The 288,358-nt window shown below is 43.2% G+C and overlaps 1 protein-coding gene across 2 annotated transcripts; it reads left to right on the forward strand.

Annotated features, from left to right (window-relative positions):
* The first annotated feature begins 14,559 nt into the window (after positions 1-14,559).
* On the forward strand, positions 14,560-188,802 carry SLC66A2 (solute carrier family 66 member 2). 2 transcript variants are annotated; one of them, XM_077270030.1, is made up of 6 exons: positions 14,560-14,707; positions 22,831-23,166; positions 40,765-40,898; positions 75,141-75,194; positions 121,673-121,889; positions 186,836-188,802. In XM_077270030.1, exons 2-6 carry the CDS (start codon positions 22,964-22,966, stop codon positions 187,041-187,043), a joined length of 816 nt encoding a protein of 271 aa, XP_077126145.1. In that variant the 5' UTR covers positions 14,560-14,707; positions 22,831-22,963; the 3' UTR covers positions 187,044-188,802. The 2 variants fall into 2 exon arrangements, with proteins under 2 accessions (XP_077126145.1, XP_077126146.1); XM_077270031.1 differs by lacking the exon at positions 75,141-75,194.
* Positions 188,803-288,358: the final 99,556 nt, after the last annotated feature.

The following is a 288,358-nucleotide window of genomic DNA, read 5'->3' on the forward strand; positions in this document are numbered from 1 at the left end:
CAACACGGTAAATTAGTACAAAAAAGTGAATGAATATAGTATATAACAATAAGATACATATAAGTGTTTATGTGTGGATACCCATGTATATATACATACATATAAGAAAACAAGAAAATAAAGAATTAAAGATACCAACACAATAAATAGGTACACAAGAAGGAAATGATAGTGACGCTATCAAAGCAGAATTTCCCAGTCAGGAACAGTCAAAGGTCACTCCAGTATAGAAAGTCCATATACGCCTCCAAAGAACACATAAGGAAAGACATATAAGGATGTAATCTGTTGAATAAACAAAAGAGATATAAAAATCAAGAAATAAAACAGAGATTAAAAACACTAGACTAAAACCGTTTTAAATAGAAACCAAAGGGAACTACAAAAAACTATAAAAATGGGACAAAGCTGAGGACCTCATTGAGACCCTTAGGGCGAATGCAATCAATGCGCACTATCCATTGGGCTTCCAGCTGGGCAAGACGTTTCTTCAAATCACCGCCTCGTCCATCCATGATGACACGATCAATGCCACGCACTCGAAGCAGCTGACTATTGCATTCATGTTTTTCTTTAAAGTGCCTTGGTATGGGCTTCAAAAATTCATCTGCCAGTGGATTGGATGCTGCCTTAATGTCGCGGATGTGTTCCAGGATTCTGATACGTAGCTGGCGTGATGTTAAGCCTACGTATATAAGCCCACACGGACATGTGGCGTAATACACCACATAATCCGTAGAACACGTAATGTGCTGGGTAATGCGGAATTCCTTGGATCCATCACTAGATAAGCAAGTGAAGCAACGCTCCAAGTTCCTACATGCCGTACAATCCCGGCAGGGAAAAAAGCCCCACCTGGGGCCCCTAGAGCCAAAAGTATACTTGGGTTCACAACCCCTGTAGTGACTGTGGGTTAGCAAGTCCCTGAGGTTTTTATTTCTCCGGTATGTGATGGAGGATGTGTCAGTCAGGCATTTGGAAAGTACTGTGTCATACTTGATAATTGGCCAATATTTATCCAAGACTCCTTTCATTAGTGTGGAATTGTTAGAGTACGTGGCTATAAATCTCACCTGATTAGATGTTTTTGATTCCTTTTTTGTCTTTAGGAGATTGACTCGATCAATCCCAGAGGCTCTTCTTTTACATCTACGGATTGTTCTTGATGAGTAGCCACGGTCCAAGAAACGGTTAGAAATATCCTCAGCATGTTTTTGGTACGTTATTTCCTCGGAGCAAATGCGTTTGGCTCTAAGGAACTGTCCATAAGGGATACTATTCTTGAGATGTCTGGGGTGTGCTGATGTAGAGTGCAGTAAGCTGTTAACCGATGTCTCTTTCCGATGCAGATCACTTTGTAGCAGACCATCACTGCCCCTATGGATACGCACATCAAGGAAGTCCACACTGTCCCGACTGTAATGGCAGGTAAGTTTTATATTAGTGTCATTGGCATTTAGTTCCTCCACAAATTTCTTCAAATCATTTTCAGTACCCTGCCAGATTGCAAAAACATCGTCTATATATCTAGACCACATAAGTATATTAGATGAAAGAGGTGTAGCATCAGTAATAAAGACCTTCCTCTCCCACAGCCCCAGGAACAGACATGCATAGGACGGCGCAAAGGCCGCCCCCATGGCTGTACCCTGGAGCTGTAGGTAGAGTACTTCCTTAAAAATAAAAAAATTATGGGTTAATGCAAACTCCAGCAGGGATAACAAAAATTTACTGAGATGGTCATCAATGTCAGTGTTGTTCAAAAAGAAACTAACCGCCTCCATACCATCTGCATGTCTGATAGACGTGTAGAGAGACTCAACGTCTAATGTTACTAGCCACATATCGGGTTCCAAATTAATGTTAGAGATCTTGGATAAGATGTCCCCTGTGTCTCGCAGGTACGATGGTAGTGTTTCCACAATAGGTTTGAGATAGAAATCCAACATCTTACCGATATTTTCAGAAAGACCCCCATTTCCGGAGACAATAGGGCGGCCAGTTGGACACATCAAGTTTTTGTGGACTTTGGGTAATAAATACAGACATGGAGTCCGAGGTGTATTAGGAACCAAGCCATCCCTCAAGTCCTTAGTGATTGTTCCGTCTATAAACGCTTCCTCTACTAGGTCAGATAATTCCGCCTGAAAAATAGAGGTGGGATTAAAACTTAGCCTCCTATACGTATATTTTTGGTTTATTATATATTTTGATGGCTGAGCATTTATTTGTAGTGCCCTCTCTATAGGTTTATCTGTCTAATTGTGTGTGTTTCAGCACCTGTTTCACAGGGCCATGGATCTCAGAGCACGGGATCAATCCTGGCTGGCACATATTGATGCAATATTTAAGAGTGAAGCGACACCTAGTGGTTCGAGTGAAAATGGGACTATTATGGAAATTAAAACCAATTTAAAATCTATGCTTAAAAAACGAATGCGCACGTGGTGGAATAAGGCTACCTTGGAGAGTTATCTATCCAAAAACATGATTCCTAGAGGTCTTCGGGTCAAAATTTTACCCTCATTCCCTGTGGAGGATTCATTGTTTCGCTCCAGGTGGGAGGAAGCATGTAACGTGTGTTCACGCTCCCTTATTGGCCTTCTGATAGGAATGGACAAAAATAATTTGGATAACATGGAGAAAGAGATTGAGACTCTCCAACTGAAACTTACCGAGTTGGTGAGTCCTACGGATATTGATACCTTCAAAAAGGATCTGGATGGTCAATTCATTATCTGGGAAAAGGAAATTAAGGAGGTCAAGACTAGTAAGTTTATGCGGGATGTGCAGGACTTTAAGACTAATACAGTGTACAAATGGCATAAACCCCGGTCCTCTATCAGATCCTCTTCAATCTCGTCCCAATCTTCGGTTGAAGGGAGTACAGAGGTTTTGGATACACAGCGCTTTTCGGCCACCGGTAGAAACAAACGTAAGGGCATCAATTATACTCGCAAATATAATTTCTCCAAGCGCCCCCATACTAACATGGCGGGGTCATCCAAATTACAGGTGATTAATCTTTCTTCTGTGTCTCTTACAGAGGCACAATCGGAAGTATTGAGCCTTGGCCTATCGTTTTCTCCCACCTCACCATTTAATTTTTTTACAGCTGTGAAAGACCTCCATTTATTTGCCAGAAAACTTGTTTTGCATAAATTACACCAAAGAAAAAATGCAGACAATGCACAATGGACCGTTGAGGAACAAGAAACTATTGCAATTTTAAATGAACTATGTGAGGAATCCTCTCCGGGTATACCCAAGGGTAAGTTTACACTCCCTAAGCCTAAACGTTTTCCCCCCCTCAATTTGTTTCCCGAAATTGAAACATTTGTCCGAGTGGTCACGGAGGATTTCAAGAAAATTCCAGTGGGTTCACAGCACGACAACCTGACCCGCAAACAGCGACAAGCACTGAGTGAGCTACGCTCTATGAGTCAATTACTTATCAAACCCGCTGATAAAGGCGGTAATGTCGTGCTGTGGCCCACTGAGATGTATGAAAAAGAGGCTTTCCGGCAGCTTCGGGATGGGGATACGTATAGGAGGCTAAGTTTTAATCCCACCTCTATTTTTCAGGCGGAATTATCTGACCTAGTAGAGGAAGCGTTTATAGACGGAACAATCACTAAGGACTTGAGGGATGGCTTGGTTCCTAATACACCTCGGACTCCATGTCTGTATTTATTACCCAAAGTCCACAAAAACTTGATGTGTCCAACTGGCCGCCCTATTGTCTCCGGAAATGGGGGTCTTTCTGAAAATATCGGTAAGATGTTGGATTTCTATCTCAAACCTATTGTGGAAACACTACCATCGTACCTGCGAGACACAGGGGACATCTTATCCAAGATCTCTAACATTAATTTGGAACCCGATATGTGGCTAGTAACATTAGACGTTGAGTCTCTCTACACGTCTATCAGACATGCAGATGGTATGGAGGCGGTTAGTTTCTTTTTGAACAACACTGACATTGATGACCATCTCAGTAAATTTTTGTTATCCCTGCTGGAGTTTGCATTAACCCATAATTTTTTTATTTTTAAGGAAGTACTCTACCTTCAGCTCCAGGGTACAGCCATGGGGGCGGCCTTTGCGCCGTCCTATGCATGTCTGTTCCTGGGGCTGTGGGAGAGGAAGGTCTTTATTACTGATGCTACACCTCTTTCGTCTAATATACTTATGTGGTCTAGATATATAGACGATGTTTTTGCAATCTGGCAGGGTACTGAAAATGATTTGAAGAAATTTGTGGAGGAACTAAATGCCAATGACACTAATATAAAACTTACCTGCCATTACAGTCGGGACAGTGTGGACTTCCTTGATGTGCGTATCCATAGGGGCAGTGATGGTCTGCTACAAAGTGATCTGCATCGGAAAGAGACATCGGTTAACAGCTTACTGCACTCTACATCAGCACACCCCAGACATCTCAAGAATAGTATCCCTTATGGACAGTTCCTTAGAGCCAAACACATTTGCTCCGAGGAAATAACGTACCAAAAACATGCTGAGGATATTTCTAACCGTTTCTTGGACCGTGGCTACTCATCAAGAACAATCCGTAGATGTAAAAGAGCCTCTGGGATTGATCGAGTCAATCTCCTAAAGACAAAAAAGGAATCAAAAACATCTAATCAGGTGAGATTTATAGCCACGTACTCTAACAATTCCACACTAATGAAAGGAGTCTTGGATAAATATTGGCCAATTATCAAGTATGACACAGTACTTTCCAAATGCCTGACTGACACATCCTCCATCACATACCGGAGAAATAAAAACCTCAGGGACTTGCTAACCCACAGTCACTACAGGGGTTGTGAACCCAAGTATACTTTTGGCTCTAGGGGCCCCAGGTGGGGCTTTTTTCCCTGCCGGGATTGTACGGCATGTAGGAACTTGGAGCGTTGCTTCACTTGCTTATCTAGTGATGGATCCAAGGAATTCCGCATTACCCAGCACATTACGTGTTCTACGGATTATGTGGTGTATTACGCCACATGTCCGTGTGGGCTTATATACGTAGGCCTAACATCACGCCAGCTACGTATCAGAATCCTGGAACACATCCGCGACATTAAGGCAGCATCCAATCCACTGGCAGATGAATTTTTGAAGCCCATACCAAGGCACTTTAAAGAAAAACATGAATGCAATAGTCAGCTGCTTCGAGTGCGTGGCATTGATCGTGTCATCATGGATGGACGAGGCGGTGATTTGAAGAAACGTCTTGCCCAGCTGGAAGCCCAATGGATAGTGCGCATTGATTGCATTCGCCCTAAGGGTCTCAATGAGGTCCTCAGCTTTGTCCCATTTTTATAGTTTTTTGTAGTTCCCTTTGGTTTCTATTTAAAACGGTTTTAGTCTAGTGTTTTTAATCTCTGTTTTATTTCTTGATTTTTATATCTCTTTTGTTTATTCAACAGATTACATCCTTATATGTCTTTCCTTATGTGTTCTTTGGAGGCGTATATGGACTTTCTATACTGGAGTGACCTTTGACTGTTCCTGACTGGGAAATTCTGCTTTGATAGCGTCACTATCATTTCCTTCTTGTGTACCTATTTATTGTGTTGGTATCTTTAATTCTTTATTTTCTTGTTTTCTTATATGTATGTATATATACATGGGTATCCACACATAAACACTTATATGTATCTTATTGTTATATACTATATTCATTCACTTTTTTGTACTAATTTACCGTGTTGGCATATATGTTTTTTATATGTGCATATATATGCATTCATGTGTACTTACACATGGGCACTCATATGCACTTTATTATTATATATTTTCTTGCCCCTATGGACATTTTATATCTGTTTTTTTATATATACACGGGTACCCACACATAGACACTTACATGTATCTTATTATTATATATTATATTTATTCATTTTCCTTTGTATTAATTTATCGTGTTGGTATACATAATTTATATGTGCATATATATATATTCACATGTACCTACACATGGGCACTCATATGCACTTTACTATTTTAGATTTTCTGGCCCCTAGGGGCATTTTACATCTGTATTTTTTATTTATTACATGCACTGTCACTTTCTATGCTCTAGTTATTAAAATATGTACATATTTATGATTTGGGTTCTGTATATGGATTTATGTATTATTTATTATTATTAGTACTTAATGTTGCATATGTCTCACTATCTTTGATAGGATAAATGCTCCATCTTACTATGGTGTATTTCATTTCTGTTTTTAGTTTTTTGTCCTACACTGGATATTTATTCATTTCACTCAGCCAACCCTTTTGATCTTGTCATTGTGTTTTTACTTTTGTAGTATATGTATATATATATGTGTCCACATATGTGTACTTACATGTATTTTATTATCATATATACATGTTCTGCCCCTTAGGGCATTGTATTATTTATTTTGTATCATTGATTATGTATTCTCAATATTTTTATTACTTATATTGTTAATTTTGATGCACTGGTGTTCAAAGTATATATATATATTTATATATTTATTATTTTTTAGTGTACTTTCTTGCACGGATAGATGTGTTTTGTATCCATCACCTATATTATTTATATTGTATGTGTCTCACTATTACTGTTGGGACACATGCTCCATGCATTATGGGGTATTTCACCTGAGTATTCATTTGTATGCCTCATACCGTATATTTAATTAGCACATTGATTAAATTACTTTCTTTTTCTTACTTTTTCTTACTTCTTCTTACTATTTCTTCTTCCAGTCAGGTTTGTGCATTCTTTAACACAGGTTTCCCGTGCTATGGTCTTCTTATAGGGCCGCCTCCCATTTCTGTCTCCTGCTCTCTGCGGTGTGCGCTGCTTCCGGCCGGCGCTTGCTGGTTGCCATGGAGACGCGTCCTCTTGGCGTCGCTTCTTTGGCTCCTCCCGCTGGCGCGTCAGCGGGGGGCGCCTGGGAGTGACGTCGGACGCCGATTCGGCCGCTTCCGGCTGGCGCTGGGCGGGATTAGCGCCGACATTACCGCACCGAGCATTTATTTCATATGTATATAAAGAGTTTCAGTTCCACCTTAACACTAGCGCCCCCCGAGGAAGCAATATTTGCGAAACGCGCGTCGGGGCTCCTCTCTTCCGCATACCGCTGCAGGGTGACTCTACGTGTGCATATATCTCTTCATCTGTAAGTACATCATAGCTTGATTCACGCATGTGCTTGGGATTTTCCTTATTATACTTATACACTGATACTAAGATTTACTTTCACAATATGCATGAGGCACTTTTATTGTCCTGTGTGACTCATGTGCACACCTATTGTCCCCCTGTACCTGCTCCCTATGTGTGAACTATCACGCTATTGTTGCCAGGATAGTTGTACACAAATGTGATAATTGGGTCTCACATATAGGGCTGCCCTGCTATACTTTACCTACATTAGGCACCTTTATTGTTTCAAGTTTTCTTGACCACATGCCTTGTTTCTTTATACCTGCTTCTTATATGTGAACTATTACCTTACTAAATGACAGGTTATTGGCTGTGAGTCACGGTTTACACGTTTCAAGCAGGATACATGTGTATGCGGCACTAGTGTCGCTTCTCCACCATTTACTACAAACTTTGTCTTTATTAATATACTTTATTTGTATGTATTGTTTTTATGGTTCTCTAATAAAATTGTAATTTTTAGCTTTTGGAGTCCATCTTCTTTTTGGTTTATTATATATTTTGATGGCTGAGCATTTATTTGTAGTGCCCTCTCTATAGGTTTATATGTCATCTGGGGTCATTGTTGCGAGGCATCACTGGGAGTAGCAATTCAGCAACGTGTGCACATAACACTGCAGGAGCTATTGTTTCCTGTAAGGCTATCACTGAGGGTTCAATGAGTTCATTGCTCTCACTTTACGGCACTGCTGCATGAGAATTTTCCCACGCAGCTGTGCCACAAGTGACAGTATTATTATTATTTATTTATATAGCACCATTAATTCCATGGTGCTGTACATGAGAAAGGGGTTACATACAGGGTTATAAATATCGTTTACAGTAAACAAGTTTACAGTGACAGACTGGCACAGAGGGGAGGAGACCCTGTCCTTGCGGACTTACATTCTATGGGACAGTATGAACTATACTGTACTCACAGCGGCGGAGGGATACAGTGCGGAAGGATACCTTCCATCATTGTATCCCGGGGCCCCTGGAGAGTGGTCGCATCTGCCGATGAGAGAGCTCTGCACAGGAGATCGTCGTGGGACACTAGTTATTACATGGATTACATTGGATCAGAGTATACTTTTGGTTTATTATTTTAATAGTTTTTACAGGTGATCGCTGTGATCTTTACGAGTGATGGCTTCGGGGACTAGGTGATTGGTGAATATGTTGTATGTACTGTCTGTACTGTACATGTATGTATGTTTTTTTTTTTTTTACACATGAACACAGTAGCCGGATGATGGGACTATACTATCCCATCATCCGGCTACCTGTCACTGTAGCAGGCATAGCCAGATGGGACTACACTGTGTTCCAAATTATTATGCAAATTGGATTTAAGTGTCTTAAAGATTTAATTGTTTTGTTTTTCAAATAAACTCGTGGATGGTATTGTGTCTCAGGGCTCAATGAATCACTGAAATCAATCTTAAACACATGTGATAATTAGTTTTCCAGGTGCTTCTAATTAAAGGAAAACTACTCAAAAATGATGTTCCACATTATTATGCAGGTCACAGGTTTCAAGCAATATGGGAAATAAAAAGGATCTCTCTGCTACTGAAAAGCATCAAATAGTGCAATGCCTTGGACAAGGTATGAAAAAATTAGATATTTCACGAAAACTTAAGAGTGATCATCATACTCTGATGAGATTTGTGACTGAAACAGAGCACAGACAGAGTTCTTGGAAATAAAGGCATAATGAGGAAGTTTTCTGGCAGACAAATTCATTGGATTAAGAGAGCAGCTGCCAAAATACCATTACAAAGCAGCAAACAGTTATTTGAAGCTGCTGGTGCGTCTGGAGTCCCTCGAACCTCAAGGTGTAGGATCCTTCAAAGGCTTGCTGTGGTGCATAAACCTACTATTCGGCCACTCCTAAACAGTGTTCACAAGCAGAAATGGTTGCAGTGGGCCCAGACATACATGAAGACTAATTTCCAAACAGTCTTGTTTACTGATGAGTGTCGAGCAACTCTGGACGGTCCAGATGGATGGAGTAGTGGATGGTTGGTGGATGGCCACCATGTCCCAACAAGGCTGCGACATCAGCAAGGAGGTGGAGGAGTCATGTTTTGGGCTGGAATCATGGGGAACCAGCTGGTAGGGCCCTTTAAAGTTCCTGAAGATGTGAAAATTATCTCTGCAAAGTAAATAGAGTTTCTGACTGACAACTTTCTTCCTTGATCTTAAAAGCAGAAACGTGCCTTCAGGAACAAAATCATCTTCATGCATGACAATGAATACCTCTGAGTAATTGGCTGCTATGGGCATAAAAGGAGATAAACTCATGGCGTGGCCACCATCTTCCCCTGACCTCAACCCTATAGAGAAACTTTGGCGTATCATCAAACAAAAGATCTAAGAGGGTGGGAGGCAGTTCACATCAAAACAGCAGCTCTGGGAGGCTATTCTGACTTCATGCAAAGAAATACAAGCAGAAACTCCCCATAAACTCACAAGTTCAATAGATGCAAGAATTGTGAAGGTGATATCAAAGAAGGGCTCCTATGTTAACATGTAACTTGGCCTGTTGGGATGTTTTGGAGTTAAATAGCTTTTTTGTTCAGTGAATGTGACCTCCTATTGCTGCAAATTCCACAAATGAGCATTTTCAGTTCTTTAAAACATATCAAATATTTAGAAATACTACTGTGCTTAATAATTTGGAACAGTGCATTTTGAGTTTTTATTCATTTTGGAGATTATACTGTTATCATTGGGAGGTTTCTTCAATAAAATTCGATGTATACTCTAACGGGTGATGACTTTTATTAGACTGACTGTCATTTGCACTGACCATTTAGGAAAATCTGAGAAAAATGTAATTTGCATAATAATTTGGAACATAGTGTAGTAGTTCCATCAGACAATGCCTGCCTACATACAGCCCCGCACACACCCACACAGCCCCCCGCACGGCCCCGCAGACTCCCGCACATAGACACACACAGCCCCGCAGACCCCAACACACAGACACAGCCCCGCAGACACACAGAAACAACTGCACCTTACTGTAGTGCTGCATCCCCGATCACTTGTGCTACACGGAGCAGAGCTTCAGTCGCGCTCTGTGTAGCAGAAATGCTCTTGCTAAGGGTATGTGCACACGCTGCGGATTTGGCAGCGGTGTACTGTACCATGTAAACCTATGGAAAACCAAATCCGCAGTGCACATGCTGCGGGAAATTCCGCGCAGAAACGCTGCGGTCAATTCTTTGTGCTGATTCCGCAGCGTTTTACACCTATTCCATAATAGGAATCCACAGGTGTAAAATCTGCAATGGAATCCGCAAAGTGTGCACATACCCTTGGGCTATGTGCACACGTTGCGGATTAGCCTTAGGAATTTCTGGTGCGGATTCTGTCTCTCCTGGCAGAAAACGCAGCTGCTAATTTGTCGTGTTTTTTGTGGGGATCTGCAGCATTTTTTGTGCGGTATTTTTTGCAGATTTGCTGCGTTTTTTACCCCTGCAGATTTCTATAATGGAATGGGTACAAAAACGCTGCAGATTCTCAAAAAAGAAGTGACATGCTACTTCTTTTAAACCGCAGCGGATTTTCCGCAAAGTGTGCACAGATTGTTTTTCTCATTGATTTACATTGTACTGTAAATCAATTGCGGATCTGCAGTGTTTCTGCACCGCAAAAAATGCTGCAAATCCGCAAAGAATCCGCAACATGTGCACATAGCCTTAGAGCGCTGACAGCTGGGCGGCGCTCATGCTATCCAGCAATCACAACCACAGGGGCCTCCTGCAGACCCCGGGTTGTCATGCCAACCCATCGGTGATTAGCGGTCATGTGACAGGGCCGCCAATGGCGGGATGAGCCCGCAGCAAACAGGGGAAGGCATGCTTAGACGTAACGATAAGGTTGGAAAGGGGTTGATTAAAGGGTTTAAGCTAAAATAGCCTGTGAAATGTTTAGGAAATGCCTCATTTCAGGGGCTCAAAAGAAATTGGACAAATTATCTTTACCATAAATAAAATGTTCATTCTTAATTTTTTTGTAGAGAATTCTTTGCAGGAAAAAGATTTCAGAATCTCCCTCACATGTGGTATTTTTGACTTGTTGTTCTCTGGAAGGATTCTTTTTGATGTCATGATTAAATAAATTAGCCTTATTAGAATGATGGATCAATGTAACTTGTGGTTAACACCTGTGTTTCACAATGATTTTCCACCACCTCGTATGTTGTAATTGGCTTAGAGCTATTTCAATAGCTCACTCAGAATATCCTGCCATATCCTATGACTTAAGGTACCGTTACACTAAACGACTTACCAACGATCACGACCAGCGATACGACCTGGCCGTGATCGTTGGTAAGTCGTTGTGTGGTCGCTGGGGAGCTGTCACACAGACAGCTCTCTCCAGCGACCAACGATCAGGGGAACGACTTCGGCATCGTTGAAACTGTCTTCAACGATGCCGAAGTCCCCCTGCAGCACCCGGGTAACCAGGGTAAACACCGGGTTACTAAGTGCAGGGCTGCGCTTAGTAACCCGATATTTACCCTGGTTACCATTGTAAAAGTTAAAAAAACAAACACTACATACTCACATTCCGATGTCTGTCACGTCCCTCGCTGTCAGCTTCCCGCACTGACTGTGTCAGCGCCGGACGTAAAGCAGAGCACAACGGTGACGTCACCGCTGTGCTCTGCTTTACGGCCGGCGCTGACAGTCAGTGCAGGGAAGCTGACGGCGGGGGACGTGACAGACATCGGAATGTGAGTATGTAGTGTTTTTTTTTTTTTTAACTTTTACACCCTTTTTTTCCCTGGTTACAATGGTAACCAGGGTAAATATCGGGTTACTAAGCGCGGCCCTGCGCTTAGTAACCCGATATTTACCCTGGTTATAAGTGAACACATCGCTGGATCGGCGTCACACACGCCGATCCAGCGATGACAGCGGGTGATCAGCGACCAAAAAAAGGTCCTGATCATTCCCATCGACCAACGATCTCCCAGCAGGGGCCTGATCGTTGATCGCTGTCACACATAACGAGATCGTTAAGAGGGATCGTTGCTACGTCACCAAAAGCGTGACGTTGCAACGATATCGTTAACGAAATCGTTATGTGTGAAGGTACCTTAAGGCTACTTTCACACTAGCGTCGTACGACGCACGTCGCAATGCGACGTACCGACGCATGCAGTGATAAAAAAACACAACGGGGGCAGCGGATTCAGTTTTTCAACGCATCCGCTGCCCTTTCTACAGTCTGGGGAGGAGGGGGTGGACACGACTTTTTTGTGCCGACGGTCCGCCACAACGTGTGGCACGACGGATGCAACGTGTGGCAATCCGTCGCTAATGCAAGTGTATGGAGAAAAAACGCATCCTTCAGGCAATTTTGCAGGATGCTTTTTTTTCTCCAAAACGAGGCATTGCGACGTGCGTCGTACGACGCTAGTGTGAAAGCACCCTAAGGCTACTTTCATACATTAGGTTTTTTGTTTCAGGCACAATCCGGCAATTTAAAAAAAAAAAAAAGATTTTTTTTTATTTTTTACGCCAGATCCGTTTTTTTCCGATAGAGTTGTATTAGTGCCGGATTGTGCCTGAAGGGCATGCGTTTCATCCGTTTTGTGCTGGATCCGTCCCTTCAGGCTTTTTCGCCGGACACAAAAAACTTTCACTGCAACGTTTTTCCTGTGCGCACAAAAGCCTGAAGGGACGGACCCAGCAATAAACGCATGGAACGGGTGTGTGAATGAGCGGTTCCGGCTACCGAATCCGTTTTTTACACATTGAGCATGCCCAGAAGCTTCATTTTCGATTCTGGCATGGGAATTCTCTCCCCCCCCCCTCTTCTAAAACTGCGTTATAAATGAGTGCAGCATGGAGTCAGCGACCAGGGCTCCCGTTAGAAAAAAATTGCAAAGGGGAATTAATGGAGAGATAAGTTCATCTTGGAAGGTCTTATTGTTTAAGTAGGACAGACTGTCAGGTCCTGGGGTCTTCCCACTTGGTAGCCTGAACCACCTTCCTGGAGTGTTCTTTACTAGGATGGATGTTGTCAAGGGGGTTTCACCATGGGAAGGATTCTGCGATCGTCCATCACATGTGTTCTGTGGACGCCCGGGCCTTTTTGAGTTACCAAGCTCACCAGTATACACTTTTATTTTTGACAGAATATACCAATTTGTTGATTTGGTCATTCCTAACATTTCTGCTCTCTATGATGGATTTCTTTTTTTTCAGCGTAATGATGGTCTGTTTCTCTTCCATTGAAAGCTCCTAAAACAGCATGTTGTGAGTTCACAGCAACAGCTTCTAAATGCAAATGCAACAACTGGAATCAGCTCCAGACCTTTTACCTGCAAAATTACTTTTGGTCCCTTTAAAAAGAGACAGCTACACATTAAAGAGCTGTAAATCCTAAAGCCTTACTCCAATTAGGACGTGAAAACCCTCAAAAACCGCGAGTCTGCACATTAAGGCCGTATTGATTAAATAACTGTATATAAAATATGTTTTGGCAAACAAACAGCTAAAATGCCAAAACATTTGTGTCACTGTCCAAATAATTCTGGACCTCACTGTAAATACGCGGCACACAGAAGATTTGTCCTACCATGAGTCTACAGAGATGACATTCATCATTATCATTCCAAGAAAACCTCTTTAATAGTCAACCTGGGGCATAAAAGTGACAGCTCTATCCTCAGGATGCCAGAGAGGGGCGACCAGCCGCGATCTACAGCACCAGGGTCTCCGAACCTCCATGGCATCCGCGCCCTCACCTAGTACCTCGCCGTCCGCCCACCAGAGGGGACAGCGGTCCGCTACTTCAGAGATGTGGACCCTGCCCCTGGGACCCGCTCCCATGCATCACTTGTGGGCTATCCTATGGAAATGCCACCACTGTCTATAGATGGAGTGTTATTAACCTCTGGAAACACAAAATGAGGCGGAAAACCACGAGAAAAAAGCTGTGTGTGGGCTCATCAACGTGACGTCACATTCCTCCTAGCCAGGAGACCTACAGACAAAAAAACCTGGAAGAGACGGCGCGTCACACTGTATGGCCCTGCCACACTGCACGTTACTGAGGACCAGTGAGACGCTGTCTTCTGCTGTTTACAGACGGCTTCGCGTGGCCACCACCCGGCTCTCACACAGAACGCTGGCAGCCCGCCGGCTCTCACGCAGGACGCTGCCACTTGCTCTCCGTTCCTCACTATTTTCCTCCTCCTCATATTACACCTCGCTGAACTCTGGTCTCCCCTCCATGGAAGATCAAACGCTAAGCCCCGCCCCTTCCGGGAAGTCACGTGCCGTCTAGCCTGTGTCTTGTCACTTTGTGTCTCATTTCTTCCGTCTGATGCTGGCGCTTAGTTTACGTCATAAAAAGACCACGCCCCTCAGCCAGGAGTTCCAATCGATAAGCTGTGTGGGAGGGAGGAGACAAATCAGTGTGGCCGAGAACGCGACTGGGGAGCAGCAGCGCCGCCCGCAATGTGACAGCTCAGACCAGGTAAGCTGCGACCAGAGGAGCCGGTGTCTGCGGAGCCGGACATCTGGTCCCCAGCCCCGGGGAAGGAGGAGGCTGTGTGCGGTAACGTGCAGTGCAGGACGGGGGTTCCGGGGTCCTGTGACTGCTGGCGTTCTGCATGGTGACCGCAGTCCTGTCATACATGTACTATATCTAGCGATAGTCTGCAGCATTGTGCATGGTGACCGCAGTCCTGTCATACATGTACTATATCTAGCGATAGTCTGCAGCATTGTGTATGGTGACCGCAGTCCTGTCATACATGTATTATATATTGCGATAGTCTGCAGCATTGTGCATGGTGACCGCAGTCCTGTCATACATGTATTATATATTGCGATAGTCTGCAGCATTGTGTATGGTGACCGCAGTCCTGTCATATATGTATTATATATAGCGATAGTCTGCAGCATTGTGCATGGTGACCGCAATCCTGTCATACATGTACTATATATTGCGATGGTCTGCAGCATTGTGCATGGTGACCGCAGTCCTGTCATACATGTATTATATATTGCGATAGTCTGCAGCATTGTGTATGGTGACCGCAATCCTGTCATACATGTATTATATATTGCGATAGTCTGCAGCATTGTGCATGGTGACCGCAGTCCTGTCATACATGTACTATATATTGCGATAGTCTGCAGCATTGTGTATGGTGACCGCAGTCCTGTCATACATGTATTATATATTGCGATAGTCTGCAGCATTGTGCATGGTGACCGCAGTCCTGTCATACATGTACTATATCTAGCGATAGTCTGCAGCATTGTGTATGGTGACCGCAGTCCTGTCATACATGTATTATATATTGCGATAGTCTGCAGCATTGTGCATGGTGACCGCAATTCTGTCATACATGTACTATATATTGCGATAGTCTGCAGCATTGTGCATGGTGACCGCAGTCCTGTCATACATGTATTATATATTGCGATAGTCTGCAGCATTGTGCATGGTGACCGCAGTCCTGTCATACATGTACTATATATTGCGATAGTCTGCAGCATTGTGTATGGTGACCGCAGTCCTGTCATACATGTATTATATATTGCGATAGTCTGCAGCATTGTGCATGGTGACCGCAGTCCTGTCATACATGTACTATATCTAGCGATAGTCTGCAGCATTGTGTATGGTGACCGCAGTCCTGTCATACATGTATTATATATTGCGATAGTCTGCAGCATTGTGCATGGTGACCGCAATTCTGTCATACATGTACTATATATTGCGATAGTCTGCAGCATTGTGTATGGTGACCGCAGTCCTGTCATACATGTACTATATATAGCAATAGTCTGCAGCATTGTGTATGGTGACCGCAGTCCTGTCATACATGTATTATATATTGCGATAGTCTGCAGCATTGTGCATGGTGACCGCAGTCCTGTCATACATGTATTATATATTGCGATAGTCTGCAGCATTGTGCATGGTGACCGCAATTCTGTCATACATGTATTATATATTGCGATAGTCTGCAGCATTGTGTATGGTGACCGCAGTCCTGTCATACATGTATTATATATTGCGATAGTCTGCAGCATTGTGCATGGTGACCGCAATTCTGTCATACATGTACTATATATTGCGATAGTCTGCAGCATTGTGTATGGTGACCGCAGTCCTGTCATACATGTACTATATATAGCAATAGTCTGCAGCATTGTGTATGGTGACCGCAGTCCTGTCATACATGTATTATATATTGCGATAGTCTGCAGCATTGTGCATGGTGACCGCAATTCTGTCATACATGTACTATATATTGCGATAGTCTGCAGCATTGTGTATGGTGACCGCAGTCCTGTCATACATGTACTATATATAGCAATAGTCTGCAGCATTGTGTATGGTGACCGCAGTCCTGTCATACATGTATTATATATTGCGATAGTCTGCAGCATTGTGCATGGTGACCGCAATTCTGTCATACATGTACTATATATTGCGATAGTCTGCAGCATTGTGTATGGTGACCGCAGTCCTGTCATACATGTATTATATATTGCGATAGTCTGCAGCATTGTGCATGGTGACCGCAATTCTGTCATACATGTACTATATATTGCGATAGTCTGCAGCATTGTGTATGGTGACCGCAGTCCTGTCATACATGTACTATATATAGCGATAGTCTGCAGCATTGTGTATGGTGACCGCAGTCCTGTCATACATGTATTATATATTGCGATAGTCTGCAGCATTGTGTATGGTGACCGCAGTCCTGTCATACATGTATTATATATTGCGATAGTCTGCAGCATTGTGTATGGTGACCGCAGTCCTGTCATACATGTATTATATATTGCGATAGTCTGCAGCATTGTGTATGGTGACCGCTGTCCTGTCATACATGTATTATATATTGCGATAGTCTGCAGCATTGTGTATGGTGACCGCAGTCCTGTCATACATGTATTATATATTGCGATAGTCTGCAGCATTGTGTATGGTGACCGCTGTCCTGTCATACATGTATTATATATTGCGATAGTCTGCAGCATTGTGTATGGTGACCGCTGTCCTGTCATACATGTATTATATATTGCGATAGTCTGCAGCATTGTGTATGGTGACCGCAGTCCTGTCATACATGTATTATATATTGCGATAGTCTGCAGCATTGTGCATGGTGACCGCAGTCCTGTCATACATGTACTATATATAGCGATAGTCTGCAGCATTGTGCATGGTGACCGCAGTCCTGTCATACATGTACTATATATAGCGATAGTCTGCAGCATTGTGTATGGTGACCGCAGTCCTGTCATATATGTACTATATATTGCGATAGTCTGCAGCATTGTGCATGGTGACCGCAGTCCTGTCATACATGTACTATATATTGCGATAGTCTGCAGCATTGTGTATGGTGACCGCAGTCCTGTCATACATGTACTATATATTGCGATAGTCTGCAGCATTGTGTATGGTGACCGCAATCCTGTCATATATGTACTATATATTGCGATAGTCTGCAGCATTGTGTATGGTGACCGCAGTCCTGTCATATATGTACTATATATTGCGATAGTCTGCAGCATTGTGTATGGTGACCGCAGTCCTGTCATATATGTACTATATATTGCGATAGTCTGCAGCATTGTGCATGGTGACCGCAGTCCTGTCATACATGTACTATATATTGTGATAGTCTGCAGCATTGTGTATGGTGACCGCAGTCCTGTCATATATGTGTATATATATATAGCGATAGTCTGCAGCATTGTGCATGGTGACCGCAGTCCTGTCATATATGTACTATATATTGCGATAGTCTGCAGCATTGTGTATGGTGACCGCAATCCTGTCATACATGTATTATATATAGCGATAGTCTGCAGCATTGTGCATGGTGACCGCAATCCTGTCATACATGTACTATATATTGCGATGGTCTGCAGAATTGTGTATGGTCACTGCAGTCCTGTCATATATGTACTATATATTGCGATAGTCTGCAGCATTGTGCATGGTAACCGCAGTCCTGTCATACATGTACTATATATAGCGATAGTCTGCAGCATTGTGCATGGTGACCGCAGTCCTGTCATACATGTACTATATATTGCGATAGTCTGCAGCATTGTGTATGGTGACCGCAGTCCTGTCATACATGTATTATATATAGCGATAGTCTGCAGCATTGTGCATGGTGACCGCAATCCTGTCATACATGTACTATATATTGCGATGGTCTGCAGAATTGTGTATGGTCACTGCAGTCCTGTCATATATGTACTATATATTGCGATAGTCTGCAGCATTGTGCATGGTGACCGCAGTCCTGTCATACATGTATTATATATAGCGATAGTCTGCAGCATTGTGCATGGTGACCGCAATCCTGTCATACATGTATTATATATATGGCCTATGAGACCCGGCCTATAGCTGGATCTCACAGGCCATTGTACCCTGGGGTCATCACATGACCTCAGGGTACTATGGTAAACATCGTGACCTGCGATTCCCAGAGTTTTTGCTATTCATAGCAATACTAATGTGCTTCTTTGTATAGTACAAGCGATCAGATGATCGCAGCTTCAAGTCCCGTAAGGGGACTAAAAACAAATTCAGTGAAATGTTAAATAATGTTTTTAAAAATCTGAAAAAATTCAACCGTTCTGATCACACCCCCCCCCCCCCCTTCCCTTTCCCCATTTAAAATTAAAGTATGGTAGCTAAAAAAAAAGTTAAAGTAAAAAATTACATATATTTGCTAGCACTAGTTTCATAAAAGGCCGATTTTATGAAAATCTAAAGCAAAAAGTTAGCTCAGGGGGCAAAAAAAAAAAAGCCCTCACACAGCCCCAGATCCTTAGAATTGCAAATGTTACTGGTCTCGAAAAAATGGTGACACAAGGAAAGAATGTTATAATTTTTTTTACCACTTAAATAAGCTTTGCATGTTTGGTGTCTGTGCAATTGTACTGACCTGGAGAATCAGTTTTACAGTATAGTAAACTTGGTAAATAGCAAAACGCAAATTGTAGAATTGCACTTTATTCGCAATCTCAATGCACTTGGAATTTTATTTCATTTTTAGTGCATCACATGATAAAATAAATACTGTCATTCAAAAGTACAGCTTGTCCTGCAATAAAAAAAAATCATGTTGTGTGGCTGAAAAAAAAAAAAATGTTACCTCTAGGAATATAGGGAGAAGAAAAAAGGAAAACTTCCCATCATGAAGGTGTTAATTTATTCACAGGGTTAAGTGTTCACATGCGATAATGTTAGGAAGGGTCCAATTGTTCAATGTGATTTTTGGTTATGTTTGTGTTGGTTGTGTTAAACAATTTAGTGTATTTTTATTTATTTTTAGAGCACCATTGATTCCATGGTGCTGTACATGAGGGGGTTACATACATAATACAATTATCAATTACAGTCAACAAACTAACAATGACAGACGGGGACAGAGGGAGACGACCCTGCCCTTATGGGCTTACATTCTACAGGATGGTGGGGAAGGAGACAGTAAACAGTAAGAGACAGGTTATATGACTGTGAGGTTCTAGTCATGCTATGATTAAGAACATTTGTTTGTCCAAAACACATAAGATCAATCTCCTTATGGTTTGTGCTGAATTTTAACTGGTGGACAATAAAGCCATACACCTTTTAACTTCAGAAGAGAGCTAGATCTTCCTTTCTTGTATTAAGCATTTGATACAGTGCCACAAAAAAGGTTGTAACATAAAATGAGATCAATAGGAAAAGCAATGGGGGAAGGTATATAATTGGTTAACAACCTGCTCAGGGATAGGAAATAGAAGGTGATTATTAATGGAACGCACTCTTCTCAGGTGACAGATGAGTTGGGTTACCACGGGTCAGTATTGGGCCCTCCTTTTAACATATTGATGGTCTTTTACAGGGTAGACTTTTAATATTTGTAGATGATACTAAACTAATGTAATGAACAAAGAGGAAGATACATTTTGTAATATTAAACTATGTAAGCTGTAAGAAATGACAAATACAGTTTAATGTAGATAAATATAAGCTCATGCAAAGGAAAGAAAAAGTAACCTGTCCCTCATCTAATGGAATTTTGTATTCCGTCTCCCTTCTGGTGGATTTTTGCTATATTAAATTGACAACTTTTAATTAATTTTTTTTTATATGAATAAATGACAAGTTTTTATTGAAGCTGGATTTCCCTCCTCTTTTCAAAAATTAAACTATGGGTTGCATTGAAAGAGGCATAGATGCTCCTGACAAGACCGTAGTTTTGCCTCTATACAAGTCAATAGTGCAGCAACACTTATAGACTGTAGACAAAATTGTACACAGTATTCTAAGAAAAACCTAGCTGAGCTAGAGCGGCAGATAAGTGACCAAGGTTATTAAGGGAATGAGTGAGCTGCAGTACCAAGACAGGCTATCAAACTGAGAATCTTTTTACACCTAAGCCTGCAAGGGTGATAAGGGGGCATCCTCTACATCTAGATGAAAGACTCTTTAATCAACCGTTTTTTTTTTTGTACTGTATGAGTAGTGAAATGAAAGAACTCTCTACCATAACATGCTGTAATGCAGGGGTGGGGAATCGTTTTTGTATTTTTTTTTTTTCTGCCTAATATTTATACCAACCATACTTCACCCATAAAGTACATCCTGACTGTGGCACCAGTTTCAGGACATAATCTTTCATTGCATGCCCTTCAGTGTTCAGTAGTGAACACTGCGTGTGTGTGCTAACAGAGCAAGAAGAACCTGGTTGTAATCAAAATACAGCTCCCTGCCCAAGAATGTGGTCCCTGAGAATCTGCTCCGGGGCCTGATAAAAGGTCATCGAGGGCAGTAAATGGCCCTGAGGTTCCCCACCCCTGCTGTAATGGTTGATTCACTAAAAAAGTTCAAGGGGAGCCTGGATCTCTTTCTTGATAAATATAAAATCACAGGTTATGGGTACTAGATTCTTTGGTGGGACATTGATCCAGGGAACTAATCTGAATGCCATATGTGGAGTCGGGAAGGAAGTTTTACCCTAATATGGCTCATTGTAATTTTGCCTTCCTCTGGACCAGCATGCTTTGGTGTATGTTGAACTCCATAGACTTAGATTTATAGTATGCCTTCAACCATAAAACTGTGGTTCCACGGTCTTCTAGTTGAATAGTGTGCTCGTTGTCTGCAGTTTTTTTTCCAGGTTCCGGAGATTGCTCTGCAAGAGTCTTCAAATTTCCTTAGATTTTTATAGCTTCCAAAGTAATGGGCCAACTGGGCGAATCGGTCTGTCTATGGCACTATATCTATGGATTTTTTTTTTTTTCTTTATTCACTTTAAGATTGGCCCTCATTTATTTTTTGGGTCGAATTTGCTCACAACCATTCAGTTTGACTCTTAAAGGACATTTCCCTTTGTTACATTCTATGGTTCGAAGTCTCGTCTTCCACTAACAACCTCACATGAGCCCCCTGGAGCGTGGGCCCCGATACTGCTGGAACGTGCTGGAGGTAAGTATAGGTGTTCTTATTTTAACTGGGCCAAACTTGAGGAATGAGAAAAGGTTGCCCAAGTAGAGGCAACCCCTATAAATGTATCTTATTAGAATTTCATGTGTAACACCAACACAAAGTAGCAAATTTGTGAAGTGTAAATGAAATGATATATGGTTTTCTAATTGTTTTAAAAATATAAATCTGAAAATTGTGATGTGAATTTTTATGCAGCCTCCCGTTGTCTGATACCCCTAAATACAATCCTGAAGGCAAATTGCCTCCAGAAGTCACATAATTAGTAAATTGATTCCACATATGTGTAGTTTATTCTCAGTATAACTTCAGCTGTTCTGTGAAGGTTTGCGAACATTAGGGATCAAACCGCTTCATGAAAATCAAGGAACACACCAGACAGGTCAGGGATAGTTATGAAGAAGGGTAAAGCAGGGTTAGATTATAAAAATATAGCCCAAGGTTTGAACATGTCGCTGAGCTCTGTTAAATCCGTCATACTAAATTGGAAGGAGAATGGCACAACTGCAACCTAACAAGACATTACTGTCCACCTAAGCTGACCTCCCAATTTTATAGCATAAAGTACACTTGTAACAGCACAGGTAAAAGGCAATGGCCTGATTTTGGCCACACACTTTTAAGATTAGGCAGGCAGGCTTCCCCCATTACAGGAAGCTATGTAGAAAACAGCTTGATGGCACAGCAGCATAAGAAAAGTGTCCACTGCCGTGGGTCTGCGATAGATTTATTGATGGCCTAGAGTGGTATCTTGTATTTTTTTGTTGTTGTAAAAACAAATAAACAAACATATCTGCCTATTTTGATTATGTTGCAGCTAAGTTAGTAGTGTTAACAACTGTATGGGTCATTTTAAGCAGGTCATTGGCCTCAGTGAGTTAATCTTTTGCTATACGTCTGTTAGAGCAGATGGTGTGATTCCCTTCCTCCCATGTTTTCCCATGCTGTCTTATATCAAATTAAAGTATACTTGACCTAGTTATTGATTAACTCGTCAGTTGACGTGAATATATCACCATTTATCACCTATTCATACTATGCTATGTGAATGTTATACTCAATGTAGAATACAAATAAATACAGTATGATTTTTTTTTTTTTTTTTGCAGGAATCGGCATGGGATGTGGCAGTCGATCACCGGCTTTGGTGCAGTTAGACCATCATCAGTAATCTTGGCTTATACCCTCTGCTGGTCAGAGAGAACCTGAATTCAGTTGGAGTGAAGAACACCCTGAGGCACAATGGAGGAAAAAGGGACAGAATGGCTTGTATTCGCTGTACATAGGCTAGTTTCCTGGGGAGCATCAGCTGCCATGATTTTTGGAGGAGTTGTGCCATACATACCCCAGTACAGAGACATTAGAAGAACCCAGAACGCTGATGGGTTCTCGGTCTACGTTTGTCTCATGCTGTTAGTAGCAAATATCTTAAGGATATTGTTTTGGTAAGTAACCTATTTATCAAGATAAAAGGTTTCCGGCTTTCTTTTATGATTCTTTACTTTACTTTTAGGAAGAACAATTAAAGATGACTCCTAACCCTTCATAGCTGTTGGCTGATTGGTTGTTCAGCCGGCTTCTACTACTTCTGATTTACCCCTGTCCTCCATACACATGCACACTTGCCATGACTGCGGAAACTGGAGCTTAAAGGGAACCTGTCACCCCTCTCAGGCGTTTGTAACTAAAAGAGCCACCTTGTGCAGCACAGCACAAATGCTGCATTCTGACAAGGTGGCTCTTTTGGTTATGCTCCCTGCACACACTGAAATAAACGTTTATAAAATGTGCCCCCTCATACCGTGAAACCGTCCCGGGGGCATGTCTTTCCTTCCTAAGCCAGACGCCTCCCAGCTGTCACTCCAGGTCTGTGCGCGCCGAGCGCCGCCTCCTCTTGCTTCATTATCGTCCCTGGCGCCTGCGTTGAAAGTACGAAGGGCAGCACAACTGCACATGCCCGAAAAAAAACTTAATGCGCAGGTGCTGGGCACGATAATGAAGGTAGTGGAGGCGGCGCCCGGTGCGTACAGGCCCGGAGTGATGGCTGGGAGGTGTCTGGCTTAGGAAGGAAAGACCTGGCGATTTCAGGGTATGAGGGGGCACATTTTATCAACGTTTATTTCAGCGTGTGCAGGGAGCATAACTAAAAGAGCCACCTTGTCAGAATGCAGCATTAGTGCTGCACAAGGTGGCTCTTTTAGATACAAACGCATGAGGGGGGTGACAGGTTCTCTTTAACATTTAGGACTCATTCAGAAGTCAGTGAATTTTAATTTTTTTTGTGTTTTTTTTTTTTTTCCATTAGTGCTTGGTTAGTGTGTCAGCCATTCAGGTAGTGCTCTGTTTTCTTTTTTTAATCTTCTCCATGGACCCACGGACTTGCATTTGAGAGATTGATCCAAAACGAGAATCAAACTCGAACATGTCTCCATAAATTCTTTTCATCCACGGATCATCCAGTAAATACATTTTGATTTTGTCATAGACAAATCCGACATACCCAAAAACAGATGTATTTGACATTTTTCCAACCATTCCGTGATTAAACAGCACTATATTTTACAATGTTTGTAGTAAAATTGGACAGAGCTACAGTCCTATGATTAAACAATTTTCATTTGCTGTAAGATTTTAATGATTTATCGCCTTCTTAAAGAGGACCGTCGTTATTTGCTCTATTTTTATTCCTGCTGCTCCCCTGAGTTTTTTTTTTTTTTTTTAATCCTCCATATGGTTCCAGGAATACGTACCTTTTTATTTGGTGGTAAATTGTATGGTCTTTTCTAAGAGGACGGTGCTCACAGTGAAATAATTAAGAGCAGTGTTAAAGGGGAACCAGTCACCATGGAAATGCAGTGCAATTTACAGGCAGCAGTTGTAGATCAGGGGCAGCTGAATCAATTGATCTATAGTTTTGTGTGAATAGGTTGGGTAAAGCCTTTTTCATTCATTTTATACCTCTACTCTTTCTGGGTTTTATGGTTCAGTGGTGGGTCCTATCAGTGACTGACAGCTTTCTACAGTGAAACAGTATGTATTTGATACACTACCAATTTTGCAAGTTTTCCCACCTGCAAAGAATGGAGACGTCTGTAATTTTTATCATTGGTACACTTCACCTTTGAGACAGATTTTAAAAATAAAAACCAGAAAATCACATTGTATGATTTTTAAATAATTACGGTAAATTGCATCTTATTGCATGGGTATTTGATCACCTACCAACAAGCAAGAATTCTGGCACTCACAGACCTGTTAGCTTTTTTATAAGAATCCCTCCTACTCTGCACTCTATCTGTATTTATTGCTCCTGTTTGAACTTGTTACCTGTATAAAAGACACCTGTCCAGTCAATCAATCACACTCCAACCTCTCCACCATGGCCAAGACCAAATAGTTGTCCAAGGACACCAGAGGCCAAATTGTAGACCTGTAGAAGCCTGGGATAGGCTACAAGACAATAAGGAAGCAGCTTGGTGAGAAGGCAACAACAGTTGGCACAATTATTAGAAAATGGAAGAAACACAAGATGACTGTCAATCTTCCTTGGTCTGTAGATCCATGCCTTGTGGGGTAAGGATGATTCTGAGAAAGGTCATGTATCAGCCCAGAACTACATGGGAGAACCTGCTCAATGACCTGAAGAGTGAAGAAAATGGGTATTAGACCTACCGGTAATTCGGTTTCCAGGAGTCCATCCTGACAGCACCCTGGAGGACTTCCTCCTCCTCCTTGCAGGGACAGGAAGAAACACACGAGAGGTTAAAAGGTCCCACTCCGCCCCCTTTCGTTCAGTGTTTTAACAAGTACCACACCATGGATAGATGCAATTTGAATTCTTTTAATTAACCAAATCATATTACAGCATATGAAAATAGTATACATAGGGGGGAAAGTAACGGTGCTGTGTCAGGATGGACTCCTGATAATACCCGTTTTCCAGGATGTCCCCCTGACAGCACCCTGGAGAATACCAAAGAAAACTCCTTTTGGGTGGGACTACTGCTTGGAGAACTTTACTCCCAAATGACGTTTGCTGGGCTGCTAACACGTCAAGTTTATAATGTTTACAGAATGTATTCACCCTGGCCCAGGTTGCGGCCTTACATATTTATTCTAAGGACGCCCCCTCTCGTTCAGCCCATGATACTGAAATGGCCCTAGTAGAATGAGCTTTTATTCCCAGTGGGCTGTCTACCCCTTCTGATGAATAGGCCTTAACAATTACAGTTGTGATCCATCTAGCTATAGAAGTTTTGGAAGCTTTTTTACCCCTATTTTTTTCCCCCAAACAGGATAGAAAGGTTAGGGTCCCTTCTCCAGGTACTAGTCGCCTCTAGATAGTTTAACACTGCTTGTCTTACGTCCAGGGAGTGTAAAGATTGCTCTTTTGCATTACAGGCGTTTTCGCAAAAGGAGGGTAAAATTACCTCTTGGTTCCGGTTTTGTACTGATGCAATTTTTGGAATAAACGATGGGTCTAATTTTAAGATTGTGATCTGAAGATACGGATCCCTAATAGATAAAGCCTGAATCTCCCCCACTCTTTTAGCTGTCGTAATTGCTACTAGAAAGGCTGTTTTCCAAGTACGAACTGAGATAGGCATGTTTTCACCTAGGGTATAAGGTTCTGTACATAAAGCCCTGAGGACCAAGTTTAAGTCCCAAGAGGGGGTGAACTGCCTAAAGGTGGGACGCAATCTCTGGATGGCTTTAACGAACATAATTATCCATTGGTGGGAGGCCAAAGGATAATCTAAGAAAAAGCTGGGGGCCGAAATCTGTACCTTAAGGGTACTAGGCCTAAGACCCATGTTGAACCCATTCTGAAGAAAATCCAGAACTCTGGGAACATCCGGGGTCTCTGGCAACACCGCTGACCTGCCACCCTCCATACAGAATGTCTTCCAGATCTTGTAGTAGATTGCCGAAGTTACTGGTTTTCTGCTAGCTTGAATGGTTGAAATGACTTCATCTGATAAACCCCGAGCTTTCAAGATGTCCCTTTCAGGATCCATGCTGACAGGTGTAACCTTTCCGGGTTTTGGTGCAAGACAGGACCCTGATAGATGATGTCCTTCCATAGAGGAAGTTTGATTGGGTTCTCTGTAGTCATGGACCCCAGCAACAGGAACCAGCTTCTCTTTGGCCAGAATGGCACAATCGGCAGAACTGTTGCCTGGTCTTCCTGGATTTTTCTGAGTACCACTGGAATGAGTGCCAACGGGGGAAACGCGTAGGAGAGTGGTTCGTCCTATGTCTGGCTTAAGGCATCCACTGCTTCTGGCATGTCTGAAGGATTGAGAGAATAAAATCTGGGCACCTTCGAACTTTTTCTTGTGGCAAACAAATCTATTCTGGGAGTTCCCCAACGGTGGCATAATAGTTGGAAAACTTCTTGGTTTAGTTCCCACTCTGTTGGACAGACCTTCCTTTTGCTTAGGTAGTCGGCCAGGATATTTTGCTACCCTTCTAAGTGCACTGCTGTAATTGAAAGAACTGTGTTCTCTGCCCAGACAAATATCTTTTGCGCTAGATCTTGTAGTGCTCTGTGCTTCGGACCTCCCTGGTGTCTCAAGAATGACACTGCTGTCATGTTGTCCATTAAAATCTTCACATGCTTGTTTTTTAACCGAGAACGGTTTCTTCTTAGGGTCTCCCAAACTGCATAAAGTTCCCTGAAGTTTGATGACTTGTGGCTGATGTCTTCGGGCCACCTGCCCTGAAAAAAAAAAAAACCTCCCTTCTAGGTGTGCTCCCCATCCCCACTGACTGGCGTCCGTGGTGATTACTACACAAGGGGTCGGAATCCATGAGACACCTGTCCTTAGGTTGCCGGGTTGTGTCCACCATCGTAATGATCTTCTCACTGCTGTTGATAGATGTATTGGTCTGTCCAGAGACATCTGGCAACGATCCCATACCGAGAGAACCTGTCTCTGTAATAGTCTTGAGTGGGCTTGGGCCCACCTGACACAGGTGATACAGGCTGTCATTATTCCTAAGATCTTCATGGCTGATCTTATGGTAACCCAATGTCTCAGGAATTCTGTGATCATCTTCCTTATTGACTCCTGCTTTTCTCTTGGTAGAAAGGATTGTCTGCAGGTAGAATCCAGAAGCACTCCAATGAAAACTTTTCGAGATTCGGGCTTTAGGTGTGACTTTTTTACGACCCAGCCAAGGTGTTCTAACACCGCAATGGTTCGATCTCTGTGTAGGAGTAAAGTCCTTCCTGATCGGGCTACCAGGAGAAAATCGTCCAAATAAGGAATTATTGTAATTCCTTGGTTTCTTAGGTACGCAACTACCTCTGCGATCAGCTTCGTAAATATTCTTGGAGCTGAGTCCAAGCCGAATGGGAGGCATTGAAACTGGAGGTGGCAGTTTGGTCCGGCAGACCTACCGAGAACCTCAGAAGTTCCTGAGAGGTTGGATGGATTGGAACCTGATAATACGCACTCTTGAGGTCGAGAGTGCACATTACTGAATTTTAGTCTGAGGTGGATGGTTGACCTTAAAGATTCCATCCTGAACCTTTTGTATTTGACCCATACGTTTAACGGTTTTAGGTTTATGATTGTGCGTGTTTCCCCCTGACTGTTTTGGGATTGAGAATATGGAAGAGTAGTGACCTCTACCTATTTCTGATGAGAGGACCCGAACTATGACCTTGGAGCTGAAAAGTTCCTGAAGGTCTGATAACATTGGAGAATCGGCTGCCACGGTTGTCGGTGAGATACACCTTTTTGAGGCGGGGTAGATATAATCTCTATTTTGTAGCTCTCTGATATTATATTTAGGACATATTATTATATAAGGGAAGGTGCCACCAGTTTTCTTGTAGTTTGTTTTTTTGTGAAATTAAGCTTAAAATAGTAAATAAAATGTATTAATGCAATGTTTGCACTGTTTGCAAACATTTCTATATGAAAAATATTATACAGTTAGTCCTCGGGTTACAACGGTCTCGAGTTACATCGTTTCGTGGTTACAACGCTTTATACAAAGCCTCGTTCCGACTTACACGGTTTGCGTCGTAAGTCGAACTACATGCAATAGAGTCCAGTACTGTACACTGTACCCGGTTACACGAGGAAAACGAGTCTCCTGCACGCCATAACACCCTAATTATGTAGGGCACTGTGTTAGGATAGGTGTTTGGATAGGCTAAGTGTTTGCAGTACTGTACTGTTATTATGGTACAGTACTGTATGAATGTATGGTCCGACTTACATCGAAATTCGGTTTACGACGCCGCGTAAGAACGGATCAACGACGTAAGTCGAGGACTACCTGTATATTTTCTTACAAATATATATATTGACCACTAGGGGGAGCATTTTCCGTTTTAGACCTCAAGCAGCTATAGTAAGACTTACCAGCTTTAGGCCATGTGCACACGTTCAGGATTGTTAGCGTTTTTTTCGCGTTTTTTCGCTATAAAAACGTGATAAAAACGCGAAAAAAAACGCTTACATAAGCCTCCTATTATTTACAGGGTATTCCGCATTTTTGGTGCAAATGTTGCGATTTTTTCCGCGAAAAAATCGCATAGCGGAAAAAAAAGCAACATGTTCATTAAAAATGCGGAATTGCAGGGATTCCGCACACCTAGGGGTCCATTGATCTGCTTACTTCCCGCACGGGGCTGTGCACACCATGCGGGAAGTAAGCAGATTATATGCGGTTGGTACCCAGGGTGGAGGAGAGGAGACTCTCCTCCACGCACTGGGCACCATATAAGTGGTCAAAAAATAAGAAATAAAATAATAAACAGTCCTATACTCACCCTCGATGTCTTGCCGCCTCCTCGCACGCTGCCGTTCGGTTTCTGTACCTGGTGTGCGCTGAAGGACCTCGCCGAATGACGTCACTGTCCTGTGATTGGTCGTGAGCGGTCATGTGACCGCTCACGTGACCGTGACGTCACGGGAGGTCCTGTGCGCACAGACCAGCTATACGGAACGGACGCCGGTGAGATGTCTGGGTGAGTATAAGCATTTTTTTATTTTTTTTATTATTTTTAAACATTCTATCTTTTACTATAGATGCTGCATAGGCAGCATCTATAGTAAAAAGTTGGTCACACTTGTCAAACGCTATGTTTGACAAGTGTGACCAACCTGTCAGTCAGTTTTCCAAGCGATGCTACAGATCGCAGGGAAAACTTTAGCATTCTGCAAGCTAATTACGCTTGCAGAATGCTAAAAAAACGCGAAAAAAACGGAAAAAAAACGCAAAAAAAAAAATGCGGATTTCTTGCAGAAAATTTCCGGTTTTCTTCAGGAATTTTCTGCAAGAAATCCGCAACGTGTGCACATACCCTTACTGTTAGCTGGAAATTCTGGGCAGTACCTGCTGACATCAGCATTTCCCTCCCCTTTTGGGTGGTCTAACATCCCTGGGGCAGAATGAAGAGCAGCATCACAGGGCAGAGCCATTTTGTGTGTGACTGCCCTGTGATCTGCTATCACCAGCAGTTACTGCATCAGAAGCACAGTTAGTTTATGTGGTGTGTCCACATACAGCAGCATTGTCTGTGCAGAGCTGTCTGTGACTCAGGAGCTCCAGGTCTGCAGTGAATGGCCCAGCATTGTGGAGGGAGGGGAGAGATACATTGTATGGCAGAGAGAGGTGTCAGGTGTCACCTCTCTCTGCAGGCTGGGAATGCAGCTTAATGGAGTGAATGGAGCTCCTGTGATAGAGAGTAAGTGGAGCTGGGCAGAGAGCACTGGGCTATAATAAAATGGCAGCTAGTCACACCTACAGCAGTGAGTTGTGCAGCCCACATAGGCGTGCCCAGCTCACTGCTAACACCTCTCCAATGTTATAGATAGGGTCCTCGCCGGTCTATTATCTCCTATGTCCATGGGGTGCTGTAAAATGACACTGTTAGTGCCCTGCTACTGCTGCAAAACCAAGATGTCAGCCCCCAGTTCCTTCTTTAAACACATATAACACACGAAATCTGTTTCACATGCATTTAAAACTTGGTTATAGCAGCATGTTATGCTACATTACAGTGATTTATTAATGATCTACAAACGCGGTACCTTACCTTTAAGAAAAAGACTGAGCCTGCCCCTATACCTATGGCGTCATTGTCTTCTAGATCTAGAGCTTGATCTGAAAAGGGAATTTTTTTCCCCTTCTGTTCTGAGCATAGGAACCTTTTTATAGGTCCCCCTGTTGAATCTCCACTGCTCTCTATACACTATGTTCCAAATTATTATGCAAATGACATTTTTCTCGGATTTTCCTAAATGGTCAGTGCAAATAACAGTCAGTCTAATAAAAGTCATCACCCGTTAGAGTATACATCGAATTTTATTGAAGAAACCTCCCAATGATAGCAGTATAATCTCCAAAATGAATAAAAACTCAAAATGCACTGTTCCAAATTATTAGGCACAGAGGTATTTCTAAACATTTGATATGTTTTAAAGAACTGAAAATGCTCATTTGTGGAATTTGCAGCATTAGGAGGTCACATTCACTGAACAAAAAAGCTATTTAACTCCAAAACATCCTAACAGGCCAAGTTACCTGTTACCATAGGAACCCTTCTTTGATATCACCTTCACAATTCTTGCATCCATTGAACTTGTGAGTTTATGGAGAGTTTCTGCTTGTAATTCTTTGCATGAAGTCAGAATAGCCTCCCAGAGCTGCTGTTTTGATGTGAACTGCCTCCCACCCTCATAGATATTTTGTTTGATGATACTCCAAAGGTTCTCTATAGGGTTGAGGTCAGGGGAAGATGGTGGCCACACCATGAGTTTATCTCCTTTTATGCCCATAGCAGCCAATTACTCAGAGGTATTCATTGTCATGCATGAAGATGATTTTGTTCCTGAAGGCACGTTTCTGCTTTTTAGACCATGGAAGAAAGTTGTCAGTCAGAAACTCTATTTACTTTGCCGAGGTCATTTTCACACCTTCAGGAACCTTAAAGGGCCCTACCAGCTGGTTCCCCATGATTCCAGCCCAAAACATGACTCCTCCACCTCCTTGCTGACGTCGAAGCCTTGTTGGGACATGGTGGCCATCCACCAACCATCCACTACTCCATCCATCTGGACCGTCCAGAGTTGCTCGACACTCATCAGTAAACAAGACTGTTTGAAAATTAGTCTTCATGTATGTCTGGGCCCACTGCAACCGTTTCTGCTTGTGAACACTGTTTAGGAGTGGCCAAATAGTAGGTTTATGCACCACAGCAAGCCTTTGAAGGATCCTACACCTTGAGGTTCGAGGGACTCCAGACGCACCAGCAGCTTCAAATAACTGTTTGCTGCTTTGTAATGGTATTTTGGCAGCTGCTCTCTTAATCCAATGAATTTGTCTGCCAGAAAACTTCCTCATTATGCCTTTATTTGCATGAACTCTGTCTGTGCTCTGTTTCAGTCACAAATCTCATCAGAGTATGATGATCACTCTTAAGTTTTCGTGAAATATCTAATTTTTTCATACCTTGTCCAAGGCATTGCACTATTTAACGCTTTTCAGCAGCAGAGAGATCCTTTTTATTTCCCATATTGCTTGAAACCTGTGACCTGCATAATAATGTGGAACATCATTTTTGAGTAGTTTTCCTTTAATTAGAATCACCTGGAAAACTAATTATCACATGTGTTTAAGATTGATTTCAGTGATTCATTGAGCCCTGAGACACAATACCATCCACGAGTTTATTTGAAAAACAAAACAATTAAATCTTTCAGACACTTAAATCCAATTTGCATAATAATTTGGAACACCGTGTAGTCAGGTTGTTTGCGAGGTGGTGGCCTTTTCCGAAAGGGCTGAAATTTCTTGGGTTTATCCTCAGGAAACCCTTTTTTACTACACAAACTCTAAGATGTCTTTTAACGCCTGTCCAAACACCCTAGATCCTGTGAAGGGAATGGCACATAATTTATTTTTAGAGGCGTTATCTCCCGACCAGGATTTAAGCCATATAGCTCTACGGGTCGCATTAGACAAGGAACTATTTCTAGCCGCAAATCTCACTGATTCGGCTGAACTATCAGCCAGGAAGGCTGTGGCGGATTTTATAATGGGAAGGGAAGAAATTATTTCAGCCCGTGGGGTTTTATTAATTAAATGTTCTTCTAATTGCCCCATCCATAAGAACATGGATCTGGCCACCGAAGTAACCTCTATATTAGACTGTATCAGGGCTGCTGACGTTTCCCAAACTCGACGTAGGAGAATATCTGCCTTGCGGTCCATGGCATCTCTGAGGCTTGAAGAGTCCTCAAAAGGAATGGATGTCTTTTTTTGTAACTTTGGCCACAGGTACGTCGACTTTAGGTATTTCTTCCCATGTCTTGATATTTGGGTCAAATGGTAGACGGCCCTTAAATTCCTGGGACATCGCTAGTCTACGCCCTGCTTCCTTCCATTCTTGCAATATCAGCCGGATATGTTCGCTTACAGGGAACACCGTCTGTCTCTGAGATGTAAGACCTCCAAACATTATATCCTGTCTGGACTTTGGACGCGGCGCCTCCTTCATCTGCATAGTATTTCTCACCGCCTGTACTAGATCTTCCGTATCTTCCACTGGGAAGAGATATTTCCTTCCTTGATCCTGCTCTTCTAGTGGAAGCTCCCCTTCTTCCTGGTCTGAGCTCTTAAAGTCTGATTCTTCATTTGAAGATATATCAAGATCTCTCTGTTCTGGGTCCCATCTAGGTCTCTTACGGCTCGGACCTGGACTGGAATGGTGCTGTTGTGATATGGTAGCCAAGGAGGCTTGCACTTCTTCCCGGATTAAACTCCTCATCTCAGACAAGAGTGTTGGTTGTTCTTCCCTTACAACTTTGGAAATACATGAGCTGCAGAGTGATTTTTTTTTTTTTTTTGTGTTTTTCTTCTGGAAGCTTTAAATGGCATATGGAGCAACGGTTACACTTCGCGGCGGCCTTGCCTGGCTTTTTAGCCGTTGGGAGGGGTGTCTGTGGGATATCCTTATCCTAAATAATGCAAGAATAGGGATAATAGGGCTGGGCTTAGTGTCTACATACGTGTTCAGGTGCACTTGCGCTATGCTGTGAAACGCTGGACGGATATGCCGCTGATATCACCGGAAGTGACACTGTTATTTTGCACCTACTTCCGCATTCCACGATGTGGAACGCAAGCTGGGTCCCCGGTGACATCACCGGAAGTGACCCTCTGTTCCGGGAGTGGCTTCCTGCTGACCGCCGACTCCTCCGTGTTCCTGTATGGAACACATGGTTCCGGGCGCCTCTTCTCCTGCCGCATGGCGCCAGAGCTGAAAGCCCCCACCGGGAGGAAGCGGCTCTACCCAGGAGCTCGTCCACTCGACTGGTCTCTGGGACATAGGGACTCCCCACCGGAAAGTTTCTGCCCTGGGCCACTTGACAGGGGGAAGGATATTGGCCCAGCCGCACGATCCCCCTGAGCCCTCCGGCCTCCGGTAAGCCTTCGTACGCTGCACAGATCTCTCGTGTGTCCCTCCATGCAGGGACAGGAAAAACACTGAAGGAAAGGGGGTGGAGTGGGACCTTTTAACCTCTCTTGTGTTTTTTTCCTGTCCCTGCAAGGAGGAGGAGGCGGACATCCTCCAGGGTGCTGTCAGGGGGATGTCTTGGGGGGGGGGGGGGGGGGGTTTGAAAAGGATCCAGCTCCAGAAATCCCATAAAACTAATGTTTACTGAAAATTCTTAATATATTATTATTATTATTATAACAGCATAGTAGCCACTAACCCTATAGGGGGGAGTTCACACTGGCAGACTTGTTTCAGACCCCATGGTCTTTAGTCAGACCTGATAAGAGCTGGGACCACAGTCTCAAATATTACTGTTAGTAATACATTACTCCATCATGGATTAAAATCCTGTAGGGCATGCAAGGTCCCCCTGCTCACACCAGCACATGTCCAGGCCCGTTTGAAATTTGTCAATGACATCTGGATGATCCAAAGGAGGCACGGAAGAAGGTCATGTGGTCAGATGAGACCAAAATATAACTTTTTGGTATCAACTCCACTCTCCGTGTTTGGAGGAAGAAGGATGAGAACAACCCCAAGAACACCTTCCCAATCGTCAAGCATGATGGGGGAAACATCATACTTTGGGGGTGCGTTTCTGCAAAGGGGACAGGACAACTGCACCGTATTGAAGGGAGGATGGATGGGGTCATGTATCATTAGAATTTGTCCAACAACCTCCTTCCCTCAGTGAGAGAATTAAAGATGGGTTGTTGCTGGGTTTTCCAGCATGACAATGACCCAGGGCAACTAAGGAGTGGATCTGTAAGAAGCATTTCAAGGACCTGGAGTGGGCTAGCCAGTTTTCAAACCTGAACCCAATACAAAATCTTTGTGGGGAGCTGAAACTCAATGTTGCCCAGCAACAGCCCGAAACCTGAAAGATCTTGAGAAGATCTTTATGGAGGAGTGTGCTAAAATCCCTGCTGCAGTGTGTGCAAACTTGGTCAAGAACTACAGGAAACGTCTGATCTCTGTAATTGCAATCACACGTTTATATACTAAATATTAAGTGCTGTTTTTCTATTGTATCAAATACTTATTTCATGCAATAAAATGCAATTTTTTTATTTAAAAATCATACACTGTGGTGTTTTTTTATCTTTAGGTTTTCTGGTTTTTATTTTTAGATTCTCTCACAGACGAAGTGTACCTACGATAAAAATTATTTATTATTATAGCGCCATTTATTCCATGGCGCGTTACATGTGAGGAGGGGTATACATAATAAAAACAAGTACAATAATCTTGAACAATACAAGTCACAACTGGTACAGGAGGAGAGAGGACCCTGCCCACGAGGGCACAGTCTACAAGGGATGGGTGAGGATACAGTAGGTGAGGGTAGAGCTGGTCGTGCAGTGGTTTGGTCGATCGGTGGTTACTGCAGGTTGTAGGCTTGTCGGAAGAGGTGGGCGAGAGTCTGATGTGTTGCGGTAGAGAGTTCCAGAGTAGGGGTGATGCGCGAGAGAAATCTTGTATACGATTGTGGGAAGAGGAGATAAGAGGGGAGTAGAGAAGGAGATCTTGTGAGGATCAGAGGTTGTGTGTAGGTAAGTACCGGGAGACGAGGTCACAGGTGTATGGAGGAGACAGGTTGTGGATGGCTTTGTATGTCATGGTTAGGCTTTTGTACTGGAGTCTTTGAGTAATGGGGAGCCAGTGAAGGGATTGACAGATGGGAGAGGCCGGGGAATAGCGGGGGGACAGGTGGATTTGTCGGGCAGCTGAGTTTAGAATAGATTGGAGGGGTGTTAGAGGGGAGGCCACAGAGCAGGAGGTTACAGTAGTTGAGGTGGGAGATGAGGGCATGGACTAGGGTTTTTGCAGATTCTTGGTTTAGGAATGTACGGATCCGTGAAATATTTTTGAGTTGAAGGCGGCAGGAAGTGGAAAGGGCTTGGATATGGTCATAAGTAGTCAGACCCTTTGCTCAGACACTCATATTTAAGTCACATGCTGTCCATTTGCTCGAAATGACAGGCTTCTTCATTCTTTGTAGGTGGGAAAACTTGAAAAATCAGCAGTGTATCAAATACTTATTTTGCCCACTGTATTGTAAGTGTGCATACAGAGATCACTGTCAGTCAATGACAGGACTACCCACAGGACCGAAATCCCAGAAAGAGCACAGGTTTAAATTAATAAAACCCAGGATATATATATATATATATGTGTGTGTGTGTGCGTGTGTGTCTTGTATAAAATGTTTTCTATTTAAGGCCTCATTCGGATTTTCTATTTTTTTTGCCGTACAAGAAAATCGGATCGATTATGCTTATCAGAGATTGATCAGAGTGTGCTACAAGTGTCATCCAACTTTCTCATACGTGGAGAAAAAAAAAAAAATCCTTTTTTTTTCTTCTCCTTTTCCATTTTGACAGTCTGTGAAAATCGGACCATACTCTGATGTAATCAGAGTGCAGTCCGTTTTTTTCACTGACCCATTGAATTGCATTGCCAATTTTGCACTAACCCTCTGTTCAAAATCGAACATGTTGCCGATATCATTCGGTCCTATGAGGGGGAAAAAAAAAAAAAGAAATCTGACATGTGAATGGCCCCATAGACTATCATAGATGTGAGTGCTATCCTTGGTGATCACGGCTAGCACTTGTATGCAGAAAAACAGACTTCTGAATGTGGCCTAATACTAGTGAAGAGTGAGTATACTTGTTGCTCAGGTTTTCCTGAGCACGCTCGAGTGGTCTCTAGTATTTGTGAGTGCTTGGAGATTTAGTTTTTGTTGATGCTTCTGCATGATTTATGGCTGCTAGCCAGCCTGAGTACATGTGGGGGTTGCCTGGTTGTTAGGGAATTCCCACATGTATTCAGGCTGGCTAGCAGCCGCAAATCATACAGCTGCTTCAACAAAAACTAAATCTCCGAGCAGTCACCAGTACTCGGAGACCACCCGAGCATGCTCGGAAAAACCCGAGCAACGAGTATACTCGCTCATCTCTACCTAATACACATCCCCTGAGAATTCTGTAAGCCATGCTTCCTTGTAAGAAATAGCAATAAATAAGGCAGGGAAAAAAAGTATTCACGGGAGCAGTGGGAGCAAAGTAAGAGAATAACCTGTATTCATATGCATTAGTGGTGAATGTGTTCCTCACTAGGTTTACCCTTGAACCAAAGATCAATTAGCACTATTCCTCAAAGCTTTCACGCCAAAATTATGGCTTAAAAGCTTTGAAAAGTTGCAAAATTTAGATGCAGTTCGGAGCTGTGGCAAAATTTTGGTACCGGTAATTTTGGCATCATAACTCCAGTTCCTCCCAGCTCCACTGAAATGAGTGGGGATGAGGTGCGGTGAGGGCGTTCCACACACCATTTGTCAGACTCTAGATTCATGAACAGGCGTGCACCTCTTCATAAATCAGCAGTGTCTGACTCAAGAAGACCCCCTCATCAACACTGGCGTGAACAACGCTGGACTTGGTGAATAAGGCCCTATGTTTCCTTTGAAAACGGCCAATTGTTTCAATGGGCTCCATTCAGCTGACAGTTGTCTAAGGTGTTAGTGACACCTTTAAAGAGTAAATCCTCCCCAAATAAGTCAGTAGTATAAGAAACTGTAATATATCTTATCAGGGAAAACTACTTTTCTCTTTTGGTCTATTTCTCTTCCTATTCATGTGTAAAATCTGTACACTGTAAAGACAGATTTTTACATCTCTGTGATAATGACTATTGCTAAGCCTATGGAGAGGAAACTAGAGGCAGACACAGACGTTCTGCAGGTAGCAGACCATGGAGAAAGGAAGCACGCACCTTCCAAACAACCATCCAGGAGAGTTTAAATAAAAACTAATATGTACCATAATTTCTCTTCTACAGATTTAAATTTAATGTGTCAAATGGATGGGACTTTCCCTTTAACTACTCTCCTCATAAAGGTGAATGTCTGACTTGTCATGAATGTACACCTACACCTTGTGAACTGCTAGAAAATAACAAGTTGGCGGGTATCAGTATATTGTTGGGCATGTTGTCAAGTCATTGCACAGAAAAGGGTCATAATGACCTGGTGAAAATGCCGGTTTGTTAAACATTGTTTAGAATGGTTCGAGAATGTGTCAGAAAACGACTTATTGTTTAAATCAGGCTTTTGTGTTACATGTATTTCTTTATAGGGTACATTTTTTACTTGTGGAGAGCCATGTTGTAGTTGGAAGACCTACATGTTTCGGAACATATACAAGCAAAAAAAAGTTTTGGAGTTTAAAAAAAAAAAAAAAACACAAAAAAGCTTGTTTTCACCACTTAAATGATAAAAAAACAAAAAAACTTTACATGTTTACTATCTGCCTTACGGAATCTGCTCTTTGGCAGTGGACACATAGGCATGCAGTTTCTTATGCAAACAGGAAGGTTTGAGTCCATAAACTTCCATCAGAAAGTAAAGCTGTTATATTTTTTATTTTTTTTTCCTAGCAAAAAGATACAACATAAAAATGATCCCATAGAAGGTACACGCTAACCCGTTTAAATCTCCGTCTTGCTCTTCCAGCCTCTGAGAGACTCCTCAACATGTAACAGGTCTTTTCACCTCTGCTCTCGGCACAAGTATCGGAGGTGTTTCCACCTCCACTCCCAGGTACTTATGACGAACTTTGATGCCCTTTTTATATCAGCTGAATCTGCTGGATTAGGGAGTGGGAACAATTAGTCAGACTCATCTCTTCTAGTCATTCCTAAAAACGTGAACCCCAAATAGGTGCTGAGAGGTTTAATAGGACCAATCCGTGCTGGAGCCTGCTTAACAGGTTTCATTTTCCCGAGGCTTGCCACCTTGATGATACACACCTTCCATCCAGGATTGAGCGCTGCTTGCCTTCACTTCATAATCGTACTGACCTGGAGAATCAAATTGTCCTGTCAGTTTTTCGGTATAGTAAACATGGTAAAAATAATAATAATAAAAAAAAGTTGTGGAATTGTACTTAGGAAATTTTTCCTCTCTTGAATAGATCACCTTATAAATTGAATGGTGTCATTCAAAAGTACAACTTGTCCCATAAAACGCATGCCCTCATACGGCTATGTGGACTTAAAAATAAAAAAGTTATGACTCTTGGACGAAAGAGAGAAAACGAAAAAACTGAAATTGTCCGCAACATCAAAGGATTGAAGTGAATCTTACATTTGACACACGCAATAAAAAGTGTACACACCCCTGTTAAAATGCAGATTAAAAAAAAACCTAGAAGAACCTTTTCAGGGCTCTTTCCACCTTTTATTGTCATCTAAAAAAAAAAAATTTGATAAGATAAGAAAATTGGTCCTGCAAGCTGCCAAGAGGCCTACAGCAACATTAAAGGAGAGGAAATAATTTCTTGCAAGTAGTTGTTGTGTACTGCATGTGACAACATTATCCCGTGTTATCGGTTTGGCCTGTGGTGTAGTGTGGCAAGACTGAAGCCCTTTCTTACAAGGAAAAATATCCAAGCCCAGCTATGTTTTGCCAAAACCTACATAGTCTGCCAAAACTTGTGGGAAAACGTGTTAGGCTACTTTCACACTAGCGACGCATACTGTGGGAAAAAAAACAACGGGGGCAGCGGATGCAGTTTTACAACGCATCCGCTGCCCCATTGTAAGGTCCGGGGAGGAGGGGGCGGAGTTCTGGTCGCGCATGCGCGGTCAGAAATGGCGGACACGACGCACAAAAAAGTTACATGTAACGTTTTTTGTGCCGACGGTCCACCACAACACGACGCATCCGTCGCACGACGGATGCAACGTGTGGCAATGCGTCGCTAATGCAAGTGTATGGAGAAAAAAACACATCCTGCAGGCAATTTTGCAGGATGCGTTTTTTCTCCTAAACAACGCATTGCGACGTGCGTCGTACGGCGCTAGTGTGAAAACAGCCTTAAGGTCTGATGAGACCAAGGTTAAACTTTTTTTCCTTACCTTTTTTGGAATTCTGTTTGGTGCAAAGCCAATACTGTGCACCACCTAAAAAACACCATACCTAGAGTAAAGAATGATGGAGGCATCCTTATGCTTTGAGATGGTTTTTCAGCAGCTTAGACATGTGGGAGGGAATTATGCACAGTTCTAAATGTTAGTCAATTTTGCAGCAAAACCTTCAGGCCTCTGCTAAAAAGCTTATGATGAAGAGGAATTTCATCTTTCAGCACGACAGTGACCCAAAGCATAGCTTCAAATGAACTAGTGAACATATGAACTTGTTCATGGGACCCCCCCCCCAACAAAAAACAAAACAAAACAAAAACAAAACTGTATTCATGTAATTTCGTCTTTGTCATTGACATTGCACAAATGCACTGTGAACATAGCCTTAGGAAAAGTAAAGAGCTGTAGGCTGCTTCCAGAAGAAAATAAATACACTACTGCGTATAAGCTCTGTACAATTGTATGTCTGACTGTTCTGTCTATAACACAATCATTAATTTTTAATTTATTTCTTGATTTCTGGTCGTTTAGAAGAATCAGTATGGCTTCTTATTCTTACTGAAAACATTTTTTCTTTTTTCCTACTCAGGTTTGGGCGTCATTTTGAGTCCCCTCTCCTTTGGCAGAGTATCATTATGATTGTTACGATGCTGCTAATGCTGAAATTGTGTACAGAAGTCCGAGTGGCAAATGATCTGAACACAAAGCGCCGCCTGTTTGCAGGTTTGTGATAGTCCATACAATTGGATATGGATCTCATGAAAAGTCTCCTGATTATGTCCTCTGAGACATGTTGCTATCAATCTTATATTGCTGAAATGTTCATTGTTTATGATGCTATTTCTATATGGAAAGTTAATGTTTAAGTTGTGTTGATTGTTTAGTAGTACTGTAGTTTTGTGTTTTAAGGAAATGGATGCCATTTGGGGCTTTTTTTTGTATTATTTAGATCCCATATTTGGTAAAAATATGCATATTTTTGAAATTGGGTTCATTAACTGTTCTATAGCCACAGTTGTTACACTATCTATTATGGCTGCAGAATGAGTTAACTGAGAATTTGTCAGTGCACTTGTGCTGGCGGGACTTTTGTAACGTCTGTCTTTCATCTTTTGAGCTCTTCTCCGTTGATTTGTGACCTTAAAGTTCAGCTTATATTTGATGTGGTTAGAAATTTTGATAAGAGGAGCTCCATAGAACACAGATTAAAGTTGTATAAACCCATCAGAAAAATCTCACTGACTCAATCTCTGTTAACGTCTTCTTCAGCCAGCAATACAAAGGCTACAGAAGGCAAGCGATGCGTCGTTTTAAGGAAACCCAATTGCAGACTGATTTGATTTTTAAGCAAAAAAATAGAAGCCCTGGTACAGTAAATAATGTCCACTGAAAAACAAAGAAAGTTATGGCTCTTAAAATGCGAAGAGGAAAAAAACAGAAGTGAAAAATGGAAACTTCCTAAATACTATCTTGAATACTTTAACTCCTTGCTGCCATTTGACGTAATAGTATGGTCCGCGTCTGGCACCTGTATATGGATCAGGCTCAGGAGTTAAGCCTGCACCAAACACATACAGTGGGGCAAAAAAGTATTTAGTCAGTCAGCAATAGTGCAAGTTCCACCACTTAAAGATGAGAGGCGTCTGTAATTTACATCATAGGTAGACCTAAACTATGGGAGACAAACTGAGAAAAAAAAATCCAGAAAATCACATTGTCTGTTTTTTTATCATTTTATTTGCATATTATGGTGGAAAATAAGTATTTGGTCAGAAACAAAATTTCAACTCAATACTTTGTAATATATCCTTTGTTGGCAATGACAGAGGTCAAACGTTTTCTGTAAGTCTTCACAAGGTTGCCACACACTGTTGTTGGTATGTTGGCCCAGTCCTCCATGCAGATCTCCTCTAGAGCAGTGATATTTTTGGCTTTTCGCTTGGCAACACGGACTTTCAACTCCCTCCAAAGGTTTTCTATAGGGTTGAGATCTGGAGACTGGCTAGGCCACTCCAGGACCTTGAAATGCTTCTTACGAAGCCACTCCTTCGTTGCCCTGGCGGTGTGCTTTGGATCATTGTCATGTTGAAAGACCCAGCCACGTTTCATCTTCAATGCCCTTGCTGATGGAAGGAGGTTTGCACTCAAAATCTCACGATACATGGCCCCATTCATTCTTTCATGTACCCGGATCAGTTGTCCTGGCCCCTTTGCAGAGAAACAGCCCCAAAGCATGATGTTTCCACCACCATGCTTTACAGTAGGTATGGTGTTTGATGGATGCAACTCAGTATTCTTTTTCCTCCAAACACGACAAGTTGTGTTTCTACCAAACAGTTCCAGTTTGGTTTCATCAGACCATATGACATTCTCCCAAAACTCCTCTGGATCATCCAAATGCTCTCTAGCAAACTTCAGACGGGCCCGGACATGTACTGGCTTAAGCAGTGGGACACGTCTGGCATTGCAGGATCTGAGTCCATGGTGGCGTAGTGTACTTATGGTAGGCCTTGTTACATTGGTCCCAGCTCTCTGCAGTTCATTCACTAGGTCCCCCCGCATGGTTCTGGGATTTTTGCTCACCGTTCTTGTGATCATTCTGACCCCACGGGGTGGGATTTTGCGTGGAGCCCCAGATCGAGGGAGATTATCAGTGGTCTTGAATGTCTTCCATTTTCTAATTATTGCTCCCACTGTTGATTTCTTCACTCCAAGCTGGTTGGCTATTGCAGATTCAGTCTTCCCAGCCTGGTGCAGGGCTACAATTTTGTTTCTGGTGTCCTTTGACAGCTCTTTGGTCTTCACCATAGTGGAGTTTGGAGTCAGACTGTTTGAGGGTGTGCACAGGTGTCTTTTTATACTGATAACAAGTTTAAACAGGTGCCATTACTACAGGTAATGAGTGGAGGAAAGAGGAGACTCTTAACCCCTTAGTGACAGAGCCAATTTGGTACTTAATGACCGAGCCAATTTTTACAATTCTGACCACTATCACTTTAAGAGGTTATAACTCTGGAACGCTTTATCGGATCCCACTGATTCTGAGATTGTTTTTTCGTGACATATTGTACTTCAAGTTAGTGGTAACATTTCTTCGATATTACTTGCGATTATTTATGAAAAAAATGGAAATATGGCGAAAATTTTTACAATTTTGCAATTTTCAAACTTTGTATTTTTATGCCCTTAAATCAGAGAGATATGTCACAAAAAATAGTTAATAAATAACATTTCCCACATGTCTACTTTACATTAGCACAATTTTGGAAACAATTTTTTTTTGTGACGAAGTTATAAGGGTTAAAAGTTGACCAGCAATTTCTCATTTTTACAACACCATTTTTTTTTTAGGGACCACATCTCATTTGAAGTGATTTTGAGGGGTCTATATGATAGAAAATAACCAAGTGTGACACCATTCTAAAAACTGCACCCCTCAAGCTGCTCAAAACCACATTCAAGAAGTTTATTAACCCTTTACGTACTTCACAGGAACTGAAACTGTGGAAGAAAAAAATGAACATTTTACTTTTTTTTGCAAACATTTTACTTCAGAACCATTTTTTTTAATTTTCACAAGTGTAAAAACAGAAATTTAACCACAAATTTTGTTGTACAATTTCTCCCGAGTACGCCGATACCCCATATGTGGAGGTAAACCACTGTTTGGGCGCACCGCAGAGCTTGGAAGTGAAGGAGCGCCGTTTGACTTTTTCAATGCAGAATTGGCTGGAATTGAGATCGGATGCCATGTCGCGTTTGGAGAGCCCCTGATGTGCCTAAACAGTGGAAACCCCCCACAAGTGATACCATTTTGGAAACTAGACCCCTTAAGGAACTTATCTAGATATTCGGTGAGCACTTTGAACCCCCAAGTGCTTCACAGAAGTTTATAACGTAAAGCCGTGAAAATAAAAAATCGCATTTTTTCTACAAAAATGATCTTTTTGCCCCCAAATTTTTATTTTCACAAGGGTAACAGGAGAAATTAGACCACAAAAGTTGTTGTGCAATTTCTCCTGAGTACGTCAATACCCCATATGTGGGGGTAAACCACTGTTTGGGCGCACCGCAGAGCTTGGAAGAGAAGGAGTGTCGTTTTACTTTTTCAATGTAGAATTGGCTGGAATTGAGATCGGACGCCATGTCACGTTTGGAGAGCCGCTGATGTGCCTAAACAGTGGAGACCCCCCACAAATGACACCATTTTGGAAACTAGACCCCTTAAGGAACTTATCTAGATGTGTGGTGAGCACTTTAAACCCCCAGGTGCTTCACAGAAGTTTATAACGTAGAGCCGTGAAAATAAAAAAATCGCATTTTTTCTACAAAAATGATCTTTTTGCCTCCAAATTTTTATTTTACCAAGGGTAACAGGAGAAAATGGACACCAGAAGTTGTTGTACAATTTGTCTTGAGTACGCCGACACCCCGTATGTGGGGGTAAACCACTGTTTGGGTGCATGGCTGAGCTCGGAAGCAAAGGAGCGCCATTTGACTTTTCAATGCAAAATTGACTGGAATTGAGATCGGACACCATGTCGCGTTTGGAGAGCCCCTGATGTGCCTAAACAGTAGAAACCCCCCAAAAGTGACCCCATTTTGGAAACTAGACCCCCCATGGAACTTATCTAGATATGTAGTGAGAACTTTGAATGCCCAAGTGCATCACAGAAGTTTATAATGCAGAGTCGTGAAAATAAAAAATATTTTTTTTTTAACAATAAAGATTTTTAGCCCCCAAGTTTTTATTTTCACAAGGGTAACAAGAGAAATTGGACCCCAAAAGTTGTTGTCCAATTTGTCCTGAGTATGCTGGTACCCAATATGTGGGTGTAAACCACTGTTTGGGCGCACGGCAGAGCTCGGAAGAGAAGGAGCGCCATTTTGGAATTCAGACTTTGATAGAATTGTCTGTGGGTGTTATGTTGCGTTTGCAGAGCCCCTGATGTACCTAAACAGTAGAAACCCCCCACAAGTGACCAAATTTTGGAAACTAGACCCCCTAAGGAACTTATCTAGATATGTGGTGAGAACTTTGAATGCTCAAGTGCTTCACAGAAGTTTATAATGCAGAGTAGTGAAAATAAAAAAATATTTTTTTTTTCCCACAAAAAAGATTTTTAGCCCCCAAGTTTTTATTTTCACAAGGGTAACAGGAGAAATTGGACCCCAAAAGTTGTTGTCCAATTTGTCCCAAGTACGCTGATGCCCCATATGTGGGGGTAAACCACTGTTTGGGCGCACGGCAGAGCTCAGAAGGGAGGGAGCACCATTTGACTTTTTTAGCGCAAAATTGGCTGTCGTGTTTGGAGACCCCCCTGATGTACCTAAACAGTGGAAACCCCCAAATTATAACTCCAACCCTAACTCCAACACACCCCTAACCCTAATCTTAACCCGATCCATAATCCTAATCACAACCCTAACGATAATCACAACCCTAACCCCAAAACAGCCCTAATCTCAACCCTAACCATAACCCTAATCAAAACCCTAAATCCAACACACCCCTAACCCTAATCCCAAACGTAACCCTAATCCCAACCCTAATCCAAACCCTAATCCCAACTCTAACCCTAACTTTAGCCCCAACCCTAACCCTAACTTTAGCCCCAACTCTAACCATAACTTTAGCCCCGTCGTCACAAACAAAGTTCAATGTAACCTTTTTTTTTGTACGTCGCGTCCGCCATTTCCGCGCATGCGTGGCCGTAACTCTGCCCCCTCCTCCCCAGGACATAGACTGGGCAGCGGATGCGTTGAAAAACTGCATCCGCTGCCCACGTTGTGCACAATTTTCACAACGTGCGTCGGTACGTCGGGCCGACGCATTGCGACCGCCCCGTACCGACGCAAGTGTGATAGAAGCCTAAGGCTACTTTCACACTAGCGTCGTACTCGCCCCATCGCAGTGTGCTGGGCTGACGTACCGACGCTAGCGTTGTAAGCGCCGCACAACGGGTGCAGCGGATGCTGTTTTTTCAACGCATCCGCTGCCCCATTGTGAGGGGAGGCGGGGGCGGAGTTCCGGCCGCGCATGCGCGGTTGGAAATGGCGGACACGTCGCACAAAAAAGTTACATTGTAGCTTTTTTTGTGCCGACGGTCCGCCAAAGCACGACGCATCCGTCGCACGACGGATGCGACATGTGGCAATCCGTCGCAATGCGTCGCTAATGCAAGCCAATGGAGAAAAAACGCATCCTGCAAGCACTTTTGCAGGATGCGTTTTTTCTCCGACGCATTGCGACGGAAGCCAAAAAACGCTAGTGTGAAAGTAGCCTAACCCTAACCCTAAATTTAGCCCCAACCCTAACCCTAACTCTAGCCCTAACCCTAACCCTCACCCCAACTCTAACCCTAACCCTAACCCTAATTTTAGCCCCAACTCGTCTTCTCCTGCCGGCCAGCAGATGGCAGCAGATGGCGGGCGCACTGCGCATGCGCCCGCCATAAGGAAAAAGCCGGCTGGCAGGAGAAGACAGAAGAGGACCCAGGGACACCGGGTGAGTATGTTAGGGTCCCCGAATCCCCCTATTTCTCTGTCCTCTGATGTGTGATCACATCAGAGGACAGAGAAATACAGATCGCTTTTTTTTTTTTTTTAAACTGTTAATTACCGGCGATCGCAAAACAGGGGTCGGTGCAAACCGACCCCGATCATGTTCTTTGGGGTCTCGGCTACCCCCGGCAGCCGAGACCCCAAAGATCTGCCGGGTGCCGGGCGGCGGGCGTACTGCGCGTGCGCCCGCCATTTTTTCCCGGAAACAAGATGGCGGCGCCCATGGGTACCCACGAGGAGCACCGGGGGAGGTAGGTAAGTATCGGGGGGCTATTGGGGGCCATCGGGGACCCTATTTCTCTGTCCTCCGATGTGCGATCACATCGGAGGACAGAGAAATTAAACGGCACATCGCGTTTTTTTTTTTTTGTTGTTGCGACCGCCGGTAAACGGTTAATTACCGGCGATCTCAACTCGGGGGTCGGTAAAAAAACCCCGAATCATGTTCTCTGGGGTCTCGGCTACCCTCGGCAACCGAGACCCCAGAGAAAATCCGACTCTGGGGGGCGCTATTCACTTTTTCCACAGCGCCGTTAATTAACGGCGCTGTGGTTTAAGTACCCTTAGCGGCCGCCGTTAAAAGGCGTATCGGCGGTCGTTAAGGGGTTAAAGAAGAAGTTACAGGTCTGTGAGAGCCAGAAATCTTGATTGTTTGTTTCTGACCAAATACTTATTTTCCACCATAATATGCAAATAAAATGATAAAAAAACAGACAATGTGATTTTCTGGATTTTTTTTTCTCAGTTTGTCTCCCATAGTTGAGGTCTAACTATGATGTAAATTACAGACGCCTCTCATCTTTTTAAGTGGTGGAACTTGCACTATTGCTGACTGACTAAATACTTTTTTGCCCCACTGTAGCTGATATCTGCCTGTGACCCCGAAGCTTCACTCGTTGCTATTAACCCAATGCACTCCTTATCCAATAACTTGGTTGGTTAACATCATTTATGGGGTTATCTCCCCAGAAAAGAAAGTTTACTTGACTGAGTTGCAGATCTTCATGCCCAGTTGAGTGATTCACAACCCTTTCAGGGTTTATTTCCACACGTCGTATGAGCAGTGTATTTTCTGCTGCGGATTTGTGTGTGGAAAATCTACTGTACCAGGATTGTGAGAAGGGATATTGACCACTGCACACCACGTCAGACAGCTTCTCTGATCGGTCCCAAATGGACCTCCACTGATTCTTCTTCACTAGGGGAAAGCGTCAAGACATTTTTTTTTTTTTTTTTTGCTATAAACAAAAGTTTCCAATAGTGTTGAACATGATTGCCAAGGGCCAACACTACAGCATTATGCAAATACCTTATAGGCTGTCTCTGTCGGGAGTTCACTGTAAAATACAAATGGCTTCTTCACATCTACAGCGCCCACACCATAACTGTGCTGTATAACGACCTGCACCGATTGGAAGAACAGGGATCTATTTATCCCTGATGGAGCATATTTTGTCCCCATTTCAAAATGGAATGGCAGGTTGGATGTCTGACTGCAGCTCAATTAATTGTGCGGGTCCCCGCAGTCGGATCCCTATTGTGTGGATAGCTGTTAACTTGTTTTCCAGGTCATCCACCTGACAGCACCATGGAGGTTGTCTTCTTATCCACAGTGGGACAGGAAACCACGAGTATAAAAGGACCCTCCCCTTACCAATCATCAGTGTTTTTCCTGTCCCACTTTGGATAGGAACTACGAGACTCCGGCAAGCTCCGTGGGGAGTGTGGATCGGGGGGTTTAGGCCCTTATTACCCTTCCCGCTACAAGACCCCGTGCGCTGAAACCCGACACAGGGTCCCTCAGCTCACCCAGTGTAGCGCTGCTCCTGGGTTCGCCGGTCGTTTCCTCCCAGGGGGGGGGGCTCTCGTCCGTGCACGCCGAAGCTTCCCCGGTCCGCCCTGTGAACAGGAGGCGACCGGGCGGCTCACCGCAGCACCGCATTACCAGAGCGCCGCACGCTGAAGTCCGGATTAGCCTCTTCCGGGTCGCGCCAGCGGTGGGCGGGGTCGGCGTCTCCGTTTCTAGCAATAGCAAAATCGGAGCACTTCCGGGGCATGCCGGCGAGCGCGAACGCTCCAACGCCAGGACTCAAGGATATAAGGTAAAGGGGGTAGGTAGTCCTCTATCCTGCAATATCCGAGATGGAGGATTCCGCCAGGATAGAGGGTGACAACCAGGCTCATGTAAGTCCCCCTGAAGAGGGCAATTATTAATACTTACCTCCCGGCCATTCATACCTCTTGCTAAAACGGGGCCGCTTCTATTGTTATAGGTAGCCCCCGCCGCCGCCGCTAAGATGGGGAGATGTAAGAAGTGCCCTATATGCTCCATTAAATTAAAGGACACATGGCAGAAACCCCTGTGTGAGCCCTGCACTAATCGCATACTGGGTGAAGAGCAGGCCTCTCTCATGTCTAACATGCGGGCTATGATCAGGGAGGAGGTACAGGCATCAGTCTCGGGCTTAATGACCCCTCAACCCTCACAGCCAGATAATAAGAAGAGAATGAGGGATTCGGACTCTTCATCTGAAGGAGCATTGTCCAATTCAGATCTGGATGAGGAGTTTAGAGACCCTCCCGAGAGGGGGAAAAAGTATTTATTTTCTTCTATAGACACGGACGAGCTCCTTGGAGCAGTAAGACACACCATGCAAATTGAAGAACCGCCAGCCTCTTGTTCAATACAAGATGAGATGTTCGGAGGGTTACGAGCTCAGACCTCAAAAGTCTTTCCTGTTAATGCTCATATTCGCGGAATGATTCTGGAGGAGTGGGAGGAGGCGGAAAAACGCCTGATCATTCCAAAAGACTTTAAACTACGCCTCCCATTTGATCCAGCGGAGGTTAAAGACTGGGAGGATGTCCCTAAAATAGACATTCCCCTAGCCAGAGTCTCCAAAAGAACTGCAATACCCTTCGAGGACTCATCTAACTTGAAGGAGGCTATGGATAGGAAAGCGGACAGTCTCTTAAAACGAGCCTGGGAGAGCTCAGCAGCCGTAATGCGTGCGAACATAGCGGCAACCTCAGTAGCACGGTCTATGCACCTATGGGTAGATGACCTAGCAGATCAGCTTTCTTCTAAAACCCCTAGAGATACTATATTAAAATCCCTTCCCCTCCTTAAAATGGGTACAGATTTTCTAGCAGACGCATCGGCAGAAACAGTAAGATTTACTGCCAGGAATCAATCCCTATCAAATGCGGCCAGAAGAGCCATCTGGCTCAAAAACTGGTCGGGGGACGTACATTCCAAAAATAAACTGCGCCATCCCATTTTCAGGGGGAAGGGTATTCGGTCCGGTACTAGACGACATCTTAGAGAAAGCGTCAGATGATAAAAAGGGTTTCCCAGAGGACAAACGCAGAAAGTTTCAGCCCTTTCGGAGGTCACGTTTCAATCAAAGAACTGACTACAGGTCCTTCTCAAAAAATTAGCATATAGTGTTAAATTTCATTATTTACCATAATGTAATGATTACAATTAAACTTTCATATATACTATAGATTCATTATCCACCAACTGAAATTTGTCAGGTCTTTTATTGTTTTAATACTGATGATTTTGGCATACAACTCCTGATAACCCAAAAAACCTGTCTCAATAAATTAGCATATCAAGAAAAGGTTCTCTAAATGACCTATTACCCTAATCTTCTGAATCAACTAATTAACTCTAAACACATGCAAAAGATACCTGAGGCTTTTAAAAACTCCCTGCCTGGTTCATTACTCAAAACCCCCATCATGGGTAAGACTAGCGACCTGACAGATGTCAAGAAGGCCATCATTGACACCCTCAAGCAAGAGGGTAAGACCCAGAAAGAAATTTCTCAACAAATAGGCTGTTCCCAGAGTGCTGTATCAAGGCACCTCAATGGTAAGTCTGTTGGAAGGAAACAATGTGGCAGAAAACGCTGTACAACGAGAAGAGGTGACCGGAACCTGAGGAAGCAGTGGACTGAGTCTGGTGTGGAAACATCCAGAGCCACCGTGCACAGGCGTGTGCAGGAAATGGGCTACAGGTGCCGCATTCCCCAGGTAAAGCCACTTTTGAACCATAAACAGCGGCAGAAGCGCCTGACCTGGGCTACAGAGAAGCAGCACTGGACTGTTGCTAAGTGGTCCCAAGTACTTTTTTCTGATGAAAGCAAATTTTGCATGTCATTCGGAAATCAAGGTGCCAGAGTCTGGAGGAAGACTGGGGAGAAGGAAATGCCAAAATGCCTGAAGTCCAGTGTCAAGTACCCACAGTCAGTGATGGTGTGGGGTGCCATGTCAGCTGCTGCTGTTGGTCCACTGTGTTTCATCAAGGGCAGGGTCAATGCAGCTAGCTATCAGGAGATTTTGGAGCACTTCATGCTTCCATCGGCTGAAATGCTTTATGGAGATGAAGATTTCATTTTTCAGCACGACCTGGCACCTGCTCACAGTGCCAGAACCACTGGTAAATGGTTTACTGACCATGGTATTACTGTGCTCAATTGGCCTGCCAACTCTCCTGACCTGAACCCCATAGAGAATCTGTGGGATATTGTGAAGAGAAAGTTGAGAGACGCAAGACCCAACACTCTGGATGAGCTTAAGGCCGCTATTGAAGCATCCTGGGCCTCCATAACATCTCAGCAGTGTCACAGGCTGATTGCCTCCATGCCACGCCACATTGAAGCAGTCATTTCTGCCAAAGGATTCCCGACCAAGTATTGAGTGCATAACTGAACATTATTATTTGATGGTTTTTTTGTTTGGTATTAAAAAACACTTTTATTTGATTGGTCGGGTGAAATATGCTAATTTATTGAGACAGGTTTTTTGGGTTATCAGGAGTTGTATGCCAAAATCATCAGTATTAAAACAATAAAAGACCTGACAAATTTCAGTTGGTGGATAATGAATCTATAGTATATGAAAGTTTAATTGTAATCATTACATTATGGTAAATAATGAAATTTAACACTATATGCTAATTTTTTGAGAAGGACCTGTATAGGGGGAAAGGGAAACAAGGAAGATGGATTTACCCGAAGGGTGGAGAATCTAGAACTAAAAGTAAAGAGTCCACCTTTTCAGGTTCAACATCGGGTTACCACAGAAAATGACGCCACCAGAGTGGGGGGGCGTTTAACCAGGTTTTCGGGAGGCTGGCAAAAGATCACTGCAAGCCCATGGGTGTTACAACTAGTTGCTCTGGGTTACAGGATAGAATTCTCCTCTCCTCCCCCGCAAAAATTCCTGATCTCCAGCCCCCATCTCACCGCGACATCTCCCATGTGGGTAGATATTCAGGACCTGCTAAAAACAGATGCGATTGTCCCTGTACCTCCCCAAGAGATAGGACAAGGGTTTTATTCAAGCCTTTTTTCTATAATAAAACCCTCGGGGGAATCAAGAACTATCATAAATCTCAAACACCTAAATTCTTGGGTAGTGTACAAACGGTTCAAAATGGAATCAATAAAATCCACAATTCCCCTCCTGGACAGGGGAGTGGTGATGTGCACTCTAGATTTAAAGAGTGCGTATTACCACGTTCCTATCTGCCTAAATCACCAGAAATATCTGAGGTTCGCAGTAGAAAAAGGAGGAAAAGTCCTTCATTACCAGTTTCGCTGTCTTCCGTTTGGTCTAGCTTCGGCGCCAAGGGTTTTCACGAAGATTATGATAGAGGTAGTAGCCTACCTAAGAAATCGAGATATCTTAGTCGTTCCGTATCTGGACGACTTCCTAGTGGTTGCAGACAAGGTAGATCAACTCAGGACCGACTGTCAGTTCGTAATCTCCACACTGCAGAATTTGGGGTGGATCATAAACTGGAAAAAATCCGATCTAGTACCCAAACGGAGGATAAAATTCCTCGGAGTCATGTTAGACTCAGACGTCAGAATGTCCTTTCTGCCGGAGGAAAAACTGCGAGGCTTAATAGACAAGATTCATCTTTTCGCGAAAAGCAGGGTTTCCATCAGAGACGCCATGAAAATCCTGGGGCTGATGACGGCCTGCATACCTTGCGTAAATTGGAGTCAATTTCACTCCCGACGGCTTCAACAGGCGATTCTCTCATCCTGGGACAGAAGACAGGGATCCTTAGACAAACTGATACAGCTGCCAAACCAAGTGAAGACCTCGTTGCGTTGGTGGACAGATCCCAAAAACCTCAGGCAGGGAGTGCCCTGGAATCATGCTCCCGAAGTAATAATTACCACGGACGCAAGTCAACAAGGCTGGGGAGGCCACATCCAGGGAAGGTATTACCAGGGTCGGTGGACCCGGGAAAACAGCACGCGATCCTCAAACTTCAGAGAACTGCTCGCAGTCTGGAAGGTTCTATCCTCAGCACAGACCTTGGTGAAGAACAAACACGTGAAAGTGCTCTCGGACAACACAACAGCAGTTGCGTTCCTTCGACATCAGGGTGGTCCGAGACACAGGGCTCTACAGCAGTTGGCAGAACGAATCTTCAGGTGGGCAGAAGTAACGGTACTCTCGATCTCTGAAGTTCACTTGGAAGGTTCCAGCAACCAAGTGGCGGACTTCCTGAGCAGAAGGACAGTTCTATCAACAGAATGGGAGCTAAACAACGAAGTTTTCAAAGACTTGTGTCATCATTGGGGGAACCCGAAGATAGACCTCTTTGCAACCAGACAGAACGCAAAGGTCAACGTCTTCTATTCGTTGAACCCTCAGGAAAACCCGGCGGGAGTCGATGCCTTCTCCCCATCATGGGAAAGAGGTCTGTTGTATTCGTTCCCGCCGCTCGCTCTAATACCAAGAACTCTCAGGAAAATCGCAGAAGACGGAGCCAAAGTCCTGCTTGTAGTGCCGTACTGGCCGAAGAGGAGTTGGTTTGCCTTACTGAAAAAAATGTCAAAGGAGAAACCAGTTATTCTTCCACAAAGAACGGATCTCCTCTTTCAAGGTCCCATTCTCCACCGAAATCCGGAAACCCTCCGTCTATCGGCCTGGATCCTGAGCGGCAAGTCCTAAAGGCAAAGGGGTTATCGGACGAGGTGATCTCTACGTTAAAAGCAAGCAGGAAGCCAGTAACTTCTTCAATCTATTCCAAAATCTGGAAAAAATTCTGCAGCTACTGTGGAGAAACTACAGTCGATACTGACCGCCCTAATGTTCCCAAAATCCTTGACTTTTTACAGGCAGGGTTTAATGCAGGTCTCAGACCCAGTACCTTACGGGTACAAGTTGCGGCCCTTAGTGTTTTTTATGACTGTACTTTATCAGCTCACCCATGGATAAGTCGATTTTCCAGGGCAGTTGCAAGACTTAAACCTTTAATAAGGAAAACTATCCCACCATGGGACTTAAATTTGGTTCTTAATGAATTATGTAAAATTCAGTTTGACTTGGGGGATAATCCAGACATAGGTAAATTGTCCCTTAAAACGGCCTTCCTTGTAGCCATTACTTCCGCAAAGAGACTGGGAGAGCTTCAGGCCCTCTCTATTCAGGACCCATATTTACAGGTTTTTCATGACAGACTGGTTCTGAGACTGGACCCAGCTTTTCTCCCGAAGGTGGTCTCCGATTCAAACATTAATCAGGAGGTCATACTTCCTTCTTTCTTTCAGTCACCTAGAAATCAAAAAGAGTCTCTTTACCATAGTCTGGACGTTAGAGAATCGGTTCTTAAATACCTAGAGATTACAGCACCCTGGAGGGTAGATAATAACCTTTTTGTTCAGTTTAGAGGCCCGAATAAGGGTAGAAAGGTGTCTAAATCCACAATCGCGAGATGGATTAGATCTACAATAATCTCGGCCTATAAAGCCCGGGGGAGGGATCCACCGGGAAATATCAGAGCACATTCGTCTAGGTCAATGGCAGCCTCATGGGCAGAAAAAGGGGGGGCTTCAGCAGATCAAATTTGTAACGCCGCTTCCTGGTCGAGTCTTAGTACGTTCTCCAAACATTACAAACTAGATGTGATGTCAACACAATTAAGTTTTGGCAGGAGGGTACTCCAGGCAGTATTCCCACCCTAGGAAGTAGTCTGCTTTGGTATTTCTCCATGGTGCTGCCAGGTGGATGACCTGGAAAACGGTAATTAGTCTTACCGGTAATAGTATTTCCAGGAATCCATCCTGACAGCACTGCTAGTTTCCCTTCCCATGCTGATTTACTAAGAACTGATGTGACGTAAACATTTGTATCTTGTTTGTGTTTAAATAAAATATTCTTTTTTGGCATCCATCCAGATGTGGTACTTTGAAAATCACTGATGATTGGTAAGGGGAGGGTCCTTTTATACTCGTGGTTTCCTGTCCCACTGTGGATAAGAAGACAACCTCCATGGTGCTGTCAGGATGGATTCCTGGAAATACTATTACCGGTAAGACTAATTACCGTTTTCACCACAGAACCCCTCTAAGTACATCTCTTCCACTGTTATAGTATGTCCCGGGGAGGGAAGGGTTAAATTTAAAAGTATATAATCTCTGACCAAAATAAACAATCTTATCCTTGTTGATAGTGGAGAGCTCTTCTGTGCATGCAGTCACAGCTGTTCCATCACATTTCTCCTTCCAGAGTTCTCCCTTGTATCTGTATACAGTGTGTGTAATGTACTGTATACCTTTGTTTATATACCCTGCTGTATTCCCTGTAATAAATTTATATTACATTCCTACATTTCTCTCTCCCCATCCGTCCTCCATTCTGTCCTGATAGCAGAACATGATTAGTTAGTGATTGGGCATAGTGGGCAACCTTTATTATCAGGACTGGTGTTCTGGTGCTTTGTGCATTACCTCTATACATAGTCACAGTACCCTGTACAGGAGATGGTGCTGTGTGTGTGACACTAGGGGAGAAGTGGGAGTAGTGTCAGTGGGGAGACATGTGGCGTGTTCATTGCTGACTCGCAGTCCAGTACAAGGGCTGATGGGAAACAGTCAGAAGGGAGCAGAGGATCCTGAAGGGGAAGCGATGGGTGAGAATACCTTACATGGCTGCCAGGACATAGGAAGTGAAGAGGCATAAAGCAACATGAAAATTGGCAGAAATGGTATATTATGAGATTTAGAAGCATCATCCTTAGGCATTTATGGCAGAACTAGTACCTGAATTAGGGTAGTGGACAACCTCTTTAATAATAGGAGGCCACAAGGTGGTCGTTGCTGTTGTATGGGGGTCATTATAACCTTTCATTTTAGCTCCCCCATATAGTATTATTCCCCATTTTTTGCCCCAATATAGTATTATGACTCTTCTTTGGTCCTTATATGGTATAATGTCTCCCTGTTGTTGCACCCATACAGTATAATTTCCCTAATGTGGCCCCCATACTGTATAATGTCTCTAATTGTGGCCCCATGTGGTATAATATCACCCATTGTGGCCCCCCAGGTGGTATAATGTCCCCATGTGGTGTGGTATTCTCCCCCTCTAGTGTATAATGTCACCCCCCTATGATGCTCTTTGCATGGCAATTAGAAAAACATAGTCTTCTCGTCTATCCTCTCAATGGAGTGATGTCATTGCTCCATTTGCGATGTCGCCTTCTGCCAATGCTGGCCTCTGCTAGGCCGGCAGCGTGTACAGGTATTGAGGGGCGGGAAGCCAATGGCTCTGGTCTGCAATGCTTTTCAGGTACTGGAGTTTCAGAACGCACATCCAGCTGCATCTAGCACTGGTACTAGCAGGCCCCTTCCTCCGCTCTGGGTTTGGTCGCTGTTGCAACATCCGCGAAAACGATTGTTACCCCCTGTACCAAGGGCCCACTGATCAACAGTGGGTCAGTCCCAGCCTGATTTCAAATGTGGAAAGCATGCACATATCTACTGACATATAGTTATCGCAAACCTTTTTCATTTCCAAATAATGCTTTTTCAAAGGGAAAATAAACTCCAATTTTCCCTTTGAATTCGCCACCTATGTGGATCCGAAGCAGGATCAACATAGTTCTCCAAAGTGAGCTGCACACCTTATTGGATTATACAACATACGGAGAAGAGTTGCCTAAAGAATTGATTCCTTGAGAATCTCAATGTGCATTTCTTACCGATAGAAGGTGAGCATAACCACAACTAAAAAATTTTTTTTAACTGTTGGTAAAAACGTATTACGCTCAGAGGAAGCGCCGCACTTGTGTCTTTTTTTTTTCTCCTTCTTTCCCTAAACCAGGTATTTCCAAATAATGCTTTTGGCAGCTAACCTAGGAAAAAAAAAAGTTTTGCCAAAAATCAAGGGTTTTTCTCCTCCATACAAATAATCACTAGAAACTATTATTTTTGGAAGACACCCATTAATTTTTGCAATGAGACAAACATAATTTTTTAACTAATAAAAGGTGTTTTATTTATTCTTTTAAAGTCTGATTGGTGACCTTGTCTTAATTTTTGTCTTGGACTACAGCCTGCTCTCTGGTTTGGATTGGTTGTTTTACCAATATTTGGATTATAATTTTTTTTTTTTAAACAAGACCTATACTCTGTCGACCTGGGCAAAGTGCAGCCTGGAGGCCACATGTGGCCCGTGGACTAGGACAGCCGAAAGTCTGGATGCATTGGCACCACGGAGCTGCCTCCAGGCCGGCTTCTCACTTTCACTGGTATTTGTATCCTCGAATGCCGATACCAGTCAAAGCAATGATGGAAAACCCTCTTCCCTTCCATCATTGAGCCTGTGTTTCTAAGACTACTGTTGGCATGATGAAGTTATCACATTGCACCAGCTGTGCCTCCATACACCGCACACAACCCAGAGCGAAACAGTGGGGGAATGAGGTTAGGCGAGTAGCTTTTATTCATTTTTTTTTTAAATGACCGCACATTGAATGAAACATATCACTGATTCCCCAATAACGTGCTGGTTGGCCTTTTTAAAAGCCTTTGCAAAATTGTTGACGCTGAGTAGAGATTTGCTTTTCTAAGCTTTTTTTTTTTGTGTGTTGTGCAGAAATAGAACAGGATATTTACTGTGCATAATGTGCAGGAAAACTCATCCATACATCTCCCCACCTGTGCTATGTGTTGTAGATATTGTAGATTTTGAAAACTCTATATTGCAAGGGAGCATTGCTGCTTATTCAAAAGCATGCACTGAAAAAGGAGCCAAAATGTTGGTATGAATGGTTAAAAGATCATTTAGACTCGACCTTTTAAAGATGCTCTAAAATTATCAAATGGCATGAATTTCTCTGATAAATTTGAGACATTTTAAACTCCATGTCAACAGGATTTCACACCCCAAGTTATTTATATCTGCAAAGTAGCTCCTTCAAAGACCATTCCAGCAATACCTCACATGGCCAGTCTGCTACTGCCAAACCAGCGATTTAATTGATATGTAAATGGTTATGGTAGCTCTGAAGCCTTTATCACTCCTGCTTCTCCTCCTGTTGCTCTGCTCTTTTATCTGTAGTCACACAGCATAAATGCTGTCAGTCAAGCAGGAGGAGGCGGCACTGGACTGATACTAGAGCTGGAGTGACAGAGGCTTCAATTCTACCATAGGCTTTAGCATATCAATTCAAACACTGATTTCTTTGTAATGAATGTATGTTCTCGTCATGTAAACATACTGCTAGACTTGTCTTTGAAAGAGCTACATGCACATTTGTTTTGGGGGTGCAATCTTGATGATATATTCCCTTTTAAGTGTGTCTGTCTTAGTACATGAGCCACAAGAACCTTCCTGGTCTTTGGATTCACATGTGGGGCAAGATGAAAAATATGCAGGACGTTCAGCACCAGGGAACACTTGTCCACCATGAAGTTTAGAAATTAAGAAATGTTACCCCTGCAACTTCTCAGGCTGTGACCTCTTCCCTCATGAATGATACCCCCTAAACCAGTAACCGTTCTGAAAATGTGGCAGGTGAGACACAAGGACGGATTCGGAGAGTTGCTCTGGGAAACCACTTTGCTTCTGTGGCCACGTTGTGGATCTACCCGGTGACAGTCTTTGTGCATGTGTCCCGGTTGTCTTAGGCTACGTTCACATTTGCGTTGCGTCGGGTGCAGGTTCGGCGACGCATGCGTCATGCGCCCCTATATTTAACATGGGGGCGCATGGACATGCGTTGTCTTGCGTTTTGTGACGCATGCGTCATTTTTGGTGCAAGCGTCAGGGCACACAGGACGCTACATGTTGCATTTTTTTTGCGTCCAAAATCAAGCCAAAAATGGACGCATGCGTCACAAAACAATGCGTTTTTGCATGCGTTGTGTCGCCGACGCAACGCCCAACAACGCAAATGTGAACGTAGCCTTAGCTGTCATGGACCTCTAGTATACGCATTCCCTGAGTTTCTTCACACCCCAGAGCCGGACTGGCCATCTGGGAAATGCCAGAAGGGCCTGTCTGGTCATGGGCTGCCTTGTCTGCTGCGTTGTTAACAGAATCGGTGTTCTCGAGACACCCATACTGTTAAGAGTTGTGAAGGAGCACAAAGTTGGTGACTCTGTCACTTACCCCAGCAGGCCACGGGTATCATTAGAAATATTGGTCTTGTAGTAAAACTTCCTTTCCTCCATTCAGGGTAATATTAGTAATATATCCTCATCTGGTGCTTGGGGATGAGGACAGCATGGGCCTGGGTGATTTCAAATGCCAGGGGTGAATTTCAGCCCCAGTCCGTACCTGTCACACCCTCTATGATATTTAGCTGTGTAACTGAGGCTATGGGCCTTGCTGCATCACCCTTCACTTTCTTCTTGACATATTTCTATCTTTTAATCCTCCTCATTTTACTTTTCCCGTCTTCATTCTTACTGTGCCCTCACTGTTTTTACAGTGTTCATTGTATGGTAAAGATGATCTGGCGACATGATTCTCTAGGTCAGTACAATTATGGCAGTACCAAACTTGCAATGATTTTGCTTATATTTATGTAGCAAGAAAACCTTTAAAAGTTTGTAGAAAAAACCCAAATTGGTTTAGGTCATTGAGACCCGTGGCGTTTTTATTTTCCCATGAATAGAGCTGTATGAGCTCTTGTTTTTTTGCATGACAAGCTGAAAGTTTTATTGATATCAATGTGAGGTACATTGGACAATTTTATTACGGGTTTTAAAGAGGTGTGCCAAAACCCATGATTTTTTTTAAATTTTTTTTTGTCTTTACGGTGTTTATTGTATGGGTTAATTACCATAATTTTATGTTTTGTTAGACTGGCCTTGTTGTGATGCCAACTTGTGTTATTTTTTATTTTTTTACATTTCTATATTTTTAATGTGATTTAAAAGGGGGATAGTTTGAATTTGTAAAAACTTTTATTTTTTTAGTTTAGTTCCCTTACGACTTGAATTTGCGACCATCTGATCACTCATACTATATAGTAGTGCCACAGTTTTGCAGTACAGTGTAAGTCGCTGCCACGTATGAAACCTTTTGGCTGAGCTTCATAGTAGTACCAAGATGGCAGCGGCGAGTTCTTTAAGCAGGCCCCCAGAGGCCATGGTAACCCATTGTTGCCCTGTGATCAGGTCTGGTGCTCGCATGCAATGGAACTGGCTACATTTAAATGTCGCTGTCAGAGATTGACAGTGGCATCTAAGTAGTGACCATTAGTCGAAGCTCAGCTCTGTGCCCTGTGCTTTGTCATAGATGCTGGCTATGTAATAAAGTCAGCATCTCCTGCAGGTGGAGAGAGCTCAACTTCTGAGCTTCCTAGACACATGCAGAGCCCAGCACTGACATACAGTTGCATCAGTTTGTGTTAAAGGGTTCATCCATAATGTTGATAGAAATGTATGGCTTACATAATGTGTAGCAAGCAAAATGATGCCTAAAAAATACAGATCAGCTAATATTGCAAAAAAACAAGACCTCATATGCTGATGCTTACTTAATAATCCTAAAGCTGTGGACGTGGGCATATTCTGCCATGTGGACAAGTCCAACACCAACATTTCCATCAGTAAAATACCGTAATTATGAACTGCACCATACAGCTGCCTGTCATTTTTCAGAACGTTTCTTTGTAAGTTTTTTTTTTTTCCTTTTTACGTTTTTTTTGTAGACAATATATTTAATATTGTTTGCTTATGTATGTCATACAATATATGAAATATGCACATAGCACACACCTTCATTTATATTGTGTACATGCTGTTAGGGAATAATTGGGGTAGTGGGGCAGGCACTTTACACAGTGACCTTTGACTGTTAGTACCCACCTTGGACGTAAGCTCCCACACTGTGCAGTTGGCTGAATAATGGTTCTTCCCATCGTTCGTCCTGGAGCTATTTCTCCAAACTCTCTCACAAAGAGAAGCGCTCACTCCTGTGTTTTCTACGAGAGAGCCGCGGTCAGACTCCTCTGTTGGACATGTCATATATTTTTTTATTTCCTGACTTCAACTGTCTCATGCAAGTTAGACTGTTAACACAGCTCAACGATATGAACAGGTTCACCTGATGGCAGTCTGATGTGTGCGGGGGTCTGTAGTTCTTCATTCCGTCATGTCTCTGCTCTGTAATGAAAATCAGACATCGCTTTTGAATTGTGCTTCAGAAGAAAAATTATTAAGCACTAATCTAAAAATGAGGGCACCTTTTTAATATTCTGTTGTAACAACCTTTTGAGATTATCAATACAGACGATTTCTGTAGCTCGCAGTGAGTTTCCTTAACCTGTCCACAGGTATTTCCTTGAGCAGACTGATCCAGTGGTCTCAGGTTTGAAGGGTGCCTTCTCCAGACTACAGGTTTCAGCTCTTTTCACTGATGTTCAGTATTGAAAATTTAGATCAGGGCTCATAAAATTTCACTTCAGAATAGTCCAATGCTTTTCTCTTATCCTCCGATGTTTATAACTGTTTTTTGGGGTCATTATCCTATTGGAGGACCTATGATCTGTGGCTCAGACCAAGCTTTCTGACACTAGGCAGCATATTTCGCTCCAGAATGCCTTGATTCAAGATGTCCTATGCCAGATGCAGCAAAACAGCTCCATAACATAACCACTAGTGATGAGCGAGCGTGCTCGGATATCGTGCTATACGATCATGCTCGGGTGTTATCTGAATATCTCGGGCATGCTCAAGTAATAGGTTCAAGTCCCCGCAGCATCTGTTAAGCAATCCCTGGATGTGTTGCTGCTATTTAACAGCTGTGAGACATGCAGCCGCGGGGATTTGATCTCACGATATCAGAGCACGCTCGCTCATCACTAAAAAGCCCCTTTCATGTTTCACAGTAGGTACAATGTTTTTTTTTTTTTTTTCTATGCTTTATTTTTGCATCAGTTAACAACATAGAGCTGATGTAACTTGCCAAAAAGCTCCAATGTTGTCTCATCTGTCCAAAAGACCATTCTCCAAGAAGATTTATTCAGTCGCCATGACAGCACAACGAGAGAGGGAATCCGCCCTTCAGGGACAGGAAACCTACAGACATAAAAAGGGCGGTACCTCTCTCCCACGTCAGTTGGTTTCCTGTCCCTGACAGCGGAACCTCTTCAGACTGACCTCGTGAAGAAGGTCGAAGAATGAAGATCCCACTCCTGACAGACCGGTACAGGTAGCGGGGGTCCCCTACCTCGGCCTGGTCAGGTGAATGGAGGCACCACACGGCAGGGGGACTGTTCGTGTAGGTGACAGCAGGAGGAAGCAGCTCTGGTGTGGATGAGCTGGCTTCTGCGGTGTCCGCGCCTGGTGAGTATAAGGTTCTCGTAGGGCCGTGTCTGCTGGAGCCCGGGGTCTGCCGCCGCCTGCGCTGGTGCCGGCATCAGCTGGGGAGTGGGGCCGTCCTTGTCTGGTGCGTCGGCTCCCTGCGCCGCAGCCGCGACCGGAAGGGGCGTGTCCGGATGACGCGGCGGGCGGCGCGGGTGGATGACGCGGCCGGGCATACGCAGTAGCGCTTTCTTCCCGGCTAATGGCGGTGCCCGGCGTTTTGGAAGGGGGTTGGTCCTCCGGGTCTCCGACACTGGTTCCGGTCCACCGCCCGAGCCGTGTCCTAATCGGCAGGTCCGATCAGCGGACACCTGGAGAATTTCCCTGCTGACCCCCGGCCGGGGGCGGTACCTAGGGGGATTTAAGCCGTGCACGTGGGCCACAGCGTGTTCCTGACCGTCTATCCATTAAGGAGTCGCCGGAAGGAACAACGCAGAGTGGTGAGCAGCAGCAGCCACTAGAGCAGCCTCAGGCAGAAAAGCCTTTGAGGAGCTCCCAGCGTCGTTCTACTGATAGTCATGCTGGTGGAGCTAAAGAGTCCCGATCATCAAAGTCCTCAGGCCGTAAAAGTATGTCGGCTACGAAGGACCCCCCGAATACGGTACCACTCATTGCTGGCGGGGTAAGTGATCTTCGTGAATGCTCAGTTATTGATCATTGTTCCCCTTATATTCCCTCTCTCCTTATTAGGGGAGAAAGTGTGTATCTAAGGCCAAACATAGGCAGTGTGCCGAATGTGCAGAGCCACTTCCGGATGGGCACGTAAAGAGATTGTGTAAATCCTGTGTTCATCAATTGCTAGAGGAAGAGGCTCCTGATCTGACCTCTACAATAAGGAAGATGGTCAGACAAGAAGTCCGGAGTTCTGTGAGATCCAGGTCTCGTATAACGGAAATTGAGAAGTTATCCCCTGTTTCAGATGTGGGTTCGGACTCGGGGGAGCTCAGCTCAGGGTCCCTCCCGTCTTCTTCCTCCTCTGAGGAAATGGAATCTGGTCGAGCCTGTCTGTCCCTTGATAGGGTTAACCATCTGGTTAAAGCAGTCAACAGCACAATGGGGATAGAGGACACCCAGTCGGAGTGCTCTATCCAGGACGTTATGTTCAGGGGTATAGAGCGGAAATCCCGAAGGGCCTTTCCAGTGGTGGACAAAATTAAAACATTTATCTCAAAGGAGTGGAAGAAACCCGAGAAAAAGGGGTCACTTCTGCCAGCATTTAAAAGGAGATATCCTTTTGAGGAGGAGGCTTCATCCTCATGGGATAAGGTTCCGAAGCTAGATGCGGCAGTTGCTAAGGCGTGCAAGAAAACATCTCTTCCCTTTGATGATTTGGGGAACCTAAAGGACCCTTTAGATAGGAAAGCTGATATCTTCCTCAAAGGGGCCTGGGAGACTTCGGCTGGATCCTTGAGACCAGTTATAGCAGCCACCTGTACGGCTCGGTCCCTGATGGTGTGGTTAGGTCACCTTGAAGATCAGCTCAAGGATAAAGTTCCCAGGGCTGAAATATTATCCTCTATGCCTTTAATCCAAGATGCTGCAGCTTTCCTTTCGGACGCGTCAGCGGACTCGGTCAGGTTAGCCGCCAGATCCTCAGCATTATCCAACGCAGCCCGGAGAGCGCTATGGATTAAATGTTGGCCAGGGGACTTACAGGCCAGAACAAAATTGTGTAGCATTCCCTGTGATGGAACTCATTTATTCGGCCCGGTCCTGGATGAACTTTTAGAGAAAGCAGGAGATAATAAAAAACGCTTCCCTTTCCTTGGAAGACCCTTTCACAGACGGGACTACAATAGAGCTTGGTCTAACCGCAGAAGGTCATATAGAGATTCTAACAGGGAGTCTACTAGATACGACAGCAACAGGAGAAGGGGTAAAGGATTTATCTTTAATCCGTCACGAGATTCTAAAAAACCACAATGACGGGCGGTCCAGGTGGGGGGTAGGCTTTTGGCCTTCTACCCGGCCTGGGTACAGATCACGAACAGTCCGTGGATTTTGAGCATTGTGGAAAAAGGCCTAAGGTTCGATTTTCATCATATTCCTCGGGACAAGTTTATGTTGACACCTGTCCGTTCCTCATCTACAGAACAGTTGGCGCTGGAGTCAGAGGTCCGGGAACTTCAACAGAAGAAGGTTCTAATCAGGGTCCCTACAGAAGAGGAAGGTAGGGGGTTCTATTCACCTCTATTCCTGATCAAGAAGCCAGACGGCTCATATCGCACTATTATTAATTTGAAAGGCCTGAACAATTTCTTGTTGGTTCCGTCCTTCAAGATGGAATCGGTTAAAACAGCAATAAAATTACTCTTTAACCATTGCTTTATGGTCGTCTTGGACCTCAAAGATGCCTACTACCATGTTCCAATACATGTAGATCATCAAAGATTTCTTAGGGTGGCGGTTTCACTTGCCGGCACGGTAGAGCATTTTCAATATCAGGCACTTCCCTTCGGTGTCGCGGTCGCACCCCGGGTGTTCACAAAAATTATGGTGGAAGTTATGGCACACCTGCATGAACAGGACATATTAATAGTTCCATACCGTGATGATCTACTAATTGTGGGTCATTCAGAGTCACATTGCAGGGACCAGCTAGAGAAGGTGATGGAGGCATTGAACAGGCTAGGCTGGATTATCAACCTTAAGAAATCGCGTCTACAGCCTCTAAAATCTCAGGAGTTTCTGGGGTTTGTTATAGACTCTAGTCGACAGGAATGTCGCCTGCCGGACTCAAAAGTAGCTAAAATCCAGCATCTAGTCTCTAGGGCAATTGACAATCCCTTAGTGTCTGTAAGAAATGCTATGTCTCTCTTGGGTTCCCTCACATCCTGCATCCCGGCGGTTCTCTGGGCTCAGTTCCACACCAGAACACTACAATGGGACGTCTTACACAATTTCCGTCGTCTAGGAGCTCACCTCAATAGTAAATTTTCACTTTCTGCGGAGTCTACGCATTCACTTGTTTGGTGGACACACACTTCAAATCTTCGTAGGGGGGTTCCTTGGATAAATCATGTATCTAGAGTATTGACTACGGATGCCAGCCCTAAGGGACGGGGAGCTCACTTAGGGGAGGATTGGGTTCAGGGGCTATGGTCTCAGTCTGAGCAGGACTCATCCTCCAATCTGAAAGAGCTATTGGCCGTACATCACGCCTTAAATAGGTTCCTTATACCCCTACAGGGTCGACACGTCAGGCTGTTATCGGACAACCGGGTAACCGTGGCCTACATTAATCGTCAAGGAGGTACGCGATCCAGTTCGTTAATGAAGGTCGCAAATCATATTTTTCAGATGGCCGAAGAAACTTCTCTCCCTAACGGCTCTTCATTTAAAAGGAAGTCTCAATACCAAAGCCGACTATCTAAGCCGCAACATGCTCAGACAGGGAGAGTGGTCGCTGAATCCAGCTATCTTCGAGCAGATCATATAGATGTGGGGTTGTCCAGAAATAGACCTTTTTGCCAGCAGGGAGAACAAAAAATTACAACAGTTCTGCTCCCTAGATCCAAAAGACAACTCATTTGCAGTAGACGCTTTTCTGATATCATGGCACTTCAGTCTCGCCTATGCCTTCCCCCCTCTAAACCTAATCCCATTAGTTCTGAGGAAGATTCGGGAGGACAAAGCCCAGGTAATCTTAATAGCCCCATTTTGGCCCAAAAGAGCGTGGTTCCCGTGGCTGAGAAAGATGTCTCTCTGCCAACCGTGGATTCTTCCAGAATTGCCAGATCTGCTCTCCCAAGGCCCAATCCTCCATCCGCGAGTAGCCAACTTACATCTAGCGGCGTGGAGTTTGAGAGGTCGTTACTAAGGAGGAAGGGATTCTCTCAGGATCTAATAAATACACTCCTTAAGAGTAGGAAACCCGCTACAACAAACATCTATGTTAGAGTGTGGAGAAAATTTCTATCTAGTACAGGGGCTCAGACCAAAAACCATGTATAAATCAGGTTCTTGAATTTTTACAGAAAGGTCTAGAAATGGGTCTGGCCACAAGTACTCTCAGAGTTCAAGTATCGGCTCTGGGGGCGCTATATAATTTTAACTTGGCCAGCAATCACTGGATTTCTAGGTTTTTCAAAGCAGTGACTAGGTCCAGACCAATCATAAAACAAAAGTTAGTCCCATGGGACCTAAATCTGGTACTCTCAGCCTTAACGCAAGCCCCATTCGAGCCTATCGATTCTATCCCTATAAAAATCCTTTCGATCAAAACGGCCCTCTTGGTGGCACTCACATCTGCAAGAAGGGTTAGTGATCTGCAGGCACTTTCCAGACATCCACCATACATGCAGTTTAGGGAGGATAGAGTAATCATGAAACCTGATCCCCTCTACCTTCCAAAAGTTGCTACAAAATTCCATAGATTACAAGAGGTAGTCCTACCTTCGTTTTGCTCTAATCCTGCCAATGATAAAGAACATAGATTTCATTCCTTAGATGTGAGAAGATGCCTCCTTAAATATATTTCCATCTCGAATGATTGGAAAAAAGATAACTCCTTGTTTGTAGCTTATCAGGGAGTGAGGAAGGGTCTTAGAGTATCTAAAAACACCTTAGCCAGATGGATCAGGGAGGCGATCTCTCTCGTTTATACCGCAGGTGGCAACGAAGTTCCAGATGGTATAAAAGCACACTCCACGAGGGCCGTAGCATCTTCATGGGCGGAGAGAGCAGAAGTATCGATAGAAGACATATGTAAGGCGGCCACATGGTCTTCTCCATCTACTTTTCTTAAACACTACAGATTAGATCTGGGTAGTTCCTCAGACCTTACGTTTGGAAGAAGGGTACTTGAGGCTGTTATCCCTCCCTAATCTTCTTATTTTCTCTGAAAGTCTCTCGTTGTGCTGTCATGGCGACTGAATAAATACTTAAGCTACTTACCTGGTAGCAGTGTTTTTTCAGGAGCCCATGACAGCACCCTTATATTCCCTGCCCTATTGCTGCATCTGTGTTACTAACCAAGGTGGTCCTCTCATGCTCTGGAACCAACTGACGTGGGAGAGAGGTACCGCCCTTTTTATGTCTGTAGGTTTCCTGTCCCTGAAGGGCGGATTCCCTCTCTCGTTGTGCTGTCATGGGCTCCTGAAAAAACACTGCTACCAGGTAAGTAGCGTAAGTATTTGTGGCTTGTCTATATACATTTTGTGAAAATCCAGTTTCTTTTTAAAATGATTTGCTTTAAACAGTGCTTTTCTCCTTGGTTATCTTCCATGAAGTCTACTTCAGCCAAGACAGCGATGGATGGTGCGATCTGAGACTGAGGTACTTTGATCTTGGAGCTTACCTCTCTTTGAAAGTTGTTCTGTGCTCTTTGTTTACATTCATATTATCCATCTGTTCAACATGTCTTCACCTTTCCTCAAACCTTAAACCTTTTGAATAATATGTGCAACTGTAGTAGAGGCTCATAAAGCTGTTTGGAGATTCTTAGCCCTTACCTTTAACATGTTTGTCTATTATTTTCTTTCTAAGGCTGGTTTCACACTTGCGTTTTTGTCTGCAGCGTTTTTTGCACAAAAAACGCATGCGTTTTTTTTCTCCTATATTTAACATTGCAAACGCATGCGTTTTTTGCACATGCGTTTGGTCGCGTTTTCAAACGCATGCGTTTTTTGTCTGCATGCGTTCATTTTCAAAAATGCTACCTGCAGTACTTTCTTGCGCGTTTTTTTGCCGCGAAAAAACGCATGCGTTTTTTCGCGGCAAAAAAATGCATTGCTGTCTATGTAAACGCATGCGTTTTTAAGCACATGCGTTTGTTTGCGCTAAAAACGCATGCGTTTTTATAGAAAAAAACCAGAAAACACACTGAAAAGCCACCCACCACCATCAAGGTGATAAAGGGATCCAAACCCTAACCCTAACTCTACCCCTAACCTCACCCCTAACCGTTTAATGAACATTTTCTGACAGTCATATTGCCACGTATTTAAGTGCCACGTATGCCACGTGCCACGTATTTAAGTGCCACGTGCCACGTATTTAAGTGCCACGTATTTAAGTGCCACGTGCCACGTATTTAAGTGCCACGTGCCACGTATTTAAGTGCCAAGTGCCACGTATTTAAGTGCCACGTATTTAAGTGCCACGTATTTAAGTACCACGTGCCACGTATTTAAGTGCCACGTATTTAAGTACCACGTATTTCAGTTGCACGTATTTCAGTCACGTTTAGGGTTAGGGTTAGGGGTAGGGTTAGGGTTAGGGTTTTCTTGTTTTTTCTATAAAAACGCATGCGTCTAAAAAACGCATGCGTTTTACCGCGTTTACATGCGTTTTTCACACATGCGTTTTTTTTAAAAAACGCATGCAGATAAAAACGCAAGTGTGAAACCAGCCTAATCTCATGATAAAACTCTACTTACCGTAGCTTTCTTTTTTTAACATTCAATGTGGTACACACCATGAAACAAAACAGCACAGTGACTACTTTTCACCCTTTAAATAGGTAGTCTAACTGATTAGCATAACACGTGTCTACAAACTTGTAATTGCAGGGCATACCTTAGTTTAACATGTCCCTATGGTCAAATTATTTTCACTCTTTTCTAGGGGTGCCTCTTTTTTTTTTTGTTTGTTTTTTGTTCAGGCCATGTTCTTTAGTTTAATTTTTCTGTTGAACCACAATTCAAAACCATGTCTGATTTTCATTCATTTATATTCCGGAAATATAAATTGAAAATTACTTTGGTCAGTTTCCAATTATTTTAGTGACCAATGTGATTTTTTTTTTTTTTACTTTAACAGACAGGTACCAACAATTTTGTCCATGTTTATATGAGGTGCATATAGCCGTGGTCCCCAACCTTTCTGACATTGAGAGCCACATCCAGGTCCCACCCCCCTCAAACAGTAGTGACACCCAGAGTCCCAGTTACCGGTATAATGATAGCCATAGACCAGATCTGCTCTTCTTTTGGGGGCTACTCACAAAAGTCACCATCTGGTGAGTATCCCCTATCCTGGCTCTTTTCTAGACCTGGTGCTAATGCACCAAGCTTACAGAGAGCCGCGAGCCCCACATAATGGGCCCACGAGCCACATGTGGCTCCAGAACCACAGGCTGGGGACCCCTGCTCTAAAGGGTGCCAGTAACTGTTACATGAAGTGTACCAAGCCAGCTAACAGCCTATAGGTGAGGCCAATATATAGAATCAGATAGTCTGCCAGGCAGCTTCTAAGCATTAACCCCCTGGTCCCACATCACAAACCATAATTGCATTCTAGTGGAAACTTAAGCACAAAATGGCATCCCATAATATGGAGACTTACCAGAAATTTATGAAAGGACAATATCTATATAATTGTCTAAGGGGTACTTCCGTCTTTCTGTCGGCAACTTCCGTCACGGATATTCATTCGCTGATTGGTCTCGCCAGCTGTCTGTCATGGCTGCCACGACCAATCAGCGGCGGGCACAGTCCGATTAGTCCCTCCCTTCTCCCCTGCAGTCAGTGCTCGGCGCCCGGTCCATACTCCCCGCAGTCACGGCTCACACAGGGTTAATGCCAGCGGTAACGGACCGCGTTATGCCGCGGTTAACTCGCTCCATTACCGCCGCTATTAACCCTGTGTGACCAATTTTTTACTATTGAGGCTGCCTATGCAGCCTCAATAGTAAAAACATCTAATGTTAAAAATAATAAAAAAATAACAAATCATTATATACTCACCTTCTGCCGCCTTTCCGACGCTCCGGTGACCGGTCCATGTAAGCGGCAGGTTCCGGTGCGAAGGCTGGTGTGCGACAAGGACCTGCCATGACTTATAAAAATGAAGACAGGCGGGCACCACTACATGGGATCTCCCATCACATGCCACAATTGCATATAAATAGAAAAACAAAGAAAAAAGGAGGCATGTACAAAGTGGGGATCACCACATTCTAGATCATATAAATGTAATAAATTTTATTAAATGCAAAAAGGACAAAACACTGCAAGGAAACTTTAAAAACACATAAAACCACCAAAAACATGGTAAGTACAGCGACCCATAATGGGGTCTATGACCCTGGTTCAAACAAACCCCCACATACAATAACGTGTTCAACACCAGTATAATGCACTGAGTATAGATACACTATGCAGTCCCAAAGGCTAAGATAATGAAATAAACAGACCTAGACTTACATATAAGCAAGGAGTACCCCGTCCAATGTATCCAAATACGGAGTGTAAATGCCAGGGTGACCCCTAGTGAGTCTTAAGGATATAGGTCCAGCATACAAAAAAGGTTATCATAGCAAGATAGAAAAAACTTGTACCCTGTACAGGGCTAAGCCCCTGTCCCTATAAGATGTCAAGGGATTCTGAAGGACAAGCAAGGGGGGTAGAGAACCGGGGCATAAATCGCCCAAGGACCTGCCATGACGTCATGGTCATGTGACCGCTACGTCATCACAGGGCCTGCGCGAGAAGGACCTGCCGTGAGGTCACGGTCATGTGACCGAGACGTCATCACACCCTCGGACCGCAAGCTGCCGCCTGAACCGAACACAGGCGACAGAACTACAAGGGGCCCCTCGGAAGGTGAGTATATGTTTTATTTTTTAACCTGTGACATACGTGGCTGGGCAATATACTACGTGGCTGGGCAATATTCTACGTGGCTCTGTGCTGTATACTACGTCACTGGGCAATATACTACGTCACTGGGCAATATACTACGTAACTGGGCAATATACTACGTGGCTCTGTGCTGTATACTACGTCGCTGTGCAATATACTACGTGGCTCTGTGCTGTATACTACGTAACTGGGCAATATACTATGTGGACATGCATATTCTAGAATACCCGATGCGTTAGAATCGGGCCACCATCTAGTTATGTATAATTAATTATATATACAGTACAGACCAAAAGTATGGACACACCTTCTCATTTAAAGATTTTTCTGTATTTTCATGACTATGAAAATTGTAAATTCTCACTGAAGGCATCAAAACTATGAATTAACACATCTGGAATTATATACTTTTCAAAAAAGTGTGAAACAACTGAAAATATGTCTTATATTCTAGGTTCTTCAAAGTAGCCACCTTTTTTGCTTTGATGACTGCTTTGCACACTCTTGGCATTCTGTGATGCGCTTCAAGAGGTAGTCACCAGGAATGGTCTTCCAACAATCTTGAAGTAGTTCCCAGAGATGCTTAGCACTTGTTGGCCCTTTTGCCTTCACTCTGCGGTCCAGCTCACTCCAAACCATCTCGATTGGGTTCAGGTGTGGTGACTGTGGAGCCAAGGTCATCTATCGAAGCAACCCCATCACCCTCCTTCTTGGTCAAATAGCCCTTACACAGCCTGGAGGTGTGTTTGGGGTCATTGTCCTGTTGAAAAATAAATGATGGTCCAACTAAACACAAACCGGATGGAATAGCATGCCGCTGCAAGATGCTATGGTAGCCATGCTGGTTCAGTATGCCTTCAGTTTTGAATAAATCCCCAACAGTGTCACCAGTAAAGCACCCCCACACCATCACACCTCCTCCACGCTTCACGGTGGGAACCAGGCATGTAGAGTCCATCCGTTCACCTTTTCTGCGTCGCACAAAGTCACGGTGGTTGGAACCAAAGATCTCAAATTTGGACTCGTCAGATCAAAGCACAGATTTTCACTGGTCTAATGTCTATTCTTTGCATTCTTTAACCCAAACAAGTCTCTTCTGCTTGTTGCCTGTCCTTAGCAGTGGTTTCCTAGCAGCTATTTTATCATGAAGGCCTGCTGCACAACGTCTCCTTTTAACAGTTGTTGTAGAGATGTATCTGCTGCTAGAACTCTGTGTGGCATTGACCTGGTCTCTAATCTGAGCTGCTGTTAACCTGCAATTTCTGAGGCTGGTGATTTGGATAAACTTATCCTCAGAAGCAGACGTGACTCTTGGTCTTTCCTGGGGCGGTCCTCATGTGAGCCAGTTTCTTTGTAGCGCTTGATGGTTTTTGCCACTGCACTTGAGGACACTTTCAAAGTTTTCCCAATTTTTCGGACTGACTAACCTTCGTTTTTTAAAGTAATGATGGCCACTCGTTTTCTTTACTTAACTGCTTTTTTTTCTTGCCATAATACAAATTCTAACAGTTTATTCAGTAGGACTATCAGCTGTGTATCCACCAGACTTCTGCACAACACAACTGGTGGTCCCAACCCCATTTATAAGGCAAGAAATCCCACTTATTAAACCTGACAGGGCACTCCTGTGAAGTGAAAACCATTCCCGGGGACTACCTCTTGAAGCTCATCAAGAGAATGCCAAGAGTGTGCAAAACCTAGAATATAAGACATAATTTCAGTTGTTTCACACTTTTTTGAAAAGTATTTAATTCCATATGTACTACTTCATAGTTTTGATGCCTTCAGTGTGAATGTACAATTTTTATAGTCATGAAAATACAGAAAAATCTTTAAATGAGGTGTGTCCAAACTTTTGGTCTGTACTGTGTGTATGTATGTATGTATCTGTGTATATACTATATGTATATATATTACACACACACACACACACACACACACACACACACACACACACACACACACACACACACACACACACACACACACACACACACACACACTTTTCGTCAAATTGTTATTGTATTTGCTATTGCAGCTGCTTCTTGGCCATGAGTATTACTGTTTAGCTTACCAGAATACAATAATATTATAAACCAAGTCTTGATCTTGCTTTATTAGTCTTAGTTGCTTAGTTTTCCTTTTCTCATACTGTATTTTCAGACTATAAGACGCACCTAGGTTTTAGAGGAGGAAATTGGGGAAAAAAATTGACGCAAAAAATGGGGTAAATTCTGTATTAATATCCCCTATCCTGGTATATATGGTCTACTCATCCCCTATCCTGGTATGAATGGCCCCCCTCAACCCTATCCTGGTATGTATAGCCCCCATCCCTATCCTCGTATGCATGTCCCCCTCATCCCTATACTGGTATGCATGTCCCCCTCATCCCTATACTGGTATGCATGTCCCCCTCATTCCTATACTGGTATGCATGGCCTCCCCATCCCTTTCCTGGTATGCATGGCCTCCCCATCCCTTTCCTGGTATGCATGGCCTCCTCATCCCTGGCCTGGTATGCATGGTCCCCCTCATCACTATCCTGGTATGCAGGGCCCCATCTCCGTCCTGGTATGCATGGCCCCATTCTTATCCTGGTATGTATGGCCCCCATCAGAAAAAACGTAAAAACCCCCCATAAACCATTATACTTACATTCCTGCACCCCCCTCGCAGCATTCTATTCCGGTGCAAGCAGCTGCTTTATGCTTGTAAGCAGCGCATTGTGACGTCATGCGATGCTTAGAAGCCGAGGCAGCTGCCGGAATACTCACTGCCGGGGCTATGTGCATGGAGAACAGTGAGTATTCATTGCTTTTTAGCAGCGCGCAGAGTGTTAGCCGCAGCTGCCAGCTTCCTGCAGCTGCTGGGCATTCGAGTGTTCCCGCTACTAAAGGAAATACACTTATGGGAGTGGCGAGCAGTGAATATTCATTGCCTTAAGTACAGGGGACACTCGAACTCCCGGCAGCTGCAGGAAGCTGACTGCTGTGGCTAACAGCATGTCCGCTATTAAAGAGAAATGAATATTCACTTCTTTCCACTCCCATGGGTGTGGAATGCAGTGAATATTAATTTCTCTTTAGCAGCGGGCACAGGAGTTAGCTGCAGTCGCCGGCTCCTGCTTCCTGTGACCCTCTGCTCCACCGCTGTCGCTCCCCCACCTCCAAATCCACAACAAGAGTAGGTACTTCCTGTCTATAAGACACCCCCCCCCCCCTTCATTTTCCGCCACATTTTAAGATTAAAAAAGTGCGTTTTATAGCATGAAAAATTTGGTATATGCAGCCATACTAACCTTGTCACTTCATCCATATGACTTTAATGTCACCCAATAGCTATGTTGAGAATCCTGAATTGAACAAAGGTATATGGGTTATCTTGCAGTTGAAAACTATGGCTTCAAGGGTTAATCTGTTTTTGCAATTTCACAACCTACATTTTTGGGGTCTTTTTATATCTTCATCTGTCTTTTGTATTACTTGAATGCATAATATGTGCTCAAGAATTATCTCCTGTGTTTTCCCACCATTTGATTTTTAGAACTTTCTTCAAAGTTTAGGAAAGCCAGACTGGCATTTTAGCTCCTGAATTTGCTGTTATAGTGCTGACGCACTGAAAGATTTTAGCAGAAGAAAGAACAGCTGTAGCAAACAAATGATGTCACATCTGTCAGTTCAGTGCGTGAGTGGACATGCAGCCGTAACATGATGACCAGGAGGAATTGGCAAATGCTGCCACTTGTGTTATCAGCAGGGAAACCTCCACCTAACCATGGCTCAGTAGTGACCCCCACAATGTCAGTGTGCAGGCTGGGAAGAACACTCTGTAAAGGTGGTGGTCGCTTTCGAGATTAGTTTTGCGGTTCGTCTTGTGAATTATTAGTGCACATTGGTTGCTTGTATTTACATATTTTAATAACCCATAATAATCTTTGATGGTCCGCTTGGTGGAGTTGTCTACTTATTAGGTCGATCGCAGTAATGAATGATATAATAAAGAACAGCACAATTATTCTACTCAAATAAATAAATCTTTGTTTCCAATTCTTTGCTTTTTCTACAGTTATGCAGAATCATAAACCTTAAACTCTGAAGAAGCCGCTAGTTGTTTCTAAACCTTGTATCAAATGTTCTGTTTTTCTTCTTTCTTTTTTTTTTTTCTTTTCACGTTTTCAGCTTCAGATAGTAAGGATGAAGAACTCAAAACTCATCCCAAGAGATGCTTTCTGGGTATGTACTCAGCACCCACCTTGCATGAGGATGTGTACCCCCTTTTGTCTTGCTGTTACCTCTAAGTATTCCACATTTTGCCTTTGCATCTGCTGTTTTGATCCCTCTCCTACGTTGCAGTTTTTCCACCCTTGTGCTAAATGACCTATTTCTAATGTCTGCACCTTTTGGCAGGGCTTGTTTTTAGTTGAAGATTTTAGCTCCTGTGCGTTGTGTGTGGGTTGTAAGTAAATTGCCCATATGGTCGCGGCATTACTCGATATGTCATTTGGCTTTGGCCAGTGGCCTCAGAATGATGGTGGAAATATTGCCCATATTGCTACTTTTAAAAAGAAAGTCTTGAAAAATCCCTTTACTTCCTACTGTGACCTCAGAACATAGAGACTAGACGTCACAGACCCGTGGTAATTGATATAGATTTTTTTTTTCTTTTGAGTGGCATTGCTTACGTCTTGGGCTAGCCTAAGTGTCTTGGGTAAATGCCAAGATACCCGATCAATCTAGACTTGACTTTTAGCAGGAGCTTATATATTCTGTAAGCCCTGATTTTTCGGTATTTAATGCCATTTGAATACTTTAATGATGCGGATGTGATTCTATATGCCATTTATAGCGGTGGCGTATTAGAAAGTTGTCATGCACTAGTAGATTATATGCTTCAGCTTACACTTGCTCTTCTAAATGATGAACTTGGTTTAGACCTTGATTCAGCTTACAGCAACTTACTAATTAGAGGGGAAGAAAGCATGATGTTCCCGGCAATGGCATTTAATTTCATATCCATGTCACAGGTCATAATTAATAAGATGACTTGGTTAGCGGCTTTTTATGCTTCTTAGGACTCTGCAATGCTGATTGTTGTGTTAATGACTCGACATACTGTAGTTAGCAGATGGTTGGAGTCAGGGGGCTATATATTAACATGAGCTCCCCTGCCAGGATGTGAAATGGGGGCAGAAGTCCTGGAGTTGGGATTTTTCTAGTGTTGATTGCCTTTCCTAAGGTTTCCCTAAACTGAAACAAAGGCATAATGTGAGGGGCTAAGTGAAATCCTGTGTTATCATTTAATTTTTAATAATTCAGTATCTTTGCTTATATAGCCATGCACTGACACTTTAGCATGTTTTGGGCAGTGGTATTCTGCATAAATATAAAATGATGATCTGTTACACAGTCAGACTGTGGATTCTTAAAGACTTCACCACATTAACCATTCTCATGTCAAACATTCACTAATGCTCAGTCACGTTTTCCCTTTGCCACACTTTCCGTCTGTTCTTGTTTGTATGTGAAAAGCGTTATTTTTACCTGGCATAAATGGAAATTTTATAGATACCTAGCCATTACATTTTCTGTACTATTGGATTCTCATTAAAAAGTATGTGGAATATATATTAGTAACAAAAAAACACAAGCCACGGTAAAAATAATGAATATTAATGTAATAAATCAACTCTTTTGAAACTTGTTCCTAAAGGTTAAAAATGGCCACCATATAGTGGTTGTATGGGAAATATGTTGTAAAAGTTGTATATATGTTTCTACAGTGGCATTATATGGTGGCTTTTATCTTTCTGAACAATTTTTTTTTTTGGATTTTTGTTGTAATTTCTAGGAAACCTTGTAGGATCTTTAGGGTCACCACAATGGTTGCATTGCTGGGGAAAGACGAGTTCCATGATGCATGAAATGGGTATGGGACACTAGTGTTAAAAAAGGGGGATAGGACTGGCTGGGTGCTGCTGATTGATGGTGCGGGTCCTGTGTGGGAACCCGTAAGGTAATAAATAATTGAATGAACTGATACTGATCGTGCATAGAAAAAAACAAACTTAAAACCTACATAAAATATAATACATGGATGAATATTGTGAGGGGTTACCTCGCTCTGCTGCTTCACAGAGACAGTCACAGGAACAGCTCTAGTAGTAAATCACCTGCTGGTTTATTGTAGACAGCATAAACCTTTGCAGGGGTCAGAAAAACAAACAGCCTTTCTGACAAAAAGGTAAAATAAAGATAAAGTCTCTGAGTCCTTGTCCTGCAGGCTGCACTGCAGGTAACGCGCACAGCGTCCTTATCTCCTATGGGAGCCACGTGGGAGTTCCACCTCTCTCCCAATACACCACACCCAGACTGAACCACAGGTCCAGGTATATCTGTCACATGTACTGGTCACATGATCATGACCTCACTGCAGGTCCTCAAGCACCTGAAGGTCCTGCAGGGAAGAGGTACGGTGAGCACCCTCCCTCCCGCTCTGCGGGTGCTCACATAAAACTGGCCCATTAAACTCTGTACATGACCTCTCAGCACCTAGTGTGCTGGAAACACAAAAACATTCCGGCTTCACATCACTCACCGCTGCATGGGCAGTGCCATGTACCTCCCTCCCTCTACAATGCCAGTGACTGTCACAATATATAATGACAATTTAGCATTGTAATATTAGATTGTACATCAAATAATTGTGGATTAAAATTAATTGAATACTGTCAATGACAAATTCAATTTGAGTATTTGTGTATTTTCCTTTTTTTTTGTGTGTAAAATAATGGCCTGCCGCTTTATACCCTTTTTTTATGTTCAATTAATATCTAGGGATGTAACATCTAATGTACCGAGAATGTAAATACTTCTCCAAGTTGTAGATTCTAATATTTGTAGTACATGCTGTGTGGCCCTCAAGTAGGCTGGAAGTTGGGCTACATATTCCTGTAAGTGTAGGTCCACATATTTGGAGAGATTTGCCGTAAGACAGTTAATGCCCAAAATAATCGGTCGCCCCTACGGGTGATTTAAAGTTTTTATGGATTTTTGGAATATGATAGATTCCTAAGGATTTGCCTCTTATGGTTAGATCAGTTAGATTTGTTAACACTTTTTGGTAGGGTCAGTTTTGAGTTGCTTATATGTTTTTATATCACCCAGAAGGCGCAGTGATTCCTCATGGTACATGGATTGAACAATGATGACCATGCCCGCACCTTTATCTCCCGGGTGGATAATTATGTTCATGATCCTGGCTTGTCGTTCCCTGTGAGTCAAGTTGTGTGTACTGAACCTTGGGTGTCTCTTCTTTATTTTTCGGATTTCCATTGTGACGATTTTTTTCAAATGTCAAACACATGTGAATACTCGTTGGTGGGTTTGAATTTAGATTTATTTGATAATAATGTATGAATATATTGTTCATTTGGTTTTTGTATTCTCTGGTGTCGTTTCAGAAAGTATTTCTTGAGAGCCAGGTTGCTTATATCTTTCTTGACCCCTAGATCTGCTCTTGGATGCGTCATCACTGCGCTCTTAGGGTAATTTTGGTCAGTCAGCCACTCCTAGGAAGGTTCACCACTGTTCCTTGTTTTCGCCATTTGTGGATAATGGCTCTCACTGGGGTTCACTGGAGTCCCAAAGATTTAGAAATGGCTTTATAACCTTTTCCAGACTGATAGATCTCAATTACTTTGTTTCTCATTTGTTCCATAATTTCTTTGGATCGTGGCATTATGTCTAGCTTTTGAGGATCTTTTGGTCTACTTCACTTTCAGGCAGATCCTATTTAAGTGATTTTTTGGGGGGCATTGAGAACAGGTGTGGCAATAATCGGGCCTGGGTGTGGCTAGAGAATTTGAACTCCGCTTACTAAAGATGTGATAGACCACAGTTAATGTTGTAAGGTGGGGGGGAAACAATCACTTTTTAATTGACTCTTTCTGGGAATCAATATGAGCAGTATTTACCTTATATTTGAAATTAACTAATGTATGTTTCAATTGCCTTATTGATACTGGTGTATTTTTTGTATCTGTTAATATAATTACTTACCTCACTGAGTGGCATAATTGCATTTATGTCCATACTGTAAGGTCTTAAGTAAACCTTTTTTCCAGGACGTCCTCCTGACAGCACCTTGGAGGACGTCCTCCTCCCCTTGCTGGGACAGGAAACACACGAGTTTAAAAGGTTATGTCCCACCCCAATCCTCAGTGTTTTTCCTGTCCCTGCAAGGAAGGGACGCACGAGTGAAAGCTGCGCTGCTTACCGGAGCTCAGGGGGATCGTGCGGCTTGCCAATACCCTTCCCCCTGTCAAGAGGCTCAGGGCAGAAACCCTCCGGAGGGGGGTCCCTCTGCTCCAAAGACCAGGAGTGGGCGAGACTCCTGGTGGCAGCCGCTCCTCCCGGTGGGAGGCTCTCGGCTGCGGACGCCATCCACGCTGTGTACGGCTTCCAGGAGCAGCGTGGTGTCCAGCACGGCGTCTCCAGGCGGAAGTTCCCAGGAACGCGTCACTTCCGGTCTGTCGGCATCCGTTACCGTCACTTCCGGTAACGCTGCATGTGAAGGGGAGAGCGTGCGTTCCAGGGTGGATCGCATATCGGCTGAAGTGCTCCTGATCCGGCGCTGTGAGCTGCGGGGACCTGCTACCCTCATCATGGAAGTAAGTATGCCTGTTGAGGAGGGGGTAAGTGCGCATAGCGCAGACTCCCCTACCCGCTCGCAGGAGCAGGCTTACCCCAGTGCTTATCCCTATCTTATGTCATTTAAGGATAAGGGAACCCCTTCTGGCTCCTCTGGTCCCTCTGGTCAAGCTAAGAAATCCGTCAAGGCCTCGGGGAAATCTGCTAGATGCCCTATTTGTAATACGAAGCTCCCAGATTCCCATGGGAAAACCTTGTGTGCAGATTGTACATCTAAGGTCATGAGGGACGAACAACCTGCACTGCTGTCCGAGATGAGATCCCTTATACGAGAAGAAGTACAGGCTTCTTTGTCTACTATGGTGCAGAAATCCAGCACTAGTCCCAGCCGCAAGAGGGCCAGACGGGAGCGAGATTTAAGAGAGCCAGAGTTTACTTCTGAAGACAAGTCTGACTCAGAAGACTTTGTCTCTGAAGAAGAGGGTGAGCTTCCGTCAGGAAGCCAGGACCACCAAAGGAAATATCTCTTCCAGGCAGAAGAGACTAATGATCTTGTGCAGGCGGTGCGATGCACCATGCAGATAGAGACACCTAAGCCACAATCCAGACAGGACCTGATGTTCGGGGGACTTATGTCACGTCAGCAGACAGTGTTCCTGGTTAGCGAGCATATTAAGGCCATGATACTGGAGGAGTGGAAAGAGGCGGAACGCCGGCTGGTGTTATCTAAAGACTTCAAAGCTCGTCTACCGTTCGAGCCTGAGGACGTAAAACTATGGGAAGAAATTCCCAAGGTTGACGTCCCGGTGGCGAAAGTGGCTAAAAAAACAGCCATACCATTTGAGGACTCATCAAGCCTGCGCGATCCCATGGATAGGAAAACCGACATACTTTTAAAAAGAGCCTGGGAATCTTCCGCGGCTCTAATAAAAACCAACATAGCAGCTACTTCGGTAGCTCGATCTATGTACCTATGGATGGGTCAATTAGAAGAGCACCTGTCTAATAAGACTCCGAGGTCTGAGATCCTAAAGTCTCTCCCTTTTAATGAGGTCCGTCACGGCCTTTCTGTCCGATATGACTGCTGAGTCAGTCAGATTTTCGGCTAGAAGCGGTTCTCTATCCAACGCGGCTAGGAGGGCGATCTGGCTGAGATCCTGGTCGGGGGATATTTCTTCTAAATCAAAACGATGTTCAATTCCCTTCTCCGGAGCACGGGTATTTGGTCCCCCCCTAGATACTATTCTAGAGTCAGCTTCCGATAAAAAGAAGGGGTTTCCAGAGGAAAAACTTAGGAAACCTCAGTCCTTTCGGAGGGGATTCCCCTTCCGGAGACAGTCTGATACTAGAGGAGGTAGATCCCATAGAGGATCCTATAGGGGTTCCCGTAACCAGGGCAATAGAAACCGAAGTTTCTTCTTCAGTCCCTCCTCAAAATCTAAGACACAATGACGCCACACTTATTGGGGGAAGGCTCCGTCACTTCGCGCACAATTGGGCCCGAATCACCCAAAACCAGTGGGTCCTCCAGACTGTGTCAGAGGGCTATCGTATCGAGCTTTACTCCCCTCCGCCAGACAGATTTATCATGCCTACGGTAATAACGCGAGACTGCCCTATGATGATAGACCTAATGGATATGCTCTCCTCAGAGGTCATAGTGCCAGTACCGCCACTAGAAGTAGGCCAGGGTCATTACTCCTCCCTTTTTTCCATAGCAAAACCATCCGGCGAATCTCGCACTATAATAAATCTGAAACCTCTGAATGCCTGGGTAACGTACAAGAGGTTCCGCATGGAGTCTATTCGATCGGCAATCCTCCTCATAGATCAGAATGCCGTGATGTGCACTCTCAACCTGAAGAGTGCCTATTATCAGGTTCCCGTCCACCCCTCATCTCAGAAGCTTCTGAGGTTTGCGGTAGTTCTGCCATCCGGGACCTGTCACTACCAGTTCCAGTGCCTTCCGTTCGGACTTGCCTCAGCACCTCGTATCTTTACAAAGCTGGTATCGGAGATTGTCGCTTTCCTAAGAAATCAGGGGATCATAATAATCCCATATCTCGACGACTTCCTTCTAGTGGCAAGAACGCCAGAGATTCTTTCACACCACAGGAACCAAACCGTCTCGCTGATGGAAGAGTTAGGATGGGTCATAAATTGGCGAAAATCCGACCTAACCCCAGAACACAGGAAGACCTTTCTGGGAGTAAGTCTGGACTCAACAAACAGAATATCCCTCCTACCCGAGTCCACGCTGGAGGCAATACAGTCCCAAATCTGGCTCCTATTAAGGCACAGGGTGTCAATAAGGACGGCCATGAGAGTCCTCGGCCTAATGACTGTCTGCATTCCGTGTGTAAGATGGGCTCAGTTCCATTCAAGACCACTGCAGAAATTAATCCTTTCCAAATGGGACCGGCGTCTGTCTTCTCTGGACAGTACTTTAAGGCTACCTCTTCTGGTAAGAAGGTCTCTCCTCTGGTGGACAGAGCCAGAAAAGTTAAGAAAAGGAGTGTTATGGTCTGCCGAACCCTACGTAGTAGCTACTGCAGATGCCAGCGCCTGGGGCTGGGGAGCTCACTTAGAAGACAGGTTCCTTCAGGGGAGATGGCCGGAGGACGTTATCCACAGCTCCTCCAACTTCAAAGAGCTGTACGCTGTTTGGGAAGCTTTGAGAAGGAACCGACACATCCTGAAAAATCTCCATGTCAGGATAATGTCCGACAATGTGACAACAGTCTCTTTCCTGAAGCATCGGAGGCGCAAGACACCATCCGCTTCAGGAATTGGCGGGGCGAATATTTCGGTGGGCAGAAACATCAGTCCTATCCATTTCGGCAATTCACTTCGGCAATTCACCTGGAAGGCTCCCAGAACGTCATAGCAGACTACCTCAGCAGGGAAAGAGTGTTTGCAACGGAATGGGAACTCAACCAGGATATCTTCCAGGAGTTATGTCTACGCTGGGGAACTCCTTGTATAGACCTATTCGCAAGCAGGAGAAATTCGAAGGTCTCAAGATTCTTCTAACTGAACGCTCAGGATTTTCCAGAAGGAATAGACGCTCTCAGCCAGGTTTGGACGGAACCTCTCTCGTATGCATTCCCTCCTCTGGCTTTAGTCCCGGCTGTTCTCAGAAAGATCAAGGAGGATAGAGCTTGTGTCATATTGATTGTTCCATACTGGCCAAGAAGGAGTTGGTTCTCCCTTCTACTAGAGCTGGCGATCGAGAATCCAGTAGAGCTTCCTCTCAGGGCAGATGTAATCCACCAGGGTCCGGTACTTCACCCAGACCCAGAGAAGCTCCATCTCTCGGCATGGATCCTGAAGGGCTCATCTTGAAGGCAAGGGGTCTGTCGAGCCGAGTAATAACTACTATCAAGTCCATTAGGAAGCCTGTTACATCAGCAATTTACCTGAAGATCTGGAGGCGATTCTGTCTGGAAGGTGGCAGGTCTGAGGTTGCGGCAGGCACTCCCGACTTACCCAGAATCCTAGACTTCCTTCAGGCTGGGTTTGACAAAGGTCTCAAACCTAGCACCTTGAAAGTGCAAATCTCGGCACTTAGCTCCTTTCTTGACTATCCCCTAGCGTCTCACCCGTGGATAGTTAGATTTATCAGAGCCACACAAAGGTTGCGCCCCACTATTAGACATTTATCGCCTTCTTGGGACCTTAATCTGGTCCTCAGTTTCCTCTGTAAAGACCTCTATGCTTCTACTGATAATATGCCCATTTCGGTCCTCACGCGTAAAACGGCATTTCTAGTAGCAATTACCACGGCTAAAAGGGTGGGGGAAATTCAGGCCCTGTGCACTAGGGACCCGTACCTCCAGGTTAGAGAGGATTGTATAATTCTTAAACTGGACCCCTCTTTTATTCCAAAAGTAGGAACAATTAAAAATAGAAATCAGGAGATCGTGTTGCCATCCTTCTGCAGTAACCCTGCTAATGCTAAAGAAAAGGCTCTACATTCGCTGGATGTCAGGCAGGCAGTCCTTGACTACCTGGCAGCCACCAGTTCATGGCGCATTGACCCAAACTTATTCATTCTGTATGGGGGAAAGAATAGGGGTAAGAAGGCCTCTAAGGCCTCTATCGCGCGGTGGATCACGTCTGTGATCTCGGAGGCCTACCAGTCAGAGGGGGTCTCTCCTCCAGAGGGTCTCCATGCACATTCTACTCGAGGGATAGCTACTTCTTGGGCAGAGAGGGCAGGTACCTCTCTAGAACAGATCTGTAAGGCCGCGGCATGGGCTAGTGCCAACACCTTTTGTAAACACTATAAACTTGATGTTTTATCTGGTCAACATACTGTATTTGGGAGAAAAGTTCTCCAAGCGGTAATCCCACCCTGAGGAGGTGCTTTGGTACTCTCCAGGGTGCTGTCAGGAGGACGTCCTGGAAAATGGGTATTAAGCTTACCGTTAATGATGTTTCTAGGAGTCCATCCTGACAGCACGGGTAGTTCCCTCCCTGTAATATCTATATCATGTATGAAACAGGTTCCTAACGTATGATGTAATATGTTTTGGATACAATGTAATATGTTCATTACCATTAAACAGTTTTCTCTGCATATCCTTGTAGCGGTTCTTGTTACAACACTGAGGATTGGGGTGGGACATGACCTTTTAAACTCGTGTGTTTCCTGTCCCAGCAAGGGGAGGAGGACGTCCTCCAGGGTGCTGTCAGGATGGACTCCTGGAAACATCATTAATGGTAAGCTTAATGCCTATTATTCATTAATGCTAATATTGTATTATATATTAATCAATGTATTATATTTTATGTAGGTTGATACGAAGTTCCATGATGCATTTCTGGCTAAAATGAAGTGCACACATTGCGGATTTTGATGCGGATCTGCAGTGTTTATGGACGCGTGGAATTGCATCAAATCCGCAGTGTAGTGCACAACCAATGTTGGTCAGTGGTAAATGCAGAATTGGTACAGTGCACAGGCTGCGGAAAAATCTGCACTGGTTCGCTGCATTTTTTTTTTTTTTTTTTGCCGCAGCATGTCAATTTTGTTTTGCAGATCTGCAGTGTTTCTGCACCCATTGACTTCCTTTGAGTCAGTCAAATCCGCAGAAAAACCGCAGGTGTAAAAAGATTTGCAGTTTTGCTGCGGATGTGCATGCGAAAAACACTGCATAAAGGAAGGAGGAAGAGTGTGTGGGCGGCGTGTGTGTGTGTGTGTGTGTGTGTGTGTGTGTGTGTGTGTGTGAAGATATGTCTGTGTGTGTCGGCGGGTGTGCGTGCGGATGTGTGTCTGTCTGCGGGTGTCTGTATGTTAGTGTGTGTCTGTATGTGTGCAAGTCTGTGTAGGCAGGCAGATGGGAGTACTAGTCCCATCCGGCTATATCTGCTGTCACATAGAACAGTGACAGCATTAGCCATCAGACGATGCCTGTGTTCAATTGTAAAAAAAAAAAGCCAAAAAACATACAACATACAGTACATACTCACCAAACACCTAGTCCCCGATGCCCTCGTTCTCCTGTAACAAAAATAAAATAAACCAACCTATACTTACCTTTCCGCCGTAGTCCATTTAATAACGAGTGTCCCACGACGATCTCCCGTGTAGAACAGTGACATCGGTAGATGTGACTACTCTATAGGCCTCCCGTGATGCACTGACAAGAGGTAATCCTCCGCAGTGTATCCCTTCGCTGCCGGGAGAGATGTCACCTGAGTTCTTATTGTCACTGGGAACGCTGTGTGAGATAATTCTCACGCATCGGAGCCGTAAAGCGAGAGCCCGAATGCCGGTGACCTCTTTAGTGATACACTGCAAGAGCGATTATCTCCTGTAAGTGCATTGCGGGAGGCGATGTGACAGCTCTATAGGGGAGATCGTCATGGGACATTTGATATTAAATGAACTACATCAGAACAGGGAGTGTATTGTTGGTTTATTAGTTAATTTTTTTTGCAGGAGATCGAGGGCGTCACATGGATTAGCTGTATAATAAAGATGGGAAACTGTGTGGTGTTATATTTCATTAAAAGGCTATGAAAATAAGGATGAATGACCTCGGGGAGATCAAAACATCCAACACCGCGGAGACACCATCACGTGTTTCTCAACGCAGTGATCCAGAACACTGCCCCCATCCCTTATGGGAAATATGCAAATGCATGTAGAAAAGCAGCGGAGACACCATCACGTGTTTCTCAACGCAAGCAATGAATAGCCAGGTCTTTCACCGGGAAGGAACAACCACGGGAAGGGCAGCATCCAATAAAGGAGAACCACCTATGCCAAAACATGGTATCCATCCACAGACAGCTGTTTCGGGGTATTTGCCCCTCATCAGTGTGGAGTAGGAAACTGGCTATTAAGAGCAGTGCCTAGTGAAAAGGCTATGAACATAAGGATGAATGACCTCGGGGAAGATTAAAACATCCAACACCGCGGAGACAACATCACGTGTTTCTCAACGCAGTGATCCAGAACACTGCCCCCATCCTTGGTAATGACAGCACATGCAGCTGTTAGTGGAGCCTAAGGATCCGTTTACATGGATTGACTGGCGAGATCGTTACTGTTTAAATGCTTGTCTACACAGACAGACTAAATTATGTTGACTGAGCGATCTGTAATAGATCGCTCATTGCTCATAGGCTGCCATAGTTCTCAGCAGTGGGAGTCCAGTTTACACAGGGTGATGCACCACCTAGAACAATTATTTATTTTTTTGCCCTGCACAAAAAATCGTTTCACCCAATGAACAAGTGTTTTGCCATCAATACCTGCAGATGTAGTAACACATCATTTTTCTGACTCAAAGGAGTTATTAAATTAGAAACAAGTCACCCACCTAGCTGCAGGTTAGGTGATAACTTTCTGATCTGTGGATTTTCCCACTTGCACCCGCACTATTCGGCAAGCTAGGGAATTTTTATTCCAATTACAAAATGACTTGGCAGTTGGATGCTCGACCACCACTCCATTCATTCTCTATGGGGCTGCTGAAGAAAGGTGAACATACTGCTTGGTGGCCATATTGAAATAAATGGAGTACTGGTTGAGGAAGTGCACTGCTGCTACATACTAATTAGGATGAAAGTTTTCCCGTCTTGTGGATTGAACCCCGCACATTAACACCTATCCTATTTTCACTGGGCAACCCCTTTTAAGGGAAATAAGGGATTTCTACATTGGCTTGTTCTGAAACTTTGCTTTTCTCCACTAGAGGGCAGCATTGTCACCTTCTAGTTTTGCCAGGTTTTCGAAATAGAAAAACATTTCTCCGTCCGCAGAGTGCGCTTTACATCCAGGAGTTAATTGTTTAAAGTGATAAAATATCATTTGCTTAGTATTCTGTTTATATGGCAACCAAAAGTATGCTTGATTTTCTTTCAAATCTGGATTTTGGAGAGAGCCTGCCTCCAGTGCAGCATTTCTGTAAAAAGTGGTGTACTGGCAGATTTACTCCAAGCCTCCAGGCCATTGTCTTGTAAGGAAGACACTGAACGATCAGCTCTTGTAGAATGTCCCGAGATTGTGTAGTAGCACAGCACACTTGCTGCTTTCAGAAGAAAATTGCCCAGTCTGCGTTTTCTGCATCACATAGCAGGGCTTGTGATCTGCCATCTATAGTCACTGAGAAGTGGGCAAGTGCCCAGCGAGACTCCTGCGTAGATTACAAAGTCTGGAAAATGCACGCTTCCTGGGAAGTGGCTTTAGTTAAATAATTGAATAGAAAAGCTTACAACCTTTAGGGTACCGTCACACAGTACCATTTACATCGCTACGACGGCACGACTGCGGTCACACGTTGCAATCACGGCGCTGGAGCGATGCCGAAGTCCCCGGGTAACCAGGGTAAACATCGGGTAACTAAGCGCAGGGCCGCGCTTAGTAACCCGATGTTTACCGTGGTTACCAGCGTAAAAGTAAAAAAAAACAAACCGTACATGCTCACCATCTGATGTCCGTCAGGTCCCTTGCAGTCTGCTTCCTGCTCTGACTGAGTGCCGCCGTACAGTGAGAGCAGATCACAGCGGCGACGTCACTGCTGTGATCTGCTCTCACTTTCCGGCCGGCAGACAGTCAGAGCGGAAAGCAGACGGCAAGCGACCTGACGGACATCAGATGGTGAGCATGTACGGTTTTTTTTTTTTTTACGTTTACGCTGGTAACCACGGTAAACATCGGGTTACTAAGCGCGGCCCTGCGCTTAGTTACCCGATGTTTACCCTGGTTACCAGCGAACGCATCGCTGGATCGCTGTCACACACAACGATCCAGCGATGACAGCGGGTGATCAAGCGACGAAAGAAAGTTCCATACGATCTGCTACGACGTACGATTCTCAGCAGGATCCCTGATCGCTGCTGCGTGTCAGACACTGCGATATCGTATGGATATCGCTGGAATGTCACGGATCGTACGGTCGTAGCGATCAAAGTGTGACTGTGTGACTGTACCCTTAGTTATTCACACAACAATCCTCTCTCGGTGGCCAAGGTCACCATACTCGACCTGTAAGGGTTCAAAGTTCAGACCTTTTCCATTCCATGTAAATAAAGGCGTTTGAGTTGTAGGAACAAAATTTGTCTCCTTTTCATCTGTCACTGCAAAAATCTCCGGAGACGAATTGTTCCGCCCCCTCTGTATGGACACTATTGATCGGAGGGGTTCAAGAGAGGCCTGGATGTCTTCCTGGAGCGTAACAATATTGTATCACAGTTATTAGGTTCTTTAGAAGGACATAGATCTGGATATTTATTCTGACGGAATATAGGCTGAACTGGATGGACAAATGTGTTTTTTTGGCCTTTCTAACTGTGTTACTATGACTAAATGTCAGTCGATGGATCTTCTGGGTCATTAGAGCCTAGGTATGTCTAGTGTCCCAATAGTCAACCTGCAGTGGTAGATGACTAGTACATACATGGGGTACCCAAGTCCTGACTAGTGGAAGTGATGCAAATCGATTTGTGTGACCCAGTCGAGTGGCTGTGTCAATCTCTGAAGCCCTGCAAACCGCCTTTTACCTGCCAGTATCCACAGCTCTTTTGATTAGCCAGCCAACTATGACCACATTGGCCAATTAAAAGAAGAGCCAGGAATGCCAACCGTTAAGAGTCTGTTTGCAGGGCTGGCAGCCACAAATTACTTAGCAAATAGATCAATGGCTGCACTCAATTTTACTGTACTAAAGCAAGGAAAATGTGCGATACATGAAATGTGGATAGCATAATGGCTTGTGAAATCTATGAAAAAACACATGAGATGCTTAGCACAAGATTTGGCCAAAAATTGTGAGCCCATCCACCAAACGTCAAGGTAATCTCAAATCGGACCCGGTACCTGACCTGTCTGCCTAGTGTGAACACTTACCTATGGCTAATAACATGGTAAAGCCTGCATTTATAGGAAGCTCAGAACCAACTGTGTTTGGATGTAATTAAAATCACAGCATGGTGAAGGGCGGGGCGTTCAAGTCAGAAAAATACTACATCTATATATATGAGGCATCGTGATTACTCGCTAATCCCGCCCCCTGCACAGTAGCTCCGCCCCCACACATCACACATAATCCCGCACCCACCTCATTACCACACACAATCCCGCCCCCACCACATTACCACACACAATCCCGCCCCCCACCACATTACCACAAATAATCCCGCCCCCACCACATTACCACACACAATCCCGCCCCCACCACATTACCACACACAATCCCGCCCCCCACCACATTACCACACATAATCCCGCCCCCCACCACATTACCACACACAATCCCGCCCCTCCACCATATTACCACACATAATGCCGCCCCCTCACTATATTACCACACACAATCCCGCCCCTCCACCATATTACCACACATAATGCCGCCTCCTCACCATATTACCACACGAGGCTCCGTCCCCACACATTACCATATGAGGCTCCGTCCCCCCACATTACCACACGAGGCTCCGTCCCCACACATTACCACACGAGGCTCCGTCCCCCCACATTACCACACGAGGTTCCGTCCCCACACATTACCACACGAGGCTCCGTCCCCACACATTACCACACGAGGCTCCGTCCCCACACATTACCACACGAGGCTCCGTCCCCACACATTACCACACGAGGCTCCGTCCCCACACATTACCACACGAGGCTCCGTCCCCACACATTACCACACGAGGCTCCGTCCCCACACATTACCACACGAGGCTCCGTCCCCACACATTACCACACGAGGCTGCGTCCCCACACATTACCACACGAGGCTCCGTCCCCACACATTACCACACGAGGCTCCGTCCCCACACATTACCACACGAGGCTCCGTCCCCACACATTACCACACGAGGCTCCGTCCCCACACATTACCACACGAGGCTCCGTCCCCACACATTACCACACGAGGCTCCGTCCCCACACATTACCACACGAGGCTCCGTCCCCACACATTACCACACGAGGCTCCGTCCCCACACATTACCACACGAGGCTCCGTCCCCACACATTACCACACTGAGAATAAAATGTATTAGTATTCTGATTTTTAATTATTATTGTTAACTTCATTTTAAGTTAATTTACCACCTGCGTAAGCGCTATTGAATGTTGTCATTATTTACTTTAATTTAATCACTAGCATCGTTAATTAGATAGCAATGAGCGTGCCGAGCGTTAGTTGGCTGGAAACAGCTAGTAGTAAATATAGGTAAACTAACTGAACAGCAATCTAGTCTGAACTGGTGCATAACCAAAAAAAACTTGCATAGCAAATAGATCAATGGCTGCACTCAATTTTACTGTACTAAAGCAAGGAAATGTGCGATACATGACATATGAATAGCATAATGGCTTGTGAAATCTGTGAATTTCTGTGGGTGACTGGGAATGCCCTTGTTCAGAGGACGCAGCAATGCAGTCTTTATTCACGGAATTATCTAGGGGTCTCCCTAATCAGACCCTTAGCGATATTTCTTAGCATATCCTGTGGAAATACCCGTTTAATTACCTGATTACCATAGGGACTGCATTATGAAAGTTACTGCAGTACTTTTGTTTAAATGCAAAATAGTTTGCTAAAATGCTTATAACAGTAATTACAAGGTGCTGATAGGCTTGTATTGTACTTCAGTGGGTGGAGGTGTACCCCAACACCAGAAATACAAAAACGCCTGTTACCTGTGAACTAGTCCTGGCATTTGCTGTATGCTCTTCCATAATCAATGTGCCAGTCACAGTAAGTGTATAAGATTTCCAAGGGAATGTCTGATTACTAAGCATATACTGTCATTACCTAGATTGGGCACTAGATGGCGCCATGAACACTGTTTTGGCAGTAGGAAATTATGGTATTGTATGGAGGAAAAACTCAATGGTCTAAAACTCTTGAAACAAATATTTTTATTTTTTAAACTATTTTTTCCTAATTGTACTTTTGTATCCATGTTGGTTACTAAGATTGTTGCCTGCTAGTCACAGCTTTGCTCTAATGGAGCCAAAAAAGTAAACAGGCAGTGATCTACACCATTCCAGAGGTCGCTACTAGACATGCAGTTGAGATAAATGGGGCTGATTTGCAATATCAGACACGCTGTATGGACAGGACAAGAATGGTGCGGTGTGGGGGCACAAATTTTAAAGGGAGTCTCTCAGTCCAGACTGAGTATAAAGTAAGCCCCTATAATAACTTCACCTGTGGTCATGTAATTGCTCCCTCGGTTATGCAGATATTGAAGTTTAAAGTGAACCTGTCACCCCTTCCACTGGGGTTTTTAAGTAAAAGAGCCACCTTGTGCAGCACTAATCCGCTGGCGAGCAGACCCAAGTAAAGTAGTGGCAGAGGGCTGGGAGAGGGGAAAACCAGATGGACTTGACTTCCTGTTCCCCAGCCTGTGAAGCCTGCCTGGTTGCTCCATCGCTGGTGGATGATTGGGATTGGGCCTGTTCATTGGCTGGTTGATGAGGGGCCGCTCCATCCAGGTTCTGTGGTGCTGCACCAGGTTCTGTGTGGGGGGAAAAAAATGAAAAACATTAGTAAAAAAAATTAAGTTTTAATCGTAAGACAACACAAAAGAAACTCACATTCACTGAGCAAGCGCAGGCCTCAGAAAAAAAAAGCCGCTGATGGTACTTTATATTTTCTGACTTTTTGAGCAGCACCACTTCGAACCCGAATCTCCTCTCTCATGTCCTTATTGAAGCGATCCTTCATCGAACGCCAATGAACTTTTACTCTCTTCACTGTGAAGGGGGAAGAGAAAAAAATAATTGTAAAAAGACACCAACATTTACATCAAAACCGACGCGTAATACCACATTGCAATACTTAAGAAAATCCTTTCTGACTTGTGGCCTTGCATAGTCCCAATCCTCCCAACAGCGATCTGGCCACTTCTTCCCAGAGTCGTCGGAACGATTCTGATCACGGGGGTCCCACAACGCTGCTCGCTCTTGTACAGCTTGAATAATGATGTCATTATCGATATCCGGTTGTCCTTCCTCACGTTGTGGAGCCTATAGATGAAGTACAAAAAAAAATGGGTAAGTAGAACAGAAAACAAATTCAATTTCAACTCTGATAAAAGCTACTTACACTCCGTCTTTCCTCCTCAGCAACTTGATGCCGACGACCCTGGGAAGAATCATTTTCACTAGACTGCTCCTGCTCTTCTGCACTGTCAGGTACCTGTAAAGAAAATACATGATTTAACACATGTCTAGTATTGACAGTCAATACATACCAATCAGTAAATCAAATGTGATTACATAATCTGTCAGGTCCACTTTCGGAAGCTTCAGTGGAGGACATGTTGGAAGAGTAAGCAGCAGTCAAGTGAAACCATAGAGAAAAGAACAGAGAAGAAAAATTAAACTTGTTAACAAACACAATATAGCCCCCAAAAGACAAAAAAAGAACAATGGACACCAATACCTACATTACAGGCAGTAGTCCAACAAGACAGCAGCACCAGGAAAATGGCAGCAACAGGACCGGAGCAGCAAGCAGTCTACAAGGAACATAAAAAAATTACTGTAGTACAGACTGCAAAGACAAAACAGACATTTTCAAAGCTTCTATACTTACATCCAGAGTCTTATCCAGAGTCTAGTGCTTCCTCCCAGAGTCTTGAGAGTGATGAACTTCCATTCTCCATTCCCCTTTTATACATTAGGGATTTTGCAGGTGGTAACAACATTTCCTGGACATGATTAGTGTGAAGTTCGCATGCGTATCGAACGCATGCGTACGCATGTCCTTGCGTACCAATGCGTTCCCATAGACAGTAATGTGTTGTTTTTTTTGTTTGTTTTGGTTTTTTTTACGCAATCATCCGCATGCGGACGATTGCGCAATATTTGACATGTTGAGTTCGTCGGACTCCGCGAAACGACGCATGCGTACGCATCCACATGCAAACACAAGCAAATGCATGTCCCTGCGTACACCATGTTAAAGATATGTACGCATGACGCATGCAGATGTATGCGGATCATACGCTGCACACAGAAACGCTAATGTGAACCCGGCCTAAGTTTTATAGCAATGTTACAGAGAGACAATAATTGGAACTCCATTTTACAGCAAGTACAAAGTGACTGTTGCCCTTATAAAGGCTTGTAATTTCCAATATGCTCTTCACAGCTGAATGTTTTCCCATCTTATCGCTGTTTTTCCATTATTAGACCCTAAGCCTATGATAGTTTTGTGGTGTGATCGCTGGTGTGATTTCAAGACGTTGTTTTGTTTTTTTGTATTCATTTTTTCTTTTTTCTTTAAATTTTCTTATGCCCGAATTTATTTTTTTTAGTTTCTTTTGCTTGTGGTAGTTTAGAACTTTATTTTATATCTACCGAATTGAGCCAAAACTGAAATCTTGAGACTTAATTGTGCACAGTGGGGCAGATTTAATAAATGTAATATTTAGACACCATAAACTAAAACTTGACAGTCTTTGAAAATGAAACAAATTTATGATAGTGGCTCATGCTGGATGATATATTTGGCATGCCTTCAGACACTTTAATCCAGGGGGTGGGGAACCTGTCTTCTGCCAAGGGACATTTGGATATTTGTAACATCATTTGCGGGCTGTACAAAATCATCAACTTGAAAATGATCCTGCTATATTTGGTCAAAAATGTAATTAACTCACTGGTAATGTGGTGGCTGGAGCTGCTTCTCTTTGGTGAGACACGTGAGTGTTTGTGTTGTGCAGAAAAATGAAAAAGCTGTAAAAATGGGGCTGGTGGGTCACTATGCAGTTGAGCACTGTGGTCGTCCAGGAATCTACCCAAGGGCCAGAACAGATGATATATACAGGGTGGACATTCCACACTCCTGATTAAATCCAAGTTTATTCTACCAATTGGTTGGTTCACTGTATGCCGATAATTGGTGGAGATTTTAGTGCTTGGTGTCAGGTTGGGGCTACACCTTTTCCCTCTAAACCACACACTATCCACTAAACCTTACTTACTTGATGGCCATTAGAGCGAGATCGGGAAGGAACGTCTTTTTTTTTTTTTTTTTTTCTCTTTTTTTCTCTTCCTTTCTCAAGTCATTCTAGTTATGATCCAAATTTTAGATCAGCAGCTTTAACACCTAAAGCAGTCGTTCGGGATTAGAGAAACATGGATGAAAAAAACAATGCTACACCAGTTTAGTTGTGTTAGGCTAGTTTCACATTTGCGTCTAAATCCGCAGCGTTTAAAACGCATCCGCAAGTGGTGAAAAAACGCGTACAAACGCGGCGTTTTTTTTTACGCATGCGTTGACGCATGCAGTTAAAAAAAAAGCCACGTTTGTACGCGTTTACATGCGTTTTTTCCTGCGTTTGCGTTTTTGGTGCGCATGATGAGAAATTTCACAAGAGAAAAATCTAGATAACCAGACAACGCCAATGGGACTACAGAGGGTGTGTATTATGACGAAACGTGGAACGGTATAAATGGCCCCCCAAAAGAAATTCATGAATAGCTGGTTTTTGTTCATTCTGCTTCACAAAAATTGGAATAAAAAGCGATCAAAAATGTCACGTGCCTGAAAATGTTACCAATAAAAATGTCAACTCGTCCCGCAAAAAACCAGACCTCACATGACTCTGTGGACCAAAATATGGAAAAATTGTAGCTCTCAAAATGTGGTAACGCCAAAAATATTTTTTGGAATAAAAAGCGTCTTTAGTGTGTGACAGCTGCCAATCATAAAAATCCACTAGAAAACCCTCTATAAATAGAAATCAAACCCCCTTCATCAACTCCTTAAGTTAGGGAAAAATTAAAAAAATGTATTTATTTCCATTTTCCTGTTAGGGTTAGGGTTTGGATCCCTTTATCACCTTCATGGTGGGGGGTGGCTTATCAGTGTCTAAACTTGTTTTTCTCTATTGAAACGCATGCGTTAAACGCAACCAAACGCATGTGCTTAAAAACGCATGCGTTTACATAGACAGCAATGCGTTTTTTTGTCGCAATCCTTGCACAATTGACCGCATGCGTTTCCTGGTGGCAAATAGACGCCTCTAGAAATTACTACATGTTGCATTTCCGTGCTAAGCCGCAAACGACAAAAACGCATGCGTCGTCAAACGCGGCAAAACGCGAGAAAACAAACGCATGCGTTTTTAATGTTAACTATAGGAAAACAAAACGCATGCGTTTATATGCGCTACAACCTGCGACAAACGCTGCGGCAACAACTGCAAATGTGAAACCAGCCTTAGGGAATACAACTTGGCTTCATTAACCCCTTAGTGACAGAGCCAATTTGGTACTTGATGACCGAGCCAATTTTTACAATTCTGACCACTGTCACTTTATCAGGTTATAACTCTGGAACGCTTTAACGGATCCTGCTGATTCTGAGACTGTTTTTTCGTGACATGTTGTACTTCATGCTAGTGGTAACATTTCTTCGATATTACTTGTGATTATTTATGAAAAAAATGGAAATATGGTGAAAATTTTTAAAATTTAGCAATTTTCAAATTTTGTACTTTTATGCCCTTAAATCAGAATGATATGTCACACTAAATAGTTAATAAATAACATTTCCGACATGTCTACTTTACGTCAGCACAATTTTGGAAACAAAATTTTTTTTTGTTAGGGAGTTATAAGGATTAAAATTTGACCAGCAATTTCTCATTTTTACAACACCATTTTTTTTTAGGGACCACATCACATTTGAAGTCATTTTGAGGGGTCTATATGATAGAAAATAACCAAGTGTGACACCATTCTAAAAACTGCACCCCTCAAGGTACTTAAAACCACATTCAAGAAGTTTATTAACCCTTTACGTGCTTCACAGGAACTCAAACAATGTGGAAGGAAAAAATGAACATTTAACTTTTTTTGCAAACACTTTAATTCAGAACCATATTTTTTTAATTTTCACAAGTGTAAAAACAGAAATTTAACCATACATTTTGTTGTGCAATTTCTCCTGAATACGCTGATACCCCATATGTGGGGGTAAACCACTGTTTGGGCGCACTGCAGAGCTTGGAAGAGAAGGAGTGCCGTTTTACTTTTTCAATATAGAATTGGCTGGAATTGAGATTGGATGCCATGTCGCGTTTGGAGAGCCCCTGATGTGCCTAAACAGTGGAAACCCCCCACAAATGACACCATTTTGGAAACTAGACCCCTTAAGGAACTTATCTAGATGTGTGGTGAGCACTTTAAACCCCCAGGTGCTTCACGGAAGTTTATAACGTAGAGCCGTGAAAATAAAAAATCCTTTTTTTTCACTCAAAAATGATTTTTTAGCCTGCAATTGTTTATTTTATCAAGGGTAACAGGAGACATTGGACCACAAAATCTGTTGACCAGTTTGTCCTGAGTATGCTGATACCCCATATGTGGGGGGAGGGCACTGTTTGGGCACCCATCAGGGCTCGGAAGGGAAGGAGCGCCGCTTGGAATGCAGACTTTGATGGGATGGTCTGCAGGTGTCATGTTGCATTTGCAGAGATCCTGATGTACCTAAACAGTAGAAACCCCCCACGAGTGACTCCATTTTGGAAACTAGACCCCCCAAAGAGCTTATCTAGATGTGTGGTGAGCACTAGGAACCCCCAACTGCTTCACAGAAGTTTATAATGTAGAGCCATGAAAATAAAAAAAATCATATTTTTTCCACAAAAATGATCTTTTCACCCCCAAATTTTTACTTTCACAAGGGTAACAGGAGAAATTGGACCCCAAAATTTATTGTGCAATTTATGCTGAGTAGGCTGATACCCCATATGTGGGGGATAAACCACTGTTTGGGCGCATGGCAGAGCTTGGAAGGGAAGGAGCGCCGTTTTGGAATGCAGACTTTGATAGAATGGTCTGCAGGCATTATGTTGCGTTTGCAGAGCCCCCGATGTACCTAAACAGTAGAAACCCCCCACAAGTGACCTCATTTTGGAAACTAGACCCCCCAAGGAACTTATCTAGATGTGTGGTGAGAACTTTGAATGCCCAAGTGCTTCACAGAAGTTTATAAAGACATACTGATAGGGAATTTAGATTGTGAGCCCCAACAGGGACAGTGATGATAATGTGTGCAACCTGTAAAGCGCTGCGGAATATGTTAGCGCTATATAAAAATAAAGATTATTATTATTATTTATTATTATTTATAATGCAGAGTCGTGAAAACAAAAAAAAATATTTTTTTCACAAAAAAGATTTTTTTAGCCCCCCCCAATTTTTATTTTCACAAAGGTAACAAGAGAAATTGGACCCCAAAAGTTGTTGTCCAATTTGTCCTGAGTACACTGATACCCCATATGTGGGGGTAAACCACTGTTTGGGCGCACGGCAGAGCTCAGAAGGTAGGGAGCACCATTTTACTTTTTGAGCACAAAATTGGCTGTGGCGTTTAGAGACCCCCTGATGTACCTAAACAGTGGAAACCCCCCAATTCTAACTCCAACCCTAATCCCAACCCGATCCATAATCCTAATCACAACCCTAACCCCCAAAACACCCCTAACCCTAATCCCAAAGCTAACCATAACCCTAATCCAAAACCCTAAACCCAACACCCCCCTAATCCTAATCTCAACCCTAACCTCAAAACCTAACCCTAATCCCAATACACCCCTATCCTTAATCCCAACCCTAGCCTTAACCCTAATCCCAAACCTAACCCTAATCCCAAATGTAACCCTAATGCCAACCCTAATCCAAATCCTAATCCCAACTCTAACCCTAACTTTAGCCCCAACCCTAGCCCTAACCCTAACTTTAGCCCAAACCCTAACTTTAGCCCTAACCCTAGCCCTAACCCTAGCTCTAACCCTAATCCTAGCTCTAACCCTAACCCAAGCCCTAACCCTAAGGCTATGTGCACATGTTGCGGATTTTGCTGCGGATCCGCAGCGTTTCCGCAGCTGTGGGTCCGCAGCAGTTTCCCATGAGTTTACAGTACAATGTAAACCTATGGGAAACATAAAACGCTGTGCCCATGCTGCGGAAAAAGTCAGTTACTCACCGATAACGGTGTTTCTCGGAGCCCATGACAGCACTACGGAGAGAGGGGATCTGCCCTTCGGGGACAGGAAACCTACAGATACATAAGGGCGGTACCGCTCCCTCGCATCAGTTGGTTTACAGAGCATCGGAGGACCTCCAGGTTAGTTTACAACAGAGAAAATACCATATTATAACATTTCTTAACAAAAAAAGGAACCCCGTGCCTAAATTGTAATATATACATTATATAAATCATATGTAATTAAAGGTGCTCACCGCACTCGTGATGGGAGGGAAATAAGCGAGTGCTGTCATGGGCTCCGAGAAACACCGTTATCGGTGAGTAACTATGACTTTCTCGGTCTCCCATGACAGCACTACGGAGAGAATTGCAGAGACTAAGCTTAGGGAGGGACCACCGCCTCAAGAACCCTTCGACCGAAGGTTAGGTCAGACGTAGAGGCTAGATTTAGTCTATAGTGTCTAAAAAAGGTTGACGGTGATGACCAGGTGGCCGCCTTACAGATCTGTTCTATTGAAACCTCTGACCTCTCAGCCCATGAGGTAGCAACTGCTCTTGTGGAGTGCGCTCTTATACCGTCCGGGATCGCATTTCCCGTAGATGAATATGCCAATGCTATTGCCTCTTTTATCCACCTTGCCAACGTGCCTTTAGATGCCCGGAATCCTTTTCTGGGACCCTGGAAACAAACAAACAGAGAGCCTTCCTTCCTATACTCCCTGGTGGAATCTAGGTATTGGACTAGGCATCTTTTGACATCTAAATTATGGAACTTCTGTTCTTTCCTATTTCTAGGGTTCGGGCAGAAGGACGGAAGGGATATCTCCTGTGACCTATGGAATTTAGACGCCACTTTTGGCAGATAGGCCGGGTCAGGTCTAAGAGTAACTCTATCATCCAATATTTTTGTAAAAGGAGGGTTAGAGGATAGGGCTTGAATATCGCTTATTCTGCGCGCCGATGTTAAGGCTACTAGAAGAATGGTTTTTAGTGACAGTGTTTTTATGGAAATCGTGTCTATAGGTTCGAATGGTGGACCAGATAATGCAGAAAGGACTAAATTTAGGTCCCATGAGGGCATCTTTTGGGTAACTACAGGTTTTGATCTTGTTACCGCTTTAACGAATCTTATTATCCATGGGTTGGCTGCTATATTCTGGTTATAGAGAGCACCCAGGGCTGTTATCTGCACCTTAAGAGTACTAACCGCTAATCCTTGTTCCAGTCCTTTTTGTAGGAACTCAAGTATCTTATTAATTGAAGGTCCGTCCTGGATTTTGACTTTGGATACAGACAAGAATTTTTTCCATGTTTTGCCATATATTTTGGTAGTAATAGGTTTTCTACATTTTAATAATGTTGCAACCAAGTTGTCTGAAAAGCCTCTTTTTATTAACAGTTCCCGTTCAAAAGCCAGGCTGTCAAATGCAAGTTCGTCTCCTGTGGGTGGAGGATCGGTCCTTGCTGTAATAGGTCTGGCAGATTCGGTAGAACCCATGGGTCTGAGACCGATAGCATCCTTAGCCAGGAAAACCATGTCCTTTTTGGCCAGAATGGGGCAATAAGGATCATCTTTGTTTTGTCCTCTCTGACCTTGCGGATGACCGCTGGAATTAGAATGGTTGGTGGAAAAGCGTAAGTTAGTTTGTGTGTCCATGGAATGAGAAAAGCATCCAGAGCCTGGGGATTCCCTTCTGGGCTTAGAGAACAAAATTTGTTTACTTTTTTGTTTTTGTGATTGGCGAACAGGTCTATTGTTGGGGTTCCCCACATTTTCGTGATCTGGTTGTAGACAGACTGATTCAGGGACCATTCGCCTTGTCTCAACTGAGTTCGACTCAGGTAATCCGCTTTCTCGTTTTTTGAACCTAGAATATGTAGTGCGGAAAGGGAAAGTAAATTCGTTTCTGCAAGGCGGAGAATTTTGGCGGAGGAATTCATCAGTGACCAAGACCTTGTTCCCCCCCTGGTGATTTATGTAAGCTACTGTCACTATATTGTCCGAGAAAATTCGGACATGATGTCCTCGTATGTAGGGAAGAAACGACAGGAGAGCCTGATACACCGCCCAGAGTTCTTTTTGATTTGAGGATGCTGATAGTTCCTGAATTGACCAGTTGCCCTGAGTCACTCTGTTTCCCATGTGGGCCCCCCACCCCCTGGGACTCGCATCGGTTGTTATTACCCGAGATATTTTGGGTACCCAAGGAATCCCTTTTGAAATATTCTGGCTCTTTCCCCACCAGAGGAGGGAATGAATAACGGAGGAATTTAGAGTGACCCTGCTTTCCAAATTGTTTTTTAAAATTTCCTGCCATTCTAGTATGTGCCACTGAAGCTCCCTTGTGTGGAATTGTGCAAAGGGTATCGCCGGCAGGCATGAGGATAGAGACCCCAGTAGAGACATTGCCCTCCTTAGAGTCATGGAGGGGTTTTGCAGTGTTTGTGCTATCATGGCCAAAATTTTGTCTTTTTTGGGGCCCGGGAGCCGGCATTCTTGAACCCGGGAGTCTAACGTCAACCCTAGGAACTCCTGTACCTGAGAGGGTTCCAACTTTGATTTTTTTATATTTATGAGCCAACCTAATTCCGTCAGAGTAGTCATTACCCGGTCTCTCTGATGTCTGCAATTTTGAGCCGAGTCGCTGGCAATAAGAAAGTCGTCCAAGTAAGGGACTATGATAATGTTCTGTTCCCTTATGTGGGCCATCATCTCCGCTACTATTTTTGTAAATATCCGCGGAGCTATAGAAATCCCGAACGGGAGGGCCCTGTACTGGAAGTTTCTTATTTTCCCTTTTATGGATACCGCCATCCTGAGAAACTTTTGAGAATTCTCGTGGATGGGCACATGGTAATATGCGTCGGTTAGATCTATCACAACCATGTAGCAATTTGGAAAGATAATTTTTATTGTAGATTTTATTGTCTCCATTTTGAATTTGTGATTCCTTACATAATTGTTTAGGTTTCTTAAGTTTATAATTGTCCGAAAGGACCCGTCGGGTTTTGGTACTAGAAACAGAGGGGAGAAAAACCCCTCCCCCATTTCTTGAGGAGGAATATCCTGAATTACAGCTTTCTTCAGTAGGGAGATAATCTCTTTCTCTAGTGCCACTTGCTCTACCGACGAAGACCTCATTTTTGTTATTACATAATTTCGAGGGGGGAGGGAAAGGACATCTATTTTTAGGCCAAATTGTATGAGTCTTAGAATCCAGGTGTTGTTGGATATTTTCTTCCAAGCAGGAAGAAATGCGGTAAGTCTTCCCCCCACCGCAGGGACAATGTCATTTGGTGGGTTTTTTGTCGCGGGAGGTGTTGCCAAAGAGGTAGCCTCTATCTCGCCTTCTACCTTCTTCCCATTTATTTTGGTCTCTAGGAGGTCTTCGACGAAAAAATTTTCTATTCCGAAAGGACTGTTTAAATGGGGCTGGTCCCAGATTTGGAAACCCCTTCTTTTTGTCTCCCGCTTTCTGGAGGATGTCATCCAAGGTTTCCCCGAATAAAAAGTTTCCCTCGCATGGAATAGAACACAGCTTTAATTTGGTTTGGAGATCCCCTGGCCAGCTTTTAAGCCATAGGGTCCTTCTGGCCGCATTGGAGAGAGCAGCGGCCTTGGATGTTAGACGTACTGAGTCCGCTGAGGAGTCTGCTAGAAAAGCTGCTGCTGCTCTAATTGCAGGAATTGAGTCTAACAATTTACTTCTGGGTGATCCGTCCTTGATCTGGCTTTCCAGCTGGTCAACCCACACCATCAAAGACCTGGAGGTGCAGGTCGCTGCGACTGCAGGTCTCAGGCTACCTCCAGCCGATTCCCAAGCCCCTTTGAGAAAGGTATCTGCTTTTTTGTCTAAGGGGTCTTTGAGGGTACCCATATCCTCAAATGGGAGCGCGAATTTTTTTGAAGCTTTAGCTACTGCTACGTCCAATTTGGGTGCCTTGTCCCAAGAAGTGGACGCCTCATCATCGAAGGGATACTTTCTTTTCAGCGAGGGTACTGAAGAATTTCTCCTGTCCGGTTTCTCCCATTCTTTTTTGATTAGTGTCTGGACATTGGAGTTTAATGGAAAAGCTCTCCGCTTTTTTTGTGTCAGACCTCCGAACATAATGTCTTGAGCCGTTTTATCGGGTCTGGGATCCTCAACCCCCATGGTGGCCCTGACGGCTTTAACCAAAGCGTCCACTTCCTCTAATGGGAAGCAGTGACGGCCCGAATCTTCGTCAGAGGAAGATAGGGAGGATTTGGAATCATCAGAGTCCGCATCCTCAGATGAGGATCGGACAGAGTGAGCATATACCGTCTCCTTCACCTTTTTCCTTCCCTTTTTTGGAGGATAATAGGGCATTCTGAACTTCCGATCTAATTATGGTTTTAAGTTCGGAAGCGAAGTCAGGGGTTTCTTCACATAACAAACGCTGGATACAAGATTTACAAAGCTTTTTTCCCCAGGTTGCCGGCAAAGCTTTGTTACATGTGGGGCAAACTCTATTTTTCTTTTTCTCCAGGCTCTTCTTACCCTAGTAAGGGAGAAGAGGGAGCCCTATTATAGGAAATGTGTACTTTCACGGAGATCACTCACCATTCAGATGTGGAGGCAGGTACCGGTTCTGGAGGAGGGCCGGGATCTGGAAGTGAAGCCTCTTGAGGAGGAGAGTTAGTCCTTGCAGCAGATCTGCTGCGCTGTGTGGATCGACTGCTTGATCCACTTCTGGAGCTCTTTGGGTCATTTTTCTTATGATGCTGCTGCCTTGGCTGCAGCTGCTGTGAATCGCTGTCCTCCATAGTGAAAGGGAGATAGTGCGACAATCATGTGTGCACCATCTCCCTTTTTAAATCCGGCGCCAGCTCCGGCGTTTTCCGTCACTTCCGGTCCTGCACACATCCCTGGGAGAGGAGACCTTGCCGCGCATGCGCGCGGGGATGACCCGGAAGTTGATGCCGCATTTCCGGAGCGGCGGCCATCTTACTACACCCGGCCCGTGCAGCAGCCGGCACAGGAGCTCCGGGTGACCAGCGCCCCTTCGTCCGTCGGAGTCTGGCGGCGGCCTCTCCCCCGCTCACCCTGAAAACCCCATCGGTCTCAGCGGTGGCGGCTGCGGGTGCCGGACCAGCCGCGGCAGGAGCCTCCTCGCTGCCAGAACTCGACTGTCCGGTCCCGGTCCGTGGATACGACGTCTTCCTTGCAGGTACCGCCGAAAGGAGGTTCCCCGTTCAGGGACAGGAAACCAACTGATGCGAGGGAGAGGTACCGCCCTTATGTATCTGTAGGTTTCCTGTCCCCGAAGGGCGGATCCCCTCTCTCCGTAGTGCTGTCATGGGAGACCGAGAAAACCACACGGAAATGCAGCGGTTTACATTCCGCAGCATGTCAATTCTTTCTGCTGATTCCGCAGCGGTTTTACACCTGCTCCATAATAGAAAACCGCAGGTGTAAAACCGCAGTGGAATCCGCACAAAAACCGCGGTACATCCGCGATAAATCCGCAGGAAAAACGCAGCGTTTTGGTCCTGCGGATTTATCAAATCCGCTGCGGAAAAATCCGCAGAGAACCATTCTATGTGTGCACATATCCTAACCCTAACCCTAACCCTATTTGGAAAATAGAAATTCATACATTTTTTTTATTTTATTATTTTTTTTCTTACTAAGGGGGTGATAAAGGGGGGGGGGGGGAGGTTATTTACTATTTTTTTTTATTTTGATCACTGTGATAGGATCTCACAGTGACCAAAATAAAAAAAGAGGAAGAATTTTCTTTTGCCGGCCGGCAGATCATGGCGGGCGCACTGCGCATGCGCCCGCCATTCTCTTACTGGAGCAAGAAGCCGGCGGCCAGCAGAAGAAGCAGGAGGACCCAGGGACACCGGTAAGTATAACAGGGTCCCCGAATCCCCCTATTTCTCTGTCCTCTGATGTGATGTCCACTGGTTCTGGAAGAAAGATGCACGCTTTTCTAATCTTAGACAACACTATTAAGGGCTTTTAGGCCTTTTGTCTAAGATCAGGTGAAGTATCTGTTCATTTCAGTTATCCCAGGCCATTAGGCGTGAACAGGCAAATTCTACATATGAAGAGGGTTCTTCTGAGTTTACAAAAGTACCTGTTTCCTTTTGAGAATTGATGCAAATGAATTTTCTGGACCTGGTTCGTCATCCATATTCGTAATCTATGGCCTCACCATGGGATCACTGAGAACGGTTTTCTTTTTCCTGTATCCCCTTTTGATAAGCTCGCTGGGCATAACGTCATAAAGCATTCATGGCATCTCTCCAAGCTGGCTAATCAAAAAAGGGTCCTGAGATGTTTTTAGGTAGTTGGTGGTTCTAATTAGGACACCCATCCAGCTGCTGTCACAGATAATTACGTGTCCAGTAGACCGGGTTCTTCTTATTGATTCACACAAACTTTACTCCTTAGTGATTGAAACCCATAGTCCAAGTTTTTCGACAGCCCAACCTGCTAAAATACCCTGGAAGTGCTTACCCCTAGTGTGTTGTAACTCCTTAGTATGGGAACCCAAATCAGTGAGGTACTTTTCTTGCACTTCACTTTTCTATATTTTTGCAAACTTTGCTTTATTTCCCGGACCTTCTGACAAGGCCAATATGCAGAAATTTAATTATTTTGGCCTAACGTCTTCAACATTTTCACACGGTTTGTAATTATTTAAACAATTACTAAGCGTATTTTTTATTTAGTTCTGTCCAGCATGGAAAGTTATGAAACATTGCAAATTACGTTTTCAGGAGAAAAGCGTTCATTTCTGTAAAAAAAAAAAAAAAAAAAAAAAAAAAAAGCTTCCAGACACCTCCTTTTCCCCAGCCTATTTTGCTACTTTCAGGGGCAGTGATAACAGAACTTACTCATTGGGAGTAGACAATGTTCTCAATCCATTTAGGATAATGCCCCCTAAAAAACTTTAAATAACTGTCGCCAGCATTCTTGAAGTGTATATTTAGAATACAGTGTAGGAGAACGTGGTCAAATTCTGCACTGCTGAATCATGTAGTCCTAAGGTATTGTTAAAGTTATTCAACGCATTTCTGAGTTTCAAAGAACTCCTTCATCAGGAAATACCACAGAAGATTCTTGGGGTGTGTGGTCTTGGGGGAGTTACTCATAATACTGTTGGTCACCAAAGATCCTCGGGGCTTCCTTGATATATGCTGTCTGTTCCATGATGACCACCCGCTCCCTTGTCAGCAGCACATATAATTGTAAATTTTATTTGATTGCTCGACGTTGCCCAGGAGTAAGGTTGTTATTTTGGGATACATGAGTGAAAGATCGCAGTTCTTAAAATAGTAAATGATGGAATGTTTCTGTATGGCTTCTCTGGTGCTGCGCAGGGTAAAACTTAGAACTAGTTTTTACAATAACGTGTACAGAACCACATTCACAGTTGAAATTGATTGTGAAATCCAGTTTGCTTTTACGACTGGTTTCTTTCCTTTCTTTTATTTCCTTATATAAGTATTTAGATCTAAAATGACCTCAAATGTATTGGCTTTAGTTGTAGGGCATCCACGGTACGGAGACTTCTCAGGAGAACACAGCATGGCGCTTGGCTTGCCCAGCGCTCACAGTTGAGTGTAACCGCTCACAGTTCCCGGACGTAGTCCATGGTCCTCTAGGAGCTTTTCAGCCCCTCTTGTTTTACATGGTTTGTTGCAATCATTTCTTTATTATGAGGCTGTACATTTTTATATAGATATTCATATACGTGTCATCAGGGCTGTGGAGTCGGTAAGCCACAGTTGCGACTCCGACTCCTGGATTTTATCAGGCTCCGACTCCTTCATAAATGGCCAATTCGTAACAGTAAATTTACTGTTGTAAAATATTAACATCGTGCTTATTCAGTTTCTCACCATCATACAAGTAATCAGACCACTTAGAGCAAAAACTATATTTATTAGAATATAGCAAATAACTTTTATAAACTTTTCTAAATTCTTGTAAGTAAATATGCAATAAACACTGTTATGCAGTTAATAAGAAGACATCTATAAATTTGTCCTCAGAAAAAGTATTGCCTCTGTCAGATCCTCCTTCATGGATGCCCTCAAATCTGATCTAATTATTTTGAGCAGAGAACAACCTCTCTACACTAACTTGGGTTGGTGGCAAAGCAGTAACCACTCGGGCACATCTCTGACAATGTCAGGATACAGAGGAATCACTTGTTGCACTGTTATTTTTGATGAACGGTCAAATTTCTCAATTTCTTTTAGTGCACATGAAAAATTCTGCTGAAATGTACTGGCTGTGTTCTTTGATGGGGATGACTTTTCTATGTGGGAACGCTTTGCACGGTCCTTGTGATCCAAATATTTTTCTAAATTAAATTCTTCATCAGTTGATGAGGGTGAAGATGTGGCAGGACGACCAAATTCTTCTTGTTCCTCCTGACTGTTCTGCAACCCTTTCATCCTTACTGCTATTTCAAACAGAGCTTCTTTTCCTGTAGTTAGCTGTTGATCATCTAGAAGAATCCGATGCATTGGGTCTACATAAACAGCTGCCAAAAGAATGTTATTTTGTAATAGTAGCTCCTCTCTCTGTTTCATTGATGTAGCAATGCCACTTGCAATTAACCCTCCTCTTTGGGACAGGCGAAACATCAGGTTCTTCCACTCCTTTAAGAAAATACCTGGAGTTAAGTCCTCTGCTTGTAATTTTTTAGTCACTGTAAATGGGTGCTCTAGCAATTTTTCCAGCTCAGTCACCTGATTCCACTGACTTTCTAGCGTCAGTTGAGGGTTAGCAATGTCTACAAGAAAGGTTTTCAGTTCAACCAAGCGCTGAATCATTAAGTAAGTACTGCCCCATCGTGTGGCTTGATCAATAATTGCCCCTTTTCCAGCACGTCTCTTCAAAATTTAGTCAACTTTAGGGTTTCTGGCAACAGTAGCCAATTTTCTCACCTTGCCAATCAGTGCAGCAGCATGTCCTTCTTGCAGACTGTCTCTTATAGCCAGCTGTAGCATATGCACAACAAAGCGCATGTGATGAATGAAAGAACGTATTGACACAGTTTCAACAAGATCATCTAAACTATCATGTTGCTGTTCATCTGAAGCAACTTCAGTTTGCTCCTCAGTTACAATACTGTGTTCCTCTATTTCAAACATTTCTGTGTCTGTGGACCCAGAATGTTCTTCTAGCTGCTCTCATTCATTAGCTTAATGCTTCAAATATGAGAAGTACTATTGTCAGTTACGACAGAAAGAACTTGCTCTTTTTTAAGTTCATAGTCTTGCAGAACCTTTTCCACCAAGACCTGGAGAAACTCCCTGGTGTGATGAGCTTTGGTGTCTTTTACTGCCAATGTCTTGGTAACTATTTCATTTTGGTCACAAACAAATCGGACATTGATGGCAAAATAGTTCACTCTGTGACGTATGCAGGCATCCATTTTAAGAAACAGAAAGCGTCCCTTAGATAAGGGCAGTGGAGAACAGTGACACACAAGAAGTAAGAAACGTCTCTATCTCCAGCAGAACTGCTTATCACTGTTGTTCATAGTTTGATAGAACATATATATTTGAGTAACATTTATAAAATTCATATGAAAGTTCAATTATGAAATATTAATACATTTTTTATTTATTTATTTTTAAAGCTGGAGTCGGTACATTTCTACTGACTCCGACTCCAACCAAAACTAACTCCGACTCCACGACTCCGACTCCACAGCCCTGCGTGTCATAAGCTTTTCCATACTTATATTTTTTTGTAGTGCAATATTTTCATGCAGTCTCCATAATGCAATAATTACAAATGACTCTTGATGAAGTACATTATTTACCAAAGCAGTAAACTGAGCATTTACTTTACAGCATTTCTATATCTGTGCCTGTTTTATGCTTCAGAGTATTCCCTTGAGTAACTGGAATATATCCCAATTACCTGTAGCTATTAGATGAGTGGAAATCTAGATTTTAGAACAAATCTATAAGTTGCTGACCTCATTATTGTGTTCGCTACCTTTGGGATTCCTCTACCTAATAGTAATACAGACTTTTTATGTACAAATTAGTTTTGCTTGACTGATCTTCTGTAATAAAGTGACTTTTATACGCTATCGGTACTGTTCTACTGGACAAGTAATCATTTGGGTATGCTGCTACTTTTCTGGATATTTGCCTTTTCTATAATAACATTTTTATGATTTTATCTTTTAATGCAGTAGCCTTGTTTTTTTACCCTTCAGTACAAATAAATTAGTAGCCCTGCACAAACATAATATGTATGTCATATTGTAACTATAGGATTAAATAAATGAGACTATGGTATTGATTTTTTTTTTAGTCATGGGGGGGTGACTGCAGTGACTGAATCAGCGCCGGAACCTGAACGCTGCTGGTGGTAATAAAGTTAATTTTCTCTCAGCAGCGGGGCTCCCACATCTGCAGGTTAATGGTGGTTTTTCACATGACCCGTTCCCTTTTAAGTAGAATCACATGCTTTTTACCACTTTGGTTTGGGCAAATGCCACAGATTTTCTAAAGAAATATTGACACAATCAAAATGGAGGGTAGCCCTACCAGACAACGTGTTACCATTGTCATGGGTGTGTCAGATGCTACAGACAGTCGCTCTGCATCTGGCTGCAGAAGGTCTCTGTGTTTGCCATTGCAGATGCCTTTTTAATCCTCCTAACTTGTGGACTCAGTGGCAACTTTCCTCCGGCTCTAATTAACACACCTGGACCTGGGTGTTTATAGACTCTCAGTCTGCTTCAGGGAATCGCCGGTGTTATTCACATTTTCCCTTATGACGGTCTGGAGCTATATCTTTGTGGATGCACATTAAAGGATTTTCTTTACACCAAAATTCTTCTTGAGTGCCAAGTTTTTTTCTGATTCTGGAGCTATAGCAGTCGGCTTACTTCCTCTCTGATGCTGTTGGAGGATGTTTGGTGTTACGTCTCGGAGTCTGCTCAAGTGAAGTTCCTTCCCCTTTGTTTGTCTCCCTCCACTTTAGTATACAGTGGGGACTAACCAGTGCTCATCACCCCCCCCCCCCCCACTTCCCTATTCAGGGCCTAGCTCTAGGGATATACGGGGCTTCGGTTCCTTCTCAGGGATTGGTGTGGAACCAATATAGGGACGGTAGGGGAGGCAGGGTGCTACTAGATCTGCCTAGGGGTCTTCCCACACTGACACAACCATGCAGCTGGCCTTCTGAAATTGATTGTACACTTATGTCGATACACTCACTTAGAAGCATTAAAATCGGTTCTGCGAGCCATCTTATGTGTTTCCCTCAATTGTCTCGTGAATTCATCTCAAACATGACAAAACAAATAAATGCCTATTGCACCATGGACACTTCTATTTATGCTGTACTTAGAATTTTTCTCCAGGTCTTCCATCTTCCCTGAACTGTCCCCGGTACTCCCAATTTTTGGTAACCTGGATTTCATTTCAAGAATAAGGGGCTTAAACCATGTAATCTCTATAGAGCTTGTCATCCAATATAGATTGGGGAGTGGATGAGGATCCAACTCTGTTGACTACTGCTGACCTGCTTCCTTTACTTTACCCTAATTGGAATTCTCACAGGAAGTGCCCCACACTACTGCATCCAGCTTCAACACCCCTCTAACCATAGTATCATATCTCCAGATTACAATATTTATGCCTTCCCCCCAGTAAGTATGCAGACAGAAGTGCTCTTATGTTTAGGGCAACTTACAAAAGTCACCTTCAGGAGGAGACCTTCTCTTCATTGCTCTTTTCTAGACCTAGTGCTTGCACCAAGTTGGCCTACAGCTGTGAGCCAGACATCACGGGTCGTGAGCCTCCTGTGGCTCCACCAAAGCCACAGGTTGGAGACTTGCATGAAGGAAAAGACTAACCAAACTGTTCCCTCTCAGTGGCGTGGCCTAAATCCTACATATAGTAATTTCCTACTTTTGGTCCACTATAGAGGAGATTTACAAGACTACACAATACCGGTTTGGCATCTATCAGACTAACCTACCTAAATCTACCAAATGACTCTTAGATTTGGCGTTGATGGAAACCCTCAATTTAAATAAGTAAATGCTGAAGAGACCTTCGACCTGGGCCTATTCAAGACAACTGAGCCACTATCTGTATCCCACATACTTGGAAGTTAATAAAACCATCACTTTTTCTTTTTTTTTTTCTTCCTTCAATAAAATGTAGGAAAAAAAACACATTTGAAGGGGTTATCTCATTAAAATGTGGGTCACCTCTGGCCGTGAGCCGTTCTCAGCAGAAAACATGGTTAGCCATATATTTTCATTTTCCCTATAGTGATAACTGCAAGAGAAATGTACTTTTTAGGTCAATTTACAATGGTGAATGAGTGTTTGTGAAAATACGTGTTTCCGATGCTTGCCCCTTGTAAATACTCCACTAATTAACCACTTGTTCATCAGCTGATTGGATAGTTTATCCATCATACATATCATTGTCAGCACCCGATCACCAGTTGTAAGTGGGATGTGTTTCCGACAGTATGCATACCGTGTGGGGATGGAGCGATCGTACTAGCAAGCTGTCATGTACATTGCGTTGCCTTGTGCTTCATTCAGTTTTCTGCTATTTTAAAATCTTGTAGAATTTTGTGTCGGGTTTGTCATTTTCAGTTTTCATCTTTGTCTTGCAAACGACATTAACTCCCACATCTTAAGTACACCCCAAACAACCTGAAAGCAGCTAAAAATAAAATTCAATATTATGCATCTCGCTCAGGCATGTCAGACTGTTGTACTGGAAATAACCAGCTCCACTTTAATGTCAGTACAATCAACGGTAGTGGTAACTGCGCCGTCCCCAGCAATAACTATTGATACGAATGCCAGAGATATCAAGCTATGGTCAAAACGAGCTGCAATTACTATCTGTGCTGGTAAAAATGCTGGAAGCCCTCGGTGAATGGCTATACCATTGTTCCTGTTGCCAATAGCCATAACTTTTTTCTGTAATTAAAAAAAAAAAAAAAGAAAAAAATAAATATAAATATATATATATATATATATATATATATATATATATATATATATATATATATATATATATATATATATATATATATATATATATATATAAATATATAATTTTTTTTTGTTTGTATCAGAGAAACATAACTTTTTTTTTTTTTTTTTTTGTAGTTGATGGAGCTGAGTGAGGGCTTGTTGCTATGTGCCCTGAACTGATTTTTCATTGATATTATTTTGGTGGCGATGCCCAAGACAACAATACAAAAACACAAATGTTTTGCGCACTATATGATGCATCGAATCAAAAGACGCACCACAAATTTTGGGGAGGAAAATAGGAAAACTTGTTTTTACATGAATGGTGGTGCGTCATAGTCCTGTAGGGCAGCAGTGGTGGAGCGGGGTCACTGGAGGCAGGGTTGCTGCTGCAGGAAGTAGGTGATGGCAGCAGGAGTGAGGCTATGCTGTAGGCACTGGGCTTGGAGAAGGCTTGTCCCGACTGTGCAAGGCTGTTGGCCCCTGGACTGTGAAAAAAATGCATGCGATGAGCAGGGTTCCTCGGGCTATGTGCACACATTGCGGATTTTGATGAGGATCCGCAGCGTTTCTGCAGCTGCGGGTCCGCAGCAGTTTCCCATGCATTTAGAGTACCATGTATACCTATGGAAAACGCAATCTGCAGTGCACATGCTGTGGAAACAAACGCGTGAAAACGCTGCGGTTTACATTCCGCAGCTTGTCAATACTTTGTGCGGATTGCGCAGCGGTTTACACCTGCTCCATAATAGGAATCCGCAGGTGGAATCCGCACAAATTCCACATAAAAACCGCGGTAAATCCGCAGGTAAAACGCAGGGCCTTTTACCTGCGGATTTCTAAAATCCGCTGCAGAAAAATCCGCAGAGCTCCTTTCTACGTGTGCACATAACCTCACAGTTCCCATTTATTTTCTTGCAGTGGGCTTCAGGAAAATGGCTTCCTGAGGCAACGCATGATTGAGATCTTACAGGCCAAGATCTATATGTGCACATGCGCCAACTCCAGTGGCCATTTCCCTGCAGTTACCGCAGGGAAATGCAGGGACACCGCTCACCGCTAACATTTTCTGTGAGCCCAGGGTCCGCAGTCTTGCACCACCGAGACACCCCCTGGGGCCCTCAGCATTGCCCCACCTCTGCCACTGCCGGTCTTCTGTGACCCCGCTCCAACGCAGCTGCCTCTTTACCTCTGTTTTCCTCCTAAATTTTTGGGAAAAAAGTGCGTCTTATCTGAAAAATACATTAAATGTCAATTGCAATGAAGCAAGTAAAAATCAATTGATTGAGCCCTGTCTACTAAATATATGCTGTCTACATCACCACAGCCTATTGGGTCGCATGAGGTCCACTTTTATAAAAGTGGAAAACCCCTTTAAGAGCTGCACAGTTAAATAAAATGTCAATAATTTGTATCTAACAGCGACACTTTGTGATACAAATGACTTCTTTGCACTATTGTTAAGGTTTTATGTGATTGAATGTGCTAAACTTTCCTGAGCTATTGTTCGGAATGATGGAGGATCTAAAAGTTCCGTCTGTGGGAGTTAAGGTGATAGTTGAATGGGTGTAATTTCACATTCAATTACACTCATTATAACATTTCTATTATGTAAAAATAATACCATATTTTATTTTCTCTTTTAGAAAATGAAGATAATTCACACATTTCCACAAGGGTCAGAAGCTTTGTATTCACGCAGATATCTAGACCTTCCATAGATATTTCTCTCCTCTAAATAAGTGTGTTGTACTTTTCTCTACTTCACTCTCCTAGTTTGTGAGTTAAACGTCTCTAAATATATAAATTCTGAAATAACTGTACATTCTCTCCAATCTGACAGATTTTCTTAGCATATGTGGAGAAAATAATGTATGAAAATTGTACATTTTCATTTATTTCTATTTTTTCCTTTTTTTTTTTTTTCCTTTTGGAGAAGTGGGAGGGGTGAATATATGCGCCAATCCTTCTAAAAAAAAAAAACCCCAAAAAACTACACTTAAAGTAGGTCCACAATCACAAAGGCTTTTTTATAAATCGAATATATACAACAAAGTGGTTAAATTTTCGTTGTTCCACAGTCGCCACTGGTTGCAGATCTCTTCCACTTTCTTAAACACAGAAGAGGGCTCCACCCCCCCACCCCCCCCAGTACGGAGATCACTTTATGTAGGAGGCTGGCTTAGAGTCTAATTTTAATAGCTAAGCCAGCACCTTTCCTGTACAGGTAATGCAGAGACGGGGAAGAAGGCGGGCTTTGCTCAGGACCTGAGACCAGCAAGGACAGTGAAGCTTGAATTATCATTAGTTAGCTCTCTGAAATCAGTGATGCTATAAGATATGTATTCAGAACGTGTTTAATCAACACGGCAAATATTGCCAGTATATAACAGGTTTGTTAAAGACATGTACAATGGGAGTGAGGACCCTGCCCATGAGGACTTATAATCTGCAAGGGGGAAGGATATACAATAGGAGAGGCTAATGGCTACAAACATGGCTCTGCGAGGCCAGCAGTGTTATGGCACGTTGTAGGTGTTCTTTATCAGACGAGTTTTCCGGTTCTGTTTTGAAGTCATTTTCCTTATACTCTCGTCGATTTTCAGAGTATGGGGGAAGGCAAAGGTGAAATCTTGGGGACCGTTGCGGGGAAGAGACGAGGACAGCAGAGAAGGACACCTTATGAAGATCAGAGATTGTGTGACGTTTGGTAGCGAGAGTAAATTTATGTAGTAGACAGGTTAAAGGGAATTTGTCAGCAGGATTTCACCCACAAAGATAAGTCCAGCAATACCTTTACATGGCCAGTTTATCTTTGAGAAGTCCGCATTTTAATTGATCTCCATATCAGGCTGAAGAGCTGTTGTGCATCTGAAGCTTCTGTCACTCCAGCTTTTTTCCCTGCCCAATGCCGCCACTGACATCCTCTGTGCTGTGTATTACTTCAGGCAAAGGAGCTGTCAGTCAAGCAGGAAGAAGCTGCACTAGGCGGAGAATAGAGCTGGAGTGACAATTAAAATGCTGATTGCTCTGTAACTTGTCTTTCAAAGAGCTACTTGAACATTATAAATAGTTTGTGGTGTGAAATCCTGCTGACAGGTTCCCTATAAGGATTGCTTCTAATGTCAGTATTCGTATTTTGAGCTGGATTCTCTGAGCAGTGGGGAGCCAGAGAAGAGACTGGCAAATGAATAATAAGGGGAGAGATGGACTAATCAAACTGCGGCGTTAGGGATGGAGTGGAGGGGTGAAGAATATTTAGATGGGAAGACACAGAGAGGATGTTGCAGTGATCTTTCCAGAATAGTTGGAATAGTTGATAATTTTAAAGGTTAGTAAGGTTTATATATTCCAATTTTAAACATGTCTGAAGCTCTGTTTGAGATGGCTCCATGGACTTCATTGCTCGTTTTGTACCTTGCCAAAATGCATTGTTGTATGAGTCTTGTTCAGAGGTAGAATACGGAGAAGATCCAGCCCTGGTCCAGATAGTGCTGGCAATTTGGGCTGTTTTTAATACTTGATACTTGTTTTTCTTTGATTTGTCACGATTGACAAAAGGTTTTTTTTATATTTAATATCTTTTTTTTTTTTTTTTTTTTGACATATGTATTTTTTTTATTTCCTATTTCCTTTTTAGATAAGGTCCCACACTGTGAAAACAGCGAATGTCCCACTGCATTCTATTGTGTAAAATCGGCTGCCTCCTACATTGCCATCATAGTGCAGCAGATTTTAAGGATCCTCATATAGATATCGTACATTGACATGAGCTGTGGGTTTGAGATCAGTAGCATGTCAGTTAATGCTGTGGATGTAGGTGTGAATTTCAGCCTTTTGCTTTGGAAAGCGTGAAATGTGCTACTCCTCCGCTTCTTTCCAATGTTATTCCCACGGCATCTCTCCAGGTGATCCGAAGTGGAGCTAAGAACGTAGCCTAAGGGTTTTCCCTCCAGAATTTGTTATGCAGCAGGGTACGGTAACCAAAAAGCTGCAATCAAAGTCTGTTTTGTTGTAATCAATGTTTTCTCTGAAACTGATGAGGATGTAGTCGATGGTATCGCTGTGCAAACTTCTCTTCTCTAACCTATGTGACTTGGCAGAAGGCAAATAATTGACATGACATTATTTGCTGAAATGCCACAAGTTATTTCCTCAATTGGGATCATATTCTCCTTTTAGTTTAATTAAAAATGGTGTCAATTTAGAAATAGATTTTCAGTGGTTTTCTCGAAATAAATATCACTCCTCATAGCTTGTGCACATTGGTCAATGTTTGAGAGATGACCTCGTCCTTTGTCATTTTCCGGATATTGCTTTCTGAGGTGTAATCTTCCGTTATCAAATAACAGCGTCTACAACTAATAATGGCAAACTATGAAGATAAATAGGCAATCCAGATGGAGACGTCTGCTGGCGTGAAACACTTGCTATGATATTTGGATTCGGTCATAAATGCAGTGATGAAAACATGGATTCTGCCCACACTAGCAGTATATTTTAATATTTTACCGTCTTGAAAAGTCTTGCTTTATTGAACTCAAGTGAGCGACAAATGTTGTTTTGTATTTTGTAATTTAAAAGGGTTGTCCAATACTTCATTGGGGTCTAACACCCAACAACCCCATGATCCGCTATTTTGGCAGCAACATATAAACTGTATACAAAATGGATCACTGCTCCGTACACTGGAGCTTAGCTACACGTCAGTAAGCTATGCTGTTCCGCTCTGTACACCGCTGATTGCCAGAGCTAATAACAGCTGATCGATGGGTCGTCGGGACCATGGCCAATCTGACAGTGATACCTTACCATAAGGATAGGTCATCAATCTCAAGGTACTGGACGACCACATTAGAGGACTTTTATGACAACTTTTTTTCTATTTGCACCTATCTCATCAAAATGGAGTTGAAGCATTAATTGAAACACTGCGTGCACAGAGCAAGAAGAAATGACAGGGCTGTCGACCCAAGCACTGCGGTCTTCAGGAATCTGCCCAAGGGCCGGATACAAAGACATTGAGGTCCGTCGTGGGCCTGAGGTTCCCCATCCCTGCTCTACGGTGTTGTGCAATCACAAAAAGCAGTGCCATAGAGGGGGAGAAAAAAAAGCAAAAGCTCACAGAGCATTCCAAGACAAGCATTTCAGCATTTCCTGGTGAGACTTGATGTCTCACTTGGCCATGTTGAGAACTCACTGACGTTGCTTCCTGTCATTACAATGCCAGGACCAGGAGAGGAGGAGTTACAGCGTGAAGTGCTGGGCATCATGGCATTGCTCTTGTCACATCCAACATTCTGGACTTACTACATGTATTGGCATATAACATCCTGACAGCTGTTGCAGGTCCATTGTGTCATATGTGACAAGAGCTGGTCCCATGATGCGGTATGCTGCTTCAACACTATACTTACTTTGCTTGCTTCTCCCCACCCCTCTAGTATGACACTGCCTGCTTATGATTGGCAGGATCATAGAGGGGAAAAAGTAATTGTCCCCCTTGGTTGAAGGGGAAACTTGCATATTGGATACAGTAAAATTTAGAAACCCATATTTCCACAAAGGAGTCTATAAGGGGGGGAATTGGTTGTTTCTTTAGCCACATTATGCTGAAGTTGGCAATCACGGTAAAAGAGTAGTGACCAGTTCTCTTTTACTGTTAATTTCATTCAGAGTTGTGTGTTGCGATATACATTGCCTGCTACATGGGTTTTCTGAAGTTTTTGTCTTCCCAAAAAAACAACTCATAGGGCCCAATTCTTCAAATATTTTCTGCCAGTTTTCCTGTGTAAATCTGCTTGACATGTTATATCTTTTGCAACTCGCAGTTGCACAAAATTTTGCGAATTTAAGTGTGTTTAACCCATTCCCGACCTACTGTTGATTTTTTTTTTTGAATAGTGGGTTAAACGTAGTATGGAAAGGACATGGCAAAAGGCTGCTGGCAAATTCATCCCTATTTTACATCCAAAGCGTGGCAAGAATTAAGGAAAGAGACTAGAATACATTTCTTGTGGCGCTGAACGGCTATAAATTAATTTGATGCATTTTGCTCAACGTGGTACGAAACACCGGTCTGGATGAATCTGTGCCAAAATGTAATATTTCATGCACAATGGAGCCTACGCTTAAACTTCTGATTTAGCCATGACAAACCTGTCTTAGATTGATGTGTAGTTACTGTGATTTCCTGTCCCCCACAATGCAGTATGTGGATGAGGTTACCCTAGTGTCTTTAATTGGGTGTGAAATTACCTGGGAAGAGCTGGTTATTACAAGTAAAGATTTTCTTCTGTCCAGCAATAATATGCACTTGGGGTGCGTGCAGAGGTCTACTACCTAGCACGAGGTGAGACATGCCCTCCTAATATACCTATTGCCAGGGCCACCGTATGGGGCACTTGTTATGGTTGCAGCCTTATTTAAACTGGTGTACCGGTCGATGGAAACCCCTTAGATGGGGATAAGTGAGGGATTATGGTCAAAATGACGGTTTATTATTAATAGGGCTATTACCTCCTGGGCATTTTTTAGGAGAGTCTTGTCTGCACCTTAAAGTACTATATAACAGCATTGATATACTAGCTATTGTGCGGCAGATCTTATAATCTGGTGTCTTTTGATATTTGCACTTTTTTGTTATTTGCACTTTCAGTATTGGATATGTGCTTGTTTTTAAATTGTGTGTATTGGTACTAATAAAATTTGTTTACATTTTATACAAAAACTTCCATTGCTTCTCCTAATTTTTACATGGCTAATTCATGGAAGTATACGCCATTATTAAGTGACTAACCGCAGTCACAAAATGAATCTGGAAATTTTGATATTAATAATATTCACTTGTATTGCAAAAATAGCCTTCAAAATCTGAAAAGGAAATAATAAATAATAATAATAATAATAATAGTATACATTTTTAAATTTATTGTTATAGTGCCATTTATTCCATGGCGCTTTACATGTGAGTAGGGGTATGCATAATAAAAACAAGTACAATATTCTTAAACAATACAAGTCATAACTGGTACAGGAGGAGAGAGGACCCTGCCCGCGAAGGCTCACAATCTACAAGGGATGGGTGAGGATACAGTAGGTGAGGATAGAGCTGGTCATGCAGCGGTTTGGTTGATCGGTGGTTACTGCAGGTTGTAGGCTTGTCGGAAGAGGTGGGTCTTCAGGTTCACAGATGTATGGAGGATACAGGTTGTGGATGGCTTTGTATGTCATGGTTAGGGTTTTGTACTGGAGTCTCTGGGCAATGGGGAGACAGTGAAGGGATTGACAGAGGGGAGAGGCCGGGGAATAGCGGGGGGACAGGTGGATTAGTCGGGCAGCAGAGTTTAGAATAGATTGGAGGGGTGCGAGAGTGTTAGAGGGGAGGCCACAGAGCAGGAGGTTGCAGTAGTCAAGGCGAGAGATGATGAGGGCATGGACTAGGGTTTTTGCAGATTCTTGGTTGAGGAATGTACGGATTCGTGAAATACTTTTGAGTTGAAGTCGGCAGGAAGTGGAAAGGGCTTGGATATGTGGTTTGAAGGAGAGATCAGCGTCAAGGATTACCCCGAGGCAGCGAGCTTGTGGGACTGGGGAGAGTGGGCAGCCATGCACTGTAATGGATAGGTTCGTTGGGGGGTCGCGCGAGATGGGGGAAAGATGATGAATTCTGTTTTGTCCATGTTAAGTTTCAGAAATCTAGCGGAGAAGAAGGATGAAATAGTGGACAGACATTGAGGGATTCTGGTTAGTAGGGAGGTGATATCTGGTCCAGAGATGTAGATCTGTGTGTCATCAGCATAGAGGTGATACTGGAAGCCATGAGATTCTATGAGCTGTCCCAGGCCAAAGGTGTAAATGGAGAAGAGCAGGGGCCCAAGGACTGAACCTTGTGGGACTCCGACAGATAGGGGGCGAGGTGAGGAGGTCTTGTGTGAGTGGGAGATGCTGAATGTCCGGTCTGTTAGGTATGATGAGATCCAGGATAGGGCCAAGTCTGTGATGCCAAGGGATGAGAGGGTCTGTAATAATAGGGAATGGTCCACTGTGTCAAAGGCAGTCGACAGGTCGAGGAGGAGGAGGACAGAGTAGTGTCGCTTGCTCTTGGCGGTTAAGAGGTCATTGGTGACCTTAGTTAGGGCAGTTTCAGTGGAATGGTGTGACTGGAAGCCAGATTGTAAGCGGTCAAAGAGGGAGCAAGAAGAGAGATGGGAGGACAGTTCAAGGTAGACGTGTTGTTCCAGTAGTTTGGAGGCATAAGGGAGAAGTGATATAGGGCGATAGCTAGATACAGAGGATGGGTCAAGAGAGAAGGTTTTTTGAGGATAGGTGTGATTGAGGCATGTTTAAAGCTTGAGGGGAAAACACCAGTTGTTAGTGATAGGTTGAAGAGATGAGTTAGGGTTGGGATGAAGACTTTGGTGAGGTTTGGGATGAAGTGGGATGGAAGCGGGTCAAGTGCACAGGTGGTGAGATGCGATCTTGAGAGTAGAGTGGAGAGTTGATCTTCTGTAATGGTGGACAAGTTGGATTTGAAGGTGGAGGGCTGGGAAGTCGGGAGGAAGGGCTCTGGGGGTTGTATATAAATAAGTGTATACAACAATATTCACCTTTCTGTGTGCCCATTACAAATGCCTGCCTCTTGATCAGACCATATTGGAATTACTGATGCATTTGCTTAATATTTGCATTAACAATAAGTCAACAACTGCCCCACCTTTTAACACTAACAATTTTAGGATTTACTTTTCTGTGATTTTTTTTTATTTTTTAGTTTGAGCTGTGTTCAGAAATTAGGTTTTCTAATGCAGAGCTAGAACATACACTATGAAATTATAACGTTTTAGCTGCCTGCAGACACTGCCTGTAGGAATGTAGTCTTATTATTGAGCTCTATAGATAAGCTGTATTCATTAAACTCTTCCCTAGTGGCTTTTTTTATTCTTTGTTTTCCTTTTTTCAACCCTCTCGTCTTCCATTAGCCATATATTATTTTTTTGTCAATGACTTACCTGCATGAAGACTTGTTTTTTGCGTGAGGAATTGTAGTTTTGATTGCTGCCATTTAATTTTACTATATACTGTTCTGAAACAAGGACTGGAGAAAAGAGCACATTGTTTTTATAGTATGCTGTGTGCTGTTAAATTGCCATGTTAACTTTATCTGTGAATCAGTATAATTACGGCAAGTTTTTATAGTGCTGGTTTTTCTGCATTTCAAAAATTAGAAACTTAATGAAAAATTGGTTTGTCACCATATTCTGCAACCCATAATGTTGTTTTTGGTTCAGTTTAGAATATATAAAGGCAGATGTGGACTAAAGGGCCACATCTCAGGTCACCACAGTGTGTTGGTTTGTGGATATCCTATAGGGGTATTCCCATCTCAAAGATCCAATTCCAATGTAGTAGGTGTAATAATAATATTAGCAAATACCTCCAATTAGAAATGCAGTATAGTTCTTCAGATTTGCTATATCACTACCCCATGTGCAGGCATTGCAGAATCTTAGGTATCCATGGTTACAATCACTCATATAATTAGTTATTTAACTAAATGATGGTTGTCTTAACCATGAATATCTAAGCTACTGAAATACCCTGCTCATGGAATAAGTGACATAGTAAATTAGAAGAACTATACTACATTTCTAATTGTAGATATTTGATATTATTATTATGTCTACTATACATAGGGATTGGATCTTAGAGATGGGAATACCCCTTTAACTTGGGTTAGAAATGTTACCTCTGTCGTTGTATTCTTCTAATAATGCAGAGTTCTTCTGTCAGCCTTGAAAGGGTCTGAACATTTTGCCATTCCATTAATTTTTTTTTCACTTCAGTGGTTTGAGTCTCTGTTCTCTAGTAATATATTACAAAGACGACCACTGCCTTGCTAAGAAACTGAAGGTAAAGGTTCTGGACTGGCCAACAGGGCTGTGGTGTTGGAGTTGTGGAGTCGGAGTCGTAGGTTTGTCTTACCAACTCCACAGCCCTGCTGGCCAAGCATGTCTCAAGACCTAAACCCTATTGCGCATCTGTGGAGCATCCTCAAACAGAAGGTGGAGGAGCACAAGGTCCTGCACATCCACCAGCTCCATGATGTCTTCATGTAGGAGGATTCCAGTGGCAATATGTGAATCTCTAGTGAACTCCATGCCCAAGAGCGTTAAGGCAGCGTTAATGCTGGCCGCACAAAGTTTTGACACTTCGGCCATTTTCACTTAGGGGTGTACTCACTTTTGTTGCCAGCAGTTTGGACATTAATGGCTGTGTTGAGTTATTTATGGGGCACACCAAATTTTACACTGTTGTACAAGCTGTATACTGACTCCTTCACATTGTGTCAGTGTCCTATCGTCAGTGTTGTCCCCTGAAAAGATATAGTAAAATATTTACAAAAATGTGAGGGGTGAACTCACTCTTGTGATGTATTGTACATTTTGTTGAGTATTATTTTAACTAAACTTTCCCTGTGTCCCAATGTTGCAGTATCTGTTGTATTGTTGGGATGTGGTTATTTCAAAGAATCTAATGTGGTGTATGTTTTTTTTTGTTTAGACTTTGATGTGAACTTCTTCTGGCACTGGAGCAGATTTGTGGACTACGTGCAGTGTGTGCTGGCATTCACTGCAGTGACCGGGTACATCACTTACCTGTCTCTGGACTCTGTACTCTATGTAGAAGGCCTGGGGTTTCTGGCCGTGTTTACTGAGGCTATGCTTGGAGTTCCACAGCTTTATCGGAATCACCAGAATAACTCCACCGAAGGAATGAGGTAGGTGTCATTATATAACATACTAATGTCATTACATTACTAAAGGATTTCTCTCATCGGAGGCCAACCCCTTCTGAAATGAGCTGCGGCAGCTTTTATCCATTGGTAGGCCATTATGACATTTTCTAAGTTTAGAAGGAATCTGCTAGTTGAATCAGGCTGCCCAAACCATGGATATCATGGATGCGCGATGGCAGCCAGTTATGTTGTTCTCTGAAATACTCTCTATTTCCCTTAACTGATTTTTTTGACCTGCCTGTTGTGCGCGGCGCCGTTCTTGTTTTGTGACGACTCTGTGACGGGGATTCAGAAGCCTCTACTGACGTCACGTCTACAGAGTGGAAGCTTCTTTTCTGCTGCATTCTGTCAGCGGTGCAGGACTTCCGATGTCATTCTGATTGACAGTCAGATGCCCGCTATCTCACTGAGGGAGCCGGCTGTCAGAATGACACCACAGTCACGCTCCGTCGTGTCAGTAGAGGGAGCTGAATCTCCAGTGGTCTGTGATCACTCTGTGCCGGGGAAGAACCGCACCATGCACAACAGGTAGGTAAGTTGCAATTACCTGCCTGTTAGTATTTAGGTAAATTTGTTGTTGTTTTTGTGAAGTCCTGGAATACCTCCTTTAAAGATATGGCTGGAGACTACTGATGAGCGAACGAGCTCTGATTAGGTGTTATCCGAGCATACTCATGTGCTAACCTAGTAACTTTGGCGTGCTCGAATAATATATTTGATTCCCTGCGCCTTCATGTCTCGCCGCTGCATGTGTTGCAGCTGTCGAACAGTCACAAGGCATGCAGCCACGGGGACTCAAATATGTTTTTCGAGCATCCCGAAGACACTCGACTAACACACGACTACGCTCGGATAACTCCTTATCCAAGCAAGGTCGCTCATCACCACTGGAGACTATAGAAATAGATGTGACCAGTGAAGGGGTTATATTAATTGTCCGTTCATCAGATGTAATTTTCTAGCGTACTATTGAACTACTACAATTTGATGACTAAAAGTATTTACATTTGTGCCTAGCTGGCAAACAGCATTGTAGACTAGGTGATCCCAGAGCTCTCCATAATGAGAATTTTCCAAGAAGGGAACATAGGGGGGTGTGAATGACATTTTTTATTTGTAGCCAGTCTGGGTAAATCTCAGGAGTCAGTTAGTCAAACCACCTAGAAACTTGCTTCTGGCATCTCACCTATTGGGTTGTTTTTTCTATTGATTTCTATGGATGTTCATATTGCTGACTTGCTAAAAAATATCTGACCATCTACTAAAGGTTTTAATGTTTGGCATACTCCAGTGAATAGGTTTTGTATGTAATTTTTTGTTCACATTTTTATATTTTTCCTTTGTTTACTTGCCTTCTTTAACATTTTCTGCAAATAGTGTGTATGTATGTGAATTAATCATTCAAATTTAAAAAAGACCTGCTGTATTGCTGTGGCCACGTGTTACTTTAAAGACTATAAAAAATATTGAATAGTTTACATACTCAGGACTGGCATGATTCTTTCTTTTTTTTTTTTTTTTTTCCCATTCCCAGGTTTCTCTATAGAAATTAAATACTGCCAGAAAAAAAACATGATCTAAAAAGTTACAATACAAAAATGTAATAGTTGCAAATATGTAAATAGTTGCAAAAAAATACTGAAACAATTCTGAAACAATTACGATATATGTATGAATGAGGCCTTAAAGTGAAACGACCATCGCATACGATAAAACTTTTCTGTTGCATCTTTGTGCGTGGGGCAGGGGAGTTTGCCAAAATAATGCCCACTTTTTCTTGTTGCCTCCTTCATGCAGTCCTCAAAGTATGTGCAAAAACTTTACAACATCCTCCTGTACAATATAGCATTGCATATGTCACCTATTGACACCTCTGTTGGCTTGTGAAAAGTTGTGTGTGTGTGTGTGTGTGTGTGTGTGTGTGTGTGTGTGTGTGTGTGTGTGTGTGTGTGTGTGTAGGGAGCTGGCTATAAAACAGGAGAACATTTAGCGTTCCCTTTGATTAATGTTTTTTTGGATTGTCTATTAAAACTCTCAGTTATAATGTAGCGGAGTTGAAAGAAATATTTGCATAAAAAATAGACTTTATAACCTTGCCATGCATCATTAATCCCTAATCCAAGCTTCCATCTTTCCTGACAACATTAAAGGGAACCTGTCACCCCCAAAATCGAAGTTGAGCTAAGCCCCCAATGTATCCTGAAAGATGAGAAAAAGGTTAGATTATACTCGCCCAGGGGCGGTCCCGGTACGGTCCGATCCGATGGGCATCGCGGTCCGGTCCGGGGCCTCCCATCTTCTTACGAGGACATCCTCTTGTCTTCACGCTGCGGCTCCGGCGCAGACATACTTTGTCTGCCCCGTTGAGGGCAGAGCAAGGTACCGCAGTGCTCAGGCGACGGGAAAGGTCAGAGAGGCCCGGCACCTGCGCACTGCAGTACTTTGCTCTGCCCTCAACAGGGCAAACAAAGTACGCCTGTGCCGGAGCTGCAGCGTGAATACAAGAAGAGGATGTGAGAGTAAGAAGATGGGAGGCGCCGGACCGGACCGCGACACCCACCGCAGCGGGACCGCCCCTGGGTGAGTATAATCTAAACTCTTTTTTTCTCATCTTTCAGGATACATCAGGGGCTTATCTACAGCATTACAGAATGCTGTAGATAAGCCCCTGATGCCAGTGGGCTTAGCTCAACTTCGATTTTGGGGGTGACAGGTTCCCTTTATAGAATTCCACTACTTGGACAACTCCTTCTCATACCCCACGCTTGGCCCGGATAAAAATAAAAAAGCTTATGCAGTGCGCGTGGTGCTGGGCTGTGATGCATGGAGAAGTGCTGCCCATAGCCCAGTCACTTGAGTTGTCTGGGTTCAGCCTTGGTGATGCCGGGCTAGCTTCCAGTTCTGGAAGTTGACGTGACCTCACCGGACTCTGCTGCTGTGATGTGATGGGGATGAGCGGACACTGAAAGCGCCACTCACAGGCACATTTGGAATCGCAAGGTATTTGAACAAAGCCTTACTTCAAGGTTTACATTGATCTGCCCATACACATTGTAGTGGACAAGGTCTTTAATGTATATTATTTAGTATGTAACATGTTACTGTACTTGGAACACATGTATGCCATATGGTCTGACTCGGTATATCCAAAGTCAGATTGAGCTGCATCGATTCTCCGCTCTATACATTTGCATTGTCGTCTTGATTTTATGTGGCACTGTGTGTAATAGGGGAGTTGGGAAGGGTGGGTTTCTTGTGGGAGGGGAGTGGTGGGAAGGGGTTGTAATTGTTCTTGTTTAATAATCTTTTATTTCTTTGTCTGTAAATATTTAAAAAAATATATAAATTTACTTGATAGAAAGAGAGGCCGCACTGAAATAGATTATGCAAAAAAAGTGGATTTTATTGGCCTATGTGGGTCAATAGGTGAAGGAAAAATGTGCATATGTAAATAGTTGGCAAGCAATTACAATGTCATTATCATCAATCACATACTGTAAATACATCATGCATATATAGATCCCAAAAAACATGCGATTTCGTGATTTACATAAGAATTCATTGCGCATATAATACATAAGCTGATAAAGTGCACAGGAGGGTCGTGGACAGGAGCTGCACAATTTACTGACCTTTCCGAGTTCTCCGGCATGGCATTTGATGTACCTAACTGGCGTGATGTCATCTAGGTGCTGCTCAGGTGACATCTCACCTGCCTGACTAATCATAAGCCGAGCCTGGGGTCCCGGAGAGTAAAGAAATTAGCACCTTTAGCACCTATCCTTGGCCTGAGAGCACGGATGCAGACCGGGGTTGGGCAGAAGGATCTGCTAATCTCTAGTTCTGAGTAAATACAGTATAAAGCTACTGGCAGACATTCAGTCCATGGCTTCCTGCTATGTGCAACCATTTTCAGAATCTTTAACTTACGTGTCACATTCTTTTCACTGGTCTGAAAATGGTATAGGATGTACAATGTATGCTGTATTCCTAAGTCCTCTAAAATCTTTCCCAGTACTTCTCCTATGACATGTTCCCCTGTCGCATTCTGTTACCACCGACAACCCCATATTGACAGACCACTTTAGACATCAGCTTCTTGGCTAGAGTTTTCGTGGTTGTTTATGCCCAAGGGCAGGCCTCAGGTCATCTTGAAAAGAGATCCACACAGACAAGGGCGTACTCATATGTTCCTTTATTGTGCTACTGTATGAAATCAATCTGCAGTCGCTGAAATTAGTAGAATTGCCTTGGGTTGCGTCCTTCAGGGTTCTTGACAGTTTTTCCTGGATTGTTGAGGGCACAGGCAGAGACATGCAACAGCAGCCTGATTAACTCTAGTGCTAGCCAATGATGATTCACCATACTTGCATGGCTTCTTTAGCGTAATCACTTGGATCATGTTTTAAATGGCTCATCAGGATGAGTGAAGTCAATACCCTTCTCCCAATCTCCCCACATTGCACACACTTGTTGCTCCCTTACTTTTGCATCTTTCTGTAGACTGCTGCTGTCCTTTACCTAACAGCTCGAAGTCCACAGACATCCTGTTGCACCCTACATACATAATAATTTGGTAGTGGCATATTACCACTCTAGCATCAGTATCTGCCAGGGTACTACCCTGAGCCTTCCCTAGTCTTTTCCTTCATGCAAGCCTTGACTGTGATAATGGCCACCTTTTTAAGGTAGCTCTAGATCCATTAAAAAATACTTCCAGCATTACATATAGGCTTGCTGAAGGTCCTAATGAAATTCCTAATCTTCTAGATGAGTCTATAGTCATGTGCCACTCCAAAGTGTACCTGAAATTTTGTAGATGTTTTGTGTCTGATCTTCTCCCATTGTACACCAATGTAGCAAGTGTCTTCAGCTCCTCTTCCTGCATCAACACATGTTCCAAGGTTGTTACCACATATCCCATGTATGGACTTCCTTCATGGTAATACCTGGAGTCATCTACTGAAAGCTCAAAATCTGCACTAGCAATTGGGGTTTCAACAACATTCTCAGTTTTCATTTGTTCCAATTTGTTAGTCATCACAATCAGAAAAGAAAATTCAGTGGAATAAAAGAGACCCACTCTCAATTTATGAAGAAGGGGATAGAAATGATCTCTTATGCCCGGATGGCATACACCCACGAGTACGAAGAGAACTAAGTAATGTAATAGACAAACCATTATTTCCTATATTTAGGGACTCTATAGCGACGGGATCTGTTCCACAGGACTGGCACATAGCAAATGTGGTACCAATATTCAAAAAGGGTTCTAAAAGTGAACCTGGAAATTATTGGCCTGTAAGTCTAACTTCTATTGTTGGAAAATATTTGAAGGGTTTCTGAGGGATGTCATTCTGGATTATCTCAATGAGAATAACTGTTTACCTCCATATCAGCATGGGTTTATGAGGAATTGCTCCTGTCAAACCAATCTAATCAGCTTTTATGAAGAGGTAAGCTATAGACTGGACCAAGATGAGTCTTTGGATGTGGTATATGTTGATTTTTCCAAAGCGTTTGATACCGTGCCACACAAGAGGTTGGTACACAAAATGAGAATGCTGGGTCTGGGGGAAAATGTGTGTAAATGGGTACGTAACTGGCTTAGTGATAGAAATCGGAGAGTGTTTATTAATGCTATATTCTCTAACTGGGTCGCTGTGACCAATGTGCTACCGCAGGGGTCGGTGTTGGGACCTATTGTCTTCAACATATTTATTAATGATCTGGTAGAGGGTTTACACAGTAAAATATCGATATTTGCAATGATACAAAAAACTATGCAAAGCAGTCAATACAAAAGAAGATAGTATTCAGCTTCACATGGATCTCAGTAAGTTGGAAACTTGGGCCGAAAGATGGCAGATGCAGTTTATCAATGATAAATGTAAGGTTATACACATGGGAAGAAGGAATCAATATCACCATTACACACTGAACCGGGAAACCACTGGGTAAATCTGACATGGAGAAGGACTTGGGGATCCTAGTTAATGATAAACTTACCTGGAGCAGCCAGTGCCAGGCAGCGGCTGCCAAGGCAAAGAGGATCATGGGGTGCATTAAAAGAGGTCTGGATACACATGATGAGAGCATTATACTGTCTCTGTACAAATCCCTGGTTAGACCGCACATGGAGTACTGTATAAAGCTAAATGGCATAGCAAGAAAAAAAGTCAAAACACCAGAATTACGTTTTTTTGGACACCGTAACATTGCATTAAAATGCAATAACAGGCGATCAAAAGATCGTATCTGCACCAAAATGGTAGTTAAAAACATCAGCTCGGTACGCAAAAACTAAGGACTCACGCAACCCAAGATCACAAAAAATGGAGACGCTATGGGTATCGGAAAATGACGCAATTTTTCTTTTCTCTTTTTTTTTTAACAAACGTTGGAAACATTTTTCACCACTTGGATAAAAAAAAACAAAAAACCTACACATGTTTGGTATCTATGAACTTGTAATGACCTGGAAAATCATAATGTGAGGTCCGTTTTTGCATTTAGTGAACATGGCAAAAAAGCAAAACAAAAAACTCTGGGATTGCACTTTTTTTTTTTTTTTTTTTTGCAATTTCACCGCATTTTTAATTTTTTTCGCGTTTTCCAGTACACAATATGTTAAAACCAATGGTGGCATTCAAAAGTACAACTCGACCTGCAAAAAAACAAGCCATCATGTGGCCATATTGACAAAAAAAAAAAGTTATAATACCTTTCTCTGGTATGGATCCGCTCCGTACTCTGGCTGACCAAGTGGTTAACCTTACTCAGATGATGCAGGAGTTATCTGTGGAGCACAGGGCTTTGGTTACTTCCCAGAATCAGGTGCAGAGAAAAATGGCTGAGACAGCTAAGATGGGGTCTCCCTTCGTCAGTAAGTCTGGTGAGGTGACTGACTTGTTTCTGCACTCTCCTGAACCTTCAGTGAAACTCCCTGACACCTCTGGCGAGAAGGAGAATCTCCGCTTGTTCAGGGTGGGTTGCAAACTACTATTTTACCTTAGAGCTCTATCTTCAGGGGATGAGAGTCAGCGGGTGGGGATAATTACTGTATATCTTTATTGAGGGAGGGTCCACAGTCTTGGGCTTTTTCCTTAACCCGACTGCCCCTGAGACAATGTCTGTGGACAGGTTCTTTGAGGCTCTGGGCCTCGTCTATGATGAACCAGACTGAATCAGATTGGAAGAAGACCCATAATGGTGTCCATCTCAAGGAAAGCTCTCTGCCGAATGGTACTGTTCGTAGTTTCAGCGATGGTCCCCAGAGGTGTCCTGGAATGACTCCGCACTCATGTGTCAGTTCCAGAGGTGACTGTCTGATCATTTAAAGGACTCTCTGGCTCTCCATCTTCCTCCCAGCTCTCTGGAAGAGGCCATGACTCAGACTGTTCGCATGGATCGGAGGTTACGGGAGAGAGTAGTTGTGCATCGGGAGGCTCCTTTCCTTCCGGTTAAGCCAGAACCCTCACAACCTTCTGAGCCAATATAAGTAGGGACCATCACCATCAAGGAGAAGGAGAGGAGATGTCGATGGGAGGGTAAACTTTGTTTTTACTGCAGTGCCGCAGGACATTGGAAGAAGGACTGTCCCTCCTGTCCTCCTACTCCCAAGATGTTGGGAAACACCTAAGTCTGGGTAACTACCGAGGCGGTTGCCCAGACTCACAGGTACCTTTTTCCTCATTCCTCAAAGTACTGTTAAAAGTGGAACTTGGTGTTTAGAACTGTTTTACTACTACTACTACAGCTTTTGTGAACTGTGGGTCATCCCTGAACCTGATTGAATCTAAACTGGTGGCCATCTGTAAGTTAGGGACAGTTAGGTTAGGCTAGGTTCACATTGCGTTAATGTGTGCACGCTAACGGACAGCGTTGCACGGCGAAAATGTCGCAATTAACGCCGTGCAACGGGTCCGTTAGCGCACCCATTGACAGCAATGTAAATTTCACCTGTAGCGCATCGCTAGCGCGTGCCTTTTTCGGCTCGCGCTAGCGATGTGCTGTTCTTTTGTGACGCACCGCGGACGCTGCTTGCAGCGTCCGCGGCGCTCCCGAGGTCCGTTCCCCGCTCTCGCAGATCGGGGATCTGCTAGAGCAGGGACGTTAACGCGACCCCTAAACGCGGCCCCGAAAAAAACATTGCGTTAGCGCTAAACGGATTGCCCTAACGCAATGTGAACCTAGCCTTAGAGACTCCCATAAAGATTGTGGCCATGGATTCTCCACCTCTCACCAAGGATGGTGACCATTTTATTTCTGAAGAATTCATCCTCAAGGTGGGGGCCCTACACTAGGAGTTTGTCATGTTTTGTCTTGGATAATCTCCCTGCTGGTCTGGTGTTAGGGTTTCCTTTGTTACTACTGCATAACCCGATTGTTGACTGGGGGTCCTGGGATATTAAGTGGGGGACCTAATTGTTCTGATAATTGACTTACTACTATGTCTGTCATCCGTCAGTCTGTAGGGTGTTCCGGAGTACTTGAAGGACTTTGAGGATGTGTTCCCTGAAAAAGAGGCTGAGATTTTACCACCACACCGCCCATTTGATTGCTTATTCCCGATGCTAAATTGCCCAAGGCCCGTTTGTATAATCTGTCTGGTCCTGAGCAAGCCGCCCTGAAAGAATACATCTCTGAGAATCTCCGTAAAGGGCATATTCGCCCCACTCGGTGTCTCCTGTGGGGCTGGCGTTTTTTTTGTAAAAAAAAAAAAAATTAAAAAGATGGTGGTTTGCGTCCATGCCTCGATTTCCAAGAGCTAAATAAAATTACTGCGAGGAATGCTTACCCCCTCCCACTTATCCCTGATTTATATAACTAATTGGGGCCAAGTGGTTTTCCAAATTGGAGCTCTGAGGGGCATACAATCTTATCCGTATACGGGAGGGGGATGAGTGGAAAACCGCATTCCTCAATTCTGAAGTGTTGTTTGAAAATTTGGTTATGCCTTTCGGTCTGACTAATGCGCAAGCAGTTTTCCAGAATTTTATCAACCGTGTCTTTTCTGACTTCCTTGGGCGCTTCCTGGTAGTTTATCCAAAGGCTTCGGGAGAACTGTCTTTTTGCTATACCAGAGAAATGTTTGTTTTTGGTTCAGGAATTGCCCTTTCTGAGGTTCATCTTGTCTTCTGAGGGGTTTCATATGGACCCCAGAAAGGATCAAGCCATTGTGGACTGGGTACAACCCAGAGATCTTAAAGTCCTTCAGAGGTTCTTGGGGTTCGCTAATTATTATAGGAAATTTATAAGGGGGTTTTCTCAAATTGTCAAACCCCTCACCGATTTGACCCGAAAGGGGTCTGATATCAAGAGTTGGCCTGCTCCAGCAGCAGCAGCATTTCCGGCATTAAAGAAATGATTTATGTCTGCCCTGTATTGATTCAACCAGATCCATCTGAATCGTTTATTGTAGAGGTGGACGCCTTGGAGGTGGGGGCGGTATTGTCCAAGGGACCTACCACTTTGACTAATTTAAGACCTTGTGCCCTCTTCTCGAAGAAATTCTCTTCTGCAGAAAATAATTATGATGTAGGTAACAGAGTTACTAGCCATTAAATTGGCATTTGAAGAATGGAGGCGTTTTTTGGAGGGGGCGGTCCATCGAATCACTGTTATTTACACATTATAAGAATCTGGCTTACATAGTCTGCTAAAAGGTTGACATCGAGACAGATGATGGTCACTTTTCTTCTCGCGGTTTCAATTCTCTATTACCTCTCGATCCGGTTCTAAAAATGTCAAGGCTGAGGTCTTGTCTCGTAGTCTGGACCTAATATCACCTCCTGAACCTCCTTCCTCCATTCTTCAGCACGGTGTAGTGGTAGCTGGGGTATCTTCGGTATTGGAGCGGATGATTCGTGTGAGGCCCAAACAATTGCCCCTCCGTCGTTGCCAGGAAACTCCGGGAGTTTCATGATTCAGCCCTGAGCGGGCATCCTGGAATCTTGGCTACCCGTAAAGCTGTTTCTACATTTTGTGGTCCACGTTGGCCTCAGATGTGGGGAAGTTTGTGTCATCCTGTGATGTATGTGCTCGTGCAATGAACTCCCATAGCCGGCCGGCTGGGGAATTGGTGCCATTGCCAATTCCTGATAGACCATGGACTTATCTGTCCATGGATTTTATCACCGATCTTCCTCCTTCTAGTGGTAAAACGGTCATTTGGGTGGTGGTGGACAGATTTAGCAAGCAGGCGCATTTGGCACCTTTAACAGGTCTGCCTAATGCTGAGACGTTAGCTAAATTGTTTGTTGAACATGTGGTGCGGTTGCATGGTGTGAGTGTGGTTTCAGACAGGGGATTGCAGTTTGTGTCCATGTTTTGGAGGGCCTTTTGTAAAAGGTTGGGTATCTGTTTGACCTTTCCTTCAGCATGTCATCCTGAGACTAATGGTCAGACAGAGAGGACCAATCAGTCCCTGGAACAAATCTTGCGATGTCTGACCACAGCTCGGCAGGAGAATTTGTGTTCTTCTTTGCCTGTGGCTGAATTTGCTTTTAATAATCACATTAATCAGTCCACGGGCACCTCCCCTTTCTTCTGTAATTATGGGTTTAACGCTCATTTTGGGGAATTTTTCCAACTGGATTCAGGGTGTCCTGGGGCTGATCTAGCTGTTCAACAGTTGGGGGGAGGTGTGGCAGGAGATTCAGAGGAACATTTGGGGAGGCTCAGGGGAGGTATAAATTCTTTGCTGACAAAAAAGATCTGTGGGGCCAGTATTCCGGGTTGGGGATAAGGTATGGTTGTCCACCAGGAATATTAAGCTTAAAGTTTCTTTGGCTAAGTTGAGGCCCAAGTTCATTGGCCCTTTTATGATATTATCGAGATTGTCAATCCTGTGGCCTACCGTTTGCGCCTTCACCTGTGACTACGGATTCCCAACGTGTTCCTTAAAGCTCTTTTGAGCTTTTTGTTGGTCTTCCTCAGGGGGATCTCCATCATCGCCGCCACCTATTTCGGTGGATGGTCAAAATAAGTATGAGGTAGAATGGATTGTGGACTCTCGCATAGTCCATCGCTCACTCCAATATCAGGTGCATTGGAACGGTTACGGTCCTGAGTTTCAGCAGGAACAGTCCATGCGGATCGGTTGATCTGGGCCTTTCATGTTCAATATCCTGGGAAACCTGGGGGGAAGGTTCTGTCGTGATCCAGGTTGGGGTTTGCTTCTTGCTTTTCTTTCCTCGGCCTGGTTATGATGGGGTTAACCTTTCCTGCCTCTCTTTGGTTCGTGGGTGGCTATTTATTGGTGCCATTTCTGGTAGCATTTGTCAGTGATAGTTCCAGTCTCTGGCTTGAGCAGCTGACCCGTATTTTTCTAGTGATCCTTCTGCCTCTGACTACCCGTATTTGTGGCTGACCCGTTCCCTATCCCTGACTTAGTGTGTTTGGTGGTTTCCTACAGTGTATGACTCAGCTTGAATTCTGAACCCTGCCTCCTGCTTTCCATCTCTGTTACTACGTTTCCCATCTGGCTTTGACTCTTTGGCTCATACCCCGACTACGTTTTCTGTCTCTCGTTTCGGATCCTGCTCTCCCGTCTGGTTCCGATTTCTGGCTTGTCTCTGACCACAGGCATTGCTGTGACCTCTTCCTGTTTGTTGCTGACCGGCCTATCTTACTACTCTGCCGCCTCCTAGTGGCGATCCGCACTTTGCACTGTGGTGCTACACGGTGAGTGCTACCTTTTTCCCCTTAGGCCTCTCTCACGCATCTGTTTTTTTTTTTTAGAATCAGTCACAATCCATCAAAGTGTTGAAACTACTGAAACTGCCCTCACTAAAGTCTCTAATGACCTGCTAACAGCTAAATCTAATGGTCACTACTTCATGCTTATTCTCTTGGATCTCTCCGCAGCATTCGATACTGTGGATCATCAGCTCCTCCTCAATATGCTCCGCTCCATCGGCCTCAAGGACACCGTTCTCTCCTGGTTCTCCTTCTATCTCTCTGATCGATCCTTCACTGTATGTTTTGCTGGTTCCTCCTCCTCTCACCTTCCCCTTACTGTTGGGGTTCCTCAAGGATCAGTCCTAGGCCCCCTCCTCTTCTCTTTGTATACTGCCCCTATTAAACAAACAATCAGTAGATTTGGTTTCCAGTACCATCTCTATGCTGACGGCACCCAATTATACACCTCTTCTCCTGTTATCACGCCGACCTTTTTTAGAAAACACCAGTGATTGTCTTACCGCTGTCTCTAACATCATGTCCTCCCTCTATCTGAAACTGAACCTGTCAAAAACTGAACTCCTCGTGTTCTCTCCCTCTACTAACCTACCTTTGCCTGACATTGCCATCTCTGTGTGCGGTTCCACCATTACTCCAAAGCAACATGCCCGCTGCCTTGGGGTCATCCTTGATTCAGAGCTTTCATTCACCCCCCACATCCGATCACTAGCTCGCTCTTCCTATCTGCAATCTCAAAAACATTTCTAGAATTCGCCCTTTTCTTACTTTCGACTCTGCAAAAACTCTTACTGTTTCACTTATTCATTCTCGTCTGGACTATTGTAACTCTCTACTAATCGGCCTCCCTCTTACCAAACTCTCCCCGCTCCAATCTGTCCTGAATGCTGCAGCCAGGATCATATTCCTCATCAACCGTTACACCGATGCCTCTACCCTGTGCCAGTCATTACATTGGCTACCCATCCACTGCAGAATCCAGTACAAAACTACTACCCTCATCCACAAAGCACTCCATGGCTCAGCACCACCCTACATCTCCCCTCTGGTCTCAGTCTACCACCCTACCCGTGCCCTCCGCTCCGCTAATGACCTCAGGTTAGCATCCTCAATAATCAGAACCTCCCACTCCCGTCTCCAAGACTTTACACGTGCTGCGCCGATTCTTTGGAATGCACTACCTAGGTTAATACGATTAATCCCCAATCCCCACAGTTTTAAGCGTGCCCTAAAAACTCATTTGTTCAGATTGGCCTACCGCCTCAATGCATTAACCTAACGATCCCTGTCTGGCCTATCATTAAAAAAAAAAAATAAAAAATCAGGTTCCTCGCAACATGTTCTCATACACTTCATGCAGTTAATAGCCCTCTGCGTTGTACTGCTACATACTTAGGCTGTTAACTGGTTCATGCAGCTTTACATGAACACCCGAGCCTTACACTATGGCTGGTCTAAATAACTAAAGCAATTGTTACCATCCACCTCTCGTGTCTCCCCTTTCCTCATAGTTTGTAAGCTTGCGAGCAGGGCCCTCATTCCTCCTGGTATCTATTTTGAACTGTGATTTCTGTTATGCTGTAATGTCTATTGCCTGTACAAGTCCCCTCTATAATTTGTAAAGCGCTGCGGAATATGTTGGCGCTATATAAATAAAATTATTATTATTATTATTAATAATAAAAGAAGGATCCTGTGCAGATTGTAAAAAAACTGATGCACTGGATCCGTTGAAGCAGCTGCCGCAGGAATTTAAAGGAACAGAATTTTAGAGAGCGTCCCTGAATGGAAAAATGGGTTAAATTAAACGAATAGAAATTTTTCCAAGCATGCTCAGTTTCAAAAACTGAATCCATCGCTGGATTCCGTCTTTTGATGGACAGCGACGGATTCTGCGCCCATAGGCTTCCATTATAGTCAACGACTGACGGCGCAGAATCCGCCGCTGTCCGACTTTTCGACATACACAAAAAACGTTACTTTGTCCATTGTCCCCGGCCAACGGACAAAGACTTTACGACAGATTTGTCAAACGACGGATTGTGACTGATGGCAAAAAACTGATGTGTGAAAGAGGCCTTACCTGTGCTCCCTGGTGGAGGTTGCATGCAACTGCCTTGCAGTTGCATTACATCTTTATTTATCTTACAAATCCGCATGAAAATCTGCATCAGAAATGCATCAATTCCCTGCGGAATTTCAACTGCATTTTCTGCTAAGAGAGACAATCTGCGCAGAATTATACACAAGCAAATCTGCAACGTGCGCACATAGCCTTATGTACTGCAAATTATCACTGTTGACTTAAGCTATTTTCATCAACATTATCCTCCAAAGAGTCTGTCCGCAAGGCATTCTGGAAAATCAAGCATTCAGAACCCTCATACATTCTCTTTTGATACTCAGTCGCTCACTAAAATAATTTCAAGGACATAAATTTTCATTCATTGGAGAGATTCCTTGGAAGGTCTTTTAAATTCTGAAATCATCTTCCTAAGACTAACTGGGTGAAGTTCTATAAAGATAAAGAGCACCTCTGTAAGACACAGGCTTACCTCGTGTTTTTTTTTTTTTTTTTGTTTGTTTTTCCTTCTCTCCTTTAAAAACGTTCCTTTTTTCAGGTCTCAGAATGTGTTCAGGAAATCTCAGTACAGCCTCCAAAATGTGAGAGTATCTCTAACTCCAACTTATGTGTCTCTTTGATTCAGTTGATTGCTGGGTGAGAACAAAGAAAACATATGCTTTTGTATTTCTAACAGTCTCCAAGGTTTAAAGAGACCTTTCACAAGTTTGAGCAAATTAAACTGGTCAAATCATAGAATAGTGGCTGCAGAGCTGAGTGAAAAGCCGTTTTTATTTTCTCCTGGAGAGATAGTAGCTTCCAAAGTTTATGTTCCAATTTAGGTTTATAGTTCTAGTTCAACTGGGTGGTAGCAAAGATTTCTCTGGGAACATGCACTTCTTGACCTGCATTACGCTGCCTGCTTACAGTGGGTACAGAAAGTATTCAGACCCCTTTAAATTTTTCACTTTGTTTCATTTCAGCCACTTGGTAAATTAAAAAAAAAGTTCATTTTTTTTCCTCATTAATGTACACTCTGCACCCCATCTTGACTGAAAACAAAACAGAAATGTAGACATTTTTGCAAATGTATTAAAAAAGAAAAACTGACATATCCACGTGGTCATAAGTATTCAGACCCTTTGCTCAGTATTGAGTAGAAGCACCCTTTTGAGCTAGTACAGCCATGAGTCGTCTTGGGAATGATGAAACAAGTTTTTCACACCTGGATTTGGGGATACTCTTCCATTCTTCCTTGCAGATCCTCTCCAGTTCCATCAGACTGGATGTTGACCGTTGGTGGACAGCTATTTTCAGGTCTCTCCAGAGATGCATAATTGGGTTTAGGTCAGGGCTCTGGTTGGACCAGTCAAGAATGGTCACAGAGTTGTTCTGAAGCCACTCCTTTGTTATTTTAGCTGTGTGCTTAGGGTCATTGCCTTGTTGGAAGGTGAACCATCAGCCAAGTCTGAGGTCCAGAGCACTCTGGAAGAGGTTTTCATCCAGGATAACTCTGTACTTGGCCGCATTCATGTTTCCTTCAATGGCAACCAGTCGTCCTGTCTCTGAAGCCAAAAAACACCTCCATAGCATGATGCTGCCTCCACCATGTTTCACTGTTGGGATTGCATTGGGCAGGTGATGAGCAGTGCCTGGTTTTCTCCACACATACCGCTTAGAATTATCACCAAAAAGGTTTATCTTGGAGTCATCAGACCAGAGAAGGGAGTCCTTCATGTGCTTTTTAGCAAACTCTATGCGGGCTTTCATATGTCTTGCACTGAGAGGTTTCCGTCTGGCCACTCTGCCATAAAGACCCGACTGATGGAGGACTGCAGTGATAGTTGACTTTGTGGAACTTTCTCCCATCTCCCTACTGCATTTCTGGAGCTCAGCCACAGTGCTCTTTTTGGGGTTCTTCTTTACCTCTCTCACCAAGGCTCTTCTCCCACGATTGCCCATTTTGGCTGGATGGCGAGGTCTAGGAAGACTTCTGGTGGTCCCAAACTTCTTCCATTTAAAGATTATGGAGACCATGGTGCTCTTAGGAACCTTGAGTCCTTCAGAAATTCTGTTCTAACCTTGGCCAGATCTGTGTCTTGCCACAATTCAGTTTCTGAGCTCCTTGGCCAGTTCCTTTGACCTCATGATTCTCATTTGGCCTGACATGCACTGTGAGCTGTAAGGTGTTCTATAGACAGGTGTGTGCCTCTCCAAATCAAGTCCTATCAATTTAATTAAACATAACTGGACTCCAATGAAGGAGTAGAACCATCTCAAGGAGGATCACAAGGAAATGGACAGCATGTGACTTAAATATGAGTGTCTGAGCAAAGGGTCTGAATACTTATGACCATGTGATATTTCAGTTTTTCTTTTTTAATAAATATGCAAAAATTTCTACATTTGTTTTTTTTCAGTCAAGATGGGGTGCAGTGTACATTAACCCCTTCCCGACCTGTGACACAGCGTATGCGTCATGAAAGTCTGTGCCAATCCGACTTGTGACGCATATGCTGTGTCACAGAATGATCGCGTCCCTGCAGATCGGGTGAAAGGGTTAACTCCAATTTCACACCCGATCTGCAGGGACAGGGGGAGTGGTAACTTTAGCCCAGTGGCTTTGCCCCCATGTGGCTACGATCGCTCTGATTGGCTGTTGAAAGTGCAACAGCCAATCAGAGCAATTTGTAATATTTCACCTATGAAAAGTGGTGAAATATTACAATCCAGCCATGGCCGATGCTGCAATATCAACGGCCATGGCTGGAAACCGTGATATGCCCCCCCACCGCCACCGATCTCCTCCCCAGTCCTCCGTTCTGTGGTCCGCTCCCCTCCATCCTCCTGTCCGCTCCCCCGTCCTGTCCGCTCCCCCCATGCTCCGACCCACCCCCCCCTGTGCTCCGATCCACCCCCGTGCTCCCCCCACCCCCTCATACTTACCGAGCCTCCCGGTGTCCGTCCGTCTCCTCCATGGGCGCCGCCATCTTCCAAAATGGTGGGCGCATGCGCAGTACGCCCGCCGAATCGGCCGGCAGATTCGTTCCATGTACATTTTGATCACTATGATAGATTTTGATCACTATGATAGGTTTTATCACCGTGATCAAAATAAAAAAAATAGTAAATGAACCCCCCCTTTATCACCCCCATAGGTATGGACAACAATAAAATAAAGAAAATATTTTTTTTTTAATTTTTTTTCCACTAGGGTTAGAACTAGGGTTAGGGTTAGGGTTAGAATTAGGGATAGGCTATGCACATGTATTCTGGTCCTCTGCGGATTTTTCTGCAGCGGATTTAAGAAATCCGCAGTGCAAAACCGCTGCGGATTTATCGCGGATTCACCGTGGTTTTTCTGCGGATTTCACTGCGGTTTTCTATTGGAGCAGTTGTAAAACCGCTGTGGAATCTGCAGAAAGAAGTGACATGCTGCGGAAAGTAAATCGCTGCGTTTCCGCACAGTTTTTTCCGCAGCATGTGCACAGGGTTTTTTGTTTCCCATAGGTTTACATTGAACTATAAACTCATGGGAAACTGCTGCGGACCCGCAGCGTTTTCCGCAGCATGTGCACATAGCCTTAGAATTAGGCTATGTGCACACCGTGCGGATTTGGCTGCGGATCCGCAGCGGATTGGCCGCTGCGGATTCGTAGCAGTTTTCCAACAGGTTTACAGTTCCATGTAAACCTATGGAAAACCAAATCCGCTGTACCCATGGTGCGGAAAATACCGCGCGGAAACGCTGCGTTGTATTTTCCGTGGCATGTCAATTCTTTGTGCGGATTCCGCAGCGTTTTACACCTGTTCCTCAATAGGAATCCGCAGGTGAAATCCGCACAAAAAACACTGGAAATCCGTGGTAAATCCGCAGGTAAAACACAGTGCCTTTTACCTGCGGATTTTTCAAAAATGGTGCGCAAAAATCTCACACGAATCCGCAACGTGGGCTCATAGCCTTAGGGTTAGGGTTGGAATTAGGGCTAGGGTTGGAAATAGGGTGAAGATTAGGCTTGTGGTTAGGGTTATGGTTAGGGGTGTGTTGGGGTTAGGGTTGTGGTTAGGGTTAGGGTTGGGATTAGGGTTAGGGGTGTGTTAGGGTTAGGGTTGTGGTTAGTGTTATGGCTAGAGTTGGGATTAGAGTTAGGGGTGTGTTGGGGTTAGTGTTGGAGTTAGAATTGAGGGGTTTCCACTGTTTAGGCACATCAGGGGTCTCCAAACGCAACATGGCGCCACCATTGATTCCAGCCAATCTTGCGTTCAAAAAGTCAAATGGTGCTCCCTCCCTTCCGAGCCCCGACTTGCGCCCAAACAGTGGTTTACCCCCACATATGGGGTACCAGCATACTCGGGACAAACTGGGCAACATCTATTGGGGTCCAATTTCATCTGTTACCCTTGTGAAAATAAAAAATTGCTTGCTAAAACATAATTTTTGAGGAAAGAAAAATGATTTTTTATTTTCACGGCTCTGCGTTATAAACTTCTGTGAAGCACTTGGGGGTTTAAAGTGGTCACCGCACATCTAGATTAGTTCCATGGGAGGTCTAGTTTCCAAAATGGGGTCACATGTGGGGGAGCTCCAATGTTTAGGCGCACAGGGTCTCTTCAAACGTGACATGGTGTCCGCTAACGATTGGAGCTAATTTTTCATTCAAAAAGTCAAATGGCGCTCCTTCCCTTCCGAGCCCTGCCGTGTGCCCAAACAGTGGTTTACCCCTACATGTGAGGTATCGGTGTACTCAGGAGAAATTGCCCAATAAATTTTAGGATCCATTTTATCCTGTTGCCCATGTGGAAATGAACAAATTGAGGCTAAAAGAAATTTTTTGTGAAAAAAAAAAAAAAAGTTCTGTTTCATTTTTATGGATCAATTTGTGAAGCACCTGGGGGTTCAAAGTGCTCACTATGCATCTAGATAAGTTCCTTGGGGGGTCTAGTTTCCAAAATGGGGTCATATGTGGGGGAGCTCCAATGTTTAGGCACACAGGAGCTCTCCAAACGCGACATGGTGTCTGCTAAAGATTGGAGCCAATTTTTCATTGAAAAAGTCAAATGGCGCTCTTTCCCTTCCGAGCCCTGTCGTGCGCCCAAAGAGTGGTCCCCCCCACATATGGGGTATCGGCGTACTCAGGACAAATTGTACAATAACTTTTGGGGTCCAGTTTCTCTTTTTACCCTTGGGAAAATAGAAAAGATTGTTGCTAAAAGATCATTTTTGTGACTAAAAAGTTAAATGTTCATTTTTTCCTTCCATGTTGCTTCTGCTTCTGTGAAGCACCTGAAGGGTTAATAAACTTCTTGAATGTGGTTTTGAGCGCCTTGAGGGGTGCAGTTTTTAGAATGGTGTCACTTTTGGGTATTTTCAGCCATATAGACCCCTCAAACTGACTTCAAATGTGAGGTGGTCCCTAAAAAAAAAAGTTTTGTAAATTTTGCTGTAAAAATGAGAAATCGCTGGTCAAATTTTAACCCTTATAACTTCCTAGCAAAAAAAAATTTGGTTTCCAAAATTGTGCTGATGTAAAGTAGATATGTGGGTAATGTTATTTATTAACTATTTTGTGTCACATAACTCTCTCGTTTAACAGAATAAAAAAATTTCAAAATTTGAAAATTGCGAAATTTTCTAAATTTTTGCCAAATTTCCATTCATTTCACAAATAAACGCAAAAATTATCGACCTAAATGTACCACTAACGTGAAGCCCAATATGTCACGAAAAAACAGTCTCAGAACCGCTAGGATCCGTTGACGCGTTCCTGAGTTACTCCCTCATAAAGGGACACTGGTCAGAATTGCAAAAAAACGGCCAGGTCATTAAGGTCAAAATAGGCTGGGTCATGAAGGGGTTAATGAGGGAAAAAAGTGAACTTTTAGGAATTTACCAAATGGCTGCAATGAAACAGTGAAAAATTTAAAGGAGTCTGTGTGATATGTTATGTGGGTATCATTTTGTGTATATTTATACTTTACTGATTTTCATAGTGTTCTCTTGTTGCCCTGTATCATTCCGTGTATTCCCCATATTGGCTAGAGTCTCAATTACCTTCCGAAAGGCTGATAATTGGATTTGCTCAATTACTGTCTGCAGCCTGACTGTATCTATATGCCTCGTGATGAACCCCCTGTAGTTTCTTGAAAACCACCCCAACCTGTCTGACTACCTGTGGACATAAGGAGCGGGCTGGGGAGGACAGGAGCCGGGGGAAGTCAGTTCCTGTGTGGTGAGGATGGTGTGAACACAGCACGTCACAGAGAAAGGGAAGCATATGGATTTTTTATCCTCTGCTGGATTATGGGACTCTCATCTCCTTGGAAATTTTATCCCGTTACTGAACTGCATTCGTGTTCTGGACTATTGTATCCTCAGTGTGGTGGATTGTTTATGGACCTTTTAGTTTTGCCTATAATAAAGGTCTTGGGATTGTTCACACTTCCCTCGCTCTGTTAATTGTGTGGTATTGGAGAAGGACCCCGTGACAGTCTGAATACTTTCCGTACCCATTGTATGCTTGGTCAACCTCATCATGACAAAACGTTTCGGAACTCATCTCACTGTGCCATCAGCTCTGACCCTCCCCCACAGCAACTGCCCTCAGATGAGATTGTGAAGCTTTTGTAATGGTGCATAACTCAGCTCTGCTGTGTCTCTAAAGATGACTGAGGAGAGGAGGGCGTGGGTTTTTTTTCCCCCCCCCCCTTCTTGATGGGACCTTCTTATAATTGATCAGTCAGATCAGTCACATAGGAGGGAAAAACATGCCACAGAGTCAAATCTCTAACACTCAGTAGAAAAATAAATTATAACCTAAACTTTACAAGCTGATGAGATCACCGCAACAGAAAGAAAAGCAATATTGATTTTATTTGTAATTGTCAGAGATATACATGTTCCATGTATAACTTTACATGTTTTAATGTATTAGCAAATAGTAGAATACATAGCTGCTTCATAAGTAAGACCCTCCCTTTATTTACCTAGTAAAGGCACACCCTTCCACAAATCTTTGTTCTAAAAAATTCTGAGAGCTTCCATACCCGTGGCATTACCCTTTTCCTTACTCTATGTATAGCCATCCCACTGTGTACCTGATCAGGATGGTCCCTAGCTCTAGTGTCTAATCTTACTATGTGCCAGCTGGTCTCCTGTGTCTTACACCTGCATGTGAAAAGCTGAATATATAAGTAGTAAATTGTTTAATAGTAGCAAATTTGTAAGTAATACATTCGTTTTCTTTGTCTTAGATTTTTTGCAAAACTGAAGTTTTTCATTAATTTTTTTTATATTACAAGCTGCAAATTGCCTCTTCAGAGAAAAAGAGGACTTGAAATCTATAGCGCCACCTGTTGGAAGTAGGGATCCTACAAGTCACAATCAACCCTTTAACGAGTCTTGTAATATGACTTGGGATAAAAGCCAAATCAGTATCTCAATTTGCAGACACGGTGTTTCGGGCTGTTGGCCCTCGTCAGTGCAAAGCATGAGAATTGATTTGGCTAGCTGAGAGGCTCTGGACTGAGGTCTAAGGGGTAAGGTTTCTCTAACCTATTGATTGTTGGGAGTGTGATCACTGGCACCTGCACTGATTGACAGAACATGGCACTTTTAATACTGTTACCCATCTGCTGGTCCATTCTAACTTGGGATAGGTGTACCGCCACTCAATTCTAAATGGGTATAAAGTGAAAAAATTGCCCTGTTCTGTCAATCGGTGCACATTACAGCAGTTCGCACTGATATACAACTTACCACCTATCAATATTAGAGGTGATAGTTTATCGTCCCCGGAGAGCACTTTGTAAATTATGGTTTCAAACAGCTGGTTAAGTGGTCATATTGGAAGAACTCTTCCATTTAGAACTATGCTCATACCACAAATATATGAAAATGTGGCAACTATGGTTTGACTTTTGGAACTACCCCATAAAATATATTTTATTGATTGGTCCTATTCTGACACCACCCTTCTATATTTTATGATGGATTAAAAACTCTCCCCCACAGTCGAACTGTTCTGTAAGGGTATGTTTCCACGGTCAGTAAACGCTGCTTGTTTGACGCTGCAGCGTCAAACAAGCAGCGTCCAGATGTTCCAGCATAGTGGAGGGGATTTTATGAAATCCCGTCTCCACTATGCGTGGAAACCCGCACGCGGCGGCCCTGCGACTCCGGACATGCTGCGCGTCTTTTCAGAACGCAGCATGTCCGTACACCTTGCGGGGACGCAGCGTCCCCGCAAGGCATATCACAGGGCCCTATGGCGAGGGGTGCGATGATCCCGGATGTGTACTGTACACATCCGGCACCATCGCGTCCCATTAAGGGGGCGGGGCTTAGCGCCGAGCGGCTTCGCCGCTGCGGCGATTCCGCCGCGTAGCCTTAACGTGGAGACATAGCCTTATACTGTATACAATTTTTGATGAGTTTGCCTTTTTGTGCTTATTCCTTCATACACCCAAGCAGTTTTTGTTCTCATATATACACCTTCTCAAAAAAGTAAAGGAAACATTAAAATATCACATCCTATATATCATTAGATGAAATATCCCATTTGCAAATCTTGACTCATTGCATAGTGCAATGCATTGAGAACGATAAAACGTTTAAATTATCAATGTAAATCAAAATTAATATCCCATTGAAGTCTGGATTTGGAATGATATTCAAAATCAAATTGGAAAATCAAATTACAGGCTGATCCAACTTCAGTGGAAATTCCTCAAGACCACTAAATGATGCTCAATAGTGTTTGTGGCCTCCACATGCCTGTATGGCCTCCCTACAACTCCTGGGCATGCTCCAGATGAGGCGGTGGATGTTTTCCTGAGGGATCACCTCACAGACCTGGATTAAAGCATCAGTCAACTCCTGGGCAGTCTGTGGTGCAATGTGGCGTTGGTGGATGGAATGAGACATGATGTCCCAGATGTGCTCGATTGGATTCAGGTCTTGGGAATGGGCAGGCCAGTCAATAGCATCAATGCCTTCATCGTGCAGGAGCTGCTGACACACTTCAGCCACATGAGGCCTAGCATTGTCATCCATCAGAAGTAGACCTGGGGCCCAGTGCTCCTGCATGTGGTCTAAAAATGGGTCTGAGGATCTCATCTTAGTACCTAATGACAGGATACCTCTGGCTAGCACATGGAGAGCTGTGCGTCCCTCCAAAGAAATGCCTCCACACACCATTACTGACCCACTGCCAAACCGGGGATGCTGGAGGATGTTGCAGGCATCAGAACGTTCTCCACGGCGTCTCCAGACTCTCGCGTCTGTCACATGTGCTCAGTGTGTACCTGCTCTCATCCATGAAGAGCACAGGGCACTAATATTGAAAATGCCAATCTTGGTGTTCTATGGCAAATGCCAATCACTCTTCACTGTGTTGGGTTGCAAGTTCAACACCCACTTGTGGATGTCGGGCTCTCTTACCACCCTCATGGAGTCTGTTTCTGACAGTTTGAGCAAATACTTGGATGTTAGTGGCCTACTGGAGGTCATTTTGCAAGGCTCTGGCACTGCTACTCCTTGCACAAAGGAGGAGGTAGTGGTCCTTCTGCTAGGTTGTTGCCCTTCTCTGGCCCCCTCCACGTCTCCTGGTGTACTGGCCTGTCTCCTGGTATCTGCTCCATGCTCTGGACACTGCTGACAGACACAGCAAACCTTCTTGCCACTGCTCGCATTGATGTGCCATCCTAGATGAGCTGCACTACCTGGTCAACTTCTGTGGGTTGTAGATGCCGCCTCTTCCTACTGTACCTCTAGGGGTGAGAGCAATGACACAATGCAAAAAGGATAAGAACAGAGAAATTGTCTGTGGTCACTAGCTGCACTGCAGAACCACTAATTTTATAGGGGTTGTCTCGCTAATTGCCTATCATTTCTACTTCTTGTCTGTTCCATTTGCACAACTGCAGGGGGAATTGATTCGCAATCGGTGTTGCTTAATAACTGGACGGGTTGATTTCACAGAAATATGATTGACTTGGAGTTGCATTGTGATGTTTAAGTGTTCCTTTTTCACAACAGAACATAGAACACCTATCAGAAGTTGCAAGTTATTTTTTTCAAATTAAATGAAAAATAGAAATTGAGAAATTGATGGCAGTAACACATCTCAATATTGTTGGGGCGAGACTTTGCCTGCCATTATATGGCAATCCCCTTTCTTTTTACAACATTCTTTAAACATCTGGGAAGTGAGGAGATGAATTGCTGGAGTTTTGGGTGAGGAATGTTGTCCCATTCTGGTCTCATGTCAGCTTATAGACTCAGCTGTGGTATAATCCTCAAATTCTAATATGAACAAATATATAGGATTAAAATATAACTTTTACTGGATTCCCATAAAATAGTGCAACATAACAAACAGACAAACGCAGCGTGGGTGGCGCTCTAAGACAAAGGCTAGAATATTGCCTAAAAAAGTCACAGCATTCCATCCACCAAAGTACTCGTACTATAGCCAGGTTGTAAGTATGTTCACAACTTGAACCACAACCTAGCATACATCGTGTACTTATATGTGCCAGTATATGCTCCCAGGTTCATTTAAGCCTCTATAGGGGTATCAGTTGGGAAGAGGAGGGGAAGAGGTCCACCGCCATGAGGAGAGCTGAAAGAAAGTGACTGATACAGCTCCGGGTGAGACCGTTCCTTGTTTTTGTCCCAGCCCTATTTATGGATACATGATGACGCTATGCAGTACTTAATTCCTGTGGGCTAGATGCTAGGTTATATGGCAGGAGAGTATCCATTGTACAAATCCCAGTGTTTTGTTTCCTACAGAGGGGTTCTATGAATGATTCAGTGACTGATACCCCTATAGAGGCTTAAATGAACCTGGGAGCGTATACTGGCACATATAAGTACACGATGTATGCTAGGTTGTGGTTCAAGTTGTGAACATACTTACACCTGGCTATAGTACGAGTACTTTGGTGGATGGAATGCTGTGACTTTTTTAGGCAATATTCTAGCCTTTGTCTTAGAGCGCCACCCACGCTGCGTTTTTTTGTCTGTTTGTTATGTTGCACTTTTTATGTAAAGTATTTTATGGGAATCCAGTAAAAGTTATATTTTAATCCTATATATTTGTTCTCATGTCATCTTCTCGCTTTTGGGTCATCTTTGCTGGATTTTACATTTTAGCATGCTCCAAATGTTTTCTATTGCTGAAAGGTTTGGACTGCAGTCTTCAATTTCATCATCTGAACTTTTCTTCTGGGAAGCCATTTTTTTTTATTGAGGTTTTAGTATTTTCCTGGCGAAATATGCAAAGCCTTCCCTGAAATAGATGTTGTCTGGATGGGAGCATAAGTTGTTCTATAACCTTTTATATACTGCTCGGCATTGATGGTGATTTTGAAGATGTGTAAGCTGCCCATGCCATAGGCGGTAACTGAACTGTGAACTGATAACAAGCTGGATGGTCCCTCTCCTCTTAAATCTGTGGTTTCCATAAAGCATTTCAAATATTGATTCACCTGACCACAGAACAGTTTTCCATTTTGCCTCCGTCCCTTTTAAGAGCTTTGGCCCAGAGAAGAAGGCATTGTTTCTGGGTTGTATTGATATGTTGCTTCGATTTTGAGTGATTAGTTTTCACTTACATTTGTGGATTTTTTAGTGAACTGTGTTCCGATAACGATTTGTGGAAGTATTCATTAGCCCTTGAAGTGATTTCCTCTGCCCAGTCATGTTTGCTTTTAATGCCTTTCTGCTTGAGGGCCTGTAGATTATGAGCTTACAATATTGAACATTGGTCTTGTCTCTTTTATACATGGATTTTTCAAGATTCTCTGAATCGTTTCATACTATGTACTGTAGATGGTGTGATATTCAGTGTCTTTACAATTTTACATGGAGGAACATTTCTTGTAAAAAAAAAAAAAATTGTGGAACAATTTTTACAGAGTTCTTCACAATGGTGAGAACCTCCAACCATCTTTGCTTGTGAGAGACTTTGCCTCTCGAACATGATCTTTTTTATGAAATTATCATGTGACCTGACCCTCCAGCTCTTTTCATTAGTACCACTTACTTTTCCAGCCTAACTTTCAACTTCTTATGTGTTCTATGTGAAGAAAACATGGCGATAAGAGTTTGCCAAATCGTTGGATTCTTGCTTTCTTGTTTTCTTTGCATTTTACACATTCCCAACTTTTTTTTGGAGTTGGGGTTGTATTTGGTTATCATTTTTATTGTAAGATAGCTTTGTGGTTTGTCCTTGGGGATTAGGAGTCATGCTCTCAGTAGTTGCTTCTTTGAACTACATTTAGTATGTATTGTAATTAAAATCATAAATCGTTTTATACTGTCAAATGGAGCAAATTTTCTTTAAGGTTACGAAGAATACCTTTTTGTAGTTTATTTCTTTTCTTATAATATTTGGTTGTTTTTCTCGTTGCTGCAGACTTACTTTTTTATACATTATAAAATTGTAAGTACATGCCTAACTTATTTTGTCACTTATTTTGAAAGTTGAAGCCAATGAACTTGTTTTCGTCCCTGTTTCTTGGGTGGACTGATATTTGAGCATGCAGCTTGTGATTATAATTTATTGAGCAGTATAATTTTAAAGACTATTCTTCCATCAATAGATAAGATGGAATCTGTTTCTTAGGTTAAACTATCGCTTTTATTTTTTTTTATTGACAGATTTGTATTTTTTTCTGTGTATACATTGAGATTGAAACCTAATATTGCCTCTGGGAAGAGAAAGGTGGCGGTGCAGCTCTTTTCTTTGCCTTTTGATGGGAGCTCAGACAATAATGGAGCAGACATACTCAGTAGAGATGAGCGAATTGACTTGCAGGACCCTGGTTCAGTAGCCACTCCGGTATTTTATCACTATCTCCTACCTACTGGCATTTTTTGCACTTCTCTAAAATTAATCGGCCTAGTAGGACATCTGTGTACATCATGCCGCCACGTCAACCTCTCGCCAGGCTGGCTAATCTAAAGACTAGCTAAAGATGCCGGCAATGCACTAACCGAATAACAGGACCCCTGTCCAGGGACCACAGGATACTGATGTGTCCACTAAACCAGTATTTACAAATGTATTTGCTTACTTTTAATAGTCGCTATCTTTGGAATACTCACAGAAATTAATAGAGAGAACTGTGTTAGATTAGGGGAATGTCTTGATCTGGAGTTTTATGGCCATAGATTCTCAGTTCTGATCACACCAGACAATACATGCTACAGGCACACATCCATTTTCGTTTTTCCATCTATCAAAAATTTACAATTTTTCTCCAATTTATCATCCATTTTTGAATTTTGTTTTAGATATGTAACTGTATATTTCTGTGCTTGACACTCCTACTTCATACTGATTACATCAAAATGTTTTTTGATCATTTTTATTCCATTTTTACATAATTTTCATATCACTAATATGTCTGACCCTGTGCCGTGAAACTTCATTCTTGATGTGGAAGTTTCAATTTTGAAGTGTGTGTGTTTGTATTTATTCTTATTCTTCAACATTAACATTGCAAAAATAAGGCCTTAGATTGGTTAGAAAATTCTTTGTATGTTGACATATCTCCGGAGTCAATGATATTCTATGTCGTGATTTAGGGCAGTAAAGAGCCTTTGTCTAGATATAAATTAATATTTATTTAACCTAAATATAGTGCTTAACATTGAAATTACAACACCAAGAGTCAATAGTTCTGAAATTATGAAAATCACAGGATTCATAGCCATGTCAATGATAAAATAATGGTAACAAAATCCTCAAAACATCTTGGTTAATAATAGCATATGAGCTCCATGTGCAGAAGTACATGCACTTACAACACCTACCAATAAGGTTATTAAAGAGGGTTATCCCACAAAGTAGACTTTTATCAATATATCAGGGAATAAAATTAAGTTTCTTAATTTGATGTGTTAAAAAATGTTCCTGTACTGAGAATTTTATAAATGTGCCCCTCGTATGTACTGTGTACTGGCTGTGTCTGACGTGCAAGAATATGGTTGAATATACCGCAGCTCCTGGGTAGAGGAGGAAGCAAAATAGAGTATACAGACAGGACAGTATAAGATCAGCTGCTGATTTCTGTAAGGGAAAAATAATTCCCTGCTTGGATAAAAACTTTTTACTTTACAGAAAGAATCGGCTACGATTCCATGCTATAATATCTGTATACTCTTTTGCTTCCTCCCCTACCCTAGAGTTGTGGCGCATCTGATCTTTTTCCTGCTTGGTCAGACACATCAATTACAGGGAGGGCACATTTATAAGATTCTCGGGACAAACATTTTTTTTTTCTTAAGTTCCACAATTGGATGTGTTAATCTTCATTCTAAGATCTATTCGTTAACCCTTTCACACCTAAATGGATGTTGCTGAGTGAAAATTGCAAACTGCTGTTGTAGTGCCCAGTACGCTGTAGTGACCAGTACGTTGCAGTCACCAGGACGTTATGCCCAGCTCATGCTTCTGGAGATGCCCCCTTAAATTAGGCAGGCTCTCATCACTACAGAAATGCCAAACATGTGGATGCTAAATGAGGTTTAGGCACACTGGGGCTCAGAAGGGAGGGATATTTGGATTTGGAAGTGCAGAATTTGCTGAATTTCTTTTGAGGGACGAGGAACCATTTGCTTTTCCACAGCCTTTGTCCCAGTAACGTGAAAGTTCCCCATTTTTTCCGTTAACAGATGACAGAACTGAGTGGGAACTTGCTTTTTTTTGAGGATTGAGTTGAAGCTTTTGTTGGGAATATATTACATAACGTTTGGGATCACATTTATTCGGCACCCTATGCTGAGCACTTACTTTGCTATTGAGCATCTGTACTAGGTTTGAACAGTCATTCTGTGCTGACAGTCCCTTTAAATACACCTTTTGCTCTACACCTATGACACCCATACACTTTTTAGAGCTGCACTTTTTTCCATTTTGTAGTTTGTGACGGAGATCTAATATCTGATCTTGAACGTTACATACTGACGGTCGTTGATTTAGTCAGGTGTACGAATATTATTTTGATGTACTGATTCCACAGATTATCCAGTCTCCTAGCCGCCAGAATTGATGGTGACAACAAGACTGATAGTTGAGTGATGGAGTTAGTGCTCCACCAATATTTGTATATAACTTTACCTTTATTGTATATTCTACGAGAAACATTCATCACAATAGCCATCAGCAATTTTATTGACCTTTACACAAATTATCTTAAAAAAACAAACTCCTGTTATGAGGTCTCATTTCTTTGTTCCTGATTTCCCTTATGTATAGAATATTATTATTGTGCATCAATTACAGTAAGCAAAGCTGTGGGAAAGCTTTCATTTACAAATCGCTGTTAAAATTATTATGGTCTTGGGAATGTGTGCATCTCTGAAGTGTGGTTATTCCATTTCATACACAGCCTATATAATGACTGTACTTAATCTAATATATGACATCCTCGACTATGCAGAGAAATAAAGTCCAAAGTGGAGTTTTGCAAGGCTGTAAACAGTTTGTTGAACTCGTGTTTTTTAAAATATGATCCTCAGTAAAAACATGAAGAGCCGAATTCTCAGAAATTTAGATCCCAGTGCAACACAAGCTGTTACCGTACGGAGGACTTTTAATCCTAAATAACATTTAGTACAATGCTTAATTCAATAGTATTGGTGTAATCTTTATTATTCAATGCTGATAAAATAGACAGTGAATTTGATATTTTTTTAATATAGGAGACCTCATGCCATAAGATGCACTCCAGGCTTATACGGCAGAAAACCGAAAAAATGCATTCTCAACAAATTAGCCCCTTAGTGACGGGGGCCACATTTTTAAAATCTGACCAGTGTCACTTTATGTAGTAATAACTTTGGAACGCTTCAACAAATCCTAGTGATTTTGAGATTTTTTTTTTTTTGTGGCACATTATACTTCATGATAATGGTAAATTTAGTTCTATATGTTTTGTTTATTTATACAAAATATCAGAAATTTGACAAAAATGAAAAAGAATTTGCAATTTCCAAACTTTGAATGATTATTCCTTTAATCCAGTTAGTCATGCCACACAAAAACATTAATAAATAACATTTCTATCACGTCTGCTTTAAATCAGCACCGTTTGTAAAATGTTATTTTATTTTGTTAGCATTTTAGGAGGTTTAAATATGTAGCAGCAACATTTTCATTTTTTTCATGGAAATTTACAAAATTTATTTATTTTTTTTAGGGACCTATCCAGCGTTGAAGTGCCTTTAGGGTTCCTATATATTGGGAAACCCCCAAAAGTGATACCATTTTAAAAACAGCACCCCCTGACATACTGAAAACTGCTGTCAGTTAGTTTATTAACCCTTCAAGTGCTTTTCAGTAATTAATACAAAGTTACGTGACAGGAATGAAAATGTGTATTTTTTCCACCTAAATGTCGCTAACCTCTGAACAGGTCACTGTAGGCGGCACTCTAAGGCCATTATTTGGCCATGAACTGCCATGGCAAACATCAGGAGTACACAATCATGATCTCAAGTTGCCGATGAGGATGAAGAGGGAGTCCCCACACTGTTAACCATGTATATGATAGTTATATGTTTAACCCCCTAAAATGCTGCTGACAACAATATGGACGATGCCAACACTGATTGTGGCTGATGCAGCACGTTGTCAGCTATAGTGTACAGCCGACAGCTACAGGATTGTCACCTGTATGGGGAGGCTAGTCTCTTATATCGCAGGTCAGTAAAGACTTATTGGTGGTCATTAAGGGGTTAAACCCCTTGGGATTTCAAAAATCTGAGGTGTCATTATCTTTTAGTTTTAATGCTATAGGGTAGATTAATGACATAATAGAGCGATTGTCAGTGTTTTTCTGCTACATCAACCCACACAGCTCTGTTACACACTGTTTAGAGCTGTAATTTTGATGTTTCCTCCAGGCATGATCAAATGACCTTAAAAGTAATCCAGCCAGCCAGGACCTACAGCATCCGTACACCTGTAGAGATGTAAAGCTCATGTTAGCTTCTGTCCTGTCCTGGATTGATCTGGATAAGCAGGAGCTGTGCCACTGCATTGTTCTCTTTGATCAGGAAGGACACCGTGTTGGCGTTCTTTTCGATCATAAGCTTCATCCAGACTATAGCATGAAAGATTTTTTTCTTGCTATAAATTGCATCATATTTCCACAAAATATATTGTATTTTTGTTCATTTATGAGAAAAACTCTGCCACCTGTTTCAGTGATGCCATCTGCCAACAAATTATCCTATTCTCAATGTCTGCCAGGATGGATAAAGGGGCACATTGTTTATTATTTCTCTATAGATTATTCAGTTCTGTAATGCCTTTAAAGGAACAATGTTAATATCCTGAGAGACCGCTACGTCATAACAGGTCATTGCCGCGATGCATTACTGGGACCGGGAGCATCACGAAGAGCGGGAAGGCTGTGGGGGACGCCAGAAGGTGAGAATATCACGATTTTTTTATTTTTGTTTATTATTTTTTTTTACATTATATCTTTATCCCGAATCCAGAAAAAAAACTGATCCGGCGCAATCAGTTTTTGCACTAATTGCGCCGGATCCAGCAATCCGTCCCGCCGCCGAATTATGTGTGATGGCCTTATACTCGAGTATATACGGTATATCTATATCCTACATCTACCTTTAACAGCATATACGGTTGTGTGAAAAGAGGTTTGCACCTTTCCTGATTTCCTTTAGTTTTGCATGTTTGTCACACTTAAATGTTTCAGATCACCAAACTTTTAAATATTAGACAAATGTAACACAAGTAAACACAAAATGATTTTTTAATGAAGTTTTTTATTTTTAAGGGAAAAAGAAATCGAAACCTATATGGCCCTGTGTGAAAATGATCCCTCTCCACTGCCCCCCAAAAAACACAAACAAATTAACTGTGGTTTATCACACCTTTGAAAAGCGGAGTTCAAATTCTTTAGCCACACCAGGCCTGATTGCTGCCACACCTGTTCTCAATCAAGAAATCACTTTATATAAGTTTACCAAATGATCCTCAAAAGCTAGACATCATGAAGCGATCCAAAGAAATTCTGGAACAAATGAGAAACAAAGCAATGAGATCTTATCAGTCTGGAAAAGGTTATAAAGCCATTTCTCAAGCTTTGGGACTTTATTTAGAGCGCAAGCTCTGGCTGATGAATACTCCCATCACTGCTCTCACTGTTATTAGCAGCAGCAGGCATAGGCTGATGGGAGCAGTAGTCCCATCAGCGGACGCCAGTGACTGGAGGTAAACTTTATACCTCTGATCACACATGCGGACTCGTGCTGTAATATGACTGTGTGGGAACTGCGCCTGTCTGACCGGCGGTAATGATTTTACCACTGATCAGAAGCAGTGTTTGCTGTGCCGTCATTCACAAGACAGTGTGGCAAACACTGGATGTTCAAGCCATCCATTCAATGGAGTTGGGGTACTGTTCTGGTACCCATACCCAAACTTTTTTTTTTTTTTTTTTAACTCTTCAGCCGAAAACGCCAGACCCAAATATCCAGGGGTCCACCCTTCTCTATTTGTATCAAAGAAAAAGTTCTCAAATGGCTTTGTACATAAATTATTTTTAAAAAGTTATAGCTCTCAAAATATGATTACCCAAAAAAATAAAAAATGTTTTCATAAATTGATATTCTTCAGCAAAAATAGTAAAATGTAAAAATTAAGTGTATAAATTGGGCATCACCGTAATCTTATCGACCCATACTTTAAAACTAAAACCTTATTTATGCTATATGGTGAATGTAGTAGAACAATATGATAAACCAGTCCAAAAGTTCTGTTTTTTTTGTTCATCTTGCTCTACAAAGAATGAAAAAAAAAAAAAGTTATGTACCCAAAAAATGACACTAGTAACAGCTACAGTATGTGCCGCAAAAGGTTAGCCTCCGAAAAATGTTTTTGCAAAAATAAAAGTTATGAATTTTAGAACATGGTGATACTCCTTTGGGGTGGTATCAGTAAAGCATGTTCCCTGCCCCAAGTATTATACTTACCAGCCACCATCTTCTGTTCTCTTAATCACTGTGGTTGTCTTCCGCAATGTGTGACCTGCTGGGTTGCTCCAGTGTTTGCTAGATGAACCGGAAGTCTCTTCTTTGAGCTCCAGAACGATTCTCTCATAGACTTGCATTGATAGCTTATGACTGTTATTTTTGACTTCCGGTCAATCAGGAGCTGCGGTCACAAGTTGGTGAAACAAGATTTTGCTTGGTAAGTTTATTACTAGAAGCAAGGAACAGACATTACCGATACCACTCCAGTTGTGGAAAAAATAGTGTGGTTGTTTCACAAATGTGTATTTACTGTACAAAAGTAATACAACTGAAATAAAACTACATTTATTATTGTATGTATACAAAAATGTATACCATTATTATTATTATTATTGTATTTGTACTGGCCCACAGAATAAAGTTACCATTTTATTTGTGCAGCATGTGAATGGAAAAAAAGGTAAACCTCAGAAAACTATAGCATAAAGACTAATTAGTTATTATTATTTTATTTATATAGCACCATTAATTCCATGGAGCTGTACATGTGAAAAGGGGTTACATACAGGGTTATAGATATAGTTAACAGTAAACAAATTTACAATGACAGACTGGTACAGAGAGGAGAGGACCCTGTCCTTGCGGACTTACATTCTATGAGATAATGGGGAAGAGACAGGAGGTCGGTGTGGCGGCAGCTCGGGTGGTTGGTGAGGCGGCAGCTCTGGTTAATTTTACCTCAAAATGACGCTATGAACAAATGCAGGTCATCCCTCAAAAACAAGCTCAGAAATGTTTATATATCTCTCAAAAAAAATAAAGGGAACAATTATGAAGACACACTCAATAAAGGAGTGGTTCTGCAGGTGGGGACCACAGACCACATCTCAGTACCAATGCTTTCTGGCTGATGTTTTGGTCACTTTTGAATGTTGATTATGCTTTCACACTCGTGGTAGCATGAGACGAACTCTACAACCCACACAAGTGGCTCAGTCAGTGCAGCTCATCCAGGATGGCACATCAATGCGAGCTGTGGCAAGAAGGTTTGCTGTGTCTGTCAGCATAGTGTCCAGAGGCTGGAGGCACTAACAGGAGACAGGCCGTAGAAGGGCAACAACCCAGCAGCAGGACCGCTACCTCAGCCTTTGTGCAAGGAGGAACAGGAGGAGCACTGCCAGAGCCCTGCAAAATGACCTCCAGCAGGCTACAAATGAGCATGTCTCTGATAGAAACAGACCATCCTCATGGAGTCGGAGTGCCCGGCATCCACAGATGGGGGTTGTGCTCACAGCCCAAAACCGTGCAGGATGCTTGGCATTTGCCACAGAACACCAGGATTGGCAAATTTACCACTGGCACCCTGTGCCCTTCACAGATGATAGCAGGGTCACACTAAGCACATGTGACAGACTTGACAGAGTCTGGAGACGCCATGGAGAGGAATCTGCTGCCTGCAACATCCTTCAGCATGACCAGTTTGTCAGTGGGTCAATAATGGTGTGGGGTGGCATTTCTTTGGAGGGCTGCACAGCCCTCCATGTGCTCATCAGAGGTAGCCTGACTGCCATTAGGTACCGAGATGAGATCCTCAGACCCCTTGTGAGACCATATGCTGGTGTGGTTGGCCCTGGGTTCCTCCTAATGCAGGACAATGCCAGACCTCATGTGGCTGGAGTGTCAGCAGTTCCTGCAGGATGAAGCCATTGATGCTATGAACTGGCCTGCCCGTTCCCCAGACCTGAATCCGACTGAACACATCATGTCTCACACCATCCACCAACTTCACATTGCATCACAGACTGTCCAGGAGTTGGCGAGTGCTTTAGTCCAGGTCTGGGAGGAGGTCCCTCAGGAGACAATCAGCCACCTCATCAGGAGCATACACAGGCATTGTAGGGAGGTCATACAGGCACGTGGAGCCACACACTACTGAGCATCATTTCCTTGTCTTGAGGCATTTCCACTGAAGTTGGATCAGCCTGTAACTTAATTTTCCATTTTGATTTTGAGCATCATTCCAACTCCAGACCTCCGTGGGATATTGTGATTTAAGTTGATAATTTTTAGGTTTTATTGTTCTCAACACATTCCACTATGTAATGAATAAAGATTTACAGCTGGAATATTTTATTCAGTGATATGTAGGATGTGGGATTTTAGTGTTCCCTTTTAATATAATAATAATAATAATAATATATATATTACTACCATTCAAAAGTTTAGGGTCACCCAGACAAATTTGTGTTTTCCATGAAAACTCATACTTTTATTAGTCAAGTGAGTTGCCAAATGAATTTAAAATCTAGTCCAGACATTGACAAGGTTTGAAAAATGATTTTTATTTGAAATAATAATTTTCTCCTTCAAACTTTGCTTTCGTCAAAGAATGCTCCCTTTGCAGCAATGACAGCATTGCAGACCTTTGGCATTCTAGCAGTTAATTTGCTGAGGTAATCTGGAGAAATTTCCCCCCATGCTTCCAGAAGCCCCTCCCACAAGTTGGTTTGGCTTGATGGGCACTTTTTGCGTATCATACAGTCAGGCTGCTCCCACAACAGCTAAGTGAGGTTGAGATCTGGTGACTGCGCTGGCCATTCCATTACAGATAGAATACCAACTGCCTGCTTCTTCCCGAAATAGTTCTTGCATAATTTGGAGGTGTGCTTTGGGTCATTGTCCTGTTGTAGGATGAAATTGGCTCCAATCAAGCGCTGTCCACAGGGTATAGCATGGCGTTGCAAAATGGAGAGATAGCCTTCCTTATTCCAACTAAATCCCTTTTACCTTGTACAAATCTCCCACTTTACCAGCACCAAAGCAACCCCAGACCATCACATTACCTCCACCATGCTTGCACAAGGGTTTTCAGGGGTATTCTACCATCTATTAGCCTTCTTACACAGTTAACAAACACAAAGTACCATAAGAAACACTGGAGTGATGGTTGTTGGAAATGGGCCTCTATACACCTATGAAGATATTGCATTACAAACCAGACGTTTGCAGCTAGAATAGTCATTTACCACATTAACAATGTATAGAGTGTATTTCTGAATCATTTAATGTTAGCTTCATTGGAAAAAAAAAAAAAAAAGACATTTCTAAGTGACCCTAAACTTTTGAACAGTAGTGTATATGTTCCTGGAATGCGATAAGAAATGAAAAAAAATGTTGGTTATGACCTTTTTATTTAATATATTTACACTAGTCTGGAAAGCCACTTTAGCCCCTTACTGACCTCGGACGGGATAGTATGTCCGATGTCAGCTCCCCTGCTTTGATGCAGGGCTCCGCGGTGAGCCCGCATCAAAGCCGGGACATGTCAGCTGTTTTGAACAGCTGACATGTGCCCGCAATAGCGGCGGGTGAAATCGCGATTCACCCGCCGCTATTAACTAGTTAAATGCCGCTGTCAAACGCAGACAGCGGCATTTAACTACCGCATCCGGCTGGGCGGCCGGAAATGATGGCATCGCCGACCCCTGTCACATGATCGGAGGTCGGCGATGCTTCTTTGTTGTAACCATAGAGGTCCTTGAGACCTCTATGGTTACTGATCGCCGGTAGCTGTGAGCGCCACCCTGTGGTCGGTGCTCACAGCACACCTGATTTTCTACTACATAGCAGATCGCTGCTATGTAGCAGAGGCGATCGTGCTGTGCCTGCTTCTAGCCTCCCATGGAGGCTATTGAAGCATGGCAAAAGTTAAAAAAAAAAAAGTTAAAAAAAATGTGAAAAAAAATAAAAAAAAATATAAAAGTTTAAATCACCCCCATCAAAATAAATCAATAAAAAAAAATCAAATCTACACATATTTGGTATCGCCACGTTCAGAATCGCCCGATCTATCAATAAAAAAAAGCATTAGCCTGATCGCTAAACGGCGTAACGAGAAAAAAAATCGAAACGCCAGAATTACGTTTTTTTTGGTCGCTGCGACATTGCATTAAAATGCAATAACGGGCGATCAAAAGAACGTATCTGCACCGAATTGGAATAGTTAAAAACGCCAGCTCGGCGCGCAAAAAATAAACCCTCAACCGACCCCAGATCATGAAAAATGGAGACGCTACGAGTATCGGAAAATGGCGCAATTTATTTATTTTATTTTTTTTTAGCAAAGTTTGGAATTTTTTTTTCACCACTTAGGTAAAAAATAACCTAGTCATGTTAGGTGTCTGTGAACTCGTAATGACCTGGAGAATCCTAATGGCAGGTCAGTTTTAGCATTTAGTGAACCTAGCAAAAAAGCCAAGCAAAAAACAAGTGTGGGATTGCACTTTTTTGCAATTTCACCGCACTTGGAATTTTTTTCCCATTTTCTAGTACACGACATGGTAAAACCAATGATGTCGTTTAAAAGTACAACTCGTCCTGCAAAAAATAAGCCCTCACATGGCCAAATTGACAGAAAAATAAAAGTTATGGCTCTGGGAAGGAAGGGAGTGAAAAACGAACACGGAAAAACGAAAAATCCCACGGTCATGAAGGGGTTAAGAAATGCATTTTTTTTCACAGTACATTCAATGTGTTTTTTTTTTCACGTATTGGTTAATTTGTGAGAGAAAAAAAAAAAAGCTCGCATTTTAGCATGTGAGAAATCTAAAATTGGTGCAGAAGAACAATGTCTTAGTTAGTTGCACTTGGAAAATGTCCATGCTTCTTGAGAGCCATCTCTGCCAGATTAATGCTGATTTTGCAAAAGAACAAGAAAAGATTTTTGATCCTGTCATTTCACTTTCCGGTGTCTTAATATAGCCTCCAAGATATGGATTGCACTTTTGTTCTCTACACAGAGATATTTACAAATCGCAAATGGTACAAAGACAAATGACAAAGTTAATCATGGAAATGATGCATGAGCTGGGGTAGCTCAATATCATTTGTCTGTATAAAATTGAATTACTGAACCTAAGTTAATTGCAGAAATATAAATAGCAAAAAAATCCAAGTCTCCCTATACTCCTTTCAACAAAGTACATATTCATTTTATAGAGATATACATGACACTTATCTCTGTCAGACTAGGTTGTAACAGATGTGGCCACTTGAGATAAGCTATTCTTTTTTGTTAGGGTAGAGTGTGTTGGGTTTTTTTGAGGGGGGAAACCTATTATTTTGTGAAATTTACAAATGGATAAAAGTACACGAGAAAGTACGGAGGAAGACAGTACTATACAAAGTCCAAAACTGCTTTTAGCTTTACAATATAAAAACAGAAAAAATACAATTAGCCACTATTTAGATGGCTTTTTTTTTTATTTAGGTGGGAGAATCTGAACAGTTGCCTTCCTGACTACGAATTTGTTTTATTTATTTTTTTGTAATAAATGTGTTTCTGGTACCGTAATTAAGCAAAAGGATTTGTAGATAGCCATAGGAGCAACAAGTATGAACTCTACACATTTTAAACTGTTTTTGATAGGTTAACTGCTTTTGGACCACCCATAGACTTTGTAATGCTGGTAGGTGTGGGCCCACTGTGCTACGGGCCGGGCTTGCCCTGTAGAGGCATAAGTAATTGACTACTGGGTATTCAATAGAGCCTCTGATGGTGAGGATAGGCTGGACTGCCAGTGGTCACCGTTTGCCACTCCAGCAATGCCCCCGGATCTGCAGCAACTGATCAGAGGGTCAGGGGCAGTAGGTGGGTACGAGTAACAGGAGAGCGAAACAGAAGCATGGTCAGATGTTCCAAGGTTGTGGCAGGCATCACATGTTAGCTATTCAAAAACAGCAGGTAAACAGACCGTATCGATTACTAGATATAGAATGCAGAGATATGCATAAACTAGTACTCACAGGCTAGGAACCAACGTTCAGGGCAAGAAGTTATGGGAGGAGGCACCTAACACATACTTTGCTGGCATGGAGTAGGCCAGGGAACCTAATCTCTGCAGGACATAACAGGGTTAAATTCATGCAGACTGGCCATACCCCACCTAAAGCGAAATGGAAACAGCAAGCAGATGCATTAGTTCTGAGTAGTGCCTCAAGAAGAAAACTCAGCTAAAAGGCCTGATACAAGAAGCCACATGGTGAGCAGAGCGGCGCTGAGGAGACATGCAAGTCACCGCCGTGATAAGCTTTAAACGTCCGGGCGGTCTCATTCTAATCTGCAGTGATATTTTAAAATGTCACTACACAGGACTGCAGCTAGACTGTGATGCTAGTCACAACCCAAGGACAGGCCTTGATCAGCGAAGTCAGTCGTTCCGGGGTCAGTGCCAAAAGAGCATGTAGTAAACCAAGGGAAAATGCAAAGGTCACATGCCAGGGTTAGAATACCAGAGAAATGGCAGATAATCAAAGGGGCAATAACAAATGGGAAGTCGGAACACGATACAAAGGAGAGCAGCAGAATATCAGATGCAAAGGGGCAATGACAAACGCGTAGTCTGAACACGGTCCACAAGTCAGCAGCAGAAGATCAGAACTTTTGATCTGGGCCAGACAGCTGACCTAAATAGCATGGCAATTACCAAGAACAGGGAGCACCTGTGGAAAATTCTGCAACTCCCTGTCAGGTCAGCAGAGCTGTCAATCAAACTGACAGCTCAGCACGCCCCAGCACAAAATAGGAATGACAGAGCTGTCCATCACTCAGTCCCAGACACTGAGCAGAGGAATCGTGACTTAGATGAGTGGAATAGAGTCCCCATAGAGAAGGCGGAAATGGTTTATGTCATAGTAACATAGTTAGCAAGGCCGAAAAAAGACATTTGTCCATCCAGTTCAGCCTATATTCCGACAGAATAAATCCCCAGATCTACGTCCTTCTAAAGAATCTAATAACTGTAAGATACTATAATGTTATGCTCCAGGAAGACATCCAGGCCTCTCTTGAACCCCTCCACTGAGTTCGCCATCATCAAATATTTAAATACTCCCACGCACTCTCACCACCAAAGATCATTTATGACCTAATGGCTGGAAAAAATGTATAAAATAGAAATAAAAAGACAAAAAAATAAATATAACCATTAAAATGCTGTCAATCCAAACTGCCTCCGCCCCATGAAAAAAAGGGCTCCAATATATAAATATTTTTGTTACATATCTGGAAACTGTGACATAAAAATAAAGCCCCATGTATCAGGGAAAAAAGGACGGATAAATCACATGAGTATCTGAATTTGAAATTTTTTTTTTTTTTTTTGAAGCCTCATAAACCTCGTGTATGAAAAAATTGCGTGACAGGAGATGAAATCTCATCTAAATAATAATGGAGGACCGAGGCTAGCGAATAAAAATTCTTTCGTGCTCAGTCAGTGTAGGAGATTTTTCTTTTTTTGTTAGACACTTCTCAGGCAGCTTTGGCACATGTTCTTATCATACTGCTCCTCTGCCAGCTGAGACATAGGTCTCGGGAGCTGTGTTTCTTCAGACTGCAGTTTGTCCTGACATTTAACTAGGATGGGCTGCTGTTTGTAATAAAATGGCCCCGTCACGGATTTCATTCTTGGAGAACCTCTTTAAATGATAATATGCCATTGTCTTGAGATGTGGGTGTCAAAATTATGCGTAAAAGGCCTTTTTGCACAAGCACTGTAATGGATCATGTTCTAGTTGGACTGTTTCCCATTGTTTTATTATATTAACATTTGTTTGGACTATCTTTCGTAGCCCTCAACACCCTACTCTCTCACACAGTTTACATTATTTTGTCAGCATGTCCCTTATTTACGCGAGAGGATGAGGATGTCCTGCTGACAAGTACGGTATTTTTAATGTCTTCATAAAGGATGGGATTTATAGCAAATTGGCAGTCTTCATTTGATCCCTTGACAAATTTCCACTGGGCAATGCATATTTTTGCAAACAGTTGTTTTCCCAGTCATCATCCAGTTGTTGTTAAGGTGCACCAAATCTGATTAAACATGTTTCAGAACAAGACTACAATAGTAACCTTCTAAAAGTGGCAACAGCTTCATGGCCAAAAAGCCTCATCTGCATACTTCAGGATACATCGGGGCTTATCTACAGCATTCCAGAATGCTGTAGATAAGCCCCTGATGCCGGTGGCCTTAGCTCACCATCAATTTTGGGGGTGACAGGTTCCCTTTAATGTCTCTCTGCCATAATAAAGAAGTAAACATGTAATACCACTCTGCTTAAGTGGAAAACTGCTGATGGACCTTGAGAATGATGATAGACCTGAAGGCGTGGTTCTGAATGAATTCTCAGAAAAGATAATTATGGGAATATAATCTTAAAAGATTTAGGAAGCTTTTTTTCTTAATGTATTTCCTGTAACCCTTTTATTAATGACCACAATGATCAGCTTACATTCATTTTTAAATATGGGAATTAGAACCATTAGAAGCTGTCAAGTCATGACCTCATTTAGCATAGACTTATTGCAATTTTAATGGAGTTTCCAGTTATTATTTGACATTTACTTGTTGTTCTACAAAAGTTATTAACAGTTTTGTAAGTAAGGGGCCAAACACCCAATCATAACACGAATCTATGGCTCTGTGACATGGCATCCATAGACAACTGTGGTCTTAATTTTACGTAGTGCGTAATGAGAAGGTTTTTTCATTCAGAACACTCTAGCATGATCTTCTTTTTCCTTTACAAACCATCACTTCATTTAAAATAGTGGGAGAAAGTTACTAAAATCAGCGTACTTTATAGCAGTAGCCCATCAACTTAAAATGCACCAGAATTAAGATTTTCGCTATAATATACACCACTTTCTACCAGAAATTGTAGTACATTTGCCTAGCCTCATTATATAAAGCTCCACCTACTTCTTGGTAAAGTATCATTAGCAGGGTAAAATGTTGCAAGTTATGGCGAGTGCTATAATTTGCAACTTTTTTTGTGCCAAAAAAATACTCCCCTGTGCACCAGGAAGGCACCACTTTGTTGGCACGTTCAGTAAACCTTTTTATTCTAATGCTTGATGTTCCAACTTGAAGACTTCACTTTGCAAGGAAGCTTAACACACAATGCCTGAGTAGATGCAGACATGGGTGGATGAGTACTTCCCTATTTCTATTTGCAGCTGCCCCTTAGGCCAGTCTCACACGTCCAGATAATTCCGGTACCGGAAAAATCGGTACTGGAGTTATCCGTGTCCGTGTGCCCATGCCTTTCTGTGGCACATCAGTGTGGCACATGTGCGGCACGTGTGCTGCCCGTGTGCCGACTGGGTACCGCACGGACCGTGCTAGAGATAAGCGCTGTCCCCCCACGTGGTGCTGAAGCCGCCATTCATATCTTCTCCGCCCGCCTGCTGTTATTAAAATACTCACCCGGCTCCCTCGCTGGTGCTGCTTCCTGTCCTGGCCGCACCTTATACTGTATGAGCGGTCACGTGGGGCCGCCGATTACAGTCATGAATATATTGATTTCTGTAATGGGCGGCCCCACGTGACCGCATACAGGAGAAGCTGCAGCCAGGACAGGACACTGCGAGGGAGGCGGGTGAGTATTTTAATAACAGCGGGCGGGCGCACAGGGGGTGGGAGGGGTTTGGGGACATGGATCTTTATGTTAAACACGAGAAAAAAACAAAAAAAAAGGATTATTCAGATCTTCTCTACAGCAAACGCTGCTGCAGAGAAGATATGAATGGCGGCTTCAGCACCATGTGGGGGGGACAGCGCTTACTGTAGCGCTGTCTCCTGCACGGCACACGGACTGCACACGGACAACGTCCGTGTGCGGTACGTGTTTTACACGGACCCATTGACTTTAATGGGTCCGTGTAATCCGTGCGCTCCCACGAACACTGACATGTCTCCGTGTTTGGCACACGGAGACACGGTCCGCAAAAAATCAATGACATCTGCACAGATGCATTGATTTCAATGTGTCTACGTGTGTCAGTGGCTCCGGTACGTGAGGAAACTGTCACCTCACGTACCGGAGCCACTGACGTGTGAAACCGGCCTTATACAGCACCACATGAGAGGACTAGAGAGTGATTAATGTCTGTATCTCCGCAATCCTCAGCTGGTTGAGACATGCACATTTTTTGCCTATGTAGATAGATTTTTATAGGAATTATGTATTGTTTCTGTTTTTCCTGCCATTCTGTTGAACTTTGTGTGTCATTGGGGTAGCTATCTAGACAGACAGTGGAACTGGGTATTTGTATACAGTGGCTTGCAAAAGTAATCACCCCTTTGGTATTTTACCTATTTTGTTACATTACAACTTGTGTTTAAATATTTTTGTAATGAGATTGTGTGACGCATCAGCACTAAATAGTTGGTGAAATGAGAAAAATATAGGCAGAAATTCAATTTATGGGATCAAATAGCTAAAAATGAGCATGTGCATATGTATTCATCCCTTTTGCGATGAAGCCCCTAAAAATTTCCGGTGCAAGTAATTACCTTCACAATCACAAGCCACATGGTTAGTGAAAGGAAAAGCAAGAGGCACCACTAACCAAACAACACCATGAAGGCCAAGGAGATCTCCAAACAAGTCGTGGACAAAGTTGTATCTGATGATCCCCTGGAACACCATCAAATCCATTATCCTCAAATGGAAAGAACATGATACCACGAGAAACCTGCCAAGAGCAGGTCGCCCACCAAAACTCCCAGCATAGGCATGTAGGGCATTAATCAGAGAGGCAGCACAAAGACCAAAGGTAACTCTGAAGGAGCATGCGTAGCTCCCAAGCAGAGACAGGAGTATCTGTCCAAACGACCACAATAAGCCGTACACTCCGAAGAGATGGCCTTTATGGAAGAGTGGGCAGGAAAAAAAAAAAGCCTTTACTTGGCACATACAAATTGTAAGGCTCGTTTTGAGTTTGCCAAATAAATGTGGGAGACTCTCCAAAAGCATGGAGAAAGATGCTGTGGTCAGATGAGACCAAAATTGAACTTTTTGGCCACCAAAGTAAACACCATGTCTGGTGCCAAACCAACACGCACAGCACATTACACCAAAAACCCCATCCCCACTGAAACATGGTGGTGGCAGCATCATGCTGTGGGGATGTTGAGTTTATGGGAAGATAGATGGTGCGAAATACAGAGATGTTCTTGAGCAAAACCTGTTTCAGTAGTTTGAGACTTGGACGGGGGTTTACCTTCCAACAAGACAATGACACAAAGCAACATTCATGATTTATCTGCAACTTGGATGTTTTATTGACAAAATCAAATCTCCAAAACAGTCATGCAATGGCAAATCACAGACAAGTTGCACAAATGTTGTCACCATGTAGGGTACAGCCTTAGGCCTCCTTCATACGTCCTGATATTTCTGGTAACTGTGTTATCTGTGTACATGTGTCATTCGTGTGCACCATCCATGTGACACGTACCAGAATAGAATTGCCAGATATTTAGGTGTTAAAGATGTGCAAATATAGAGATAGTTGGATATAAAAGATGGATAGATAAATATATAAGTGCACCCCATGAGGACAGACACCCCTATTTACAAGGCCAACGTTAATGGGCCTGGCGGCACCCTGAATATAAATGACGTGCAAAAATTATATATAATATATGTGAGGTATTGGTTGATAGGTATTGGTACCTACACTAAAATAAAAGCAAAATACTGCAGTGCGCAGGTGCTGGGCCTCTGACTTTTCTTAACAGGGCAGACAAAGTACTCCTGCGCCGGAGCCGCAACGTGAAGAAAACAAAATGTTATCGTAAGATGGGAGGCCCCGGACCGCGACGCCCAACGCAGCGGGGATCGCCCCTGGGTGAGTATAATCTAACCTCTTTTTCTCATCTTTCAGGGTACATCGGGGGCTTATCTACAGCATTACAGAATACTGTAGATAAGCCCCTGATGCTGGTGGGCTTAGCTCACCTTCGATTTTGGGGGTGACAGGTTCCCTTTAAAGAGTGAAATTTTATTAAAGGGAACCTGTGGGCGTGATAACATAATTGGCAGGAGCTAGCGTTATCAGCAGCTTCTGCAAATCGCCACACATTTCATCATGTTACTGCTCATCTATAGTTGGGGGGTATTCTTTCTGGCTTCAGAGGCGCATTACTGGAACTTCAGACTACTGCTTCTGAACTTCTAGTTATGCACACTGTGCCTGCTGAAGCTAGGAAGTGTACACCCAGCTATAGAGGCGCAGTGACTGTGTCGAAATGTGCGACATGCCTGTGTGAGATTTGCAGAAGCTGGCGATGAAGCCGCTCCTGCAAATTGTGATCATGCCCACACTGGTGTGATAACATGGAAAGAGGGCTGACTAGTCTAGGGAAACTAACGCCCCATCGACTACTCAAAGCAGTAATTCACATAGGAAACTGGGACAATATACCGTATATACTCGAGTATAAGCCGACCCGAGTATAAGCCGACCCCCCTAATTTTGCCACAAAAAAATGGGAAAACTTATTGACTCAAGTATAAGCCTAGCGTGGAAAATGCAGCAACTACCGGTGAATTTCAAAAATAAAAATAGATGCTCCATACCGTTCATTATGGCCCCATAGATGCTCCATATAAAGCTGTGCCACATATAATGCTCTGCACCGTTCATTATGGCCCCATAGATGCTCCACATAAAGCTGTGCCATATATAATGCTCTGCACCGTTCATTATGGTCCCATAGATGCTCCACATAAAGCTGTGCCACATATAATGCTCTGCACCGTTCATTATGGCCCCATAGATGCTCCACATAAAGCTGTGCCATATATAATGCTCTGCACCGTTCATTATGGTCCCATAGATGCTCCGCATAAAGCTGTGCCATATATAATGCTCTGCACCGTTCATTATGGTCCCATAGATGCTCCACATAAAGCTGTGCCACATATAATGCTCTGCACCGTTCATTATGGCCCCATAGATGCTCCACATAAAGCTGTGCCATATATAATGCTCTGCACCGTTCATTATGGTCCCATAGATGCTCCGCATAAAGCTGTGCCATATATAATGCTCTGCACCGTTCATTATGGCCCCATAGATGCTCCACATAAAGCTGTGCCATGTATAATGCTCTGCACCATTCATTATGGCCCCATAGATGCTCCATAGAAAGCTGTGCCATATATAATGCTGCTGCTGCAATAAAAAAAAAATGACATACTCGCCTCTCTTGCTGCCCGCAGCTCCTCAGCGTCCCGTCTTGGCGTCTCTCCGCACTGACTGTTCAGGCAGAGGGCGGCGCGCACTGTCATGGTTCCCAATGGCAAGGGAACGTAAGAAACATATAAATAACGAACGAGCTCTCGGGTGATGGAAACTCTAGTTGACCGTGAGCTAAATCTACCACACAACTAACAGTAGCCAGGGAGCATACCTACGGCTTCCTAAATGCCACGCGCCAGCCGGAGGACTAACTATGCCTGGTAGAGGAAGAAACAGACCTGGCTTACCTCTAGGGAAATACCCCAAAAGATGATAGCAGCCCCCCACATGTAATAACGGTGAATTAAGAGGAAAAGACATACACAGTATGAAAGTAGATTTAGCAAAGAGAGGTCCACTTACTAGATAGCAGAAGGATACAAAAGAGGACTTCACGGTCAACTGAAAACCCTTTCAAAAACCATCCTGAAATTACTTTAAGACTCCTGTGTCAACTCATGACACGGGAGTGGCAATTTCAGCCCGCAAGAGCTTCCAGCTACAGAGAATTACAAAAACTGCAAACTGGACAAAAGATACAAAACAAAAGGACAAAGTCCACTTAGCTGATCAGCAGACTAGTAGCAGGAACATGCAACCGAAGGCTCTGGTTACAATGATGACCGGCAAGGAAATGACTGGAGAGCAAGGCTAAATAGGAAACTCCCAAACACTGATGGAAGCAGGTGAACAGAAGCAGCAAAGGCAAACAAGTCACCAGTACCACCAGCAACCACCAGGGGAGCCCAAAAAGCGGATACACAACAGCGCACACTAGTACGTCATCGCGCCCTCTGACCTGAACAGTCAGAGCAAGAGGACGGGAAGACAGAGCGGCACCCGGCGTGTGGAACGCAGACAGGCAACTATGACATACTTACCTGCTCCCGGCGTCCCTGGCTCCTTATCCCGGACAGCTGGTCTCCGGGTGCCGCAGCCTCTTGCTCTGTCAGCGGTCACCGTTACCGCTCATTAGAGAAATTAATATGCGGCTCCGCCCCATGGGAGTGGAGTCCATATTCATAACTTTAATGAGCGGTCTCACGTGACCGCAGAACAGGGGAAGAGCTGCGGCACCGAAGACCGTGGGACGGGCAGGGGGAGCGCTGGGACTAGGTGAGTATGCGACAGTCCTCTCTCCCCTCACCCGCCGACCCCACCGCCGATCATGACTCGAGTATAAGCCGAGAGGGGCACTTTCAGCCCAAAAATTTGGGCTGAAAATCTCGGCTTATACTCGAGTATATACGGTAAATGCTTTTTTTAAACCAAATTTTTACCGAAAAACGTTATACAGGGGCGGTTAGGCAGGGAATAAATAAGTGAATGCTGCAGGGTTCGATGGCATGGGGGACCTGACAGGTTTCCTTTAATAGATAATATATGTTAGAAAGCAGTAACATTCATTCAATATTATTTGGTGGGTAATGTAAAAAAACAACTTTAAAAAAGAAAAAAAAAGTATATAACTTGCCAAGTAATTTTATATGTACCTTTAAAATACTTTGCAAAAAAAACAAATTGTCCCATAATACATAAAAAAAAGCTATAGTCTCAGCAGAGAAAAATTGAAAAAAGAAAGTTATGGCTACTGAAAAGTGGAGCAGCTAAATTGGAAAAAAAATTGGCTAGTCATTAAGGGCATTAAAGGCCTGGTAATTGAGAGGCTAAAAAACCCCTTGAAATTAATGTGTATTTTTACACACGTTTGAAAAATGCTGAAAACATTGTGTGTGTGAAGGAGCCTATCTAATTGTCCATGCCTGAGCTACTGCTTTTCATGCATTAATATATTTCCCACAGCAGTATTTTGTCATTCTGTGTCATCATGACATTTAATGCCAGCAGCAAATCAGGATTCACTAGAAGTTACATTTCTTTCATAACAAGATGTTCGGTACAAGTTCCAGATTTATCCTCTCTCATAACTATATTTTTTCTGACTAATAGACCTTGCTGTAATATTGCATTATTATTACATTCTGCCTGCAAAGTGATTGCTTTGCTTGTATGTACGTAGCCTCATAAAGCAAGAAAACTGCAGAATAGGGCATAAAGAAAAAAGGCATACTGTAACCTTGATTCTAGTTATGAGAAAAACTTCAGAATGGAGAAGCATATTTTTTAATATTCATTGGCTTCTGAGCCAAAGATTATTTTCTGCATTTTGGTCAGCATTTAATAAGTGCACCTACTCTTTATGCCTAAATAAGTCTCCAACGTATTTTCTACAGCTTGTTAAAAAACATAAATTTAAAAAAAAACAGTCCGGCAATGACAACCACACGGGTCTCCTGCAGACCCCTGGTTGTCATGTCAACCCATCTGCAACCTGCGGTCATGTGAAATGGGCTCCGATGGGTGGAGTTTATGATGTGCTTCCGGCGCAAGCATGTTAAATGCCGCTGTCGGAAATTGACATTTTGAAAGTATGCCAGCTTGTAAACACAACCAACCAAGAGTCAGATCAGGGGAGTGTGAGGGCCATTGTAAAAACATCAGCTTGCGCCTTTTGAAGTAGTCTATTGTGGATTTTGACGTGTGTCTAGGATCAGTATTCATTTGTAGAAGCCATCCTCTTTTCACCTTCAGCTTTTTTTTACAGATGGTGTTATGTTTGCATCAAGAATTTGTTGAAATTTCATTGAAAACTTTCTTTCATCTACCCGTGAAATGTTCCCTGTGCAACTGGCTGCAACACAACCCCAAAGTATGCTTGATCCACCCCCATGCTTAATGGTTGTTGAGATTTTCCTGAAATTTTGTGCCTTTTTTTTCTCCACACATACCTTTGATCATTGTGGCCAAAGAGTTCTATTTTAACCTTATTGATCCACAGTACTTGTTTCCAAAATGCATCAGGCTTGTTTAGATGTTCTTTTGCATACTTCTGATGCCGAATCTTATGGTGAAGATGCAGGAGCGGTTTTTGTCTGATGACTTCCGTGAAGGCCATATTTGTGCAAGTGTCTCTGAACAATAGAACAATGTACCACAACTAGAGTCTGCTAAATGTTTTTGAAGGTCTTTTGCAGTCAAGCGGTAGTTATGATTTGCCTCTCTAGTAATCCTACGAGCAGCTCTTACTGAAATTTTGCTTGGTCTTCCACACTTTATCTTGACCTCCACTGTCCCTGTTAGCTGCCAGTTATTAACCCCTTCCCGACCCATGACGCCTATGCGGCGTCATGGAATGATCGCATCCCTGCAGATCGGGTGAAAGGGTTAATTCCTATTTTACCCGATCTGCAGGGAGAGGGGGAGTTGTACTTCAGCCTAGGGGGGGTGGCTTTGCCCCCACGTGGCTACGATCGCTCTGATTGGCTGTTGAAAGTGCAACAGCCAATCAGAGCAATTTGCAATATTTCACCTATGAAAATGGTGAAATATTGCAATCCAGCCATGGCCGATGCTGCAATAGCATCTGCCATGGCTGGAAATCATGTACTGGCCCCCCCCACCGCCCCCGATCTCCTCCCCAGTCGTCCGTTCTGTCAGGTACCCCCCTCCGTCCCCCTGTTCGCTCCCCCGTGCTCCTGTCCGCTCCCCCGTGCTCCTGTCCGCTCCCCCCGTCCTCCGATCCCCCCCCCTGTGCTCCGATCCACCCCCCACCACCCCCTCATACTTACCGATCCTCCCGGTGTCCGGCCGTCTCCTCGCTGGGCGCCGCCATCTTGGAAAATGGCGGGCGCATGCTCAGTACGCCCGCCGAATCTGCAGGCTGGCAGATTCGTTACAGGTACATTTTGATCGCTGTGGTAGGTTCTACCACAGCGATCAAAATAAAAAAATAATAAATAAACCCCCCCCTTTATCACCCCCATAGGTAGGGACAATAATAAAATAAAGAAAATATTTTTTTTTCTTTTACCACTAGGGTTAGGGTTAGAACTAGGGTTAGGGGTAGGGTTAGGGTTACGGGTAGGGTTAGGGTTAGGGGTAGGGTTATGGCATGTGCACACAGAGCGGATCGGCCGCGGATCTGCAGCGGATCCGCCGCGGATCGGCAGCGGAACCGCCGCGGATTGGCCGCGGATCTGCAGCGGATTGGCCGCGGATCCGCAGCGGATCGGCCGCGGATCTGCAGCGGATCCGCCGCGGATCTGCAGCGGATCTGCAGCGGATTGGCCGCGGATCTGCAGCGGATTGGCCGCGGATTGGCAGCGGATTGGCCGCGGATCCGCAGCGGATTGGCCGCTGCGAATTCGAAGCAGTTTTCCATCAAGTTTACAGTACCATGTACACCTAAGGAAAACCAAATCTGCTGTGCCCATGGTGCGGAAAATTCCGTGCAGAAACGCTGCATTGTATTTTCCGCAGCATGTCAATTCTTTGTGCGGATTCCGCAGCGGTTTACACCTGTTCCTCAATAGGAATCCGCAGGTGAAATCCGCACAAAAAAACACTGGAAATCTGCTGTAAATCCGCAGGCAAAACGCAGTGCCTTTTACCTGCAGATTTTTCAAAAATCGTGCGGAAAAATCTCACACGAATCCGCAACGTGGGCACATACCCTTAGGGTTAGGGTTGGAAATAGGGTTAAGAATAGGCTTGTGGTTAGGGTTACGGATAGGGTTAGGGGTGTGTTGGGGTTACAGTTGTGGTTAGGGTTGGGATTAGGGTTACGGTTGGGATTAGGGTTAGGATTAGGGTTGGAATTAGGGTTACGGTTGTGTTGCGGTTAGGGTTGTGGTTAGGGGTGTGTTGGGGTTAGGGTTGTGATTAGGGTTATGGCTACAGTTGGGATTAGGATTAGGGGTGTGTTGGGGTAAGTGTTGAAGTTAGAATTGAGGGGTTTCCACTGTTTTAGGCACATCAGGGGTCTCCAAACGCAACATGGCGCCACCATTGATTCCAGCCAATCTTGCGTTCAAAAAGTCAAATGGTGCTCCCGCCCTTCCAAGCCCCAACGTGCGCCCAAACAGTGGTTTACCCCCACATTTGGGGTACCAGCGTACTCAGGACAAACTGGGCAACAACTGTTGGGGTCCAATTTCTCCTGTTACCCTTGCAAAAATAAAAAATTACTTGCTAAAACATAATTTTTGAGGAAAGAACAATTATTTTTTATTTTCACGGCTCTGCGTTATAAACTTCTGTGAAGCACTTGGGGGTTCAAAGTGCTCACCACACATCTAGATTAGTTCCTTGGGAGGTCTAGTTTCCAAAATGGGGCCACTTGTGCGCGAGCTCCAATGTTTAGGCACACAGGGGCTCTCCAAACGCGACATGGTGTCCGCTAATGATTGGAGCTAATTTTCCATTCAAAAAGCCAAATGGCGTGCCTTCCCTTCCGAGCCCTGCCGTGCGCCCAAACAGTGGTTTACCCCCACATATGGGGTATCATCGTACTCAGGACAAACTGGACAACAACATTTGGGGTCCAATTTCTCCTATTACCCTTGGGAAAATAAAAAATTCTGGGCTAAAAATCATTTTTGAGGAAAGAAAAATTATTTTTTTATTTTCACGGCTCTGCGTTATAAACTTCTGTGAAGCACCTTGGGGTTATAAGTGTTTACTATGCATCTAGATAAGTTCCTTGGGGTGTCTAGTTTCCAAAATGGGGTCACTTGTAGGGGAGCTCCAATGTTTAGGCACACAGGGGCTCTCCAAACGCGACATGGTGTCCGCTAACGATTGGAGCTAATTTTCCATTCAAAAAGTCAAATGGCACGCCTCCCCTTCCGAGCCTTGCCGTGCACCCAAACAGTGGTTTACCCCCACATATGAGGTATCGGCATACTCAGGAGAAATTGCCCAACAAATTTTAGGATCCATTTTATCCTGTTGCCCATGTGAAAATGAAAGAATTGAGGCTAAAAGAAATTTTGTGTGAAAAAAAAGTACTTTTTCATTTTTGCGGATCAATTTGTGAAGCACCTGGGGGTTTAAAGTGCTCACTATGCCTCTAGATGAGTTCCTTGGGGGGTCTACTTTCCAAAATGGGGTCACTTGTGGAGGAGCTCCAATGTTTAGGCACACAGGGGCTTTCCAAACGCGACATGGTGTCCGCTAACGATGGAGATAATTTTTCATTCAAAAAGTCAAATGGCGCTCCTTCCCTTCCGAGCCTTACCATGTGCCCAAACAGTGGTTTACCCCCACATGTGAGGTATTGGTGTACTCAGGAGAAATTGCCCAACAAAATTTAGGATCCATTTTATCCTGTTGCCCATGTGAAAATGAAAAAATTGAGGCTAAAATAATTTTTTCGTGAAAAAAAAGTACTTTTTCATTTTTACGGATCAATTTGTGAAGCACCTGGGGGTTTAAAGTGCTCACTATGCTTCTAGATAAGTTCCTTGGGGGGTCTAGTTTCCAAAATGGGGTCACTTGTGGGGGAGCTCCAATGTTTAGGCACACGGGGGCTCTCCAAACGCGACATGGTGTCCGCTAAAGATTGGAGCCAATTTTTCATTGAAAAAGTCAAATGGTGCTCCTTCCCTTCCGAGCCCTGCCGTGCGCCCAAACAGTGGTTTACCCCCACATATGAGGTATCAGCGTACTCAGGACAAATTGGACAACAACGTCCGTGGTCCAGTTTCTCCTTTTACCCTTGGGAAAATAAAAAATTTTTTGCTAAAATATCATTTTTGTGACTAAAAAGTTAAATGTTCATTTTTTACTTCCATGTTGCTTCTGCTGCTGTGAAACACCTGAAGGGTTAATAAACTTCTTGAATGTGGTTTTGAGCACCTTGAGGGGTGCAGTTTTTAGAATGGTGTCACTTTTGGGTATTTTCAGCCATATAGAACCCTCAAACTGACTTCAAATGTGAGGTGATCCCTAAAAAAAATGGTTTTGTAAATTTTGTTGTAAAAATGAGAAATCACTGGTCAAATTTTAACCCTTATAACTTCCTAGCAAAAAAAAAATTTGTTTCCAAAATTGTGCTGATGTAAAGTAGACATGTGGGAAATGTTATTTATTAACTATTTTGTGTCACATAACTCTCTGGTTTAACAGAATAAATATTCAAAATGTGAAAATTGCGAAATTTTCAAAATTTTTGCCAAATTTCCGTTTTTTTCACAAATAAACTCAGAAATTATCGACCTAAATTTACCACTAACATGAAGCCCAATATGTCACGAAAAAACAATCTCAGAATCGCTAGGATCCGTTGAAGCGTTCCTGAGTTATTACCTCAGAAAGGGACACTGGTCAGAATTGCAAAAAACGGCAAGGTCATGAAGGGGTTAATTACATTTCGAACTGAGAAAAGGGCAACTTGAAAATGCGTTACTAGCTTCTTATAGCCGCCTTCTGCTTTATGGTCCTCCACCATTTTCAATTTCAGAATTCTAGGCAGCTGCTTAGAAGAACCCATGGCTGTTGTTTTTGGCACAAGGTTAGGAGGCTGAGTTTTCATAAAGCTGGGAAATTGGCATCACCTGGCCTTTTCTTACTGATGGTGAACAAGCCATAACCTTAACAAGTTAATTAAAGTCTGAAACCTTGGTCATGTGTGTCATCTTTAACTTTAGGCCTTTTAGAGATCACGTAATCTTCCACTTGCTTAACTGTTCACAGTTAACCAGGGGTGTCCAAACTTTTACATGCCACTGTGTATATGTACAAGTGCTTCTCACTAAATTAGAATATCATCAAAAAGTTAATTTATTTCAGTTCAGTAAAAAGGTGAAACGCCTATATTCTATAGTCATTACAAACAGAGTGATCTATGTAAAGTGTTTATTTCAGTTAATGATTATGATGATGATTATGGCTTACAGCCAATGACTTAGGAAAAGCGTTTGAAAAGGTCCCTTAGTCTGTTTCAGTAGTCTTCACAATCATTGGGAAGACTGCTGATTTGACATGTCCAGAAGGCAGTCACTGACACACTCCACAAGGAGGGTAAGCCACAAAAGTTCATTGCTAAAGAAGATGGCTGTTCACAGAGTGCTATATCCAAGCATATTAATGGAAAGTTAAATGGAAGGAAAAAGTACGTTAGAAAAAGGTGCACAAGCAACTGGGATAGCCACAGCCTTGAAAGGATTGATAAGAAAAGGCCATTCAAAAATTTGGGGGAGATTCACAAGGAGTGGACTGCTGCTGGAGTCATTGCTTCAAGAGCCACCACACAGACGTTTCCAAGACATGCGCTACAAGTGTTGCATTCCTTGTTTCATGCCACTCTTGACCAACTGACAACGCCAGAAGCATCTTACCTGGGCCAAGGAGAAAAAGAACTGGACTGTTGCTCAGTGGTCTAAGTTGTTGTTTTCAGATGAAAGTAAATTTTGCACTTCATTTTGAGATCAAGGTCCCAGAGTCTGGAGGAAGAGTGGAGAGGCACACAATCCAAGCTGCTTGAGGTCTAGTGTGAAGTTTCCACAATCAGTGATGGTTATATATAATTTATATTATAATTTATATCATATATGCTCTGTGTACAAGCCCAAGTTAGTATGCCTCAATTCAACAGGCAGTAATACTAGTAATGAATAGATACCAAATTGAGATTTTAGGTATTGAGATACTTTGAAATATTACAAGAGCAAAAGTGAGGAATAAGATTTAGCAGATGTTCTGCAGGTAACAATAATAGATTTTTTTTTATACACTGCTCAAAGTAAAACAAAAGAATAGTGAAAAGCAACAAGTACAGAAATGCAAGGTTTTACTTTTGCTTACTGTGTAGGCAAACCAGGTGGCGCCTTCCAAACTTTTCCAGGTCTTTTCAATTTTTGTGAGATGTCACTTGCTAATCCAAACGTCTTCTGCTCCAGTGCTGCCAATCCAATGGTGTTTATCAGGACCATATGTGATGACTGTCTTGTCCATCAGTTCACTGACTGAGAGTTTAGTAAGGTGACAATGGATGGATCTCACGGTTTCCAGTTTTGATGGAGTCCACATTGCAGCAACTAGGATAGGAGTGGTAAATAACACTTTTTATTTTATATATCCTAATTATCCCTTTTACTCATAAACTTGAACATTTTTTGGGGAAACCCCTTTAAGTCTCTACCTTGTTTTACCTCTATAGTCAGCAAATGTATGAGATGGAATGTTCATAGGTTACTGTTTTGGTTTGATGCAATTATTCATTGTCCTTGCGCAATTAAAATGAGTCTCCAATTAGGAACCGATACAAAGAATATCTTCAAAAAGTCTAATTAAAATTATTGGCCATTTTCTCTTGTAGTGGCACTTCCCTCGCGCAATGACCAGCACTTTTGTACATATAATGACTGCTGGTGGAGGAGTATGTGACCAGACCTGTCCATCAGCTTCCTCCAATAGGAAAACGGCTCACGTGGAAAAGCTGCTTTCCTATTGGAGAAGACTGAGGGACTGGCCTGGTCACATGCTCCTCCACCAGCAGCCATTATATGGACAGAAGTGTTGTCACTTCGAGGTACAAAAAAATAGCGCCCAACCCATTTAAGACTCTCAGACACATTAGAGTAACATTGACTGATCCTGCCAGTAGTTGTGAGATCAGACAGACAAAAGTCCATGGGGGCTTCCCAACAACACTACCTCAAAAGATGTCGGGTGAGAGAAAGACCTGGAATGTCAGATTTCCGATAATATTTTTTTTTTTTTTTTTTAAGATATGCTGTTGGAATAGATATTTTGATGTATATTCTAAGAGGTTGGTCTCCGGCAACTTTTCTGCTCCCTGCTTACCTTGACTGACAGGTCTCTCCCTACGTATGTATAAAGGAAGAGACCTGTCACTCAAACAGAGTCGGACGTGCTCCTGACTTATCACTCAAGCTGCATTGTCCCTGGACAGTTTTTTTCCCATTTTTTTGTTTTCAACATGTCACAGCATTTTGGAGTAATACTTACCTGTCTGCAGTGCTGCCCATGGTTTAGACCGCTTGAATCTGGTTCCCTCCAAAGTTTTACTAGCAATCTTTACTAATGTGGAGATGTCGGTGATATTAGAACATAATAACCTTATTGAAATGGTTAATCAGAATTAATATTATTACATAATTTTCTTATATTTAAAATACATTTTTAATCTAAAATGCCAATTTTTGAGAGAACCGATGGAAACGAGGTTATTATAACAAACTGTTTGATACTTGACGATTTCATATTTTATTATGTTTCCTCTTACATGACCCTTTCATATTACATAAGGGTCTCAATGGAAAAAAAGAACAATTTTACCAGCTTATTTAAATTCTACTGCTGTAAGTCTTATTTGTACCTATGCCTCCACTTCAGCATATGGCTGCACGCTCCAAGGATCATCTATCATTGAAAAGAGAGGAACACAATTAAAATACGTTGCAAAAATGAACTGATGGCTTAGCAGGGAATGTTAAATTACTTCTGGGGGCATTACATTCTTTATTCCATTTCTTAATGTTCAAACTAAAAACCCAGAATAAAGTCTTCAGGCATTCTCACTGTGGAAACTGACCATTGAGACCACTAACAACATATCTTGAAAAGCACACAGTATGTCATTTCACACTGTTCAGTACGTTATATGCCTTGAAGCCAAATAACAAGTCTTAATAACAAGTGTTCTTTTTTCGGATAACCCATGTGAAACCTTTTATTATTTTTGTATATGAAAAAAACATGGAAAAAAATCAAGGCTTACCATGATTATAATCCTGTTGCTTACTGATATTGAAAGAAACTGGTCTCAGGATGTGGAAGCGCCTCTTGAAGTTGCAGATTATCAACTGGATAAGTGGAAGAAGTAGAGAAAACTTCACGTCCCAATCCCTTGTATAAAAGCATCCACTTCGTATTGCGTCTATGCCATAGAAAAATCTTGACTTTGTGGTGTGTAGCCGCCTTTAGGCGTAGTTAATTGGTCATATTCACTATGTCTGAGGGTGGCTACACGTCAGATATTTTTATGGAATAGACGCAACAATACGAAATGATTATTTTTATTTTAATGGAGATGAAATAAAATTTGGGGTTTTTTTTATACAAGGAATTGGGTTGTGCAGTTTTCTCTACTTTGTCCACTTTATTTTTTTAGTATGTCTTTTTATTTTTTTAATCCAATTTATCTGTATACATTTGAAGTTTTTACGGAATGAAAACTGAACCAAGTAAAGGGCAAAATAATGTTGTTCCTTCTGAGGTTCCGGCTTCCAGAATTAATGGTTATTTACAAATGAACAGCGGGAGTTCGGATGGAGGAGAGTTAAACTGTGCATAACCATGTATAGCATTCATGATCTTTCCAAGCTAGGTGTTCTAGTCCCTGTAACTGCTGGTCCTCACCCTTGTAAGCATATGATCTGTTTCATGTACTTGCCTTTGATGGTCTCCTGCACTATTTTCCTCTTCCAGCTGCCTCTGCTCCAGGCTTTTAAGGTTGTGACTGTAGAGATTGTGGATGGCTTATGGCAAAATGCAATTATCCATCTATTCACTCAGTGATTCTGTCTTTCTGTTCCAATAGAAAGGGCTTAAATGACCAGCCAGTCAGCTACCCCAGTGCATAATTTAAAATTTCTATAGACGATGCCCTGTTCTTGTGTATAGTGCTGCTATTACCTGGTGTGCTTAAAGTGGTTGCTTCATATTGAAAAGTAGTTGGCTCCACAGGCTCCTTTTTGATCACTGTGCCATTGGCAGAACTATGCACTCAACAATGCTGCTATATGGGCTGCTTTGTGTCTGCACCACCAGAAGAGGAGTGGGATTGAAGATGTCCAGAATAAATAGCTCACCGTGTACCACAAACTAAGCAAAACAATAAAAGTCTACTTATCGGGGATCAAGGGAGGGATTTTAATAAAAAGTAACATGGAAAGCTGCTTGTTTTCACAAGAACTGTCTAAATATGACTATGAATAACGGTGGGGATAACTCTTTAGACTTCTGTATTCTGATCCTTCTATTTTTTTAACAAGCCTTTTTGACAAAACTAGAGCACAAATAACAGGGTTAAACCTCCCAAGTTTACCCAAATTTGCCATATTGTTCATTCTGTTCTAAATTCTAATCCGGATTCCCCTAATTTTGCTCTTGGACTCTGGTTCTGTCATTGACTAATTATTCTCTTGATCTGCCCTTTGTCTTGTTTGGGTTCTCTATTCAGTTTGCAACACCAATGAGCAACTAATCTGCAGACACAACCTGGGAGCCCTTTGGCAAATACTAAATTCTCATTTGTAGATTTAGGCTATGTGCACACGTTGCGGATTTTTCCACACTGTTTTTGCAAAATCCACAGGTAAACCGCACTGTGGATTACCTGCGGATTTACCTCGTTTTTTTGTGCGGATTCCACCTGTGGATTCGTATTGAGGAGCAGGTGTAAACCGCTGAGGAATCCGCACATAGAATTGACATGCTGCGGAATGTAAACCGCTGCGTTTCGGCGCGTTTTTTTCCACAGCATGTGTACTGCGGATTTTGTTTTCCATAGGTTTACATGGTTCTGTTCAACGCATGGAAAACAGCTGCAGATCCACAGCATCAAATCCGCTGCGGATCCGCAGCAAAATCCGCAACGTGTGCACATAGCATAAATGATCAAATAATTGGGTTGTTTTGATGCTGCAAAATCTTGTGGCTTGTGTTAACTCTATAACACAACTGTCAGTTCATAAGGTGCTTTTGTATTCAATCTATTAATCTAGCTATACACATTATATATATATGTTGCCCAAACACACATACCATCTTATTTGTATGGGGTCTTCCCAACCAGGAGCGGACACAGACAGAAGACGACCCCTGTGCAAAAGCAATATATGGGCCCATTGTAGTCCAATGGCTCATCATAATGCGTAATTCCACCAGCTTTACAAATGATAGTGCCCCTCCTACCTGTTGGGACCCTCTGCCGCCACACATGTTGCACCATCGAAGTGTCTGCCCGTGCTCCCAACTATGAAATTTAGGTGAAAAAGCATCTGGCTCTTGTAATTTAATGGCCTAATCCTTTTTCTCTCAAGAAGATCAGGCATAGTAGAAATGTGCTACAGCAGCTTACTCCTCTCCGCATACCCAGCAAGTATGTGGGGAGAATGGGGGTGTGCGCCTGGCTGACAGCTATCTAATTCATAATGCTTGCCTTAGAACCAGAAATGGCGATTGTTAAAAGGCTTTATATTTCAGGAACTTCTGTCTTTATTTTTTAGGAGGAAATGCTGTCTAGGACTAAAGTGTTTAGTAGCCTACATTGTCTTTTATCCAAATAGAGAATGGGTCCAAGCTGCCATCTACATAAATCCTTAAAGGGGTTTTCCCAAGAACAAATATTCTTTTTAGTCAATAGATCTTGAAATAATAGTAATTTCCACAATTGGATGTGTTTAAATAAAATGTTCCTGTGCTGAGATAATCTTAAAAATGTGTCCCTGCTGTGTATTGTGTAATGGTCGTGTCTGACCGTGCAGGAACATGGTCTGATCATACCACAGCTCCTGGGCTGGGGAGGAGATAAAACACTATGCTGACATATTACAGGAAATTATCACAAATGATTATTTCTTTGAAGTAAAACGTTGTTTAAAAACAGGCAGTGGCATGTTTTACCTCACAAAAATAATCAGCTGTGATCCCCTACTGTCCTGTCTGTATCTTCTCTAGTGCTTCCTTTCTGGCCAGGAGCTGTGGTATGATCAGACCATGTTCCTGCATGAAAAATACCAAAAAACACCTTCACGCGAAGACCAAAATAATAAAAATACGTAAATTTTATTAAGACAAACATACAAAAGCATAAAATCAGGGCAGTAACCACCAGTGCAGCAGCAACAGTGGGACACACACAAGAACAACCTCAGTATAAAGGTATATACAGCAGTAACAAGAAAGAACATCCTCTTGGTGATTATATCCATATACTTATACCCTATATCTGTGCAGTACCTATATATCTTTTGTTATCTGGCTTAGCTCATTGCACTGTTCATTTTTGAGTGCACTGTGGATATCTATGTAGACACTTATGTTATTATCTACTATATAATTGTCTAAGGGTACTTCCGTCTGTCCTTCTGTCACCGTTATTCGTTCGCTGATTGGTCTCGGCAGCTGCCTGTCATGGCTGCCGCGACCAATCAGCGACGCGCATAGTCCAGAAAAAAATGGCCGCTCCTCACTCACTGCCCGGCGCCCGCATACACCGCTCACACAGGGTTAATGCCGGTGGTAACGGACCGCGTTATGCCGCGGGTAACGCACTCCGTTACCGCTGCTATTAACCCTGTGTGTCCCCAACTTTGTACTATTGACGCTGCCTATGCGGCATCAATAGTACAAAATGTAATGTTAAAAATAATAAATAAAAAAAAAAAACTGCTATACTTACCCTCCGCCGCCTTTCTCGCTCCTCGCCACGCTCCCCGGACCGCTCCATTACAAGCGTCAGCTTGCGGTGAGGTCCCTTCCCAGGGCTGGTGTGCGGCAAGGACCTGCCGTGACGTCACGGTCATGTGACCGCGACGTCTTCATAGGTCCTGCTCCCACCAGCCCTGGCACTTGCAATGGAACTCGGCTTCAGGAAAATGTCCGCCGCGATCTCGATCTGCGCACGCGCGGCATCCCGCGGCCATTTTCCTGAAGCCGAGCACTACCATCTGCACAGGATCCCAGGAAGAGGAGAGGCAGGACGCGGAGGAGCAGCGACAAGAATGGTGAGTATGATACACTACAAGGGGCCCTCGGATCGTTAGGTGAGTATGTTTATTTTTTATTTTTTGGACCTGTCACTGGGCAATATCCTACGTGGCTCTGCTGTATACTACAAGGCTGAGCAATATACTACGTGGCTGGACAATATACTACGTGGCTGGACAATATACTACAAGGCTGGGCAATATACTACGTGGCTGGGCAATGTACTACAAAGCTGTGCAATATACTTTGTGGCTCTGTGCAATATCCTACGTCGCTGTGCTGTATCCTATGTAGCTGGCCAATACACTACGTCACTGGGCAATATACTACGTGGCTGGGCAATATACTACGTGACTGGGCAATATACTACGTGACTGGGCAATATACTACGTGACTGGGCAATATACTACGTGACTGGGCAATATACTACGTCGCTGGGCAATATACTACGTCACTGGGCAATATACTACGTTACTGGGCAATACACTACGTGACTGGGCAATACACTACGTCGCTGGGCAATGTACTACGTCGCTGGGCAATATACTACGTGGCTGGGCAATATACTACGTGGCTGGGCAATATACTACGTGACTGGGCAATATACTACGTGGCTCTGTGCTATATACTATGTGACTGGGCAATATACTACGTGGCTGGGCAATATACTACGTGGCTGGGCAATATACTACGTGACTGGGCAACATACTACATGACTGGGCAACATACTACGTGACTGGGCAACATACTACGTGACTGGGCAACATACTACGTGGCTGGGCAACATACTACGTGGCTGGGCAATATACTACGTGGCTGGGCAATATACTACGTGGCTGGGCAATATACTACGTCACTGGGCAATATACTACGTCACTGGGCAATATACTACGTGGCTGGGCAATATACTACGTGGCTGGGCAATATACTACGTGACTGGGCAATATACTACGTGGCTCTGTGCTATATACTATGTGACTGGGCAATATACTACGTGGCTGGGCAATATACTACGTGGCTGGGCAATATACTACGTGGCTGGGCAATATACTACGTGGCTGGGCAACATACTACGTGACTGGGCAATATACTACGTGGCTGGGCAATATACTACGTGGCTGGGCAATATACTACGTGGCTGGGCAATATACTACGTGGCTGGGCAATATACTACGTGACTGGGCAACATACTACGTGACTGGGCAATATACTACGTGGCTGTGCAATATACTACGTGGACATGCATATTCTAGAATACCCGATGCGTTAGAATCGGGCCACCATCTAGTTACTATATAATTGTCTAAGGGGTACTTCCGTCTGTCCTTCTGTCTGTAACGGTTATTCATTCGCTGATTGGTCTCGGCAGCTGCCTGTCATGGCTGCCGTGACCAATCAGCGACGCGCACAGTCCGGAAGAAAATGGCCGCTCCTTACTCCTCGCACTCACTGCCTGGCGCCTGCATACACCCCTCCAGTCTGCCCTCACACAGGGTTAATGGCAGCGGTAACGGACCGCGTTATGCCGCGGTGTAATGCAGTCCGTTACCAAATTTTGCATAAGAAACTTATAGAGTGTGGTGAATTTTAGCTTTTACAGACACAGCCATTACACAGTACACAGCAGGGACACATTTATAAGATTATCTCAGCACAGGAACATTTTAGAAATTATTATTATTCCAAGATCTATTGATAAAAATGAACTTTTGTTCTTGGGCAAACCCCTTTAAGACCAAATGTTGCTACTGGGCACATTTTTCCGACCTATGCGACATCCTGATTATTCATTTTATCTTTTGCCTTCTATGTTTCTCATGTGTTCCCCTGGTTTTATGCTCCTCTAGCATTAGGCCTAGAGGCTTGGAGCTGTTCTCACACTCTGTGGTTTATCTCCTTTAAGAACCCTATAAAGCTCTTTCTAATATCCTAAATGATTTGATGCTGTGAAAGATAGCACTGGGTTGTATTAAAGTGTACAAGTGGGACCTAGCAACACCATCAGTCTTGTCAGCACACGGAAAGTTCATATGCGGAGAGTTAAAACCTAGGAAGAGAGGGCATGACACACAAAGCGCAGTTTGTTGAGAAATGACTGAAGTGCCATTCTGTCACTGAGGGGGCTCGGAGGGCTAGGTAAGATGTAGGGTTACATGGGAGGTTTTTCATGTAAAGCAGCAGTTCAATCTATTTTTCTTTTTGAGAAATTATGTTAATAATTGTACTTTGTTTATTCAGTGTTTCCTTTTCACACCAGCATGTTCATGACCACTTCTCTGCCAGGGACCAGGACCAATCACCCCTATTTTATAGATCAGTGGGAAACTTAAGAAATTGAACTACTAGAAATCTGGATAAATGCTCTCAAACCACGATTCAATTTCCTCCCTGTGTACGCTGTATACCGGCTGAACTTAGTCTGTTGGGTTTAGTGATATATGATATATAAATTGGGAAACATTTCTAGAAGACATTCCCCTATTTACCAACTTCTTTATATTTTACTTCTTTTGTATGACTTTATGCCTTTGCCAGTCTAGGGTGGCTAAAATATTAGGCGTAAAATGACCCTATGAATAGTACTAGCCCACATGGTTTATCTCTCCTTCAGTTTTGGAGGAAATTTTTGTTGCATTTTCTTATGCTGAAATCTTTTTTTGCTGTTTGATATTTTTTTCTTCAAGCAATGTATCACTTACAGGACTGTGTTGTGCAATTTTGCTATAATCCATGTTTTCTCTGCTGTAGATATGGCAGTGGTAAGAATGTTGAGCTGTGTATGTCCCCACCCACGTCACTGATTGGCAGCTTCAATTTACATGGAAAGCAAGCTGCCAATGGTGGGGGTGAGGCTACACAGATTAGCTGGACTGGCCTGCACATGAAACCTAGTCCTCTATTGATAATCTCCTGCTGATAAAACACTGATTGTGTTGCAACTATAACACAGGTTAATAAGTGACACATCCCTGGTATGAGTTTCTCTTGCACTTTATCATCTTGCTCTAAGATTAAATAGAAGATACCTGCTGACATTATTATTATTATTTATTATTGTAGCGCCATTTATTCCATGGCACTTTACATGTGAGGGGTATACATATTAAAAACAAGTACAATAATCTTAAACAATACAAGTCACGACTGGTATAGTAGGAGAGAGGACCCTGCCTGCGAGGGCTCACAGTCTACAAGGGATGGGTGAGAATACAGTAGGTGAGAATAGAGCTGGTCATGCAGTGGTTTGGTCGATCGGTTACTGCAAGTTGTAGGCTTGTCGGAAGAGGTAGGTTTTCAGGTTCTTTTTGAAGGTTTCAATGGTAGGTTAGAGTCTGATATGTTGTGGTAGAGCGTTCCAGAGTAGGGGTGATGCACGAGAGAAATCTTGTGTGTGATTGTGGGAAGAGGAGATAAGAGGGGAGTAGAGAAGGAGATCTTGTGAGGATCGGAGGTTGCGTGCAGGAAAGTACCGGGAGACGAGGTCACAGATGTATGGAGGAGACAGGTTGTGGATGGCTTTGTATGTCATGGTTAGGGTTTTGTACTGGAGTCTCTGGGCAATGGGGAGCCAGTGAAGGGATTGACAGAGGGGAGAGGCTGGAGAATAGTGGGGGGGGGGGGACAGGTGGATTAGTCGGGCAGCAGAGTTTAGAATAGATTGGAGGGGTGCGAGAGTGTTCGAGGGGGAGGCCACAGACCAGGAGGTTGCAGTAGTCAGGGCGGGAGATGATGAGGGCATGGACTATGGTTTTTGCAGATTCTTAGTTTAGGAATGTACGGATCCATGAAATATTTTTGAGTTGAAGGTGGCAGGAAGTAGAAAGGTCTTGGATATGCTATTTGAAGGTGAGATCAGGGTCAAGAATTGCCCCGAGGCAGCAAGCTTGTGGGACTGGGGAGAGTGGGCAGCCGTTTACTGAAATGGTTAGGTTCCTTGGGGGGGTCATGTGAGATGGAGGAAAGATGATGATTTCGGTTTTGCCCATGTTAAGTTTTAGAAATCTAGCGGAGAAGAAGGATGAAATAGCAGACACATTGAGTGATTCTGGTTAGTAGGGTGGTGATATCTGGTCCAGAGAGGTAGATTTGTGTGTCATCAGCATAGAGGTGATACTGAAAGCTGTGAGATTCTGTGAGATTCAAGGTGTAAAAGGAGATTCCCTTTAAATACACTTTTTATTATTTTCTATATACATTTTTCTGCATGTAGATTTAAAATCCTCGTCACTGTGGAAAATAGAACATTCATGCGCAATAAACAGATGGTCACCCTTGGATGTCTGCCACAGATTTTCTTTAAAATCATTTGGATTTTTCAGCCTAACAATCCTACCTGTGCATGTGCTACGTAGGCAAGGGGATGAATTTAGGCAATAGAACAGGCTTACTGTATTCAATTTTTGTTTGTAATTTACAAGATAATTTGTAAAATTGTGGCCTATTCCCTGATATTTTTTTCTTTTTTTTTTCAGCATAAAAATGGTACTTATGTGGACAAGTGGAGACACCTTCAAGACTGCTTACTTTATTCTTAACCAAGCTCCCTTCCAGTTTACCATCTGTGGCCTGCTGCAGGTTCTTGTAGACATTACCATTTTGCTGCAAGTGTACATCTACAGTGTATACCCTCAGAAGCCAGTGTCACATACCACACATGTTACCAGTGCCAAAGCTCTGTGACGAAGAGAGAACATGTACTGTCTGATCACGTGCTTCCCAAGTCTACAACTGCTTTTGCACCAATAATGCACGTCTGTGTTTGGGTCTCAGAACCTCTACACCCACTCTTAATTATCTTCAGTGTTTTTTTTGCCGCCAACGATATTTCAAAATGCTGTTACCCTCTTTCATGGTCAGCTCTGCCCCCCTACCTAGTGAAAGTGTTCTCTTCAGAATGAATTCGGCAAACGCTGATTTGAAATGTGAATTATATGCTCTCACTGTATGCATGTGTGTAAATTTGAACGCAGATTTGTGTAGTGTGAGGAGTAGACATTACCCAAGCCAGTATATATGTATGTCAAAATGTATGACTTCTCGGTGCCAGCCATGGGCAGCATGCTAACTAGAATGGTATTGTTGGCATAATAGTCACATTCGGCACGTTTGCATCTGGTGGGGAATCTATGGTATTCTCCATGGGGAGGGGAAAAGGACAGAAGACCAGGAACATTTTCAGCATTCACAAATGGACGGTCAGTGGCTAAACAAGTTTTTGGCACTTGATTTGGAATGTAGGGCATGATATGTGCCAATGCATGGAAGGTGCCCCACTTAAGTTTGACTTCTCGATTTGTACCTGTTTGCATTTTTGTCACAGTGACTATTTGCCAATGATGTCTTCTGTTTAGCCTTGCTCACGGGATAATCAAGTAAGTGATCTTGTCTATGTAAACTTGTGGGACATGTGCTCCACCTATCCAGGTAGCCCATAACACTTTGCTATGCAATGTATTTTATATGGGTGGAGCACTCCGTATAAATCCTAGGACACAGTTTCACCACTTGTCTCAGTACAACTATATCAGATAGTGTTACTTCCCCTGCATGCTATGTTGCTTAAATGTGACTACAAGCCCATGGATGTATTTGCACTGAATTTGCACCATTCTGAATGAAATAATAAGAAAACACAATTACAAAGGGGGATTTCTGAACTTTCACTGCAGCTTCACCTGTACATTGAGGTCCTTGAGGCTGGTTACAACACTGCAGTGACAGCATTCCAGTTTATGGGTGGCATGTCTGCCCTTGTCTACGTTCCAGGCCTTTACAAGAATGTTACCATACACACGCGATGGCTCATATTGTTACTTGTTTTATCCAAAACTTTTATTCTATGATTATTCAATATAATAATTGTTACCAATGCCTTGCTGGACCACAAAGATTGTCTGTTTATTATTCATACACTTTCTTAAATGGAACGTGTTTTTTATTTAGCTGGTACATTTTTTTTTTTTTTCATTTTTCTCGCGGTTTATGTTATTTTTTTTTTCCATTATCGATTGTAAATTTTAATGGGATATTGTTAGTGTATAGTATAATATTGGAAGCAGACGGGTATGGCTGCAAAGGTGTTCTGTTCACACTAGTGTTATGGCCTTCATCATTACCCAAGCCATGATGGTTATGGCGGTTCTGTTGCAAATCGGGGTTTCTTTACATTATCCTGGCTGTTGACAAGCAATGGAAACCTGAAGGAACAGAGCATTATTGCAGAGTGAATATAGCCTAAGATTTATAATTTTATATTATCTACCACATTCATCAGATATTTTATTCTGTACATTACTGTCAAAACTGCACATTGGATAAACTAGATGACCAATTGAATATTATGAGAATTTTATGGGAACAAATTGTCATTTCTGTGTTAAAATGGCAGCAATAATGTAAGAAGCTGTTATATCTTAATACATGCCTCTTTGGTATTTCACACTGGGTGCCTGTGCGTTTTTTAATAAAAGGTGCTTGACTGATGTTCGATTGTTAGAGCTTCAAAAATATGTCCTGCCACAGAATAAAGCACCTATCAAGGGGATGAAAGCAAGCAATCAAGGCTGGAGTTAGGATTCATATTTCTATGAAATCTCTCACTAGTAACTGACGCTGTTAACATGGATTTACTGCTATAAGTGATGGATCCCCACTGATCCAGAGAATAAAGGACAATTTTTCACTGTACTTTTGGGCTCCTGTCCACTAGATTTGCAGGGAACCACTTTTACTTGAATAGAGCCGTGTTGATGGGAGCATCGTTATGCAGGTAAAAATCCCAACTATGTGCTGTAACTTTACATAGCATTTTAACCTCCTCCTGTAATATGGATGTCCAGTTACATTATTTTACAAATGCTTTGCCACAATCAGTCATTCAGTTACATCAGAGAAATGGCTTTGGCTCAGGAGTTGTGCCAGTGTGCTGGATCAGAGCTAATTCCGATCTCTGCGTTTTAACCCTTCAGATACCGATGTCAGGGGATGGCAGCTGCACCCTCGCAGCATCTTTGCAGAAAGCGATGGTTACCATGGAAACAAGGAGGCACAATAATGTCCTCCATGTCTACCATAAACCTCTGTCTATCAGATCCCACCCCCGCCAGGGATGGGTTCCAGTAGGGTGCCTTTAAGTCAAACGCTGACAAGTTAGAGAATATACTACATAAGTTGTGTAGGACATTATCGCGATAAAGGGATCACCTGTGTCACTTGTGGGACTGGTTAGTAGTGTAATTTCTCTTTTTTACTTAAAAATAAAAAAATAAAAACATAGTATGTATATATATATATATATATATATATATATATATACTCACCGGCCACTTTATTAGGTACACCTGTCCAACTTCTTGTTAACACTTAATTTCTAATCAGCCAATCACATGGCGGCAACTCAGTGCATTTAGGCATGTAGACATGGTCAAGACAATCTCCTGCAGTTCAAACCGAGCATCAGTATGGGGAAGAAAGGTGATTTGAGTGCCTTTGAACGTGGCATGGTTGTTGGTGCCAGAAGGGCTGGTCTGAGTATTTCAGAAACTGCTGATCTACTGGGATTTTCACGCACAACCATCTCTAGGGTTTACAGAGAATGGTCCGAAAAAGAAAAAAAATCCAGTGAGCGGCAGTTCTGTGGGCGGAAATGCCTTGTTGATGCCAGAGGTCAGAGGAGAATGGGCAGACTGGTTCGAGCTGATAGAAAGGCAAGAGTGACTCAAATCGCCACCCGTTACAACCAAGGTAGGCCTAAGAGCATCTCTGAACGCACAGTGCGTCGAACTTTGAGGCAGATGGGCTACAGCAGCAGAAGACCACACCGGGTACCACTCCTTTCAGCTAAGAACAGGAAACTGAGGCTACAATTTGTACAAGCTCATCGAAATTGGACAGTAGAAGATTGGAAAACGTTGCTTGGTCTGATGAGTCTCGATTTCTGCTGCGACATTCGGATGGTAGGGTCAGAATTTGGCGTAAACAACATGAAAGCATGGATCCATCCTGCCTTGTATGGAGCATCTTTGGGATGTGCAGCCGACAAATCTGCGGCAACTGTGTGATGCCATCATGTCAATATGGACCAAAATCTCTGAGGAATGCTTCCAGCACCTTGTTGAATCTATGCCACGAAGAATTGAGGCAGTTCTGAAGGCAAAAGGGGGTCCAACCCGTTACTAGCATGGTGTACCTAATAAAGTGGCCGGTGAGTGTATATATATATTTAGAATATCATCAAAAAAGTTCATTTATTTCAGTTCTTCAATGCAAAAAGTGAAACTCATATAGAATCATTACAAATTGTGATCTATTTCAAGTGTTTATTTCTGTTAATGTTGATGATTATGGCTTACAGCCAATAAAGACCCAAAAGTCATTATCTCAGTAAATTAGAATAACCAAAAACACCTGCAAAGGCTTCCTAAGCATTTTAAAAAAATCCTTTGGTCTGTTTCAGTAGTCTGCACAGTCATGGGGAAGACTGCTGACTTGACAGATATCCAGAAGGCAGTCATTGACACACTCTACAAGGAGGGTAAGCCACAAAAGGTCATTGCTAAAGAAGCTGGCTGTTCAGAGTGCTGTATCCAAGCATATTAAGCCTGCTGTGGAACCATGGGGTCATATAGACCCCAGCGCTGAATAAATTGAAATATTTCTAAAACTGGTCAATCTCAGACATTGACCTTCTCTTTATTTTCAAGTAACATATTTCTGATTATGTTGATAATATTTTGAATTTGTTGTTCAATTTTGCTTCAAAGTTATTTTCAATTTTCTTTGATTGGGACTCTCCTGACCCCATAGTACCTTTATTGTCTGACATTTTTTATGAATATTTTGTTTATTCATAGGTTTTGTAATAGAATTGTAAATAAACAATGGCTAATAGATAAACTGTGATGACTCCTGATGAAATATTGGCAGCTTTGGATGCTTCTAGTGATGTCGATACGGATAATGAAGGTAATTTGGAAGATAATTTGAGCTGGGTGGAAAGTGACGCAGATCTCGATTCTGACAGCGAACAAAGTGCTATTCTGTCTGACACTGGAGATGCTAATTCCTCCGATGAGGACAACGATGATACTTCTGGTGAAATTCTTGGCAAAGTTGGCTATAAGTAATTGCTACAGCCAAAGACTATTTGATGAACTCCAATCCGAAACATTGTCAAGGCCAAACCAGAACAAAAGGGTGATGGACATCTTGCGGATACGCCCTTGAAATAATTCGAACTTTTTTTCAACAATGCTTTGATTGAAGAAGTCGTTAAATGGACGAACCAAAAAATGCAAAGTGCTAAAGTAAAATGCAAGACCCAGTCTGGATATTTGTATGACACCAGCATTGACGAGATTCTGCTTGGAATTCTGCTCTTCTTGGGTGCTACAAGAAGTGGAAAAGAAAGCACCGCAAGTGTTTGGAAGAAAGATGGCACTGGAAGGCCAATTTGCATAGCAGCTATGAGTCAGAAAAGTTTTTTATTTCTTCTATATTGCTTGCGCTTTGATGAGTCCACCACACGAGATCAAAGACGGGAACCTGACAAATTGGCACAGGTTAGCAAGATTTACAATCAGTTTGTCTTGGCTTGTGAAGTGAACTACTCTCCTGGAGTTGGGTGTACTGTGGATGAATCTTTGCTTGGATTAAGAGGAAGGTGTGGCTTCAAACAGTGCATACCAAATAAGCCAAGCAAATATGGGATATATATATCAAGGTATATGTCATGGCTGACAGCAAGAACTTTTATTCGGTTTCTTCGAAGGTTTACAAAGGAGCTGGAACTTATGCTCCAGGATTGCCGATTCCTACCCAAGCTGTGCTGGATTTGATTCCTACAATTGTAGGAACAAACAGAAATGCTTCAACGGACAATTACTACACTTCGATTCACTTGGCTTTAGAGGTGAAGGCTCGCAGTTTGACTTTGGTTGGCACATTGAAGAAGAACAAAGCTTGTATCCTTCCAAGCTTTCTGGCTAAAGCCAATCAAGGAACAGTTCAGTATGCTTTTGATCATGCAAACGACTTTACATTGCTGTCCATTGCACCAAAGAAGAACAAGAGAGTTGTTTCTGTCGACCATGCATCGCAAAGAGAAAGACGAAGAAACTGGAAAAGAAGAAATAAATGCTTTCTACAATAGCCAAAAAGGAGGCGTCGATAATCATGATCAAATGTGCAGCTTGTACAGCACTGCTAGAAAAACGAATCGGTGGCCAATGAGGTTCTTTAATGGAATGATAGACAGCGCTGCGGTGAATGCGTATGTTATTTTTATTGAAAACGTACCGAATTACGCATCTAAGAATTTGGACAAACGCAATACTTTTTTGAAGGAAGTCGCAGTTGCACTGATCACTCCATATGAGAGTCAGCGATTGGATGTGCATCAAACACCAAATGTCAAGCGAATCATCCGCAGCTGTGGAATTTTGCAGGCACCATCAGATGTTCCAAGTGACACCAGCAGTGTTACAGGACAGCACAAATGGTGCTGTTTGTCCTCGATCGAAGGACAAAAAGAAGAGATCTGTTTGCAGTGACTGCAAGAAGTTCATTTGTGAAGAACATGGCACCATGATGTGCAGTGAATGTGAGTCGCCCGTCGGCGCTGTGGGGTACTCTGTACCGGGTCCGATGCTTAAAGGGATGTGTCACGGCGGCGACCCGGTCTGTGGCCCTGGGCGCCCATGTTAAAGGGACAGTCTTTAAAGGGGTTTTTGAAATAAAGGAATGTTCGTGACACCACCTGTGGTATTCGGTCAGGGATGATCAACGCTGCTTAAAGGGGTCCTCTGGGGTGATATTATGGCAGCCAGATGGTATAACTTCCCACAAGTGAAGTACGTCCCCAGGGCTCCCGGTGAATAGATGGAGGATAGTGAGTGGTGCAGTAAAGAACGAAGGACTCAGTTGTGCAGTCTTTTTACCTGGTTTACTGATGGTAGCAGGTAGCCACAGTCCAGGGCACCAGATCACAGGTACAAGCAGGGTCCGGCTGGCTTGGAAGCGAGTTTAGAGTCCAGCTTTATCAGGTGGAGTTAAAAGCTTTCCTTCTAGCGCTGTGTTGTCATAGTCCCTTACTGCCTATGGCTTTGTAGCAAGGTCCTCTGTTATCTGTCCTTTGTTGAACTGGGACACAAACCAGTATGACAGGTGACTCGAGCCTTTTTACAGGGTCTCTATCATGACCCGGGCTCTGTGTCACTGTGTCTCCTGGGTGTTAGGGCGGACAGGTGATGTATAATCCAACTGCCCTGCTTGTTTCTCCTATGTATCTTAGAGTCCCACAAAAGCCTCGGTCTTCCGGCTACCGATGTCTGCGCTCAATCAGGGATGTAGCCCAGTCCCAGCTATTCTCCCCTGTTGTCACACTCCTGTGCTTCGCTCTCCGGCACGTTAGCTAAAGGCTGTTCTTTCTTCTGTATCTATCTAGGAGCTGCAGCACCTCAGGCTGTACAGCCCCTCCCCCATCCTTCTGCCTCCGACTGCTCCAGTCTGCTGTCCGGCACCTACTGTCTAAATCTTCCCAACTGCCTAGCAACTAACTCTTCCTCCAGACCAAAGAGAGCAGCTCCCCTGATTTTGCATGTAGAGCTCCCCCTTCTGGCCTGAAGTCAGAATGGTGGTGTATGTGCTAATTACCTGTTAAGAGGAATCCTCCATCGCTTCCAAGCATGACAACACTCTCCCCGTGAGGAAAGCAATTCCACGGTGACAACCAGGACCCTGGGGTATTCACACTTGCAAGGGCTAAATTTATTGCCAGATCATTCGTTGTCATTATGTTATTACTAAAATTAGTAAATCATTTTGGTATAAATTTCCTTTTGTGTTTGATGACAAATAAATCACTTCAAAGTTACGTTTGATTTCATAACTGTGTTGTAAAATGATGACAGAATAAAACTTGATCATTCTGAACAGCCAGCATGTTCATTTTAATGAAATATGATGATTTTGATCTTTGGGTCATATAGGACCCCATGGTACCAAAGCAGTGATTATTTTTTTCATGGTTCCACAGCAGAGTCTGGAGGAAGAGTGGAGAGGCACACAATCCAAACTGCTTGAGGTCTAGTATGAAGTTTCCACAATCGGTGTTGGTTCGGGGAGCCATGTCATCTGCTGGTGTAGTTTCACTGTGTTTTATCAAGACCAAAGTCAGTGCAGCCATCTACCTTGAAATTTTAGAGCACTTAATGCTTCCTTCCCTCTGCTCTCAAGCTTTTTGGAGATGGAAATTTCATTCTCCAGCAGGACTTGGCACCTGTCCACACTGCCAAAAGTACCAATACCTGGTTTAAAAGCAACAGTATGACTGTGCTTGATTGGCCAGCAAACTCACCTGACCTTAACCCCATAGAGAATCTATGGGGTATTGTCAAGAGAAAGATGAGACACCAGACCCAACAATGCAGATGAGCTGGAGGCTGCTATCTAAGCAACCTGGGCTTCCATAACTCCTCAGCAGTGCCACAGGCTGATTGCCTCCATGCCATGCCACATTGATGCAGTAATTGATGCAAAAGGAGCCCCGACCAAGTATTGAGTGCATTTAATGAACATACATTACAGTAGGCCAGCATTTTGGAATTTAAAATCATTTTTCAAGCTGGTGTTATAAAGTATTCAAATTTACTGAGATAATGACTTTGGGGTTTTCATTTCCTGTAAGCCATAATCATCAAAATTAACAGAAATAAACACTTGAAATAGATCTGTTTGTAATGACTCTATATAATGAGTTTCACTTTTTGTATTGAAGAACTGAAATAAATGAACTGCTCAAAGAAATAAAGGGAACACTTAAACAATATAACTCCAAGTAAATCAAACTTCTGTGAAATCAAACTGTACACTTAGGAAGCAACACTGTTTGACAATCAATTTCACATGCTGTTGTGCAAATGGAATAGACAACAGATGGAAATTGTCATTTATCAAGATACACTCAATAAAGGGGTTGTTCTGCAGGTGGGGACCACAGACCACATCTCGGTACCAATGCTTTCTGGCTGGTGTTTTGGTCACTTTTGAATGTTTGCTGTGCTTTCTTACTCGTGGTATGAGACGGACTCTGCAACCCACACAAGTGGCTCAGGTAGTGTAGCTCATCCAGGATGGCACATCAATGCGAGCTGTGGCAAGGTTTGCTGTCTGTCAGCGTAGTGTCCAGAGGCTGGAGGCGCTGCCAGGAGACAGGCCAGTACACTAGGAGACGTGGAGTGGGCTGTAGGAGGGCAGCAACCCAGCAGCAGGACCGCTACCTCAGCCTTTGTGCAAGGAGGAACAGGAGGAGCCCTGCAAAATGACCTTCAGCAAGCCACAAATGTGCATGTCTCCACAATTGGTTAGAAACCGACTCCATGAGGATGATCTGAGTGCCCGATTTCCACAGATGGGGGTTGTGCTCACAGCCCAACACCTTGCAGGACGCTTGGCATTTGCCACTGAACACCAGGATTGGCAAATTCGCCACTGGTGCCCTGTGCTCTTCACAGATGAAAGTAAATTCACACTGAGCACATGTGACAGAGTCTGGTGACGCCGTGGAGAGCGATCTGCATGCAACATCCTTCAGCGTGACTGGTTTGGCAGTGGGTCAGTAATGGTGTGGAGTGGCATTTCTTTGGAGGGCCACACAGCCCTCCATGTGCTCGCCAGAGGTAGCCTGACTGCCATTAGGTACCGAGATGAGATCCTCAGACCCTTTGTGGGACCATATGCTGGTGCGCTTGGCCCTGGGTTCCTCCTAATGCAGGACAATGCCAGACCTCGTGGCTTGAGTGTGTCAGCAGTTCCTGCAAGATGAAGGCAATAAAGCTATGGACTAGCCCGCTCGTTCCCCAGACCTGAACCCGATTGAACACATCTGGGACATCATGTCTCACACCATTCACCAACGTCACGTTGCACCACAGACTGTCCAGAAGTTGGCGGATGCTTTAGTCCAGGTCTGGGAGGAGATCCCTTGAGACCATCCGCTTCATCAGAAGCATGCCCAGGCGTTGTAGGGAGGTCATACAGGCACGTGGAGGCCACACACACTACTGAGCATCATTTCCTTGTCTTGAGGCATTTCCACTGAAGTTGGATCAGCCTGTAACTTTATTTTCCACTTTCATTTTGAGCATATATCTACTATATAATTGTCTAAGGGGTGCTTCCGTCTTTCTGTCTGTCCTTCTGTCTGTCTTTCTGTCACGGATATTCATTGGTCGCGGCCTCTGTCTGTCATGCAATCCAAGTCGCTGATTGGTCGTGGCAAAACGCCCACGACCATTGCCACGACCAATCAGCGATGCGCACAGTCCGGAAGAAAATGGCCGCTCCTTACTCCCCGCACTCAGTGCCCGGCGCTTGCATACTCCCCTCTGGTCACCGCTCACACAGGGTTAAAGCCGGCGGTAACGGACCGCGTTATGCCGCGGGTAACACACTCCGTAACCGCTGCTATTAACCCTGTGTGTCCCCAATTTTTTACTATTGATGCAGCCTATGCGGCATCAATAGTAAAAAAAAAAATGTAATGTTAAAAATAAAAAAATAAAAAATCTGCTATACTCGCCCTCCGTAGTACGCCGAGCCGCTCGTGCCGGCCGCCATCTTCCGTTCCTGGCGATGCATTGCGAAATTACCCAGAAGACTTAGCGGTCTAGCGAGACCGCTAAGTCATCTGGGTAATTTCGCAATGCATCCTGGGAACGGAAGATGGCCGGCTCGGCGGAGCTCGCCGGGTGCCACTCCGTCTCCCCGTCCTCTTGCAGTGACTGTGCAGGTCAGAGGGCGCAATGACATATTAGTGTGCGCGCCGCCCTCTGCCTGAACAGTCAGTGCGGAGAGACGGGATGCTGAGGAGCAGCGACGAGAGGTGAGTATGTGATTTTTTATTGCAGCAGCAGCATTACATGTGGCACAATGCTGTATGGAGCGTCTATGGGGCCATAAAGAACTGCATGAAGCATTATATGGGGCATCTATGGGGCCATAACTGCATGGGGCATTATATGGGGCATCTATGGGGCCATAACTGCATGGAGCATTATATGGGGCATTATATGGAGCATCTATGGGGCTATAACTGCATGGAGAATTATATGGAGCATCTATGGGGCCATAACTGCATGGAGCATTATACTACGTGACTGGGCAAAATACTACGTGACTGGGCAATATACTACGTGGACATGCATATTCTAGAATACCCGATATATATATATATATATATATATATATATATATATATATATATATATATATATATATATATATATATATATATATATACTCACTGGCCACTTTATTAGGTACACCTGTCCAACTTCTTGTTAACACTTAATTTCTAATCAGCCAATCACATGGCGGCAACTCAGTGCATTTAGGCATGTAGACATGGTCAAGACAATCTCCTGCAGTTCAAACCGAGCATCAGTATGGGGAAGAAAGGTGATTTGAGTGCCTTTGAACGTGGCATGGTTGTTGGTGCCAGAAGGGCTGGTCTGAGTATTTCAGAAACTGCTGATCTACTGGGATTTTCACGCACAACCATCTCTAGGGTTTACAGAGAATGGTCCGAAAAAGAAAAAAAATCCAGTGAGCGGCAGTTCTGTGGGCGGAAATGCCTTGTTGATGCCAGAGGTCAGAGGAGAATGGGCAGACTGGTTCGAGCTGATAGAAAGGCAAGAGTGACTCAAATCGCCACCCGTTACAACCAAGGTAGGCCTAAGAGCATCTCTGAACGCACAGTGCGTCGAACTTTGAGGCAGATGGGCTACAGCAGCAGAAGACCACACCGGGTACCACTCCTTTCAGCTAAGAACAGGAAACTGAGGCTACAATTTGTACAAGCTCATCGAAATTGGACAGTAGAAGATTGGAAAAACGTTGCTTGGTCTGATGAGTCTCGATTTCTGCTGCGACATTCGGATGGTAGGGTCAGAATTTGGCGTAAACAACATGAAATCTTTGGGATGTGGTGGAACGGGAGATTCGCATCAGGGATGTGCAGCCGACAAATCTGCGGCAACTGTGTGATGCCATCATGTCAATATGGACCAAAATCTCTGAGGTATGCTTCCAGCACCTTGTTCAATCTATGCCACGAAGAATTGAGGCAGTTCTGAAGGCAAAAGGGGGTCCAACCCGTTACTAGCATGGTGTACCTAATAAAGTGGCCAGTGAGTGTGTGTATATATATATATATATATATATATATATATATATATATATATATATATATTTTTAACAATAAAGATGATTGTTAAAGCAGCACTACTCCCATCAGTTTTTATCCGCTTAATATATTTGTCATCACATTACGTAGCTCTGTGTACTTGCAATTGCTCATTTTGCCTTTCTACACAGTTAATTTTTTTTTCTCTGCTCTGTGTAGAAACAGGAAGTTTCTTTTCCTTGCACTAGTCATCCCCCTGTTCAACTCCTGCTGCCAGGGACCTTTTGCAGTTATGACCTCCTATTTCTACATAGAGTTTAAGATTCAGCTACTCATTTTTCTTTTTTTTTTTTAAGGTATTTTTCACAGAAGTAATACACAAAATAAAAAATTGACTATTACTGTAATTGTATCGACATGGAGCACTTAACAATTTATAGGTGAAATATATTAACGAAATAAGATATTAACCCCTTAATCCCATATGACGTACTATCCCGTCGAGGTGGGCCTTAATTCCCACCGACGGGATAGTACGTCATAGCGATCGGCAGCGCTCACGGGGGGAGCGCGGCCGATCGCGGCTGGGTGTCAGCTGCCTATCGCAGCTGACATCCGGCACTATGTGCCAGGAGCGGTCACGGACCGCCCCCGGCACATTAACCCCCGGCACACCGCGATCAAACATGATCGCGGTGTACCGGAGGTACAGGGAAGCATCGTGCAGGGAGGGGGCTCCCTGCAGGCTTCCCTGAGACCCCCGGAGCAATGCGATGTGATCGCGTTGCTGCGAGGGTCTCCTACCTCCTATCCCTGCAGGCCCCGGATCCAAAATGGCCACGGGGCTGCATCTGGGTCCTGCAGGGAGTACTTCCGGGTCCGGAGCAGGCTGCAGATGAAAACTGCAGCCTGCAGCGATGTGAGTGAGAGCGCCGATCTGATAGAGTGCTGTGCACACTATCAGATCGGCGATCTGTGATGTCCCCCCCTGGGACAAAGTAAAAAAAGTTAAAAAAAAAAATTTCCACATGTGTAAAAAATAAATAAATTCCTAAATAAAGAAGAAAAAAAAAAAAATTATTCCCATAAATACATTTCTTTATCTAAAAAAAACAAAAAAAAAATAAAAGTACACATATTTAGTATCGCCACGTCCGTAACGACCCAACCTATAAAACGGTCCCACTAGTTAACCCCTTCAGTGAACACCGTAAGAAAAAAAAAAAACTGAGCCAAAAAACAACGCTTTATTATCATACCGCCGAACAAAAAGTGAAATAACACGCGATCAAAAAGATGGATATAAATAATATAAATTTATATAAATTTATAAATAATATAAATTTATATAAATAAATACCGCTGAAAACGTCATCTTGTCCCGCAAAAAACGAGCCGCCATATAGCATCATAACCAAAAAAATAAAAAAGTTATAGTCCTCAGAATAAAGCGATGCCAAAATAATTATTTTTTCTATAAAATAGTTTTTATCGTATAAAAGCGCCAAAACATAAAAAAATGATAGAAATGAGGTATCACTGTAATCGTACTGACCCGACGAATAAAACTGCTTTATCAAGTTTACCAAACGTGGAACGGTATAAACGCCTCCCCCAAAAGAAATTCATGAATAGCTGGTTTTTGGTCATTCTGCCTCACAAAAATCTGAATAAAAAGGGATCAAAAACTGTCACATGTCCGAAAATGTTACCAATAAAAACGTCAACTTGTCCCGCAAAAAACAAGACCTCACATGACTCTGTGGACCAAAATACGGAAAAATTATAGGTCTCAAAATATGGAGACGCAAAAACTTTTTTGCTATAAAAAGCGTCTTTTAGTGTGTGACAGCTGCCAATCATAAAAATCCGATATAAAAAACGCTATAAAAGTAAATCAAACCCCCCTTCATCACCCCCTTAGTTAGGGAAAAATAATAAAATTAAAAAAATGTATTTATTTCCATTTTCCCATTAGGGTTAGGGCTAGGGTTAGGGCTAGGGTTAGGGTTGGGGCTCGGGTTGGAGCTAAAGTTAGGGATAGGGTTGGGGATAAAGTTAGGGTTGGGGATAAAGTTAGGGTTGGGGATAAAGTTAGGGTTAGGGTTTGGATTACATTTACGGTTGGGATTAGGGTTGAGATTAGAATTAGGGGTGTGTCAGGGTTAGGGGTGTGGTTAGGGTTACAGTTGCGATTAGGGCTAGGGGTGTGTTTGGATTAGTTTCAGGTAGAATTGGGGAGTTTCCACTGTTTAGGCACATCAGGGGCTCTCCAAACGCGACATGGCATCCGATCTCAATTCCAGACAATTCTGCGTTGAAAAAGTAAAACAGTGCTCCTTCCCTTCCGAGCTCTCCCGTGCGCCCAAACACGGGTTTACCCCAACATATGGGGCATCAGCGTACTCGGGACAAATTGGACAACAACTTTTGGGGTCCAAGTTCTCGTTATCTCTGGGAAAATAAAAATTTGGGGGGCTAAAAATCATTTTTGTGGAAAAAAAATGATTTTTTTATTTTCACAGCACTGCGTTGTAAACTGTAGTGAAACACTTGGGGGTTCAAAGTTCTCACAACACATCTAGATAAGTTCCTTGGGAGGTCTAGTTTCCAATACGGGGTCACTTATGGGGGGTTTATACTGTTTGGGTACATCAGGGGCCCTGCAAATGCAACATGACGCCTGCAGACCAATCCATCTAAGTCTGCATTCCAAATGGCGCTCCTTCCCTTCCGAGCTCTGCCATGTGCCCAAACAGTGGTTCCCCCCCACATATGGGGTATCAGCGTACTCAGGACAAATTGGACAACAACTTTTGGGGTCCAATTTATCCTGCTACCCTTGTGAAAATATAAAACTGGGGGCTTAAAGATCATTTTTGTGAAAAAAAAAATTTTTATTTTCACGGCTCTGCGTTATAAACTGTAGTGAAACACTTGGGGATTCAAAGCTCTCAAAACACATCAAGATAAGTTCCTTAGGGGGTCTACTTTCCAAAATGGTGTCACTTGTGGGGGGTTTCAATGTTTAGGCACATCAGGGGCTCTCCAAACGCAACATGGCGTCCCATCTCAATTCCAGTCAATTTTGCATTGAAAAGTCAAATGGCGCTCCTTCCCTTCCGAGCTCTGCCATGCACCCAAACAATGGTTTACACCCACATATGGGGTATCAGCGTACTCAGGACAAATTGCACAACAATTTTTGGGGTGCAATTTCTTCTCTTACCCTTTGGGAAAATAAAAAATTGGGGGCGAAAAGATCATTTTTGTGAAAAAATATGATTTTTTTTTTTACGGCTCTGCATTATAAACTTCTGTGAAGCACTTGGTGGGTCAAAGTGCTCACCACACATCTAGATAAGTTCCTTAAGGGGTCTACTTTCCAAAATGGTGTCACTTGTGGGGGGTTTCAATGTTTAGGCATATCAGGGGCTCTCCAAACGCAACATGGCGTCCCATCTCAATTCCAGTCAATTTTGCATTGAAAAGTCAAATGGCGCTCCTTCGCTTCCGAGCTCTGTCATGTGCCCAAAAAGTGGTTTACCCCCACATATGGGGTATCGGCGTACTCAGGACAAATTGTACAACATCTTTTGGGGTCCATTTTCTCCTGTTACCCTTGGTAAAATAAAACAAATTGGAACTGAAGTAAATTTTGTGTGAAAAAAAGTTAAATGTTCATTTTTATTTAAACATTCCAAAAATTCCTGTGAAACACCTGAAGGGTTAATAAACTTCTTGAATATGGTTTTGAGCATATTTAGGGGTGCAGTTTTTAGAATGGTGTCACACTTGGTTATTTTCTATCATATAGACCCCTCAAAATGACTTCAAATGAGATGTGGTCCCTAAAAAAAAAAATGGTGTTGTAAAAATGAGAAATTGCTGGTCAACTTTTAACCCTTATAACTCCGTAACAAAAAAAAATTTTGGTTCCAAAATTGTGCTGATGTAAAGTAGGCATGTGGGAAATGTTACTTATTAAGTATTTTGCGCGACATATCTCTGTGATTTAAGGGCATAAAAATTCAAAGTTGGAAAATTGTGAAATTTTCAAATTTTTTGCCAAATTTCAATTTTTTTCACAAATAAACAAGTTATATCGAATAAATCTTACCACTAACATGAAGTACAATATCTCACGGGAAAACAATGTCAGAATCGCCAAGATCCGTTGAAGCGTTCCAGAGTTATAACCTCATAAAGGGACAGTGGTCAGAATTGTAAAAATTGGCCCGGTCATTAACGTGCAAACCACCCTCGGGGCTTAAGGGGTTAAAGTAACACAATTCAACAATTACAAGAGCAGTGGAGGTCTTGCCTTGTCCTGTTCTGTATGGTCCAGCTATTGTTGAAATAGGGGCAGTCAAGTAAAACTGCATGATTTGGACATCAGCCAGTGTCTGTAAATTGTTGCTGAGGGTTAGGAAATATATGATAAAAGGGACCAGATTCTGAGGAATTCTTAGGATAGGGGGAACAGGGAATAGTTATATTAGATGAGGTGATAGGTCAGACTAAAGCAGTGTTTACCAAACTCCAGTGCTTACGGCCCCCAACATGTCATGTTTTCAGAATTTCCATTAGTATTGCACAGGTGATGAAATTATTATTAAGGTTTCATAAACTGCCACAGGTTCTCTCATCTGTGCAATACTAAGGAAATCCTGAAAAAAAATTGTGTTGGGGTTGTCGAGAGAACGGGGTTTGGGAAACACTGGTCTAAAAAGATGTTTTTTTAGAGCATTCTTAAAATTGGAGACTGAGAATTAATCGGGTAGAGTATTCCAGAGCTCTGGCGCAGCACAAGAGAAGTTTTGGGGATGGGAATGAGAGGTTCGGATTATAGAAGATGTTACTCTTATCTCATTAACTGAGAGGAGAACAAGGGTAGGGTGATAGAAATAAGGGTGGAGATGTAGTGCAATGCAGAACTGGATGAGAGTGTTAAGTGTGCATTATATTCTGTAGTGAATGAGCCACCAGTGCAGTGACTGGCACATGCTGGAGGCATCAGTGTAGCTGCTGGATATAAATCTAACCCTGGCTGCTTCATTCAGGATAGTTTGGAAAGGGGAGGGTTTGGTAAGAGGGAGACCGATTAGTAGAGAGTTGCGTTAGTCCAGACAAGAATGAATCAAAGCAGAAGTAAGAGTTTTTGCAGCGTCAGAGGTAAGAAAAGGTTGAATTTTTTAATATATTTTTCAGGTTCCGTTGTCACGAGCTAGTGATTGGATATATGGAGTGCAGGAAAGCTCTGTGTCATATACAACCACAAGATAGCTAGCATGCTTCTTGAGAGTTACGGTTGAATCCCCTATGGAAATTACAACTTCGGATTTAGGTAGGTTATCAGAGGCATTAAACACAAGTTCAGTTTTGGAAATATTCAGCTTCATTTAGAGGAAGGAGATGATATTGCAGACAGTGAACAGAATCACTGGTATTTTGTATTAAAGTGGGGGTGATATCAGAGAAGATATGTATAATTGGTCGTCAGCATAGAAGTAGTACTGAAAACCAAACCTGCTGATAGTTTGCCCAACAGGATTTGTGTATTGAGAAAGGAGGTAGGGAACTATGATGGAACCCCAACAGCAAAGGGAAGAGGAGGGGCAAAAGCCAGCAAAAGATACATGGAAAGAAGTGATCAGAGATGTAGAAGGGGGGAAGAGAATCCTAGAGACCGATAAAGCGGAGCACAGTAATAAGGAGATATTTATCCACGGTGTCAAAATGCTGCAGAGAGATAAAAAAAAATCAGAAGGGATTGGTTACTTTTAGATTTATCTGGTAGCAGTTCGTTAGAGACTATAGTAATGGCAGGTTCTAAAGACTGCAAATGGCGTAAAAAGTATTGTGACGGGTCAAGCAGAGCATTAATAACCCTACCTGTTTCTGAGAAGCTCACTCTCCTTTAGCAGGGATTATTTGGTGCGTGCTACATACCTTACTTACTGTGACGCCATACAGTAACTTGCAACTAAATTTATGAAAGGACAATATTTGTGGAAAATGTTGGGGTACTGCACATCCACTTCCTATTCAAATAAATAGGCGGCTGTGCAGTACCCTGCCATGGCCACTATCAAAAGTGTAGTGAGCAGCTCCACCGCCGGCACTGTGAACAACTAATCAGCGGGGGTGCCGCGTGTCGGACCCTGACTGAACAGACATTGATGACCTATCCCAATGGTAGGTCATTATTGACAAAGTAGTGGAAACCTATTTGAGGTAGCAGTATGCACATAAAGTGAACTACTTTTTTGTATATTTCCTCACTGGACCTTATTTTCTACATTACTGTATAAAAATATTTATCTTTGAAGAATACATTTGTCAGGTGTTTGTCATTTTTTTTTTCTTTTTTTTTTTCTGTTGACAGTCTGAGATCTCATATAAATTCAATTTTCTTTCAAAGTGGGTATTTTTTTGTACAAAATAATAAAACTTATATACATTTAATATCACCATATTTGTACTTGCCAACAGACTAAAACTAACACTTTATTTTTGCAACATGGCAAATTGCGTAATATTTAAAATGAAGAAAAACAGTGGCAGAATTGCTGTTTTTTAATATTCCTTCCAATAAAGAGTTAAGTTATTTTTCTAATACTTATATGTAAACCAAAATGATTCCACTGATCCATACATCTCATTCTGAAAAAGTCATGCCCTCAAATGACTGTCCTTGAAAAAATAAAGTTATGGAAGGTTATAGGTTTTTAGATTGCTATAATCAAAAATTTGTCAGGCACAATGTTTGTAGAATGAATACTTGGATGAACTGTGCTCATTTTAAGATCTACAAAATGTTACTTTGCTTATTAAAAACTGTTTTGCTTTAATAGGTTTCAGCCTCTTCCTCTCTGGGCAGGTTTATTTCTTAATTTCTCTCAACAGTTCTGAACATTTTTTAATAAGTAATCTTGTGATTATGCATTAAATTATTTAAAAAAAAAAAGCTGATAATTTTTAGTGTTTTTTTTTTTTTTTTTTTTAAAGATCTTACATGTGGTATATTGTCTTTTTTAACTCTTCATTTGTCTTTTTTCAACCGTATTCATTATGTAAGATTTTTCTGTTTTCCAAAAATTCTTCTCAAACTAATTTTACATTAAAAAAACTATATCAGTAGTGTAATATGGTTGTGTTGTCAGTCATAGTACCAATAGTTATATTATTCACTGGATTTGTGAGCTTTAGGGGGGGTCTGCTCTACTTAACCCCTCCACACATCCTGCTAGGGAACGAGTTGCCAACCTTAGACGTATGGATGCGTACTGGTGTAAATGCGGCACCGTGAACAAAGGCACAGTGATCGCGTGAAGGTGCCTACTGTTTTTGACAACAGGGCTCCAGTACTTGTTGCCACTGGATGGTTTCGCATCCCCCCTGCAACTAAGATCACTGTGATTGGCTATTAAATTCTGAAAAGCCATTCACAGTGATTTTGGGGTTTCAGGCAATGAAAATGTCTGAAACTCTGAAGTACAGCTATGATCGGTACTGTAACAGCTGGAAACTAGCATAGGCTGAAGCCCAACAGCAGCAGCGTCACCAGCCCAGGACTGATTGGAACGATCGGACGATGATGTCCGATCTCACCAGTCGGTGAGCAGAGACACGGTCTGAACTATGTGACCAATCTGCTGCTTTTCATTCCAGCTTGGAGATGTTGCAGAGTGGTCACTGTGTCGTTCTGCATCTGATCTGTTGGGCCTTGCGGTGCCATACACTTTTTGAAGCCTGTGTCATCACTTCTTGTGGTGCTATAAGAAAGAAGATGTTCCTGTCCTCAGCCTTTTTATAATCCGCTCCAATCCCCCTTTCACACCTGCTCCTTCTGCCTAACCCCTCACCACCACCATTTTCTGCCACGAAGCATTGATCAGTGCTTGAGCGCTCGTTTATTGGCAGTTTTCTCGTGCGTCCTGCAGTTGCCAAGTGCTGGTCTGCGATGCACATGACTGATCAGTGTCCGTGGTCACTTTTGGTCAGGACTTTTTTTTTTTCCTGTCCATTCTTTTCCCCCTTTTGCACCACATCCGTGCATGCGTCCTTCACCCGCTGAGTTCTGATCAGTGATGTCCATCATTAATCAGCATCCGGTTGTTGGCTGCTGCTAAGTATGAAAAAATCCAAATTAAATTAATTAGTTGATATGGTGAGATTGGAGACAGTAAAAATATACTGTAGTAATCATCAGCTTCTACTACAGTATTTTTTGCTGAATATAGTCAGGGTTATTGTCAGATAGTAAAGTGTAAATAAAAAAAGTAAAAGATCCTCTGGATTAGTTGATGAGCTAGATTAAAGACAGTGAAAATATACTGTGTTAATCTGCGTCTAATACAGAATTGTTTACTGAATAAAGTCAGGATTAGTATCAAGATAGTTGCAGGCGCTTTTTTTTTTACTGACATCTGTTTACTAAGTTTTTTTTAATTTTATCCTTTTTTTTATATTTTATTATCTTTTTATTTCTAGAGTCTTTTCTTGTATTTTTTTTCTTTCTTCTATTCTACAAAATAACATTTTTTGCACCAAACACACACCTGAAGAAAAGTTTTGGTTATTTTACACACTTCACAAACCTGAGAAAATGTCCTGTTCATCCCAAACACGGTATTCAGTCAAGGAGGAATACTCCTTTTTTTTTTTTTTTCTTTTTTTTTTTTGTCTTCGTCACTTATAGTGAGGGAGAGGATACCACCTTCCTTTTTCTCTCTTCCTCAAGTGATACCAAACTGCCACGCAGATACCCCAGGACAGCAAATGAGCCAGCGCCCACAGTTAGTGACCCCCAATGGACCACACCCACCGAAGATTGGGAGCCACAGATTCCTGATTTTGTTGCGCATTTAGGAATCCAGTTTGACACCACCGGCCTCATAGAAATCATCTGCTTTTTCAAAATCTTTTTCTCTGATTTTGTAAACCTCATGGTGGCCGAGAAATTTATATGTCCAACAATTTTCAGCCCAAAACCCTACTTCATGATTTTCTAACCGGATTCCCATAGATGCAGTAGAAATGAAGATGTTTGGGGCCTTGTTCTTCACTTAGGGATAGTGAAGAAGCCATATCTTTGGTAATATTGAAAAGTGGTGATATTGTATATAACACTCCAGTGTTCCTCATGGCTATGACCCGTAAATGTTTTGAGGCCATCCACAAATTTTTCCATTACAACAATAATGCAGTTTCCTCCATGAGGTGACCCCAACTTTGACTGACTTTTCAAAATTTGGCCGGTCATTGATCACTTCAGCAACAAGTTTTCTGAGGTGTACATTCCACAAAAGGATATCTGCGTGAATGAGTCCATAATACATTTCAAGGAGACATTTAAATTCCGACAATTTGCCCAGTAACAGGGCCAGGACATAATTAAATGCTACAAGCTGTGTGAGAGTACCTCAGGGTACACCCACAGATTGCGGGTTTATAAAGGGAAGAACACCCGGTGACAACCCCCTGATTGTCCCCCCTCTGTCCTGGGAATGAGTGGGAAAATTGTGTGGGATTTAGTGAACCCTCTGCTGGATCACCTCTCTGTAGATAATTTTTATACCAGCATCCTACTCTTCAAGTCCCTTTCTGCCAGAGCTACCACAGCATGCTGTACTGTGCATGAAAATCAGGACTCCCTAGCAGAGATGGGCAGACCCGAACAGTAAATTCGGCGTCTGTACTGAACACTTACTATTCGGGCATGGACACCGAACTTGGACTTCACCAGGAAGTCTGTGTTACTGTTCAGGTTCAGCTGCCCAAACACCAGGTGTTTGTCATGCTGTTATATGCATGACAGCGCGGCAAACACCGCTTCTGATCGGCGGTGAAATCTCCGGTCAGAGAGCCGCAGTTTCCGTGCTATCAAAAGGCAGCGTGAGCAATCAGCTGTGTATAAAGTTCACCTCCGGTCACTGGTATCAGCGCAGGAGCGGCTGATGGGAGTATTCATTAGCCGCCTCCTGCACTGTAAATAATTTAAAAAAAGGTGTGGGTTCCCCTGTATTTTCTATAAGCAGCCAGGCAAAACTCACAGCTCGGAGTTGCAACCCTCAGCTGTCAGCAAGGCTGGTTAGAGGGGTCCCCACACTGGTTTTTAAATTATTCTAATAATTTAAAAAAAAGTCGTGAGGTTTCCCTCCCATTTTTGACAACCAACCTTGCTAAAGCAGACAGCTGGGGCCTGGTATTCTCAGGCTGATAAGGGGCCATGGATATTGGCCCCCCAGCCTAAAAATAGCAGCCCGCAGCTGCCCAGAAAAGGCACATCTATTAGATGCGGCAATTCTGACGCTTTGCCCAGCTCTTCTCACTTGCCCTGTAGCGGTGGTAAGTGGGGTTAATATTTGTTGGGTTGATGTCACCATTGTCAGGTGACATCAAGCCCACAGCTTAGTAATGGAGAGGCGTCTATTCATTACTATTCCTATAGTTATATGGTAAATTAAAGACACCACAAGAATTAAGTCCTTTATTAGAAATAAAAAAACACACTAACTTTTTTATTTAACAATACCAAACAGATATATTCACCAATCGCCTATTCCACCGAAGCCCTGGTCAACTGTAAGAAAACAAAACTAAAAAAAGAACAATATCGCTCACCTAACCGTTGTTCTGTCCCATCCCGTAATCCATGTCTGAGGGAAAAACAGTCACTGGTATTGGCTGATGGGACTACTGCTCCCATCAGCCTATGCCTGCTGCCACTAATAACAGCAAGAGCAGGCGGCAGCTGATGGGAGTATTCATCAGCCAGTGCCTGCGCTCTAAATATATAATTAAAAAACAAAACAAAAGTGGAGGTTTTTTTTTTTTTGTAACTAGCCAAGCAAAACTGCAACCCTCAGCTGTCAGCATTAACAAGGTTGGTTATCAAGAATAGAGGGGTTCCCACGCTGTCTTTTTTAAATTATTTAAATTATTAAAAACGACTATGGGTTCTCACCCTATTTTGACAACCAGCCTTACTAAAGCAGACCGCTGGGGGCTGGTATTCTCAGGCTAGTGAGGGTCATTGATATGGCCCCCCCAACCTAAAAACAACAAACAGCCCACATTGAAGCCTTCATCTCCTGTGAGAAACCAAAAATAAAAATAAAAAACCATATCCCTCACCTGTCCGTCGTTCTGTCCTATGCCATAATCCATGTTTGAGGATAAACAGTCTTCAACCTGGATGGTGCCAAGATGCGACTTTACAGGCTAAGAATCACTGGGAGAATAAGCTGCTGCGAGCGCAGCATCAGTGACTAGTGGTGGCGTCATCGAGGTAACCGCCGGTTACTGAGGCTGCGTTCCCAGAAGGGCCCCTGAACTGAGGTGACCTTGGTGAGATCTCCACTAGAACAAACCAATTAAATATAAATGTCTGATGTACCAATTAGAAAACTTTACACCAAAAATAGACCTAAAATATAACTTTTATTAAGTTTATCATAAAATGCTTATTGAAACATAAACATAAAATGGTGAGTATGGTAAACACGGGTGCCTGATAGGTTCAAAAACCAGGTCATAATATCACAAAATAGAAAATAGTCTAGGGGAACAGATCCACAATACTCCGTTTCCCTACTTGGCAGCAGAGGTTGGCACCCTAGGGGAAGCGTTGTGGCGCGCCTGATCAATGTCAGCTAACCCTGTCTGACCCTATAAGGAAGTTCCTCACCAAGCCATCACTGTCACCCGTAAAGTACAGTCTGAGTGATTGGGTGCTGAATTGAGCCCCTCTTTGAATCCCCTGATGAACCCCTGAATTCATCTGAGGGGGGGAAACGCGTCGGGATGGGATGCATTCAGCTAGAAGCTAAGTTATAATTGCAAATGTATTTACAAGTGGTTGAACCTGTCTGTAATGCTCAGTGAGTAACACTGTCAGAATAAGGGATTAACTATCTCTGTGTTAATGAGACATAGTGCGTTCTTATATCGGACTTTGGGTGTACTTTATTTGAGAGATTGTGCATTAAGGGATAAGATGTCCCTAATTTAATATATTAAAAAATACCGCTTAAGTGTCATTGAGACCTAGCTTGTTCTAATATCTGACTTTGAATGTGCTCTCTTGTGAGGTGGTCTATTAAGGGACAAAATGTCCTCAATTTAAGAGAATTATCTCTTACGTGTCACTGAGACATAGTTTACTCTAACATTTGATTTGGAGTATATTCTCTGGAGAGTTGGTCTATGCGTGAAGTATTTGTGATCACCATTAGATGGTATTGGATGTATTGAGGATATGGTATCTATTAATATATGGTCATTTGACAAATACTACACCGAATCGCTAGACATACATTGTTTTGTTATCTATATACTACATTTTTATAAAGCACTTAAGCACTTTGTGGGTGACTGTGATGGCTTGTTGAAGGACCTCCATATAGGGTCAGGCAGGGTTTGCTGATGTTGAGGGGTTGCCACAACGCTTCCCCCTAGGGTGCCATCCTCCGCTGCCAGGTAGGGAAACAGAGTATTGTGATTCTGTTCCCTAGACTATTTTCTATTTTGTGATACTATGACCTGGTTTTTGTACCTATCTGGCACCCGTGTCTGACCTACTCACCACTTTGTGTTTGTTTTAATAAGCTTTTTATGATAAAATTAATGAGTTACATTTTAGGTCTGCTTGATATCTCCACTAGCACAGTGAGAAAGTCTTACAGTTGCAATGCTGAGCTCAGAGAGTTCACCGCAGTTCACTATGAGAAATTTCTCCTGATAAATTCCAGTGAACTCACCGCTGCACCGTGAGACTTTTTCTCACTGTGCGATCGGGGATCTCACCCAGGTTGAAAACTGTTTATCTTCAGACTTGGATTACTGTTGTGAACTGTGTTTCTGGGCTCCCTCTGGTGGTCACTAACGATATTGTGTTAGGTATGTCTTGTTGCAGGCCTGAGCTCCAGCTGTGTCGTTAAGCAGCGGGTGTTTCCTATTTGAGTCTCCTCTGGACTCAGTCTCTTGCCTGGCATCGTTGTATCCAGACCTATTTGGTCTCCTCCGGATTCCTTTCAGTCTGCCTTATGCAAGAAAAGCTAAGTCTGTTTTGTACAATTTGGATCGTTTGCATTATTCAGTGTTTTTGTCCAGCTTGCTTTACATTTGATTTTTGACTTGCTGGAAGCTCTAGGGGGCTGATATTCTCCCTCCACACCGTCAGTCGATGTGGGGGTTCTTGAATGTTCAGCGTGGATGTTTTGTAGGGTTTTCTGCTAACCGCATAGTCCACTATCTATTTTCTGCTATCTAGACTATTGGGCCTCACTTTGCTGAATCTAGTTCATCTCTACGTTTGTGTTTTCCTCTTGCCTCACCGTTATTATTTGTTGGGGGCTTTCTATATCTTTGGGGTTCAATTTCTCTGGAGGCAAGCGAGGTCTTATTTTTTCCCTTTAGAGGTAGTCAGTTCTCCGGCTGGCTCGAGACGTCTAGAACCAACGTAGGCACGTTCACCGGCTACTTTTAGTTGTTTGTGTCAGGATCAGGTATGCGGTTAGCCCAGTTTCCACCTCCCTAGAGCAGTATTTATATTTTTGCTATCTTGCCGGAATATCAGAGATCCTCTGCCATTGAGATCATAACAGAATGCCAGGCCCAAAGAAAATGTTTAATGCATCGCAGAAGCGGGATTAAAAAGAAGTTCTGAGTTTTTTGTTTTTTTTTGCTGCAGTTTGCCTAGCTTCTTCCATCCCCTTTTTCTCTGAGTGGCTGAAACTCTGCTGCAGATATGAATGTCGAGACTTTGACTTCTAGTGTGGATCAGCTTGCTGCTAGGGTGCAAAGCATTCAGGATTTTGTTATCCATAGCCCTATGTCTGAACCAAAAATACCTATTCCTGAGCCGTTTTTTGGAGATAGATCTAAATTCCTGAATTTTAGGAATAATTGTAAATTGTTTCTGTCTCTGAAACCTCGTTCCTCTGGTGATTCCGCTCAGCAAGTTAAGATTGTTATTTCCTTCTTGCGCGGCGACCCTCAGGATTGGGCCTTCTCTCTGGTGCCAGGAGATCCTGCATTGGTGAATGTTGATGCGTTTTTTCTGGCACTTGGTTTGCTTTATGAGGAGCCTAATCTTGAAAATCAGGCTGAAAAAATGTTGCTGGTTATCTCTCAGGGTCAGGACTAAGCTGAGGTATATTGCCAAAAATTTCGGAAATGGTCCGTGCTTACTCAATGGAATGAGTGTGCACTGGCCGCAAATTTCAGAAATGGTCTTTCTGAAGCCATTAAAGATGTGATGGTGGGGTTTCCTATCCCTACAGGTCTAAATGATTCAATGGCTCTAGCCATTCAAATTGATAGACGTTTGCGGGAGCGCAAATCTGATAATCCTTTGGCGGTGCTGTCTGAACGGTCACCTGATTCTATGCAATGTGACAGAATTCTGACCAGAGCCGAGCGACAAAATCATAGACGTCAAAATGGGTTGTGTTTCTACTGTGGTGATTCAACACATGTTATCTCAGCATGCTCTAAACGTTTAAAGAAAAAAGTTAATCCTGTCGCCATTGGTACTTTTCAGCCTAAGTTTATTTTGTCTGTGACTTTAATTTGTTCATTATCTTCTTACTCAGTTATGGCTTTTGTGGATTCTGGTGCTGCTTTAAGTCTAATGGATTTGTCGTTTGCCAAGTGCTGCGGTTTTGTCCTGGAGCCTTTGGAAAATCCTATTCCTCTTAGAGGAATTGATTCTACGCCATTGGCAGAGAATAAACCTCAGTATTGGACGCAGGTGACCATGTGCATGACTCCTGTACATCAGGAGGTGATTTGTTTTTTGGTACTGCATAAAATGCATGATGTTGTCGTTTTGGGTCTGCCATGGTTACAGGCCCATAATCCAGTTTTAGATTGGAAAGCTATGACTGTGTCTAGTTGGGGGTGTCAGGGGATTCATGGCGATTCTCCATTGGTGTCTATTGCTTCTTCTACTCCTTCTGAGATCCCTGAGTTTTTGTCAGACTTTCAGGATGTATTTAATGAGGCCAGGTCCAGTGCCCTTCCTCCTCATAGGGACTGTGATTGTGCTATAGATTTGATTCCTGGTAGTAAGTTTCCTAAGAGACGACTCTTTAATTTATCTGTGCCAGAGCATGCCGCGATGCGGAGTTATATAAAGGAGTCTTTGGAGAAGGGACATATTCGCCCATCCTCGTCCCCTCTTGGTGCAGGAGTCTTTTTTTGTGGGCAAGAAAGACGGGTCTCTGAGACCTTGTATTGATTATCGTCTTCTGAATAAGATCACTGTTAAATTTCAGTATCCTTTGCCACTGTTGTCTGATTTGTTTGCTCGGATTAAGGGATCCAGTTGGTTCACCAAGATAGATCTTCGTGGTGCGTATAACCTTGTGCGCATAAAGCAGGGAGATGAATGGAAAACGGCATTTAATACGCCTGAGGGTCATTTTGAGTACCTGGTGATGCCTTTCGGATTATCTAATGCTCCTTCTGTGTTTCAGTCCTTCATGCATGACATCTTCCGGAAATATCTGGATAAATTTATGATTATTTATCTGGATGATATTTTGTTTTTTTCTGATGATTGGGAGTCCCATGTGAACCAGGTCAGGATGGTGTTTCAGGTTTTGCGGGAGAATGCTCTATTGGCGAAGGGCTCAAAATGTATCTTTGGGGTACAGAAGGTTTCTTTTTTGGGTTTTATTTTTTCCCCTTCTTCTGTGGAGATGGACCCAGTTAAGGTCCGTGCCATTCATGACTGGACTCAGCCCACGTCTGTTAAGAGCCTGCAGAAGTTCTTGGGCTTTGCTAATTTTTACCGTCGTTTTATCGCTAATTTCTCCAGCGTGGTTAAACCTTTGACGGATATGACCAAGAAGGGTTCTGATGTTGCGAATTGGTCTCCTGCGGCCGTGGAGGCCTTTCGGGAGCTGAAGCGTCGGTTTACTTCAGCGCCAGTCTTGTGCCAGCCGGATGTCTCTCTTCCCTTCCAGGTTGAAGTTGATGCTTCTGAAATTGGTGCAGGGGCTGTTTTGTCGCAAAAAAGTTCTGATGGCTCCGTGATGAAGCCATGCGCCTTCTTTTCAAGGAAATTTTCGCCTGCTGAGCGGAACTATGATGTTGGTAATCGGGAGTTGTTGGCCATGAAGTGGGCATTTGAGGAGTGGCGACATTGGCTCGAGGGAGCTAGACATCGTGTGGTGGTCTTGACTGATCATAAAAATCTGATTTACCTCGAGTCTGCCAAGCGCCTGAATCCTAGACAGGCCCGTTGGTCGTTGTTTTTCTCCCGTTTTGACTTTGTGGTCTCGTACCTGCCTGGTTCAAAGAACGTGAAGGCTGATGCACTTTCTAGGAGTTTTGTGCCTGATTCTCCGGGAGTCTCTGAACCGGCTGGTATTCTCAGAGAGGGAGTAATTTTGTCTGCCATTTCCCCAGATTTGCGACGAGGGCTGCAAAAATTTCAGGCTGATAGGCCTGATCGTTGTCCACCAGAGAGATTGTTTGTCCCTGATGGATGGACCAACAGAGTTATTTCTGAGGTTCATTCTTCGGTGTTGGCGGGACATCCTGGGATTTTCGGTACCAGAGATTTGGTGGCCAGGTCCTTTTGGTGGCCTTCCTTGTCGCGGGATGTGCGTTCTTTTGTGCAGTCCTGTGGGATTTGTGCTCGGGCTAAGCCTTGCTGTTCTCGTGCCAGCGGGTTGCTTTTGCCCTTGCCTATTCCGAAGAGGCCTTGGACGCACATTTCCATGGATTTCATTTCGGATCTTCCGGTGTCTCGGAAGATGTCTGTCATCTGGATGGTGTGCGATCGTTTCTCTAAAATGGTCCATTTGGTGCCCTTGCCTAAGTTGCCTTCCTCCTCTGATTTGGTTCCTTTGTTCTTTCAGAATGTGGTTCGTTTGCATGGCAACCCTGAGAATATTGTATCTGACAGAGGATCCCAGTTTGTGCCCAGATTCTGGCGATCCTTTTGTGCTAAGATGGGTATTGATTTGTCTTTTTCGTCGGCTTTTCATCCTCAGACTAATGGCCAGACCGAGCGAACTAATCAGACGTTAGAGACTTATTTGAGATGTTTTGTTTCTGCTGATCAGGACGACTGGGTTACCTTTTTGCCACTGGCCGAGTTTGCCCTTAATAATCGGGCTAGTTCTGCCACCTTGGTTTCACCCTTTTTCTGCAACTCTGGTTTTCATCCTCGTTTCTCCTCGGGTCAGGTTGAACCTTCTGACTGTCCTGGGGTTGATTCTGTGGTGGATAGGTTGCAGCGGATTTGGAACCATGTGGTGGACAATTTGAAATTGTCACAAGACAAGGCCCAGCGGTTTGCCAACCGCCGCCGCGGTGTGGGTCCCCGACTTCGTGTTGGGGATTTGGTTTGGTTGTCTTCTCGGCATGTTCCTTTGAAAGTCTCCTCTCCTAAGTTCAAGCCTCGCTTTATCGGTCCTTATAAGATTTTGGAAATCCTTAACCCGGTGTCTTTTCGCTTGGACCTTCCAGCATCTTTTGCTATTCATAATGTGTTCCATAGGTCCTTGTTGCGGCGGTACGTGGTGCCTATGGTTCCTGCTGTTGAGCCTCCTGCCCCGGTTTTGGTTGAGGGCGAGTTGGAGTACATGGTGGAGAAGATTCTGGATTCTCGTATCTCTAGACGGAAACTCCAGTATTTAGTTAAGTGGAAAGGCTATGGTCAGGAGGATAATTCCTGGGTTGTCGCGTCTGATGTTCATGCGGCTGATTTGGTTCATGCCTTTCACGCTGCTCATCCTGATCGCCCTGGGGGTCTTGGTGAGGCTTCGGTGACCCCTCCTCAAGGGGGGGGTACTGTTGTGAACTGTGTTTCTGGGCTCCCTCTGGTGGTCACTAACGGTATTGTGTTAGGTATGTCTTGTTGCAGGCCTGAGCTCCAGCTGTCGTTAAGCAGCGGGTGTTTCCTATATGAGTCTCCTCTGGACTCAGTCTCTTGCCTGGCATCGTTGTATCCAGACCTATTTGGTCTCCTCCGGATTCCTTTCAGTCTTCCTCATGCAAGAAAAGCTAAGTCTGTTTTGTACAATTTGGATCGTTTGCATTATTCAGTGTTTTTGTCCAGCTTGCTTTACATTTGATTTTTGACTCTCTGGAAGCTCTAGGGGGCTGATATTCTCCCTCCACACCGTCAGTCGATGTGGGGGTTCTTGAATGTTCAGCGTGGATGTTTTGTAGGGTTTTCTGCTAACCGCATAGTCCACTATCTATTTTCTGCTATCTAGACTATTGGGCCTCACTTTGCTGAATCTAGTTCATCTCTACGTTTGTGTTTTCCTCTTGCCTCACCGTTATTATTTGTTGGGGGCTTTCTATATCTTTGGGGTTCAATTTCTCTGGAGGCAAGCGAGGTCTTATTTTTTCCCTTTAGGGGTAGTCAGTTCTCCGGCTGGCTCGAGACGTCTAGAACCAACGTAGGCACGTTCACCGGCTACTTTTAGTTGTTTGTGTCAGGATCAGGTATGCGGTTAGCCCAGTTTCCACCTCCCTAGAGCAGTATTTATATTTTTGCTATCTTGCCGGAATATCAGAGATCCTCTGCCATTGGGATCATAACAGATTACGGCTTTGACAGAATGATGGACAGGTGAGGGATATGGTTGTTTAATTACAAGAGATGATGGCTTCAATGGTATGGGTGATGATGCAAGAATGGTTTAATTTAGAATCATTAAAGGAGTATGTTATTCTTTCAACTAAAGGACTTTATTCTGGCTGTTTATTTACAATATAACTATAGGATTTGTAATGGATAGGTGTCTTATAGATGCCTCTCCATTACTAAGCCGTGGGCTTGATGTCACCGGACAATACAAAGGTGACATCAACCCCACAAATATGAACCCTGCTTGCCACCGCTACAGGGCAAGTGGGAAGAGCCGGGCAAAGCGCCTTTTCTGGGCTGCTGCGGGCTGCTGCTTTTCAGCTGGGGGGCCTATGTCAATGGCCCCTTACCAGCCTGAGAATACCAGCCCCCAGCTGTCTGCTTTAGCAAGGCTGGTTGTCAAAAAATAGGGGAAAACCCAAAGTTGTTGTTTTTTTTAAATTATTAATTTAAATAATTTTTAAAAAAAGTCTAAAAGTCTGGGGATGTCTCTATTCTTGAAAAACAACTTTTGCTAATGCTGACAGCTGAGGGTTGCAGTTTCCAGCTATCAGTTTTGCTTTGCTGGTTATCAAAAATACAGGGGGGAATCCACACCGGGTTTTTTTTTTATATATATATTATTATTTATTTAGAGTGCACGCGTACTCCCATCAGCCACCACCTGCTCTCGCTGTTTAGCGGCAGTAGCGTTAATGATTTTACCGACGATCAGAAGCAGTATTTGCTGCGCTGTCATGCATATGACAGCTTGACAAACACCCAGTGATCGGAGGGCCAAACCCAAACAGTAATATGGACTTCCTGGTGAAGTCTGTGCCCGAATAGTAGGTGTTCGCTACAGAAGCCGAACTTTATGGTTCAGGTTCGCCCATCTCTTCTTGTGTTCCTACACGGTCATCAAGTCAGAATACTCCGACAATCAGGTGACAGTGACCTACATAAACCACAAGGTGGGAACCCGATCCAGACCCTTAAAGGGGGTAACAGCTTATTACAACCAGCTGAAAGTCATCTCCTGTCTTTGACGGCTCTTCACATAAGATGAGAGAATATCAGAATGGACTTTTTAAGCCGTAATCGACTAAGGCAAGGAGAGTGGGCATTAGATCAGTCCATCTTCAGCCAGATAGTGCATATGTGGGGCCGTCTGGACATAGACCTCTTTGCTACCAGGTTAAACAGGAAGGTGAAAAATTTCTGTTCTCTGAACCCAGAGCCCAGAGAAGGTCCCCAGGGGGTAGATGCCTTTTTGGTTCCATGGAAGTTCAACATGGCGTACTCTTTTCCTCCAATAGCCCTGATCCTGCTGGTGGTAAGGAAGAACAGAAAAGAAAAAGTAAGGATTATCTTAATTGCCCCCTTTTGGCCCAGAAGACCATGATTCTCATGGCTGAGGACTGTCAGTCACGGAACCGTGGGTCTTCCTCCTGGAGGTTCTGAATCTTCCCTCTCAGGAACCAATCTACCATCCACGAGTTACCACCTTCATTTGACAGCGTGGAATTTGAGAGGGCTCTGTTAATGGAAACGGGTTTCTGTACCAATCTGTCACCACTCTACTTAAAAGTAGGAAGGTATCCACAACCAGAATTTATGCCAAAACGTGGAGAAAATTTTTAGCTGCCTCGGGATAAAAGGTTGAAGAAGGAGCTCCAGTAGGTTGGATTCTGGAGTTTCTGCAGAAAGGTCTCAAACTAGGCCTATCCATCAGTACTCTCAAGGTTCAAGTGTCCCCTCTCGGGGCCCTGTATAACTGTGATCTGACACGGAATTATTGGGTATCTAGATATTGGCTTCATCTAGATCCATGCCCATCTTAAAAGAAAGAGTAGTGTCTTGGGATTTAAACATAGTCCTAACAGCCATGACAGTTACCTTTCTTTTGAGCCCATTGATTTAGCATCTGTCAAAATTCTTTCCCTAAAAACAGCCCTTCTGGTGGCTTTAACATTTGCCCAAAAGGTCAGTGCCATTCAGGCCCTTTCCAGAGTCCCACAATTCACTCAGTTTCTGGAAGACGGTAATTTTGAAGGCGCACACATCCTACCTACCTAAACTGGCATCCAAGTTTCATAGTTTACAAGAGAGAGTTTTTCCTTCTTTTTGCGCTAGCCCCAAATATCAGAAGGAATAAAAGATTCATACGCTAGATGTTAGAAGATTTCTACTGCAGTACCTGTATCTTTATGAACTCCTGGAAAAAGGATAGTTCTTTGTGTAATTCCAGGGACCCAGAAAGGGGCTTAAAGCTGCAAAATGCACAATAGCTAGGTGGATTAGGGACATGCACTTAGGTAGGAAAAAAGGATCATCCCCGCGCTGCCGCAAGAAGAATTCCAAAACTTGTAGAGGTTTCAATGTGCTTTATTCTACGCGTTTCAGGGTTTAGGTGACCCCTTCATCAGGACATACCACAAATATTGACAATATTTGTGGTATGTCCTGATGAAGGGGTCACCTGAACCCTGAAACGCGTAGAATAAACCACGTTGAAACCTCTACAATTTTTGGAATTCTTTTGCGGCAGCGCGGGGATGATCCTTTTTTCCTACCTAAGTGTATGTTTCAATCAGGTCCTGCACTGACCTGTGGATCTGCAGCAGCCGCCATTAATATATGTCCTTCCTTCAATCTTACCAGGTGAGTAGTTCTCTTGGTGGGCAACTTTGTGTAACGTTTGATAAGACCCTATTTGAGCTTGTGTGTCTCCCTCTTTTCTCTGACTAGGTGGATTAGGGAGGCATTTCTTTCAAACAGCAAAGTGGTTCAAGAAGGTCTGAAGGCTCACTCAACAAGGGCCTTGGCAAACTCCTGGGCGGAGAGATCTGATGTCTCAATCGAGCAGATCTGTAAGGTTACTTTCACACTAGTGTCGTTTGGTATACATCGCAATGCATCGTTTAAGAGAAAAAACGCATCCTGCAAAGTTGTCTGCAGGATGCGTTTTTTTACCCATAGACTTTCATTAGTGACGCATTGCGACGTATGGCCACACGCGTCGTGTTTTGGCGGACCGTTGGCACAAAAAAAGTTACATGTAACTTTTTTGCGCGTTGTCTGCCATTTTTGACCGCACATGCTTCCGCTGCCCACGTCGGGCATTACTTTCACAACGCACGTCGGGCCGACGCTAGTGTGAAAAAAGCCTTAGGCAGCAGCCTGCTTTTCTCCTACTATCTATAAGCATTATAGGCTGGATATGGCTCAACATTAAACTTCAGTGAACCCCCATGAGCTGCTTACTACACATCTTGATAAACTAGAGGGGTCTAGTTTACCAAATGGGGTCACTTGTGAGGGGGTTTCCATTGTTTAGGCACATCAGGGGCTCTTCAAATGCAACATGGCGTGGTCAAATTTTTCCTGCTACCCTTGGGGCTAACACAAGATTTTTGTGGACAAAAGTAAAATGTTAATTTTTCCTTCTACATTTTAACTCATGTGAAGCACTTGAAGGATTAATAAACTTCTTTATGTAAAGACAAACACTGGCGCTCCAGAAAATTTCCAATGGAGGAGAAATCCTCTATATAGAGAGCTGCTGGTGAATATAGCAGGTTCTGTGTATACCCGTTAATTGTATAGTTTACTTGCTAGTATAGATAGTCTTCACCGCGCTTTCTATATAAACGGAACAATATGTGGAATAAACCTGAATAATAAACTAGATATAAATGCACTTACTGCTGATATCGTTGGTGATATAGTGAGCTGTGGATCCTAATTCGGTACCAGTTACAAGTAGAATCTTATAAAGAAATATAGATGAATGGAAATTTTGTGGCAATTCTGATTGAGTGGAACAGAATAGTGAGATACGTATAAATAAGCATACAGATTTACTTACTTAGGTTGTCATTAGTGGTATAGTTTGGCGAAGATCCAAAATCGCTGTAGATAGCCTAGTGCTAGGGGATGCTCAACTCCGTAAGATCTCAAGTTTCCCACTAATTAAGCAGATTTGTATTTGTATTAGTTGTGATAATGTGGGGCTATATGCAGTCTAGATCTGTAAATATATAATGTACTCACTAGTATTTCCGTTGGTGATACAGTGGAGGAGCTTGGTAGTAATTGTACAGGCAATGTGGTTATGCTGTGCAGGATCCATTGATCAGAGGTAGTTATAGTGCTGTCAACTGGTGAGAGCACAATGCTCAAAGATATATATCACGTAGGTTTGATTACGGAGGGACCTTCCCCTGATGTAGTGGATCAATAGTTGCACTGCTTTATAGTAAAATAAATATATATGTGATCTGAATTTGTATCAGTTGATTGTACTCAGTGACTCCATTGTCGGTGATGTGGTGCGTGAAGTTCCCGGGAATTACGAATGTGTCACCGCTGAGATTGTGTTACACAGCGTACACTGTAGGGAAGTTGCTGCAAAGCCGAAGACAGCTGGATCCTCGCGTGCCCCGGCCGGAAGCAGCGCTGAAGTAGTGGATGGAGGGGAAGGGGCGGAACTTAGGGTGATATCACCGAGCTGAGGGGGACGGGTGCGCGGAAGGAACAGCTAACCAATGCGTTTCAAGGGACATTAGCCCTCTTCGTCAGGGTTGTTGCTACCTGCGTCTAATCCTGCTCTTATATAGAGGTGTTCCTGTGTGCAGCTTTGGCAATTCCATTCAATTGTGGGGAAACTTGAGGATCAAAATAGGATCAATAAGATGATTAGTTGTGGGCAGATCAGCAAGGAATGATTGTTGGTGCATGATAGATTATTAAGCTCATGCCATAATTGAATTAATTCCTGATTGGAGCCCGGATGTATAATTGGGATAATTTAGTTAAAAGAGGAACTTAATTAAAATGAAATTTTATTAATTTTAAGCTAAAAACACTTTGACACATCTAAGATAGTTTATGGGGTGAAAAGTGAGTTAGTGTTGGGTGGTGATAAGTTCATGAGTAAAAAGAAAGATAAATAGATATATTTATTAAAAACTATTTTAATAAATGTAACATTACCCAACACACGATCATGTATGGTCTTATTCAAAAGAACAATTAAAATATCAGTTAAAATGCATAGCGTTCTATTTCCCGATTCAACCCTTTTGGTGCTAGACTGTTCAGGGTAAAAATCCATTTGGATTCCACCCTAGACATGATTTGACATTGGATACCATAAAAAGAGACTCCCGTACATGATTTGTTTTTCATAAAAATGTTGGGATAGGGCATGTCCCTTGAAGCCCTTGTTGATGTTGTCCAAATGTTCTTTAATACGGACCCTCAGAGGTCTTTTAGTGCGACCAATATAAATTTTATTACACCGGCATTTGAGGATATAGATAACCACTGTGGATTCACACGTAATCATGGACTTGATAGGATACTCATTGATATTGTTTGCATCCCTAAAAGAACTGTAGATTTTTTTTTTACCACACTTTGTACGTTTACAGCACGGGCATTTTCCGCACAATACAAAACCAGTAGTTTTGGATATTGGCAGTTTATTAGTATTATTGGGGTTAGGTAATACTGGTTTCGTAGTGGGGGCAAGTAGGAGGCCCAAAGTTTCAGCTTTGGTGTATACAAATCTCGGATTCTTCGGTAATTAGTTTCCAATGCATTTGTAATATTGGCCAATGTTTACGGATTATGTTGTTAAATTTTTTGTAGCCAGAATGAAATTGGGTAATAATGGGTATTTGGAGTATTTGTTTCTGAAGAGTGGGTAGGTTAAGATTATTACGAGTTTTGTACATCATTGATTTTCTAGGTATATTTACTATTTCATTTTTAGATTGATTCAAAGCTAATGAATCATACCCTTTTTCTACAAATTCTGCCGTTAGGCGGTCACTTTCGATATGATCTCTTGTATTAGTGCAGTTACGTCTAATGCGCATGTATTGACCCTTAGGGATGATTGCCAACTAAATTGGTAGGTAACAGCTGGTCATATGGATAAACTGTTGGAGTCTATATCTTTGCGGAAACATTTTGTAATTATTTTTTTTCCACACAAATGGTTAAATTTAAAAATCTGACACTGGTCTCACTGATAGTGAGTGTAAATTCTAAACCATAGTCATTGGTATTTAAGCTAGAGATGAATGATTGCAGGGCTGCAGATGGACCATCCCAAATTATATCTACTTTATTATTCTGGTTAATTCCACATGTTGTTCCGTTTATATAAACAGCGCGGTGTACACTATACTAGCGGGTTAATAAACTTTTTGAATGTGATTTTGAGCAATTTGAGGGGTGTCATTTTTAGAATAGTGTAGTTTTGGGCGTGTTCTCTTTCTATAGGCCACTCAAAGTCACTTCAACTGTGAATTGGTCCCTAAAAAAATGGTTTTGGAAATTTTGTTTGAAAAAATAGAAATTTCTTATCAACGCTTAACCCTTCTAACTTCCTAACAACAAAAAACAGTTTTAAAAATTTTGCAAGATGTAAAAGTATACATGTGGTAAATGCTATTTAAATTTTTTGTGCGACATAACACTCTGGTTTAAAGGCATAAAAATTAAAAGTTTGAAAATTGTGAAAATTTTCTCCAAAATTCCGATATTTTCATAAACGCAAGTGATATGAAACAAATTGTATTACTGTTCCTTTGAGGCATGATTTGGCCCATTGTTTTGGATGTATTAATGAACAGCTCATTTATAGTGGCATACAGATTAGTGCTAATGAGCAGGGGGAACAGATGGCAAATGGCCCTGCCTTGCATCCCTGGCACTACTGCCGACATCTTCTGTATGTACACAGGAGAAGTCCGGAGGATTTGTACAGATTGGGCTCATGGGCTGAACCCACTCCATACCCAGAGGATGTTGGTTATTTACAAAGCAGACACTAGTCGGCAACGGGTTATAGATAGCTCTAATAGCAGAAGTTTAGCACCTTTTAGATGCCATTATAAACAACAACAATGGCATATAAATGAGTAGGAAAGGGGACCCAATGTCATTCTCATTGTACCACCCTCCCTTAACGCATGGGTGAAGCCCAAATTTGACTTAACTACAGGGCCCCCAGATTTCTGTGTATGCCTATGTCCTATAACTGTAATGCAGTTCCAATTTCTTATTTTCAATGTTTGCCTATTATAGCATTTCAGTTGTATTTTCTTGGTTATATTGAATAGTCATTTTTTATTATTATTTGTAATACACTCCTTCTGACTGAGCACTCCTCTCATCAGCCTAAGGTGTTTATAATTAGAGCTGGATCCTGCCTTTGCCTAAAAATGTAGGTTTTAAGCACAGGAGAGGCATTTAAGCCTAGGGTCCCAAAAACCCGGTACGCCTTGTCGACAGGTTGTTGGGCTCACATGAATTGGCTAATTCATGCGCTAAGTACCTTCAATTTTCAATACATTTTCTTTAGCAGTAATGTAGTTCCAATTTCATATAGTCAATGTTTGCATACTATAGCATTTCAGAGTGCAGCTGTATTTTCTTGCCTATGTCCTTGTCTATTGGCCCTTTAAAGTAATATGAATGTCACAGATGCAATGTGAATCTGCAGAGCAGAGAGTAGCTGTCAAGCAGTCACTCTTGGGCGGACAGACTTGGCCTGTCCATGTTACATTCAAAGTTTATATTTCTGAAGTGGTGGAATTTGTGAGTGGCATCAGATTGTCATTGTGGACTGCTGTAGCATCTGTGTCGGCTCCTATTCCATCTGTTTCTGCTGTGACCACTAGGTGGCGCCACACCTTTATTGTCAGTGATGCATGACCGCTACAGTCTGGTTTTATTTTTGGGACTATTGGTGCTGTTAGATCAGGTAGCTATGGGGTTCACCTTTTGGTTTTTGTTACTCATTTCTGAAAGCTGTGGGTGGGGCTGTCTGCTATTTTAACACCTGGGTCTCTGACTCCCACTGTCAGTCAATACGTTCTTTTTACATGCCATGTAGCTCTAGTTCTTGCTCTTGTATCTTCCTGATTTCTCATTTTATGACCTCGACTTGTATTTTGACTAGCTGCTTACTTTCTAATTTTGTCCCTAACGTGACCCTTTGGCACTGACTGTGCATCGTGCCCCTTCTTGCCTTCAACTAACTCCACCAGTCAGCAGCTGACTCTGTGGCCCCTGTGTAAGTTCAGATCCTTGTACAGGGGTTAAAGGGTGACGGTCAGGACAATTCCTGCAATCTGGTAAACAGTGGGGCTTGCGCTAAGCCTGTTTGTGGAAGGTCTGTTAACAGCTGCTATGTTAAAGGTGTTGTGTTCAGACAAGCCCTTTCAGAGTCAGGTCAGTGATAGACAATATCAGTCATTTTTCGATAGCCAAATATTTTATAGTATAAATGGTCCAGCAAGGCAATGAAACGCAAACTCACTATATTAGTAGAATTAACTGTTGCAGCAAGTCAGCCCTTTTACATATGTGCGGAATATTCTCTCTTCCCATGCCAAATATGCCACAGAGTTTCACGTTTGTTAGATTGTACGGATTTTATTTTCCCTAATGACTATGTGGGTTCCTGTGTGAGAACTGTCAAAATGTGCCAAGTGTCTGCAGGAGATGATAACGCTCTCATTTCTAAAGTCAGTCAGACTAATGGTGATATCACCATCCCATCTTGTTGCAGTCTTTATAGATTTCTTTGCCTTTTTAAGCTTTTATACAGCCCCAGGACCTGAAAACTTGGAAACAAGTCAAAGGTTGGGAGATATAAGGTTTGAAGATAACGGGCATGTAGGTTTCTCAAAAGAAAGAAAATGAAAAGCAGCAGCCGAAACTGCTGAGAAGGCGATTAAATGGATAGCTGAGTGAGAAAGTGTAACTGAACGATTCATGAAATGTGATTAATAGTGTAAAGAAAGTGACTGTGAATGATGTCATTGATATTTGCGCTAGTTCAGCAGTATGACCTAAATATCAATATATAGTACACAGGTTAGAGAAAAACGACAGATGGGACGATATAGAGAGCTGTCAATTATTTAGAACTAGCTGAAGAGCCCGGCTTTGCCTGGGCATAGTAAATATCTGTGGTTAGTTATAGCACCTCACTTCTCTTATTTTCCCATCACGCCTCTCATTTTCCCCATCACATCTTTCATTTTCCCCCTCACATCTCTCATTTTCTCCCTCACACCTCTCATTTTCCCCCTCACTCCTCTTATTTTCCCCCTCACTCCTCTCATTCCCCCCTAACACTTGTCATTTCGACCTCACATCTGTCATTTTCCGATCACTCCACTATTTTCCCTCACTCCTCTCATTTTGCACTCACACCTTTTCATTTTCACCTCACACCTCTCATTTTCACCTCAGTATATACATGTTTGTCATCTCCCCTGTATATAGTATATACCTGCTGTGTCATCTCCCCTGTATATAGTATATACCTGTATGTCATCTCCTATATATAGTATATACCTGTATGTAATCTCCTCCTGTATATAGTATATACCTGTGTGTCATCTCACATATATATAGTATATATCTGTGTGTCATCTCCTCCTGTATATAGTATATACCTGTATGTCATCTCCTCCTATACATAGCATATACCTGTATGTCATCTCCTCCTGTATATACTATATACCTGTAGGTAATCTGCTCCTGTATATAGTATATATCTGTGTGTCATCTCACATATATATAGTATATATCTGTGTGTCATCTCCTCCTGTATATAGTATATACCTGTATGTCATCTCCTCCTGTATGTAGTATGTACCTGTATGTCATCTCCTCCTCTATATAGTATATACCTGTGTGTCATCTCTCCTGTATATAGTATATATCTGTGTGTCATCTCCTCCTGTATATAGTATATACCTGTGTGTCATCTCCCCTGTAAATAGTATATACGTGTGTCATCTCCTCCTGTATATAGTATATATCTGTATGTCATCTCCTCCTGTATTAGACCTCGTTCAGACGTTATTTGGTCAGTATTTTTACCTCAGTATTTGTAAGCTAAATTGGCAGCCTGATAAATCCCCAGCCAACAGTAAGCCCACCCCCTGGCAGTATATATTAGCTCACACATACACATAATAGACTGGTCATGTGACTGACAGCTGCCGGATTCCTATATGGTACATTTGTTGCTCTTGTAGTTTGTCTGCTTATTAATCAGATTTTTATTTTTGTAGGATAATACCAGACTTGTGTGTGTTTTAGGGCGAGTTTCGTGTGTCAAGTTGTGTGTGTTGAGTTGCGTGTGGCGACATGCATGTAGCGACTTTTGTGAGATGAGTTTTGTGTGGCGACATGCGTGTAGCAACTTTTTGTGTGTCGAGTTGCATGTGACAGGTTAGTGTAGCAAGTTGTGTGCAGCAAGATTTGCGCATGGCGAGTTTTGCGCGTGGCGAGTTTTATGTGTGGTGCCTTTTGAGTATGTGCAAGTTTTGTGTGAGGCAACTTTTGCATGTGTTGCAACTTTTGTGCATGTGGCAATTTTTCCGCGTGTGCAAGTTTTGCGTGTGGCGAGTTTTCCATGAGGTGAGTTTTGCGCGTGTGGCGAGTTTTGCATGTGGAGAGTTTTGCGCGTGGCGAGTTTTGAGCGGCGACTTTTGTGTTTCGACTTTTATGTGGCGAGGTTGGTGTATGTGTGGTGAAATGTGCGCTGAGGGTGGTATATGTGTTCGAGCACGTGGTAGTGTGTGGCGCATTTTGTGTGTGTGTTCATATCCCCGTGGTGGTGTGGTGATTATCCCATGTCGGGGCCCCACCTTAGCAACTGTACAGTATATACTCTTTGGCGCCATCGCTCTCATTCTTTAAGTCCCCCTTGTTCACATCTGGCAGCTGTTAATTTGCTTCCAACACTTTTCCTTTCATTTTTTCCCCATTATGTAGATAGGGGCAAAATTGTTTGGTGAATTGGAAAGCGCGGGGTTAAAATTTCACCTCACAACATAGCTTTGACGCTCTCGGGGTCCAGACGTGTGACTGTGCAAAATTTTGTGCCTGTAGCTGCGACGCCTCCAACACTTTTCCTTTCACTTTTTCCCCATTATGTAGATAGGGGCAAAATTGTTTGGTGAATTGGAAAACGCGGGGTTAAAATTTTACCTCACAACATAGCCTATGACGCTCTCTGGGTCCAGACGTATGACTGCAAAATTTTGTGGCTGTAGCTGCGACGGTTCAGATGCCAATCCCGGACATACACACATACACACATTCAGCTTTATATATTAGATGAGCATGGATTTCAATAAAGTATGCTTAAGGCTTTGTTCACATGTTGTGTTTTTGTTTATTTTTTATGTAAATTAAAAGCTGCTTTTTACAGTACCAGCAAAAGCGATGAGAGCTCAGAAATCTCATGCATACATATTTTTTCCAGACTGAGTTGGAAAACTGCAGCATGTCACTTCTTTCAGCGTTTGTGCAGTGTTTTTTCATGCATAGAAAGCTGCGAATAAGGGCAAAAACGTAGGCTTCAGGTTTTGCTGTGTTTTGGGTGCATAAAACTCGGGAACAGCAGGCACTGAACTGTATCAGCATGCACAAGAGGCAACTGTACTTAAAAATGCAGCAAAAAAGGCAAACACTGTTCTAGAATGTATTAAGAGAAGCATAGAGTCTAGATCACGTGAAGTAAGTATCCCCCTCTATTCCTCAGTCTAGTGAAGCACCCTCGCTACAACCCGTATTAACCACAGCCAGCATGTGTTTGTAGCAAACAAGTCATGCCAGACTAATCTAACTTCTTTCTATGATGGAATCACTGACTGGGTGGATCAGAGAAATGGAGTAGATATAGTATATATCAACTTCAGCAAAACATTTGATAAAATCTCATACTATTCTTATTGAAAAATTGACCAAGTATGGGATTGACAAGGCTACGGCCTGTGCAGAAGATCCCTGAAGGCAGCGCCTACAGAATGGAGGATGAGGTATGTATTTTTGAGGGAGTGCAGGGCGCAGGCTCAGGATTCCGGGGCCATAACTGACATGCATGGGAGGGAGTAAGTATTACAATGGAGACAGGAGGCAGGGATTTTTTGCAAGCACTGCACGCCCCGGAGCCTGAAAGAAATCATTAGCATAAAGACAGAATATAACATTTATCCACAACAAGACCATTAATATGATGCATACAGGTAGGACTAGTGTAACATTTCTATTACCTGTATGCCCATATTAATTGGTCTTATACATCCTGAGGGGGGTGACAGATTTCCTTTAAGGTGTGACGAGATGTTATTTTCTTGAAATTCTGTGCCCTTTTTTCTCCACACATACCTTTGATCATTGTGGCCAAAGAGTTTTTATAACCTAATTGGTCCACAAGACTTGTTTGCAAAATGAATCAGTCTTGTTTATATGTTCTCTTGCATACTTCTGAAGCTGAATTTTAAGGTGAGGATGCAGGAGAGGTTTTCTTCTGATGACTCTTCTATCAAGGCAATATTTGTGCAGGTGTCTCTGGAGTTGTGGTACAATGTTCTACTGTTCAGAGTCTGCTAATTCTTTCTGAATGTCTTTTGCAGTCAAGTGGGGGTTCTGATATGCCCTCTAGCAATCCTACGAGCAGCAGTTACTAAAATTTAGCTTGATCTTCCAGACCTTATCTTGATCTCCTCTGTTCCTATTAACTGCCATTTTTTAATTACATTTCGAGCTGGGGAAAGGGCAACTCAAAATGGTTTGGTATCTTATTATAGCCTTCTACTGCTTTGTGGGTCTCCACGAGTTTCATTTTCAGAGTGCTAGACAGCTGCTTGGAAAAAGGAGACTGAGTTTTTATGGAGCTTGGAAATTTGCATCACCTGACCTTTCCTAACGATGATGGTGAGCAAGCCTTAACCCTAACAGGCTAATTAAGGTCTGAAACCTTGGTCAAGTTTATCTGAGCACACAAATCTCCAAAGGTAAAAGATGAATATGTATGAATAGATGAAAAAAAAAATTATATATATATATATATATATATATATATATATATATATATATATATATATATATATACAAAAAAAGGGAAGGCAGCACTCCATGGAATTCAAAGTGATGTTTTGACTCATACTGAGCCTTTCTCAAGCCCTTGAAAAAGGTACATCAACTCAGGTCCATCAACTGTGAAACATTGTGTTCAAGTGTTACGTCTGTTTGGGTAATAACATACTTTGACATCATCATGAAGATTCTTCTGTTTCAACCTAGATGCAAGAAGTTCAGCTTTATCTTTTGACAAGGAATGGTCTCTGATGAGATCATTTAATTCATGCTGAGTACTGTGTTCTGGCTGCTCGACTGCTCCATCAGGTACATACTCATCTTGACTTGAGGTCTCCATGTCTTTGCCAGTAGCTTCAGCTTCATAGTCTTCATATTCTACTTCATTTTCATCCAATCCAGACAACGATGGTACAGGAACTGGCAAGATACCATCATGTGGAACTGGCCTATTCACAGATTCAGGTTCAGGGTTATTAATCTTATGTTTGTTCTTTGTAGTAAAGCCCTTCAGTTTGGCAAAACAAAAGTAGCAGTCATCACTATGATTTTTGGGTTCTCTCCAAATCATGGGAATAGCAAATGGCATAGCCACTTTTCTCGTATTCAACGAATCACAAAGACAATTTGAATAACTTGAACATATCACATGAGGGACCCAGCTTTTGTCTTGATCACCAAGTCGACACTTAAACTACAACTGGTACATCTTTTCTAATATCATGAGTGATTGAATGTACTTGGCCTTTTGGTGTAAAAGAACCACACACATAGCAGAATCTATTCGGATGATTGATACACTGTTGGGGCATGTTTCTCCTTTAACCACTTAATGACCGCCGATACACTTTTTAACGGCGGTAGTTAAGGGTACTTAAACCACAGCGCCGTTAATTAACAGCGCTGTGGATAAGGTGTATAGCGACCCCCAGAGTTGGATTTTCTCCAGGGTCTTGGCTGCCGGGGGTAGCCGAGACCCCAGAGAACATGACCTGGGTGACCGACCCCGGTTTTGCGATCATCGCTATTAACCGTATAGCAGCGACGACAAAAAAAGTGATGTGCCATTTAATTTCTTCTCTGATATGGTCGCACATTAGAGGAGGGAGAAATAGGGTCCCCAATTCCTCCTGGGGCTCATCGGCTCTCCTGTTCCACCCATCGGTGCTGCCATTTTCACCTGGGAAGAAAATGGTGGGCGCATGCACAGTGCTCCCCCCGAGATCTGCTGGCCAGCACCTGGAAACAATACGAAGATTTTTCCTATTGGTTCATTTTTGTCACTGTAATAGACCCTATTACTCTGAACAAAAAAAAAAAAAAATGTAAATAAACCCTCCTTTATTACCCCCTTAGTTAGGGAAAAATAATAAAATAAAGAAAATGTATTTATTTCCATTTACCCATTAGGGTAGGGTTGGGCTAAAGTTAGGGTTGGGGCTAAAATTAAGGTTAGGGTTAGGGGTGTGTTGGGATTATGGTTAGGTTTGTGGTTAGGGTTATGGTCAGGATTAGGGTTAGGGGTGTGTTGGGGTTAGGGTTATGATTAGGGTTAGTGGTGTATTGAGGTTAGGGTTGGGATAAGGGTTAGGGGTGTGATAGGGTTAGGGTAGTAATTAGGGTTATGGTTAGGGTTGGGATTAGGGTTAGAGGTGTGTTGGGTTAAGGGTTGGGATAAGGGTTAGGGATGTGTTAGGTTTAGAGCTGTGATTAGGGTTATGGTTAGGGTTGGGATTAGGGTTAAAGGTGTGTTTGGTTTAGGGTTGTGATTAGGATTATGGTTAGGGTTGGGATTAGGGTTAGGGGTATGTTGGAGTTAGAAATTGTGGGGTTTCCACTGTTTAGGTACATCAGGAGGTCTCCAAATGTGACATGGCTCCACCATTGATTCCAGCCAATTTTGCGTTCAAAAAGTCAAATGGTGCTCCCTCCCTACTGAGCTCTGCCGTGCGCCCAAACAGTGGTTTACTCCCACATATGGGGCATCAGCGTACTCAGGACAAATTAGATAAAAACTTTTGGGGTCCAGTTTCTCCTGTTACCCTTGGGAAAATACAAATTGGGCTAAAAAAATCATATTTGTGGGAAAAAAAGATTTTTTTATTTTCACGGCTCTGCGTTCTAAACTTCTTTGAAGCACTTGGGCATTCAAAGTGCTCACCACACATCTAGATAAGCTCCTTAGGGGGGTCTAGTTTCCAAAATGGGGTCACTTCTGGAGAGTTTCTACTGTTTAAGCACATCAAAGGCTCTGCAAATGCAACATGACGCCCGCAGACCATTCCATCAAAGTCTGCATTCCAAAACATCACTACTTCCCTTCCAAGCCCCGACGTGTGCCCAAACAGTGGTCCCCACACACATGGGGTATTGGCGTAGTCAGGTAAAACTGGACAACAACTTTTGGGGTCCAATTTCTCCTGTTACCCTTGTGAAAATAAAAAATTACGGGCTAATAAATAATTTTTGTGGAAAAAATGATTTTATTTTCACAGCTCTATCTTATAAACTTCTGTGAAGCACTTGGGGGTTAATAGTGCTCACCACACATCTAGATAAGCTCCTTGGGGGGGTCTAGTTTCCAAAATGTGGTCACTTGTGGGTGGTTTCTACCGTTTAGGTACATCAGGGGCTCTGCAAATGCAACATAACGCCAACAGACCATTCCATCTAAGGGTATGTGTCCACTTTCAGGATGACCGGCGGTTTGGATGGAGCGGCAAACCCGCTCCGCCCTAAGCCCTGCCCCCTTTTGTGACGCGATGATGCCGGATGTGTTCATTGCACACATCCGGCATTATCGCACCCCACACATAGGGCCCTGTGATATACCTTGCGGCGGCGCAGCATCGCCGCAAGGTACACGGACATGCTGCGATCTTAAAAGACGCGCAGCATGTCCGGAATCGCAGGGCCGCCGGGTGCGTGTTACCACGCATAGTGGAGACGGGATTTGATAAAATCCCCTCCACTATGCTGTAACATCTGGACGCTGCGTGTTTGACGCTGCGGCTCTGCGCAGCGTCAAACACGCAGCGTTTCCTGCACGTGGACACATACCCAAAGTCTGCATTTTAAAACGTCACTAATTCCCTTCCAAGCCCCGATGTGTGCCCAAACAGTGGTCCCCCCCACATATGGGGTATCAGCGTACTCAGCACAAACTGGACAATAACTTTTGGGGTCTAATTTCTCCTACTACCCTTATGAAAATAAAAATTTGGGGGGCGAAAAGATCATTTTTTTGTGGAAAAAATAAGATTTTTTTTATTTTCACAATGCTACGTTATAAACTTCTGTGATGCACTTGGCGGTTGAAAGTGCTCACCACTCATCTAGATAAGTTCCTTAAGGGGTCTAGGTTCCAAAATGGTGTCACTTGTGGGGGGTTTCCAATGGTTAGGCACACGAGGGGCTCTCCAAACGCGCTATGGCGTCCGATCTCAATTCCAGCTTATTCTGCATTAAAAAAGTCAAACGGCGCTTCTTCTCTTCCAAGCTCGGCCATGTGTCCAAACAGTGGTTTTACCCCCACATATGGAGTATCGACATATTCAGGAGAAAATGCACAACTAATTTTGTGGTTCATTTTCTCTTTTTATACTTGTGAAAATAAAAAAAAATGGTGCTGAAGTAAAATGTTTGTAAATAAAAGTTAAATGTTAATTTTTCCCTTCCACATTGCTTCAGTTCCTGTAAAGCATGTAAAGGGTTAATAAACTTCTTGAATGTGGTTTTGAGCACCTTGAGGGGTGTAGTTTTTAGAATGGTGTCACTTTGGGATATTTTCTGTCATGTACACCCCTCAAAGTGATTTTAAATGTGAGATGGCCCCTAAAAAAATGGTTTTGTAAATTTTGTTGTAAAAATGTGAAATCACTGGTCAAATTTTAACGCTTGTAGCTTCCTAACAAAAAGACAATTTGTTTCCAAAATTGTGCTGATGTAAAGTAGACATGTGGGAAATGTTATTTATTAACTATTTTGTGTGACATATCGCTCTGATTTAAGGGCATAAAAATTCAAATTTTGAAAATTGCTAAATTTTAAAAATTTTCATTATATTTCCATTTTGTTCATAAATAAACGCAAGTAATATCGAAGAAATTTTACCACTAACATGAAGTACAATATGTGATGAAAAAACATTCTCGGAATCAGCGGCAGCCGTTAAGGCGTTCAAGAGTTATAAACCTCATAAAGTGACAGTGGTCAGAATTGTAAAAATTTGCCTGGTCATTAAGCTGCAAATTGGCTCTGTCACTAAGGGGTTAAATCAGATTAAACAGTAGAGTAAGTTCAGTTCAATGGTGGTGACAAACTAAAAAAAAATGCAATAAGCTGACCGACTATATGTAGATATTTCCCCAGAGATGACAGAGGCAGCTTGTGTTTAGAACTGATATTGCTGGAGATAATGTGGTAGATAACTATATACAGTTGTGAGGTAAACGGGTCAGCCTATTCCTTACAGATGAACATTTGCAGACAAGCAGTTTCTCAGTGTGATATTGGCTGCTTTCAGGTTCTCTGTCTGTGGAGACCCTCACTCAGTTACACCTCAGTGGCTGAGCTGTTTTCTTCCCTCTGATGCAACTTGCCCTCCCGGAAATGCAGTGAAAATCCTCTCACAATGGCAGCTGTCCTATCTACCTGTGGCAGGGCTCAGATCCCTGTAGAGGCCTGTCTCCTGTCAGAGTCTCACATATCAGTCCTTGCTGCCATCACCATCCTTTTCTGACTGACTCAAATCTTAACGCCTCGTAAGTTAGCTCCTCCCCATAACATGTGACTTTCCGAGAAGCAGTCATTGGTTGACTGCACCGTCAATACTCCTTCCCATAAAACTCTCTAAAACCTTTACTGATATTGTCCCTATAAGTAAATTCACATTTCAGTAAGACATGCAAAGAAATGAGAATAATGTGCACAAGGAGTGTGGATTACTACCGCGCTGCCGCAATAATACAGTTCCAGAGTTAGTAAAGTAGTAATGGTGGTTTATTCAACGCGTTTCAAGGTCTTAATGACCCCTTCTTCAGGAAAGTTCACACAAAACATGGAAACACGGTGAATAAACCTCCATTATAACTTTATTAACTCTGGAACTGTATTATTGCGGCAGTGTGGAAGTAATCCACACTCCTTGTGCACATTATTCCATATGGTCGTTACCCGCCCCGTGGATCTGCAACAGCCAACATTTTGAGCCTTTACCTAGCATCACCAGGTGAGCAGTTTTCTTGGGGATTATCGCATTAAGTATGTGGGATAAGACCCTATTTGTGCTTTTTCCATCCTTTTCTCTCAAAACCTCTAAAGAAATGGGAATAACATAAGAAAACCACATACTGTACATTGGAAATCCAGAAATAACTTGATAACAAAAATACTTCTATCTCAGAAACTTTGTGATAGAGCAAAACTAAGCATATTTTTGGAATCAGCACATCAAACTCCATAAAACAAACATATTACCTTTGCTGATGTCTTTTTTGTGTTGTTAACCAGTGTAATTTTTCAACGTTTGCTAACCCATGTTTAAGCCTTACTTTATAGTTTTTGTAGGTTTTGCCATTACCAATCAAATCAACAGTGGTTGATACCTTTTAATGGCTAACTATCAACCACTGAGGACTCTCAATTCTAAACATTTTTCTATCTACTGGCTAACACGGTACCAAGATATATTTCTTTCCTCAATCAAATCAAGAAAGTCTATGCAGATTTTGACTTTAATTCTACCTGTTTAAAAGTTCATTGTCGGTACACTATAAAATACAAAGATTATAATGAATTGGAGAATTTTATAAAATTTGTACTTCGCATCTGTACGTGATAAATGTAGCATATCTCCATTTGCCAAGTGTTAAATTAGAAGGTAAAATGACCTTGCTGCAAGTGGTGCTAATTAAACAAGTTTTCTTTTGCTGATCCCTTGTAGTTATCAAATAGGATTGATAAAGTCTTTATTAAAAGGGTGCGCTCATCTGCCAGATGATTAAGGTGCTGGCCAATTATTTTTAGATTTGCTTTATACTGATTCATATTGTCCTAACCTGCAAGGACTTTATTTGCAGTCTCCATACCAACACTGTGCTAATTAGGTGCTAATTAAGAACTTGCCATGCACAGTCTTAATGAAGCTTAAAGGGAATTTGTCAACCCCTGGACGTGTATGACCTATTAATATGGGCATACAGGTGATAGAAATGTTGCACTAGTTATACCTGTGCCTCATATTAACGGTCTTGTTGTTGAGAAATGTTATATTCTTTATGTTAATGATCTCTTCCAGGCTCTGGGGCATGCGGTACCTGGAAGAAATCTCTGCCTCCTGTCTTCGCTGTAATACTACCTTCAGGGCAGGATCTTCTGCACAGGCGCTGGTGACTTCCACTTCAGTGACCTTCGCCGCTAAGGTTCTCTCCCCACTTCCTCCCGGCATAGTCATCGCTATGTACACATGGTTCCTAGCGATGACTCTGCAGGGAGGAAGTGGGGAGAGCACCTTATCGGCACGCACGCCGGAGATCACAGTGACTCGCCTGTGCAGAAGATCCCTGAATGCAGCGCCTACAGAAGGGAGGAAAAGGTATGTATTTTTGAGGGAGTGCAGGGTGAAGGCACATGATTCTGGGGCCATAGCTGACATGCATGGGAGGGAGTAAGTATTACAATGGAGACAGGAGGCAGGGATTTTTTGCAAGCACTGCACGCCCTGGAACCTGAAAGAAATCTTTAGCAGAAAGACAGAATATAATTTTTCTCAACAAGACCATTAATATGAGGCATACAGGTAGGACTTAGTGTAAGATATCTATTACCTGTATGCCCATATTAATAGGTCATGTACATCGTGGGGGTGATGACAGATCCCCTTTAATTGTCTTTGACTGGAACTGCAGCCACCTGGTCTGTGGATACTTGTTTGCTACTTCCAGGTTTCTGAAGCTGGAAAAATGTCCATTTACTTTAGTGGCCTTTTAGTATGTTCTTTGTTCTTGTTTGGCGATCGTCCATTTGTAAAATCTAGTCTATCAGAACACCTTGTGAAATAGAAACGGATGTTATTAAAGTTATTTTTTGAATGGGTTCCTGGTTGGTTAGACTGCCGTCCTTATTGATGATGAACATGGTTTATTTTTGTTTAGAAATGTAAATGAATTACTTGGGTTGTTGTTTTAAACATAGTATAAAATGCATACTTTATAAGCATAATGGAAAATGTTGTTTTAAAGTGATCCTGTCACCAGAAATAACGCTGTTAAGGGGACCTGTCACCACGTTTGGCCGATATGAGATACAGCCACCACCTTTCAGGCCTGATATACAGTATTCTATAATGCTATATATCTGCTCCCAACCTGTAAGAGAAGAAAAAGAACTTTTATTAAACTCACCTGTGGGAGATCCGGTCCGAGGGGTGTCGCTCTTCTTGGTCCAGCACCTCCCACCTTCTTATGATCGTTGTCCTCCTTCTTGCTTCATGTCGTCCCCACATCATCCACAGTCTCCTTGGCACCCCGCTCCTGCGCAGGCGTACTTATCTGCCCTGTTGAGGTCAGAGCAATGTACTGCAGTGCGCATGCGCTGGCCCTCTTTGACCTTTCCTGGCACTTGCGGGACTTTTAATGAAAGGCCTGTGTAGGTACAAATGACTAAAACAAAGGAAACTGTGCAGTGCTGCTAAATATGTTGTCCCTATTAAATCAACAGCATCTTCCTTCTTCTTCCAAAGGGCACCTGGTTTATGTACAGGGATATTTAAGGTTAGCCGGGCTAGCTACATGGACAAGCATTGATGCAAACATTGGAAACACATTAATATCAAATGATCACACAAGTAATTGAGCTGTAAAACGATCATGAATATTTACTGCTGTAGCTTTACGATTGTGCCACCAGGAAGAATTCTATTATATAACCCAAAAATAAATCAAGCCGATAATGAGCTCAGAATATTGGAAATAAGCTAACCTGATTAGAAAGAAAAGAAAGGGCTCAAATTCCAATATCCAGACATTAAATTGGATTGGTGATGAATCTGGAATACAAGCTCACTTGACTTTATTTCCATTATAAGAACCTATGTTGGATAAACTGATCACGAGAGCTCTAAATATTGCTTGATTTCAAGGACTCTTCCATTCAGCAGTTTGATGCGACGACTTCTTAATCCATATTTCATTTCTCCAAAGACACTAAGTGCAATTTTATGAAATAAAATAACTTCTAATAATCCAAGAAAGGCGAGCTTCAATGTTAAACGGGACACTAAATATCTCCTGAGAAAGGTGAAGATCTAAATAATCTTGCGCTTATTGACTCTGTCCCTATGTCAGTAGATTATTGCTGAATATCTCATGTTTGATATTTAAACTTTTTACTGAACGCCATGATGATATAGTTAGAATCTGTGCACAAAAAATAAATAAATCTTAAACCATTTTCTTACTTTTTAGTGATGTAATCTTAATTTTATATCTGGACCCAAAATGAAACCAATACCGATAGCTGCTAACGTGTAAATATTTCTAGAAGTCTCCAGGCACAAGATGGAGAGGACAAATCAGCATAAGTTCCTCTAGTGAGTGCATAGTCCTGATACAGCAGCAGCATGATGCCTGGAGCCAATTACTTGCTAGATATTAATGATGCACCATTCCAACAAAGAGCACAATGACGGTGGGAATGCAAATGTTGTCTATAGATGGAGAAACATTTTCTACTGTATATTGGACCCATGAAAGTAAAGTCCAACACTTACTACAGAAATGAAGTTTGCCGTTCAGATTCATACATTTTTGTTATGTATCCCAGATTGTTCTAGCAATGTTTTAGGGACTAATATTGGTTGGATTTATGACATTATCCGTCATGATGTTTTTCTCCATAGCAGCTCGCTGAATTTATTGATTCACTGAAGGTGAACTATGGAGAACAGTTCACACTATTCATGTAGACCTCATTCACTCGCGTATAAAAAGATCTATGAATCACATTCCTGATGAAAACTTTACAGAAAAATAACTGTGGGCATGTGATTTCTACAGAAATGTCGTTCTCTTCTGGTAAGATGGACTTTTCCTAGTTCTCCTTGTCTGTTTGCAGAATTTGCACAAAGCTTTCGGGAGACTTGTCATTCATTATCTATGTCTATAATGAGGAGGCTTGAAGTGTTTTAATAACATAAGTACAGAAATTGAGTGCTCAAGAATGAAAAGCAGTCACAATGCTGGTTTTTATAATACATGTTATATTGTATAAAAGGCACAAGCATTGAACAACTGACACAAACCATGCATTTGAATATAAAGCAGCTTCCTCCTCTATCCCTTATTAACTGGTATGATTTTCAAAATCAATTGAAGTTTATTTGTGTGGGTTTAAAATGAAGGCCGTGTGTTGCAAAAATGGATGGAGTCAAATACAAAGTATTAAATTATTTGCTTGGTCAAAACTTTAAACAATAAAATCTTGAGCCTCCACTAGGGGGAGCTTCAAAGTTTACTGTATAAAATGTATATATTGAGCAATAAGCAGTATACCTCTCCCCCTAGTGGTGGTTATAGGCAGCTACATTTTAGAACTATACCAGAAAATATAACTATTAAGGCAATGTTCACATCACGTATTTTTACCTTATGTTCATGGAGTCCATCAGGGCTAAAGTCTGAACCCTTGCAAAAACAGGATTCGGGTGTGTATACTGATGGGGGTGTATGACGGTAATGATGTAGGTGGAGTCATAGTGTGCTCTGTTGTGCATCATTTTGCCGATACACTCCTAGTTTGAGACATAGTTGACTACGTCCTGGTGCCCCCCTCTAATTGGAGTGTATGTACAAAAATGATGCTCAACAGGGCACACTGTGACTCCATCTGCTTCATTACTGTCATACACCCCATCAGTGTACACACCCGAATCCCGTTTTGTGGGATTCAGACGTAAGCCTTGACGGAGCCAGCCACTGAACAGAAGGTAACATGTGATGTGAACTTTGCCTAAAACACCTATTCTGTTATCTACCCACCATCTTTCACCATTCTTATTGAATACGTGCTTCTTGTTGAGAAGGTGGAAGAGCAAAATAATGTCTTAGGTTATTTCACAAGCGGGATATAAGTCCAAACAGGTGTGAAATGGGTCTTAAATATGATATTTTATTTCCCCCTCCACACTGTTTGGGCAATCCAACCATACACGTAAAAAACATTTAGATTATAACACTCTTTGTCAAAAACATTGCTACATACAATCGGCATGACACGTGTCCCAGAAATGAGTAATGCAGGTAGTGTCCGCATTGATTGTTAATGGATAATGCTCTGTCAGTCACAAAGTGCACCAAAAATAATGGTGCCACGCAGCTCCCCAACAAAGTAGTGTCCTACATAGTGCCCCCAACAATAAATGCACCAAACCATACCCCTGAGAGTAATAATATAAAAAAATATCTGCGCAAATACAGCAGTGTTCCCCAAAAATAAAGCTAATAAATCCATTACTCAGCTGTAATATCCAACACCTACCACCCTTTGCTGCTAAGCTGCGCTGAATACAGAGCAGGCAGGCATGATGAGTAAATGGCATTGAGCTGGGCTGCCCCAGAGATGATCCCTCTCGTAGATTGCATGCCTAATGGCTTGGTAAGACAAATGGCAGATCCTGGAACAGATGGCTTGCTTGCACCACCGCACCATGTCTGTATACTGCGAGCAAGAATACTCTTCAAAGTTGTGCTTCCCTGAGGGATTTGGGGCACAAAGCAGGAAAACAGGGCTGATGACAGAAGACCTTAAACTGGACACTATCATTGCCTTTAATGTGCTGATTAAGAGACTGCTTGGTCTCAATAGTCACATTAAGTCTTATAGTAATGTAGCACTCAAGTCCTAGCAGTTTAGGCTTCAAAAGCCTTAGACTTCAATTAATAGTTGTCATGTTGCATTTATGAGCTGAAACAAAATTCCTAATATTGTGCAAAAATATAGAATTTGCTTATATTACATTAATTGCAAAAAATGTGACATGAATTGTCCATGTGCACTGTTACGACGAGTGGTGACGTGCTATAAGGCCTTGTTATTAACCACAATTTTCTGAATGTTTGAATTCACACTTGAGCCTCATGCGATCAATTAAGTATTTGCTGTGTAGGGCCACAAAAATGGGCATGTTTTACTATATCCAATTGGTTTGGTCTCCTGTGCAGCCTCGGTGCACGGGCAAGGATTAGGCTATGTTCCCATGATGAGCGTTTGTGAGTCACTGATGTTGCAGATTTTCTGCACCATTTCGACACCCATTACGTAAAATAGGCTACTTGCATTTTTTTAAAAAAAATATGCACTTTAAAAACTTCTCAGAAGCTCAGCGTGAGATCTCTGCCTTAGTGCACCAACTTTAGAAGGACAATTTGGGGCAGACCTTCTGCTACACTTCCTGCTGACAGTGTGATTGGAATTTTTCTTTAACTCTTGGAGCACTTTGCCTGTATTCCCCTGTAATCAGGGCCTCACCTCTCGACAGTTTTTTACAGCTCTGGCAAAAATTAAGAGACCACCACATCAAAATCCGGTCATGGGCAGCTCAATCTCCAGACCTGAACCCCATTGAAAACCTCTGGAATGTAATCAAGAGGATGATGGATAGCCACAAGCCATCAAAGAAGAACTACCTACATTTTTGCACAAGAAGCAGTGTGAAAGACTGGTGGAAAGCAAGCCAAGACGCATGAAAGCTGCGATTAAAAATCATGGTTAGTCCACAAAATATTGATTTCTGAACTCTTCCAGATGGGGGCTGGAATGAGCGCAGCTCGATGTAGGCCCCCCATGATTGCGTTGCCAAGGGAGGGTTTTTCTTTGAATATTTAAATGCTGGGATTGGGATTGGTAGGAGGGTTATAGGGGAGGAGTTGGGGGTTGGGTGCAGGATTCAGTGGAGGGAAAGTGTGGGAAAATCGCCACTTGCCTGAGGGAATCCAGCGTGAAAAGCCCACCACCCCTCCCCATAGGCAGACTCACCATGGATTCTGTGGATGGCTTAGTGGAGCGATTGCGGGATGTGGCTCGTTCTAGGAAGGGCAGCTGGCTGGAGGAGCAGCTATCATCTTTACTGGACGATGGAGGACGAGGCCCCCAGAACGGCTTTCACCAGACATGGCGACGCGTGGCAGACGGAGGCCACGGAGCCCCCCCGGGGACCCTGCGGAGGCTGGGTGCAGCGGTGCAACAGATCCACCCTGTTCCCCCTCTGGCAGGAATCCAGGCACCCGCTCTGCCGGCGCGGGTCGCCGGTGCATTCCAGTGGCGAGGGCCGTGACGGCCAGCCAGGCTCCACCGGAAGTGCGGGCTGCACAGGCCGGGAGAGAGCCCAGCAGCCGGGGTGGAGCAGCAGTGCACGAGGCCAGGTCACCGGCGGTGAGAGGATGGCAGGTGGAAGCGGAAGCGGAAGCTGCAGATGGACGTCGGGCGGTGGTGACAGCGGCAGGTGCCCCGGGGGCACCTGGCAGGGGGAGCAGTCGGCAGGGCAGGATGGCGGGCAGGCAGCCGCAAGTGGCTCAGCCATGCCCTTGACGCGGGGACCGTATGCCGGGAGTGGAGGACAACAGGGCAGTGAATAAAGGAAGGTCACGGGAGACTGCAGCCACAGATAGATCAAGGTCCAACAGGAGGTCAAGGGAGCGACACGGAGTGGGTAGCTCGGGTGTGTCGGGCATTAGCGATATTCTGGCGGGGGTGTTGCATTTTTTGAGGAGTTTAGAGGGGGGAGTTGCCGAAGGCGCTGGGGTGTCACCTGTGGGGGCCTGGTTACATGGGTCGGGTTATGGAACGCGAGTGGTGAGCGACACAGGGAGGTCAGGGGCATCGGTGCAGGCGTCGTTGGCAGGGGTATCAGTGTCGGTGCAGACCGAAAAAGACAAGGGTGATGCAGTGAAGTTGGATGATAGAGCAAAAGGAGAGGTGTATGTATGCTTCAAGGGTCCACTAGGTGCGCATTTAAAGAAAGAAGTGAATGAAAAAATTTGGAAGGATGAGTATGTAGAGATTTTCTCCCTACTTCCTTTGGAAAAATATAACTTGGACAAGGGTAAAAAGGACGAGAGTAAGAAGGAGGAGGAGGAAAAGAGAAGGTGGCGGTTGATTCCGCAGACATTTGTTAATTGGCTGCAGGCTTTTCCAATCTTGGCTAGTGTGATAGGTGAGAAATTTCTGGACAACTGTTCGGGTCTCTTTTGCTATTTTGCTATACGTAATTTCAGGTCCTGAATGCAGAAATAGGCATCAGGACCTGAAATTACGTCACGGCTTGCTGTGATTGGTCGCATCGCGGTCACATGGGCGGCACGCAACCAATCACAAGCCGTGACGTAATTTTAAAAATGCGCGCGTCTCCTGCCTCCCGTGACGTCACGGCTTGTGATTGGTCGCGTCGCCCATGTGACCGCGACGCGACCAATCACAAGCCGGAACGTAATTTTAAAATCAAGAATGCCTAGAATTAGGCATTGAGGACCTGAAAATTACGTCACGGCTTGCTGTGATTGGTCGCGTCGCGGCCACATGGGCGGCACGCGACCAATCACAAGCCGTGACGTCACGGAAGGAAGTAAAAGCGCGCATTTTAAGCAAACAACGCTGCCGGTTCCCTCGGTGAGGTCCAGGCTGCGTCGGAGAGGTGAGTATAGCAATATTTTTTATTTTAATTCTTTATTTTACACATTAATGTTGTTTCGATACCGATACCCGATACCACAAAAGTATCGGATCTCGGTATCGGAATTCCGATACCCGCAAGTATCGGCCGATACCCGATACTTGCGGTATCGGAATGCTCAACACTAGTGGTGAGGCATTTTGAGTTGGAGTCTGGGGTTGGTAATTTTTGGAGAGAGGATGGTGTGCACTTAAATGACATAGGTATTGATTTGTGGGCCCTTGGAATACAGGAGGGAGTTGAGAGGGCGCTGGCGGTGGTGGGGCACTCGCGAGCCTGAGGTGATCAGGGCTGTTCATGGTTGGTGGGGGGCGGGGTTCTTGGAGTTGGCGATGTTTTATTGGAGGAAGGAATTGCATGTTAAATTACGATCATTCAATTGGCTGGGGGTTGATCTGGCTTGTGGTTACGGGCTCTGGACGGGGATTGTCCTCGGGAGCTTTGGGTTTTTTTTTTGTCTGCCTGAAAAAGGGTTACATGGTGCCCTCGAGCTGGTGGTCAAGGCTGAGGGTAAAAAGTGTTGGTTAAAATTTGGTGGTGGTTTTGCCAATATATTGTGCCAGATCTTTTAGCTCCAAGAACCCTCCCCTCAAGTCTTTTCATATGTTTGTTATATCGTTATTATGTTTTGTTTGTTAATAAACTGGCCCTGTGGCCAAAATTATCCAAAGAATTTAACGTGTTATGTTTTTATTGGGTAATAAGAGTTTAAGTGGTAGTGGCAGGATTTGGGTTGGTCACAGTTGGAGGAGTGGATATATGGGAAAGAGCCCAATTTGGCCATACGCGGTCATGAATATATACCTATAGAAAAAGGCACCACGCAAAAAATGATATAAAATCACTTTATTAGTATCAAAAAGTACAGACCAAAAATGGTCCTAAAAAGCCAAACATGGGCAGCAGGTAAGAGACAACAACAAACACAGAAAGAAAAAGGTAGACTCCTGGTACACAATCATAACAATGTATACATACATATGTTAGTACATCTATTATGCTCACATCGCATACTATTTAGCATTTAAGCATTTCAATCCAAAGTTGGATATAGAATAACAGCATTTTACCGAAAAAATGTCTAAATAAAAAAAGTGACAAACAGATATCATATGTGGTCACAATACAGGCTAATATGCCGCATGGAGCCACATATAACAAGTGTCCCACAAAGGCATAGCAAGTTATACAGATACTTTATCTGGCGTGTCAAGTGACATACCAGCACATATTTACCAGACAATGGAGCAAAAACCAGGAGTCCACCACACCCGACGCGCATTTCGCATACAGTTGCTTCGTCCAGGGGTGGTGAGACGCTTGTAAGATACCTTTTTATAAAACATATGGCCACACATAACAGAAAACAGCTGTGAAGAAAGAGACGGCGACGCTGAAAGCCGGAAGTGACGTGAAAACGTTACCATTGTGATCGTGCACACCATGGTTATACAAAAACTTATAAAACCCAATATATTATAAGCGCAAAGTCAAATAATGAAGTGCTGTATGTCCAAAAAGTTACGGACTCCAATGTTCACAATATTATAGCGCTGCCATCAGGATGGTATTCAGGCTGCACAGTTTTTTCTCGAAACCAGTGGGTGTGATCAAGCTCTCTGTAAGTTTCTTGTTAATGCCCTACAGTTCATTTTAACACACAATTTTTTCTACTTTAAGGAGTCCCTCTTCCTGCAGCTCCAGGGGACTGCTATGGGGGCGTCTTGTGCGCCCTCGTATGCAAATCTCTTCCTGGGGCTGTGGGAGAGGGACATTTTCCAAACCAATCCTAATGCTCTCTGTTCAGGTGTCATAGCATGGTGGCGCTTTATTGACGACGTACTTGTCGTCTGACAGGGGTCTGAAACTGATCTTCATTCCTTCTTTGAATATCTCAATAAGAACGATTTGAATATTAAATTAACTTATAAGAGCAGCAGACAGGAGATCGAATTCTTGGATGTCCTTATCAAAGTTGATGAACTAGGTGACATCCAGACCGACCTCTTTCGAAAGAAGACGTCAGTTAATACTTTACTTCACGCCACCTCTCAACATCCTAGACATCTACTTAAAAATATTCCAACAGGTCAATTCCTGCGAGCAAGGAGGATCTGCTGTAACAATTCTCTCTTTGAAAGACAGGCCGAAGATTTATGTACCAGATTCCAAGAACGTGGATATGGCAGGAAATCGATTTGCCAAGCATACATACGAGAGCGGCTGAGCAATCAGAGTGATCTGCTACAGAACAAACCAAAAAAGGACAAAGGGACTGATTCCAAGGTACGATGCATTTTTTACTATAACTCACGCAGTAATGAGGTGTTTGAAATCTTGCAGAGACATTGGTCGATTCTTTCACTTGATAGCACTCTTTCCCGATTTATCTGTGAAGTCCCTTCAGTTACCTATAGGAGAGCTCGTAACTTACGAGATCATTTGGTTCATAGTTACCATAAGGGTAATACTTCTAAATTTATCTTTGGATCTAAAGGCCCTCCTTGGGGTTGCTGCCCGTGCAGTAAATGTGTAGCGTGCAAGAATGTGGAGAAAACAAAAGAATTTGTTAATTCAGATTCCACCAAAAAATATGCGATTACTCACAACATTAGTTGTACCACCAAAGCGGTTGTTATCATGCCACCTGTTTGTGCGGCCTAATCTATGTGGGCATAACAACCCGTGAGCTCCGAAGGCGTGTTAGGGAGCATATTCTGGATATCGAAGGGGCTGCTACTGCGAGTGACATTTCTATATTAAAACCTATCCCACGTCACTTCAGGGAAGTACACAATTGTGACCCATCAGGCCTGAAGTTCAAGGGCATTGACAGGGTATTCATAGGCCCACGTGGTGGAAATTGGAAGCGCTTATTAGCACAGAAAGAAACAAAATGGATCTTCAAACTGAATACCATCTCCCCATTTGAACTGAATGAGTACAATAGTTTTCAGCCCTTCTTATAGTTGCCAGTATTCCCTCCGGACACCGGCCTCTCCATCTTCGTGCTCTTTCTAATGTCTTGGTCATTTTACTTGTTCAACATATGTTTTTATATATTTGATAATAAATTTCTTTTGAGTTGTTGTGTGTCGTTGGTTTTTAATTACCTTTTAAATTTATTTTTATTTAGGTTGTGGTCTATTCCTGTTTCACTGAATGGCACGATATTGTCCTTCACTTCATGGAGCTTCGAGTCTAGTCCAACTTTACATTTATATCTTTGCTTGTATTTTGGTCTAATTATGTTGATATTCACATTTATCACTGTATTATCATTCTCTATTTAACATATTTTATATTTTTTGATCACGCATATTTCTAGGTGCAATATAAAATCACTTTATTTGCGTATTTATCACTTTCTTTTCTGTGATTTTCATCACATGTTTATATCATATTTATCGCACATATCCATTTGTTTATATGGTTCACGTGCATTACCTATGTGCGTTTTTTAATGTTTATTCTTTTGTACAATTTAGCCATCGGCGCTTTTATGATAATTGTTAATGTATTGCTTACTTGTTTGTGCTCGGTAATTATTGCCTTTTTCCACAGGTTTTTTTCTTCTTTTCCATTGCACCGCCCCTCGGCTCCCAGTTTGCTGTGCCTGTTGCTGGGTTACCAAGTGTAAACAGCGCCTGCGCACTAGCATCTACCGTATTTTCCGGCGTATAAGACGACTGGGCGTATAAGACGACCCCCCAACTTTACCAGTTAAAATATAAAATCTTCTTAAAAGTCGGGGGTCTTCTTATACACCCTATGTCGTCTTATAGGGCCGGTGAATATGTGCCTTTTGGGGGGGGGGGGGAGTGATCCTGATGACGAGGGGGCGTCTCACAGGAAAGTGAGTATCCCCCATTACCTTATCGTAGCGGTGCAGCGTGGGGGTCTCAGTGCTGGGAGTGGCGGCGGCGGCTGCTGTGCTCTGGTGCGGCGGCTGCTGTGCTCTGGTGCGGCGGCTCCTCTTCTGTGTGGGGCCTCTGTGCTGTGCGGTGGCGGTGGCATATCTTTATCCAGTTGGGGCTCCTCCGGCATCTCCTTAGCCCTGGAGGCCCCGCCGCAACTCCATGAGTGCAATGCAGCGGCCATTTTCCCGGAGGCAGCTCAATAGGTGCGATGCGGTGGCCTCCGGGAAAATGGCCGCTGCTCAGATTCAGATCTCGTCCCGAAATCTCGGGACACGAGATCTGAATCTGAGCAGCGGCCATTTTCCCGGAGGCCACCACATTGCACCGATGGAGTTGCGGCGGGGCCTCCAGGGCTAAGGAGATGCCGGAGGACCCCCAACTGGATAAAGATACGCCGCTGCCGCCGCCACCTCACAGCACAGAGGCCCCACACAGAAGAGGAGCCGCCGCACCAGAACACAGCAGCCGCCGCCGCTCCCAGCACTGACACCCCCACGCTGCACCGCTAGGATAAGGTAATGGGGATTACTCACTTTCCTGTGAGACGCCCCCTCGTCATCAGGATCACTCCCCCTCCCCACCCACCATATACACCGGCGTACAAGTCGATTCCCGGCGTATAAGACGACCCCCGACTTTTAAGAAGATTTTCGGGGGTTAAAAAGTCGTCTTATACGCCGGAAAATACGGTAACTCTCGGCACGTTCCTCTCACGTCACTCTGCCCTTTGCGGCCGGTCACCCGGAAGTGCTTGTATATGGCAGCGCTATAATATTGTGAACATTGGAGTCCGTAACCTTTTGGACATACAGGACTTCATTATTTGACTTTGCGCTTATAATATATTGGGTTTTATAAGTTTTTGTATAACCATGGTGTGCACGATCACCATGGTAACGTTTTCACGTCACCTCTGGCTTTCGGCGTCGCCGTCTCTTTCTTCACAGCTGTTTTCTGTTATGTGTGGCCATATGTCTTATAAAAAGGTATCTTACCAGCGTCTCACCACCCCTGGACGAAGCAACTGTATGCGAAACGCGCGTCGGGTGTGGTGGACTCCTGGTTTTTGCTCCATTGTCTGGTAAATATGTGCTGGTATGTCACTTGACACGCCAGATAAAGTATCTGTATAACTTGCTATGCCTTTGTGGGACACTTGTTATATGTGGCTCCATGCGGCATATTAGCCTGTATTGGGACCATATATGATATCTGTTTGTCACTTTTTTATTTAGACATTTTTTTGGTAAAATGCTGTTATTCTATATCCAACTTTGGATTGAAATGCTTAAATGCTAAATAGTATGCGATGTGAGCATAATAGATGTACTAACATATGTATGTATACATTGTTATGATTGTGTACCAGGTGTCTACCTTTTTCTTTCTGTGTTTGTTGTTGTCTCTTACCTGCTGCCCATGTTTGGCTTTTTAGGACCATTTTTGGTCTGTACTTTTTGATACTAATAAAGTGATTTTATATCATTTTTTGCGTGGTGCCTTTTTCTATAGGTATATATTTGATGTGTGGTTTACCACTGAAGGATATATTATTGGTGTTGCATACGCGGTCATGAGTTAAAACATTAGTGTTGTTGTTTATCAATTATTATGAACTTGTTTTCTTTGCATGATTTGAGGCCTGAAAACACTGTTGTTTTTTTTGTTTTTTTTTTGACCATTTCTCCTTTTCAGAAAAAAAATACAAAATTTAGTGCTTGGAAATTCGGAGACATGTTGTCAGAAGTTTATAGACTGAAAGAACAATTTACATTTTACTCAAAAATATACCGATAAAGATAAAAATCAGACAAACTGAACATTTTGCAGCGGTCTCTTAATGTTTTGCCAGAGATGAATGTGTTATGCTCAAGGATTGCAAACGGTCTTGTCATTCCTATAGAAAGCTTTTAAATCTTTTCTTTTTTATTATTATTAATCTTTATCTTCTCGTTAATCCTGCTGCTGACAATGCATATATAGACACATTATTTTCTCTCTGGTATATATATCTCTATCCCAACTCAAGATTAATTTGAGCAGTTTTCCCTTCCACCAGTACTACTTGTGCTTGGCTATAATTCAAGACCTATACTTCCATTTAAGTACTCAAGGCCAAGTACAGATTAATCTTCAGCTTGTGATATGCTTCCGTGGCCCTCACTCCCTGCATGACACTAGACTATTCATTTATTCACCTATACATGAATAAAAAAAAACATTTTAAAACATAAGTAACTGGGAAAGGGACAAATACTTTACAACAGCTTTTTATATACACAAATGTCAAGGAGTTAACATAAAAAATTAAAAAAAAATGCAAAAGGAGAAAATAAGACTCGACAAAAGGGGGAGTTGTGAGGTAGATTCTGGGTAGGTAAAGATTTATAGATAACAACATACAGAATATCTATCAATCCAACTTTACAACACAAAAATAAGATGGTATCAATCAACCCAGAATTTTGACCAGGCATTTTTAAATAATAATTTTTCCCTTGGTTGAGCTGTAAGATGTTCCAATGAATAAACCTCTTTAATTTTAACTTTAAGTGCTACCATAGGGCGGAGGATAAGGGACTTTCAGGTCTAGGCGATAAGGCACTGTGCAGCTAAGTTACCAGTTTATGTGAATGGACATGATGGTCTGTTGGTGGTTTCCCTTATATACAAACATTAGTGGCAGGAGTAGATGCAACCCAGTCATATTTTATTTCAAGTATTTAAAGGGGTTAACCAGGACTTTGTATTTAATTGTAGGCCTAGGAACAAACACACAGGTAGTGGCTAACTACCTGCCTGGTTCTATCCGCTGCCTATAGCTGACAACTCGGGGTGTTCACAGACTGCTCCTGCCAGCAATTTTGTGGCTTCCACTGACATCACGTCAACAGAGCAGCTGCTTCTCTTTTATTCTGCTCTGTCGATGAGGCGAGACTGCCAGTGTCATGCTAATTAACATCTGGCTTCCCGCTGCCTAACTAAGGGAAGCCGGCTGCTAATCAACATAATGCTGGCAGTCACACACTATTGACAGAGCAACCTGGAAGAGCTGCTCTGTTGACGTGAAGCAGCAGAATCGCCAGCAGGAGTTGTCCATCACCAATCTGAGCAGGTGTCGGGTAGTTCTTAGGCCCATGGTATAAAAAAAGTCCTGAAGATTCCCCTAAGGGCTCCTACTCATCTGTGCGAAAAACGAACTGGTTGCAATCCGATAAAAAATCGGATTGCGCTGTGACCAATTCAATGATTGAGTGCTTATCTGCGATTTTTTTTTCTTATCCGCTCAGATCGGACTGAGAGAAAAATCGCAGCATGCTGTGAGTGGCTGCATATATCGGACAAGACTTGTCAATTCAAGACAATGAGTGTATGAAAAAATCTCAGAGCATATGGACCAATCAATTGCATTCCCTATATTGCATCCGTATAAAACACACCCTTTTTTTCAACCAAAACAGAAGCACCCAACACAGAAATGTTGAACTCCTAAAGAGAAATAAACACCATACAAGCACTGAACTTAGAAAACACATTATACATGTTATTGCATACAGCATCCTTTATCTAGATAATTTTATTATTCTAATATCTTCCACTTTTCTTTCCAGTGTGCTTAGTGATAAGACGATGAAGGAGTTGGCAGGACCAGTTTTGCCGGGAGAGACAATAGTGAAGCAAGAGCGGGGGTGTGACCCTGAAAACAAGGCCATAACTCTATTATGACAGCCTACAATTTTTGGCCCCAGTGATAGATCTTTGCCCATAAGTGGATACCTTTTTTTTTTTTTTTAATTCGTTTATTAAAAGCAAAATGAATCATGTTACATATACATTTGTTCCCAAAAGTCTGATTACAATAAACAGTGCATTAGAATCATGCATTGACAAGCATACAGTAGAATAATATTTCAGTTATGACCAGCGCTTTTTGAAACTGTAAAGTAAAGGCGTTAAGTTATTGGTAACATATAGAAATATGAATCAGAAATTATACCTATCTCTATTCTAACTACTAATACGCCGCATTACCTCGTACCTGTCGCCCGTATGGAGTCCCCACTCATCCCCAAAACCAGTCATATTGTAGTTATAGAGTAAGATGGGAAGAATTCCATCTACCCCAAATTTTTTCAAACTTTCCCGGACACCCCCTTTTCTGGTACAATGTGCGTTCATATGGGATGATTGAATTTACCAAATCAATCCAGGTTCTCCGAGAGGGGTATGAGCCCCCCATCCACCGCAATGCCAGTGCCTTTCTTGCCATAAAAAGGGTTTCCCGTAGGAGGATCCCCGTGTAGTGATCCCAAGTCTCTTCCTCCCATACTCCAAATATACAAATTAGTGGATCAAGGGGAACAGGAAGCGATAACAGCGAAGTAAGTAAGGATGTCACCTCCCTCCAATAATGAGAAGTAACAGGACAACTCCAAATCATGTGAATAAAGTCTGCATCCAATGAGTGACATCGCTGACACTCTGACGTTTGATATCGACCCATTTTATAAAGCCGTATCGGAGTTAAATATGCTTGGTGCAATATATATAACTGGATCATCCTATTATTAACCGATGGAGACACCCCAACCGGAGACTCAAGAACGTCCTCCCAATCCTCCTCCTGTATATTGGAAAGAAGACCCTCCCATTTTCCCTTAATAGAAGTAAGAGCAGATGTGGCACCTGAAGATAACAAATAGGTGTAGAGGGAGGAGATAAGACCTTGAGGGCCTTGGGATTTGAGAATCCCTATCAAGAGCAAAGAAGAGATAGCACGACCCACACCCGAGTGTCTCATATACGATTGAATAGCGGACCTTAATTGTAAATATCTAAAAAATTGGGATCGCGGTATATTGTGTTTAGCTTGTAATTGTTCAAACGATACAAAAATTCCCCCGTCATATAGATCACCTATGGAGAAAACGCCTTGCGCCACCCAGAAGTCAGTGGACGGGTGGTTAGATAAAGCTGGGAAATAGCCATTATTCCACAGGGGCATCTCCGCTATAATGGCTGTAAATTTAATAGATTTTTTAATCTGCCTCCAGACTAATCGCGCCAAATGGAGCAAAGGTAGCAAACGTGGGGCATTGGTTTTCTCCATTTCCAGAAAGTGCAGTGGACAATCAATTTGAGCTGACTGAAAAAGGTGATTTTCAGAGTTGGGAGGGGACCTATCGGGCATCCACTCATTGAGAGCTTTAGCCTGACCTGCCAAATAATAGAAATAAAAGTCTGGTAACGCCGCCCCACCCCGCTGTTTTGGCCTCTGTAGCGTAGACAGTTTAAGTTTGGGTCTGGAAGTACCCCATATGAAGGTTGTGGTTTGAGAATTTAAAGTGGTAAAAAAGGATTTAGGGATCAGCACCGCGCTGTGTTGAAGGAAATAATTGAGTTTAGGGAGTAATATCATTTTAAGTAAATTAATGCGACCAGCTACAGAAAGTGGCAGTTTAGACCAAGCTGCAAATTTAAGTTTAACCAGTTCTATCAGGGGAAATATATTAAGTTGTAAATCAAGCCCACTACGTTGAGAAATATGTATGCCTAGATATTTAAAACTGGTTACGATGGGAAGGGGAGACAGGGTCCCAAGGCGAGGTGTTGGAATGTGGGAGAGAGGCATCAACGCGGACTTATCCCAATTAATACATAGGCCTGAGTATCTACTAAACTCGTCTATAGTAGCTATCACCCGTGGTAAAGTTTCCTCCGCTTTATCCATAAAAATCACCATATCAGCATACAGACCGATGGTATCCACCCGACCAGCTATGTCTATGCCTTTAATATCTGGAGAGGACCTCATGCGTATCGCCAAAGCCTCTATCGTCAGAGCGAAGAGGGCCGGAGAGAGGGGGCACCCCTGGCGGGTTCCTCGATGTAATGAAAAGGGTGCAGAAATTGTATCATTTACAATTAGACGGTCTCTAGGTTTAATATACAATAGACCCACCCATTTTAGAAATTTGTCTCCAAAGCCATATTTTTGTAAACATGCTAAGAGGAAGGGCCATTCGAGAGAATCAAAGGCCTTGGCCGCATCCAGCGATGCCAGTGCCCAGGAGTTATCTAATACTAATGAACTGTATTGGACTACCGATTGAACTCGCCTAATATTAATAGAGGTATTCTTGCCTGGCATAAAACCTGTTTGGTCTGGGTGTATAAGATCTAGTATAATTGAGTTTAGTCTGGTAGCTAGAATTTTAGTGAAAATTTTATAGTCCACATTCACCAGAGATATAGGACGGTAAGATCCACATTCCAAAGGGTCTTTCCCTTCTTTTTTAAGTACAATAATGTTTGCCTCGTAATAGGTGTCAGGCATAGAGCCTGCCTCCCACAACCCCCGAAATATTTTTAACAAAAGTGGCGCCAGTATACCCCGATATTTCTTATATAATTCAATGGGAAACCCGTCTGGACCAGGAGCTTTCCCGGAAGCCATATCTGTCATGGCACATTCAATTTCCTCCAAGGTAAACTCAGCATCCATATAGGCTCGCTGTGCTGGGTTTAGTGTGGGAAACGCTATGTCCGATAGGTAATTTAGGTTTTCTGGGACATCAAAGTCACACTTGGATGAATATAGTGCCCTATAATATTCATGACAACAGTGGAGTATCTCCTCGGTTGAGGACACCAGTAGTCCGTCAGCTGTTCGGATCTGCAATATAGTATTGGATATATTATGTTGGTGTACCAAAAAGGCTAAGAATTTACTAGCTTGGTTGCCCAATTCAAAGTAAGATTGACGCATAAAGAATAGCTTACACTTGGACTTAGTGTCCATATGTTGAACATATAGTCTCTGAGAGGATAGCCATTCAAGTCTATTGCCATTAGTGGGATCAGATATATATGCAGATTCCGAATCTCTCAGTCTCCGCTCAACCTCGTCATTCTCCCCTGAGGTCACCCTCTTTATATAGGAAATTGTGGATGACAGACATCCCTGCAAATATGCCTTAAGGGCATCCCAGAATATATTAGTATCCTGGGGCTCCGGGTGGGATGAGAGAAAACACTCCAGCTGATCAACAGTTCTATCATTAGAATCCAGTAATTTAAGCCAAAACGGATTCAATTTCCAAAGTGTGCCATTATTAGGGTGTCCAAATTTAAGTTTAAGGATAATTGGGCTGTGGTCAGATATTCCCCTATTACCATGTTCAATACTGTCAACCCACATTGCCACCTTCTCGGAACCAAATATGTAATCTAAGCGGGAGAGGGTGCATCTGGTAGATGAATGCCAGGTATATCCTTTCACCCCGGGGTGGCGCGCTCTCCACAGATCTAGCCATCCACTTCCCTCCATAAACAAAGCTAGTTGGGAAGGGGCTCGTGAAGAAGGCTCTCCAGTCGTCTCGTCACCCAGTTTCAGTCTATCCAGGCGATTATCCATAACCAGATTAAAGTCCCCCATGCAGATAACGTTAGCTTCCGGGAAGCCTAGAGCAAAACTCAGTGCCTTCCGAAGAACCGAGACGCCAGCCGGAGGGGGGTTGTAAACACACAGTATAACATATTCACAAGAGTTCATTAGAGCATGTACAAAGACAAAACGGCCTTCGGTGTCCCTTCTAGTTTCTCTGACCTCCCATCTAACGTCCCTGTGAATGAGCAGCGAAACCCCTCTAGAGTAGCTAGTGTGAAATGCGTGGGCGGACCACTGCACCCATGGTTTCTGTACACAGCGGACCGAGTCTCTAGTCAAATGTGTCTCCACCAGCGCCACCACGTGAGGGTGATGCCTCTTGATCTGAGAAAAGACCTTAATCTTTTTCTGAGGTGATTTAATACCCCGTACATTCCAGGTCATGCAGACTACCTCAGACCCCATACCGATATTTCGAAATGTAATAAAGAAGTGGCGTCCGGGCTGAGACTGGGGACAACCCATACAAGGCAGGAGAACTGTTGGCGGCGATTTCTACCTACAAAACAAATAAAACCAGAATAAAAATTGAAACAGAACGAAAACCAAGCATTATAGGAGTAAAATCCTGTGCTCCTACTGACAAGCAAAAACGGGGAAACCCTCGCTAGATTCAGCGTCCGGTATTGTTGTTAAGTGGGACGTCCACATAGAGAGCTCCAATATGAAATGATTAGCACAACTACATTAGGATTTTTTTGCATTGGACACCCCGTGGGTTCGCAGCCATTCAGTCGCCTCCTCCGAATCAGTGAAAAATACAGAGGTGCCATCGTGAACAACGCGCAAACGAGCTGGATAAATCATGGAATATCTAACATTTCGGTCTCTGAGTTGTTTCTTTATATCCATAAACCGTGCCCGCTGTTTCTGTAGTTCCATTGAGAAGTCCGGGAAGATTGAAATAGTAGCATTGTGGAATTTAATAGGGCTCTTCTGCCTTGCCAGGCGCAGGATAGTGTCTCTGTCTTTGCAGTTAAGGAGACGTGCCAAAAAGGGTCTCGGCGGAGCTCCAGGGGGGAGGGGTCTCGTAGGAACTCTATGGGCTCTTTCCATGGAGAAGGTTGAGGAGAATTCACCTCCCAGAGAGGTCTTGAGCCATTCCTCCAGAAATTCTTCAGGACGTTGACCCTTGGAGCGTTCCGGCAGACCAATAATACGGATATTATTCCGACGTAGTCTATTCTCCAGGTCATCCGCCTTTTGTTTCCAAGCATTAATGGAGCCAGCCACCTTTTGTCAAGTTGGCCTCGATGGGAGGAATGATGTCCTCCACTTGTGACACTCTTGTCTCCACCTCTGTGATACGTCCACCCATAGTTTGCATATCATGTCTCAGGCGGCCAACCTCAGTGTGCACGTTCTCTATTTTTTCCGTAAGAGAAGATCTAGTTAAAGAGATGGCCTGCATTAATTGTTCAGAAGCCTGCTTGAGGGTCAGATCTTCTTGTTCACCCTCTTCAACACTGTCTGACAGGTGGCTTTTCCGTGGAGCCTGTGCAGGACTATTTCTAAGGGTTCGCCCTCCATTCAAATGTTCCTCTCTAGCAAATTTCTTCAATTTGTCAGCAGCTCCCGAACTCTTTCAGTGCTGCATTTCTGACAGAGGTGAAGGACAGCTGGATAATCAGGAAAACAAAAGAGGCAACTCCACTCACAGAGATGAGAGAGTAATATGAGTCCCGCATACAGAGCCTGGCAGGCAGCACAGAATGAACAGGATATTTATAGTGGCAATGGAGATCATTAAACACAGCAGTGCCCAGTTCAGTTTAAACTTTGTACACTAGGGCAAGGAGGGGAGAGCCTGCAGCCCCCGCAGAGAAAGCAGCCAGGAGGGGAGCCAATCCCTCCAAGTCTTTAGCGCTGATAAGGATAGGTGACTGCCGAGTAAGGGGAGCACGGGGCCCAATTTCTCAGGGCACACTCCGATTGTCCCCACAGCGTAGATCAGGATGTGTGCACACCCCCAGACAGCGCCTTAAGGATAGCGTTCAGCGCCGCGTCTCTTCTGATTAGGCGCGCGCTTATGAAATGACCGCCACCTCCCGCCGGTACCGCCGCCCAGCTCCCTCCAACCTCCAGCGTACACAAGTCCAGCCACTCTCCACAGAGCCTCCCAGGCTCAGAAGGGTTCCCAGCGGTGACGGAGGCCGGCGCCGCTCTGTGGTTCCTGAGCGCGTGTGTATAGAAAATGGCCGCCGCCTCGTGTGTGCCTCACCGCTCTCACTAGCTTTCCGGGATCTCCGCTCCTCTTCCTGCACCGGAACGCTCCCCACAGCAGCCGCTCACCCTCCGGGGTCCTAGAGGGTCTTCAAGCTGTAAGAAGCCCGCATTGGAAGGGGTTTTAGGTGCCAGGATTTGTTCAGGATAGCAGGAGCTCTCCCCGGGTACGTCCTCTCGCTCCTGTTACATAGCCACGCCCCCAGTGGCTACCTTTTTAATTTTGTTGTTTGTAATGTTTTCATTTTGATTTTGCATTCAAAACTTTTTTTTCCTCTGTTATCCCTTACCTTACAGATTGGGTAAGGGTAAAAGGGGAACTACCTCAGAGGTGCTGGAGGCCGATGAATAATCTGAACTGGAAGCCAGAGCTGGAGGACATGAATAAGATGAGCCAGCAGAGACCAGCACCACAGCGCACACCATCGACACCTCCCCGCAGCCATCCAGCATCTAGCGATGCTACTAACGAAGGAGGGCCCCCAAACCATCACTGCCACTTGAGACATGGAAGTTGCTGTGAGTGAAGATGGGGAGGAGGATTTCTGTCATATTCTGGCCCGATACGTCCGCCACGTCCCTGTTTTGAGGCTGAGAACCAGAGCTGTCATACAAATTGTTTTGAATGCTCCAACACCTCCAAATTCTTGTATTCCTAGAAAGGTGGCAGTTTTCTCAGGAAAACTAAAACTGGCCATTGGATCCCAAAGAAGGCCACTCAGCCGAGCCATCTGCCTGACATCCTGCACCTCCAGTCCCAGCCTCCCACCAGCCAGCACCACCTCCTCCAGTGACAGCCACCAGGAAGCCAGCACCACCTCCTCCAGTGCCAGCCACCTGGAAGACACCACCACCTCTGTCAGTGGCAGCAACATTGAATCCACCACAAACTCCTCCAGTCCAACAATGTTGGCACCCAACACCTTCCTCACCACCATGTCTCCTGCCACAAACACCTTTGTGTTTTTGGAATGTGGGGCAAAACTCCGAGGACAATGGCCCGAGGAAGATATACAAATGACAATTTCAGTGAAGAGATGCCACAACAGCCACAGAAGCCACCTGAACCACAGGAGGGAGGTGGTATATTTGGGGCAGGAAACCCTTTCCTACCCAATCCTCTGAACTAGGGTTGAGCGAAACGGATCGGTCATTTTCATAAATCGCCGACTTTTGGCAAAGTCGGGTTTCGTTAAACCCAACCCGATCCCAGTGTGGGGTTGGCCACGCGGTCGGCGATCTTCGCGCCAAAGTCGTGTTTCCTATGAAGCTTTCAGCGCCTTTTCTCAGCCAAAGAAGGTGGACGCAGAGTGTGGGCAGCGTGATTGCATAGGTCTCGGTCCCCACCATCTTAGAGAAGGGCATGGCAGTGATTGGCTTGCTCTCTGCGGCGTCACAGGGGCTATAAAGGGGCATGCACGCCGACCGCCATCTTACTGCTGCCGATCTGAGCATAGGGAGAGGTTGCTGCCGCTTCGTCAGAAGGAGGGATAGCGTTAGGCAGGGTACATTAACCCCCAAACCGCTTGTGCTGTAGCGATTTCCACTGTCCAACACCACCTTTTGTTTGCAGGGACAGTGGAGGCTAGATTTTTCTTCATCAGCTCTGTAGCTTATTGGGCTGCCCTAGAAGGCTCCCTGATAGCTGCATTGCTGTTTGTACGGCGCTGTGCAAACCAACTGCTTTTTTAAAAGCACAAATCCTGTTGCTCCTTCCTTTCTGCACAGCTATCTTGTTTGTTTGTCCACACTTTTGTGTGCAGCAGTCCTTTTTATTGCTGCCTGCCATACTTTTCAGAGATTATTGTAGGGAGATAGTAATTGTAGTACAGTCCCTTTTTTTTATATATATATATATATATATATATATATATATATATATCTTCCAGCCACTTTCTGCCCCTGAAACTGTGTAGTGTAAAACAGTGGGCCTGTATTTTTCTGCACTGTCCCACACCTGAAAAGGGATATTTATATTGACAATCAGTGCATCTGCGCCAGACTTGTCTGTGGTATCTCTGTCAGTAATTTTGTGCCACAGAAACTATACTGTAAAACAGTGGGCCTGATTTATTCACTAGTCTTCCATATTAAAAAAAAAAGGGAGAATAACATTGCCAAATCTGTGCATCTGTGCCAGTCCTGTCTGTGGTATCTCTGTCAGTCATTTTCTGCCACAGAAACTATACTGTCATATAGTGGGCCTGATTTATTCACTAATCTCCCATAGGAAAAAAAAAGGGAGAATAACATTGCCAAATCTGTGCCAGTCCTGTCTGTGGTATCTCTGTCTGTCATTTTCTGCCACAGAAACTATACTGTCATATAGTGGGCCTGATTTATTCACTAGTCTCCCATATGGAAAAAAAGGGAGAATAACATTGCCAAATCTGTGCATCTGTGCCAGTCCTGTCTGTGGTATCTCTGTCAGTCATTTTCTGCCACAGAAACTATACTGTCATACAGTGGGCCTGATTTATTCAGCACTTAACCACACATAAAAAGGGAGATTTATATTCACAACAAGTTAACATACACCTTCTACCTTGTTTTTCAGTACCATATAACGGTTGTTAGTTTGGTTACATTTTCCCAAGAATGAGGAAGGCTGGTGGAAGAGGTCGTGGCCGTGGGCGGCCATTGCCATCTGGTAATGCTGATGGTGGTGGTGCTGGTGGAGCATCGGGTGGTAGACGGAAAATCAAAATAGCACCTAAGTCTCGAGTTGTTGAGCCAGCGTCATCGTCCGGCTACACAAGGCCTCGAACGCTACCTTTTCTGGGAGTAGGAAAACCGCTGTTAAAGCCGGAGCAGAAGGAAAAAGTTTTGGCTTTCCTTGCTGACTCTGCCTCTAGCTCTTTCGCCTCCTCTTCGGATAGTTCAAAATTAAAAAGTAGCCAGTCGTCGGTGGATGCTAGAGGGCAGGAACAAGGTGATTCCTTGTGTCCTTCCCCCAAAACAACAGTGAAGGATGCATCAGGCGACACAACAGGTTACTCCATGGAGCTCTTTACACATACCGTGCCCGGGTTAGAAAGGGAAATTGTTAACAGGCCATGCCCATTACAAGATAAATCGGACATGGAGTGCACAGATGCACAGCCACAGCTAGATTATTATGCTGTTCCATTGACTCAGATCACAACATTGCCCTCGCAGTGTACCGAGCCAGAATCTCCGGCTTACACGGTGACACAAAGGAAGGTGCACAGGACATAGAAGAGGAGGTGATAGATGACCCAGTTGTTGACCCCGATTGGCAGCCATTGGGGGAACAGGGTGCCGCTGGCTGTAGCTCTGAAGCAGAGGAGGAGGAGCCGCAGCAGGCATCAACATCGCAACAGTTTTCATCTGGCAGGCCCGTATCTGGCCAAAAACGTGTGTCAAAACCAAAAACAGTTGTAGGACAGCGTGGCCATCCGGTTAAAGTAGCACAGTGTGCAATGCCTGAAAAGGTATTCAATAGTAGGAAGAGTACAGTCTGGCACTTTTTTAACCAAGATCCGAATGATTAGGGCAAAGTGATCTGTAAGAAATGCTCAAGGACCGCAGTGGTCAGAATGTCAAAACTTTAAATACAACTTGTATGCGTAGACATTTAACCGCCATGCACTTGCAAGCCTGGACTAACTACCAAACGTCCCGTAACATTGTTGCACCCGCTCACAATGAAGCTAGTCAGCAACGCAACATTCCTTCCCTCACTGTAAGCCCACCATTTACGACACCACCTGCAGCAAATGTGGAGGTATCGTCGCAAGGCCAAAGCAGTCAGGGAATCACCAGGTTATGGGTAGGAAACACTGTATGTAGGCCAACAGCAAGAATACCATCACCAACCCTCTCTGTCTGCCATGTCCACCACCACCCCCGCTAGTTCCACCATATGTGGCTCTCCAGTCCAGCTCACCCTACAAGAGACTCTCGTTAGGAAAAGGAAGTACTCAGCCTCTCATCCGCGTACACAGGGTTTGAACGCCCACATTGCTAGACTAATCTTGTTAGAGATGATGCCCTACCGGTTGCTTGAAAGCGAAGCTTTCAAAGCCCTGATGGCCTACGCAGTACCACGCTATGACCTACCCAGTCAACACTTCTTTGCGAGGAAAGCCATCCCAGCCCTCCACCAGCATGTGAAAGACCGCATTGTCCATGCACTCAGGCAATCTGTCAGCAGAAAGGTGCACCTCACAACAGATGCATGGACCAGTAGGCATGGCCAGTGACGTTACGTGTCCATCACGGCACACTGGGTTAATGTGGTGGATGCAGGGTCCACAGGGGACAGCGCCAGTGGGACAGTTCTGCCTAGCCCACGGTCTAGGAAACAGTTGGCTGTAGGCGTTCGCCACCCCTCCTCCGCGTCCTCCAGCAGAAGCGAGAGCTCGTCCACAGACCGCAGTCGCACGACCACTCCATCCGCAGCTGCCAGTGTTGCACACGAGGTGTCCCATTATGGAACAGCTAGTGGTAAGCGTCAGCAGGCTGTGTTGGAAATGAAGTGTTTGGGCGACAACAGACACACTGCGGAAGTTCTGGCCGAGTTCTTGCAGCAAGAAACTCAGTCATGGCTGGGCACTGTACATCTTGAGGCAGACAAGGTAGTCAGTGATAACAGAAGGAATTTTATGGCTGCTATAGCCCTTTCACAACTGAAACACATTCCTTGCCTGGCTCACACATTGAACCTGGTGGTGCAGTGCTTCCTGAAAAGTTATCCGGGGTTACCCGCCTTGCTCCTGAAGGTGCGAAGACTTTGCTCGCACATCCGCCATTCGCCCGTACACTCCAGCCGTATGCAGAACCATCAGCGATCTTTGAAGCTTCCCCAGCACCGCCTAATAATCGACGTTGCAACAAGGTGGAACTCCACACTGCACATGCTTCAGAGGCTGTGCGAACAGAGGCGTGCTGTTATGTATTTGTGGGAGGATACACATACACGGTCAGGCAGTTGGATGGCAGACATGGAGTTGTCAGGTGTGCAGTGGTCGTACCTACAAGACCTGTGTCAAGTACTTCAGTTTTTAGAGGAATGCACATGCCTGGTTAGTGCAGACAACGCCATCATAAGCATGAGCATCCCCCTAATGCGTCTGCTGATGCAAAGTTTGACGCACATAAAGGAGCAGGCGTCTGCAGCCTAGGATGAGGGAAGCCTTGATGACACTCAGCCATTGTCTGCTCTGGGAAGTCTCCTGGACGAGGTGGCGGACGAAGAGGAGGAGGACGAGGAGGATGATGGGTATGAATATTTATGGGAGGAGGAAGCTTCTCAGGGGGCAATAGAAACTGGTGGCTTTGCAAGGTCAGGTACAGGGTTTTTGAGGGAGACAAGTGATGTTGATTTGCCAGAAAGTGCTCCTCAACCCAGCACAAGCAGTGACTTGTTACCTGGAACATTGGCCTCATTTCGCAATGACCGCAGACACGACAGGTACTGCAGCATCAATTCAAAGTGATAGGAGACAACATTTGTCCAGTATGGTTACTAACTATTTTGCCTCCCTTATCGATGTTCTCCCTCACACGTCATTCCCATTTGATTACTGGGCATCCAAAATAGACACCTGGCCTGAATTGGCTGAATATGCATTACAGGAGCTTGCTTGCCCAGCTGCTAGTGTGCTATCAGAAAGAGTATTCAGTGCTGCTGGTTCAGTACTGACTGAAAAAAGGACTCGTCTGACTACCCAAAATGTTGATGATCTAACCGTCATTAAAATGAACCAATCATGGATTTCTAATTATTTTGCCCCACCTTTCCCTGCTGACACCTAGCTTTCCTGTAAAAAGGTCTTGCTTTTGGTCTCGTCTTACTGACTGCTCCAATTTCTCCATTTGCAGCTGCTGTATGTCCACCATATGCCATTTTTACACCTCCCTAAATGTGCTTATTTGCCCCACGGGGCCGTGGTCACCACTTGGCGCAAGCACCCGTGCGAGTGCCGTTTGGCTGAACAGGTGGATGTGCCCACTTTTGGGCGACGGCAGTGGCACAGGGTCCCTCATAGTACAATGAAGTGTCTCTGGCGGTGGTGGTGCACACCCAACGTCAGACACACCGTCGTAACATGAGGGGCCCTGGGCCAGTACCGCCGCCCATGAGAGAGTGTTCCTCCACCCCAGCTCAAACAGTGCTCTACCACTTGCAAAATTACCTCTCACTGCTCCACCACTGTTTAGTCTGTGCTGTTAAATCTTTCAATGGCACTGCCAATACCAATTTCTTGACATGATTGATGCTATTAAAAATATTCAGGGGCCCTGTCCTACATTTACACCAGTTAATACTTTGCGCCAACTACCACTGTCTGCAAGTCAGAAGAGGAGCCCACCCCTGTACCTAGGAATGCCACCTGTTTATTTGTGAAATTTTTTTGTGGCAACACATTAACCTCACTTTATAATTTTGGCCTACTAACAGTGTCAGACACTCCTTACAGTTGCTCTCCACTGAACAAAGCTAGGCCGCCTGTGTACTCCTGTAACTGATTTTTAACTGCATTTTGCCTGTTACTTTTTTGGCCCTACTAACTGTGTCTGCCCCTCGGTGCAATCATCCTCCGCTGACCACACCAATGCTGCCTGTGTACCCCTGTGGCCTATTTAAACCTGCATAGAGCCTGCTTTTTTATTTTTGGCCTAGGAAGTCTGTCTGCGGTCCCTCCTTGCAATCGTCCTCAGCTGACCACACCAATGCTGCCTGTGTACCCCTGTAGCCTATTTAAACCTGCATAGAGCCTGCTTTTTTATTTTAGGCCTAGGAAGTCTGTCTGCGGTCCCTCCTTGCAATCGTCCTCCACTGACCACACCAATGCTGCCTGTGTACCCCTGTAGCCTATTTAAAACTGCATAGAGCCTGCTTTTTTATTTTAGGCCTAGGAAGTCTGTCTGCGGTCCCTCCTTGCAATCGTCCTCCGCTGACCACACCAATGCTGCCTGTGTACCCCTGTAGCCTATTTAAACCTGCATAGAGCCTGCTTTTTTATTTTAGGCCTAGGAAGTCTGTCTGCGGTACCTCCTTGCAATCGTCCTCCGCTGACCACACCAATGCTGCCTGTGTACCCCTGTAGCCTATTTAAATCTGCATAGAGACTGCTTTTTTATTTTAGGCCTAGGAAGTCTGTCTGCAGTCCCTCCTTGCAATCGTCCTCCGCTGACCACACCAATGCTGCCTGTGTACCCCTGTAGCCTATTTAAACCTGCACAGAGCCTGCTTTTTTATTTTAGGCCTAGGAAGTCTGTCTGCGGTCCCTCCTTGCAATCATCCTCCGCTGACCACACCAATGCTGCCTGTGTACCCCTGTAGCCTATTTAAAACTGCATAGAGCCTGCTTTTTTATTTTAGGCCTAGGAAGTCTGTCTGCGGTCCCTCCTTGCAATTGTCCTCCGCTGACCACACCAATGCTGCCTGTGTACCCCTGTAACTAATTTAAAACTGCATAGAGCCAACTTTTTTATTTAACACATACTACCTTTGTCTGTCTGCGCCACTCAATACAGCTGTCCTCCACTGAAAAAGCTGAGCTTCAATCTTCAGGCTTTTGGCCTGTATTTAGAATTTTAAACTGCATTTGTGCTACTAGTTTGGGTTTGGGTGGGCCTAGTAACGGTGTCTGCCGCACCTTGGTGTTGTCCTGTGTTGGTTTTCCTGAGCTTCAATCTTCAGGCTTTCGGCCTACATTTTAAATATTAAACTGCATTTGGCCTACTACTTTGGTTGGGCGTAGTAACGGTGTCTGCCGCTCCTGGGTTTTCTCCTGTTTGGTTTTCCTAAGCTTCAATCTTCAGGCTTTCGGCCTGTATTTAGAATTTTAAACTGCATTTGTGCTACTAGTTTGGGTGGGCCTAGTAACGGTGTCTGCCGCACCTTGGTGTTGTCCTGTGTTGGTTTTCCTGAGCTTCAATCTTCAGGCTTTCGGCCTACATTTTAAATATTAAACTGCATTTGGGCTACTAGTTTGGGTGGGCCTAGTAACGGTGTCTGCCGCACCTTGGTGTTGTCCTGTGTTGGTTTTCCTGAGCTTCAATCTTCAGGCTTTCGGCCTGTATTTAGAATTTTAAACTGCATTTGTGCTACTAGTTTGGGTGGGCCTAGTAACGGTGTCTGCCACACCTTGGTGTTGTCCTGTGTTGGTTTTCCTGAGCTTCAATCTTCTGGCTTTCGGCCTACATTTTAAATATTAAACTGCATTTGGCCTACTCGTTTGGTTGGGCCCTAGTAACGGTGTCTGCTGCCCCTTGCTTGTCTCCTCCATTGAATAAAGCTGACCTTCAATCTTCAGGCTTTCGGCCTAGATCAGATATTAAACTGCATTTGGGCTACTTGTTTGGTTGGACCCTAGTAACGGTGTCTGCTGCCCCTCCCTTGTCTCCTCCACTGAATAAAGCTGAGCTTCAATCTTCAGGCTTTCGGCCTAGATCAGATATGAAACTGCATTTGGCCTACTTGTTTGGTTGGGCCTACTAACGGTGTCTCCCGCTGCTTGTTGTTCTCCTCCACTGAACAAAGCAGTGCCCCCTGTTTACTCCTGTTACCAATTTTGAACTGCATTTGGCCCACTTTATTACTTGGGCCTACTAACTGTGTCTGCCACTCATTACAGTTGTCTTCCACTGAACAAAGCAATGCCGCCTGTTTAGTCCTGTTACCACATTTGAATTGCATTTATCCTACTTTATTATTTGAGCCTACTAACTGTGTTTCCTTCTCATCCTGCCCATTGCCCATCCACTGCTAGATGAGTCTGCTGGTACATTGACCCAGACCACTACATTCTCTTTGCACTCTACACAGCCAGAATCTGACCCTGCTGAAAGTCAGGTTCCCCTTCCCGCATCCTATACCACCTTACACGGTGACAAAGAGGAAGGTGCAAATGAAAGTGCAGGTTCCTTCATCAGGTGGGGGGGCATACTCGTTGGCAACATCACTGGCACAGGGCCCCTCAGACCCTCAGAGTACACAAAAGTGTCGCTGCCAGTGGGAGGCGCCCCCGCCGTGCAAACACACCGCCGTACTTTGAGGGGCCCTGTGCCAGTGCCAATGCGAACGAGTGGGCCCCCCCCGCTTGATCCGGATCACAGCACTTGCAAAGTTGAAATACTTACCTCTCCCTGCTCCACCGCCGTGACGTAGTCCGCGTTTCCTGGGCCCACGAAAAACTCGAGCCAGCCCTACCCCCCCACAACTTTAGCCAAATGACCCCCAATTTTCAATGCCTAGCTATTATTATAAGGTAAATTAAGATTGACAAGCTTAAGTGACAAGAATTGATGTTTTTGACATTAAAATGGGCACTGTAGGTGTTTTCCTGTCCTCCACTCACTGCCGACTTTGATTCCCCATTGACTTACATTGGGTTTCGTGTTTCGGTCGATCCCCGACTTTGCGCGATAATCGGACGATTTCACTCGACTCGACTTTTGACAAAGTCGGGTTTCGCGAAACCTGACTCGATCCTTAAAAAGCAAAAGTCGCTCAACCCTACTCTGGACCATGGGGTTCTCTGCTCCCCCTTTAATCCCCTTCCCTCACTTATCTCCTATATGTGTTCACTCCTGTTGCTGCTCCCCCATCTTTTTTCACACCCAGTCCTGGCCCTGATTCGAGTTTCCAAACTTCTTATTATAATATGTATTTTTTATTTTCTAATTTTGTGTGTTTGATATTACTTGTGGTTTGGCGTATGAAATTAACATGCCTATTTTATTTATCATTATGTTATCTTACGTTATTAAATTGAAAAAAGAAAATACAAAGCTCTTTGTTCTTTTATTTCACACTTCATACAAACACGTATTTTGGGTAGTGTTGCCGCATATCTGTAGTAAAAATTAATACATTTTTCAGCTTAATTTATGTTAACAGATTTACAGAAAGGGGTATTTAAAATACCTAAGTAGGCCTATAGCAGCAGTGATGATGTGTTTACTTTAGATATAAGGACATTATATTCTCTCTTCATGTGTATTTTCTTGCTCAAAGTTTTTAATTGTTTAGCATGTTTTTACAATGTTTTTAACGCTAAAAAAAAAATAAAAAATGTCGCAGGATCCCCCACAATTTTGGTAACCAGCTGAGGGAAAGCTGACAACAGGGGGCTGAGGTTTATAGCCTCGGAAGGGGGTAATAACTATGAAGCTTTCCAGGCTATTAACATCAGCTCACAGTTGTCTAATTGGCCTTTCACGAATTATTAAAATGGGGGACCCCCCAAAATATGACATGGGGTCCACCTTATTAATAACCAGCAATGGCTAGGCAAACAGCTGCAGGCTGATATTAATAGGGTAAGAAGGGGCCATGGATATTGGCCTCCACCCTAAGAACAACAGCTTTCAGCCGCCCCAGAAATGGTGTATCCATAAGATGTGACAAATCTGGTGCTTAGCCTCCGCTTTTCCCACTAAACTAGAATCTGTGACTCACTGAGCCCAGTTAGATGCATTGCCTTCCATACTAGTCTATTTCCTTGGTCATAGTACAGACTGAAGTGTTGGAAGTATAGAGCCAAATTTGAGAACAGTTATCCTGAGGTGCATGAAGAGATGAGCTGATCAGTGGGACATAGAAAAGTGAGATATAGAAAAGTCCTGGGATGTGTTAAGCAGGTCGTATATTAAAAAAAAATCAAACAGCATTAAGTGGGGCTCATTTTGATTATAGTATTATACTAATACTTTTTGAGAATTGTATATTTTTATATCTTGACATCTTGTGTGTTCCAAACCATGGTCCTATTCTCCATTAACACTTTTCCAACTTTTCTAAATGTTGAAGCTTGGAGATTCAATTATGTACATTTAAATGTAATTATGCAGCCCATTTACCAATGTGTAACTATTATAATTCCATTTCACTTTGTGTCAATATTGAAATGCTCACACTGTGCTCAGTAGGTCTACATCTCTGTTACTTGCAGCAGTTAAGAAATTGAGACACAGAGTTACACAGTTTAACTTCAGGGGGCTTCATGCTTATTATACAGTAAAGAACTTACTTTATTTTCACTATTTAGCAGGTGGTGGACAAATAAACCTGAACCTGTCATTGCAACGCAAAAATGCAGCTTTGAATTTAATTTCTTGGTGACTAATCAACAAATTGCACTAATCACAAATTGTGTATGGAAGCAATGTTTTATATTTGTTTAAATTCTGTTCTCAAATTAATATATGTTAAAGTATACATACACAACCTACCAATAACCATAGAGGACATATAGATTTTATACTCGGGTCTAAGTGGCAACTCTATTATGTTGGTGCATGTTCTCAGATGAATTACTTACTTCTGCTCCTTCCACAACATTTCTATAGGTTTTAGTTCAGAATTTACAAACTTACATTATTCTTTAACCCCTTACCACTCAGGTGATTTTTTCATTATAGTGCTTTTATTTTCTCTTCACCTTCTTCCAAGAACGATAACTGGTCTTCATTTTTCTGTCAACACAGCTGTATAAGGCCTTGTTTTTTTTTTCCTGGGATGAGTTGTAGTTTTGAATGGCACTATTTATTTGACCATATCATTTTCTGAACAATGGAAAATAAAATCTTAGTGTGGTGAAATGGTGAAAAAATGCAATTTTAACATTGTAAACATTGTTTTGGAGTTCTATTTTTTGGTGTTAATCCATGGTAAAATTGACCTGATAGCATAATTTTTCAGGTCCGTACAATTACGGCCATATCAAGCTTGTATAGATATTTTCCTTTTATGTAATTAAAACAATTTTAGAATTTGGTAAAAAAAGTTTTTTAGTTATTTTCTGATACTGGTAATGTTTTTTATTTTGCTGTTGATGGAGCTGTCTAAGTGCTTGTTTGTTGTGTGGCAAGATGACTGTTTTCTTGATACAATTTTAAAATAGATGCAATGTATTGATTGCTACTTATTGCATTTTTTTAGGGAACTGTGGTGCTAAAAACCCCAAAATGTTATTCTGGCATTTGTATTTTTTGCCTGGCTACATTGATTACCTAACGGGTTAATTCATTTTATATTTTAATAGACCGGATGTTTGTGGATATGGTGATCACTGATATATTTGTTTTCTAATTTTTCTTTTTATTGGGGGGAAAAGGAATTATTTGAATTTATATTTATCAATTTATTTTACATTTTGAAACCTTTTTTTGTCTTTTACTGTGTTACTCTTAGGCCGGCGTCACACTAGCGAGTTTTACGGACGTATGAGCGCAGAAAATACGTCCAGAAAATACGCATTGCACACGGCCCAATGATTCTCTATGGGGCAGCTCCTATCTGCTGTATATTACGCATCCGTAATATACGGTATGTTATGGGCGTAGAAAATCACAGCATGCTGCGTTTGTCAGCGTATTGCATGTGCATGTGTCTTTATTTCATTAAAATACTTTTTAATAATGTGTGTGTGTGTTATTAACCATTTCGTACTATTGGATTAATAATGGATAGGTGTCATAATTGACGCCTCTCGATTATTAACCTGGCTTAATGTCACCTTACAATGGCAAGGTGACATTAACCCTTCATTACCCCATATCCCACCCCTACAGGGGAGTGGGAAGAGAGAGGCTAAGTGCCAGAATAGGTGCATCTTACAGATGTGCCTTTTCTGGGGTGACTGGGGGCAGATGTTTTAAGCCAGGGGGGCCAATAATCATGGTGCCTCTCTAGGCTATTAATATCTGCCCTCAGTCACTGGCTTTCCCACTCTGGCGGAGAAAATTGCGCGGGAGCCCACGCCAATTTGTTTCTGGGATTTTACCCTTTAATTTAATAGCTAGAGACCCCAATTTTTACACAGACACTTCTTACATTAGTAAAGAGGAATATGTAATAAAATAAGGGATATGAGATGGTTTACTGTATGTAAACCATGTCTCATATCCTGTCGGGTTTGTGAAGGAGATACAGTTATATGAAAAAGTTTGGGCACCCCCATTAATCTTAAGCTTAATGTTTTATAAAAATTGTTTTTTTTGCAACAGCTATTTCAGTTTCATATATCTAATAACTTTTGGACACAGTAATGTTTCTGCCTTGAAATGAGGTTTATTGTACTAACAGAAAATGTGCAATCTGCATTCAAACAAAATTTGACAGGTGCATAAGTATGGGCACCTCACCAGAAAAGTGACATTAATATTTAGTACATCCTCCTTTTGCAAAAATAACAGCCTCTAGTCGCTTCCTGTAGCTTTTAATGAGTTCCTGGATGAAGGTATTTTTGACCATTCCTCTTTACAAAACAATTCCAGTTCAGTTAAGTTTGATGGTCGCCGAGCATGGACAGCCCTCTTCAAATGATCCCACAGATGTTCAATGATATTCAGGTCTGGGGACTGGGATGGCCATTCCAGAACAGTGTAATTGTTCCTCTGCATGAATGCCTGAGTAGATTTGGAGCGGTGTTTTGGATCATTGTCTTGCTGAAAGATCCATCCCCTGCGTAACTTCAACTTTGTCACTGATTCATGAACATTATTGTCAAGAATCTGCTGATACTGAGAGGAATCCATGCGTCCCTCAACTTTAACAAGATTCCCGGTGCCGGCATTGGCCACACAGCCCCAAAGCATGATGGAACCTCCACCAAATTTTACTGTGGGTAGCAAGTGTTTTTCTTGGAATGCTGTGTTTTTTTGCCGCCATGCATAACGCCTTTTTGTATGACCAAACAACTCAATCTTGGTTTCATCAGTCCACAGGACCTTCCTCCAAAAAGAAATTGGCTTCTCCAAATGTGCTTTTGCATACCTCAGCCTACTCTGTTTGTGGTGTGCTTGCTGAAACGGCTTCTTTCGCATCACTCTCCCATACAGCTTCTCCTTGTGCAAAGTGCGTTGTGTAGTTGACCGATGCACAGGGACACCATCTGCAGCAAGTTGATGCTGCAGCTCTCTGGAGGTGGTCTGAGGATTGTCCTTGACTGATCTCACCATTCTTCTTCTCTGCCTTTCTGATGTTTTTCTTGGCCTGCCACTTCTGGCCTTAACAAGAACTGTACCTGTGTTCTTCCATTTCCTTACTATGTTCCTCACAGTGGAAATTGACAGGTTAAATCTCTGAGACAGCTTTTTGTATCCCTCCCCTGAACAACTATGTTGAATAATCTTTATTTTCAGATCATTTGACAGTTGTTTTGAGGAGCCCATGATGCCACTCTTCAGAGGAGATTCAAACAGGAGAACAACTTGCAAGTGGCCACTTTAAGTAGCTTTTCTCATGATTGCATACACCTGGCTATGAAGTTCAAAGCTCAATGAGGTTACAAAACCAAAAAAAAGTGCTTTAGTAAGTCAGTAAAAAGTAGGTAGGAGTATTTAAAACAAGAAAATGATAAGGGTTCCCATACTTATGCACCTGTCAAATTTTGTTTGAATGCAGATTGCACATTTTCTGTTAGTACAATAAACCTCATTTCAAGGCAGAAACATTACTGTGTACAACAGTTATTAGATATATGAAAATGAAATAGCTGTTGCAAAAAAAACAATTTTTATAAAACATTAAGCTTAAGATTAATGGGGGTGCCCAAACTTTTTCATATAACTGTAGGAAAAGCCTGCAATTGAATTACCGGCTTTTCTGCTATCTAGCGCTGAACTAAATATAAATATATATATATATGTGTCTCACTGATATATATATATATATATATATATATATATATATATATATATATATATATATATATATTAGACTGTATATATGTTTTTAAGAATATTTGAGCCGATGGATCCATGATATGTCGATTTTGCAAGCCTGCGAGAAAAAATCGCCGTACGGAAGCCATACGGATGACACACGGATAAATTTGTGCGTAAAAATCGCATCCTCGCATTGAATACAGAACAGTGTTTTGGGACAATTACTACGTATTATGGCCGTAAAAACGGACCATATTTACTTATGCCTAGTGTGACCCCGGCCTTATTCATTCCCCCAGGGAATAATTTGTTTCTTTTGAAGCTCCGCATGTAGCAGAGCTTCAGAAAGGACCAAGATGGCACCTGGCTGCCATAGTAACACGTCGGTTCCTATCATCTCACAGGGAACTTACGGAAACCGATGTGTGTGAGCAATGTGTGCCATTTAAATGCCACTGTCAGAGATTGACAGTGGTGTTTAATTGGTTAGCCGTGGTCTTGGCTCAGCTCCACCTGTGGCTGTTTAAGGCAAATGCAGGCTATGCAATATATCTGTCATGGGGTATTAATCCCTTCACTATCTTTGACATACAAAATAAAAATGGAAAATTGCTGAGTAGTGAAGGGGTTAACCATTCTTTTTTAGAATGACTTGTGTGCTCTGGGTCATTGTCTTGCTGTATGAATCATTTCTGAGATTTAAGTAGTGGACAGACATTTTTCCTTTTAGAATTTATTGGTAAACAGTCCTGGCCCAGATGCAGCAACATAGCCCACTCCATGATATTACCACCACTCTATTTCACAGATGGTATAAGATATTCAAGCTCTAATGCAATGTTTTTATTCAAACAAAGCCTCTCATTTAAACCAAGAAGCTCTTTCGGTCATCCATCCTTCAAACATTGTTCCTATATCTACTGATTATCTTTAGCAAACTGCATCTGAGCAGCAATTTATTATTTAGAGAGCAGTGACTTTTTACTTGCAATCCTGACATGCACATCTTTGTTACTCATTGTCATCCTAAAATTTGCTAATGTGAAAGAGACTTACAGTTGCTTAGAGATACCTTGGGTTTCTTTGTGTCCCGGTGGCCCTTCATACACCTTGCTATTTGCGTGATCTTTGTTTATCGACAACTCCTGTGGAAGGTAATAATGTTCTTGAAATTTCTCCACTTCTGCGCAATCTGACTGGAGTCCAAATTACTTAGAGATGGTTTTGTGACCTCTTCGAGCATGATGACCATCAACAACTCTTCTTCTGAGGTCCCACGAAGTGTCCTTTTTTGTGTCCTTTTTTGTGCCATGATTCAAACCTTAACAAAATGTTTGTGGAAGTGTCTTTCACAGATTCCAGTTCTTTCAATAAAACAGGTCATCCACTTATATTGGGTTGTTAACCCATTGATTGACAACACCAGACTAATGTTACCTTCAAATTATCTAATAATCTTAAATGTTCAAATAATTTTGTCACCTATGAAACTGAATCAATTTGCTCAATAAAAAGTCTAAGATTTTTGACTCATCTGTTTGATTTGGTTCTCTATATCTCTATAGGATTTATGTGAAAATCTGATGTAGTTTTAGTTCATACTTATACAGAAATATGCACAATTTTGAATGGTTCACAAACTTTCAAGCACCACTGTAGATTTCGGGGAGTAGCGGTGCCAAAATAACAGGCAGACAGATCATGTTCGATATTTGTTTTGTAATTGCTCAATCTCCGAAAAACTATCATGTATAATGGATCATATTGTTGGGCTCCTTTTTGGACTCTCAGCTGGGAAGCTACTGTATCTACAAGTGCTACTAGAGACTGTCTTCTTCTGTTGGGGAGAATTTTTTAAGGGTATTTGTAAGCCAAAACCAGGAGTGGGTGAAAAATGCAGAAGTGGTGACTAGGGTTGAGCGAAACGGGTCGATCATTTTCAAAAGTCGCCGACTTTTGGCTAAGTCGGCGTCTCATGAAACCCGATCCGACCCCTGTGCTTGTCGGCCATGCGGTACGCGACTTTCGCGCCAAAGTCGCGTTTCAATGACGCGAAAAGCGCCATTTCTCAGCCAATGAAGGTGAACGCAGAGTGTGGGCAGCGTGATGACATAGATCCTGGTCCCCACCATCTTAGAGAAGGGCATTGCAGTGATTGGCTTGCTGTCTGCGGCGTCACAGGGGCTATAAAGGGGCGTTCCCGCCGACCGCCATCTTACTGCTGCTGATCTGAGCTTAGGGACAGGTTGCTGCCGCTTCATCAGAAGCAGGGAGAGCGTTAGGCAGGGTCCACTAACCACCAAACCGCTTGTGCTGCAGCGATTTCCACTGTCCAACACCACCTTCGGTGTGCAGGGACTGTGGAAGCTATTTTTTTTTTTTTTTCCCCTCAGCGCTGTAGCTCATTGGGCTGCCCTAGAAGGCTCCGTGATAGCTGTATTGCTGTGTGTACGCCACTGTGGAAACCAACTGCTTTTTTCAAAGCACATATCCTCTTGTTCCTTCCTTTCTGCACAGCTATCTTTTCTGTTTTTCCACACTTTTTATTTAATTTGTGCATCAGTCCACTCCTATTGCTGCCTGCCATACCTGGCTTACATTACTGCAGGGAGATAGTAATTGTAGGACAGTTTTTTTTTTTTTTTTGTTTTTTTTTTTTTGTGGGAGATTAAGATTGGCATTTCTGCTACAGTGCCATCCCTGTGTGTGCCATCTCTCACTGAGTGGGCCATAGAAAGCCTATTTATTTTTTCCGTGATTTGTGTTCTAAAATCTACCTCAACACAAAAACAGTACATCAATCAGTGGGAGAAAAATATTGGCCTCAGTCAGGGCTTGTGTGCCACTGCTGTGTGTGCTATCTCTCATTCAGTGGGCTATAGCAAGCCTATTTTTTTTTTTTTTTTTTAATATTATTTGGTTTCTAATTCTCCCTGAAAAAAAAAAAAAAAACCTAAAAAAACAGTGGGAGAATAATATTGCCCTTTCAGCTTGTGTGCCAGTCTTGACTCCTGGGTGTGCCACCTCTCTCCCTCTCATTCAGTGGGCCATAGAAAGCCTATTTATTTTTTTTTTTAAATATTATTGGGTTTCTAAAGTCTCCCTGAAAAAACAAAAAATACATAAAAAAACAGTGGGAGAGTAATATTGCCCTTTCAGCTTGTGTGCCAGTCTTGACTCCTGGGTGTGCCACCTCTCTCCCTTTCATTCAGTGGGCCATAGAAAGCCTATTTATTTTTTCCGTGATTTGTGTTCTAAAATCTACCTCAACACAAAAACACTACATCAATCAGTGGGAGAAAAATATTGGCCTCAGTCAGGGCTTGTGTGCCACTGCTGTGTGTGCTATCTCTCATTCAGTGGGCTATAGCAAGCCTATTTTTTTTTTTTTTTTTTTTTTTAATATTATTTGGTTTCTAAAGTCTCCCTGAAAAAAAAAAAAAAACATAAAAAAACAGTGGGAGAGTAATATTGCCCTTTCAGCTTGTGTGCCAGTCTTGACTCCTGGGTGTGCCACCTCTCTCCCTTTCATTCAGTGGGCCATAGAAAGCCTATTTATTTTTTGGTTTTTTTAATATTATTTGGTTTCTAAAGTCTCCCTGAAAATAAAAAAAAAAAATACATAAAAAAACAGTGGGAGAGTAATATTGCCATTTCAGCTTGTGTGCCAGTCTTGACTCCTGGGTGTGCCACCTCTCTCCCTCTCATTCAGTGGGCCATAGAAAGCCTTGTTTTTTTGTTTTTTTTTTAATATTATTTGGTTTCTAAAGTCTCCCTGAAAATAAAAAAAAAAAAACATAAAAAAACAGTGGGAGAGTAATATTGCCATTTCAGCTTGTGTGCCAGTCTTGACTCCTGGGTGTGCCACCTCTCTCTCTAATTGTGGGCCATAGAAAGCCTATTTATTTTTTGGTTTTTTTAATATTATTTGGTTTCTAAAGTCTCCCTGAAAATAAAAAAAAAAAATACATAAAAAAACAGTGGGAGAGTAATATTGCCCTTTCAGCTTGTGTGCCAGTCTTGACTCCTGGGTGTGCCACCTCTCTCCCTTTCATTCAGTGGGCCATAGAAAGCCTATTTATTTTTTGGTTTTTTTAATATTATTTGGTTTCTAAAGTCTCCCTGAAAATAAAAAAAAAAAATACATAAAAAAACAGTGGGAGAGTAATATTGCCATTTCAGCTTGTGTGCCAGTCTTGACTCCTGGGTGTGCCACCTCTCTCCCTCTCATTCAGTGGGCCATAGAAAGCCTTGTTTTTTTGTTTTTTTTTTAATATTATTTGGTTTCTAAAGTCTCCCTGAAAATAAAAAAAAAAAACATAAAAAAACAGTGGGAGAGTAATATTGCCATTTCAGCTTGTGTGCCAGTCTTGACTCCTGGGTGTGCCACCTCTCTCCCTCTCATTCAGTGGGCCATAGAAAGCCTTGTTTTTTTGTTTTTTTTTTAATATTATTTGGTTTCTAAAGTCTCCCTGAAAATAAAAAAAAAAAACATAAAAAAACAGTGGGAGAGTAATATTGCCATTTCAGCTTGTGTGCCAGTCTTGACTCCTGGGTGTGCCACCTCTCTCCCTTTCATTCAGTGGGCCATAGAAAGCCTATTTATTTTTTGGTTTTTTAAATATTATTTGGTTTCTAAAGTCTCCCTGAAAATAAAAAAAAAAAATACATAAAAAAACAGTGGGAGAGTAATATTGCCATTTCAGCTTGTGTGCCAGTCTTGACTCCTGGGTGTGCCACCTCTCTCCCTCTCATTCAGTGGGCCATAGAAAGCCTTGTTTTTTTGTTTTTTTTTTAATATTATTTGGTTTCTAAAGTCTCCCTGAAAATAAAAAAAAAAAACATAAAAAAACAGTGGGAGAGTAATATTGCCATTTCAGCTTGTGTGCCAGTCTTGACTCCTGGGTGTGCCACCTCTCTCTCTAATTGTGGGCCATAGAAAGCCTATTTATTTTTTGGTTTTTTTAATATTATTTGGTTTCTAAAGTCTCCCTGAAAATAAAAAAAAAAAATACATAAAAAAACAGTGGGAGAGTAATATTGCCCTTTCAGCTTGTGTGCCAGTCTTGACTCCTGGGTGTGCCACCTCTCTCCCTTTCATTCAGTGGGCCATAGAAAGCCTATTTATTTTTTGGTTTTTTTAATATTATTTGGTTTCTAAAGTCTCCCTGAAAATAAAAAAAAAAAATACATAAAAAAACAGTGGGAGAGTAATATTGCCCTTTCAGCTTGTGTGCCAGTCTTGACTCCTGGGTGTGCCACCTCTCTCCCTTTCATTCAGTGGGCCATAGAAAGCCTATTTATTTTTTGGTTTTTTTAATATTATTTGGTTTCTAAAGTCTCCCTGAAAATAAAAAAAAAAAATACATAAAAAAACAGTGGGAGAGTAATATTGCCATTTCAGCTTGTGTGCCAGTCTTGACTCCTGGGTTTGCCACCTCTCTCTCTAATTGTGGGCCATAGAAAGCCTATTTATTTTTTGGTTTTTTTAATATTATTTGGTTTCTAAAGTCTCCCTGAAAATAAAAAAAAAAAATACATAAAAAAACAGTGGGAGAGTAATATTGCCCTTTCAGCTTGTGTGCCAGTCTTGACTCCTGGGTGTGCCACCTCTCTCCCTTTCATTCAGTGGGCCATAGAAAGCCTATTTATTTTTTGGTTTTTTTAATATTATTTGGTTTCTAAAGTCTCCCTGAAAATAAAAAAAAAAAATACATAAAAAAACAGTGGGAGAGTAATATTGCCATTTCAGCTTGTGTGCCAGTCTTGACTCCTGGGTGTGCCACCTCTGTCCCTCTCATTCAGTGGGCCATAGAAAGCCTTGGTTTTTTTTTTTTTTTTAAATATTATTTGGTTTCTAAAGTCTCCCTGAAAATAAAAAAAAAATACATAAAAAAACAGTGGGAGAGTAATATTGCCATTTCAGCTTGTGTGCCAGTCTTGACTCCTGGGTGTGCCACCTCTCTCTCTAATTGTGGGCCATAGAAAGCCTTTTTATTTTTTTCCTTCATTTGTGTTTTAAAATCAACCTCAACACAAAAACACTACATCAATCAGTGGGAGAAAAATATTGGCCTCAGTCAGGGCTTGTGTGCCACTCCTGTGCGTGCCATCTCTCATTCAGTGGGCCATAGAAAGCCTTGTTTTTTTGTTTTTTTTTTAAATATTATTTGGTTTCTAAAGTCTCACAGAGAAAAAAAAAAAATAAATTAGGTGGGAGATTAATATTGACATTAGTGCTTGAGTGACAGTCCTGCGTGTGTGTCATCTCTGTGATTTGGTGTCACAGAAAACAGAGTGTGTAACATTGTGCCTGATTTTCCTTGTGGTCTCACCAACCTGTTAAGGGATATTGAAATCATACTGAAGTTATAGCTCACCGTGTAAGTTGTTTGACAGCAACAAATAAAGTTAGTTTGGTTACGATTTTTAAACAATGAGGAAGTCTGGTGCAAGAGGTCGTCGTGGGCGTTCATTGTCAGCTGGTAATGATGGTAGTGGTAGTGGAGCATCAGGTGGTCGTGGGGATAAAAATATTCCACCTAAGTCTGGAGCTGTGGAGCCAGTTTCGTCGTCAGGCTACACAAGGCCTCGAACGCTCTCTTTTCTGGGAGTAGGAAAACCGCTTTTAAAGGCTGAGCAGCAACAGCAAGTTTTGGCTTACATTGCAGACTCAGCCTCTAGCTCTTTTGCCTCCTCTTCCGAAACTGGTAAATGTAAAAGCAGCGCGTCGCTTGTGGATGTTCACGGTCAGGGACAAGTCGCTTCCTTGTCCTCCTCAGCAAAAACTACAACAAGAGAGAAGGATGCAGCAGGCGACACAACGGGTCACTCCATGGAGCTCTTTACACATACCGTCCCTGGCTTAGAAAGTGAAACATTTAACAGGCCATGCCCATTACAAGTAGATTCTGACATGGAGTGCACTGATGCACAGCCACAGCCAGAGTACTATGCTGCTCCTTTGACTCAGACCACCACATTGCCCTCTCAGGGTACAGATCCACAATCAGACCCTGATGAGACTATGTTGCCCCGCCACGAACGCTATACCACCGACCGACACAGTGACACAGACGAAGTTGCACACGAGCTCGAAGAGGAGGTAATAGATGACCCAGTTATTGACCCCGATTGGCAGCCATTGGGGGAACAGGGTGCAGGCGGCAGTAGTTCAGAAGCGGAGGTGGAGGAGGGGCCGCAGCAGGCATCAACATCGCAACAGGTTCCATCTGCCGGGCCCGTATCTGGCCCAAAACGCGTGTCAAAGCCAAAACCTGTTGGAGGACAGCGTGGCCATCCGGTTAAAGCTCAGTCTGCAATCCCTGAAAAGGGATCCGAGTCTAGGAAGAGTGCAGTCTGGCATTTTTTTAAACAACATCCAACTGATCAGCGCAAAGTCATCTGTCAAAAATGTTCAACTAGCTTAAGCAGAGGTCAGAATCTGAAAAGTCTAAATACTAGTTGCATGCATAGACACTTAACCACCATGCATTTTCAAGCCTGGACTAACTACCAAACGTCCCTTAAGGTTGTAGCACCCTCGGCCAATGAAGCTAGTCAGCAACGCAACATCCCTTCCGTCACTGTAAGGCCACCATTTTCCGCACCACCGGCAGTATCTGTGCAGGTTTCTTTGCCAGCCAAAAGCAGTCAGGGTCAGGGAATCACCAGTTTAGTAGGAGGAAATATTGCATCTAGGGCACCGGCGGAAACAATACCGTCTCCAACCGTCTCTCAGTCTGCCATGTACACCGGCACACCCGAAAGTTCCACGATCTCCTGCTCTCCAGTCCAGCTCACCCTACATGAGACTCTGGTTAGAAAAAGGAAGTACTTATCCTCGCATCCGCGTACACAGGGTTTTAACGCCCACATAGCTAGACTAATCTCGTTAGAGATGATGCCCTACCGTTTAGTTGAAAGCGAAGCTTTTAAAGCCCTGATGGAGTACGCTGAACCACGATACGAGCTACCTAGTCGACACTTTTTTTCCAGAAAAGCCATCCCAGCCCTGCACCAGCATGTTAAACAGCGCATCGTCCATGCACTTAGGCAATCTGTGAGTACAAAGGTGCACCTGACTACAGATGCATGGACCAGTAGGCATGGCCAGGGACGTTATGTGTCCATCACGGCACACTGGGTGAATGTGGTGGATGCAGGGTCCACAGGCGACATCAATTTAGGGACAGTTGTGCCTAGCCCACGGTCTAGGAAACAGTTGGCTGTAGGCGTTCGCACCCCCTCCTCCTCCTCCTCGTCCTCCTGCAGAAGCTACAGCTCTTCCACAGAACGCAGTCGGCCAACCACTCCATCGGCAGATGACACTGTTGCACACCAGTTGTCCCATTATGGGCCAGCTACTGCCAAGCGTCAGCAGGCTGTATTGGCTATGAAGTGTTTGGGCGACAACAGACACACCGCGGAAGTTCTGTCCGAGTTCTTGCAACAAGAAACGCAGTCGTGGCTGGGCACAGTAGATCTTGAGGCAGGCAAGGTAGTGAGTGATAACGGAAGGAATTTCATGGCTGCCATCTCCCTTTCCCAACTGAAACACATTCCTTGCCTGGCTCACACCTTAAACCTGGTGGTGCAGTGCTTATTGAAAACTTATCCTGGGTTCTCCGACCTGCTCCTCAAAGTGCGTGCACTTTGCTCACATATCCGACGTTCGCCTGTACACGCCAGCCGTATGCAGACCTATCAGCGGTCTTTGAACCTTCCCCAGCATCGCCTAATCATAGACGTTGCAACAAGGTGGAACTCAACACTGCACATGCTTCAGAGACTGTGCGAACAGAGGCGTGCTGTTATTTATTTGTGGGAGGATACACGGGCAGGCAGTAGGATGGCAGACATGGAGTTGTCAGGTGTGCAGTGGTCGAAGATACAAGACATGTGTCAAGTCCTTCAGTGTTTTGAGGAATGCACACGGCTGGTTAGTGCAGACAACGCCGTAATAAGCATGAGCATCCCCCTAATGCGTCTGCTGATGCAAAGTTTGACGCACATAAAGGAGCAGGCGTCTGCACCAGAGGAAGAGGGAAGCCTTGATGACAGTCAGCCATTGTCTGGTCAGGGCAGTGTACAGGACGAGGTAGCGGGCGAAGAGGAGGTGGAGGACGAGGAGGATGATGGGGATGAGTATATTTTTAATGCCGAACCTTTCCCGGGGGCACAGGAAATTGGTTGCGTGTCACGGCCGGGTTCTGGTTTTTTGAGGGACACAAGTGACGTAGATTTGCCTGCAACTGCCCCTCAACCAATCACAACCGGAGATTTGACAACTGGAACTTTGGCCCACATGGCGGATTATGCCTTACGTATCCTAAAAAGGGACACACGCATTACGAAAATGATGAACGATGACGATTACTGGTTGGCCTGCCTCCTTGATCCACGCTATAAAGGCAAATTGCAAAATATTATGCCACATGAGAACTTGGAACTAATATTAGCAACCAAACAATCAACTCTTGTTGACCGTTTGCTTCAGGCATTCCCAGCACACAGCGCACGTGATCGTTCTCACACAAGCTCCAGGGGGCAGCAGACTAGGAGTGTTAGGGGTGCACACATCAGAAGTGGCGTTGGACAGAGGGGTTTTCTGACCAGGTTGTGGAGTGATTTTGCTATGACCGCAGACAGGACAGGTACTGCTGCATCAATTGAAAGTGACAGGAGACAACATTTGTCCAGTATGGTTACTAACTATTTTTCATCCCTTATCGATGTTCTCCCTCAACCGTCATTCCCATTTGATTACTGGGCCTCCAAATTAGACACCTGGCCAGAATTGGCAGAATATGCATTGCAGGAGCTTGCTTGCCCGGCAGCAAGTGTCCTATCAGAAAGAGTATTCAGTGCTGCAGGTTCAATATTAACCGAAAAAAGGACTCGTCTGGCTACCCAAAATGTTGACGATCTAACATTCATTAAAATGAACCACAACTGGATTTCGAAATCTTTTGCCCCACCTTGCCCGGCCGACACCTAGCTTTCCTATGAAAAGCTCTTGCCTGTGAATTACTTTTCTAATGTCTAATTTGCTGCAGCTGATTGTACAGCATACGACATGTTTACACCTCCCTAAATGGCAAAACTCCCCACACGGGGCCGTGGTATCGCGACTTGGCGCAAGCACCCGTGAGACTGCTGTTTGTCTGAAGAGGTGGGTGTGCTCGCTTTTGGTTGACGGCATTGCTACTGGGTCCCTCATAGTACAATGTAGTGTCTCTGGCGGTGGTGGTGCGCACCCAACGTCAGACACACCGTTGTAACATGAGGGGCCCTGGGGCGGTCCCGCCGGCCTCAAGAGAGTTCCCCCCTACCCCAGCTCAAAATGTGCTCTACCACGTGCAAAATTATGTCGCACAGCTCCACCAATCTTTAGTCTATTCGCTGACATCATTCAATGTCTGGCACTGACAATACAAATTTGTAGACATCTATGATGCAACTTAAAGTAGTCTGTGTCTGTGTCCTATATTGGCACCATTAAATAGTTACTGCCAAATTACAATGTCAGAAACTCAGTAGATGAGCCCACCCCTGTACCTAAGTATGCCACCTTTTTTTTTTGTTTTGGTTGTTTTGCGAGACATTAACATCTATTTATATTTTGGGAGTACTGGGACAGACACTCCTTGCACTACTCCTCCACTCACCACCAAGCTGCCTGTGTATCCATGTAACCGCTGTAAAACTGCCATGAGCCTATTGTTTGTTATTTTAGGCCTTTGATAGCCTGTCTGCGGTCCCTACTTTAAATACTCCTCCACTGACCACCAAGCTGCCTGCCCGTGTATCCATGTAACCGCTGTGAAACTGCCATGAGCCTATTGTTTGTTATGTTAGGCCTTTGATAGCCTGTCTGCGGTCCCTACTTTAAATACTCCTCCACTGACCAGACCACTGCTGCCCGTGTACCCCTGGAACCAATTATAAAGTGCCTACAGCCAGCCCATTTTCTTATGTTAGGCCTTTGAAGCCTGTCTGCGGTCCCTACTTTAAATACTCCTCCACTGACCAGACCACTGCTGCCCGTGTACCCCTGGAACCAATTATAAAGTGCCTACAGCCAGCCCATTTTCTTATGTTAGGCCTTTGAAGCCTTTCTGCGGTCCCTACTTTAAATACTCCTCCACTCACCACCACCAAGCTGCCTGCCCGTGTATCCATGTAACCGCTGTGAAACTGCCATGAGCCTATTGTTTGTTATTTTAGGCCTTTGATAGCCTGTCTGCGGTCCCTACTTTAAATACTCCTCCACTCACCACCAAGCTGCCTGTGTATCCATGTAACCGCTGTAAAACTGCCATGAGCCTATTGTTTGTTATTTTAGGCCTTTGATAGCCTGTCTGCGGTCCCTACTTTAAATACTCCTCCACTGACCAGACCACTGCTGCCCGTGTACCCCTGGAACCAATTATAAAGTGCCTACAGCCAGCCCATTTTCTTATGTTAGGCCTTTGAAGCCTGTCTGCGGTCCCTACTTTAAATACTCCTCCACTCACCACCACCAAGCTGCCTGCCCGTGTATCCATGTAACCGCTGTGAAACTGCCATGAGCCTATTGTTTGTTATTTTAGGCCTTTGATAGCCTGTGTGCGGTCCCTACTTTAAATACTCCTCCACTCACCACCAAGCTGCCTGCCCGTGTATCCATGTAACCGCTGTGAAACTGCCATGAGCCTATTGTTTGTTATTTTAGGCCTTTGATAGCCTGTGTGCGGTCCCTACTTTAAATACTCCTCCACTCACCACCAAGCTGCCTGCCCGTGTATCCATGTAACCGCTGTGAAACTGCCATGAGCCTATTGTTTGTTATTTTAGGCCTTTGATAGCCTGTGTGCGGTCCCTACTTTAAATACTCCTCCACTCACCACCAAGCTGCCTGCCCGTGTATCCATGTAACCGCTGTGAAACTGCCATGAGCCTATTGTTTGTTATGTTAGGCCTTTGATAGCCTGTCTGCGGTCCCTACTTTAAATACTCCTCCACTGACCAGACCACTGCTGCCCGTGTACCCCTGGAACCAATTATAAAGTGCCTACAGCCAGCCCATTTTCTTATGTTAGGCCTTTGAAGCCTGTCTGCGGTCCCTACTTTAAATACTCCTCCACTGACCAGACCACTGCTGCCCGTGTACCCCTGGAACCAATTATAAAGTGCCTACAGCCAGCCCATTTTCTTATGTTAGGCCTTTGATAGCCTGTCTGCGGTCCCTACTTTAAATACTCCTCCACTGACCAGACCACTGCTGCCCGTGTACCCCTGGAACCAATTATAAAGTGCCTACAGCCAGCCCATTTTCTTATGTTAGGCCTTTGAAGCCTTTCTGCGGTCCCTACTTTAAATACTCCTCCACTCACCACCACCAAGCTGCCTGCCCGTGTATCCATGTAACCGCTGTGAAACTGCCATGAGCCTATTGTTTGTTATTTTAGGCCTTTGATAGCCTGTGTGCGGTCCCTACTTTAAATACTCCTCCACTCACCACCAAGCTGCCTGTGTATCCATGTAACCGCTGTAAAACTGCCATGAGCCTATTGTTTGTTATTTTAGGCCTTTGATAGCCTGTCTGCGGTCCCTACTTTAAATACTCCTCCACTGACCAGACCACTGCTGCCCGTGTACCCCTGGAACCAATTATAAAGTGCCTACAGCCAGCCCATTTTCTTATGTTAGGCCTTTGAAGCCTGTCTGCGGTCCCTACTTTAAATACTCCTCCACTCACCACCACCAAGCTGCCTGCCCGTGTATCCATGTAACCGCTGTGAAACTGCCATGAGCCTATTGTTTGTTATTTTAGGCCTTTGATAGCCTGTGTGCGGTCCCTACTTTAAATACTCCTCCACTCACCACCAAGCTGCCTGCCCGTGTATCCATGTAACCGCTGTGAAACTGCCATGAGCCTATTGTTTGTTATTTTAGGCCTTTGATAGCCTGTGTGCGGTCCCTACTTTAAATACTCCTCCACTCACCACCAAGCTGCCTGCCCGTGTATCCATGTAACCGCTGTGAAACTGCCATGAGCCTATTGTTTGTTATGTTAGGCCTTTGATAGCCTGTCTGCGGTCCCTACTTTAAATACTCCTCCACTGACCAGACCACTGCTGCCCGTGTACCCCTGGAACCAATTATAAAGTGCCTACAGCCAGCCCATTTTCTTATGTTAGGCCTTTGAAGCCTGTCTGCGGTCCCTACTTTAAATACTCCTCCACTGACCAGACCACTGCTGCCCGTGTACCCCTGGAACCAATTATAAAGTGCCTACAGCCAGCCCATTTTCTTATGTTAGGCCTTTGAAGCCTGTCTGCGGTCCCTACTTTAAATACTCCTCCACTCACCACCACCAAGCTGCCTGCCCGTGTATCCATGTAACCGCTGTGAAACTGCCATGAGCCTATTGTTTGTTATTTTAGGCCTTTGATAGCCTGTCTGCGGTCCCTACTTTAAATACTCCTCCACTCACCACCAAGCTGCCTGCCCGTGTATCCATGTAACCGCTGTGAAACTGCCATCATGAGCCTATTGTTTGTTATGTTAGGCCTTTGATAGCCTGTCTGCGGTCCCTACTTTAAATACTCCTCCACTGACCAGACCACTGCTGCCCGTGTACCCCTGGAACCAATTATAAAGTGCCTACAGCCAGCCCATTTTCTTATGTTAGGCCTTTGATAGCCTGTCTGCGGTCCCTACTTTAAATACTCCTCCACTCACCACCAAGCTGCCTGCCCGTGTATCCATGTAACCGCTGTGAAACTGCCATCATGAGCCTATTGTTTGTTATGTTAGGCCTTTGATAGCCTGTCTGCGGTCCCTACTTTAAATACTCCTCCACTGACCAGACCACTGCTGCCCGTGTACCCCTGGAACCAATTATAAAGTGCCTACAGCCAGCCCATTTTCTTATGTTAGGCCTTTGAAGCCTGTCTGCGGTCCCTACTTTAAATACTCCTCCACTCACCACCACCAAGCTGCCTGCCCGTGTATCCATGTAACCGCTGTGAAACTGCCATGAGCCTATTGTTTGTTATTTTAGGCCTTTGATAGCCTGTGTGCGGTCCCTACTTTAAATACTCCTCCACTCACCACCAAGCTGCCTGCCCGTGTATCCATGTAACCGCTGTGAAACTGCCATAAGCCTATTGTTTGTTATTTTAGGCCTTTGATAGCCTGTGTGCGGTCCCTACTTTAAATACTCCTCCACTCACCACCAAGCTGCCTGCCCGTGTATCCATGTAACCGCTGTGAAACTGCCATGAGCCTATTGTTTGTTATGTTAGGCCTTTGATAGCCTGTCTGCGGTCCCTACTTTAAATACTCCTCCACTGACCAGACCACTGCTGCCCGTGTACCCCTGGAACCAATTATAAAGTGCCTACAGCCAGCCCATTTTCTTATGTTAGGCCTTTGAAGCCTGTCTGCGGTCCCTACTTTAAATACTCCTCCACTGACCAGACCACTGCTGCCCGTGTACCCCTGGAACCAATTATAAAGTGCCTACAGCCAGCCCATTTTCTTATGTTAGGCCTTTGAAGCCTGTCTGCGGTCCCTACTTTAAATACTCCTCCACTCACCACCACCAAGCTGCCTGCCCGTGTATCCATGTAACCGCTGTGAAACTGCCATGAGCCTATTGTTTGTTATTTTAGGCCTTTGATAGCCTGTCTGCGGTCCCTACTTTAAATACTCCTCCACTCACCACCAAGCTGCCTGCCCGTGTATCCATGTAACCGCTGTGAAACTGCCATCATGAGCCTATTGTTTGTTATGTTAGGCCTTTGATAGCCTGTCTGCGGTCCCTACTTTAAATACTCCTCCACTGACCAGACCACTGCTGCCCGTGTACCCCTGGAACCAATTATAAAGTGCCTACAGCCAGCCCATTTTCTTATGTTAGGCCTTTGAAGCCTGTCTGCGGTCCCTACTTTAAATACTCCTCCACTGACCAGACCACTGCTGCCCGTGTACCCCTGGAACCAATTATAAAGTGCCTACAGCCAGCCCATTTTCTTATGTTAGGCCTTTGAAGCCTGTCTGCGGTCCCTACTTTAAATACTCCTCCACTCACCACCACCAAGCTGCCTGCCCGTCTATCCATGTAACCGCTGTAAAACTGCAATGAGCCTATTGTTTGTTATTTTAGGCCTTTGATAGCCTGTCTGCGGCCCCTACTTGCAATACTCCTCCACTGACCACAATGCTGCCTGGAGTGCCTGCCTGTGTATCCATGTAACCGATGTAAAACTGCCATGACTGCCTACTGTTTGTTATTTTAGGCCTTTGATAGCCTGTCTGCAGCCCCTACTTGCAATACTCCTCCACTGACCACACCAATGCTGCCCGTGTACCCCTGGAACCTATTTAAAAGTTCATAGAGCCTAGTTATATATTTTATTTACTATTAATAAGGCCATGATGGACTACGCTGTACCACGCTACAAGCTAACCAGTCGACACTTCTTTTGCGAGAAAAGCCATCCCAACCCTCCACCAGCATGTAGAAGACCGCATTGTCCATGCACTCTGGCAATCTGTGAGTACAAAGGTGCACCTGACAACAGACGCATGGACCTGTAGGCATGGCCACGGAAGATTACGTGTCCATTACGGCGCAATGGGTTAATGTGGTGGATGCATGGTCCACAGGGGACAGCCTACTAAGTCTGTCTGCAGTCCCTAATTCAAATTGTGCTCCACTGTCTAAATCGGAACTTCCACCTTCTGGCTTTCGGCCTATAGTATCAGAAATTAAACTGCATTTGGCCTTCAACTTTGGTTAGGGCCTACTAACGGCTTCTGCCCCTCCCTGGTGTTGCCCTCAACTAAATAAAGCTGAGCTTCAACCTTCTGCTCCAAATTACCATTTTGAAAAATGCAATAGGCTTTTCAGGCCTACTAAAGGAGTCTGTCTGTGTGCCCCTCCCTGGTGTTGTCCTCAACTAAATAAAGCTGAGCTTCAACCTTCCGGCTCTCATTATGTGGTTTTAAAAAAAAAAAAGGTGGTTAGGGCCTACTAACGGCTTCTGCCCCTCCCTGGTGTTGTCCTCAACTAAATAAAGCTGAGCTTCAACCTTCCGGCTCTCATTATGTGGTTTTAAAAAAAAAAAAGGTGGTTAGGGCCTACTAACGGCTTCTGCCCCTCCCTGGTGTTGTCCTCAACTAAATAAAGCTGAGCTTCAACCTTCCGGCTCTCATTATGTGGTTTTAAAAAAAAAAAGGTGGTTAGGGCCTACTAACGGCTTCTGCCCCTCCCTGGTGTTGTCCTCAACTAAATAAAGCTGAGCTTCAACCTTCCGGCTCTC

This window comes from Ranitomeya variabilis, chromosome 6 (assembly GCF_051348905.1).
Source record: "Ranitomeya variabilis isolate aRanVar5 chromosome 6, aRanVar5.hap1, whole genome shotgun sequence".
Taxonomy (NCBI): domain Eukaryota; kingdom Metazoa; phylum Chordata; class Amphibia; order Anura; family Dendrobatidae; genus Ranitomeya; species Ranitomeya variabilis.

Coding starts and splice junctions, on each gene's coding strand:
- SLC66A2 (XM_077270030.1), top strand. CDS start 22,964: ATGGAGGAAAAAGGGACAGAATGGCTTGTATTCGCTGTACATAGGCTA. Junction 75,195..121,672: donor TCCCAAGAGATGCTTTCTGG/GTATGTACTCAG, acceptor TTTTTTGTTTAG/ACTTTGATGTGAACTTCTTC. Junction 121,890..186,835: donor AACTCCACCGAAGGAATGAG/GTAGGTGTCATT, acceptor TTTTTTTTTCAG/CATAAAAATGGTACTTATGT.